Source organism: Chrysemys picta, chromosome 1 (genome assembly GCF_011386835.1).
Source record: "Chrysemys picta bellii isolate R12L10 chromosome 1, ASM1138683v2, whole genome shotgun sequence".
Lineage (NCBI taxonomy): Eukaryota > Metazoa > Chordata > Testudines > Emydidae > Chrysemys > Chrysemys picta.
Window position 1 is genome coordinate 154555725 of NC_088791.1, and position 266190 is coordinate 154821914.

Here is a 266190-nt window from a genome sequence, read left to right on the forward strand (position 1 = left end):
GCGTCTCTCCAGCTGCAGCCCAACCCGGTGGGAGTCAATTAATTCTGAATAACCTAAACCGACAGAGGTATTTGCATTCACAACCTGACTGATGACCGTATAAAATTGATTTATGAATTGAAGTGCTTCCCCTCCCCTTATCCCCGATTCAAGCCATAATTGATTATATGTGCTGCAGCGAAATTAAAGAAAAGAAAATTAAAACAAGAAAAGAAAAAAGGGAGGCCCCACAGATGCTGCTCTATATTCTCAAGGTTTCCCGGGATTAGCCGATCTATTCATCGCTTATCATTTTTTATTTAAAAAGTTGCTTCCCCTCCCCACCCCGGCGACCACCACCTCCCACTCCGGGATGCAGCCCATTGCGAAGGACCGAGAGAGGTGGATGGGAAGGTGCAGTCCGACTGCCAGGAAACTAGCAATTTGGCTGCCCTACAGACATATGGGAGTGGAAGGGTTCTCAAACCTGATGCCCTTACTGGTGGGGAAGGAGAGCCCGTTCTTAAACCTGTGTTGAGTGCAATAACAATGGTAGACCTCAATCCTGCAGAGGCATAAGCACACACTTAACTTTATGCCTTTTGAGTAGTCCCATTGTGATCCTTTGCAGGATGGGAACTTGACTTTGCCCTTCAACGGTGCTTTCTGTCTGACGATCTCTAATACCACCACCTGCATGGTGTCTTTCATCCATACATCGCACAGCATCCATACCCACAAAGGTGGGTAACTATAGCAATATAGGAATTAACAAAACCAGCTCAGAGCCATGGTCCATCTAGTTCGGTCCCTGTCCGTGACCAGCATCAGCTGCTTCAGAGGAAGGTAAAAAAACCCTTCCAGTAGGCCAGGGGTAGGCAAACTACAACCCGGGGGCCGCATCCAGTCCTCCAGATGTTTTAATCCGGCCCTCGAGCTGGGGAGCGGGGTCTGGGGCTTGCCCTATGCCACACAACTCCCAGAAGCAGCGGCATGTCCCCCCTCTGGCTCCTATGCGTGGGGCAGCCAGGGGGTTCTACACACTGTCCCCAACCCCAAGTGCTGACCCCGCAGCACCTATTGGCTGGAAACCATGGCCAATGGGAACTACAGGGGCAGCACCTGTAGACAGGGCAGCGCACAGAGCTGCCTGGCTGTGTCTCCGCATAGGAGCCGGAGGGGGGTCATGCCGCTGCTTCTGGGACCTGCTTGAGGTAAGTGCCACCCAGAGCCTGCACCCCGGACTTCCTCCCACTCCCCAGCCCCCTGCCCTGATCCCCCTCCTGCCCTCCGAACCCCTCGGTCCCAGTCTGGAGCATCTCCTGCACCCCAAACTCCTCATTCCCAGCCCCACCACAGAGCCCGCACCTCCAACCGGAGCCCTCCCCCACACACCCAACCCCCCTGCCCCAGCCTGGAGCCCCCTCCAGCACCCTGAATGCCTCATTTCTGGCCCCACCCCAGACCCTGCACCCCAAGCCATAGCCTTCACCCCCTCCCACACCCCAACCCCCAATTTGATGAGCATTCATGGCCCGCCATACAATTTCCATACCCAGATGTGGCCCTCAGGCCAAAAAGTTTGCCCACCTCTGCAGTAGGCAGTGATAGGACAACCTGCTCCAGAGAAAGTTTCCTCCTGACCCCCAATAGGTCAAGGTTGGCTTGAACCCTGAAGCATGTGGGTTTATGTCCCTGCCAATTTTCTTTAATTACTGTTCTAACCCTGGATATTCTCATTATCCCATTCTTTTCATTGACTCATCTCTTTGTCATTCAGATTTATACAGATGGGAAAACGACTGTAAAGAGAGGTGAGGTGACTAGCCTAAGGTCACCCCGGGGTTCAGTAGCAAAGTCAAGAACAGCAGGTAGGTAAGCTGATCCCCATTCTAGTTCCCCTTCCTCACTCCCTTCTTCTAAACAGTTGTCAAACATTCAAGAGACTCAAAGCTTCTCAGACAGAGGGAGGTGATTTTTTTACCAGAGCCAAGCGAGACATTTCCCTTACAGACCCCAAGCCCTATGAAACTCCCCTGGGTTAGGATTTCATTATAAATCCATTACTCACACCAGGCTCATCTCAAAGTAATTTAAGGCTCACAAGCCTTTTGAACGACAGCTGCAAAGTTTGGGCCTGAAGCCAGAGCTGAACTCTCCCAAAGTTCAGGTGTGTTTGGCTGCAGACTTTGCTTTGGCTCCATCTCTGGTTGACATGATTTTTAATCATGCAGTTTTGCACTGCTTTAGTATTCATAGACTCAGATGTTTAAGGCCAAAAGGGACCATTGAAACCACCTAGCCTGACCTCCTCATAACACAGGCCTATTTTACAGATATGGAAACTGAGGTGTTGAAAAGTAATTTTTAGCTATTGGGAGCAGCTGGAAAGAGGAGGTTAGGCTAGCAATCGGAGCTAGTGTCACGCTATGATCTACATCTAATTGAATCTAGTCAGATGTTTCTAAAGTGCACAGGCATCAGTTTAGTCTACAGGTGCAATATCTAGTCTGATGAAGACTTCAAAGGCATAAGTACATCTATCAAGACTACATAAGGTTGCCACACCTGATGTGGACATTGCTGATCACAGGCAGGGAACTAAATGAGTAAACATCAAATGAAAGATTTCCCTTGGCTGCTTAGAAAGCCTGTTGGGAAGGAGCTGATCCAGGGACGGTTGCATGGCTAAATGAGTGGGGCTAGCTGTCGAGTTAAAGGAGAATCCACTTTGCCTGCCGCTTTCAGGCCTAAAAGGACTGCAGCCAAAGGTTTCAGGTGAAGGCCATATCCTGACCTTCATGAATGAGGCATTAATTTGAACAGACAGGAACCCCATACAGATGCGTAAAGCAGGTGCACATGGGACTAAAAGACCCTGAGGTTGGCCTGCCTTCTGCCCAATGGCTAGCGACTTCAGAAAGTTCAGAGCTATTCCCCCTCCCTCCACACTGGCCAGTGAAGTAGGTCCCTGGTGGGGAATGTTCACTGCACCCTGTCAGAGGTTGGTTGGGTGGTGGCTATGCTCCCTGTGTGCTGCGGGATGTACGATGCCTGCCTAATGTATGGTGTCTCCGGAGCGTCTTCTGGGGGTGGGGAGGGGTGCCTTAAGGGCACAATTTAGCCCAGAGATGAGTTGTTAAAGTTTGGCTGTAGACACTGATTGTCCAACAGCTTGTTCTAATGGCCAGTTGGACTTCTTAGATGATGATACCGCCGTGCACTGTAACATAGATAGTAGTCCCGTCCATGACTAATAAATCCAGCCCAAAGCTAGGGAGAGTCTGTGAGGTGACATGAGGCAGCATGAGCTGTGTCAGTCAGTCTGGGAGCTGGAGAACTAGCGAGAACCACGGGGTCTGTCTGTGTCCAGCAGCCTCAGTAAAGACTCCCCTTTGTATTCAATATGGCCCAGCCCTGTCTCTTCTCCACTGTAAGGAACATTACAGATGCCAACTTCTAAAAGTGTATAGCTGGAACCTTATCCTGAGCAATATAGGAAGGTTCCTACATCCTGGCTGTTAAATGAGTGTAGAAAGAAGTTAATAGAGGAGACAAAAGGGCAGCTTGAAGAGGAGAAGAGGTGGGTAGAGGGAACAGGAAATGTAGGGATGGGGATTGGGACAATCAGGAGAAGGAAAAGGGACAGTTTTATAATGTCTCTTCCATTTTTTCATACACATCATTTAAATCTGAATGATTTTTATTGTAGATGAAGGAAGAACAATAGCAAGAAAGAAAGAGAATGGAATTGATGTCTCCATTAGAGAGCACAAGGTGTGTGTCTCCACCACATCAAGCAGCAGCAACTCTGAGAACAAAATGGTGGTTGGAGCTGCAAATTAAAGTTACGGTACACAGAAAATAAAGGCATAATGCAGAAAATAAATGCAGTTTCATTACTCCATATGTCCTTACAAATAATTATAACAACAAACTGCTTCTGTATTACCATCGTGCTTAGGAGCTTCTGTCATGGACCAGGACCCCATTGTGCTAGGCGCTGTACAAACACAGAACAGAAAGATGTTCCCCGCCCTAAAGAGCTTACAAACGGAGTGTAAGACAAAGGACACCAGCTGGAGACAGTTTGTAGCTCTGCAGACATTTTAAAACTTTTGTTTGCTATAAAGACTGATTCAGTTTCCACTGAAGTTAATGGAAATCTTTCTATTGACTTGAATGGGAACTGGATAGGCCCAAATGTGAGCATTGTTTGATGTGCCAAATGTAGTTTTCATAACACACATTGAGCCAAAAATGACGCTTGGGTCACAAACTGCTGCTGAAACTGCAGTTGGGCATCTGGGGGATGGAGAATGGAACCAGAGGGTTCAGAGAACAGTAACAGAGAAAAGTTTAGAAAAATATTCACAGATAAGTATATTTCAAAAAGTTCCCATTCCCTGCTTTTTTTTAAAAATCCTTCTACTAGGAACTATTTTTTGTAGCAGAAGGAGCTGCTGCATAATGCACTCCTGTCTTCCAGTATTTTTAAATGTTAAAAAAAAATAATCTGCCACACTCTAATAAGCTACATGTCAGTCAGGGTGGGCATTAGTTAGCTATTGGACCACTTTATGGGTGGTTAAAGGCCCTCAGCATTTGCCCTGTTGTCTGACAATGCACCTAAGGCTTGCACCACTCGCTGTCTCTAACTCCCCCATTGTGGTTTCTGGGATTATAACTTGGTCTGTGATCATGCCCTCATTCTGTCATTGTACGGGATCTGTTCAATCGTTACAGAGTGAAACAAAATAGTGTAAGGAAATATCTATTTATCAGGGGGGAATTCATCCCCATAAAGAGAGACACCAAAATGCCTATGCACACACCACTGAAGTCCTAGTTACGCCCTCAAAGTAGGAAAGAGAACAACTCTCAGTTGGTGATTGGTGATGGTGCTGGCTCCTACACCAACTGCTCCCCCTGCCCATGTAGGGGGCATGATGGGGCTGGAAGACAGAGAGGGAGGAGTGGAGCTCTGCTCCCCTATAACAATTCTCAGCTGGTGTCTGACTCCTGAGGGACCATAGTCAGATGTTGTAAGTAGGAGCAGCTCTGAGGCTGTTTTAATTTACACCAAGGTTGAGGCCAGGGCAGCCTGAGAATCAGGTAGTTGTAATTAGCCAAGTGCCAAGCTATGCTTGGCTCCTCCTCCCATCACATCCACACAATCTTCTGCACCAAGCGTATCTTGGCACAGGAGACAGGCTGGTCTATATTTTTTTAACCCTTTCTTTCCCCAGTTTTAATAACCTGAGCTGCTGAGGAAATTTTTTAAATAGATGTCTTTGATCTTCATGGTACATTATTATTCCTTATTTGTCTTATGGTAGGTCTTAGGGGGTCCCACCAAGATTGAGGCCCCACTGCACCGGGCACCGTATACACTGAGAGTGAGAGATGGTCCTCATTCTGAAGAGCTTATTATTTTAATATCACATACGGCAGGTCATTTGTAGATACAGCACTTATTTAGGCAATGTAAAATTCAAAATGCAAAGTAAATATTTTTCTAAACAGTAGAGGCCCTGCGCTCATGCCTGGCTGAGCTGTGCTTTGCACACAGCTCAGACAAGCGAGGGGACAAAAGATGGCTATATAAGATATGCTTCAGTCAAATACAAGGTATTGGGCTCAATGCAGGGATAGCTGAGTGAAATGTGTTTTACAGGAGGTGTGCCTAGATGATCACAATGGTCTCTTCTGAGTCTATGAACTGATATGCCACTTTAAAATCCTCACGTCCCCTGGAATGCGGGGGGTGGGGGGATGATCCAAACCCAGCACAAGTTAGAGCAGCTTCTGGGCTCCCCAGCCATACCCCTAAGCTAGGCAATGTAAAGGGGGTGCCTAGGGTAGCTTTAGAGTCACTTTGCACCACTGGAGCAGCTCACATGATGGGGGCCATTGCAGAGGCTGGGATCTTGCCCTAGCTGCTGAGGGATCAACGTTTTTCAAAGCATGTCAGCATCTCAGTTCTCTCGCTGTTTCCCAGATACTGGATAGGCACCTGAGAAATGTAACCGATTTCCATTTCTTTCCATTTGGAAAGTAGCAAAAAACCATTCAGACTCTTTTATAAACAAATCCTCTCATCAACGTTGACTTTTGTTAATTGAAAAAGGTTTTATGAGAGTCAAATCAAAATTCCATCTGTGATGCGAGCGCAGCTCCACACAAGCAGGGTTGTAAGAGAGAGGAAAATCTGCCCCCCGCCCTTCCCCAAATATGTATTTAATTTTTGGAGGGGGGAAATAAACATATGGAGCCAGAGTTCCCAAATTACATATGGAGAGGGAGATTTTCCATGCTGATTCCTTAAGCCCAGAAAACACAGGGCGGGTTGTTTCTAGAAACGGCAACTCAACAGCCGTGCCAGCAGGTCGTATATTACAATCTGCTATAAATCCAGGAGGGGATGCAAAACAGAGAGATTGTTCCTAGATTTCACTGGGTTTAAATTGAAATTCCATCCACTCTTTCCTTGTAGCAGCAACCCCCAAAGCCCTGGGACATTGTGGAAAAAAACAAGATTTCATCTCCATTTACAGCTTTTTTCACTTCAGAAAAATAAAAGTTTTTCCAAAATCACTTTTCCACTCAACCCCTCTCTGGCCTCCCCCCATCTCCGTACCAAAACAGCCACACACACAAAAAAGTTTAAAAGACATTCTTTATTTCCCCTCACAGCTGCCCCTGTGCAGCCCCCCCCCTTGCTCCAGTGCATGCTGGGTAATGCCATGTATTCTTAGACTCCCAATGGCCCCCATTACTGTCAATTAGTTACGGAATGCTACTGGGATTCATGCCTGACAGCTCCAGCAAAGCAGGAGAAATGGGCTCAGTAGGGAGCGAGGGGCCTGCCCTTTTTTTCCTCCACCCCCACCCCCCACGAAAAATACCTTTCTCAGCAAGGCTTTCTAACGGCCGCCTCTGCCCCCCATCCACTCTATCTGCACGCACACACATGACGTGTGCTCGTGTATATTGTGCTGGATGGTGAGAACGCTCGGTTTGGAGGCTCCAAGAAAGTTGATCTCCTGAAATAAGGGGGGTCTTCAAAATCCTTGCGTGTTTCTCTCAGCAGCCCCCAAGGGCCTCCTGTTACAAACCCCTTGGCTTCAACTCCCTGAGTGTGTAACATCTCACTCCTCTCCTCCAACCCTTCCCACCCCCCTTCAGAAGGAGCTGACAGGTCGGAAGGTTAACTTTATTCTGTATCAAGTGTGGGTCTCACTCAGCAGAATCCGCTTCTTGCCCATTTCTGCTGCCCTCCAATGTGAGTGCAACTCCCCCAACCCTGGAAATCCAACACAATAAAGGTCTAGGAGGACAGGTTGCTCCAATAATCTCACTGCAAATGTTTGCACAGCAAGGTTTTAAGGAAGACGTTTAGGATTTAACTGTTTGGGGGTTTCTCTGGACACACTGCAGAAATGAGATATCATTGGAGAGAGAAAGCGTCGCCACTCTCTGACCCTCGGCACTTGGCGCCTAAACACACCCATGGCATTCTCAGAGAAGGGGGGAAATGGGTGTGTATCATATAAGCCCCAGTTGTGTCACCTGTAGCACTGCCATTTAGAAATGGAGCTAACTTGCTTCCAGCCTGGTCCCCTGCTTGTATCATCCTAACTGGTTTGATTTTTAAATAACACTTCACTCTTCCATAGTGCATTTTACAAACATTGGACCAGATCCTAAACTGGCAAAAATCCATGAAGTTCCCTGACAGCTTTGGAGCTAACCCAGTTTACATCAGCTGAGGGTCTGGCCCACACAAACTAGTGTTGACGGATGGTATTATGGGTAAAGAAGAGGATTTGGGGGTTCTAGTCCTGTCTCTGCCACTGACCCTCAGTGTGGCCTTCTCAAGTCACTTCACCTCCCTTTAGCAGGGCCAAGTGCAAACATATTCTTTGGTTTTGGCCCATGTGGCTTCACTTTCCCTCCCCTGTGCTTCAGGCTGAAAGCACAATTCAATTTAAGCCAATGAGTTTCACCTGACTTCAATCAGAGCTGGCTCAAAACCAGCATCTTCAAGCTGAACCATTTCAAAGGCCAACAAACTGTCAGATTAAAATCCCTGGTCCTGAATCCTCCCCGACAGTTTTAGTTCCTGGACAGAACCAAACCCAGGAGAGGCTGGTTTTTGGGTGGGATGCGGCTGAAAGCCTGAGGTGCAGCCCATGCTGGAGGCAGCTTGTACAAGCAGCTGATCTGCCATTGAAATTTTTGCCATTCTAAGGGATGAAATCCTTCAACAACAGAGATTTCAGTACCATTGAAATAAGCTACCAACTCATTCCCTGATATGGTCTCCAAACTGAACCCTGAACCTTAGACAAATCCAAAATCAGAATGTGACAATACCCACATGTAGCATGGGCCCACATGTAGCATGGATGAAATATTATAAAGTGTCCCTGATTTACTCAGAATGGCCTAGGTTCAACTGAAAAGCTCATGAACATCAGTGAATGTTTGGGAAAACCTGGCCTGAGTGTGTTGTTTATAACAAAACCAGACTCCTGGGGAGTTGTGTATGGCTTAGTTTGGCTGTGAGCTATTATTTTTATGCTACTGATAGCAAGAGTGTGGGTGGAGGGGAAGAGGTATCAAACACAAATATCTAGAGATCACAAGGACAGGTCTGATATTATTTATACTCACAAGATGCATAGATACCGAGGCAGAAGGGACCACTTGTGATCATCTTATAACACAGGCCACAGGACTCCCCCAAAAGAATTCCTTGAGCAGATCTTGTAGAAAAACATCCAATCTTGATTTTAAAATTGTTGGTGATGAAGAATCACCCACAACTTTAGTAAATTGACCCAATGGTTAGTTACCCTCACCGTCAAAAATGAATGCCTTATTTCGAGTCGGAATTTTTCTAACTGCAATGTATAGCCATTGGATTGTGTAATACCTTTCTCTGCTAGATTGAGGAGCCCATTGTTAAATATTTGTTCCCCAGGTAGGTACGTAACTCTGATCAAATCCCCCCCCCTTAACCTTCTTTTCATTAAGATAAATAAATTGAGCACCTTGAGTCTATCACTACAAGGCATGTTTTCTAATCCTTTAATCATTCTTGTGGCTCTTCTCTGAATCCTCTCCAATTTATCAACATCCTTCTTGAATTGTGGATACCAGAATTGGACACTCTATTCCAGCAGTGGTCACACCAGTGCCAAATACAAAGATAAGATAACTGTTCTACTCCTACTCGAGATTCTCCTGTTTATGCAACCACGGATGGCAATAGCTCTTTTGGCCACAGCATTACACTGGGAGCTCAGCTTATTATCCAGCACAACCTTCAAATCTTTTTCAGAGTCCCGGCCTCCCAGGACAAAGTCCCCCATCTTGCTTCCCAAGAGGGGCTAACAACCTTGCTAGGCCACCATGGGAATAAGATGGCTAAAGAACTTCCATCTGAGCTAGTCTTAGCACAGCTTCTATTGGCTTGGCAAGAGGGTGGTTTGCTTTTGATTTACTATGCAAAGCCACTGCCTATGGACCACAAGGATACAAGTTCAAACCCTAGTTATGGTAACATTCAGGCTGTTCATGCATGGTGAGTGCAGCCCTGGAGAAGGGACTCCAGTAAGCAAATTAAGCCCACTACAGTGTGTCACTGGCAGAGCCAATGGCTTGCTTTCCCAGTGTTTGATTATAGGTCTTATTAAAAGGGTTAAATAACCACATGATACCCACATAACAGCATTGAAGTGAGTAAACAACATAGTGTGGGAGAAGTTTGCTTTGCTTCTCTTAACAACAAAATGTTCCAGAGACTGGGTTAGGGATCAGTAATGGGTTAGGGACTTTCCAAGTCTAGGTGAGGGAGGAGGTAATTGGCAGTTGTCTATTTTTTGGTGGTCCATGTGAATGAGTTGAGCAGGTCCATTTCCTGGTGGACAGGTATCCATAGCAGAAAAACTGCCACCAATAATTGGCTACCTTGTTGACAGCCTCACAAAAGAGGCTACAGACTTGAATTACTGTTCCACCCTTCCAGGACAGGGCACTGTCTTGCGGAGTGTTGCCCATACAGTACTTATTTTGTGGCTAAACCCAGAGAACTTCGGTCTTCAAGGCTGCTCATCCAGAATCTTTCCCCAGTGCTCATTTCACACAACAATACACAACTAACGCACTCTGAAAACCTCTCTGAAAATGACCTGTCTCAGGAACAAGAAGCTGGAGGAAATCTATGCTTGTTATCACAGGGCTAAACTCATCTCCGCGTCTGAGCCATGGACCGATATGAACCAGGAGAGGCTAAAGAGCATAGAAGAGGGAAGAAGAAAGACTGAACTGCAAGATCTCTTTCCTAACAGGCATCTCATAAATAATGGAAACATGTTGGGGCAGCAGGAGGAGGAGGAGGGTGACGAGGGGGGATGGTGAGGAACCAGCCAAGGAGGAGAGCTGGTCGCGAAATGCTAGGGGAGGCCACTTTGGTCACATGGTTTCCGAACTGCTGAAGAAAAGTTGACAGGAATGTCAGGGCATGAAAAGGCAAAATGGCCACTTTAATTAACTCCTTTTCAGCAGGCCTGACCAGAAGCCACCTCCCTCTTCCCTCCCCACCCCCACCCCCACCCCAGGCCCCATCAAGCCCCTAGTACAGAGCTGCCTGAAAACAGGATAGTGTGAGAGATGTTTATCACTGATTATAAATGTATCGCTGACAGGGTCACGGGCCCCTGCTCGCTGCTTCTGGGAGTGAGGCGAGTAGCTCACTGCCTGGGATTGCCTGCTGCAGACACAGCCAGGGAATAGTATGCTAGTGGCTCAAGAGAGGGTGAAGGCATAATCTTCCCACAGCAGCAACCCCAATGTGTGGGCACCATTAGCATGTAACATGCAGTGTGAAACGGGACTGTGGTCCATTGTGAGTTTGCAAGGACAGGGTATCACTATCATACTGTCCTAAAAACTGGGGGCTGGAGTAGGAGGACTTAGCCTGTCAGAGAAAAGTTCTTTCTTCCCATTTCTGTCCCCTTTAATATCAAGTGCTATGTTGGGAGAAAGATTTGGTGTCTCCTGAGGCTAGAGCCGCAAAGGGATACAGGCCCTGAAATTCCATTGATTTCCATGGGAGTTAGGGGCCTCAATATATTTGAGGATCTAGGCCTTGGTGCCATCTACGTTCATTGCTTTTGTGATGGTAAATTAAGGTGCAGTGGGAAGGATCCACCAGTCTGGCCCCTGATGATCCAAAGAGAACCCAATGCCTCATATCTCCTGTCCTGCCAGAGTAGTTTGGAGTGCTCCCAAAGCTGTCCCTAGTTGCACTGGGTGAAGACGGTATTAGGAGTCACCCACCCACCACTCCCTTCTCCTGTCCTTTCCCCAAGCTCAGTGACCCACCCTTGTGTGATTTCCTCCTACAGAAGGGGGATTCATCTCTCTGCTTAGGGTGTGGGGATCAGGGGCTGGGGGGGTGACAGTCCTAATACTGGTGTGGTGCCCCTTCATGCAGGGAGCTTTCTACTCAGTCCGTGGCTAAGGCTGCCTTGGGCTGCACTGTGTTTTTGACTGATCCGGGTAGCAGAGGAAAGATTGTCTATTGGCTAGGGCACTACCCTAGGATTTTGAGAGGCTTGGATTCAAGTTTCTGCCCTGCCACAGGTTTCCTGTGCGATCTGGGGCAAGTCGCTTAGCCTCTTTGTGCTTCATTGCCACATCTGTACAATGCAGGTAATAGCACTGCCATACCTCATAGGGGTACTGTGAGGATAAATATGCCAAAGATTGTCAGTTACTAGGTGATGGGGACCATATAAATGCCTTAGATAGATACATCGTGTTTAAACATAACTGGTCCCTGCACTTTTGTTCTTACTTTATCCCTTTCTATCTATCCATCACACAAGACATCTCTGGTTTGCCCTGGATGGCTGCAATTAAACATAGGGCTTGAGTATGATCTTATTCACCCCATATTTATACCATTCTAACTCCTTTTAATTCAATGGAGTTACTCCTGGTTAATGGCAAAGTAAGTTTGAGGGGAATTAGACCAATAGGAGCAAGAAAGGGACCTGAACTGAAATCATCTAACTGAAATCTCCAGAAGTTCAGCTGGGGGTTGGAAGGTTTGAAATATGAACTAAATCCTGCAGTTCCCCTTATACAAAAGTCATAGGGTTTAATAAGGATGAGACCAATAACGTTCTACAGAATTTACTTTCAACCAACCTATAGAATGTAATAGGGATTGAGATCCTTCTGGTAGTTTTTTTCGAACTGTCCTATAGATTTCTACAGCAGGGGTACCATTTTCTGTTAAATTGTGTTGGACTTTTCCATCTCTAATAATGTCTTCTCTTTGTAGGTCCATCTATGCTAGAGGGCTGGGCAGCTACATGGTTAAACATTGCAACTACGTTTTTCTAGCACCATTTGCTCCTCACATGGCTCAGTGTAGCCATATTTACCAGCCTGGTCAGCAGGAAGCAGTTCAGCATGTCCACACATGGTATTCCCTACAACTGTTGCTCTACCAGTGCATTGTGGCATCTAGTCCATAACTGCAGACACAGCTCCCTGGAGTGGGTATATTGCAGGTGCACGGCCTGCTCGCAGGTGCATGTGTTACAGTATATATTGTATATGGAAAAGGGTTCAGAAATGAGCTACAAGAATGATCTGAGGTCTGGAAAACAGCAACAACAACTCAGGAAGCTCAATCTATCCAAGAAAAGGTTAATAGGTGACATGATCGTAGTCTACAAGGACCTACATGGGAAAGAGATTTCTGCTAGTAAACAGCTATTTAATTTAGCAGAAAAAGGCATTATGAGAGCCAATAGGTGGAAGCTGCAGCCAGACAAATTCAAGTAAAAACAAGGCACAGATTTTCAATAGCAAGGGTAATTAACCACCAGAAAAACTTGTGTTGGAGTCTCCATCACTAGCAGTCTTTAAATTAAGGCTGGATGCCTTTCAAAAAAGATTTGCTGTAATTCAAATAGAAGTTCTAGGCTTGTTGCAGAAATTCCTAGGTGAGGTTCTCAGGCCTATAATGCAAGAGGTCAGGTTAGCTGCTCACAATGGTCCCTTCTGGCTTAACCTCTATGGGTGTATATATACACATGCACAAGCCCAGCTTCTCAGCTGGCATAAATCAGTGCTGACCCAGCCAAGGGCCTGACCCACTCTTCCATTTCAGTTTAAAAGCACTGAATAAGCACCCAGCCCATGCTCTGGGAACTTTTTATATAAGTTAAAATTTCACAGTTTCCAAACAGTTCCCACCTCACAATGGACAGTGTTCTCAGAAAGACCCACCAGAAAAAAATAGCCATGACCCCTCCACAAAAGCCAGGTAATAATGGAGAGGGTCATTGTGTTTGTGGGCCTGTTGGATCTGATTTCTCTGTCACTTACCTCAATGTAAATCAGCAGGAACGCCACCCAAGCCAGAGGCCCCAGTTCTGTGCACCTGAAGTTATTTCCAGCTGGCAAAGGGAGTGCACATTGTTACTGCCAGAGTGAATAAGGGGAGGATTCTGCTTGGCTAATGCTTCCACTGGTGTAACTGTGACACAGGTGCAAGGCAGGGGAGAATCAGGCCCCAGTGGAGGTAGGCTTGTGTCTAAAGTGAGGAGTGTTGTGGTTAAGACTGTGGGCAGGGGGAGGGCAGCTAGGAAGAATCAAGATCTGGTATGTGAAGGGGGGCTGGGGTGGAATAACTCTGCCAACCTTATGTTCAATTCCACCCGATCACACTGAATCTAGGGCAAGTCGGAGCAAAGAAAACACTTGTTGACTGAACTGCTCTTCCAGTTCTTTCAAGCTGTTTTTTTTTATGTCATTAAGAATCTCCCTCGCTCTCTTTTTTTTTATGGCAGGAGGAGAGAACCGTTGCATACTTAGGGGGTGGGGGGCATTGCATACTTAGCGTTGAAATAAAAAAGCTCCTTCTATTGACTCCTGAATGGCTGAGATAAAGAGAACCACATGGGAATCATTGTTAGAAACGAGAGCTCCACAGCCTGGCCTCCCCTTTCCCATTATTGTACTATTCTCCTCCCTTCCCCCCCAGCCTCCTATCCCCCTACCATTCCCCCTCTGCCCTGCACAGTCCCAGGGAATCCTTTTTCAGGCCTGCACTGCCTCAGGCCCCTCCATTTAGCCTGAAACCTCCATTCAGAATCACTGGATTGGGCAAAATCCCTTCTTCCCCCTCCCCCTCTCCACACACACAACTTGCCCTCATCAGCTGAGCTTCAGTTCAGATCTCACAAAACAAAACGCAACAAAAACCAGCCTATATAATTGATGGCTGTTGTGGAGAGAGACCCCCCCTCCCAACCTCCGCCCCCTTCGTCCACCTCCCTCCCTAGCCCGCTCCCAGCAGCTCCTGCTGTTGCCATTCTCCGTCTCCTCCCTCCTGGCTCTATTTTTTTTAGTTAACAAGTGGGCACTGTTATTATTGCATCTCCACCACCCCCCCATATTTATTTCCTTTCACACTGAAGTGGGGGGTTGGAACATGCAACTGAGAGATTTTTTGACACCTGGGCCCCTTTCCATGTGCCAAGGAGAAGCAGCAGTGGCAGCAACTCAGGCTTCAGATCTGAGTGGCACAATGCTGACGGGGTGGGGAACTGAAAAGACCTTCCTGAGCACTTGGGGAATCAAACGAAAGGGAATCATTGGAACACCCAGGGCGACCCAGCTGGGCAAAGTGCAGTGAGACGGAGAGCAAGGCGGCGGCTTAGTTAATAGGCTGCATTAAAGTTAAACGGAGATCGTTTTCATTTCTAGAGGACACAGGGACTGTAGAACCCGTTTTTCTGTCCCTTAGGAAATGTGGCACAGATTGCAAAAAAAACCCCATCCTAGGTTCTTAGCTGGTATAAACCAGAATAGCGCCATCAACTGTGATTCGCTGACTGCAATGGTCCCCTGTTCTGGTAACTATTCGGTAAGGAGCCAAATTCTGATCTCCTTGACATTGGTGTAAATCCACAGTTCCCTGAGACAGAGTAGGATCTCATGTACATGGGAGTAATTATGGTGTAACTGGACTGATTCTCCACTACCTTGCATAGCTGTGACAGCCACCATCTTGGACCTCCAGATCTAAAAGCCTGAGCTGCTACCGCCTGTACTGAAGAGCCAAGCCTCTGTAGATGGGGCTGAAACAACTCATATCCTCAGTGGCTCAGGAGCCTGTCACACACACATCCCGCAGTGGGTCATTTAAGCCCTAATTCAGCAAAGCATTTAAGCATGTGCTTAACTTGTGTCCTTGCCTTCAATGGGACTCAAGCACATGCTTAAGCATGTTCTTAACTGCTTTGCTGAATAGGCATAGACTTAATCACATGCTTAAAGTTAAGAACATGCTTAAGTGCTCTGAGGAATAGGGGCCTTGCACCTGGGGAAAGCAGGTGTAAAAAACTACCCAGTCAGAACAGGACTATTGGTAAATGATGATCAATTCTTTGAGGTTATTAATGGTTCTGATCCTAAGGAAGATCAGAGAAAATTCTCATTTTGTGAGCACAGATCAGGTGTAATTAATCTGATAGTGTCTTGGATGGATATTTGATGTGTGAAAAATACCTGGGTGGTAATATTCTACATATCTTACTGTCAGCACTATGACTGCAGTTCTCTAATTGGCGAGGTCTGAGAAAGGTGTATAGGGTTTTCTCATCTTAATATGGTTGCACGGCATTGTGGTTTTTCTCTCTCTTGAATGCCACAGCTGTTTTAGCAGAAAAAATGTTGGGCCAGATCCTCTGCTGGTGTAGCTCAGCAAAGCTCCACTTAAACAACCGGTTTATACTATCTGGGGTCTGGTCTTGTATAAATGCAAAGTTTAAAAAGGAATGACAGCATTTCATATCCATTTGGCACCGGTGTAAATCACTACACAAGGTGCCAGGCAGGGGAGAATCCCACCCTCTGATCTCATTTACATTTGTGTCAATTTGAAGTAACTGGGCCAGGTGAAAGGTGCTGGATTGACAGCCCTGAAGTCTGACATTTTCTGTTGAGGTTAAATGTTGACGGTTACTCATTTGGAGTTGCAGGTGCTCAGCAGTTGTCCAGGCCCTTTCAGGACTCTCTTTATCCCAGACCATATACAGCATGGGCAGCATCATTGCAAGCTTCCCTCATGCTGACCCCTGATGATGTGCATTATCATGTTCACAGCATACACACATCGGAGGTGGATTAAAAACATAAAATTCTGTTGTTGGAAGGGTGCAATGTAACACTATTTTATTTCTTAAAAATTTGGAACAATAACACACCAGAAACAGAGTGAGACAAAGCAGGCTGCTCCTTAAAGAAGAGAAGCACAACTCACCTCACCTTACTGCAGACTCACTCTGTTAGGCCCAGACCACATACTTTCTGACAGAGCCCCCTAGCCTACAAACAGGACCAGAAAACATCCCTGAGCATTTAAAGTGAGAGCTGACAATTTTAATACAGCTTTCAATACACCACATGCATCAACCCTGCCCTGGAAGGATCTGTCTTTAGGGGTGAGAAGGTAGTTCAATCTCCATTGTCCATTTCTGTTGAGACTACCGACTAGAGCGACTATTCATGTCAATTGTGATGTGGCTTCCACTCCTCAGAGGACTGTGTAGAGTTCAGTAATCATTCAGTAATCCCAAAGAGAACTTCTTTATTCAGTCACACGGTTCTCCACTGCCTCTGCATGACAGTACACTCGTCGCCCTCCCCCAGGTCTCCTATTAGGAAACTAAACCACTTAAAGGTACATTTCCCAATCAACATGCAAAATCAAACATAGCTTTTCTTTACACCTCTTGACCGGCCAAGGCCCAACATGGGACACAACGTGTGACAAAGCCCCACAATGAGGTTTATGCAGAAATTACCCATGTAGGGAACTTGACATCCCATGGGATTCCTTCCGTAAATAACTCTTTCTAAAGGTACAAGTTCATGGTTCTTTATTGCTGATAAAAATAATTTTCAGCAATAAAAGTAAGGAAACCTCAAATTGGTGTGGAACACAGATAACTTGGGACTAAAATGAATGGCATCCCTCAAAATGAGGGACATTGGAGAGGTATTCGCTCTAAAAATTTAGACTTGCCATGAACTTCAGTGAGGACTAGCATCTTGGACATTTCTGAAGCCATCTAATTTACAAAAATCACAGTTATGCAATTCCAAGCACCACAAATGGGTCTCTCTGAAATTACAGTAGGGCAAGGGGTAAAAGGGAAGCGCTAAGTGTTAGCAGCAATCAATGGGCCAGTTTTTCAACCATATCCTACTTGGACACATAAATCCCCAGAGGTATCTGCTCAAGCAGTGCATGTGCATGAAGGAAGTTTCATTCCTAACATAAATGTGCTAAAAGTGCATAAGCATTTTTGTACACCCATGTTTGAAAATTTGGCCCCACATATCCTTTAGGTCAGATCTTTTAGTCAGGGTGAACAGTGCTCTGCGGTATCCTTTACTGCAATAATGATGCAAGATCCTGGTGAGATCCCATCTAGATTCCAAATGGGGATTTTGGAAGATACTAAACTGATTCTTGATTTAATCCACTCAAGTTTTTCTGGAGACACCAGTGATGCAAGGACAGAGCACTCTGAAAAGTTCATAGCCAGGTCCATGTCAGCCACCAGCTGGCCTGCATGTATTTAAGAAAGCTGCTAGGTCTTTACCACAATACTGAGTCTCAGTTTAATAAATCAAGGCCCTTAGAATTCGGAGACACAAAATCGCTCCTTGACTTTTCAACTTGGCACCTGCAGAGCAGTTTATTGAAATAAGTGCTGGGAAAGCAGACACAGAGTGAGGCGGGGTTACTGAAGCTGCTGTGATTTGGGAATAGGTGGGTTCTCCAAACTTTTTTAATGCTAAGTGACTCCAGGATTTGGGGAATGGGGTTGGTGTTGTGTAAACCAATGATTTGGAGAAGAAGATAGTGTTGGGTGGGCTAAGAATTTAAGAGACTCAGTAAGTTGTGCAGATGGTAACAAAATGCAGGACATTTCTCTTGTAAGATACTCTTTCATATCCAGCCCATGTTGGTGTAAACAAAACAGAATTACTCAGAAATTGGGGGGGAGGGAAGGGGATTGTGTGTGTGTGCATGTGAGAGAGAGAGAGAGAGGACTCTGACCCCCTTGAGGGGTTTAGCATAAGGAATGGCCTTCCTGCAGCCTGGAGGCCTCTGGGAGACATTATCTATCCCTGAGTCTCAAAATCACCTGGGGGTGATATAAAAATAATGGTGTAGCAATGGAAATAAACTTGGGCAGTGCCACTGGAGATGGCTCAATGCATCCTGGGATGAATAAATAATGAAAGCAACAAGTATCTGCAACGAAATGGCAGTATACATACCTGTTGTTCTTTACCCCTCTCTCTCATTGACCGAGGTTTGTTCTTTCTTTGCCCCTTCAGATCACCCAAAAATTGAGATCCTGTCTTTGACAAGCAAAGGGGTTTGGGCTTCTGATCTCTCCAGCTCTTGTTAGTCCGTGCATCCATCTCTGCTCGTCTCTCTCCCCCCCCCTTCCCGTTGCCACATCCTGAGCATGAAAGCTGGCTGGATTAATCCAGCGTGGAGCACATTGTGCGTGAGTTATGACAGACTCACTAAAGCATGCAGTGCTGATAAAAGACTGTCCTGATGGGCTCTGTCAGGGATCTTGGAGAAACAGCGTGGAAAAAATCCGCTAACCCCTATCCCAGCTCCCGTGCCCAGGGCCCCAGACAGGAAGGCACCTCGGAGAAAAGCCCACAGTGCTGGCCTGGCCCTGTTCCTGCCTCAGCCAAGGAAAGATCCCTTGTCATAGTCCCCACTGCCTCATGCTTTACTTGGTGCTTTCCAGGGGCTGCATGATCAGTTGCAAACTTGCTGGGCCAAATTCACCCCGGCATAACCTCACTGGTCTCAGTGGAGTTACACCAGGGATAACCTGTCCCACGCCGCTGAAGGGGCCAGAGAAAGATTCTGATGGTTACTGACCTCTGTAACCCTTCTGCCCATCTAAGTTGGCAGCAACAAGGGCCGGGTTCTGTATCTAGGGGTTCCGTTTCAATAACGCAATGCAAAACCGGCTCGAGCCCCCACCCAGTGACCTGGGACAATTACATACCACCCCCTGGGCACCTCTAAGAGGCAATACTTCCCCTCTCGCAAGCACGGAGTCTGAGTGTAACAGAAAATGTTTAATAACATGAGGTAAACAACATCAGCATTAAATGGGAAAACACCACAACTAGAGTTTTTAGACCAAACCATGAGCGAAGACCCACCCCAGCAAATTGGGCCGTGTCCTCTCCCGTTGGTTCTTGAAACCAGCGACCCAAGAATCACCAAAGTCCCAAAAGTCCACCAATCCCAAAGTCTCTTGGGTCCAGCAACCCAAGAATCACAAAAGTCCCAAAAGTCCGACAACCCCCCAAAGTCTCTGTCCATGATCAGTGCAGCCCCAGAGTTCAAAGGGGGGGGTGAGCAGGGTGTTAAGGGGCACCTTACGTGATCCGAGGCCAACCGGCTGCTTCTCCGTGGGGTTCCACTGCAGCCTTCACCACGAACTGCTCCACTCCACCCGCAGTCCCACGAACTGCTCTGGCAGCTGCTCCGCTCTGCTGCAGGGCCGGTGAGCCGCTCCGCTCCGCTCACCGACCTGTGAGCTGCACCACTCCGCTCACCGACCTGTGAGCCGCTCCGCTCCGCTCCAGCCGTCCCTTGGGCCGCTCCCACAAGGCTCTGCTCTGCTCTGCTCTGCTAGCTGCTCCTCCAGCTGCTCCGCTCACCGACCTGTGAGCCGCTCTGCTCCGCTCACCCCCGCTAAGCTAAGTTAGCTTCAGGCTCCCCCACTAGTTAACACAGCCTCAGTGATCTCAGCTCTTAAATAGCTTTAGCTTTAGCTCTTTTGTGATTTCAGCTCGTAGTAGGGGAGCCCCAGTGCCGGTGCACTATTGGCCCAAAGTGAACTCAGCTCAGCAGTCTGTAACTAGACTCCTAAGGGAATCAAAGTTAGCTCTGACATTCAACAGTAGAGAGAGGAGGTAGTGCAATTGGTGTTTCAACCCCCCTTGGGGAGGGGCCACACCATCAGGTACAAATACCTGTCCCCATCCTCTCTCAATTCACTGGGTTTTGTAACCCATGCCCCTTGACAAGCAAATGCTACTTAGGTAATGGTGAATGACTCACTCAGTCCTTCTGTCATACAACAGTTCCACTGGCCTTGATTCACAGAATCAGGGTAACAAAACTTTATTCTTCCTGCCCCAATAACAGAGAAACTGGGGATCCCACACCAGCCAAAGTAACCACTTTGAGTTGCTGTGGTTTCATGCCAGGCAAGTGGGTGTGCCTATGCAAACAAGATCAGCCCCTGGAGTTCTTTTCCACCCTCGCCATAATTCACCACCAGATGTCAGGGTAGAGCTCATCCTGACTCTGCTTACATCCTCCCCCCAGCCGAAAATTTGTCGTCCCGACAAATCACACTCCCTATTATAACAACTCACTGGTTCCCTCCAAAGGGCCTCAGATAGCCCACTCTAGCTTCCACAAGCCTGTGTGCTAAACATATTGGTTCCTCACTAGTTACCCCAGGTGCATCATAAGTCAACCGTTTTACTGGTCTTATTACCCTGTCTCGTCTATTGAGAATCTCTGTTGCCGTGGTGGGCGGGACAGCCTCTTGACCGATGGATGGAGAGGTTTCCTTTGAGGGTCCCTCGGCTACTGGCATAGGCCCCTGCATTTCTAGTTCTAACAGTGGAGGGTCCAAGGTGCCCAGGACATCCTCCACCTGTATGTCTCCACTGTCCAATAACCTGGGTGTGTCATCACATGGGGGTCCCACCAGTGGCTCAGGGGTGTCAGGAATGGGCCTAAATACTTCTGCCATGGGGTTTAGGGTGGAAGAAGAGGAGCTCTCTGTTGATTCAGCCGATCGAGACTGAAATCTTGTCTCCATCCCAGGGTACACCATGGTTGTGTCTTCCTCCTCAGACTCACTCTCAGATGTGCTGCATGGGGGTAGGTTAGCTGCAGGGGGCTGGCTGTCCACGTTGGAGGGCGGCTTTGGTCCAGCACCTTCGTTCTGCCCAGTTGCCCTGTTGTGGCCCATCTCATACGGGGTGCCTACCAATTCCCCCACAGGGAGCAAAAGGTTTCTATGCACTGTCTTTGTCTGCCCTGGACCCTCTTCAGGTTTGATCTTGTAGACCGGCAGGTCTCCTAGCTTTTCCATCACCAAGTAAGGTATTGCCTTCCATCTGTCGGCTATCTTGTGTTTGCCAGCAATACCCAAATTTCGCAGCAGAACTCTGTCCCCCGGCTGGAGTTCTTGCAGACGTACCCTAGCATCATATCGATGTTTGTTGCGGTCGGCGTTCTTCCGAGCCGCAGATGTAGCTAAGTGATAAGCATCCCGCAGCTTTTCTCTCAGTCGGGATACATATTGCTGATGAGTTTCATAGCTATCTCCATCCTCTGATACACCAAAGCACAGGTCTATGGGTAATCTTGGTTCTCGTCCAAACATTAAGAGATATGGGGTGACTCCTGTAGCATCATTCTTTGTGGCATTGTAGGCGTGCACCAGATATGCAACATGTTGGCTCCAGGTTGCTTTCTGCTCTGGTCGCAAAGTCCCCAACATATCTAATAGGGTTCGGTTGAACCTCTCTGGCTGAGGATCACCTTGCGGGTGATAAGGCGTTGTTCTAGACTTCTTAATTCCCGCTATCCTCAGCACCTCCTTCAGAAGATGACTCTCAAAGTCCCGCCCCTGATCCGAGTGTATCCGGGCTGGAAATCCATAAACTGAGAAATATTTCTCCCACAGTACTCGAGCAACAGTGGTGGCCCTCTGATCACGTGTGGGATATGCCTGCGCATATCGTGTATAATGGTCAGTCACTACTAGAATGTTCCCAATATTCCTCTTGTCTACTTCTAAAGACAAGAAATCGATGCATACCAGTTCCAAAGGTTTGGTGCTGGTGATGTTCTTGAGATATGCAGCCCTCGTGGGCAGAGTTTTCCTTTGAACACATCGAGCGCAAGTCTCACATTTCCTACGAACATCCTCAGCCATCCGGGGCCAATAGAATCTACTACGAAGAAGTTCCAGGGTCCTCTCCATCCCTAAATGTCCAAAGTCATCATGCAGGGCCCTCATGGCCAGGGCTCTGTACTCTTTTGGCAGCACTAGCTGTGCTCGTTGCTTTTGTAAAGGGTCTGTGGTCACTCGATGTAGCACTCCCTGAATCAGTTTTAGTTTGGTCCATTCTCTCAATAGTAGTTTACCCTCCGGATTAGGTGGGACAACCACAGCTGGGCTTCGCCCCTCCCTTTTGGCAAGCAGTGTATCACGAATGCCAATATCTTGCAGCTGGGCTTCCTGCCAGTCAGCCGCATTGAGCATGGGCAAAGGAGATTGGTCCAACGCAATATAGTTCACTGAAGCAGAAGGCACGCATTCAGGGGGCAGGCCCAAAGCTTCTGCAGCACATCCATGAAGACTCTCATGGGACTCTGGCTCCCGGCGACTCACACTGCAAATAGCCCTCACTCCATCTGTGGGTATCACAGCAACTCCTGGTGCCTGTGGACGCCTGGACAATGCATCTGCATCTACATTGCTTCTCCCTGATCGGTATTGAATGCTGAAGTCATAGCTAGCCAAAGCGGCCACCCATCTTTGCCCTGTAGCATCCAGCTTAGCACTTGTTAACACATAGGTCAGTGGGTTGTTGTCTGTCCACACCTGGAACTGAGCACCATATAAGTAGTCTCGAAATTTCTCAGTGATGGCCCATTTCAAGGCCAAGAACTCCAGCTTGTGGGTGGGATAGCGAGTTTCACTATCAGACAGTCCTCGGCTGGCAAAGGCTACAGGTTTACGTCTTCCTTCCACTTCCTGGTACAGTACTGCTCCCAGACCCTCCAAACTGGCATCAGTATGCAGGATAAATGGCTTGCTTGGGTCAGCAAAGACTAGGACTGGAGCATGAGTTAGGCAAGTAATGATTTCTCGAAAAGCCCTTTCACATCTCTCATCCCACCGTGGCCCAAATGGTTCGAAGGGGCCATAGTGTCTCTGCACAGGAGGCTTTGGGGACCTTCCCTTATTCTTGGTCTTAGATTTGTTCCTGCTGGACTGGTATCCCCTGGTAAGATCATTCAGAGGTTTTACAATCGTAGCATAGTTTTTCACAAATCTGCGATAGTAGCCACTAAACCCAAGAAAGGTCTTGAGTTCTCTGTAGTTACTTGGACATGGCCATGTAGTGAGGGCTTCTATTTTATCGGGATCAGTACTCACACCCTCTTGGGACACGATGTGACCCACATACTTCACTGAGGTCCTGCAGAACTGGCATTTGTCAATTGAAAGCTTCAAACCATAATCCTCTAACCTATCAAGCACTTTAAGAAGTCTTTCTTCATGCTCCTCCAAGGTTCTTCCAAACACTATCAGGTCATCCAAATAAACTAACACTTGCAGTAAATTCATGTCTCCCACAACTTTCTCCATAAGACGTTGAAATGTGGCAGGTGCTCCAGAGATCCCTTGGGGCATGCGTTCAAACTGATAAAACCCTAATGGGCAGATGAAGGCTGTCTTCTCCTTATCTGCTTCACCCAGAGGGATCTGGTAGTATCCACTCCGAAGATCCAACACAGAGAACCACTGGCTTCCCAGCAAACAGTCTAAGGCATCTTGGACTCGAGGCATTGTGTATTGGTCAACCACAGTACGGCGGTTTAGGGTGCGGTAGTCAATACACATCCGGATTTTCCCATTCTTTTTACGGACCACCACAATGGGTGAGGCGTATGGGCTGCGGGACTCTGTAATGATGCCATTCGCAGCCAGCTCCTGAAGATGTTGTCGCACGTCTTCCATCTCGGAGAGGGCAATCCTCCTAGATCTCTCCCTGAAAGGTCGAGAGTCATGTAGTCTGATGTTGTGCTCTACTCCTTTTGCACATCCCACATATGCAATGAGAACACCTTGGATCTTTCACAAAGTTTCCTCCTCAGGCGATCTTTCCACTCCTCGGACAACGGTGAATCTCCAAAGTCAAACTTTGCAGGGTCTATTGGCGGAACTTGAGTCTCACACTGGGGTTTTACAATTGATTCAGGCTCAAAGAGATCCGCTATCTTTTGTCCTTGCTTCACAACAACATCTCGACTTGTTTCATTAGCAATCAGTATAGTCACCTTTTCCTGGGCTTCAGCAGGTAGGGTTATGACTCCACTGGGGACCAGCACTCCTTCCGGGAGCTCTCCTTCAACCGGCTGCTCTACCATTGCTAATGCCCCTTTACTGCCTTTCAGCCGAGTACTCATGACAAGCACTTCTTGCTCCGTCCTTGCAGGCACTACTAACGGGGTTGTGCCCATGTACTTCAGCGCCCCAATCGGTAGCTCAGATGTCTCCTTTTTAGCACCCTCAATCTTCCTATAGGCTTCAGCACAAAGCGTATGGATCATCAGGGTATTCAGGTACTGGTCCCCAGCCCGTCGTCTGCAGTAATCCGCGAGCACCTTGAAGAGACTGGAGTTGGTCCCTATCAGCACAGACACATCAGAGGTCCCTTTAGGGTCAGGGCATATTAATGCAGCTGTGTCCACCTCTTCTCTTACCCCAGCAACCTCCTCTGGGAATTCCAGGTGCACTATGACACACCCTTGGTAGGGGTATTCATCCATGCTGAGGCCACACAGACCAACGCCAGTCAGTGGCTGTATAGGCAGGTGCCTAAGCATTTGTTGGTAGAATGACTGAAATATAATAGTCACTTGAGATCCAGTGTCAAGCACGGCTTTACACTCCTCCCCTTCAATCTTCACCATGACCTCTGCTCGAGGCCCTATCAGTCCTGCGGGGATCCCAGCTGGACAGTCTTTTCTGGGGGAATCTTCAAATCCTGCAGGCCTGGGTGGTCCCCGTCCCTGGACTCTCTGGCAGCTACCGGATCTCTCCCAACTGATCCTCAGCTTTCCATACACTAAGGAGGGGTTTTCTTCATTATGGCACTTGGCAGCACTGTGTCCATCCTGACCACATCGGTAGCAGAAGAATTTTCCTTTCCCTCTTCGCCCAGATGGGATGGTGGCTCTAAATGCTGACTTCTCCATCGCCACGGTCAGAGGCTCCTTATTCCCGGAAGTCTTAGCTTGGTCAATGGTGCTTTGCAGTTCAGCTATCCGTTCTGTCAGGACCTGCACTTGTTGGGCAAGTTCCTCTGTGGTGCTCACCATCAGTACACTGGCCATTTGCAGTGGTGTTGTGCCGGCTGGCTCCAATGTTTGGGCTTCCCAAAACTCGCTGGCAGCCTGCCTTTCTTCCTCTTCTCTGACCTCCTTTATCAGCTGGGAATAACTTGGGGGATGTTCCCGTCGTTCTCTTAGCCGGAGATGGAGTAGAATCGAGTTCTGATATTGAGCTCCTCTTACAATTTGAGCCAGTCTGGTCCGATCCATCTGTTCAGCAGTCACTGCACCCCTCATGACAGCTCTCTGAAGCAGTCTTTCCAGCCTCTGTATATAGGCTGAAATCTTCTCGCCAATTTGCTGTCGGGAATTAAGGAACTTACAGTAACTGTCTTCAGGGCCCTCTACACTCCCAAAGGTATGATCAAGGGCCTCTAGGCAGTCCTTCACACTGACCCCAGGGTCAATGAGCTTCAGGGTGCGAATCACATCTAATGCTGGGCCACTAAGGCTCTCTATCAGACATCTTCGCTTTTCTGCATCAGGTACGGCCCACTCCTGCAGCATTTCAGTGGTATGCTCCAACCAGGGTTCGAACTCCTCTGCCCCAGCAAATAACCTTAACTCACGACAAGAGTTTGACCTAGCATGGGACAACATAACCTTTTCCAATATTTGCCCCAGTGCTTTTGTCCAATCATTGGCTGAGGCTGTGGCCCCTGAGCTAGAGGCTGCAGGGCCGGGGCCCAACAAACCCGACATATTAGCCATTATACAAACAGTAATTTCCTCAAAATATAACCACAATTGTTTCCCAATGCAGGGGAACACTCAACAGGTGCTTGCGAGGGGTACTGACCCAGGGGATCCCGGACGAGCCCCCACCCAGTGACCTGGGACAATTACATACCACCCCCTGGGCACCTCTAAGAGGCAATACTTCCCCTCTCGCAAGCACGGAGTCTGAGTGTAACAGAAAATGTTTAATAACATGAGGTAAACAACATCAGCATTAAATGGGAAAACACCACAACTAGAGTTTTTAGACCAAACCATGAGCGAAGACCCACCCCAGCAAATTGGGCCGTGTCCTCTCCCGTTGGTTCTTGAAACCAGCGACCCAAGAATCACCAAAGTCCCAAAAGTCCACCAATCCCAAAGTCTCTTGGGTCCAGCAACCCAAGAATCACAAAAGTCCCAAAAGTCCGACAACCCCCCAAAGTCTCTGTCCATGATCAGTGCAGCCCCAGAGTTCAAAGGGGGGGGTGAGCAGGGTGTTAAGGGGCACCTTACGTGATCCGAGGCCAACCGGCTGCTTCTCCGTGGGGTTCCACTGCAGCCTTCACCACGAACTGCTCCACTCCACCCGCAGTCCCACGAACTGCTCTGGCAGCTGCTCCGCTCTGCTGCAGGGCCGGTGAGCCGCTCCGCTCCGCTCACCGACCTGTGAGCTGCACCACTCCGCTCACCGACCTGTGAGCCGCTCCGCTCCGCTCCAGCCGTCCCTTGGGCCGCTCCCACAAGGCTCTGCTCTGCTCTGCTCTGCTAGCTGCTCCTCCAGCTGCTCCGCTCACCGACCTGTGAGCCGCTCTGCTCCGCTCACCCCCGCTAAGCTAAGTTAGCTTCAGGCTCCCCCACTAGTTAACACAGCCTCAGTGATCTCAGCTCTTAAATAGCTTTAGCTTTAGCTCTTTTGTGATTTCAGCTCGTAGTAGGGGAGCCCCAGTGCCGGTGCACTATTGGCCCAAAGTGAACTCAGCTCAGCAGTCTGTAACTAGACTCCTAAGGGAATCAAAGTTAGCTCTGACATTCAACAGTAGAGAGAGGAGGTAGTGCAATTGGTGTTTCAACCCCCCTTGGGGAGGGGCCACACCATCAGGTACAAATACCTGTCCCCATCCTCTCTCAATTCACTGGGTTTTGTAACCCATGCCCCTTGACAAGCAAATGCTACTTAGGTAATGGTGAATGACTCACTCAGTCCTTCTGTCATACAACAGTTCCACTGGCCTTGATTCACAGAATCAGGGTAACAAAACTTTATTCTTCCTGCCCCAATAACAGAGAAACTGGGGATCCCACACCAGCCAAAGTAACCACTTTGAGTTGCTGTGGTTTCATGCCAGGCAAGTGGGTGTGCCTATGCAAACAAGATCAGCCCCTGGAGTTCTTTTCCACCCTCGCCATAATTCACCACCAGATGTCAGGGTAGAGCTCATCCTGACTCTGCTTACACCTCTTAAAATCAGAAACAGGGCAGCCCCGCCAGGCCTCTCAGTCCAGCCCTCTGCCTAATGCAGAGTCATCCCCCCCACAGTACATTTTCCAGCACTTTGCTCGGTTTAGGGCTACATGGTGGCTATTAGTCACTGCCCTGCTTTGGGGGTGCACAGCTACATCAGCCTCAAGGGAACCCCACGTTGTTTTGTGCCTCAGGACAACACAACACCCTCCAGGGTGTGAGGAGAACATACCAGCTGCTATACCATTTAAGGGGATTCAGCATCTTCCCTGAGCTCCCATCCCTGAATTTCCAGAGACTTCTTTGTTTGGATAAGGGCCCAGCTCTGATCCCCACTAATCTGGTCTGGGTTAGAGGGGAAAGTGGCTGTGTAATATTAGCACCTACACAACCTTGTCAGTCTCTCTAATCCTTGGCCCACCCCAGCACCACTTCCCTCCCAAATTCTTGGGGCATTCGACGTATTTTCACCTGCCCCACAGCTTGTTTGTGCTCTCTTCTTATTGTTATTTGTGTTACAGTAGGCCCTAGATGCCCCAGGGGAGATCAGGGCCCATGTTCTTCTAGGCACTGTACACACACATGCTACAAGAGAACTCCTGGCCTGAAGAGCTTACAGTTTAAATAGACGGGACCAAGGAAAGGTGAGAGGGAAAAGAGAGGTGAAGTAACTTGCCTGAGGTCACACGTCAGGGCAGCAGCAGACCTAGGAATAGAACCCAGGTTCATGCCTCCTGGTGCCTTATCCACTAGACCATGCTGCCTTCTGCATTTGCACAGACTGTGTCTGTCTGCTTGTCCCACGTGCCTTTAGATTTTAAGCTCCGTAGAGCAGGACTCCCATTGTTTCTATCACATGCCGACCAGTTGCAAAGCACTGTACAATACTAACATTTCTCTAACATGATTAATCCTAATATCTAGTACCACCCAAGTTCTTGGCTCACTCGGTACTCCGCTATCTTACCGTCCTCAGCTCTCCCAATGCTATCCTCACCCCTCATTTGCTTGGCCAGCACAATTCCCCCCACCACCACCCAGTCGCCCTTCCCAAACTCCAGCCTCCTCGTCTGCCGCTTGGAATGAAGAGGGAACACTTGAATCTGAACTTTCCGCAGCACGATTCCAGCTTCCAGGGAAGGCTAAAGTCCTCACATGGTTGTCTGTCACTGATTTATCGACGCCTCCCTAATCGTGGAATGCCAGCCATACATGGAGATCTGGGGAAAGAAAGAGCTTTACTTGAGGAATGAGAGGTCATTGCAGTCAAATCAGACATAGGCTCCAAAGGATTTTTTTCCCCCTTTGCTGCTGCTGCTGTTGTAACAAATTTACATCTGCTGAGCTGTTTCTGCTGTCCCAGCTTTCCATGTTCCAGACTTGGACCTTAACTCTATGGAGTGGGGCCGATTGCTCGGCCAGTGGAAGCTCTGAGTGTGTGTGTCCGTGTCAGTGTGAGTGACAGTGTTCTTTTTCCAAGGCGTATTCTTTTTCATCCCCTGCCAGTCCTTTTCTGGATGGAGATTTTCATCCCCCCTTTTTTTAACCATAACATAAGCACGAATCTAAGAATGATCAGTATAAATAGGATTTAATGAGTTTACTGACATCGTAGGAGGCCAGGAAAAGATGAGAGCAAAATTCCAGCCCTCATCTTCATTAACTTGTTTATTAACAAATCTAAAGAAAATATTATTGAACAAATTCATTCATTTTTGACTGATTGATTTGACCATTCCCCCATGAGCTGCAGGGTATCCCCATCCCCTCTACATACACACACACACACACACCCTCTTCCTTCTGGGGTTTACTTCTCCCTTCCACATCTCAATTGCGACCGGGATGAAATCCTGGCTCACTAGGGAGTTTTGGCACAGACGTCAATGGGCCAAGATTTCACCCCAGTGATCCTGAGCCTTACGCGTTGTCTACACTACAGAGTTTTAGGGACAAACGTTATGCCGCTTTAATTAAAGCATTTTAACCAAACCTCTGTTGCATGTCCACAATATTCTCCCTGTATCGGCCGAGCACATCCACACTAGCAGCTCTTGCGTTGACACAGAGAGCAGCACACTGGTAGCTATCCCACCGTGCAACTGGCTGCAGGGTGCTTTGGGAAGGTTTGCAATGCCTCAGGGGCAGGTACAGCGTCACATGATGCAGGTTTCTCAATCCCATTGTTCCATGGGCATCCTACTAGATTGCCAGGCGCTTCTAGGGTGACCAGATGTCCCGATTTTATAAGGACAGTCCCGATTTTTTTTTCTTATATAGGCTCCTATTACCCCCCACCACTGTCCCGATTTTTCATATTTGCCGGCTGGTCACCCTAGGCGCTGCTCAATTGAAGTATATGTTGGTGGGGAGAAGGGGGAGAGTGTTTGACAGGGAGTGTGTGTGTGTGTAGGGGAGACAGAGTGTGTGTGAGAGATTGTGTGTGTGGGGAGTGTATGTGAGAGAGACTGTGTGTTGGGGAAGTGTGTGTGGTGGGGGGAGTGTGTCAGCATGCTGTCTCTAAGTTCAGACAGCAACCTGAGCAACCAATCCTGGGGGAGGGGGACACCCCCTCCCACATCAGCCCCTCGCTCTGCACAGCACAGCTCTCTCTCCTCCTCCTCCCACTCCCCCCCCCCCCCCTGCAGCAGCCTGCTCTGCTTGCCTGCCTATCGTTCTGGGAATCCCTCCGAGTTCTCCCACAGTCTGTTCAGCTGCCCAGAGCAGCATCCCCAGAAGCTCTGTGAGCTCTCCAGGCTGAGGAATGTCAAAACTTCCCCATGCTTTGAAAGGGGAGAGGTGCATGCCGGCAGGGCAGCTGAGATCAAACCAGTGAGCAGAGCAGTCACGGTGGGCATTGTGGGATACTGCGGGAGGCTAGTTATGTCGACAAAACAAACAGCAGCGTCTAGCCGTCTACACTGTTACTTTAACTTTGCCGCAAAAAGCTCTGTGCCTCTCGTCGAGGAGGCTTTATTTTGTCAGCAAATCAGCAGAGTTTTGCTGCCAAAAGTTGCTTTTTAGCGTGTACAACTCCCCTGTTTTGTCGGCAAAACTGTGTAGTGTAGACAAGGCCTTAGTAGCAACTTGAGGTGGTTGCCAGACTGCCTTTATCCCCTCTAACGCCTTTCTCTCTGCACATCGTCTAACCTGAGTACGGCTCTTGCCTCCCTGTGTTGGGTCTGTACCGTGGATCCCAGTGCCACGTCCCTAGACTGTAACTCAGAAGGAGCGTTGATTTGATGACACACTGGGGGAAATGCAGTGGCCTTTCACCAATGCAGACTTAATGCAGTTGTGCAGGTGGAGGGCAGAATTAGCCTGCTGAGTTCAAATTTAAAGGAGAGAATATGTCAGGAACACTGCCCACAGAAACGGAGCACCAACACCACACCACACATTCGTTTGAGCGGGAACTTCTGCTCGGGAGAGCTCCAGGACTGGAATAGTGGAGGACAAGGAGTTGCAGTGCAGGAGTGAGGAGGATTGGCAGAGCTGTGGGAGAGGGAGCCCAGGACTGGAATAGCAGGGGGTGCTGCAGGTCAGGAGTGGGGTGCATTGGCAGAGATGGAGGGAGCCGAGGGTTGAGGGTGCTGCAGGGGCAGAGGAGAGCGGCAGAGCTTTTTGTGAGGAGGTTTGCACAGCACCTGCCTGAACTACTCCTGGACCTCATAGGTGGAACTGACCCTCATTCTCCTGACAACAAATTCACTCTCCAAAATATAATACATTGAAACAGAATCACTTCCTTTGAATGGAGCTGTGATGGAGCACAGACCGCTGGTGGAGCAAACAGCGCTGATATAGAGTGGATTAGTGCCAAATAGAGGCTAACAGAATAATCTAGGAACTGAAAAGAGAATGGTTTCATCTATTGGGCAACACTTCTGGGAAAGACAGACAACCGCCCCTGGGGAGGGACCCATTAACACGCAAACAAATGTGATGCTGACTAAAGTGTATGCAGTGAAGTGATACACATTTTGGGGTGACAGCTACTTAGATCAAAGGAGAATGCTGACAGGGAAACAGACTTCCGCCCTGGGTGTGTGTGTATATGTGAAGGGGAAACTTTAATTAACAATGGCAGACAATGACTATTTTTCTGGGAAAGGGACAGAGCTTATATCACTTCCCAAGACACTGCACCTGAGGAAATATTATGTGGAGACATCCTGCTCGAGGACTCCATGGCTGGTCTGGTAATGGAAATCCAACCCTGACTTCAGAGATTGCCAGGAGCATTCCTGAGGGGCCAGATCCCCAGAAGTACTCAGGACCCAGCAGTTCCCACTGAGAACAGCAGGCGCTGCTGAGCACCTCTGAAAATGTGGCCACTTCATTTATGTGCCTCAGTGGGAACTGAGCAACGAGTACCTGGGCCGAGTCGGGAGCGCTGACAGAGCGGGGCCTGTTGGCTCAGAAGCGAGCCAATGAGATGTTGTGATGCTAAGAGACTGGCAAGGGATTTGGCAGCCGATAACAATGGGGCTGCTGTAACCCAGATGTTGCGACCCAGACTTGGATTAGATGTGATTTTCTGCCATTCACTTCTGCTGTAGTATGATTTTTCCTCTCCGTTTTCCCACAGACGTAGGCTGCCTTGGCGATATTTCAGGAGGACAAGAAAAATGAATCCCTTGCTTCTGGGGGGAGGCAGCGGGGGTAAAATGTGCCCAACTTAAGGAATCTGTTCAAAAGGCCTTGCCAAATGACTGCCTGCCCCAAGAGGTGCTGCCAAGATACTGGTTGACTCCATCATCCCTCCTCTTTGTCACGATTCCTGCAAAAATCTAGAGAACAGGCAGCTTCCGGGAATATAGAGATCACTGCCCATTATGGCATTGTCTCATTGTTTCCTTGTACTCCCCCATCCGTCTTTGCTCATCTGTTGCCTCTTGTCTTCCACTTTGATTGTAAGCTCTCTGGTGCAGGGTCTATCTTTTTGTTCTGTGTTTGTGCAGTGCCTATCACAATGGGGTCCTGGCCCATGACCAGGACCCCATGGCTCTTTGGCACTATGGTAATACAAATAAATAAATAATAATAATAATAATGATTGATGTCAGTAATGTACAAGGGTAAAGCTTGGGGACCACGAGGAGTCAGAGGTATAGGGGATTGATGGTACTTGGTTTAAAAATCTCTTGGGCATGATTAAAAATTAAATTAATGGAGATATCCTATCTCCTAAAACTGGAAGGGACCTTGAAAGGTCATTGAGTCCAGCCCCCTGCCTTCACTAGCAGGACCAAGTACTGATTTTGCCCCAGATCCCTAAGTGACCCCCTCAAGGATTGAACTTACAACTCTGGGTTTAGTAGGCCAATGCTCAAACCACCGAGCTATCCCTCCTTCCTTCTTCAGTGCATCACTCTAATTTCATGCCAATGTAATTCTATCGATTCCAAGGGAATCACACTGCAGTGAATTAGGCCCCTACCTTTAAGGCCCTCTATAAATGTAACTTTTATCCTCACTAGTGTGGGGCTGCAGAGCCGCTAGGGAAGCATCACCAAGGATTTCTTGTACAGATGGGCTCTAACCAGACATTGAATCCAAACCTCACCCAGTTTTGGCAGGGCTCCTGGGCCAAACTCAGATCCTACTCTGCATCCCTGCAAGCCAGTCTTCCGGGGCCATGGAAACAACCCCAATAGTATATTGGGCTAGCAAAAAATGGCACCATTGCAACATGCTGGTGTACCTTTTAGAGCTGAACCCACCTCTTGTTTCTTTGTGACTGTCTTGCTGCGTGGCCCCATGGTGACCTTTTTACACAAGATTGTGGTGTGCAAACAACTGATTCCCATTAACAGGCTCTTAAACAAAAACCTCACCCCATTTGTTTGACAGGCTCTTGTCTTTTTGGAATTTCCATACTGAATATTAAATAACCCTCTGAAATTGTGGTTATCAGTTTTTGGTCGCAGCCCTGCAGTCGTCGTGTGTGTGGGGTCTATATACTATAAGGATCGATAGATTGGTGCCAGTAGGTACAACACGCATTTAAAAAACTATTCAGAAACCTAGTCCTTGAATATTTGACTTTTACAACATCTCTGCTGGGTAGTGGAAGACAGTGAACTGGATTCTGGCTGGTGTCAACTGGTGTATTTCTATCTTTCAAAGTAGCTTTGGCTATTTGCCTCAGCTAAGCAATCTGCAGTATGTCTCCATCCACATAAATCTAACTAGCCCATCATTAGAACCCCCAGTTTTCTTCAATAGTTTCCCTGTGCTTTTTGATGATAAGAGGTCATTTGCTCCCTGAGTAAATAAGACAATAAATCTTCTGTCCAATCCAGTACAGAAGGGGCAGTGTCTGATATTCACTGCTTATTAATTATTATGTTGTACTGAGTAGCACCTAGGGATTCAGTCAAAGACCAGGACTCCATTGCACTAGACAGCGTACAAACAGCGTATGGCCTTTTTTTCACTATTACTAGCAAAACCATACATCTTTCTTTAATTGTATTCCAATTAACGCTTGTCAGCATACCTGAATCACAATAATTAAATGAGCGAGACATCACATACAGAAGCCACACTACAGTGGGCCAGATCCATTAACTTCAGTGGAGTGACACTGATCTCCACCAGCAGAGGATCTGGCCCACCAAATCTGTGCCCCACATTTCTGATTTCCAAGACGTGTCAAGAGCATATGGAATACTGATGCAATTCCCTTTTTACATTTGGCGCAAGTGCCGCAGGCTTTGTTACGACCCAAAGTGATTTGTTGGTTTGGAATTGTGTTAGGTCCTGTCTCCTCGGCAAGGCCATTCTCTCTGCTTATGAATCACGGGCGTAAGCAAATAAGTGCACTCAGACTCCCAATGCAGCCAGGGGGAAATGACAAATGCTTTCTTAGTGGCCACAGCAGCCCCATTGTAAGAAACCAAGGAATCATTTCCCGGTTACTGTAGCTTTCAGATACCTTCATCCAACTTGAACCCCAAAATAAAGAGATTGCAAATGATATATTGGCTATTCTGCTTTGGTGACTGACCACTCGGGAGCAAGAATGCAGCTCCAAGGGGCACGACACAAGGGTCTGAAGAGCTTGGCTGTATTTTCTTCCACTTAAAATTTGGAGAGGTGAATAGCCAGTGAAAGTTAGGAGGAGATTGATGGCTTTGGAAGCTGCAATGCCCTCTTCCTATGCGGGACAGCTTTGGTACAGGCAGGCAGCCTCATGCCTGACCTTCCCCTCCCTGCCCCATCAGTGACCTCAACGCTGACCTCCCTTTCCAGGGGTGAGAGATGGTTAGAGAATGGGGAAAGAGTCTAAGAAGAGATCAGCTCAAGAATGTTTTGGGGGGAGGGGAGGCAGGAGCAGAGAGCTGGTGGTCTCTCCATGCTCAGTTATTATCTACCCAATGGCTTTATACCGGGCACACACCATTTGCCCTGGTCCAACTCACTTCACTTCAGCTCAGCTTGGAACTGTGCTCCTTCTGCCCATGACCCCATGGAATTCCCATCTGCATCCCATTCTGGCTGTTGTGAGATGGGCAAGACACATCCCAGATGGATTGTTTAAGTCTCCCATTCTGATGCCCTCTAGGTCCAAAACAGCTGCTTTCTGTACCAGCCACGACCTAAATATTTCAACAGTGCAACCCTGAATCCGTCTGCAGCTCTCTGTTTCTCTCCTTTCCTTGGAAACCGTCTCCTCTCCACTCTTCCTTCCCCCCGCTGGCCACCTTTCCCTGTCCTGTTTCGAAAATGCTCAGCCCACGTGGCAGCTGGGGGAAGCCACTCAAATTTCACATTGATTTAATTGCCATGGCTGTGCTTGTTTGATTTATCTTCACACATACACTTGACAGATATTGTCTCATAAAATCTCCACGGAGAACCCTGCCAAAAAGGCCCGCAGCTATACTCTGCTAGCCTGGGATCTCGCTGGAACAAACCAGCTAAGTAGGGGACACACTTAGTAACAGTACCTAGATGGGAAACCTCAAGGCTTGTAGAAAGCATCATTGGTGCTCAGTTGGGGTGGACCGATGCCCCAGGGGGTGCGGTGTGGCTGGAAGTGTTGTTAAACAAGGTCCACACTGAATGGACTGAATGGCACTTTATACAAGAATAAGGTACTACCTTGTTCAAATTATCTCATATTTGGACTGCTAACCCTCTTCTGGACTCCCATGAGATACAGGAAATTTCAAGACAATCCAAGAAAGCATGTGGATTTTACAGCTCTTTGAAAAAATCAATTGTTAAGCAGTAAGCTAGTCTCAACCAATAGCAGTGCTACCAGCTGACTATAATATTTGCATTGTGTCTAAGGGCTTGTCTACACAGTACGGCAATGCAGACTACTAGGTTGTTACAAGGAGGAGGGGGAAAATTGTTTTTCTTAACCTCTAAGGATAGGACAAGAGGCAATGTGCTTAAATTGCAGCAAGAGAGGTTTAGGTTGGACATTGGGAAAAACTTCCTGTCAGGGTGGTTAAGCACTGGAATTAATTGCCTAGGGAGGCTGTGGAGTCTCCATCATTAGAGATTTTTGAGGGCAGGTTGGACAAACACCGGTCAGGGAAGGTCTAAGTAATACTTAGTCCTGCCATGAGTGCAGGGGACTGGACTAGATGACCTCCCGAGGTCCCTTCCAGTTCTGTGATTCTATGATTTCTAAAAAGCACTGATGTGCTGCACACTAATTGTTCTGTGTAGACCCTGCTGGTGTGCACTAAAAGTTCCCTAGTGCACTTTAACGTGGTACTGTTTCAAATGGTACTACATTAAAGCATACTAGGGAACTTTTAGTGTGCACCAGCAGAGTCTACACAGACCAATTAATGCACGGCCTATTAATGTGCTTTAGAAATCAGTCCCTCACAGTCCTCGTTGCCGCACCGGATAGAACAGCCCAAAGTATAACTTTGGTTTAGTTGATGCATTGTTCTAAAATTCCTGTCCTAGACTACTGTGCAGTGGTTCTAACAAACATGTGATACATCCCACTCCAGTGACCTACGTCTAAGTGCAAAGTGACCAATGTAGAAATAGTTTTGGACTGTAAATGCAAGGGATTGTTTCTAAAATGGATGCAGCTCTGAAAATATCCCATTTATATAGGTAAAATAAAACAGATGCAAACGAAGTCACAAGCGCATTAATGATGTTCAGCTATAGGGTTCCCATTGCATCCAGTCAGTATTTTATTATATATCATATAACACCCCATCTTCCTGAGATTGGCACAGTGATCTGGAGGAAAACACTGTGATTGTCAGTCTGACCTGTAAGACAGAGCCCATAGAAATCTCCCAAAATAATTCCTTTTTACCTATAGCATATATTTTATTAAAACATCAATCCTAAAATTGCCAGTGATGGAGAATCCACCACAAACCTTGGTAAATTGTTCCAATGGCTAATTACTGTTAAAAATGTACACCTTATTTCCAGTCTGAATTTGTCTAGCTTCAAATTCCAGCCATTGGATCCTGTTATACCTTTCTCTGCTAGATTGAGGAGCCTGTTATTAAATATTTGTTCCCCACATAGGTACTTATGGACAGTAATAAAGTCACCCCTTAACTTTTTCTTTGTTAAGCTAAATAATTTCAGCTCCTTGAGTCTATCACCTTAAGGCATGTGTTCTAATCCTTTAATTATTCTCATGGCTATTCTCTGAACCTTCACCAATTTATCAACACCCTTGAATTGTGGACACCAGAACTGGACACAGTATTCTTGTGAGCTCATGTTCACTTGATTATCCACCATGACTCTCAAATCTCTTTCAGTCACTGATTCCCAGGATAGAGGCCCTCATCCTGTACGTATGGCCTAAATTCTTTGTTCTTAGCTGTATGCATTTAGATGTAGCTGTATTAAAACATTGTTTACTTGCACCCAGCTTGCCAAGAGATCCAGATCACTCTGTATCAGTGGCCTGACTTTTTCATTATTTACCACTTTCCCCAGTCTTTGTGTTGTCTGGAAACTTTATCAGTGATGATTTTATGTTCTCTTCCAGATCACTGATAAAAATGTTAAATAGCACAGGGTCAAGAACTGACCCCTGCAGGACCTCACTAGAAACACACCCTCTGAGTGTTGATTCCCCATTTAAAATTACAGGATGAGACCTTTCAGTTAGCCAATTTTTAATCCATTTAATGTGTGCCATGTTAATTTTTATGGTTTTAGTTTTTTTAATCAAAATATCATGTGGTACCAAGTCAACCGCCTCACAGAAGTCTAAGCATATTATATCTACTACTTTATCAGCCAAACTTGTAATCTCACTAAAAAGAGTGTCAAGTTAGTTTGACAGGATCTATTTTCCATAAACCCCTGTTTATTGGCATTGATTATATTACCCTCCTTTCATTCTTTATTAATGGAGTACTGTATCAGCTGTTCCATTATCTTGCCTGGGATTGATGTCAGACTGAAGGCCTAAAATTACCCAGATCATCCCATTCACCCTTTTAAAATATTGGCACAACAGTAGTTTTCTTCCAGTCTTCTGGAACTTCTCTAGTGTGCCAAGACTTATTGAAAATCAACATTAATGGTTTAGGTTGCTCCTCAGCCAGCTCTTTTAAAACTCTTGGATGCAAGTTATCTGGACCTGCTGATTTTGGCTCATAACATGGACAATATAGCACAGGCTTCCATCTAGAAGTCTGTATGTCACCTCGATTAGTGAATCCCCATAGATGCACAGGAATAGAGGGAGTGTCTTCAGGTTAGAATTATAGTACCTCAGCTGAGACCGTTCCTGGGAAAGTTAGCAGGGCAGGGGAGAAGATCTTCCGTAACATACACATGTTGTATTCCCACACTGACAATATGGCTATGCTATCAGAGGACTTCTCCCAACTCTCTTCAAGTTCTTTAGCTTCTTGACATGTTCAGACCTATAAGCATGAGACAGGACGATATCTACAAAACGTGTTCCCCTGCCAAGGAAATACACCCTTGCTCTGCTAAGCAGGACCTGAGGAGCCCGAGGGTGAAATTCATACAAAAGTATTGTGTTTGGTTTAAGTCTCTAGCAAAAGAAAAGAGCTGCTGCTGTTTCTTAACACAGCCTGAACAGTCTATGACTATTCCTCATGCTGGTAAATGGTTATGGAGTACTCTGTTAAGGCACATGGCAGAGTCTCTGCAGGTAACCAGCTAGTGAAGAAAAGACGAAAGTGTCATTTTGGTTGCATGAAATATCTCATGGCAGAAAACTTCTCAACCTGCCTGGAGGTATTTCCATTCATAGTAAGGGAGACAAAGTGGGGTGAGGTAATACATTTTATTGGACTAACTTCTATTGGTGAGAGAGACTAGCTTTTGAGCACCACAGAGATCTTCTTTAATCAGGTCTACATATTCATAGTACAATACACAGATGATTTCATTCCATGTGAGACCAGAAGGCCATGGGGTCATGCGCTGTCATCTACCTGCAGCAAGAAAGCCCCATGCTCATGTGATCCCATTTCAGGGGACACCAAGAAATCAATAGTTGTGGTTATATGATGCTGTTCCAGCAGGGACTAAAATCACCATGTGACTTCACTTTAGATCGGACAGATCCCTATGACCGAAGGATTCGCCTTCATTTGGGTGATTCTACTGATGTAACTCCTGGCCTCACAGAGAGCCATGCCATTCTTGCACTGGTGCAACTGAATAGGAAGAAGATTGCAGTGTTCAGAAAATGATGGCTAATATAAATTACAGCCTTTTGCTGCCCTCTGCTGGAAGACCGAGCACATAGTTCAGTTTTACTATTCATGGACGTCCTGCTTGTTACAAGGAGAACGAAGACATACTGGTGGAGGATGAATTCATAAAGCTACTTCCCAAGCTAAGGTCAGAGCCTGCTCTAGTATAACAAAGTGACAAGTGTCTTACCACTAGCATCACAGGTATCAAGATGGGTGTTAGCTTTGAAATGTCCTTAGCTCATCATGGTTCCCTCCTCACTCACCCTCTTTGAACCACAAGATAAAGGCAAAGATGCTTTGGTTTACTCACATCTCCCTACTTATGAAAAGTGTCCATGGCTGGGAAATTAGTGGAATAGGCTGGATCAGCTAAAGATGGAAAAGAACTAATATATCTATCTCCCCCCTTCTCCACCTTCCCTCTCAGGGCAGCATCATTCACTTCAGCAACTTGTTCCATCAGTTTGCCAAGTCTCTCTTTGAGCAATCCCTAGCAAAGGTATTTCTGTCTCTTAAGCTGGACTTCTCTGCAGTATAACAAGTTTTGTTGGTGGGATATTTTGTCTGACACACAGCTAGAGTTTTTAATATCTCTAGTCCCAGCATTCTAGTTCCAGCCTCTTGTACCCACCTGAGCACTCTTCATTCATGATTAGAAAAGAGCATTGCACAACTTTAAACTAGCACGTTCCCAACGAAACAACATTAACCAGGACGACTTTAAGTAAGGAGTTACTGTACTTGTGTTGATCTAAAGGCTGTAAGGCTGTGTAGACGGTAGTCATGACACATTGGAATTCCACTACTGGCATGGGCCAGTCACTATCACCTGTAGTTTGAGGTGGGTAGGTTCACCTCTTCTGTAAGGGCAGAGAACTTACTGTAATGGTCCACTCACAGGCTAATGTAATGTAACTTACATTAGCCTGTGAGTGGACCATTACAGTAAGTTCTCTGCCCTTACAGAGATCAGAAGGTTTCGGAAGAATGAAGAGAAGATTTTGTCTTTCCACTGCTCTACTCTAGCCCTGGTTCAGTAGGACTGTGTGGTAAACTTTTATCCTCTACAACTGAAGTAGGCCCCAGCTTGTCTCTCTTGGAGACTAGCTTAGTTTACACTGATTCATGACAAAGTGAGCAGGAAGCTAGCATGCTAGTAACAGGAGCCTTAGGACAACTCTGATGAGTTTTGTGTTTGAAGTACTCTGGAGCGTTTGTATAGGAAGTTCTTTACCTCCACTGTGGCAGGCACACAGCCTAGTAGGCTCAGCTTGTGTTGTGGATAGCTGTTAGCTTGAGCTGCCTCCATCCAGCTGACAATTTACATCCTTTGATTTGAATTTCCAAACTCTTCAAAGCCAGATCTGAGTTTTGCAGCATGGACCCAGCTCAGATGCCATCTTGTCTTCCCTCTGCTACAGGGGCTCTAGTCTAGAACCAGCCATTTACCTTTAATACTGGATGAACTAATGTCTGGAACTTAATGTCACCACAACCCTGTTAACAGTCCTGGTGAAAGAAGCTACCTAGCAGGTCACATTCTTACAACTGTCCCCCCCTCCTCGCCCAGGCTGAGGGGAGGAGAAATCTACCTTCAAACTACATTTGTTTCTACAGGTGGTCTTAAGGGGACAGGCCAGGAGGATTTAAGTGGATTATACCAGCAAACCCTCTTCCCCTCTACCACTACAGTTTGAGTTTCCCCTCCACACACAGTTTACCAAAACGTTCTTTATTTTTCCACTTAAGCATCACAAAGCATCATCATGGTTCAATTCAGAACAGTTGAAAAAGTTCAAGGCCAGAATAAAAGCAGAATACCAGGCTGAGGGCAAATACTGCAAGTGGTGATAGAAGGTTGCCAGTTACTGAGAGCTTGGAGGGAGCAGCTTTGCTGGCCCAGTACTGACAGCCTCCAGAAGAGCTGGAAGCACCAAAGAGACTTGCTTACCACTTAAGCTGCAAGCCCTGTAATCTGTCTGCTGGCCGGGGCTAGAATCCTGTTCAGTATCTGCAGTTAATTTCTGGTGATGTTAAATGAGCCAGTTATTGGGGGGGGGAAAGAGGTGAAGGCAGAGTGAGCATGAGGGGTTTGGTGCTGTGATCACATGATGGGAAGCCCCATTCTCCCCCTGCTAGGCAACAGAGCTTCGGGATGAGCACTCCCACCCACTTACTGTGCTATTTCACTATTTAGATGGTGGGGATTGCCCTTTGGCAGTGACTATTAGATTTTCATTGTCTTTATAGGTGACAGCAAGTGCGGTGAAGGATGAAATGCTAGAGGCGTGACAGTGCTTCAATATTTATTATTTATTTTATAAAAAATAAATTAAAAGCAGATTGCCAAGAGCCACAATGTTTTACACTATTTCACTATAAGTAAACAACAGCTGTGTCTTCTGGCTAGCCAAGAGTATCCAGCAGGGGGTCTTTTATTCAGGCCTTTATGTTAATATATAGATACAGCTGTTATTTTTGCACTCTTACTTCAGGTGCAAAAAACACAAAAATGTAAAGGAATCAATAGGACAGGACACACGTTTAGAGAAAGGAGTCATTCCAGTTCAGTCCATGACCTGGATCTTTTCCTGGGAGGGATGCATTGCTGCTGGCTGGAGAGGACATGTAACAGGTATTGCTCACATGTGGTACAGATGTCCATAGAAGGCCAGTCCATCATGGTCTTCCTCTGAGAGGCAAGAGGCCGTGCTAGGCAATGGGGTTCAAACACTAGTGGTACTCTGAAAGTGACAAAAATGAATCCAGGCTTCAGTTAAATAGGTGGAGTGTTCTGCCAACCCCTTCCCCCATCTGATCCAACACCCACTTAGCACTTCATCCAGAGCACAGTCCTGGATGGGTGCTGAGCACCTTCTACTCCCTTCAGTGTAGGACAGGATTGGAACAAGCAAGCACCAGCTCATCTTCATTTGGGAGGGGGAAAACATGGCCTCCAACGATCAAGATGGTCTGCACCCTAGAGGTCACCGCCAATAGATCCCCACAGCTACTAATGTGTGTTCTTTACAGCTGTGGCGGGTCATGAGGGGGTCACAGCCTTCTGATAAATGGTCTGGCCCTGGTGATTTGTGTTGGTCACCTCCAGCCTCAATTATCACCATGTACCATGCCTTGCAATGAAAGCAGCTACCCTGGCAGAGCTCCAGCTGGTTCTGAATGCAGCTACCCACCTGTTAAGCAATATTAACGGCTATTATCTCTGTGCTCTGAACATTGTACTGACCCACACCGAAAAGTAGATCAAAACCAAATACTGCAATGGACAGGTCTCGTCTGCCCCCAAAGAGACCTTTCAAATCCAAGAGTTTCCTAATACTGCTCTCATAATGGACAATGTAACTCCAGACTAGAAGGAAGAGTCCCGAGAAAGCCGTCTTCTGATCTCCTGCACCCCTCCCAGCCACCAGCCCATAGCTATGGGGCTTCTTATAAGAAGAGCCAACAATATCCAGACCTGAACACATTCAGGACAAGTTTTATACTCTCTTTTTGAAATAGCTTTCCCACAATAAGAGGACTAAAAAAAGTTAACATACTGGAAGAAAAGGGGAGAGAACCAAGAGACTGCTGGTTACTTTATGTATTCTGTGATGCACTCAGATACCGTAGCCTATGCACAAGATGCTATTCGTTTGCAAGAGGGAGGATTCCTCTGAGTCACCTAAAATTACTGCCTATGAACATGAGTCCCAGTTTGCATCTAAGCTGTGGTGATATACAAGAGATATTGGACCCTGAGGATATTTTACCAGCTTTAATGTCCCAGGGAATAAATCAGACACTGGATAGGGATTATTGGGTGAATTTTTCTGCAATAGCATTAAGTTGGAGAAAGATACCGATGATCATATATGGAAGTCTTTCCAGTGAGATGTTAAACTACAGTCCACTCTACCCATCTCTGTTTGGAACCTGAGATCCAATGGCACCTTTTCAAGAGAGTCATTAATAAAGCAGGATAATGGGCAGGCCAACAGTCATTCAGTGCAACATGCCATTGGCCAAAGGTACTAATGTCTATAACAGCCATTGTATTTGTCTACACAGGTCCCACTTCACAGAAACAATGCCTTCCCTTGAAAGGAACTTTGAGACACCCAGAAAGTGACAGACTATAGAAAGCAAGTCTCACATTTAAAAACCAAAACACACAACACTTACCTAGAACAATCCCAATGTTCTACTTCAAACAACAACTGTGAGGATTTCTGATCTTGGGTAGCTGAGTCCTCCTCCTTGGAGAGTCTCAGTGCTTTTATTAAGCTAAGCGGAAGATGCACACATGGTCTGAAGGGCATGGACATCTAGAACCAGAATGCCATGAAACTTAAATCACCAAACAGAACAAATTCTCTGCTTCAGAAAACCAATACGGATCAGTGTAAGTTTATCAAATACAGGTCTAGTCAATATGTTAATCTACTAGTAAGGGTGAGAGATTTTAGTTGTACCAAGGTCAGGAAGTTCATTGTAATAAGTACTTCACCCAGAGATCTCTAAGCATTTCACAAAGATGGATAGGCATCATCATCTCCATTGTCACAGGAGTAAAAGGAGGAACAAAGTGAAGCAATTTGCTTAATGACACAGCAAGTTAATGGCCAAGCTTCAAAGAGAAGCAAAAAAATAGGTTTTCCATCTGAGTCCCTTATTGACTAGGCTATGCAACTGCCCGTACTTTTGGGAGTGTATACATTTCGTTACTGATTTGGAATCTTGAGACAGCTTCTTCCATCTTCTTAGGAGAGAGGTTTAAGGTAAATTGCAAGAGTCAGTGGGACAGAGAGGAAATTTTTTTATGACTAGTTAAGATACATGGTGGGGAGGGTCGAGACAAATTAATCAGTCAGACTACTGTACAGAGTAAAGGACTTACCTTGACGCAACAATCACAGCAGATGACACTGGGGGGGAGGGGGAGGGGAAGAAAAACAATGTTATTATTTGAATGGAGTTCTGGAGATCCCAATACTGCAGGCAAAGATATAATCTTCCAAATAAGCTCAAAGGCATCATTTGCAATTATGACTTATTCACCTGGCTTCACAGTTAGAACTTTCCCGTTCCCGTTCACTGGTAATTTGTGAACAGATTAATACGTACTAGTTTAAAATGACTGATGTTGGGAGAAAAAACTCCAGCCTATGGACAGCTCACTGTTTGCCACACGTACTCAATAGTCAGAATTCAGTACTAGTGCTATGTGACTGGGTCACCAAATCACAGGGTGTTTGATCGCTGCTAGATGACCCACGGTTAACGAACTACTTCTGCCTCAAATTTAGTTAAAATGACTAAGTCTATAACAGGCCCCAGATTTGTTTCTGCCCCATGAACAAATCTTACAGTTTATGAGCGAATAGAGGGGTCTCAACCTGCTCCAAGTCACTGAAGGATTCATCCATAAGATCCTGACTTGGAGCATTTGCCTAGGACCTGATCTAGAACCAAGCCAACCTCTGCCCCAGGACTTTGGGAACGATCAGATTCCACCTTTGCAGTGTCAAGCATAGGGGAACAAGCATGGTTCTTGAAGGGTAAGAATTTCATTATCTTTCATGAATTTTAAGAATTAATAAATGAAGACTCTACAAAGTGACAGTCTTCCCTTCACCCATAACCATGAGAAAACAGTTACGATAGAGCCCAACTATTCAGGCAAAATTAAAGGGATAAACAACTTGCTCCATTGAGTGCTGCAATTGGACAATTTAGGAGTAGTTTTTATGATTCTTTCTTCCGCCCCATAAAGTCCTTCTACACCAGCTTACCTGCTACAGAGATGACACCTGTAAGGCCACAGAAAGACCATCTGCTTATGGCAGTGGAAACAGACCTGCAGATAAGAGTTACCTATGAATGCCAATGGGAAGCAACTCTTGGCAAGCAGTAGATGTTGCCAGTACAGCATAGCATAGTCCATATTATTCAGTGCCCTGAAGGCTTTAGATCTACATACAGTAACAGTTCAAATACAGGAGGGCAGAGACATAAGAATTAAGAGCCATAGGCAAAGAGGTTTTCAGAGAAGATTTGAAACCTGAGTGTTGATGACAAGGATTTGATTCAGACAGTAAGAGCTGTTCTTGACAATGGCTAGATTGTGCGGAAGAGCATAGGCATCCAATGAAGAAAGCAAGTGGGGATAGGGAAATGAGCCATTGAGACAGACTATTATTTCCAGGGAGATTAAAGTGTCAGGGCAAATTCAGATCCTGAAGTGGATGATGAGCCATAGGAGAAGCTGAGGAACAGTGGTGTGCTTTTTTAAAATAGACTCCAATGGTGGTGAGAAGTGGTATTGCCACAGGTCTCAGCCTGGAGAACCAGAACTTGGGGAGGTCAAAGAGGAGAATTTCAATAGTTAAGAAAGGAGGTGATCATGGATGACTATTGCAGAAGAGGAAGAAAGGCGGCAGGGTGTACACAAGCAGTGTTGGGGACTCAGACAGAAGTGGGAAGAAAGTGAGGATTCAGGGTGAAAGGCGCCAGAGTTGGACAGTGGAAGTGAACAACTATGTTAGAAGAAGCTCCTTTTGTTCAAGAAAAGCACTTTGGTCTCATAGTCCAAGTATCTGAATGTCCTTTAGCTAAACATCTTGGGTTTGCATTTGCTTAGAGCTTTTAGGAAGGTCAGAACCCTAGTTAAGTATTGCATCTTAAACCCATTTGGTTCTTGTGGACCAGCTATGACAGAGTTCTTTCCTATTTTGGGAGCAAGGATCTGTTGGGCAACAGCATGGAGTACTAGCTAGGGTCTAGGCTCAGTGTGCAAATTAACTTGCTTAGAAATTTAACATTGTGCAGTGTCTAAAGCTTCCATGTGGACTGGGGCAGGACTGCTGAAGATCAGTATATTATAGGGTTAAGTGAAACCACTTGGGACCCATTTGCCTATCAGGCACTTGTTATTCCCAGGAATGAAAGGACATGAGTGCATGAAGAGGAGTGAAGCCAGCAGACTCTTCAGAAAGAAAGGGCAGTACATCAAAGGGGAATGGTAAATACCCTGGCTCTTGAAGATATCGCACAACCATCTCTTTGGCGGGATCCCTCCATTTCAGACATCACGGCATATCTGGTTCCAATCAGTTCAGCAATGGTTGGTGATGGCCGCCTTGTAGGAGAGGGGTAGTCCTAGGCAAAAAGGACAGTTAAGAGTGAGAGACCAAAGAAAAAGGCCAGTTTGACTAGGATTCTAAACCCGAATTGAACTCCAGCCTCATGTGACTGATTGGTCTCTAATACAGCAACTGCCCAAGTCATCTCGAGCATCTCCTCTCAAGCTCAGTTCTGAGACAGAGGGCAGCCTGGCAAAGCGCCCTTCTGAGTCACAATACAGCCGTGCCAGAGTCTGAGGGGAGTGAAGGATGGCAAGGGAAACACCTGGCTCCCATCTGGAAGGTGAGCCATGTTCTGAAGAAGTTTAGAAAACCAGCCATGAAAGACAGCTACAGGCTACAGTTATATGGTCTGCTCCCCATACAATAAACAGCCTGGTTGTATTAGGAGGCTAAGTTCAAAAGGCCTCCTTGACACACATGGTGTACCCCCTTCTGCAGCAGACAGGTGACAAAACGGCAGCAGTGAAGGGATCGCATTTAAAGATGCAGTACACAATTCAGCACAGAGGACCAGAGCCACAAAGGTACTTAGGCACTTAAGTCCCAGTTTTAGGCTCCACTGCAGACCACAGACCTCACTGCTGCCTCCCACTAGGCATCCAGACGCCTAACTTCCGGAGCACTCCAGGAACAGGGGAAAGATGATGTTCCTCCAGCTAACTTGCATGCAGGGCTGGATCCTGTAGGCACGTCAGTGGCGGCCTAGCAGATCAGATCCCATTCAAAATCCAGCCTACAGAAGAGGTACCATCCTATAACTTTCAGCCCAATGGTTTGAGCACTCACATAGGATGTGGGAGACCCAGATTCCATTCCCCTCCTCTGACTGAGGGGAGAGGCCCTACTCAAATCTCAGGAGAGCGCTCCAACCACTGAGCTATGGGATATTCTGGTGTGGGCTCCCCCAGTCTCTCCTGTTGAAGCTTTTCCTGGATGGATAAATAGTAAAGTGCACCAGAGAGAGATTATTCTGTATTCCAGTTATTAGGGACCCACCTGAAAGGTGGGAGACCCCAGCTTCAATCACTATTCGCTCCAATCACTATTTATCCACAGTGGAACAGCTTTAACAGGAGACAGAGCCTCACACCAGTACCTCCCATAGCACAGAGGTTAGAGCACTGTCAGGAGAGGTGAAAGACCTCCCATTCAAATCCTCTCCTTCACCCCCAGGCAGATGAGAGGAATAGGGTGACTGCTCTATCCACTGGACAAAAAGCTATAAAGTGGGCACCACCACCACCCTCCTCCTCCCCTTCCCTCCCTCCCCCCAACAAGTTGTGTGTGGAGTGAGCCAAGCACTTCTTGCAAGACTTAAGTGATTTATAAACCTAAACTGCCTGACGCCAGGAGTGATGTTTCCAGTTCGTGAATCACGAGCAGATAGGCTCTTAAATCCAGGCTCCTCCCTGCAGCCTAACACACACCACCATTGGCAAGCTTAGGCGACTCCCTGCCTAGCATGCTAGCTTTGCAGATCACTTTCTAAGGCGCCTCTCCTCCCATTCATAGTATATGTACGTAGGCACTTGTGACGTCGTGCAGTCTATATGGTTTTATAAAAACATGATAAATGAATATAATGTAACTGGAATATGCTTCATGCAAAAGGTCTCTTGTAAGGTATCATTATAAAGCTTATAATCTAATGAGTGTGATCATCCTATTTGTAGAAATGTACCACTCTTGTATCTAAAACTAGAAATACAAAATATAACTGAGGGCCTATTGTAATTATGCAAAGCGTGGGCCATTAATGGTGGTTTGGAATCTTGATGACTCCCATTAACCAGGACCATTGTCTGCAGATGGCTTTGTTTACCTGTGAGTCTTCCTGTATATTGTGTGCTGGCAAGTGGGTAATGAAGTCTTGCAGTGACATGTGATCATGTCACCTGAACTGAATCCATCTTTAACCTGGTGCTTTTCCAGTGAGGAGGGGTGGGGAAACCCAGAGGGACAAAGGGTTCCCGCCTTATGCAAAAGATATATAAATGGGTGGAACAGAACAAAAGGAGGAGAAGAGAGCCATCATGAAGAATCCCCTAGCTACCACCTAAGCTGGAACAAGAGCTGTACCGGGGGAAAGAATTGTGCCCAGGCCTGGAAGGTGTCCAGTCTGAGGGGGAAGAAAAAAACCAAAAGAACCAAAAAAAACCACAACACCACCCACAAACGTACTGAGGCATCTCTGAGGGTGAGATTATCTGCATTTAGTTTGATTAGACATAGATTTGCGCATTTTATTTTATTTTGCTTGGTGACTTACTTTGTTCTGTCTGTTACTACTTGGAACCACTTAAATCCTACTTTCTGTATTTAATAAAAATCACTTTTTACTTATTAATTAACTCAGAGTATGTGTTAATACCTGGGGGAGCAAACAACTGTGCATCTCTCTATCAGTGTTATAGAGGGCGAACAATTTATGAGTTTACCCTGTATAAGCTTTATACAGGGTAAAACGGATTTATTTGGGTTTAAACCCCATTGGGAGTTGGGCATCTGAGTGCTAAAGACAAGCACACTTCTGTGAGCTGTTTTCAGGTAAACCTGCAGCTTTGGGGAAAGTAATTCAGACCCTGGGTCTGTGTTGGAGCAGATGGGAGTGTCTGGCTCAGCAAGACAGGGTGCTGGAATCCTGAGCTGGCAGGAGCAGGGGTAGTCTTTGCACATCGAGTGGCAGCTCCCAAGGGGGTTTCTGTGATCCAACCCATCACAGCCTAACTTTATGGATTGCATTGTTGTTCCTGTGATTTGTCTAGACACCTAGAAGTTACCGTAGCAGTACTTAAGTAGATCAGGGCTCAAGAGTCAAGCTACATACACCCTGCTAGTCAGTACACCGGGTTATTTAATTAAATTTATTTATTTAAAGATGGCTGCTAAAGACATCCACACTTAAGTTTTTATGTTATTTCCCATCCGAACAACTACATTGAGCATATTTTCAAGAAACAGCCCATTGTTTAGTTCACACAGGGTTTTGATATCCAGCTTTCACCATATGCCTTAGGTCACACATACACTGGCAAAATAAGCCATGTTTGACAAATTCTCACCATCCCTCCTGTTTCCAGTGTTCTGGGCTTGGCAGCTACAGTAGACAGGACCTTACTGCATTTAACACTCTTAGAATGTGTTAAGAGCATTAACCTCCACAGAGTGCGTGAAGAAAGGTTCTAGAAAAGTCTGTACCTGAATTCAAGCACCCGGGCTATGCTGTTAGCAGATGGGAGTTGAGCACCAGACCATTCACCACTGTGTATGGAAGCTTGTTCTGAGCTGGTAAAGATGCCACATTCCTGTTAACACCAGATCTGAGACTATAGTTGCCACTGTACAGCTGACCTTTGCACCAGTTGGTTTACTACTGGTGTTCGGCCTTGTCAACTGCAGAGGGGGAGGGGGGGGGGGGGAGGAAGAGAACACCAAGGACAGAGCACTAGATCTCTAACAGAACTGAGTAGCCAGTACACTTACTGTTGCACACCATTAGACCAGCAGTTACACTGTTTTTTCTCCCCACCTCCCATCACGGATAGGGGTGGAGTAGAAAGAAGAAGTGGAACCTGTGCGACACTGGTTGTCAATCATGGCTTGGTTTTCCTAACAATGCCTTGAAATTCTTTATTCCTGAAGTTCAATTAGGAGCACCATGCAGCACGCTTGTTAACCGATTCTGACATTATCAGTTAGTAGAATGTGCATTATGCTAGTTTCTGCTGAACATGCACTTTCAGGTGCATTTTTAACATTCTTCAGGAGCTCTAGAACTGTAACCAGATACCATTTATTTTAAATGTTCCTCATCATCAAGGGATAATTACCCCATCACATACTCAGAAGAGCCAAGCTAGAAGGGAACAAGTACAGCACCAGCTGTGCTAACAACTAGCAGAGAAGCAGGTACTGAAGAGCAGAGTTGTATGAATAATGGATTTTTTGCGCTTGCTATCAATTCTAAAATCCAAAAATTTGGGTCAAACAAAAGATTGTTTTGATTTAGAATATTTTTAAACTTGGATTGATTTAGACTATTTAAGTGTTTTAATAAGTCATTTGGAACCAAAAATAGATTTAAAAAATCTAAACATTTCATTGACACTTTCAAAACAAAATATTTTAAACTGAAACAATTCAGCAAAACTGTCAAATTCGTAAAACATTTTGGTGTTGCTGTATCTGTATTTTTTGTTGAAAAAAGTTATCAAAAAAAAATTTGACCAGCTTTATTAAGAGTTCAAGTTCTGAAAGTTGGGGGAAGTCCATTTCCCCCACCCCACGTTCCATTTTAGAGCTCACTTCTATCCCAACATCAAGCTGCAATCCTTGGGACAGTAGCCAGGCCAGCTCATTACCAGCTCGTGGCATCACTGGGAGCGGAGTTGCAGGCCCACGCAGGACTTACATCTTCCTTGATTTGAAGGGCACTCCTTAAAGACTCGAACCGCCCTCGGCAGAAAGGCTGTTGCTGATTTCGATTCGGAAAGCTGCTTGTTTTACAGTCTCCTTGCACGGGCACGCTCTTGGGGGTAAATGTGCAGTCTGCAGAGCAATCTGGAAATGGAAAAGTAGGAAAGGACAACAAGGTGATCAAGCATAAATGTGATCTGGTAACTTCAGAGATTCTTGAGATGAGTGGAATGCTTAAATACTACAGGCTGATCAGTTTCTGAAGGGAGTGAAGCCTGTTCTAAAGACCCTCTTCCCTTCCTCCCCTTACCCAAGATCACAGAAGCACCACGTAATTGGGTACATTCTGATTAGAAATGTAAGCAAGCAACCGTGATGTTTTGTTTATAAGTGGGTCCTACTTTAAATCAGTGATTTACTTATTCCTTTCATTCACACATTCTAAAGCCTCACTGAACGTTTGCTACCGTAACATACACCTTGAGGCCTGAAACTGGAAGCACGAAGAATTTTGTCACTATTTAGAAACTTAACAGATTCAAGAAGTTTCACAGCCAGGAACTGATTTGAAAGGTCACTCTCCATGCCAGCAACTCCATGTTATATGTTCCTCACATCAGATGGCTCTAAAAGACAAGTGACTTCAAAAGCAGGAGGAAGATGGACTGGGTTCATAAGAATGGAGGACGCATTGATTCAAGTATTTAGACCATGTTTTGAGAGGGGAGAGTAAGGCAGGAAAGGGCATACTGACCTGTGCTGCTGGATGTCAGTACAGATCTGTGTGAGATGACTCCCAAGTTGTATTTCAATGCCCCGTCTGCTTCCTATGGATCACAGATGGGAGATTTTTACAGTGGGTATAAAACACCACATCAGAGAGGTAGGGTTGGGTGGGAAGGTCACCTCAGCATAACCAAGAGCCCCTGAGAAGAGCAGATATGCTCCTCATTGACAATGAATGAGACAACAGGGGCTCTTATGAGAGCCAACCATCTGGCAGTGGTAAGGTAAGCAGAAGTAGTGGTGAAATTAGCTGGCTTGTTCACCTCAATTCACACACCATGCTCCAGATTATTCAGAAGAGCAATAATGAGTCAAACTCCACTGGAGTTACATCACGGATGAATTTGACCCAGTAAAAATTTTTTAAAAATAGAGATGGGACCCAAATCCTAAATTCAACTCCAGCCTCCCTCAAAAGTTTCAGGGATGGAAGATGTTCAAATACAGCCCTTGAATCTAGACTCTCCTCCTACAGCTTTGGGCCCATGTAGGAAGCTAAATTTTTCCTGGCTCCAGTTTGCATGCAGAAACTCATGAAAGCAACTCAGGAGATTCTGTGGGTGACATGCCTAATCCCCAGATGGTTCCAGGTACCAATGCTTTGGCCTCTCTCTAATCTAAACTAGTGGAAGTTCAAGACCCTACAATAGAAACTGCTTGAGAAGAGGTCCTTAGAGTACAGGAAATCTCAATAACTGGATTTTGTTTTAAAATCCTGAACTGTTAGCTTGTGCTGCTGCAATCCTGCTAGCCAAGAGCATTTGTACAAGCCTTCCCACTAGAGATACACCAATATGATTCAGAATCAATGGAGCTATATGAGACATTGTCATTAGAATGATTACAAGTTCCTACCAACTATACACTGGAGCTGTGCAAATACAGCTAAAGATTTTCTACAAATATTCATTCACATTTGCAATTGCTTAAGTCAGAGAAAAGCATTTCATTGACAAAAGTGCATATAAAAAATAAACTTCCAGTTTATGTGCCAGAGTATTTGTGCCAGAAGAAAAAAAGTGACTGCATTAGGGAACAGAAACAGACATGTGACTGACTAAACACAGCTTGAATTTCAGACACCAAGTACTCAGAACTGTTCATGATCAACTCATAGAATAATCATAATCTTAAAAAAAATAACCCTAACTTATTGAAGTAAACTGTCGTTTGCTCAAATATTCCATAAGCAGAGAAGGTCGAATGATTAACTTGCAGTGAGTAATTTATCTCCACTATATCCCATAACACATGAAATGCAGACACCACTGGCGTGAAGAGCAATGATAAAGGGAAGGGGAGCAGAAGACATTTTGGCTAACATTGGCTTCACAGATCCCAACTCTTATGAAAAAGAGTCATGGGATGTGCACTGAGAGCAGTGAGCACCTCAGTTTTAAAGGCTCCATCTACACTACATAAATGATCACGTTTTTACACAGGGCTTGGATTTCTGGAGGGTAGATAGGACTCAAATGAACTGATTGGTAGTCCAATTTATTCACCCTGGAAGAGTGAAGGGCCAAGTTGCCCATGGTGGGATTTGAACCTGAAGTTCCAGGGTGCCTGTATATTTCAAAGATCAAATATTTGGGCCATTTCAGCCTCTATCGCAAAATTTCATTTAAAAGGACTTACCTGAAATTCTGGGACCAGCAAGTCAGGGATCAGCAGCTGTTTTTTAACTTTGTGAATTGTAAGTCCTGTACTGGCATTTTGGACAGATAAGACATTGCCACACGGGGAATTCAAGGAAAACATTGGCATCACAAAGGTATCTGGAAAAAAATAAAAAAAACAAAAACAAAAACTGCAACGTAAGTGAGCTGTAGATGCAAGACACTGATGACAGACTCCATATGTCTCACACCGGACCTCTCAGAGGCGGTGATGGCTCAGCAACCCTTTGCGTCCTTTTAGTCTCACAGGAGTTGAGCCTTTTACCCCATCTTTCTTGTACGAGGTGAGAGACTCCAGCCCAGGCACGTGGGCCCTAGCAGGTGACATAAGCCAGAGGTGCAGGGGACTGGACTAGATGACCTCAAGATCCCTTCCAGTCCTACAATTCTATGATTCTATGTCTGAAAAGTAGCAGTACTGGTGCCTCTGAAAATTGATCCGAGCTCCTTAGCGTCCCTTATTTGACCCATTACCAACTCATACATCACTAGTATGCCTACTACTAGTGGATGCCCAGCAGTACCCAATAGGTACCTTTGTGCCTGCTCCCGTTTTTCTCTGTGGAAGATGGCCGAAGCTTCTGTGGCTGTTTTATTTCCATCATGAGCAGGTCGTGCAGACTGGGTGCTTTGGGGGAGTTCTCTTTTAGCTTCCTCTCTGAGGCCTGCAACATGGAGTAGAGAGCTGTGAAAAGCCACTGGATAAAATCCAGATCCCCCAGAGCAATAGACATGCCCCTTCTGAGAAGTGCACTATTTCACAAGTCAGTCTCCACACCCAGCCAGAAATCCTGTAGCCCCAGCACTCTCACCATTTGTAACCTGCGCACTTTACACGCAAATTCCAATTTATAGGAACAATATAGAGTTTTGTTAACGAATGGAGAATGTTTCCATTGTCTAACTCAAAGCAGAAGCTATAGTAAGTGAACCAGAGCTTGACCAGGATTGTTCAGAAGCATTTTAGGAGGCAAAAAGGAAGAGGAGAAGCAGCTGCATTAGTTAGAAATGACATGGGAAGAAAAGGGCAAAGATCTGAGTCATCTTCCCTTCCCCCCTGTAACACAGGGGGCCTTTTAAAATTTGGCCTATATATAAAAAAGGGATATTCTAACATTCAAGCTACCTTGCCGGACTTGGGAATGGGATAGGTCAGTATTGCTTCAGCCAGTTCAGGGATCTTCTGTTCATGGTATCACAACTAAACAAGTCACTTACTGGCTTTAAAGGGGGCTGTGAAGCGACTGTGTTGCCTTCAGAGCTCTTGCAGTTTTGCTCACTGTTGATCTGAAAGGGCGAAAAGGACACTTATGAAATGATGAAAGTTAATTTTTTCTTGAAAAGCCTCCTTCCCCAGAAACGGAGGATGAATTAGGAAATACAGTTTCACGACCTTACATAGCCACTCATGGCATTTCATAAGTATGCGTCTAACGCAAGTCAATCTTTTTAGGCAAGAGATTAAACAAGAGTCCTATTAGAAGACATTTGCTTTCCTGGGAGTGAAGGGTAGAAAGGGCAATAGGATTGAAAGATGTTTTTGCAAGGAGAAAAGCCTGTGAAGAAATAGCACATGGCGATATACTGGGAGCTGGGCAGTACTTCGGTATGTGCATAAGACTTACAAAATTCCTGCAGCCCATGAAAAGATCCTGGATAGAAGCAGCATAAAGAGTTTCAAGGCTCTAAGAAGCCTCATAATGCACCAACTCCAAAATTACAACATATCCAGACCATGGTGTCACACAGAGGGGACTTCATGCAGCAGAGCTTCCCCACCCAGTAAAGCAATAGCAGCTAGGGTGACCAGATGTCCCAATTTTATAGGGACAGTCCTGATTTTGGGGTCTTTTTCTTATATAAGCTCCTATTAACCCCCACCCCCATCCCAATTTTTCATACTTGCTGTCTGGGCACCCTAAGAATAGCTCCCCCTTGTAGTTTAACTGAGAAACTCCTAAATAGGTTAACTGTAACAGAAGTAGCTAGCAGGCACATAAGTTTGTTTCTCAAGTTCTCTTATTGGAGAACACGAAGACAGAGATTCTATCATATGGGCACCTCTTCTATGACCCCCCGCAGCATGGGTAGGGCTGTCACAAGAGGACAGTATTTGTGAGAAAATGAAATCAGACTCCATTTAGTATATTGGGTGCAGCTGCATTTGTTGGATAGCCCTATTTTGTACCTGTGCTGTTTGCTTTACCAAGGAGTGGGGCTTTAGAACACTGGGGAATGCAGGCAGTGAGGGGAGATACTAGATACTAACAGAGTGTCTCCAGGTCAGTTTGCCATTTACCCTCTTGTGTTGCCTATTCCTCTCATTTGTGCTTGCAAACTTGACCCTGGTTTGACAAAGACTGATGCAAAGCAGCACTGAAGATGCAGAGGGGCTTATTTGAAATTTGATGACTCACTCATGGTTTCCAGTGGCTGTTTTGATCAAGGACTGCACTGTAGCTAGCAGGAGGTACACTTACAACTGCTTGACAAATGCTTGTGAGATATACTTGACACACCAATGATCCATGGACCACAGCTGAAGACCCAGTTCATTCTGCTGTCTTAGGTTATGGTTTTGAGTGCACCTGCAATTTATACCTCATAACATGTAACAGCTAGTGATGTACCACCTCCTATCTGTCACTATTCCTCTATGTATATGTAAACCCCACACCTCCTGGGTGTGGTGTTCTGTCCCATCTAGTGGCACCAAGACCACTTAGAGAGAAAGATTAATGAATCTGCTCTACAGCCTTAGCCAACAGGCAGTTGGCTTTTAGCTCATGTGGTGGAGGCTCATGCACTAAGCTCCAGAGATCCCAGGTTTAATTCTGCCCGCCAACGACTGGGGTCTGTTGCATATAGTCTACTCTAAGGTACTTCTGTGCCCTCCCCTGATCACCAGAGTATCTGAGCACCTTGCAAATGGTGTATGCAGTACTAGCTGGGTTCAGACTCAGGATCCAAGTACAGTTTCTCAGCCCAATTGGAAGGACACCACAGTAGTCCAGGAGCTGGTGTTTGACAGCAGGTGAAGGAGGGTGAGGGGAGGATTTTCAAAGTGAAGCTTGTCAGCCCTGGCTGAACCGGGTATGTCATCCTCCCTCACTTTAGGGGAGCATACAATAAGCAGCTGAAGAGCTGGCATTTAGTGAGGTAGGCAAGATTTTTATTTTGTAACGAGAGGTCATTATCGCCAAATTGTTTCTCATCTCGTGCCAAAGAGTCGGCTTGCATGACATCGCAACACCGCACAACCTCATGCCAGCTTTTAAAACTGACCTAGCTCAAGCAGTGGCAAGTGGTGATGCTGCAGTCCTTTAGAGGAACTACATCGTCGTCTCGGGGCACATTAGCAATCAGCAGCATTAGGGCCCACTAACACTTCAGTCAGCACAACAGGCCTTGCTGGGAACTTGTTCAGCTTTCCTTATTTTGTCCAAACCCCCATTCAAGTCACTGAGTGCTGCCTAAGGCCCTCTGCTTGAGGCAGACCACTAGTAAGTTTCCCTTTGGATAGCTCGCATGTAAGAGGCCTCCATTTTTGAACTGCATACTGCCAAGAAGATCAAGTAGGATGCACCTTAGAGAGCCTGTGGAGACACAGATCAGTGTTTCCAGAGCTGGGAAAGGCAGTGAGCAAGAGACAGTTTAATGAAGTGGCTTCAGACAAGGTAGCCTAGAATAGTTTACATAGCACTAAGTTTAGTTCTTAGAAATGAAGTGAGTTGGTGGGTGAATATGGTGGCCATTATATGCTCAAGTGGAGCTCATGAGTTCTCACCCACCCTTGGAGCCTGGAAGTTACTCTGAAGAAAAGAGTGTGAGGACACAGGTTGGGTTTAATCAAACAGATGTCAGTTGCCAGGTAGCTAGAGCAGCAGATGCCAAACTAAGCGTGTTGAGAACAACTGCTCACCTTCACCTTGCGGAGGGTGTACCTCTTGCGTCGGATGTCCTCTGCCAAGAGCTCATAGGGAGACCGGGCATATTCCTTGGGAGGAACGCTACGTTGAGGTCGCTCCATGGCCTTGCGCAGCCTCACACCATTCTGCAGTTCCCTGATGACATCGTGCCACAAGCTAGCCTGCTACAGGGCAACATGAGCCAGTTAAAAGATCTCTGGAATCTCTGAGGTGGTATTCGTTCATTCAATAAAAGGGCTCAACTAGCAATTACAAACCATTTGTAGCTGCACAAATATCTGAGAGAGTCTCATTTAAACCTGCTTAGAAATTCAGGCAGAGTAGTACAGTGCTTAGAGCGGTGGGGGGGGGGGGGGGGGAGGGGGACATAGAGGGGCGGGCAGAGAGAGACCAGAACTCAGGTGGGTTCATGTCTCAGTTGTCACTAACTCTTAATGTGTGGCCCCGTGCCTCAGTTTACCTGAGCAAATGGTTAAAATAATTTAGCTACCTCAGATGACTGTTGAAAGGTCTAGTGTTTTTGAATTTCTCTTCAGGGTCTTTGGATGAGATACTAGGCAAGATATTAAGTTAAAGGTGGCCTACAGTATAAAATGCAGCCTTCATAATCCTTCTGAGTGCTCCAAAGAAGAAGGGGTAAGAAGGCTGAAATAATACAAATTAACTCAAACTATGGGATCCAGACTGGAAACTACAATATGTATCCATTCTGTTTTTTATCTCAATCTTCAAGGCAAGTGCTTTTAGGTTGGTGCTTGGGCCTGCAAGATCCCATTAACACAACAAAACTATCCAGTTCAGATCCACATGTTAAATCAACAGCTTAATAATGTTACCTAAACTCTTTCCTTCTCTTGATCTTAGAGATGATCAGAATAAGAAGGTTGTGTAGGCTCACTTTACTACAGTATTTTTGATTTAGACCTGTCTTAAAAACCTTAAGTTTCCCACATTTGCCTTTCCACGGCCTCCCCCCATCTCCCCAATCTGCAATATCAGGTCTTAATCACTATTAACTGCAGGACATTTGGAAGACATGACAAGAGCCATAACTAAGCTGCAGCCCCCAAGCAACACAGATGAGTAGCATGCCCTGATAGTCAAGAACCTGGACTACCCATGGTTTTAACCTAGCTACACAAGGTCCTGTCTACACTACAAAAATGGAGTAATGTTGCACCCAACTGAAGTAAAGGACAGCCATATTGAGACAGTCTTTCCTGAACTATTGTATTTCTGGAGTAGCAGAACATTGAGTTACCTTTTTAAACTCAAGGATGTCCAAGGAAAGGCTGCAGGCAAACTGGCCAATAGCAAAAGAGACCGACACAAGCAGCTGTGTGACTGCTTAAGCTGAACTGCCTTCACTAACAAGTATTACAGAAAAGAGTACTGTAATTACTGCAATCAGCACCAGAGTCCTTCTCTGGTTGTAACAGCACCTCACCTTACTTTATGGGACAGTATTAAGTAGTTCATTAGCCAACTGTCCAAGAGAACATTCCATTCTTTTCACAGCCAAAACTCGCAGCTTTATTCCTAGGAAGACTTTAAGTGCACACAGATACTAGTTCTAGCGCACCCTCCCCTGCTAGCCTTCATGTGCATTTGGCTAAGGTTGAACCCTCTCAGCCATGCACCTTAAAGTGGTTACCCAGACTTCTGTTCCCTCCAGACCCTGCCCGGGGCTACCCTGACGTCAGATGACAGAGAATGCTGTTCTATCAACCTACACACGTCCCAGGCACAATTGGAGTCAGGGTTACCCAAGCAGAGGAAGAGCTAGCAGCATTACTGCAAAGGGGTGTGGAGATATGCACACATGCTCCACCCACTTAACAGTTATTTGGCAGGGGAGCGCACACTTAAAGGCTGGTGCAACCGTTCTACTCTGAAGAGGCATCTAAGCATTGAGGTCAAGGTGATCGGTGCCTTAGATACTCCAACATACATATATAGCTAGGACAGCACAGCTCTGCACCAGATGTGCCTAAGGAGGGGTCTGCCTAATGGTGATGTTCAGCATACTAAGTGTATAATCCTATGCTCCATAGACTGCTTTAGCTACCAGATGTCATTCAAGAATCAAGGGGTTGACAATCTATGGAGCCCTGCTCGACTTGGGCCCTGGCTACCTGCCAGGATGGTGCAAGCAGCTGGCTCTTGCGGGGCTTGAATCTGGGAGACTAGAGGCAGAGGATTGGCAATGGGGCTCTTGCTTTTGAAATGGCCCTTTTCTTAATTAAGTGAAGCGGAATCTCTTGGGCTTTCAGGCCACACTGCAAAGCCCATGCATTTACTTGGGTCTTCCCAGACCACTAAATCAATCTCGCGTAGCTTATTCAGGGGAGTGCGAGTTAACTTGCTAGTTTATTTTAATACATGACAAAACTGAAAATATGCCTAAACACATATGTCACAAACATTTTCATATGAATGGTTTGTTATGTTTCAAAGTGAACACTATTTAGACAAAGGGAGTAGGAGCAGGTCCCTTGGGGGTTGCTGTTCCCGTCTCTTAGACTCCAGTGCATTTGGTTTACCTTGGCAAGGCTCCAATCAGAAGAGCTGTTTACTTTTGAGCACTGAATGAACTGGCCCTGGACAGAACAGAACAAGTCATTCTCCCTGCCCCAGGAATCTTGAAGTCCAACAACTAGAGGGATAAGACTAGAGAAGGTGGTGAGGAAAAAAAACAAAACATGGAAGCTACAGCTACACTGCCCTTTTTCTGGGAATCTCCCACCATTGCTTTAGTTCTGATGGAGCTGTACAAGTGCTAACAGTTTAAGCCAATGGCCTTTAGCTATCTTGACATCTAAACCTGCTCACAGCAGGTCTATGTGACATGGTGACTAGAATCAGAGGGGTAGCCGTGTTAGTCTGGATCTGTAAAAAGTGACAAGGAATCCTGTGGCACCTTGTAGGCTAATAGACGTATTGGAGCATAAGCTTTCGAAGTGGGTATTCACCCACGAAAGCTTATGCTCCAATACGTTTGTTAGTCTATAAGGTGCCACAGGACTCCTGGTGACTAGAATGTCACTGGCTGATCTACAGTAGCACATCCAGCATTGTTAGCACCAGTGCTACAGTAGGAGATCTCCCCAAAGTTGGCAGTGTAGACAAGACCAAAGAGAAGAGAACTGCTCTTGGGGAAAATAGCAATTGCCACAGAGAGCTAGAATTTAGTATAACGTGTCACTTGGTATTTAGAGGGTTTTAACTAGTTATGTTTCTCTCTATTTGTTTTAAGCTGGGAAGTCACTGGAAGGCCTCACAGAGAGAGTTAAAAAAAAAAAATTCTAAACTCTTACCCAGTAATTATCCTTCTCCCTCTGAGTGTCATTTTCCAGCAAGTCCTCCACATCCATTCTTCTTAGACTCTGTCAAACAAACATGTGAGCTGATTAGCCTATACTGTTCCAGTCATTCCTAGACCATTCCTGTCTGTCCAGTCACAGTACTGCCAACTTCAACAGTTGGGGTGGGTGGGGGGGGGGGGGGGGGGGGGACGACAAAACAAAACAAAAACACACCACACAATGTGGAAGACAAATACACGAGATTAATGTATTCTGGCTCTTGGGAGAAAGCCCACCCCTTTCACATGCGGGGAATAGAACTTTAGCTAAACCTTCTGCTTGGGGAAAGGCAAGAGGATTATCTTGGAATTAAGTGTGTGGGGTAGGAGGAAAGAAAGACAGCAGCTTAATGATGGTCCCAAAATACCTCTTTGGAGCTCTGTAGGGTGAGCATTAGTTTCTGAAGATCTACGTACTCAGCAAAGAGAACCCTGCAGACTGTTCTGTAATAGCTGGCAGCCTCAGAGGGCCTGGGCAAATGCTCCTCACAGATCTGAAAGGAAATGCAGCCATACACTCAGCACTGATGGTTGGAAAAAAGTTCTCCTTGAAATAAAGGATTTGGGGATGGGGAGCAGGTTGCCTCTCTCAGTTTCCAGTTTACTCAGGTTCTGAGATTAGGATCACCTTTCCTTGTGTCCCTTGCATATTACAGCTCAGAAGAGCCCTCCCTTCTGCTGGGAGGGCAAAGGGAAGAGGACTAGAGAAAGGGAAAGCCCAATTTTGTGCCAGCTGTGATGTATGGAGTTATGTAATTTATCCTCCTCTATATACTGGAAATTTAAATAACTCCTTGTGTTTTGGTGAGGCTGCCCTTTTCTGAGACATGGCAGAGACAGCATGTTAGAGGAAACCACTGTGTACACTCATGAAGACTTGTTTTTATTCTGTTTTCCTTAAATCTAAAAATAAACCTGTCAGACTGAAATTATGGCTGCTCTGTGCATTGAGCACACCAGCCAGTTGACCAGAGACTGGAACGAGAAAACTTCCTTGAGAACAGTCTAATGGACTAGGCACAAAGTAGGAATCATTAGCTCTTTCAGGAACCTGCTGTAAGGCTTGGACACATGTTTCTATATGCCTCAGTTTCCCCATGTGTAAAATGGAAGAGGGGTTGTGAGGCTCAGTGTCTGGACAGCACTTTGAAGCTAGAGCACAGACCAGAGAGCATGTGTTGCTTTGGATAAAGCTTTTCTTAGTGCCTGCATGCTGCCTAAGTTCTACTGATACAAAAATACCTGCCCATATGGGGAGGGCTTCTAGTAAAAAGGTTAGTCTAGCCTAGAGGTGGATTTGCAAAGCTATATGATAACAGTCTTGCCCGCTAGAATCCAGAGGCCTGAAAAGAGGATAGCTATTAGAATTAGATGAAGCATTTCCTTTAGCTTCAGTACTGCTTTTGAGTAGAGGGACCCATTATCCCTTGGGATATAGGAAAGGTTGCTTGGGAGGGTCCACATTCTGACTGTGCACTAGTCTCTCCTGACCACCTACACTTACATTCAGCTGCCAGGCCAAGAATAGACAGAATGCTGCAAGCACTGATTCTCCTCTTATCTGCAGAAGTCTCTCCTGAAGGCAGGACAGGTGCATTAACACCATGCTTTCTCACTGATGTGCCCATAACTTTCTTTTTACTACCTGGGGCTTATCTGGACCCTATCCAAATATGCTGAATCTCTGTAGGTGACTTGGAAAAAAAAATCAGGCAAGCGGGCGGGGGGGGGGGGGTGTGGAGAAGTAGGAACCACAAACATGCTGTTTCTACGAGCTTCAGTTCAAGGCAGGTACTTGCACAGGAGACAGCCACAGAGGAGAGAACCGGAGATTAAGGGCCTAGCCATGCTACAGATATTAATTCAGTTTGTAAGTTGTTAAGACCTTACACATGGTGTGTTTTCCCATCCTCGCTACAATTAGTAGCTGTGCCACCTGTGTGGGGTCCTTGCCAGTGGCCTAGGCTGGCACAGGGTTTCCTGCAAGCAGTGGGCCATGTGTACGTAGCCTGACCAATGCTTGTGAAACTAGTTTGCCCCTCTTCCTTCCTCCCATCACTGTGCAGTGGGATCTTCCTGAGTTCACCAGCTCACATGCACTGGTGGGGCCAAGACCAGATTTTCCCAGAATGCACTGGAGCAGTCAGGTAGTGTGATAAGTGCAGATACATTAGAGAAGTTGACATGGTTGTATAGTAAAAATAAGAAAGGGGGAAAACCTTGAGGACATCCTGGAAAGTGATTGCTGGTTTTGTTGCCTCAGTGTTCAATTTCAGGAGGAGGGAGATCAGCTTCTCCAGTGGTTCACTCAGCTCTCGCTCCAGATGGTTGTCAATCCCCCAGTCCAGGGCTTTATAGATCACCATTCCCAGACGCTCTGTCAGCTACAGAGGCCAAGGAAATGGTCTTTCAGATTAATGCAGAAATAATTTGGTATTGTGGAGATAAAGTTCCCAAATGGAACCCCAAGATTTCTACCCCTCCCAACCATGCCAGCACCCTTCCCCACATTCAAGGCCATCTGCCTCTTTGGACAGACAACATAATCCTACCGCGGTCATTCAAGCAGCTACTGAGATGCTCCTGGATCAACTGGGGATAAGAGACTGGGGCCTAATTCAGTTGTAACACCCAAATATGGCTAGATAACATTGTTTAAGTGAGCTGTGGCAGCAGGGAAAGCAGCCTGCTTTATCTCTTACCCACTGTTGACAGCATTTCCTGCCACAACTCAACCTCCCCCACCCCTTCAGGGTCTATCTTATGCCCAGTCAATTTGCGTCATTTTTTAATTTAGTCCTGGAACTTCACCTAGACTTCCACTCCCATGCAGGAGACAACACCCTAGGCAAGCCACTGGGACAGCAGAAGTGCCATGAACATTAGATGACCATGGAATCTTATGAACCTCCTGAGTCACTGAAGAGCAAGACTGCTGAGATTCCTTTAGCTCAGTAGTTCTCAAACTTTTGTACTGGCGATCCCTTTCACATAGCAAGCCTCTAAGTGCGACACCCTCCCCCCCCCCTCCCTAAATATATAAAAAAGTGTTTTTAATCTAAATGCTGGATGCAAAGCAGGGTTTGGGGTGGAGGCTGACAGCTTCCGACCCCCCCATGCAATAACCTCATGATCCCCTGAGGGATCCCAACCCCAGTTTGAGAACCCCTGCTTTAGCTAGTCCTTTTACCAATGCAGGCTTATATCTGTGCATTTGCCAGACTAAAAATCACAGGTTCTTAAATGCCATCTCTCAACTCCAGAGTCTTACCTGCTCCTCCAGTTGTTGAGTCTTGTTAACATCTGAAAGGGAAACAAGTGAAAAAAGATCAAACAGTTTACCAATCCCTACAGACTTAAGTCCATACTAGAGAGGGTAATTAGAGTCGGTATTTGGTTTTTTGCTGGTGGTGGATGTGACTGGGGTGCCACTGAGCCTCTGACCCACCAGCCTGGGGTCCCCCTCACACTGTGCTGCTGCTGCGACAAGCTGCAGACCCACTCCTGGTCCTGCACTTCCACAGCATTCACCCAGGTAGGGACACACCCAGCTGCAGTTACATGCAGGCTTTCTGACCAGCTACAGCATGAAGCAACAGTAGAAAGGCTACAGTCAAAATAACTCCCTGCTTAACACCCCAGAGCGGTACTGTCCTGCCCTGGTCCAAACCCCAACCAGTATGAATTTATTATCCAGTTCCCCTGCCCCTCAGTGTGGAGAGGAAATGCAACAGCCTCTCTGAGCTAAGATTCCAAGCACTTCACTCCAACTCACTGGTTTAGATAAAGCAAAAACAAGTTTAACAACTACAAAAGATAGATTTTAAATGATAAGTGATAGCAAACAGATCAAGGCAGATTACCTAGTAAATAAACAAAAACAATCTAAATTTAATTCAAATCCTATCTTTCTAGTATGTTAATCTCTCACCCTGACAGATGATACAAGCAGGCTGCAGATTGTTAAGGCACAAGCTACACTTGCTTTGCAGCTTGGAATCCCCAGGTTTTCATACACAGGCTAGAAATCCCTGTAGCCTGGGTCCAGCACTTCCCCCAGTTCAGTCTTTGTTCCTCGGGTGTTTTCAGGAGTGTTCTTGTGTGAGGAATGAAAAACCACGGATGATGTCACTCCCCTCCCTATATAGCTTTAGCATATGGCGGGAACCTTTTGGCCCAAAACTCAGTTTGTGGAAAAACAATGACAGCCCAAGATGGAGTCCAGAAACATGTGGCCTGGTCTCATGACCTTGTGGAGTCATAGCAGCTATTACTTGGAAGCTGTCTGGAGCATTCTCAGGAAGGCTCATCAGGTTGGAGATAAGCTTCTCCTAAGGCCTATTGTTTTCCCTAATGGCCCATTATCCTGAATAGGCCTTTCCCAGCCAGCTATCTAGACTAAAAGCATCTTGCCTAGTGGGCATCACCCGGTGTAACTACATTTGAAATACAGATACGCAGTCTATGTTCATAGCTTCAGTTACAAAAATGATACATGCCTACCAACAGGATAATCATGTTCAGCAAATCATAACTTTTCCAATGACATCTCACATGACGAATCTTGCATAAAATGCATAATTATCTATAATCATATCATGATATCACTATGAAGAATATGGGGTGCAGTGTCATGGTGGAGACCTCCAGAAGCCTTGGATCACAGCAATCCTCCCCTTTCCAGAGGAGGTAAACTGAATATGACTATCTGAGGTCACTAGAGAGGATGCCTGGTACATCTTCCATCTCGAGCCAGGCGTGGTGGCGGTGACCTACTAGTGGATGTTTGTTAACCCAAAGAAAGAATAATTCTCCTTTCCTTCTGCAGTCAGTAGCATGTGGTGGTGGTATGCTGGGAAGAGAACATGCCTAAATATAGCTCTGTCTTTGCACCAATGTTTGACCTTTGGTAAAGGAAGGCATATTTATTGTCCACCTTTCCTCTCCAGGATACAAGAGCTAGCAACAGCCACAGAATCCCTAGAGGTGTCAGCAAAAAGAAATGTGGGAGTGGGATTCATCTTTGCTCCGAATACTACCACAAAATGAACTCTGAGTCTTTATCAGTCACTTGTCCCTCTTCCCTCACCACCCGCAATTGACAGTCACATACCAGTACAACTGCTACTTTCAGAGAAAGTTTAGCAGCAGAAAGCAAACAGGCTAGGGAGTACATCAATATGATTAAGCAGCTCTCAGTTCACCAAAGCCTCAGATTAAAACACAAATATGTTGTGCGTGTATGCACCCATATAGGTGAAGACAATCAATTTCCAGGAACCAGAGTCCCTTATCTCAGGCATTTGTCCAAATTATTCCCCAAACCAAGTGATTCAATAGATAACCGGGGGGGGGGGGGGGGGGGGGGGGGGGAGGGAAAGGAGGGAGAGAGGAAGGGGAGAAATAGTCTTACACTTCACTTCTATAGCACTTTCTCACCAAAAATACTTTACAAACAGTAATTAAGTTTCAAAACATCCCTGTAAACTAGAAAAGTATTTTATCCCCATATTATAGGTGGGGAAGAGCAGCAGATGCAGAACTAGAACCCAGAAACTTTGACTCCTAGTCAGATACTCTAACCATTAGAAATACTACAGGTATGCCCCCACTTAGTATCTCTTTCTTCTCTATTCTCTGTAGATACTCTAATTGGTTTGGAGAATACAGCCCTTCACAGTAGGAGCATAGACATTGGGTTCAAAGACACATCAGGCAATACCACAAGTTAGTTTTTTTATTTGTAGCAGGATTCATGGGATTCACTATGGAAAGCATTTCAAAGACAGAATCACATGGCTGTACATTCTCATGGGCACAATAAAGAAACCCATAGCATTATCAGAGAGAGAAGACTTTTCTCTAAGAGTCCCATCCACTGGTGCCTTTGTTCTTACCAGACTTAGGGTGCACCGTGAAGGAAACAGCACCATCAGAATGGATAAGGATGCTTCCTAGACCTTTAATCACCACAGGGTGGGGGCCCTGAGCCAACTGCTTCATTTTATGGCAACATTGAAAGCAAAGGGCCCAGGCCTGCTCCTCACTTATTGGCTGGTCACAACATCTCAGAAACTCTCCCAAAGAAACCTTAGTGACATTCCTCCATTCACAGCTTGAATAATCCATTTTTTTACTTTCACCACTCCCCATATGCTTGTTTTTGGCTGGGCTGTTCTACATCCACTCCTCAGACAGCCATAGATGCTTCTGCCAGTCTTTTATCCATTCTACCTTGTCTCATCTTCAGGTGGGACCATTCAGAGCAACTTTAGGCTACAGCTCCTTAAAGGGACACCATTACTTTCATCATCTACTCTCTATTTATACAAGCACCAGTGAATGAAGACTGAGAAAAAATTAAAAGGGACCTTGAAAGATTAGAAGCATGAAAAAATTAATGTCTGGTGTAACTCCATTGATTTCAACAGGTTTGTAATTAGAACAAATGTGGCTCATGGGCTCAACAAATTAGATTAAGCATGGAAATAATTTACTATACAATATACATATTTAGTGGGAAGGAGACACCTGGTAATTAATGATGGTGAAAGAGACCTCTGGATCAGTGAACAGCAAGGAGAGTGGTGTGTTTTCAGAGGCCTGTCCCATGGGGCAACCAAGCAACCACATTCTGTATAAACTGGAGCTTTTGCATTTTATCCACCTTCAGCCCCAGAAACAGTGAGTTGCAATTACCCAATTTGGAGGTAATGGATACATGGATCACTCCAGCCAGATCCTCATCTGGAGGAAGGGGTAGTTTCTTAGCAAGCTGGAAGTGGAAGAAGACTTTTCCTTTTGTTCAGCATTGATGCTTCCTGATCACCTAACAGTGAGGCCAAATGCTTACACTAGCAGCGCTTTAATGGTATAGCTATACTGATAAAACACTCCTAGTACAGACCCAGCTTACCTTGGCAAACCTGTGCTTTTGCCAGTATAACTTATTCCAGCCCCTCCCCCCCCATAAGTGATGAGACAGGGCCCCAGGTTTCACATCACTTTGGTGAAAAGTGGCTGGATGCCTGTGATGGACAGACCATGTGGTGTTTTTGTCTTTTATCATTTCCCTGTGTGAGTTCAGTGTAGTGATCATCTCATTTTACCCACATAGTTGTTGTTGGGGCATTTAGTTAACTGGATGATGGACACCATATGCTGTGATAGATGCCTGTAGGGCCCCCTGGCTCTTGAAAGGTGTATTGTGGGGGACGTTGATCATTGTAGGGGGCGTGAATCATTGTAGCAGATGCAGTGATGATATGTCCACAGGTTTTGCATCTGTTGTTTAGGGAAAGTCCAGTGCCGCTTTCAGTTGTGATGGGAGGGGCAGCGACCCTTGGGACAGGCATGATTCCCTGAAGGGCAGGTTGCTGGCCACACTGCCCGAGATCCCTGCCATGTGGATGCACGTTGAGGTGATCTCAGCGGCTGCAGCAGCGCTGCCAGCCCTCGACATTCAAAGCTCACAAATTACAGGCCCCTGAAAAATCATGAGATTGGCTTACAAATCATGAGATCATCATAATAAGCTAATGCTTGGTGGGTTCTTCGCCTTTGTAGCCTCAAGGCAACCCGGGGGTCTCGCTCTCAAGCTGGGCTCTGCGGCCAGGAGGGCGAGACACTCCCTGCCTGGGGGCCAGCTCAGCTTCTCCCCCCATCGCCTGCCTCCAGGAGCTGGGGCCTGAGGCACACCCCAGCGGCGGCCAGGCTGCACCGGCGGGGTCTGGGCCCTGGCAGCGCCCGGCCCACGCGCTAGGGACCCCCGAACCACAGGCCTCAGCCGCGCCCTAGGAGCCCCGGGGGGGTGGAGCCTCGCACCAGGCCCCGCCCAGGAGAGTCTGCGCTTCCCAGGCACCTTCCTCCGCCCAGACCATTTGATTCCGCTCCCCCGTCTCCACACCCCCCCGCACTGGTTTGGTTCCGCCCAGCCCCGCCTCCTGCTCTTGTAGCTCCGCCCCCCATCTTCACTCTCCGAGTCCCGACCTCTTCTCACCCCGGCAAGATGGCAGCGCCCGTGCAGGGGGAGGCGGCGTGGAACCGGTGGCACGTGCCGTGGCCTGCGAGCTACGCTACGGTGGCCCTGCCGGCCCAACACCCGGCAGGTAGCCGAGCAAAGGGCAGCACTGGGGAGGGGGCACTGGGAAGAACAAGCACGTACCACCCTCCGCTGGAACCGTGAGGGAAGATGGCAGGGGCGTCACGGGAAGGATTCTGGAGTCGGGGGGGGGGGGGCTTCATTAGTGGGCTGCACTGGAAGGGTGGGAGAACTCACCAGGCAGGCTCTGCAGGATATGTGGCGACCCCCCCCCCCCCCGCCCCCTACGTACAGGGCCATTAGCTCTTGCCCTTCCCGTCTGCAAACCTGAGGTACCAGTACCTGACTCGCAGATCATCTGTGACTCTGAAACACAGCTAGTCGCATACGGCGTAAGGCGTGTGTGTGACTGGGATTGTCAAGGATCTGGGAATGGATTTTTAAAGGGTCTGATCTAGTAATTTTAGTCCCAGAGTTCTAAAGGTTTGTGGTATAAATACAGACCAAAACCTGACTAGAAGTGATCATGATTAAAAAAAACCAACCCCTTCCCTCAACTCACTATCAGGCAGTTTTATTTCTATTCCCTAAGCTAAGTGAAATGGAAATCACAAAAAGTGGGGAGAAGTAAATGACTTTAGGGTACGTCTACACTTACCGGAGGGTCCGGCGGCAGGCAATCGATGTTCTGGGATCGATTTATCGCGTCTGGTTTAGACGCGATAAATTGATCCTGGAAGTATTCGCCGTCGACGCCGGTACTCCAGCTCGGCTGAATTTGCGTACCTTAGTCCGAAGTGGGGGGTTAGTGTGGGTTTTAATGAAACTCCCATGTGTTATATATCATAAGTAAGGACTAAAGAATGTATTGCAGGCAAGAGTAACAAACTGGTATTTGTTCAAATTTATTTGAAAACAAGACAGGTAGTTCCTAGCTTTTATGAAGTATGTTTCTTTGGTCCATGTGCTTTGGGACATGGGTTGTTATAATTTATGCTGTCCTAATATGATTTATCTTGTATGGAATAAATAATTAATGTTTTCATTTTTTCCTCAGTGAGATGCCTCCCAGCTGTTGTTAAAGGATGTTACAAGGTCAGCACGTTGCTAAAGAGTAAAGCTGTGGATGCAGAAGGAAAAGTTTTACATTCGATCCTTTATGGTTTCCACAACAGAATGTCTCACCATAAAACCTATTTGTCTCTGAAACAGGTTAGCAAGAAGAAGCTTCATGAAATTATTATGGTTTGAATGAACCTTCTAAATCTCAGTTATAAGTCCATTGCACTTTTCTCAAAATTTCTTTTGAGGAAGAAATTTGGCAGGCTTGTTTTCATCCCAAAAGTGTGGGTTTTGGTAGTTTCATAACGCTCTTTGCTTGTCTTTAAGACATTGTAAGTTCCACTGGTTTTTGAACCAAGTCTTGCTCCTTTGTAATCAATGAGAATTCTGCTACTTATTTCCGTAAGAACAATATTTAGACCCTTTCTGTTCAAGTTAAGACCCTAATAAATGTAATTAGATGCTTTTATCCATTTCATGCTTCTTACAATTCATGAATAATAGAAATACAAATATTTGTGTTCAATTTATAATGGGTGGGGAAAAATAATCCACAAATTGCCTTTGAAATACAACTTCTGCAAACTATCCTTGGGAAAGAACTGAGTTTTTCAAAGCAGCTTTAAAAAGTGAAGCTGAATATATTTGATAAATATCAATTAAAAATTTTTTTTGGTGTATTCTATCTAAATATAATAAGTATGTTGCTCATTGCTGTAGCACAATTGAGATTACAACCCAGGTTTTCTGACTTCCTATCTATCCACTTGACACACTGCCTCCTTCTGAAGTCATTTGCATTTTTATTTTTGAAAACTTAATTAAATCCTAAAAATAGCAACATGCAGCCTAGAGGAGTCAGCATTAATCAACAATCTCTTTGCCCCAGTGTAAATTCCTGTCACAATAATGTCAGAGAGAGAGCCCACCACCATTATTCCGATATTTGAAGGTATCAATGTTCGAGACCTAGAAGGTCCACCTACTGCCCTTGGCAGACCAAGAAGAGATGATGTCTTATTTAACAGATGACTCTTAAGCTAAAAAATTTATTTTTCTGAAAATATCCACTCAAGGTGTTTGTTCTCTTTTCAGGTAGAACAATGTTTAAAGCGTTTAAATCAGATGAACTTGATGGGCTCCATTCAAGATCTGGCGGAGTTGTGTCCCAAGTAAGTTGCATGAAACAGTATATCTTACCGCCCATTATCTTGCTACATGATTCATTATCTTAGGCCATGTCTACACTACAAAGTTTGGTTGACACAAGTTATGTTGGCATAAAGCTGCCGTAGATAGTATATTGCTTGTGCATGTGCATACTTGGCTCCCAGCATCGGCTCTGTGCATAAAACTTATCAGGCGTGTTTGTGTTGATGCACAGTGCAGTGCGCCATGGGTAGGTAGCCCAGTGTGCAACCTGCCACTGTCCAGCTCACTGTCTCTTGGGAAGTTTTGACAATGCATGATGGGGCAGAAATGAGTTATGCAGGGGTGTCTGGGAGCAAGGGCTCAACTTTTCAGCATGCAATTGTCTGCATCACAAAATGTCATCTATATCCCATAATTTTCTTGTCTTTATATATTAAAAAAAAAATCCCATGAAACTGTGTAGCCATCTTCAGTGTCCACTATCTCTGACAGAAGCATGGAGCCTGCGTAGTTCTGCGCTATTGTCATAAGTGTTGCAAGCCCAGGACGGACACATGATCCTCCAGTATTTGCAGAGCCATAAGAAGAACCAGATCAGCGAGGAACATTATGATTTATTGGATGACAGACTGCTGTCGGACTTAGCGAGAACCAATTCAAGGTTGCTAGTGCCATTCACAGAGCAGCTTCAGATGGCGAAGAGCCACTTCTGGGCCTGAGAAAGGAGCATTGACTGTTGGGATCTCATTGTAATGCAAGTTCGGGATGATGAGCAATGGCTGCAGAACTTTTGGATGTGAAAGGCCACCTTCCTGGATCTGTGTGCTGAGCTCGCCCCATCCCTCCAGCACAGGGATGAGAGCTGCACTTACAGTGGAGAAGCAAGTGGGGATCGCACTGTGGAAACTTGCAAGGCTGAATTGCCACCAACCAGTAGGAAATCATTGTGGAGATGGAAAATCCACGGGAGGGGCCATTGTCATGCAAGCATGCAGGGCCATTAATCGTCTCATGCTACACAGGACCGTGAGACTCAGCAACGTGCAGGGCATAGTGGATGGATTTGTATCAGTGGGATTCCCGAACTGCGGTGGAGCAATAGACAGCATGCATCTCCCTGTTTTGGCACCAGAGCACCTTGCCACAGGGGTACTTTTCAATGGTTATGCGAGCATTGGTGGATCACCAGGGATGCTTCATCAACATCAGTGTTGCCTGGTCATGGAAGGTGCATGACACTCACATCTTTAAGAACACAGGACTGTTAAGAAAGCCATGAGCAGGCACTTTCTTTCCCGACCGGTGGATTACCATTGGTGATGTTGAAATGCCAGTAGTGATCCTGGGGGATCCAATCTACACATTACTACTGTGGCTTACGAAGCTGTACACCGGTCACCTCAATAGCAGCAAAGAGAGATTCAAATATCTGCTCAGTAAGGGACAGAACGACAGTTGAATCTGCTTTTGGTAGATTGAAGGGATGCTGGTATTGCTCACTTACAAGATTGGATCTCAGTGAAAAAAACCATCCCAGGGGTTACAACCGTCTGCTGTGACCTGCATAATATCTGTGAAGCAAAGAGGGCAAGTTTGCTGCTGGGCTGGGGTGGAGTGCCTGTCTGCTGAGTCTGAACAGCCAGACGGAAGGGCTACTAGAATTGCTCAATGTGGAGCTGTACGGCTCAGGGAGGCTTTGATAGAGTACAATAACAGTAAGTCACAGGAATGTGTTGTGGTGGACTGTGCTCTCTCTGGCCCTGCTGGTTGGGGTCTGTTAGGAATTGCGTGATAGTTGGTGTACATCTATGAATATCACGCTGCCAGTGCACCTGTTAATTTTGTGGTGCTTGCTGTACATTTGATTATTACACTGTAGGTCACTGATCATCTGAGTTGTTACACTGTACAGTAACAAATGGGTGCTTTCAGAACTGCTAGGCACTCTGCAGCATATGTTGTGATCTGATAAAGATGAATTATTTTCCAAATAATAGAATTTTATTCATTAACAAAAAGTGCTTTTAAATTGCATATTTTTCTTTGCAAATACATTAAAAACTAATGGAACAGAACTTAACTAGGGGAAAGAACATTCATGGCCACTTTACGTACACATACACTGACCTGTGAAAGCCATAGTTGCTGTATGTGATGCTCTAGTTGTCCTTAATATCCTGTGGGGTGGAATGATAGCGATGCGGCCCAAGATGCCATGTGGAATGTTGGGGGGTGTAAGGAGGTGCTGCAATGGAGTTCCCCATGGATTGCAAAGGGAGACAAGCCCGTGACTGTTGAACCTGTAGGTCCAGAAGAGTCTGCAGCATCTGTGTTGTTGTCAGAGAAGCCCCATTACGTCCCACATCTCCCTCTCCTTTTCCTGCTGGGACTCCTGGGCCTTTGTCCTGTCTGCTCTTTCCTTCTTCAGGCTGTCTGTAGTGTTCACCCTCTAGGCCCTGTGCTCATGGTTTGATGCAGCACTGGCTTGCGGGTTTTCACTGAACATGTCACTCCAAGTCCTCTTCTTTCTCCTCCTCATCTGACTCAGGCGTTCAGTGGATGTGGAGCAGGAACCCCCCAAGGCAGCAACGACACAAAACACATAGAGGTACCATTGTCAGTATAGACACAACGGAAAGCGAAAGTTGAGGTTCAGAATTCCCATCCTTTGCTCTCCTAAAGAATTAAACAAGACACGCTCATTGACACATCTGCTTTGGCATGCTTGTGCAAGGCGCCACTCACAGCACCAGCCATGGTGAGTGTGGCCTGCCAGGGGTGAGGGGAAATGAGGAAGGAATTGCTCATTTGCATAAAACTGAGTATACGGCAACCGCAGTGAATACTTGGACCATTTCCCACAGGGGGTGGTGATTTTAGCTGATATCTCACTTCTCAGGGTAACAAAGGCACAGAGAGCACAGCTGCTGCTAGTGTCCCGAAGCTCCCCGGGCCTGTATGCTGCTACCTGCCTTTTAGACTAACAGATGTATTGGAGCATAAGCTTTCGTGGGTGAATGTCCACTTCGTCAGATGCATGTGTATAAGTAATGCAGTGTCTGCACTCGTGCTGCGTCAACCTTGGTACATCAACCATGGCTCAATGCCACTTGGGGAGGGGGATGTTACTGCGTTGCCATAACAGGGCGCTTACATAGTTGGGAGACGGATTTAAGAATAGACACATGCACAAAGGCACCTAACTTTGTAGTGTAGACCAGACCTCAGTAACACTACCTCCAAGCTGCTAAAAACTTCAGAAGAAAATACAAATGCTAAGTGTAACCACTATCTCCTTACCCTTCTGACAATGTAGGAAAAGTAAATCTGAAAATGCAGGGGAGTGCTTGGTTCCCAGCCAGCCTGTGATAGAAGTGGTGGCAGTGAAGATCTTGGGAGGCTGCAAGCTCTTGTTGCGCTTACTGGAGTGTTGCTGCAAAGCATTTGTGTATCCTTTCTCTTTACAGAATGATTTTCTTAAATATCACTTGCCGCCCTCCCCCATTCAGCTTCATGGTGAGAACAAAACTGGATCTACTGTAGGCTCGTAATTGCTGCTGGACTCAGTCAAGCAATTCTTTTTTTAATCTATTAAAGAAGCTTCAAGTTGCATATATCTATTTGTGTTATTAGGTGTGAGACTCATGCTGCTGGCAAGTTTGCCATTGCAGCCCCAAGTAACCCAGTATTTGGGTATCCCTAGCCTAAACAATTGCCAAGTATATTGCTTCCATGAATCTGCTTCTTGAGGGTTTTTTTTTTTTTTTTTTTTTTAAGGAAAGTCTCTTTGCTCACTAAGTTCCATTGTACATTGTTACGTTGTTGTCTAACCTTAATCAGCTTAATTTCCAGCCTGTCTGTTCAGCATCTGTGTTTGGAAGAATACATCCTTTTGAACACTGTGGTTTCGGGATTGTTGAGCAGATTATGGTTTGTACATTTTGAAAACTAATCTTTACTGTTTTTTTGTCTGTTTTCTCTTCCTTGGGTACTTTCACCAGCAGATGGCATGGTTGTACTCTGGCCTTTCTGGTTAGTGAGTTGTCTGTGACCAGAATAGAGTGGTGTAGCACTAGTTGGTGCCACCTTCCTTCACTCTTGACCTGTCCGTTTCGGGTGTGACAAACAAGTGGTGTTCTCTTACTGGATATCCTGTAGGATGCTGTAGTAGATGTGAAGTGTGTATACTTGGCACTTAGAGAAATTTGCTAACATTAACTATACCACAGTCAGGGTAGTTGGAATTATTATTATTAATACAGAGTATTACCATGACACTAATTTAACCATAAATTCCTTTTATTAAATCCAAAGGCCAAATTATTTTTATTCAGCTGCTGCAAACGTGTCTTAAATGCCTAAGCAATAACCACACCCATATAGTAAGATGCAGTTATAAGTATGGATTGGATACTTGTAACAGGACTAAACCTGGGGTGCTCAAACCCATGTTGACTGGTTCCAGCTGGACAGGGCAGGTACTCAGAGTGAACCCTCTGCTTGTTATACCTTTATCAGACCCTACGTGGCTGAAAATGTCTTTTTGATTGAACCAGTTTGAACCACTCTTGGTAACTAGGGTGTCTTCTTTAGGACTTTTCCTCCTATTTTGTCAGTTACCTTCCAGGTCCAGTTTTTCCAATTATCCCTCTTCCTTCAAGGCTTTCCCACAACTGCTAACAGGACCTGCACTTTACATAAACTGCAAAACATATATTTTCTTTAGCTAAGTTCATTGCACCCTATATATACATGGTGTCAATTTGCCACAGCATTTTTTAGCATCTGAGATTTTCCAGTAACCAATCTGACCTGCCTCATGTTGAAAATGAAATGGATAGAATGGAGTCAGTTCTCAATGCTTCTGATTCTTTCAGTGAAATCATTGTTCTAGTCTCTTCACATCATTGCTTTGTGCACAAAGTGTGCAACTAGACTGCAAAAATGTAGACCCTCTTGCATGGCATAGCTCCATGTATAATAAATTGTATAAGTGCTGTTTGGAACAGGAAATTTTTTTTCCGGTTTCCATTGAAAAGGAAAGTGTATAATATCAGATAAGTAAGCCCAACTGCATTGAATTGATGCAAAATGGTTTGGTGCATGAAAGAATTCCCATGAAATGGGCTTGGCTGGATGTTACTTGAGAACCTGCTAATTCCCAGGGTTTATGGAAGATCCACTAGATATAGTGCTAGGGAAGAAAAGAGGTTTCTGGAGGGTGCGTATTGGATGGAGAATTATAGAGTGGAGCAAGTCTTGTCCTGTTGCTCCATGCTTAGGGTTGCCAACCCTCCAGGACTGTCCTGGAGTCTCCAGGAGTTAAAGATGAATCTTTAATTAAAGATTATATCATGATGAAACCTCCAGGAATAGGTTCAACCAAAATTGGTAACCCGCCCTTAGGCCAGAAACTAACATTGAGGAAGCCGTTTACATTGGGAGGTTATGCTATTTATAGGGAAGAACCAGTTTCAAAACACATGCAAGGGAAGGTGGTTGGAGAGCATGAAGTCAGGATCCAGAAGTGGGGGGGGGGGGGGGGGAAAGGGACTTCTTTAGGAGAAAAGGGGAGGAAGAGGCAGTTACAGGATTAGTGAACTTGCTTAGTGAATACAAGTTAAACAGCTTGTGTCTGCAGTTGGCTCATGCCCATGTGTTTATCTTCCCAGGATTCTTTATAGGTGTGTATTACAAAGCCTCATTTCTTTATATGGGGTGTTGTCTGGGTTGCTGCAGGAGGTGTCCAGGACCCAGCAGATGCCTTATATTAAGGGGTTTACCTTCCCTTCTGAAATCACGGAGTTTCTGGGACCCCTTTATTTGGAGATTAAAAAAAGACCTAAAGAACTTGCAACAAAAAAGGCAACTGGATGGCTGAACAAACTGTTTGCAGGGCCTGCAGTAGCATCCAGGTGCAGTAAAGAGAGAGGCCTGGCAGCTCCCACAAGGTGCAGCAAGATGACCAACATCCAGCGCCCTATTGACATTGGGAAGCCGGTTCTGGTGAAGAGAGCGAACAGAGGTAAAGAGTTCTGAGGCAGTATGGTTAGTGGGGAGGCCCATGTTAGCAACGTGCCCCTAATCCTTAGGTTCTACCTTCATAAAATAGAGTAAATCCTGTGGCTCAGGGATACTACAGGTCCCAGCATTAAATGCTTCATCTTAAGCTTCTTTGGGCCAGGTACATGCTGGGGTCTCTAACAGAAGAGTGGTAAGAAGGTGTGCTTTGGCCTACCCTTGTCTTTCACGTCAGCTTCTGAAATGTAGTTTTGTTACTGTTTTTCTGGAAATGTGTGAAGACTTTTTTGGGGGTGGGGTCGGGGGGGAGGGAGTGTTAAGTAATGCTTTGCACTTTCACAGTGCGGTACAGTACAGGATCTCAAAACCCTTTACAAAGATGAACAATTTAAGCCTCTCAGCATGTTTACAAGGTAGGCAGCTCATTCTGATCATTCCTCCCCATTTTTAAATGAGGGGACAGTGAAGCTGAGTAAACTGGCCAAGTCCCATACAGCAGAACCTAGATCCTCTGATTCCTAGTTCTGTCCTTTAACCACTAAACCTCCCTTCCAGGAGGGGCGATGGCAGAAACCAAAAGCATCGAAGTGCATGAATGGCTCTTTATCCACCTAATTTTTCTGGATTGCTTTCTGTGAATCTCGCCATCCATTTTGTTCCTTGCATCTAGCTGGCTGAGATGCATCTTACATCTGGATCCTTTGCTCACCCCTCTTTGTGTTGCCAGCTGGCAATGCTGAACCCTGGTGTGAGCCAATTGTTAGTAAGAAGCTTATGACCCGATGTCTCCTGTATGGCTGTGCAGCAGACTGAAGGGCTGAGCTGGGGTGAAATTGTGCAGTTACAGAAACAACTCTTCCCATTTTTAAGCGACAATCTTTTCTTTCTCTCCCTCTCCAGGAAAGCAGTTGGGATTTGACATCAAGACCTTGTGTAGGCAACTTAAACCCAGAGTCCAAGAGGTTTGTATGGCTTAAATTAACACACGTTGTATCTTTTAAAGAGGACATCAGGGCTCCAAAGGCTTTTTCTGCATGTTTGTGATTGGAAAATATTCTCTCCCCTTTGCGCTGCCTGTCCCTGGTACGTTGAAGCTAGTGGCTTCCAGGGCTCTTTCTCTGGCTTACCTTATCGTAGCTCCTCAGACTGACATGGAGGCTTTGTGTAGACAATGTAGTTTTATCCTTTGCTTGTGGATCTGAGTGCTTTACAAATGTGCGTATCCCTCTCCATTTCACAGTTGGTGCTAGAGATGGGAATTGGGACTTAAGTTCATGAAAACTGCAGTTCTTCCTCTTAACCACCAGACCACTGCCTCCTGGTGCAGTAAATTATGTTTCTTTAACATTAAGCAGCTGAGCTTCTCTCCTGTTGGACATTGATTTTTTTTTTTTTTTTTTAACACTAATTTCTTCCTTCGTCTTTATTTCAGGAAGTAGACTTCAGGCTAACGCTTTCTGAAGCAAAAGCAGTGAGATCCCAGCATGCCAAATCCCTTGTGTTGCGGTTTAGAGAAGCCTGCTCTTTTGGAGAATTGTCTGAAGCACTCAAAACGGCCATTCTCTACTGCAAAAGCAAAAAGCTCAAGTCAGAAGCTTTCTTTCTGGGAACCAAACTTTTGAAAAGCAAACGGCTGCACCATGTGGAGGCTCAGGGCTGCAGGCAGGTGTAATTTAACGTGGATTTGGGGTTTTCAGGGACAACACTCTGCGGTTCTTCAATATATCTTACTATTTAGGTCTTACCTATGTGGGAAAGTTGTATTGGTATTACTGAAGTGTTGAATAAAAACTAATGTAGCTAGGCTAGTACAAAACCTTGTGTGGAGGCTGTTGTTCTGGTATGAGTGGGGTTTTTGGTTTATCTTAAATCAATTAAGAACAGGTTTAAGATGACAGAAATAAGCTATTCTTAAACCAAAGTAAGAGTCCACCAGTGTGCAGTTGCTTAATTAAATCAATTTAATGAAACGGCTGCAAGTTCCTGTGTAGAAAAGCCCTTGGAATGTTCACAGATCTAGAAATGCATTTGAGGGGAGATGTATTACTCTATGAATGTATTATTCTGTTCACTCATCTGCAGTGAGGCTTTTTTAAATAAGTGAATGAATACTTTCTACACTGCAGTAAGATGTAAGGGTGGGTGAATACTCTTTCTACCTGGGATGGTGATTTTTTGCAAGCCTGGGCTTATGATTTCCAAGATGCGTTCTGTACCTCTGGGTTGTGAGGGAAGAAGGGAAATGTCCAAGTCTCCCAAAACTGAGGGTTGAATTTTGCCAGAGCAGAATTTATTTTTTTTTTCCCCCTCACTGAAGAATTGCTTTGTTTTTTCCCCTTCACCTTAAAGCTTACAGAAAAAACTGGGCTGTGTTAAAGCATCTATCTGCAAATACCTTCTCTCTGGCTTGCAAAAGGCACATTGGCCAAAGCAGTACCACAGAGCAAGTTCCTGGCAGCAAAGGAAGATCAAACTGTCCAGAAGGTCAAAATCTGTCTCAAAGAAGACTCCAGAGTTTGTTCAACAAAACACTTCCAGCCTTTTTGAAGACAGTATGCCTGGTGCTGCGTCCCTCTATCCTTCTTGGCAGTGTGAGCATTCCCTTCACCTAAGAAAAGCAGGAGACTGTAGTGCTAACAAGCATGTTGGAGAACAAGACAAAGTGGGGACCTCTGAACCTGTGGCGTTGGAAAGAAACCCTGGGCCTACAGTGAAAGGGACTAGTGAGAATGATGATATTGATGACATTTTTGCAGCAATGGGTGTATAACACTAGTGCGATGATGTGGGGGTGAGTCACTGTAGTACAGAGGTCCCCAAACTGTGGGGCACACCCCCCAAGGGTGGGTTTGGAGGAACATTTGGGGGGGCACAGTGGGGCCCAAGCCAGCCCCCATGGGGCGTGAGGAAAAGAGCGCCACCCAACCCCGTTCCAATCCCTCTGCTCTGGCCCCATGCGCAGCCTTAGCTCTGCACCTGTCCCGCTACAAGCCTTGGGCCCGCCCCAAACCTCGGTTCCTGGCTATAGCTCTGTTCCCAACCTTGGTTGGAGACCCTCACCCAGCTGCACCCCCATTACCTGTGTCTGTCTCTCCACCACCCCGGGAGCTACAGCCCTGCTCCTGGCCAAGGGGGGAGAGGGGTGCAAGGTAGGGCACAACTGTGAAAAGTTTGTGGACCACTGCTGTAGAACACCACAGTCTAGTTTTTTATAACTGCCTAAAGAAAACTATTAAAAACGTTGTTAAAGTGTTAGTCTCTGTAATCCACATACTTAATTTCCCCACAATAATTGGGGGCTAGTGAGGCTGCACTACAGAGAAGATAGTGGTCCTACTAAATGTTTCTTTGTAAAATGTTATTTTAGAGGAGATATCTCAGATGAACAGTTCAATAAATTGTCATGGGTGAGAGGGCCTTGCTAAGGGAACAGTGGTTTATTTGGGTGTTTTTCATCTCTTCATCAAGAAAAGCACAATGGCTCTAGTCCTACTGATGAGACCTGTGTTATAAATGCTGCAATTGCAGAATGTAGTATAAAACACCTCGTTAGAAACCAACGAGAGGCCAAGACTCCTCTAGCATGTGGAAAGAGCTGGGCCATCTGCTTCTGGCTATCAAAGGAACCCCTCCCTTGCTCTGAGTGAAGATTTAAAATACTTTCTATGTATCTGTGTTTTTCAAACAAGCCAAGACTATATCTATCTATAGATATAGTCACCCCTTTAATATTTGCTGCTCATACAGAAGCCAAAATGTCTTTGTCATGATCCTAGTGCCTGGACAGCAGTCTTTGTCATTCTGATGCCTGAAGTGTATGGGAGCACATAAGCTAGGTCCTACAGTGTTGCCTTCAGTCAATGGTTGGTGGTACATCAGCTCATCTAGATATTTGCCTAGTTTTTAACAGGCTACAAAAAAAGCACTAGCAAAGTCAGTACACACTAACATTTTATACAGAACTTTATACTGCTCTGTATACTATACACTGAAATGTAAACATAATATTTATATTTGATTTTATAAATATGATAAAATAAGCAATTTTTCAGTAAGTGTGCTGTGACACTTTTTTGTATTTTTGTCTGATCTGTCTTGAGTACCCTCAAGTTTCACCTCACTTAAACTACTTGATTACAAAATCAAACTCCTGAAAGGGGTACAGCAGTCTGGAAAGGTTGACAGCCACTGCTTTAACCTATCCAAACTCTAGTGCTTGGCCAGATCTGAAATGTAGATCATGCAGTGAGCATACATTCCTGCTGGTGCTGTGAAGTTTAAGCCTCACCTGTAGGAGTGATCCACACAGTAAGTCTAGTGGTCAGGGCTGGAGGCACAATCTAGAACATGGGTAGGCAACCTATGGCACATGTGCTGAAGGCAGCACACAAACTGATTTTCACTGGCACTCACACTACCTGGGGCCTGGCTACTGGTCTGGGGAGCTCTGCATTTTAATTTAATTTTAAGTGAAGCTTCTTAAACATTGTAAAAACCTTATTTACTTTACATACAACAATAGTTTAGTTATATATTATAGACTTATAGAAAGAGACCTTCTAAAAACATTAAAGTGTATTACTGGCATGTGAAACCTTAAATTAGAGTGAATAAATGAAGACTTGGCACACCACTTCTGAAAGGTTACCAACCCCTAATCTAGAATAAGTGTCTCAGCAGTTAGGGTTCCATTGATAACCCCAGTTCTGAAGATGCTTGCCTATTTGAAGTGCTGATTATGTGCATAAAACAGCTCAGAGTAGGGGGAGAGGTGAGCTGATGCTTCAACTTGCACACAATGTAGCTGAGGCTACTTTAAGGGTAGCAGCCAACCAAAATCACTGAAGTAATCTAGCTGTAGCATTACAAGATTAAAAATAAGTGTTCTGCCTTCATCCATCAGAGGACAAACCCACTTCCTTGGAGTTATTACACTGCCAAATACAGGTAGAGAGAAGCTTTTCAGTAACACATTCCATAACTCACTGCTGGACTGAGCCTAGCCAGAAGCAGCTTTAAGCCCAGAAGGCTACTTTCTGGGAAAGAGAAGTCACTGAAAATAAGGATGGAGAATACATGAGCTGACCTGTGGTTTGGCTAGTCTAGTAACCCCTCTCTACCAGGGACCAGCACCAACTGCTTCAGAGGAAGGTGCAAGAATAATAGCACTCATCAAGTATGAAATATTTAACTTCACTGCTGCCCAGGAGCTCCATGTTTTGCATTTATTTGTATGTACAAATACATACAAAGCCATGGTCCATACTGAGAAGAACTTAGTTTATGGTCCTTCTATAGCACTGCTGTACAGCAGTAATCTTATTGAATTCAGTGGGACTACTGTTCAAAGTTACATGTGTGTTCCTAGGACCAGACCTTAAGTGCCAGAGAAGGGGGAAGGATGCAATCTCATTTTCAAGTTCTACATTTTTTGTTTAATTACTTTCTCTGGTTGGTTTCCTGTAGGCATCACAGCAGAGTAAGAACTGAGGAGGAGGGGGTGACCTGGTACAGCAGTTCCCATGATGCCACTGAAATCTTGCCTTTATCACAATGCCCCAGTGATCAGCTTTCACCTAGAAGAATGCTGGGGTTGTATGGAATACTCTCCAATTATACAGCACCTACTACAATGGGCTGCTGGTCCACAACTGGAGCTGCTAGGCACTATAATACACAAAATCTAGGTGCCATTCCTCCTTAAAACCAATCTTTACAATATAGTGTCCACAAGAAAGATGATATAAGATGGGGGGAACTTTGCTCTTCCATCCTCTGAGCTACCTTTAAGTATCCTACCTCACTTCTCCTGTAAACGCTTCAGCATAGACACATTGTATATTTTACGTTTTATACAGCACCACACCCAGTAGTGTTAAGTATTCGAATTAAGTCACATTACAGTAAATCTAAAGACTGATGATTGGGAAGGGGGAAGAGTCATGCATATCTTTGTTCTATAGCTCTCTATTTAATGATCCCTGGCTTTCAGAGTAACTACTCAACTCCTGAACCATGCATAAAGGTTTCCCCCCCCACAAGTTTTGTGATCTTGTTTTCTTTGCAGACAAATAAATTAAAATTTCTACAAAAGTCCTCTAGGCGGTTATTTACAAGGTTAAATGCTAGGTTCAGGCAATAGGCTTCAGTAGTCCTGCAGCGTAATACAGCAGGCCAATCTTAGAAGTAGTCTATTTCTTAGTGGTTTGATTGCTGGGAGAATTTCAGGGGGAAGCCATGTAGTAGTCTACAATTCACACTTTTAACACCTTTCTTTTAGAAGATTCAACAGCACTTACAAGCTATCAATATACAAATCACAAATGTCACCAGTGGGTTAGAGCAGTGGTTCCCAACCAGGAGTCCAGGAGGTATGCAGAGGTCTTCCAGGGGCTACAAAAACTCATCATCTAGAGATATTTGCCTAATTTTACAATCAGCTACATAAAAAGCACTAGTGAATCAGTACAAACTAAAAATTTCATACAGACAATGACTGGTGTGTACTGCTCTATAGACTACACTGAAATGCAATATTTATATTCCAATCGATTTATAATTATATGGTAAATAAGTAAGCGAAGTGTGCTGTGCCACTTTTGTATTTTTATATCTGATTTTGTAAGCAAGTAGTTTAAGTGAGGTGAAACTTGCCATCCACAAGCCAAATCAGACTCCTGAAAGGGGTACTGTAGTCTGGCAAGGTTGAGAACCAGTGGGTTGAGGGATAAATATGGTCATGCCTGCTGTTTCAAAAGGAGCACCATGGGCTTTGTAGTGGTTCCTACCAAATAGGCAGGACTTCTGTTTACGGTCTTCTGCAGGAGACTCACTCAAACTTAAATATATGGAACAATTTGTGTCTTAAGGATGAAAGGTAAGTCAACTGGTGGAATTTAAACCTAAATTTGAAAGACACTAGTGTAATGTTTCAAACATTAAACCAGCTGTGAAATACCACAGCAGCTGCATCTTCCAGCAGTACAAAACTATTCAATTAAAATTATTTCTGACTGAACAGAATCATTAAGCTTTATCTATTATGCCAGAAGGAAACTGGAACCTGCTGTTTATTCATCCCTGGCTGCCTCCTTCTCTTGGTTAACAGATACCTGAAAACCCAGTCTTGTCTTTCTATAATATATTATATGGAAAGAACTATTAGAGTGCAGTTAAAGCTAGGGAAGGTGAGCCTAGAGTCACAGCTAACTGAAGCTAAATCTAAAAAGTCAGCATCCTCACTAATATCTGGCAGCACGCACAAAAAAAGCAAAGCCATTTATATGAAAACATTCATATATATTAGATTAAGACCCCATTGTGGGCCTAAGACTACTGGACATGCAAATAAATTCTTGTTCCTTATGTGGAAATATTCTCACGTGCCTGAATATATTTAACATCACAGACTCAAAGCAAAAGTGAGTGAACTGTTGAAACATTTTATTGTTCATAAATACCCCCTTATAAAGAGAAGACACAGAAAAGCAAAAAAGTGTCAATACCTGGACTAACTACACTGTATAAACCTCTCCAAACACAATGATGTTCAGGCACTAACTTTTCAATTATTCCTTTGAAATCCACCTAAGCTGGATCAGATGAAGGGTATCTGAATCGAATGAGAACTGTGCACATTTGCCAAGCATCTGTTTTCATTTAGCTTTCAAGTCATCTGGTACATAGCTCAAAACAAGAGTTGCTACAAACAAGCATGAACTTCTAGAGCACTTCTAGTTTGAACTCCCCTGCCTTTTCTTAAAATAGCATAAAAGAGCATTAAAAATATACAAAACATTAAGATACATTTACAGGCTTGTCTGGCAATTCTAACCAGTAAATGCAGTTTTAGACACTCCAGCACTGAGATCCATAAAAAAAAAAAAAAAAAAAAAAAAATTTAACACCCCACTCCCCCGCCCCCCCCCCCCCCCACACACACACAAACCCAAAGCAGTAGGGGTTAATTTCTCAGTATTGAACAAAAAATGCTCAAAAGTGTATAGGGATAACATGTAACCATAATGTTTACCATCTCTGCACAATACAAAAGCATCAAGATCCATAGTTTGCTTCGTCAAAAGCCTTCCTGGCTCGTTTCAGTTCTTCATTCATAGTCAACAGGTCTTTTACTCTAGCAAACTTCCGTGGGTCCTTGCGGATCAAAAAGACAATATCCTCAACCTGTACACGACCCTGCCGTCCAATTGACATTGCCTTGTGTGTCTGTTTTAAAAAAAAAAAAATGTAAATGATTTCACTGAAATTTATTCTCCCTTTTCCCTCTTGTAAGTTACCTTACACACTATTTTTAAATGGTACCCTTGCACTTTAGTTCTAACAAGCTAGGCTTTGCACTTTTGAAGAGGAAACCAATAGTTTCAGAGATTGAAAGTCACCATCCTAGCTAAACTATGCTGAGGAAAGCCTTTCTAGGTGGTCCATGAACTACCTTTCACACTAGTAAAAACCAGTCTTTTAAGCAGCAATGTTTCCTACCAGTTATTTACTATTTGCAATACCATAGCAGCTATGAGCAAGGTTCATGGACCAGGATCTATTGTGCCAGTCAGTAAGCACCCCGCTCCAAAACTCAAATAAATAAAATCTGGAAATCTTATTTCCTGGCAACTCACATATAAGCACTTCGTTTTAAGGTGCTTTGTCATAAAAAAGTCACAAACATAATATATAAAATTCACAAGCCAAGCCTATGTCTGCACCCTGCATAGCTGCTTTGTGCCTTCATTGTGTGTGTGTGTGTAGTGAATTGTTGTCTAACTTGCTGATGACACCAAAAATCAGAGTAGCAGCAACTGCACCGGAGGACAGGCCTAACCTGCAAAATGAGGTACAGAGACGAGTATTGGGAGTTGCAGTTAGTGAGAAGAAATTAGGTAGTACGGTATATAAGACTCCTGTACCCCAGGAGGAGGAAACACACAGCTCTGTTAAAAAATGGAGTTCATGAATCCCTGGCTAAGGGCAACAAGGCAAATCTTCTCTAACAATAGAAATGGGATCCAATGTCCACACAAAGCATGCAGGGCATTTTTTTCCCCCTTTAAAAGTATCATCTAAAAATGCTATACCCACTGTTGAATGCAAGAGATTATCAACCTTGGAAGGATGAAGGGTTAGTGACTGCTGGGATGCAAATCAGATGTTTAATCAGCCAGTTATTGGAATAGTTTAAGACCTTTATTAATAGTTGAAACTTCTGTCTTTTTTTTTTTAATTTTTAGATCTTTTTAGGGCAAAATAAAAAGAAGCCTACTTTTAGCGTCTTTAGAAAACTAACCCATTCCCTTCCATTGATCTTTTTTTAGAAAGGGCTTTCCTAATCGCTGTTCAACTAAGAGTTATTTGTTTTTAAATGCACTGCTCTCTCTAGCCATTACAGTCCAGAAACAAATTAAGCAGATTTCTTAATAGAACCTACCATCTCTGTGATGAACTCTATCACCAGGTCTTCAAGAATATCCACTGACTCTGTGTAGGGATTCTGGTCATCTCCAAACCCATACATCATACATCTTACTGGGGAAACAGAAAACATGGAATGACTGAAAGAGCTCCCTTGTTCCAGCTTTGCAGCACACTTAGCACATGTACTAAGTTCTTCAAACAAACTCAAGTCTACAAGTCTGTGCATGCCAAACATGATAGAATTGTGGTAAGAATAGCATGCAGATGCCATGTGGATGGAACTATATAGGTAGATAACAATTAGGGATGTAAATATTGGTTTAAAAAGTTAACCAGTTAAACAATTACAATTATATGGTTTAACTGTAAAAAGCAACAGAGAGTCCTGTGGCACCTTTAAGACTAACAGATGTATTGGAGCATAAGCTTTTGTGGGTGAATGCCCACTTCGTCAGACGCATGTAAAGGAAATTTCCAGAGGCAGGTATAAATATGCAGGCAAGAATCAGTCTGGAGATAACGAGGTTAGTTCAATCAGGGGAGGGTGAGGCTCTCTGCCAGCAGTTGAAGTGTGAACACCAAGGAAGGAGAAACTGCTTTTGTAGTTGGCTAGCCAGTCACAGTCTTTGTTTAATCCTGATCAGTTATCTCCAGACTGATTCCTGCCTGCATATTTATACCTGCCTCTGGAAATTTCCATTACATGCATCTGACAAAATGGGTATTCACCCACGAAAGCTTATGCTCCAATACATTTGTTAGTCTTAAAGGTGCCACAGAACTCTCTGTTGCTTTTTTACAGATCCAGACTAACACGGCTACCCCTCTGATACTTGACATGGTTTAACTGGTTAACCGAAGTCGCTGCTATGGCCGGCCGGGCCCAGCCTGGCCTAATGGTTAAAGTTGGTTAATCGGTAAGCCTAATGCTTACCCATTAACTGGTTAAGCTTTTACATCCCTAACAACAATGGGTTGTCAACAGAAACCATATTAGTAACAACCATTTGAAATCCACACAGTACATGTAGTACTACCAGAACTATGCCTGAAAGCGAACTCTAGGATCAGGATACTGGATTAGATGGACCTGGGTCTGATCTAAGATGGCTGTTTCTATGTGTCCCAAGAACAGTTTCTATAACAGTGATGAAAGTGATTTGTAGTTAAAGTGCTTTCTGAACAGGTTCAAAGGGCTTCATTTTTCAGCTAACAATGATTATCATCATCACAGATCAGTCACCAGGACTTAACATTAGGTGCCTGTCTCCAAAGTGAACGTGTTGAGGGATCGTATTCCTTGTGGTATGCTATGGGTCAGTGGTCCCCAACGCAGTGCCTGCAGGTGCCACGGCGCCCGCCGGGGTATTTATGTGCGCCCGCCTAGTGCCCAGCAGGGGAGAGAGGCTGCAGCCCCATGCCTGACTGGGACAGAGAACTCAGGCTGCGGGCGCGGTGTTCTCTGTTCCCGGCAGGCGCAGGGCCCGCCTAGTGCCCAGCAGGTGAGAGAAGCCGGGGTCCCGCGCCTTCTGGGGACAAAGTACTCCGGGGCTGCGGGCACCAGTGTTCTCCGTCCTCACGGCTTCTCTCTGGATTCATATATTATGTAATATTAAATATGATGTTTTTCGTATTATTTAATGTACAAATACAAAATAAGCCTTGAAAAATTGTTGGTGCCCACCACACTCTTCTGAAAACATGAATGTGCTACTGGCCACAAAAAGGTTGGGGACCACTGCTATGGGTGCTTGGACTACACAATCCAAATTGTGAATCTTTAATTAGGCAGCAATACAGCCTGTTGCCTTCTTCGCAGTTGCAGCGAGATGTATTACAAGTTCCATAACAAGACTCCCACAGAGATCTGGGGCCTGTCACCTTGACTGGCTTATTTTGATTTACAGCTACATCCTCATTTAACAGACTATAATCCCCAGAGGAGTGAAGGATGCCCTGGTATGCTGCAAATGCAGCTCTCAGAGAGCCTAAGGTCGGGGTCCTTACCGACCCAGACATAGCAGACATGTCAACTCACACTCTTTGGAGAACAGCCTCTTCCTCTTGCCCTGCCCACCATCTGGGCCTCCTCCGGCTTCCTCAGTGTCCTCTTCAAACTAGGGTGAGGCAGACACCAGAGAGGGAAATCAGACACAGCAGCATAGCAGACAGGCCCAGGTGGTGTCACAGCCCGAGCCCCTTCCCTCCGCCCTCCCACAAGGGTCTCCCAAGCCACCCCACACCCACAGAGCCCCAAGCCATCCCAGTATTACAGTGTGGGGTTTATGTCTGTCTAATTATGAATTCCATTTGAGCATGTGAACTATTTGTACTTAAGATCTGAACAAGAGCCCTATGAAACTCAAAAGCTTGTCTCTTTCACCAAGAGAAGCTGGTCCAAGAACCAGTGTTGCCAACTCATAATTGTGTCACCACTCTCATCAGAAGGATTGTTTTCTTTAAAGCCCCAGCTCCTGGAGTCAAGTGGATGTGTAATGATTTCCACCTTCATTCTTAAAGAAAAAATAAAGTTTCTAGCCCTTGTGGCTATGGAGAAAGCCTCAAAATATGACCCCCAGTGCACCCTAAAGGCTCAAAAAGCAGAAGGCAAATAAGGAATACCAAATTAGTATTTTTACATAATCTCGTGATTTTAAAGTCAATCTCAGGATTTTTGGTGAGCATGACCCATGATTTTTGAACATTTGGAGTTGGCAAGATGGATTTACCTCAGCCACCTTGTCTCTCAATCTCTGTACTCATAACAGTCAGCCTGGAAAGGAGCTTCTAGTTCGTGGCAGAAAACAGACTATGTCAAAAGGTATCAGAGGTGCTGGAACTAGGGGTGTGGCTGCACACCCCAGGTTTGAAGTGGTTCCCATCATACCCAGGATTTACACTTTGGTTCAATGTCTCTCAACACCCCCACTATACACATTGTTCCAGCTCCCTGCTCAGTAGCCCTACCCGGGCAGGGCAATGGGGGCGACCTGCAACACCAGTGACTTTTCACATTTTGTGTGTGTGTCAGTGTGTATGGGGGGTGGGGGGGGGGTACGAGCTGGAGAGTGGGGGCAGCAGCCAGTACAGGGAAGCAGCAGGAAAAGGCCCCAGGTTGGTTTCCAGACAGAGAAATGCTCCCGGCGCTGCTGCAGACGGTCTCTCCATGTCCCCGCCAGGCGCGGCAGCAGCGGGGGCGGAGGGAGCCGGTCTCCCTGCGGGGCCCGAGGAAACCCCAGCGCCGCGGCGCGGGGCTGAGCCCGGGCGAAGGGGACCCTGGCCACGCCTGTGACTCCCCTGCAGCCCGGGTGGGGGGTTTCAGAAGCTCCTCAGCCCCAGCCAGCGGCCCCCGGGAGCTCACAGGCTTTAAGGCCGGACCACGGTGATCCCCGAAGTCATTTCCCCGGCACCGGGTCCCCCAGGCCTAGCAGCTTCACTCACCGGCGGGTCCTCCTCCTCGTCCGCCATAGTCACCGCGGCACCTCACTTCCTCTCCCAGTGCCGCCTCCAGTTGGGCTGTGGGCGGCGCCATCTTGTTGTACGGCGCCAGGCCCAGCCCCGCCCCCTCCCTGCTCGCGCTGCCCGTTCTGGCCAGACCCGCCCCGCGCCCAGGTGTGTTCGCCAATACGGCCTCGCTGCTGCTCCTGTTGCCTGAGGCGGGCGGGGGAGGACCCGGGCGCCCTGCGGGGCGGGGAGCCCAGGCTGCCAGGCCCCTCCACTCTCCGTGCGGGGGCAAGGACCCATCGCCCTATTGCCTTGGTGTGTTCAGCAATAGGGGAGGGGAGTGCAGCCCCGCCTGCCCCCCAGCCCTGCCCGCCGCGCTGGGGCCCCTGCAGTGTATAGTGCCCAGAGGCTGGAGGGGATAAATACCCAGCTACAAAGATCCCCTCTAATCACCTCCCCTCTCCCCAACACGCAGCCGTTCTCGGGAGGGGAGAGATTCTGCCATGGACACCAGCAGCTCTAGGGAGGGACCCGGAGGGACCCGCCCCGCTCAGGGGCTCCCCGGGTGCAGCCCTTCACCGATTAGATACCCCGGAGCTTTTCTTCTGCTCTTTAACGGGGGAGGGGAACATGGGGACCAAACTCTTAACGTGGCCCCTCGACTGCACTGAGGCGATTGCAGTGTGCGCTGGCTCCTGTCCCATCCTGTGCAGGGGGCTGGGTGCTACTGTGGGACACATGCCCTGCTGGGGCTGGGCCCTTTATTTTCATTGGCGCCATTACCCAGGTGTGTGTGTCTCCGGGGAAGGAGTGCTGTGACTTGTGCGCTGTGCTGGGAGCTGGGTGGCAGGAGAAGGAGCAGGCACTTGCTAAGGAGTAGAGGGAACCAGAAAAACTTTTCTTCTCTGCCCCGCAACACGGGACTGAGGGCAGATCGGTTCCAGGCACCAGCAAAGGAAGCAGGTGCTTGGGGCGGCATGTCTGGGGTCTTCAGGGCTTTATTTTTTCCCCCCGCTTCGCCGCTTGGGGTGGCAAAAAAACTGTTTGTGCCGCTACATCTTGCCCAGCCAAATTCCACCCCACAATTTTGATGTGATGTTACTGTTCTTCACTTTCTGTCCTAAAACGGTTGAATTGCTGAGCAGTTGTGTACAGCTGCTGTATTCAGCCTCAGAGATGGCTGCATTGTAGTAATGGTTGAGATACTTCTCATATTTACAGCAGTTTGTAGACTCCTTTGGAATCCTTCAGGATGAAACACGCTTTATATGTGTAAACTGTAGTATCTTCATTTTAAAGTTAAAGCCAATTTACCAAAGAAAGCATACTCTTAAAGGAGACCGGCAAAGGATTTTCTTTTTAAAATTGTGCTCATTCGTCTTTCTGCTGCTTTCTGGTTTATAAAGAGGGCTAAAGGTTTTTTGAGAGGAGTGATGGGAAGATGGGGGGGGGGGTTACACTTTTTCTGAAAACTTGTGTACATTTGAACTCTCTGAAGTTTCAAATGTGATGTTCCCTGGAGACCATTCTGGGTTCTAGTCCTGGCTGTACCAGTGGTGCAAGTGGAATCCATTTCTTACAGGGGGCAGCATGATGGGGAACGTGACCTCCTCACGTGACCCTCCATGTGACTCCTCACCACCCCCATCTCAGGGCCCCCACGCTCTCCCCATCCCCTCCCCATCATCCACCTCCATTACGTGGAGGGTGGGGCTCTGTCCTCCTCCCGCTACACTGGCGAAAGAAGTAGAACGTGGGGCTGCTGGGCGGCCCTATGCCCGCAGCTCCTCCAGCGCAGCTCTATCACCTTAGCCCTTCCACTCAGGATCTCCTCTGTCTGTCAGTGTACAACAGCAGCCCCGCCGAAGGACATGGCTGGGGGCAGTACAGTGGCACCGGAGAAGCTGCGGGCGTTGGGCTGCCTGGTGGCCCCATGTTCTACTCCTCTTCCTGCTGCGGTTCCCTCTCCCGGGCGCTGCAGCAGGGAAAGGAGCAGAACATGGGTGTGACAGGTTCGATCACAGAAACCCACTTGGGACTGTCACCTGATGTGCTGAGACTACCTCTGAGCCTGTTTTCTCTGCCAATTTGGACCACCAGAACCCTGCCTTGTCGAGCCAGACATGCCAGTCTGCTCCAACACAGACTGAGGATCTGAACCATGTGCCCCAAAGCTGTAGATTTAACTGAAAACAACTTAAGAAGTGCTCCTGTCTCTAGCACCCAGACACCCAGCTTCCAATGGGATCCAAACCCCAAATAAATCAGTTTTACTCTGTATAAAGCTTATATAGGATAAACTCATAAATTGTCCGCCCTCTGTAATGCTGACAGAGAGATATGCATAGCAGTTTGCTCCCCCCAGGTATTAATTACTTACTCTGGATTAATTAACAAGCAAACGTGATTTTATTAAATATAAAAAGTAGGATTTAAGTGGTTCCAAGTAATAACAGACAGAACAAAGTAAGTTACCAAGCAAAATTAAAGAAAACACGCAAGTCTAAGCCTAATACATTAAGAAACTGATTACAGATGAAATCTCACCCTCAGAGATGTTCCAATAAGCTTCTTTCACAGACTGGACTCCTTCCTAATCTGGGTCCAGCAATCACTCATACCCTGTATTTACTGTCCTTTGTTCCAGTTTCTTTCAGGCATCTCTTGGGAGTGGAGAGGCCATCTCTTGAGCCACCTGAAGACAAAATGGAGGGGTTTCCAGGGCCTTTTATGGAAAAATAAAAGGGTGGGTGGAAACCCCTTTGTTCTCCTGTGCAAAATCACAGCAACAAGATGGAGTTTGTAGTCACCTGGGCAAGTCACATGTCCATGAATGATTCACCTTTTTGCAGGCCAACACCATTGTTTACATGTTAGTTTGAACATTCCCAGGAAAGCTCAGATGTGGATTGGCATCTCCCAAAGTCCATTGTCAGTTAAGTGTTTCTTGATAGGACTATTTTCAGTAAGTGCCCATTCTCAAGAAGCTGACTAAATGCTTCACTGAGGCTACTTAGAATCAAACCCCTTGAGATACAAGTACATAGCCAATATTAATAACTTCAAATGCAAAAATGATACACAATACAGACAGCATAATCATAACCAGCAAACTACAACTTTTCCGTAGACACGCCACTTGACCTCCTTTCTACAAGACCATACCAGCTATAAATATCTTGGTACGGTGGACTGAGCCGGACTGGACTTGCCCTACCTGCACTGCTGGAACTAACCTTATAATCAGTCACCGGGGATTATATATATATATATATATATATACACACACACACACACACACACACACACACTGAGAAGGTAGTTGTTTCTTGGAGCAGCTCCATTGTGGAACATACCAAGGGCAATGTCTCCTATTGTGACGCTGAAACATCTGAGCTGGTTTAGGAAGCCCATGTGGTTGATCCACTAAGTAACAGTGAATTGAGCAAAATTAAATGTACTAACACCCTTGCTTGCTAGGAAGATGGCTTCAGCACAGTGGCACTGAACTGCAAGGAAAGGAATGTGCATGGTCCACTAGTGATGGAGGAAAAGAGCAGGGAGAAACTCCACCCCAAACTGGTGATGTTCTTCACATCAGAGAAAAGAGAGGACTTGTGTGTAGTAAAGATGCTTAACTCACATGCGAATAGTCAAGCGTCTTGGCTCTCTAGGTCACAGAGTCAGGATGAGAGCCTGCGCTGTACAATTTACCATACAAGGTTTGACTAAGTCCTGGCCTGGGTTAAACAATCATGCTGCTACAGGGCAGCATTCCTATTTAGCACTACAGAGGGGGGACAAGTTGCTGTGCTGGCTAACACAGTATGAGGCCCAGAGGGATGTGGTTAGCCCCCAAGTCAATGCAAAGTGCTGCCTTCTGCAGAAGCAGCCGGTGGGACTCCCTGACCTAAGCGCTCTGGTGCTGTGGGAGATGTGGCTTTTGTGCAAAGAATGGATAGTTCACATAACCTAGAGCCAGAAAGAGTGAGAAAAACCAGACTGTTTAATAGTAGCAAGAGACTGGCCCTGGAAAAAATTAAATTGACTTAATCAAGGAGATAAAGGCATATGAATAACTCCAGAAAGGCCTGACAAAATTGGTAACTGGGCAACAGGCTGGCAAGTGGAATCCAATATAGACACATGCAAGGTAGTGTACATTGAAAGAGGAAATCTGCTATACACAGCTGGGCTCTGATCTACAACAGCTGTAGTCTCAAGGGGAAAAAATCAGTCTTGTTCACAATACAGTGAGGGTGACTGCTCAACACGCAGCGGTGGGCAAAAAAGGGAATGAATCCCTGGCTATATTAAAACAGCAACAGATCATTATGACAGCATCACTTCCATGATGACTGGGACTTTCAAAGAAGCCCAGAGGAGTTTGGTGGCCATGTCCCATTGCAATCCATTGGGAGTTGGGTGCTAAACTCTGTTAGGTTCCTGGGAAATTCCAAGCCCAAGGTACTTCATCACCGTGAATTCAGTATCCAGCTCTGGCCACCTCCACGCAAAAAGGACACGTCAGAAATGGAGAAGGGCAACAGGTGTGTTTAGGAGATTGAGGAGTGGGGTAGCTCTTCCATAGGAGGAAAGGTTGGAGTCTAGGGCTATTTACAGCAGCTTGGAAAGGAGACCAATAGAGAGCCATGTTTCTCTCAACCAGGAGGGTCATAAAAGGCTACCGGGGGATCACAATTTTCAACATCTCGTATTACAGTCTAAAGCAGGGGTGGGCAAACTTTTTGGCCCGAGGGCCACATCAGAGTTGCGCAACTGTATGGAGGGCTGGGTAGGGAAGGCTGTGCCTCCCCAAACAGCCTGGCCTCTTCCCCCTCCCACTTCCTGCCCCCTGACTGCCCCCCTCAGAATTCCCGACCCATCCAATGCCCCCTTGCCCCTTGTCCCCTGACCGCCCCCTTCTGGGACCCTTGCCCCCTATCCAGCCCCCCTGTCCGCTGACTGTCCCGACCCCTATCCACACCCTCGCCCCCGACAGACTCCCTGGGACTCCCACCCCCTATCCACCCGCCCTCTGCTCCTCATCCCCTGACCACCCCCTCCCATGACCCTCCCGCTCCTAACTGCCCCCTGGAATCCCACCCTCTTATTCAGCCTTCCCTGTTCCCTAACTGCCCTCCCAACCCCTATCCACATCCCCTCCCAACCTTCCCTGTTCCCCATCCCCTGACTGCCCCCGCAGAACCTCCACCCCATCCAACCGCCCCCTCCTCCCTGACTGCCCCCAGGACCCCCTGCTCCCTTACCCACCCCTGGTAGAGAGGACAACTGCTTTGTCCTATTTACCTCTGTCCATAACACAAGGACAGGAGGCACTTTGATGAAATTAAAAGATAACACGTTTGAAATGGATAAACTCATTTTTATATGAGGTAAATTAACCTTGTGCTGCAATTATACTTAGACAAAATAGTTTAATAAGATTCAAGGAATGGTATCAGCACATAATTGAAACCACCCTCTCCAATTAACATTAGCTAAAATAAACATTACAAGGGCCAGCAAGCCTTATGCTTCAAGATAAACTGAGTACCAGCTGAGGTCAGGAAGAAATTACCCTGGCTTGGTCCATTATTGCACAATCCCAGTAGATGCATTATTGGTGTTTTGCTTTTTTTCCTGAAACATTTAGCATTGGCCACTGTTAGAAACAGATTAATGGAGTGGCTGGACCATTATGCTATTGCAGTATGTTAATGCCTGTGCTTCCTGAAGGAGGAGATTCCACCAGGAGAAGATTCATGAGAATGACTTGTAAGTACAGACTATAGAAAACGTTTTGTGTTCAATGGGAGACCTGACAAGTTATTCAGCCTGTCTGTGAACCATCCTCCTACCCAATGGACCTCCTCAATAGAGAGTGTTTCTTCTCAGGATTGGGAGGATAAGGAGATACTTTGTTGATCTCCCATCCCAGCTGGTCTATCATCTAATGACCAGTGCGCTTACTATTACAGTAGACTTGGTCAGTTGGTGTTTCCCTCCTCCTCCCCCTCCCAAAGTGACACAGAACTAATGCCCAAAAGCGAATGTCAGATGTTTGGATTGCTGAAGTCAGGGCAGCCAGTGGGGACCTGTGAGCACAAGAGCTGTCCATGGTGAAACCAATGGCAGCAGGTCACTCTGGCCTTCACAGTGCTACTCAATTCCCAGGATGGGGATGGGGGTGACAAAAAGGGAAAGAGGAAACAAGAGGAATTGATCAGCAGGCAGATATGTTTGGAGGCACCCAGTGGCTATGCAGATCCTTGCTTCCCAGAATCTCATCAAGAAAGCGTTTGGTGATGGAGATGCTCTTCTGGAAGGAATCCAGTATCATTAATCTTCCCTGCAACCTGTTCCCCTTCTTCACACAGGTGGTGAGTCGGGCCCAGCTGGATTCTCATGTTGCTGACTGGAGCCCTGGTGGGAGTTCTTCACTCACTGTTACTTCATACACTGTGTTGTAGATCATGTTTTCCTTCTGCACGTAGCTGGCGTAGGGCTCCAACTCCTGCTGCTCAATACTATCCTAGTAAATCCAAGGCAATAACCATTAGCACCAGGACTGGATTTGTTGGGAAATAAAGTTCTTTCTGGACTCTTAAAAAGTGTGAACTGAGCAACAAAGTTTCCCCTCCCCTAAATGTAAGAAACGCAGGGAGCAGGGCTCCACGGGTATATGAATGATCACAGGCTGATGCTATGGAAACAGTTGATGGCATGTCTGCCTTACAGATAGAGCTATCAAGGGCAGCATGGTCTAGTATCTAGCACAATGGAGTGGGGCTCAAAACTGGGATTGGTGCCTGGTTCTGTCACTGACCTGCTGAGTGAACTGGAGACATTTACTTCACCTCTGTTTTCTCATCAATGCTCTGTCTCTTACCTATTTGGACTATAAGATCTTTGGGGACGGCCTCTCACTATGTCTTCGTACAATACTGAGCAAAATGGGGCCCTGATGTCAGTTGGTGCCTAGAGGTTCTATTGTAAACCAGTAATAAATAATAACCCAGGCTAAAACTGCAAAATAAGGTTAAGTTCCAATCTATGCTAATAAGGATTTCATGATGTGTCAGCAAAAACAATTAACAGTATTTAGGTTTCAGAGTAGCAGCCGTGTTAGTCTGTATCCGCAAAAAGAACAGGAGTACTTGTGGCACCTTAGAGACTAACAAATTTATTTGAGCATAAGCTTTCGTGGGCTACAGCCCAATTCATCAGATGCATAGAATGGAACATATAGTACGAAGATATATATACATACAGAGAACATGAAAAGGTGGAAGTTGCCATATGTTATATAAATATATATATATGTATATATATCTTCGTACTATATGTTCCATTCTATGCATCTGATGAAATGGGCTGTAGCCCACGAAAGCTTATGCTCAAATAAATTTGTTAGTCTTTAAGGTACAATCGTATATAGGCTCCTAAATGCACAAATGCCTTTTGAAAATGAGACTTGGGCTCCTCAATCAGATCTTGCACTGCTGAGGGCAGAAATGCCTCAATACCTTTAAAATTCTGGGCCTATGTGACTTGCTCAAAGTCACCACAGGAAGTCTGTGGTAGACAAATGAATTGACTTTAGCTCACTAGAGCCCATGGCTAGCACTCCAACCACTGACCCGTCTTCCCTCTCCTGTCCTTAGTCAGCTCACCTGTATTGTAACATGATTTGATTACATCAGAGTTAACTATTGTTAAAGTGTGGGTCTCGCTCTCATTTTTGCTAAGGACTCTTTATACTGCTCTGGCCATAAAGGAGCCTTAAAGGGTATTCAGAAATTTCCAGATTCACAGTCCATTTTGTTACATGACATCTTTCCTTTTGTAAATTTTTAAAAAGTTGCTTCTCATTTAGAGCAATAAGAAAAACTTTCAAAACAACCCCCTCCCCCAGCCACTTTGCTGTAAAACCACTAGGTGTATCACAGCTATACTCAGCACAGCTCTTCCTGGCACGATCAGGGAGAAGTGTCAGAGCTGCTGCTTTTTGAATCACAAGAACGCTAGTTTGAGTCTTGACTGTGGCAGTGCGCTACAGGCACATATTACAAGTCTGAATCTTGATATTCGGAGCACAGATGGACTCTGTCCTGCTTTGTGTCAAGTGACAGTTTCTGGAACACAATTGCACCTGCAGAAAGCAGCAAGAGCAAAATCTGACAGCTTCCCTTAAAATATAAAACTGTTCCCAGTTACTTTGGCAGCACATCTCAGATTTACTGACATCTTGACTTACATCCTCTTCCTTACCTGCACGTTGTGTGTGGGAGTAGACTCAGGGATTTTGGATTAACAACAAATTCTGTGGAAGGGAAAAGAGGAAAAAAAGACAGAAAAAAGTATAACAAATTCTACCTTCATTGTTAGGTTGGGCCACTGAGACCGCATATTTTGGAGCAGGAGGGCCCTGGTTTTGAGAGAGTCTGTAATCCACAACTAATGAACCTCTTCTTCCTCAAGTCATCAAGAAGGAGGCTAAACGTCATCTCTCAGATCCTTTACTGGGTGGCTCTTGACTCTGATGTTTTGATCTCCTGACTCTACATTTGTGAAGACCCTACTCCTGCCTGTGGGAGCCCCGAGCCCCTTGGGAGAGCAGAATAGTGGAGGCAAGGTCCTCTGGATGGATAAGAGCTTTGCCCTGAGTAAGCTGTTAGGGGGCTTATTCCTTCACCCTCTCACTTCCCTGGTCCTTCTCGCATGAACAGAGAGCAACAATACCCGAAGTCCAAAGGCGCAAACCATTTGATGTTTATTGGGGTGAACTTCCAGCAAGCATGATTCCAGTTTCCTTCCTTAGTGTCCCCATTCCCAGCTCTGACACCACAGAGCCATCCCTGTTCCCATTCCCTGTTCCCCTTCCCCCCTTAGCAAAACATGATTCCAATTTCCCCACCCCCATTCCCTGTTCCCATTCTCTCCCCTTACTTCCTGATTGACTACAGACTATATAGTAAAACTTGAGTTCTGCTTAGCTATACCTTAACCAATCATTTTACTGAAATTTAACTAACCAATCCTAACACATTGTAACATGGTTATTTAACCAATTATTTCCCACCACCTTAATTGGTTTACACCCAACAAAATTAATTATAGAGCAGACAGAAACAATTACAGAACCAGACAGAGACCATGCAAATAAACATACAAAACAATACAGAAGCGAGGATTTCACATCCCAGCTATTGATAAGTGAGTTCTTGCCAGACAGGATGCTATCAAACTAAGTTTCCTTTTACATCTTCTAGGCTCTTCCCTTTCTCTGGAGGTGACAGGAATAGCAGGACAGGATTGTATTCCTAACAGCCCCGTAGCACCTTCTTTCCATGTGACTGGTTTGCAATGTGAGGATGTGACCGTTCACTTCTCAGCTTATGGCTGCCTCTGCTGCTTAGCCAAAGGCTAAGAACAGAGCCTCAGACTGTCACAGTACGAGAAGGCCCTTACACGGACAGACAGTGATTTTGATTCTTTCTTTTATATCTCTATAACTAGCTAAGTGATAAGAATACACCTACATTCTTAAAGTATAGGCCTTTACAGACAGGCCTGAATATCTATATCCTAACATAAACTTTACGCTACATGAACTAATCCCCTTCTGAGGGAAGAGGAGGACATGAGGCTAAGCAGTTGGAGCTTGGACTAGGGGGAAGAGGAGTTGAGTGAGGGGTTCTCCTGGAATACCACCTACACCAGGAAAAGAACGTCCCAGTTACAAATTGTCTATATTTAAATACAACGCTCCCTGCTGTTTTACCCTGGCACTGCATCCTTCTGACGCGTTTAAGCAAGGTCTGATGGAACTGAAGAGTAGCTCCAGCCAGCAGCGTCCCTCACGCAACAAAGGAATAAAGATTCTGCTGCTTGATTCAGCTTTATTAACCTTCTGACAGGACAGTCCTGCTCCGTTCTCCAGAGCTGGGTGACATCTGTCTGGTAGGGAAACCGATCACCCAAAGTGCTGGCTCAAAGAAGCAGATTGAGAGATTCTGTAGTTCGTAGAGAACAGCTTTTACTTTGCCAGCTCTCCGTACTGACAGGAACCTTCCCTGGACACAGGGGGTGGCATCTTATGTGTCCCATGCCCACCCCCTCCACCAGTGTATCATTCACTTAGATACATCGTGCCTCTTTGTGCCGCATCATGCCACATTCTGTGTGAACGTAACAGAATCAGAGATGCTTGGATGTCATCTGATCTCATATCAAACAACACCTTAAGTTTCCGCTCAGCTCTAGACAAACTGATTCCTTAGTGACATGTCATACATACCTGCCACGGTGAACCTTACAGAGGAAAATGAAAGCCAGAATGAAGAAGATGCCCTGGAGACCAACAGAGATGGCGAAATATGGAAGAAATGTGTTTCCATTTTCTAATAAGAGAGAATCATGATTTTCTAAAGAGGGAGAATCACCATTTCAATTATTTCCTCACCGATCAATTCCTTTATTGTGTCCACCTGAGGATCACAAGGTGCTTTAAATATTAATTATACCTCACAGCCTGCCTGTAAAATAAGTAGTATCCCCATTTGACAGAAGGGGAAACTGAGGCAAAAAGGTTAAATAACTTGTCAAAGGTCATGCCGGGAGATTTCAATCTGGAAACGAAACCCATATCTCCCAATGGCCAATCATGCACTATAACTACTAGGTCATGTTGCTCTGATGGACTCTGCATATCTCACCATTCAAGCTATCTCCTATATGACTTCAAAGCAAAAGAGCAAGGAGAATAAATAAAGTAGTCCAGATAACAGCCATTTACCGTTAAGATTACGAGACTGTTACCCTTTTTAGGTGTCCAGACACTAGCATGTGCTCTCCTCCCCATCTCCTTTCACAGTCCCGGTGGCAGGATTTGTATTTGCATCCCAACACATTTTGTTTATGCTTCTCTTTCAGTTGAATGTCTTGTCCATACAAGCAAGTGACAATTGTAACTCCAGTCCCATCAATGCCTCCCCACTCCCAATAAAGTACCACAACCCTGACCTGGAGGGAGTAGGATAGTTGAGTCTTCATGGCCCAAGTCATGATGTCACACCTGTCACTGACTCTTGGTCGCTACCAAGCTGGGCCAAATGTGACCTGGTGACGTCACCGTGAAAGGCTTCATAGCCATTGAACAGTCCCCTAACCGACCCAGTCCTCCAGGTTAGACATTTGTATGGAAAGGAGAAAAGAAAAAGGCCCCACTTCAGTCTTAAATTGTAGAGAGTATTTCTGCAGCTTTTATAGATTTCCTTCTCTAGACATTTTATGACACAAACTGGAATGGTCGGCTGAATTCGCAAGGGCCCTGCCACACGCTCAACAGTCTCACTAATATTTGTTGGAGCTGGTGAACAGAGGAGCACATAGTTTATCAGTTATGAATGAAGATTAAATAGAGAAAAGAGATGTGTTCTGTTACCTGATGGGCATTCCTTGGATTGGCTCGTGTTCCAAGCCGGATGAGAGACCAGGCAGGTTATACTGGTCTCTCTAGGGCTGTATATACTGAGCACAGTCACTGTCCCGTCTGTGTGATTTTCAAGCTCAGTCCTGGGATCTCCGGTTGGGTCCCAAGAGACCTGTGCAGCTGGTTTCCCTGCAGCTGCCTTGCACACAGCGGTCCCTTTACTGTCACAGGTCAAGGTCACCACAGGAGGGACTGCAGGACAGGAGAAAGGGGAAAGAGTTGAAATTAGTTTGTTGCACGTAGAATGGCAACTTTCCTCATTCCTATACAAGAGGAACATCGCAGAAAGAGGAGAATGGGAGTGAAGACAGTATTGCAATAAATAGCAAACACCTGCTACAGCAAAATAGATAACAAGGAGTCCTTACAGCTCTTGAAATAGGGGTATCCCTTGGATGAGAGGGTGAGTGAAAACCTTAGGTGTACCATTTGGACTACCATAGATAATACCCTGAGACACAGCTTTGGGGAAATGAAATACCCGCTCCTCACATGGCAATTTATCCGGGTTCAGTTTGAGACATATAAGCTCTCAGACACCCTCCACTGTCAAGTTGGAACAAAAACAAAAGAAAAGAATCTGTATCACTTCAGAACTGGAGAATGTTGAGAGCTAAAGTGGGAACTAGGAAAAACAGCTGAGAGGAGGAAGGCTGGGAACCACAATAAGCAAAGGTGCATTCCTGTAGGCCCTTTCCTTCAACTGTTTTGACTGACCAAGTTTCCCAGCTCCACCTCACAAAGCGAATGGCTGGGACCAGGAGCTCATCTATCACCCAGGTTCCACTGCATTGTCTCGTGTCATGACTCCTAACAATCTCACCCACTCGTGTCAGTTTTCTCAGGGATGCTGTGTAGAAATGGGCCTGAATCCAAAACCCCATATCCAAAAACTTCAGCTCTGGATCCTGATCTACATTTTGTGTCATCTGCTGCTGATCCCCGGCAGTAGTTAACACAGGGGTGTGCGTATATTTCTTATCCCTGGGGTGTCTTTGTCTCTTTTCCCCCCTCTGTTTTAGTTAATTTTGCAGTAGTAAATTCTTATGGTTATATCATTTGATATAGTCTTTCCAAAATTACCTGGGGAACTTTCAGTATTCTGATCTAGTTACTGCCCTTGTGTCAGGTGGGTCACCATGGTCATCCTCCTTTGTTGTGCACAAGCTAATGCACTAATGATGTTCCTAGCAAATAGTCTCTTTATGCTTGAGGCAGAAATGTTACAGGGGTAGGATAGGAGGAACTGGATGTCCCAGGGGGTTGGTAATAGGCTCTATTAGCCTTTTACTTGTGGCTTATCAGTTCTAAACCAGATCAGGTTTGCAGTAATTGAAAGTCATTACTATCTGCTGTAGTGAACCGAACTGACCTCAGTCCTGGTGCTAACAGACTTGGTTTACACTTGCCAATGGGCATCCAGTCTCAGAAGAGAGACCAAAGAACAATTGAACACGGGGGGACTGAACTATCATTATTCCTAAAAGGGGCCTCACTAAGTAGGGTTTAAGGTGCATTGACTTGTTTGCTATACATGTTCTGTGGAGAGAGGATTTCAATCTCCAGAACTGTCATGCTGGAATTTCTCACAAGCATGAAGGCTCAGATCCTCAAAGGTATTTAGGCTCCTAACACCCATTGAAATCAGTGGAAGTTGGGAGTCTAAATACTTTTCAGCATCTGGACCTAAATTAACTTTAGAAAAGCAGTTTCCTGGGGGGATGGCTTGGGCTGGGGCTGTTTGTTCAGAAGCCCCTCTACCAAATAGCCAAAGATCAGGTAGAAAAATAGCTCATGGGCAACCTGTCCAGCCCTAGAAACCAGGAGAAAGGTTTGTGGTGGGAAAGGAGGACCAGAATGTAAAGAAGTTGGATGTGAGAAGAGACCAGAATGAAGTCACATAAGGGGATTAACCCAGCAGACATCCTGAACTCCTTAGTTCTTGGAGTTCTCTGAGCCTATATTCTCAACTTTCTAAGAGATGGGGAGGTTTATGTGTCAGGCATGAATCTGATTGTGCAGACAATTAAGAACGTCAGAAACTGTTACTTACTTAATACAGTCAGAGTGTAGGTTTGATTGGAAGTTCCATCGCTGGTTGAAGTTTCACAGCTATAACGTCCCTCATCTGTGAGTGTCACTTGCCGTAACTGAAGTGCACTATCAGTTTCAGGACTATATTTCCAATCCATTCTCTCACTGCAGTTTGTTCTGTTTGTCTCGTTCAGATCACGTCTGTATGCCAATGTGCAGTGATTTCCAGTCCTTGGGCTTATCTTCCATATTACTGCTACCAGATCCACCACTGAAATGTTACTACAGTTCAGATTAACGCTGGAACCAGCTATTTTAGACACTCTGATGTTATCTAGAAAAGATGCAGGAAGAGAAGGACACTTGCAAAGGTCACCCAGAATGTCATTATAACCTTGGATCTCTGGGGTAACATCTCTAGTATTATATAATATTCCATAGTAAGATCCCACCTCTGCAGATACTAGACCCATTTTCTTGCATCCCATAGCTTTAAACGGTGACTGATAACCTGACTTTCAGTTTTGCCACCAGTCCACAGGATTAACCTCTCTGCTCCCATACTCTGTAGAACCTGCTGCCTACTGCAATCACTGCCAAGTTTCAGTATAAAGATGTTATTGCAGAGTGGAGCCTGACTGAGACGCAGGGCACAGCCATACATACTGGAGGAGCTCCTGGGGTAACTTTATTTTTTTCTTCTTCTTGCTTTGGCTGCAATTGTGAGGCAAATGAATGATAGGGAGGGAGTAACATTAGCAGTGCAACTGTTCTGTACTGCCCTTGGCATAAGCACAAATCAGGAGAAGTTAGACATTTCTGAGCCACTTCCTGCTGCTCCAGCCACAATGGGAGTTAAACTGCCATCTTGGAGTAGCTGGAACTCAGCAGAATCAGAAAATCCTTGCAGGAGCTGTATGCTAAGGATTGGTGTATATGTAAAACTTATACTGGGGTAGCTATGTCAGATAGGGGTGTGATTATTTTTTACCAATATAGCTATGCCAGTGTAAGCCCTAGTGTAGATTCAGTTATCCTAGAAAAACAGTCCAACTTTGAAAATAGTTTCTATTCAACATATCTTTCCTCCTCTTCCCTCCCAAGGCCAAATTGTGCCCTGCTACACTTGAGTAAATCTGAATTAGGTCCTTTGATTTTAGTGGCGTTATGCCAGATTTACATTGATGTTATGGAAAACCAAATTTGAATGTTTGTATTTGATATTTATCAGGTCACTTCTCTGATAAGAACGAGTTTCTACTCCTCTTAGGCCTGCAAAGCCCATACAGACACAGGAGAGCGAGCTGGGGTCTATTCTGCCTCACTGAGCATTGACAAAACTCTCAGTTAAGTTCCAGTGAAATAGTCTTTACTATCGATGGTAGAGGAAGCTGAACAAAGAACCCAGCTGCATTTTCAGATCACAGGTGAAATTTGTGGAGTTGGCAGTTAGAAAAATCTTATGACTGCTAAGTTGAGCAAATTTGTCCTGCGATTGCAGAGAACAAATAGGGAACTTCCCTCCCCCCATCTCCTTTTAGAGTTTATTCTGGATATAAAATCCATATGAAGTCCAGTACAACTTATTTTCATGGCTGAATCATCAGCATCACCAACCCCTGGGCTGGGCTGCTTTAGGTGTGAGTTAGTGACATGCCAGTGGATGGAGGAGTCTAGTAGGTGGATCTCCAACCAAACCCATCCCTTGTATAGTGGGGGTCCAGCAGGCCTTGATGCTGCTACAGCCCATGGGCTGCAGTCCTACCCATAGAGCCTTAAAACCTGCGGATCCCATTCTCTCACCCCATGGAGATTCTCTATGCAGAACTATTCACTTTGATTTTAAACTTCTTGGGGCAGGGACCATCTCTTTGTTCTGTGTTTGTCCAGCGCCTAGCATGGTGAGGCCCTGCTCCATGACTGGGCATCTAGATGGCACCATAATACAAATAATGATTAATAATAATGAGATTTTTTTGCAGGATGAGAGGATTCAACCCCAAGTATAGGGTTAACTTCTCCTTCCCAATCTCTCACAGGATGATGGATGTCTCAGTGCTCTGAGTTATGCCAGTACTGTGCGGCACCAGGCCACCCTCTCTTTCCTAACCACTCAGCGATGGCCATTCGATCAGGAAGTATATTGCCATTATGAAGGTTTGGACTTTGTGAGCTCCGGAAATCTTGCTTCTTGCCAGCACTTAAATTGTTTTCTTGACTGGGCTCAGTATCAGATCTGATGGAATTTCTTGCCTGGGAACCTTTGTATAAGGAAAAATAGGAATATAACTTTCAAATTAGCTCACTAACGTCGAGGGGAAACTAAGAGTCTCTATCCGATTGGTTGCTGACAATACACCTCTTCACAATCTGTTCAAAATGGCTAAAAGATGCTTCATGCACAGCGAGTATTGTTGCAATAGAGAGCTCATCTCCTCCCCCTTCCCCGCTCCCCTGTGGCCTGTAGCAGCTTGTCCTTTCCTGCCTGCACAGTGTCGAAAAGTAGCTAACACATCCATGCTGCTGCTGGCCATGAACATAACCCAGCCACCTCCTTTTCCCTGGCTACTCTGCAGGCAGGAAGGGATTAAGCCCTAAGGATGCATTGTGCACCAGTGCTCAGAGAGAACCTGACTGCAGGGGCTTCAGCGAACCCAGCCAGAGAAGTGGCTCAGCAGGGGAGGGTGCCTAGGGGACGGAGCAGCCTCCCGCTCCCTGGGGGCAGAACCAGGGTTGGGAGGTGGGTGGGGGTGGGTAAAGAGGGTGTAAGACCCTGCCTGGGGGGCTGCTGTGGAGCCTGCAGGGTCGGAGTGTGAACAGGCTGGAAATCGCTTTCCTCTCCTCCCCCCCGCCACTCCAGAGCTTAGCTGAGGCGCAGAGAGGCTTCCCCTTGCCAGCGCTGTGTGGGGCTTTAGCACATGCAGGGCTCGGCTCCTCCTGGCCAGCTCCCTGGGCCGGAGAGTCTTGGGCTTTCCTGGGGCACCGGCTCAGCCAGAGGCAGTGGGGGAAGGAAGGCGCCTGCCTGCCAGGCTGTTGATGAGCTCAGCGCTCCGACCAGGGGCTGGTTCTCTGCACAGCGCTGGGAGCAGGATGTGCCCCACGGGGGGGATCGGGGGAGGGAAGTGGAGGAGCAGTGGGGCTTGTGTGGGTGAAGGGACAAAGCAGGGAGAGGACAGTGAGATGGGGACCACGTAAAGGGCCAATGGCTGGGCAGCAGAGGTGATACGTAACTGGCCGCCACCTGGCATCTGCCTGCAACTCAACAGCCAACACAGCGTGCAGCCAGTGCTGGCCAGAAACGGGACAGGGGGCAGGGGACCTGAAGGCAGAGGGCCGGCACACAGTGAGGACTGCGCTGACGGACCAGCCCGGGGAGCAGCTGGCCCCATGCACTGCAGCTTTGCCCCACTGCCAGCCTTGCACACCCATCCCCATTGTCAGCCACGGGACCCCCCACTCACCACTGGTGGGCAGGCAGCTGGGAAGCAGGGATCCAGCCAGCAGCAGGACCCACCAGTACTGATGGGGAGGCGGGGTGAGACAGAAAATACGGGACAATTTGCCCGTTTATAAGAAAAAGTCGGGACATCTGCAGGAGGGCTTAAATACGGGACTGTCCCTTTAAAAATGGGACATCTGGTGACCCTACTAGTGACAACAGGCCTGGTGATCACAGGCAGATATAGTGGATGAAGAGCAGGTCTAAGATGCCAGGAACAATACATAATCAACTGTGTCCTTTAATTAAAGCAGTACTGATAAGTACAGCATTTACATGACGGAAACATCCTAACACATTCCCCTTCCCTCTATCCATAGCAGCTGCTTGGTCCCAAAGAGAAGTCCAACTTACCCGTTGTTACCATGGCCACAGCGACGGTGAGCAGAACGAAGGCACAAAAAGTCTTCCCAACACAATTCATGTCAACTTTTGCTTTCATCGCTCACACAGCTCGCTCGCTCCATCCATCCTGTTGTAAGCCCAGCTGCAGATGTGGGGAGCTTCCCTCTGTGACAGCGTGTCCTTGCCAGCCAGTGTCTCTGTTCCCTCTTCCACTTCCCCACCTCTCCTCCACCCCAACTCCGCCTGCTCCTGACTGATTAGCTCCTGGGAGATGGAGGTGCCTTTTCATAGCACTAGGTTTCCTGAGCTGAGAGCCAAAGCGAACATTGAGGAAGCAGATTGAGCAGCTCTGCCTTCCGTTCATTGGCTCTCCTCGCAGTGCTGATGTGTGAAGATAAACTCCACGGCAGAGCTCAGAGTTGAGTAAAAATGAAGCATATTCTTCAAGCCTGGGCTTACTGTCAGAGAGGGACCATCTCTACAAAGACCTCTTTTAATAATTGCTCCGCAGGAGGTGCTCTGTCCCTGTTAGGATCAGGGCCTTAATCCTGCTCTTAAACAAAGAGGCCTGCTCAGACCTCAGAGGAGAGAATGTGTAGTGATGGGGGGAAAAGACTTCTATATTTTACTTAGCTTTGGACACAAGTTCTTTAGCCTTCCCAGCTTGGCAGCTGCCTCCTGGGAGTAACAGTTGTAACTAAAAGCAGACTGAGCAGAGAGGCCGGCATGTGTTTTGTCAGGCCCATGACTTTGGTATGTATTTTTTGTGGTTACTTTAACACTTCTTGGCTAGATAAGAATGCCATAACAGATCAGCTCAGTGGTCCATCTAGTCCATTTAGACCTCCACAGTGCATTGAGCAGAGGTTTTCACTGAGCTTCCCCCGCTGCTGTTCAGGTCTATTTCCCGAGTGATTACCATTAATCTAGAAACCACTAATGCATGTGAGCAGATAACATGATTATCTCAGAGAGTGGGAGAGGGACAGGAAGGGGGTGGTTGATTGGAGACACATTAAGAGACCAGGGTGGAAAGAGAGTTAGGGAAGATCTAAGTTGTACTGAGACTTGTTCATGAAGGAAAAGGAGTTTGAATTTGATGCAGAAGCCCAGGGGACTTGAAGAGGAGCTAGACATGGACATAGAGGCAGGCAAGGCAGATGATTTTCTGGAAATTCTTTGGGTGGATTGAAGGGTATGGTGGGATCATATCCTGTGGGGGAGGGGGTCAAGGGAGGAACCCTTCCGGATCAACAGCATCCGACCCCACGTTGACACACACACAGAAACCCTGCTACCCTTGCTTTTACTGTAGGGGTTTATCCAGGACAACCAGGATTAAACAACTGGATTCGTATGGCAGGTGGACATTTTTGACCTGCCATTTAGGAGCTACAGAACCTGCTGATCTTTTCCGGGAGAGGCCTGGGAGCTCACAGACCAGCCAGGGAGTTCACAGCAAGGATGTTAGACCAGAGAGCTCAGAGGCAGTGAGTCTGCTGGGCTTTGGAACTCTTTCTTTTCTTGTAAAAAGACTGTCCCATAAACAAAGGGCCTGGGAACGAAAACACAAAATGATTGAGGTGGGACTTATGTTTTCTCTTGTTTCTGCACCCCAGAGAATGGAGATGCCTTTGTCTTTTCTCAACCAGAGACTGGCATATCTGTTACACTGGAGGAGCTTGGGCTCTTTTACAGAGGAGGTGAGGAGAGCTGTACGTCTGGGAGGCCAGCGAGGAGGAGGAGGGTGTAGATGTCAAGGTGAGAGAGGAACAGGGCCTGGATAAATTAGATGGAGGAGGGCGGATGGAATTTGGACATTGTACATAGGGGAAAATTGAGAGGATTTATTGACAGCATGAACGTGGGGAAACCAGAAGGATGGGAGTGGGCAGTTGATTGTGATGCTGAGACAATGCAGAGATTGGTAGAGTTACCAGCTGGGCTAGGGAATGGGGAAGAAGAGGGAAAGGTCTGGCAGGAAATGGGATGCATTTGGATTTCATGGGGTTGAACTTGAGCTGGTGGTGTGTGCGTTATCCAAGAAGAGTCTGGACGAAGAGGGGGATGGTAGGGCGCTGAGCTAAACTTGAGAGCCCTCTCTGCTAAAGGTAGTAACTGAAGCCAGGAGACTGTATGAGGTTACCTCTGGGTAGTGCAGAAGGGAGAAAAGAAGAGGGCCAAGGACTGAGCCCTGAGGGTCACCAACAGAGAACAAAAGGGAGGAGGAAGAGCCCCAAGTGGAGATGCTGAGGAAGCAGTTGGAGAGGGAGGAAGAACACCAGAGATGACCCTTTCTGAAGCCAAGGGAGGAGACAATCTCAGAGAGAGAGGGTAGTGATGATTTCCTCTGACAGCATCTCTTCAGACAACAGTACAGTCCTGACAGCAGTGTAATCACATGCACTGAATAGTCCTGTGTTGTCCTTAGAGGGCTCACATTCTGATTTTACCATAGCACTACAGCAAAGAGTCAACACCAGGATCATTTCTTTGAAATGGAATGCAGACTTGTCACGTTGCCAGTCTCAAGCCAGCTCTTGTCTGTTCTCCTAGCTGAAGTATGGGTTCTCCTTTGTGGTTTTTAACGTGGGTTACTTTAGATCCACTGTCTGTTTATTATAGTCTCATCAGACATTGTCTGAGAGATGCACAGTCTGTGATCAGCTCCATTTGAAGTGGACTTTTTCCCAGACCAGAAGATCACCGTAGGGGAAGTCAAAATGCCCATTGTGATCCTGGGAGGCCCCGCCTATTCCTTAATGCCATGGCTTATGAAGCCATACATGGGGCAGTTTGACAGCAGCAACAATAGGCTGAGCAAGTGCAGAATGACTGTTGAGTGAGCTTTTGGCTGTTTGAAAGCCCGCTCTATGGGAAGCTGGACCTGGCCAATGACAATCTTCTTATGCTTATAGCCGCGTGCTGTACGCTCCATAATATTTGTGAAGGGAAGGATGAAAGCTTCACTCAGGGCTGGAGCGCTGAGGCTCAGTGCCTGGAGGCTGAGTTCGAACAGCCAGAGACCAGGGCTATTAGAGGGGCGCAGTGTGGGGCAATAAGGATCAGGGATGCCTTGAGGCAGCAATTTGAAGCTAAAAGCTACTAATATTTGTTGATATGCTTGGGAGTGCAGTGTTTGTAAAGCTAGGAGGTGATTGGTGCACATGATGCAATATGTGGGTTTAACATAATTATATGTTGCTTTGCAGGGGTCTTTTTGCTTTCAGTTAATAGAATAAAGATTGCTTTCAAACCAACACAATTCTTTTATTAAAAGACAACAACGGGAAGAGAGAATCAAACAAAAAACCCAGCAGCAGTGAGGGGGATGGGGGAAGGGAAGGTCCCAGGAGGAGGAGGGGTCCCAGGACGGCTGAAGATTTGTGTATGTCCAAGATCATATCCAACCTTCTCCTTTGGAGTACAATGCAGCGGGTACTGTACTTCAGCAGGGCCAAACTGCAGAGGGATGGGTGTTGAGTGCAGTGGGTAGTGGGAGTCCGCACTGCTGGACTGTGAGGCGGGAGGAGTGGAATACTGCGAGTATAGACTGGAGCCAGGAGGTTGATAAGAGTGTGTTGGCAGTGTCTGGGGGGGGCATGGGAAAGAGTTTTGCGACAGCGGCTGCAGGAGAGGGCGGGTGTGGAGCTGCTCGGTTTGAAGCGCTAGTATCGCCTAGAGTGTGTCTGCTTGGTGCTCCATAACTAAGAGCCTCTCCGTGGCTTCATTCTGGTGTGCCGTGTTCTCCTTTCGGTCCCTCTTCTTGCTGTCCCACCACTCCTTCAATTCCTGTTTCTCTGATGCATCATAACATCACGCAGAAAGTCCTCGTTAGTTCTTCTCGGCCACTTTCTAACTCTGTGCAGCCATCCAGCCGCCGATAACAAAGAGGGAGGCTGGGCTCCCAAGGTCCTATCTGTGAAATTTAAATGCAACATTTTACAGAAGCAGTATTGTTTGCAACACACACAACACTGATTCAGTGTTTTAAAACACAGCCAGTACTCGCACACCTGTCACTAACTGGCTGACCACAGGCAAACATGTGAGCCACAAGACACCCAAATGGTGAGTAGCCGCAGGGGCAGAGTAAATCACTCTTGCCGGACCCTGCTGTACACTGGGCACGTGGCTCTTGGGAAGAGCCAGCACTGTACGGAGGGCCTGATAATCAGGGCCGGCTCTGGCTTTTTTGACACCCTAGGCAAAAAAGCCACCCGCCGCCCCCCCACCCCCAGGGCGGCAGGGGAGGCCGCCGAGCCCGGTCGCAGGCCCGCAATCCCCGACCGGCGGGAGCGCCAGGAGGAGGACGGAGAGCCTGGCCGGGGCTCTCCGCTCTCCCCGGCGGTCAGAGCCCCGGGGGGAGGGCGGCGAGCCCGCCGTGGCTCTCCGCTCTCCCCGATTGGCCAGAGCAAAGGGGGGAGGGTGGCGAGCCCGGCCGGGGCCCTGCCGTGCCGCCCCCCTCTAGGCACCGCCCCAAGCACATGCTTGGTGGGCTGGTGCCTGGAGCCGGCCCTGCTGATAATAATTCCTGTCCCCACACTTTCCACAGGATGTGATCATTATGGAAGATATCTTGCTGCTGAGGGTGAGCAGGGAATCAAGGGAGGGTCTTCTCCAAGACTGCGGCTTCCGCCCTGGCCCCTTTATGGCTCACCTGTGTGCATCAATGCTCCCCCCATCCCACTCCCATGAAGGCACAGTGGAATGGGAAAGTTACCATTACTGAACTGCATCCAGCTCTTTGTAGAACCGGCAGCTCGTGAGCACAGCACAAGAGCGGCGGTTTGCCTCCCGTGCCTTGTGGTAGGCGTTCCGCAGCTCCTTCACTTTGACCCTCCACTGCAGTGTGTCTTGGTCATGGCCCCTTTCTGTCATGCATTGTGAAATTCGTCCATAGGTGAGGTAGGGATAGTGGGTGGGGGTTCCCCAGGGAGGGGAGACCCTAGTACTGAGGGGTGTACTGCCAGGGGGCAGCACCCCAGATACAAGGGCACCAGGGTTCAGGAGGGACACAGGGGCCAGAGGACAGGTGGATCACCGGCCTGCAGGGGGTGCTCCAGGATGCTGGAAGAGCTAATTCCGGAGACGACCAGCAGGAGGCGCCACAGGGGTGAGTCCGCTCCTCTACAGTCCCCAAACTTTTTACCTCACACCCTTTATCTTTCATCTGCTGATCAAAGAGAAGTGAAAAAGGCTTATTAATTTAGGGACCCTATAAAAAGCAGATGATGGATCCCCTCACCCCCCCACTTCCCCAGATAGAGGTACTTTGCCTCTCACTGGTACCGTGCGGTGAGTGGAAAAGCAATGATGAGAGGCGCACTCTCACATGACAGCAGTGCACAAAGTGGGCTGAAATAAGTGGGGCTGCTGTCAGAATCTGGGAGCAGTCACTTTGGTAAAACAGTGCTTAACGGGCACCCCTCAGGGACCTAGTTTGATTCTTAATGTATTAATTTTTTTCCAGTCTGCGACCCCTTGTAACATTCCCCCACCACCCAAAACACCCTTACGCACTGGATAACTGGGACATACCACAGGCACCGGCAGGAAAAAGATGTGGGGGGTGTGGGGTTGCAGACATTCCTGCTGAGCCTCACTTTTGAGGAACAACTTTTCAATTGCATTTCATCCTTAAAGGTCAGGTGAGGGTGGAGGGAGATTATTTACAGATGGGGTTAATCAGGAGAGAAACACCCCTCATGTGCAGGTGTGTAGGGCTAGCAGGGTTAACCCAAGCAGAAAGGAGGATTTCAGCGTGAAACTTGTACTCTTTTCCCTTAAAACCCCTTGCTTTATTTGGCTGTGTGACTCTTACACTTTTTGCTTTCTCTGCAATCACCCTTGAACCTTGAAGGGCTCTGCAGCATAAAGAGAAGGGTGGTCATTTTGTGTTCAGTTCAGAGCACAAAGTCCCCACAAAGGAAGGCACTGAGTTCTCTCATCCTGGACACTTTACTGTTCTCCTCAAATAAGTAATTCAGGCCAGAAGTATCTGTTTGCACCTTGTGCATGGAGAAACATAACACATCAGGCTCCTGACTCTCTGCGGCTCTGCTGCTTGTGCTGGTGTTTGCACCAATACAAAGTGGGTGTAAAAATGTTACTATTCTGTTTGTGGGAGCGTTTGACACCTGGTTTGTTTTAGCATAAATGACAGCACAAGCTACAGAGTGACAGAAAAACAGGCCCTAGAGCCTTTTACATTGCCCATTAGGACAGAGACCTGAGGGGCATATTATGAAAGTAAGGTGAGCTGCATAGTCTGTTAAAAATGTAGCTGGAGATATGGTAAGAGGAGAGAAGCAGGCAGCCCTAGAGCAGAAGGAGGTCAGTGGTGCAAAGCAAAGTGAGGGGGAGGGATTTGGAGAGAGAAGGCAAGGAAGGATGCATGGTGTGTAAGAAGAGGGAAGTCATTCCAGTCATAGGAGGAATGTTAAAAAGGCATGAACATAAGTAGGTGGAGGATACAAACAGAAACAAGGTGACAAGAGTGAACAGAGGGCCGGGGCATTTTTTATGCCAGTTCTCCTGCATGGGATTTGAATGTTGTACTCCCAACAGGCCCAAGTAACACTGCTGAATGACCATCGAAAGCAGTGGTTCTCAACCAGGGGCACACACACTGCTGTAGGTACACAGATGTCTTCAGGGGGTACATCAACTCATCTAGATATTTGCCTAGTTTTACAACAGGCTACGTCAAAAGCTCTAGTGAAGTCCATACAAACTCAAATTTCATACAGACAATGACTTGTTTATACTGCTCTACATACTATACACTGAAATGTAAGTACACTATTTATATTCCAGTTGATTTATTTTATACAATGAGGAAGTAAGCAAATTTTTATTTGGTAAAAATGAGGAAGTAAGCAATTTTTCAGTAATAGTGTGCTATGACACTTTCGCATTTTTGTGTCTTATTTTGTAAGCAAGTAGTTTTTAAGTGAGGTGAAACTTGGGGGTACACAAGACAAATCAGACTCCTGAAAGGGGTACAGGAGTCTGGAAAAGTTGAGAGCCACTATAGAGCTCTGTAGAGCAGGTTTCTGAGAGGCTTTTGTGTGTATGATCCCAAAGGGCTAATCAGTATTCCTCTAAAATCAATAATAATTATTTTATGGTGATCTATAGATTTCACAGAACTTTACCAAAGGGGAAAACATCATTACTCCTGTGGTAACGCGGATTCGGCGGCATGCCTACGGGAGGTCCGCCGGTCCCGTGCATTTGGCCTACCCGCCGCCGAATTGCTGCCGAAACCGCGGGACTGGAGGACCTCCTGCAGGCATGCCGCCGAAGGCAGCCTGACTGCTGCCCTCACAGCGATCGGCAGGCTGCCCCCCGCGGCTTGCCACCCCAGGCACGTGCTTCCTTCGCTGGTACCTGGAGCCACCCCTGATCCTAGAGGTGTTGTGAGGATAAATACTTTACAGATTGTTGAAACACTTAGATACTAGGGGAATGAGGCTATATAAGTACCTTATCTAGAAAGCTAGATACATAGCTTTCCGGTGACAGTAACCCTAAGGAAATCCTATATGCTAACAGGATGTGGGTGGATTACGCTGTGATATTCTGGTGGACAGGTTCACCAAGTGACAAAGAATAAGGGCCTGTGGTCAAAGGTCTGCTGTCTCACAGATAAAAGCACACATGGTGGAGGAAAGTTTGAAACTTACCGATCTCTGTTCCTTTTTGGAAGGGGAAAGCTAGGGGCAGTCTCTGGATTTTTTTTACAAAAAGCTTTTCTCATTACTTATTCATGTCGTCCTAATATTGTTACCATATTACCTTGAAAAAAAATCATGAAAAGAACATTATTAAGGTTGCAAAATTAAGCACTCAAAAGTTAGGAAATGCCAGATTTACAGTTGCCTGTGCAGCCTGCCTTCGGCCCCCTTGCGTGTATGCAGTAGGGTTGCCACCTCTGAGGTACAAAACCCCCCAGGACATCCAGGACGCTTTTGAACCCATAAAACTGACCTGCTAGCAGCATGTACTGAGCCCCCTTACAGATTTCCTGGGGCGGCTACCTCAAAAAAGGGACAATCCTGGGAAATCCTGGACATGTGGCAACGCTAGTATGTAAAATGATGCTGTCTTTATTGACAGGATCACATACTGTTTTTTTTTCCACAGGACTCCTCCTTTATGAAGTGCTCAGGAAAAATGGTGGTTCTGAAATGGGTAGCTATTCAATATTCCTTTTTACCCTCCTCAGTCAATGTGGGCACCCACAAATTATTTACTGCTCACAATCTAAACCCTGCATTGACTTCACTGAATTCGCTCCTGGGCTTTCTGTGCTGCACCCACTGTAGTATCTTAGTGCTTTACAACCACTAAAATTCATTTTCACAACACTTGTGTGAGGTGAGGTGGTGTAAGTTGTCCACATTTTATAGGCTAGAAATGAGGCACGGAGAGACAAAGGAAAAGAAGTGTCCACTAATTTTGGGTGGCCAACTTGAGACCCTGGGGCCTGATTTTTCAGTCCTTCACATTATTAGCATTTTATATGTTCAGAGCAGCACTTCTGTGAATCAGACCCCAGGTTAAGCACAACTTCCCCCTATTCCTTGTCTCCTGCATTCTAGTCAGATGTTTCTTCCTTCTCTTCTTCACTACCTGGTGCTACTAGGTTTGGGCAGAGGGAGTGCATTGGAAGTACACACAGGAGCAAGTGCAAGGAAAGTCCTGCTCATCCGGACAGTCCCTGGATGGAGCAGGCTCAGTCACTTTGTGGGAGGTGCATGCGAGCCCGGTTGGCAGGAAGGAGCTCTGAGGGGATGTGGAGCATGTCCAGTGCAGATGGAGAGAATTTAGCTGCCAAACTCTCTCAAACCTCTAAAGAGCATGTGCAAACAGAGGTTTTTCAGAGACTTCTAATTCAGCCAAATTTGGGCAGATTTTCAAAGGGACAGTAAATGGTGCATTCTTAACATTGCCAAATTTCAAGTTCCTGCTTCAAAGCATGAAGGTGCTAGAGATACTCAACAAAATGGTTGTGAGATTTTGTTAACACTGGCAAAACAAGGCATTGTCCCCTAATCTTGTCCTTGGAAATGACTGTTTTGGCTGAAATTTCCCAAAAGAAATTCAGCCTGAGGAAGACACCTGGAATGGAAAATTTCAGTCCAAATTGTTAAAGTTTGGCAAAGTTCTAAACAACTGGGAAGTATAATGGGAAGAATCAGACAGCCTTAACTGCAGATGGCACTCCCAGCTCTGCCTACAATAGAAATCATAAGCCAGATTTATCCTTGCATGGGTGCAATTACTGTGTGGCGGAAGAAATCTTCACCTTTCACTTGACTGATCTTGAGCTTCTTTCAGAGACCCTAGTTACTGCTCTCTCCTGCGCTCCCTCTAGATAGCCAACCAATCGGGAAGAAAAGGAAGTCACAATTAGGAGACCAATGGAACGAGGGGACAAGAAATAAGATAAGGTTGCTGGTTCAAATCCAAAGGTGGCTGGCACAGAAGGGCAGTTACTACCAAAAGACAACTGTGAAAACATGAGATGGCCATCAGTTCCTAGTGGATATGTGTCCACATCATAAACCCTATTACATTTGACAATGACTGGCCCACTCAGCAGAGACAAAAATCTGAGTAAGATCATAAGAACGGTCATACTGGGTCAGACCAAAGGTCCATCTAGATCAGTATCCTGTCTTCCAACAGTGGCCAATGCCAGGTGCCCCAGAGGGAATGAACAGAACAGGTCAATTATTGAGTGATCCATTCCTTGTTGCCCATTTCCAGCTTCTGGCAAACAGAGGCTAGGTACACCATCCCTGCCCCTCCTGGCTAAAACCATTGATGGACCTATCCTCCTTGAACGTATCTAGTTCTTTTTTCAACCCTGTTATAGTTGTGACCTTCACAACATCCTCTGTCAAGGAGTTCCACAGGCTAACTGTGCATTGTGTTGTGTTTTGTTTGTTTTAAACTTGCTGCCTATTAAACTTCCTTTTGTTTGAATGAGTCTTGAAAGGTGAACTCCCCCTTTAACCTTGGAAATGATCCCTCCCAGGCACTCGTACTGGTGGGTGAGGTGTGTGTGTGTGTATCAATGTTGCACTGTAGCTGCTGTTTGTGCTGTACCTGTTCTTTGAATAAATAGAGGATTTCACTCTTGCTGTCAATCCAATACCTCTTATGTGCAGTAAATTCATTTAAACTGTGAATAAAGTCATCCAGGTATTTAAAAATATAAATGAGGGCAGCCTGGTTTTCTGAGCCTGGATTCACAATGGCTTTGCAAAAGGCAGCTATGTTACCATAAAGAATTAGCAGTCACCTTCTGTTTGTATTTTAAAATGTTTATTCTTAACTCTGAGTGAAAGAGAAACCCTGTTTTTCTTCTACAGTTCATTTATACCACAGGTCTATCTCTGTAGGACTCAGATCATTCTGAAACCACACCGCACATAAGAATGGCCATACTGGGTCAGATCAATGGCCCATCTACCGCAGTATCCTGTCTTGTGACAGTAAGTAGTGCCAGATGCTTCAGAGGGAATGAACAGAACAGGTCAATAGAACAGGAGTGATCTGTTCCCTGTTGTCCAGTCCCAACTTCTGGCAGTCAGAGTCCTAGGGACACCCAGAGCATGGGGTCGTGTCTCTGACCATCTTGGCTAATAGCCATCAATGCACCTATTGTACATGAACTTATCTAATTCTTTTTTAACCCAGTTGTCCTTTTGAACTTCACAGCATCCCTGACAATGAGTTCCAAAGGTTGACTGTGTGTTGTGTGAAGAAATACTTCCTTGTGTTTGTTTTAAGCCTGCTGCCTATTAATCTCATTGGGTGACTCCTGGTTCTTGTATTATGAGAGGTGGCAAATATCACTTCCCAATTCGCTTTCTCCACACCAGTCATGATTTTATAGACCTCTATCGTATTCCCCCTTAGTTTTCTTTTTTCTAAAATGAACAGTCCCAGTCTTTTTAATCTCTCCTCTTATGGAAGCTGTTCCATACCCCAGTCGTTTTTGTTGCCTTTCTCTGTGCCTTTTCCAATTCTAATATCTCATTTTTGAGATGAGGGAACTAAAACTGCACACAGTAATCAAGGTGTGGGCATACCATGGATTTATACAGTGGCATTATGATATATTCTGTTTGATTATCTATCCCTTTCCTAATGGTTCCTAACATTCTGTTAGCTTTTTTTCACTGCCGTTGCACGTGGACCAGATGTTTTCAGAGAACTATCCATGATGACTAAGATCTTTCTAAGTAGTAACAACTAATTTAGACCCCATCATTTTGTATGTCTAGTTGGGATTATGTTTTCCAATGTGCATTACTTTGCACTTACCAACATTGAATTTCATCTGCCATTTTGTTATTCTCAACCAGTTTTGTGAAATCCCTTTGCAATTTTTCACAGTCAGCTTTGAACTTAACTATCTTGAGTAATTTTCTATCCTTTGCAAATTCCACCCCACTATTTACCCCCTTTTCCAGATAATTTTATGAGCATGTTAAACTGCACAGGTCCCAGTACAGATCCGTGGGTAACCGCACTATATACCTCGCTCCATTGTGAAAACTGACCATTTATTCTGTGGCAGAGCTCCGACCTTGTCCCCGTGGGTCCCACGCTTCTAGGCGGTATATGCTAGCCTCAGTGGCTCTCTGTGACCCTCCACGTAGCCCTTCTCTCTCTAGGGCCAGGGTTACAGTCTACTGAGCCCTTTTCATCATAAGCCAGCAAGGAGGTTGGTGAGAGAACTCCCACAGTCTCTGTTATCCCTAGGGGCTTGTTTCAGAACAGTTTAGTCTCCTGTCCTGACAGGGGCCTGACTTCCCCTCCTAGGAGGAGTTCCTGTAGTGGTGGGTTGGGGGAACCCAGGCCCGCCCTCTACTCCAGGTTCCAGCCCAGGGACCCTAATGGTAGCAGCTGTTGGCAGCCAACCTTTCACTGCCAGAGTTGCTACATTTCCCTGGGCTACTTCCCCACAGCTCTCCTGCTTCTCCCTTCTTCACCCTTACCTTAGGGCTCCCTTACCAATGACTTGAGGTTGTCTTCATTAACCAACCCTTCAGCCACACTTCCTCTCCTCTAGCTCCCCAGCTCTCCTCTGCCTAACTGGAGTGAGTAGCAGCCGTGTTAGTCTGTATCCGCAAAAAGAAGAACAGGAGGACTTGTGGCACCTTAGAGACTAACAAATTTATTAGAGCATAAGCTTTCGTGGACTACAGCCCACTTCTTCGGATGCATATAGAATGGAACATATATTGAGGAGATATATATACACACATACAGAGAGCATAAACAGGTGGGAGTTGTCTTACCACCTCTGAGAGGCCAATTAATTAAGAGAAAAAAAGCTTTTGAAGTGATAATCAAGCTAGCCCAGTACAGACAGACAGTTAGATAACAAGTGTGAGAATACTTACAAGGGGAGATAGATTCAATGTTTGTAATGGCTCAACCATTCCCAGTCCTTATTCAAACCGGAGTTGATTTTGTCTAGTTTGTCTAGTTTGCATATCAATTCTAGCTCAGCAGTTTCTCGTTGGAGTCTGTTTTTGAAGTTTTTCTGTTGTAATATAGCCACCCGCAGGTCTGTCATGCTATGCTATGGGTACCCGCATGGCCCCACAATATGCCAACATTTTTAAGGCTGACTTAGAACAACGCTTCCTTAGCTCTCGTCCCCTAACGCCCCTACTCTACTTGCACTACATTGATGACATCTTCATCATCTGGACCCATGGAAAAGAAGCCCTTGAGGAATTTCACCATGATTTCAATAATTTCCATCCCACCATCAACCTCAGCCTAGATCAATCCACACAAGCGGTCCATTTCCTGGACACTACTGTGCTAATAAGCGATGGTCACATAAATACCACCCTATACCGGAAACCTACTGACCGCTACACTTACCTACATGCCTCCAGCTTCCATCCAGGACACACCACACGATCCATTGTCTACAGCCAAGCTCTAAGATATAACCGCATTTGCTCCAATCCCTCGGATAGAGACAAGCACCTACAAGATCTCTATCAAGCATTCTTAAAACTACAATACCCACCTGCTGAAGTGAAAAAACAGATTGACAGAGCCAGACGAGTACCCAGAAGTCACCTCCTACAAGACAGGCCCAACAAAGAAAATAACAGAACACCACTAGCTGTCACCTTCAGCCCCCAACTAAAACCTCTCCAGCGCATCATCAGAGATCTACAACCTATCCTGAAAGATGATCCTTTACTCTCACAGATCTTGGGAGACAGACCTGTCCTCGCTTACAGACAACCCCCCAACCTAAAGCAAATACTCACCAGCAACCACACATCACTGAACAAAACCACTAACCCAGGAACCTATCCTTGTAACAAACCCCGATATCAACTCTGTCCACATATCTATTCCAGTGACATCATCATAGGACCTAATCACATCAGCCATACCATCAGGGGCTCGTTCACCTGCACATCTACCAATGTGATATATGCCATCATGTGCCAGCAATGCCCCTCTGCCATGTACATTGGCCAAACCGGACAGTCTCTACGCAAAAGAATTAATGGACACAAATCTGACATCAGGAATCAAAATACTCAAAAACCAGTGGGAGAACACTTTAACCTGTCTGGTCATTCAGTGACAGACCTGCGGGTGGCTATATTACAACAGAAAAACTTCAAAAACAGGCTCCAACGAGAAACTGCTGAGCTAGAATTGATATGCAAACTAGACACAATCAACTCCGGTTTGAATAAGGACTGGGAATGGTTGAGCCATTACAAACATTGAATCTATCTCCCCTTGTAAGTATTCTCACACTTGTTATCTAACTGTCTGTCTGTACTGGGCTAGCTTGATTATCACTTCAAAAGCTTTTTTTCTCTTAATTAATTGGCCTCTCAGAGGTGGTAAGACAACTCCCACCTGTTTATGCTCTCTGTATGTGTGTATATATATCTCCTCAATATATGTTCCATTCTATATGCATCCGAAGAAGTGGGCTGTAGTCCACGAAAGCTTATGCTCTAATAAATTTGTTAGTCTCTAAGGTGCCACAAGTCCTCCTGTTCTTCTTTTAACTGGAGTGAGTCCTTTTATAGTATCAGAGGAGCCTTAATTAGAATCAGATGGTCACATTAGCTTAATGGCCTCACCTGACTCTTTGCAGGTTAATTGGAGTCAGGTGTTCTCATTAGCCTGGAGCAGCCCCTGCTCTGGTCAGTCAGGGAACAGAAAACTGTCAATCCAGTGGCCAGTATACCTGCCTTCTGCTGTACCCCGTCTATGGCGTGAGAGACACCCTGGCACACGTTTATTTGGAGTGCGCCAGGTTGCAGCCCCTCTTCCGGCTCCTCTTAAATATATTATTACGTTTTTTGTTGCACTTTTCCCCTCACCTGTTTATCTATGCACTCCCCATCCAAGGCCCCACAAAGTCGCGGGACCTCCTTGTCAACTTCCTCCTAGCCCTGGCCAAACTGGCCATGTACAAAACCAGGGAGAGGAGGTTGGCCGACGGGAGTTCCTGTTATTTAATTAGTTGTCCCCCGGAATTACTTGGTTATCCAGATCCTGTGGATCCTCCCCTTAGGGTAGTGGGAGGTCCTTTGGCAGTGGGCTTCGCCCGCCCACTTCCTGGCTACCAATAAGGCTACTCTGCTGTACCCAAGTGGCCTGGGTCTATCACAATTCCGACCCTTTGTTTCCTTTCTTTGTTACTGATCCATGAGAGAACCTTCCCTCTTTTCCCATAACTGATTATTTTGCTTAAGAGCCTTTGGCATGGAACCTTGTCAAAGGCTTTCTGAAAGTCCAAATAGGCTATATTGACTGGATCACCCTTTTCCATGCTTGCTGATCCCTTCAAAGAATTCTAGTAGATTGGTGAGGCATGATTTCCATTTACAAAAGCCGTGTTGACTCTTCCCCAACAAACTGTATTCATCTATATGTCTGAGAATTCTGGTCTTTTCTGTAGTTTCAACCAATTTGCCTGGTACTGAAGTTAAGTTACTGGCCTGTAATTGCCAGGATTGTCTCTGGAGCCATTTGTAAAAATCAGCGTTACATTAGCTATCCACCAGTCATTTGGTACAGAGGCTGATTTAAGTAATACATTACACACCACAGTTAGTGCAGCAATTTCATATTTGAAATTTCATGCACACAGGAGGGTCACAGCTAGCAGTCTTGAGCTACATGACCTTCATCAAGATCTGTCATGGTGCCAAAGGCAACAGGGTGTTGGAGGGACAGGATGATTCAGGAGAGCAGTCATGGGACATGCAACCAGTGAGCCCTTGGTGCCAATTGGCACCGGGCATAAGGGGTGCATAGAGGTTTATAGGGTCTGATGTTTACATAATGGTGTCAAGGATGGCATATGGTGTCTACCAACAGCCACTAATACACTGGTCATTCTGATCATTGCAAAATGTATGGCTGGATGATATTTAGGGAGTTATTTATCTATATTTAGAACAATGTTCTTAAGGCATGCGAGTTAAGACGGGTCACCAATGTTCCCTCTAATTTTTTCCATCAATGTGCGGAATAAGTTTTGTTATGTGCACCAAGGTATGTGTGGATGTGCGCCGCCAGTAGAAATAAAAACCCTATATATATATTTAAAAAGGTACCATAGGGATAATTACTCCAGCCAGGACAGATTAGGCATTTTAGAACTCACTACTCAAAGAATTAAAGTTAAGTGTAAGAGAAATAAAAATTATTAAATGCATAGACTAGTCAAAACACTAAAATAACACACTTTAAAAGAATAAAATTACAGAGAATATATGTGCATTGCAGGAAGTACCAAGAAGTAACAACAACAATAATGCAAGTATGTATTGGGTAGTGAGTGTGAAAGAGACAGAGACTGTGTGTGTGTGAGAAACAGAGACAGTGTGTGTGCTGGCTGTTGGGGAAGCTGTGCGTTGTCTCCTTAAGACACTCACTGAACACTGTCCTGCTCTGTCCTGAGACCTGTTGTCTCCCCTCCCCCACTCTGCGGAAATGCGGGGAATCTGGTCCCCCAACTCCACTCGCCACACAAACACTCCTTGCAAGGCCTACGCAGGCCCTGCTCTTTCTCTACAGCAGGTTTCTCAAACTCAAATCATCACGAGGGCTACATGAGGACTAGTACATTGGCCCAAGGGTCGCATCACTGAAACCTTTTCATACAATGATACAAAAGTATAGTCAAAAATGAAAAAAAATGAAGAGTAATATAGGATGCTATTAAAAGTCAATGTATTAACTTTTTAAAAATTGTAATGCGAAGAGGGGTTTTAATAAAATATAAACACCTGTAACTACTGTATTCCTTATGTGGTCAGTAACACTGATGATGATCTACACTAACAGTCTATCAACACAGCTATAATGGCAGGAACTTTTTAAGATAACTATTCATACAAAATACGTTGCCACTTTTAACAAACATTCTTCCCAACTACTCACAGCAAAGAATCATACATGCTGAACTTCATACCTCAGACTGCTCATCTAGTCCAGGAGGCCCCGTCTCGCCTCTTGCCACCCCTTCCCCGCCCCCATTCCAACCCCTTTCCAAAGTCCCACAGCTGTTTGGCGGCGGGAAGCACTGGGAGGTAGACGGAGGAGCAGGGCCACGGCGCACTTGGGTGGCGGGAGGGGAGCTTGTCTGCTGGTGGAGTCGGCGCCTATGGCGGGCCGCAGGAAATAACTCAGCCTGTGGGCCATGTGTTTGAGTCTCCTGCTCTACAGAACAAAATAATCGGTCTGTGACAAGGGTGTAATCTCCACCCCAAACATGTGATCTCCACCCAGACACAAAATACAAAGTCCGAACAGCCATCTGAATGGGAAATATTGTTGAGCATACCAGCAGAGTGATCAGGGATTGAATGGACCTGGAGATTGAATTGCCCTCTCACTCCAGTAGATGGACTTCCCAGGCCTGTCTTGAAATACACTGGAAGACAGTGTGGGGCTGCTGTTCCTCTTTTGTAGATAAATAGAGGATCTTGGCCTCCAGTCTTGTCAGCCTTGTACTTTTCACCTGAGCTAGGTTCTTTATAGAATGGGAAGATAGAGCAAATGCAATGGACTATAGAGAAAATAGTGTTGCCAAACCAAAGCACTCAAAAATCATGAGTCAACCCCCCAAAATTATGAGATTTACCTTCAAAATCATGAGATATTAAAAATAATTCATGTAGGGTTCTTTTTATTTGTTTTCTGGTCTTTTGAGTCTTTAGGATTCACGTTTTCAACCTTTTCTCTGAAACAGCCATGAGAGCAAGAAACTTACTTTTTTTAGATTAAAGCTGAGATCTCACACAATCACATGATTCCAGGAGTTGGGGCTTTAAGAAAAACTACAAATAGCTTGAGATTCAGAGTTGGCAACACTGAGATCACAGCATAGGCTAGGAGTCACAGAAAGGCCAAAGACGAGATGGTACAAATAGCTCAGTGGTTTGAGCATTAGCCTGCTAAACCCAGAGTTGTGAGTTCAATCCTTGAAGGAGCCATTTAGGGGTCTGGGGCAAAAATCTGTCTGGGGATTAGTCCTGCTTTGAGCAGGGGGTTGGACTAGATGACCTCCTGAGGTCTCTTCCAACCTGGATATTAATATGAAATTCTGGTATTTATGTCAGTTTGGCTGTTTTCTTGCACCAGTCAGAATTTATGATCAAAATATTGATGATCAGAGTAGTAACATTTAATGTTCTATATCTTTAAAGTGCTATGTAGATAGGATCAAATTGAAGTAAGGAAGTCTATTATCCCCATGTCACAGCGTTACTGTCCCTGTTCCCCAGCTGGACCAGACTAAGAGGGTGGGGGTGGTCCTTGGTGCTATTAAAAGTGGGAATGGGAAATCTCTCAAGAGAAAACTCTCCGATAGCTGGTACTGGAACATGCCTAGAGAAGAGAGGGTTGGGCAGGAATCCAGGGCTTGGGGAAGAGAACTGTGAGAAGGCTTGAGTCACAGACTGGGGATGAAACCAGGGCCAGCTCCAGGCACCAGCTGATCAAGCATGTGCTTGGGGCAGCACCTTAGAAGGGGCAGCCAATGTTGAGGTAGCGAGGGGCACTCGCGGTGTTTTGTTGTTGTTGTTTTTTTTGTTCGGCGGCAGGGCCGGCTCCAGGCACCAGCTTGCCAAGCAGGTGCTTGGGGCGGCCACTCCGGAGAGGGGCGGCACGTCCAGCTATTCGGTGGCAATTTGGCGGACAGTCCCTCACTTGCGCTTGGAGCGAAGGACCTCCCGCCGAATTGCCGCAGCAGATCACGATCGCGGCTTTTTTTTTTTTTTGCGCCGCCTGGAGCCGGCCCTGTTCAGCGGGGTGGCGCTCGAGGGTTTTTTTTGTTTGTTTTTTGTTTTTGTTTCGGCTGGGCAGTGCGGGTGGTGTTTCGTCAGTGCGGTGAGGCGAGGTGTGGCGCTGGGGGGGAGGCGGGGCTTCAGCGGCGCGGTCCGGTGCTTCGGGGCTTTGGGCAGCGCGGCACTGGGGGGGGTGTTACGGCAGGGCGGCGCTCTTCTTTTTTGCCTGGGGTGGCAAAAAAGTTAGAACCAGCTCTGGATGAAACTCCAAGTGACTGGGTGCAAATGTGGTGGGAAGATGTGGCAGTAAGGAGGCTCTGCATCCTCTCCTATGGAGCAGATCCAGGATGGAGAAAGAGAACAAGCTGCTGAAGCCTGGAAGTAGCTTTCACAGTGGGCCCTAGGGAAGGGAGCAAGAACGTGAGGGAAAGAAACCCCAGGGGTCACTGACCTGCTAAGAGATCAGGGGATAAAAGAGAATCTGGAAGGAAAAAGGAGTTCTCAAACCAGTGGGACTGAGAGTGAGCGGTGGGAGTGCTTGTTTGGTACCACTCTGGTGAGAGTCTGAGGAAAAAGTAAACCCCGATGTGGGGAGGATTGGGGGGGGGGGGGGCCTTCACTATTTAAGTATTGATGGTGGTGAAGGACATTGTTACAGACAGTGAAGCCTCAGAAGGGGTGGGACAAAAGAGGAGGCCTACCTGGCGGGCTGGGTACTCCTACAACGTGGGAACGATGCTGCTGCAAGAGGGTGTCTGAGAAGTGAGTATTGTTACGCCCTGATTTATAAATGGGGGGACAAACTCAGGGCTTGTCTACACTGCGACGTTATCGACAAAACTTTTGTCTTTCACGGGTACAAGTGGCAGCGTGAACGTGGCTTTGTCGGCTGGAGTGCTCTCTTGCCAACAAAGCTAACACTGCTCACGGTGCTGGAAGTATTTTGTCGGCAAAAGTGCCGACAAAATACCAACAAAGAGCGTTTACACATGCTGAATTTTAGTGACAAGGCTGTGTTGACACAACCTTGTCGCTAAAAGCCGCGTAGTGTAGACAAGCCCTCAGAGGTTGAGACTGGCCCAAGGCTACAAAAGGAGTTGGTGAGAGAGCTGGCATTCTTGCTTTCCAGTCCTTTGTTCCACCCACGAGCCCTTGCTTACAGCTGCTGTCTGGGATGACTATGTTGAAATTCTTGCCTAGTATGAGACGCTGCTAAAATCCTGGAAATACCCTGAGCTGCATTTTGCTGAGGCAAGAGGATGATGTTCAGCAGAACATTCGAACATCTCATCTATTTTTGGATTGCTTTTCTGAACCCAGGGTCCCTTGACTATGGTTTGATGTTTGTCAGTTAAGCCCTGCAAATAGCAACTGAATTAATGTTCAGAAAGACTATAAATACCGATGGTGGTTTTGTAACAAAATCTTCATCCCCATCTCCATTGTGTGCATCAGCAACCAGTTTCTCTTCTCAAAAAGGCACTTTACAGACAAACCATCTCAGTAAGGTGGCTGTCCTCCCCCCGCCTTCCCCACTGCATGAAACTTCAGCTTAAATTGTCTGTGGTTAGGAGCTTGCTTTTAACAGACTTTTCACAGACAGAATTTGTACATCTGTATTAGGAGATGGGCCCTGAGCTGCAAAGGTCAGATCCCAGGATGAACCTTCCCAAGGTGGCAGCAGCCAGAGACTTAGCTTTGGTTCGACCGTCTAAATTGATAGAGTTACTCAGCAAAAAATGACACAGGCAGCTAGCAAGGAATAATGTTGATAACAAAACAGCCAAGTAAAGCAGAAAGGGCAACAGAAACACGCAGTGCCTCCCCTGGTTCAGTACAGACCTATTACCCTGGGAGTGCAGGACAAACCTTCCCATAGACCTGTTTCCCAGACAGGTATCAGAGGGGTAGCCGTGTTAGTCTGGATCTGTAAAAAGCAACAGATAGTCCTGTGGCACCTTTGAGACTAACAGATGTATTGGAGCATAAGCTTTTGTGGGTGAACACCCACTTCACCACCCCTCTCCTTTTACTGCTGTTGTGTGAGAATTCTAACTATGAGCTCCAACTCTATGTCCTGATTATCTTATACAGAAAGGAACTGGAGCCCCTAGTAATTGCTGGAATTCACAAGTGAACTGATATTGTTATTTTTATCTACTTCCTGGGTGTTTCAGGGTTGTATGAGGCATCACAATGGTTTCTAACTCCATTTTTTCCCATCATTCCAGATGAACAAGTTTCACAGGCTCAGCATGAGATCAGCTCAGCCACTTATTTATGAATCACTGGGGGTCCAGGAAGCAGAGAGGATCTGTTCACAGAACCACACAGGGACTAGGAATTCAGAGTCACAGAATTTAAGGCAAGAAGGGGTCGCCAGATCATTTCATCTGACATCCTGCATGTCACAGGCCACCCTCACCACGCAGCCCCTGCACACTAGCCCAGCAACGAAAATTAAACCAAGGAATTACAGCCCACCGGAGACTAAAGTGTAACCCTGCTGTCCCTCTGAGTTGGCAGCAACAAGGGCCGGGTTCAGTATCTAGGGGTTCTGTTTCAATAACGCAATGCAAAACCGGCTCGAGCCCCCATCCAGTGACCTGGGACAATTACATACCACCTCCCGGGTGCCTCTAGGAGGCAATACTTCCCCTCTCGCAAGCATGGAGTCTGAGTGTAGCAAAAGCCTTTTAATAAAGGAGGGAAACAAATGCGGCACTATGTTGGGGAAACACCACAAACAGGATTCATAACGCAAACCATGAGCAAAAGACCCACTTCCAAGTAAGTTTGGCAGTGTCCTTTTCCCCTCAGGGTCTTAAGTCCAATCATTCCAAAGTCCAACAACCCCAAAGTCTCTGTCCCTGGTCAGTGCTGCCCCAGAGTTCAAAAGTTTATCTGCAGAGTTTTACCGCCCCCCCCCCAGCCTGGGCGGAAATGGGGGGGGACACACGGGGTGTTAAGGGGCACCTTACGTGGTCCGAGGCCGACTGCCCCACCTCTCCGTGGAATCCTGCTGCAGCCTTTACCACGAATGGCTCCGCTCTACCAGCCGCGCCGCTCCGCTCCTCTAGCGTCCCCGCAAACTGCTCCACTCCACTCCCCATTCCGTGGGCCGCTCCAACCATCCCACAAACTGCTCAGCTCTGCCAGCCGCTCCGCTCCACTCCACCAGCCATCCCATAAACCGCTCCAGCTGCTCCCACAAACAGCTCCACTCGCTGTTCCGTGGGCCACTCCAGCCGTCCCACAAACTGCTCAGCTCTGCCAGCTACTTAGCAATATTTCTTCAGGCTCCCCCACTAGTTAACACAGCACTCAGTGATCTCAGCTCAGCAATTCTAGCAATTTCAGCTCTTAGGGATTTCAGCTTGTAGTAGGGGAGCCCCAGTGCTGGTGCACCATTGGCCCAAAATGAATTCAGCTCAGCAACTTCTAGCTAGACTTCTAATGGAAACAAACTTATCTCTGCTATTCAACAGTGGAGCAAGGGAAAAATACAATTGGTGTTCCAGGCCCTCAAAAGGTGCCTATACCATCAGGTACACATACCTATGCCCAACTTTTCTCAATTCACTAGGTTTTGTAACCCATGCCCCTTGTCTAGCGAGTGCTACTTAGTTACTGGTGAGTCTCTCTGTCATACAACAGTTCCACTGGCCTTGATTCACAGAATCAGGGTAACAACACTTTATTCTTCCTGCCCCAATAACAGAAAAACTGTGGATCTCACACCAGCCAAAGTAACCACTTTCAGTTGTTGTTGTCCCAGGCTAGGCGGGTGGGTGTGCCTATGCAAACAAGATCAGCCCCTGAAGTTCTTTTCCACACTGAGCTCAGGGTAGAGCTCATCCTGACTCTGCTTACAAAAGTATTATGAACCACAGGCAGAGAATTGGAGGGACTGAGGTGCATCAGTGCCTGATGCTAGAAATCAGACACAGGAAATGGCCAGATCCTAAACCCCACCCCTGCATAATTGGCATCATTGCCCGAGGGAGAAACTAGGACTAGGTGAGCAAGGAGACTGGGACTGGGATGAGAAGCCTGAAGAGTGGAGAGTGGGACAGGGTAGGCAAGGAGAATGGGACTGGATCAAGGAGGCAGAGCTGGAGAAGAGACAGGAATACCAGAATGAAGGTTGTCTGTGCAACCTTAATTTGGCCCCCTTGTGCATACATATTATGAGCAGCCAGGGTGAATGGTAAGGTAATATAATAATATGCAGATATACCTATCTCATAGAGCTGGAAGGGACCTTGAAAGGTCAGCAAGTCCAGTCTGCTGCCTTCACTAGCAGGACCAAGTACAATACTGGCACTAGAAAAGGTTCAGAAAAGGGCAACTAAAATGATTAGGGGTTTGGAATGGGTCCCATATGAGGAGAGATTAAAGAGGCTAGGACTCCTCAGCTTGGAAAAGAGGAGACTAAGGGGGGATATGATAGGGGTATATAAAATCATGAGTGATGTGGAGAAAGTGGATAAGGAAAAGTTATTTACTTATTCCCATAATACAAGAACTAGGGGTCACCAAATGAAATTAATAGGCAGCAGGTTTAAAACAAATAAAAGGAAGTTCTTCTTCACACAGCATACTGTCAACTTGTGGAACTCTTTGCCTGAGGAGGTTGTGAAGTCTAGGACTATAACAGCGTTTAAAAGAGAGTTGGATAAATTCATGGAGGTTAAGTCCATTAATGGCTATTAGCCAGGATGGGTAAGGAATGGTGTCCCTAGCCTCAGTTTGTCAGAGGAGGGAGATAGATGGCAGGAGAGAGATCACTTGATCATTACCTGTTAGGTTCACTCCCTCTGGGGCACCTGGCATTGGTCACTGTCAGTAGACAGGATACTGGGCTAGATGGACCTTTGGTCTGAGCCAGTATGGCCATTCTTATATTATGTTCATCCCGGATAGATTTTTACCCCAGATCCCTAAATGGCCCCCTCAAGGATTAAACTCACAACCCTGGGTTTAGCAGGCCAACACTCAAAACACTGAGCTATCCCTAATGCTTACAAGTGAACTTTTTATATCCCTAATAACAATGTGTTGTCAATAGAAACCCATATTAGCAACAACCATTTGAAATAAATACATGTAGTAAGACTAGAACTATGCTTGATAGCAAACTCTAGGATCAGGATACTGGATTAGATGGATCTGGGTCTGATCTAGGGTGGCTGTTCCTATGTGTCCCAAGAACAGTTTCTATAACGGTGATGAAATTGATTTGTAGTGAAATTGCTTTCTGAACAGGTTCAAAGGGTCTCATTTTTCAGCTGACAATGATTTTCAGCATCCTAGATCAGTCATCAGGACTTAATATTAGGGGCCTGTCTCCAAAGTGAATGTGTTGAAGGATCGTATTCCCTGTAGTATGCTGTGAGTGCAGGGACTACACAATCCAAATTTCAGGGGGTAGCCGTGTTAGTCTGTATCTACAAAAACAACAAGGAGCCACCACAATCCAAATTGTGAATCTTTGATTAGGCAGCAGTACAGGCTGTTGCCTTCTTCACAGTTACACCGAGCCATATTACAAGTTATGTAACAAGACTCCCACAGTCACCTTGTCTGGCTTATTTTGATTTACAGCGACATCCTCATTTAACCGACTATAATCCCCAAAGGAATAGAGTATGCCCTGGTATGCCACTAATGCAGCTCTCAGAGAGCCTAGGGTCGGGGACCTTACTGACCCAGACATAGACAGACACATGTCAACTCACATTCTTTAAAGAACAACCTCTTCCTCTTGCCCTGCCCACCTTCCGGGCCTCCTCCAGCTTCCTCAGTGTCCTCTTCAAACTAGGGTGAGGCAGACACCAGAGACAGAGATCAGACACAGCAGCATAGCAGACAAGCCCAGGTGGTCACACAGCCCGAGCCTCTTCCCTCCCTCTGCCCCCCACATATCTCAACCTCCCCCCCCCCCCGCAGCAGGGGTGGAGGGAGCTGGTCTCCCTGTGGGGCCCAAAGAAACCCCAGCACCACAATGCAGGACTGAGCCCAGGCAAAGGGGGATCGTAGCCCTGCCTGTGATGCTCCTGCAGCCCGGACGCAGGGGGCAAAGCGGGTGGGGCTTTTTCAGAAGCTCCTCGGCACAAGCCAGCGCCCCCTGGCTTGCCCGTCTCACCAGGCCCGGCCTATCCACCGCCCCGAGGCTCATAAGCTTGAAGGCCAGACTACAGTGATCCCCGAAGATAGTGAGCATTTGCTGGTCTTGTTCAGAACCAGTGTTCAAATTCAGGATGAACAACTGACAATGCAGTTAACATTGGCCTCCAGTTTGTAGTGTGTGGTATCTCTTGCTTAAATAGAAAGTAGGATGCCACAGCCATGTTTGTTCACATGAACTGTGTGTCTCCAGCATTCTTAACAGCCTCATTAAGTACTTCTAAAATTGGCTTTGAAAGTGGGCTTATAAGGCTTTCTGCATGTTGATGCACTCCAGAGGCCTGGTGTTTTGCAGCCTTTCATGTACAGTAACTCCTCACTTAAAGTCATCCCGGTTAACATTGTTTCGTTGTTTCATTGCTGATCAATTAGGGAACATGCTCCTTTAAAGTTGTGCAATGCTCCCTTCTAATGTCTTGGCAGCCGCCTGCTTTGTCCACTGCTTGCAGGAAGAGGAGCCCATTGGAGCGAGCTGGTGGGGGCTTGTAATCAGGGTGGACTGGCAGCCCCCCTATCAGCTCCCCCAATCAGCTCCCTACTTCCCTAAGTTCCCTGTGCTGCAGCTGCCCAGCAGGCTAGCAATTGCCGGCATTGAGCTGTCCCTCCCCCACTGCCATGTGCTGCTCCTGCCCTCTGCCCTGGAGCTGCTCCCAGAGACTCCTGCTTGCTGTACGGGGGGAGGAGGGAAGTGGGGGGCTAATGTCAGGGTGTCCCCCTCCCCCCTGCTCCTGCACCCAGCTTACCCAGGAGCCTAGCTAGGGGGGAACAGGGGGAGTGGCTACTCCCCCACTGAGCACATTCTCCAAAAGTGGAACTTTAGGCACCAACTCCCTGGGTGCTCCGGGGCTGGAGCACCCACGGGGAAAAAACAGCCCAGCTCCCCGGTCCCCGCCCTGCCCCCCCACCCAGCTCACCTCTGCCTCTGCTCTGCCTCCTCCCCTGAGCGCACTGCTGTGTTCTGCTTCTCCCCCAGCACTTGTGCCATGAAACAGCTGATTCATGGCAAGCCTGGGAGGGAGGGGGGAGGAGGGGGAATGCGGCAACCTGGGGAAGAGGCGGAGCCAGGACGGGGATTTGGGGAGGAGTCAAATAGGGACAGGGAGAGGGCGGGGCAGGGGTTAGGGTTAGGGTTAGAGATTGTACCCTGGACTTGTAGTAGCCCCACAAGTACCAACCCCCTTGAGCCAAGGGAACGACCTCATTGGCTGTGAGTAAGTGGAACCAGCCACTAAGGGGCACCACACTCCCACAGCCTACCCAATGGTTACACCCATAGATGAGTGAATCGGATTCCCCCCCACTTCACTAAAAATACATCCAGGATCAGCCCCCTCCCCCAAGCCGGCACAGAAGATGGCTTGATCCCCACTGAATCCCTCTCACATATCATGCAGTCCCCCAGCATATCTGGGTTGGTGGGTGCTCCCCGGCACTCCTCGCCACAGGTTCTTTTATGCACAATGTAGGCTCCAGCAATAAAACCCAGACACCTAATCCGAGCTCTCAGGCATCTCTCTTGCCTCTTTGCACTACGCCTTCACCCACTTGGAATTGCTCACTGCCTTCCCGAATGGTAGTTGATATTCTGCCCATGTCACTGGTAATACCTTTGTCTGATCTTTTGAAGACATTCTGCTGCAGTAAATGGAATGTGGGAGGGTTTTTTTTAAGTGTGTTTTATTTTTTTTTTGTACTGAATGGCGCACTGGAGAGAAGTGATGGATTGATGGCTCTGGTACCTAGAGTCACCTCTGTTCCTGTAGAACAGGAGAGCAGCAGGGCCAGCCAGCCAGCCAGCCCCCCACCCCATGATTCCCCAATGATAGGCTTCTGTAGATAAATCTCTGATAATTTTCATATGACTTTACATTGTGCCTCTTCAGATAACCTTGTAGTGGGTCTACCCACGTGTGACCTCTGTTTTCATGAAACTTTGTATCAAAGCCTCATATAGAAACCTTGTACTGATGAGCCTTGGTATATGAAAACTTTGTATCGAAGCCTCATGTAGAAACTTTGCATTGAACCTTGGTACAATGTTATAGCCCCTAAGGATAAAATAAGATAGAAGAAAAATGTCTCTTTGCTAAGAATAGACTAAGATTCTCCCCCCTCCCACATAATCAATTGCCCTGTTGAATGAATGAGGTGTGAATGAGCAAGGCATGGAAGGCAGCACCTCCAGACAGCTGCAACAGTTGGAGAGGGGATGGAAGCCAGACCCAAGGACAATAAAACTGTCAAGTGGGCTCACTAAAGAAGAGCAGACATACTGACGGCCTCGGAGGTTAGAAGCAAGCACCTTCTTTTGAAAATACCCTCTTTGAACAGCATTGGGACAACAACCAGAGAGAAGCAGCACTAAAGACAAATGGACGCAGCCACAGATTTTGAATCTGGTACAGATTTGCATACGAGGGAAGCTGCTATAAATGTGAGGTGTCTTGCAGAGGACCCCAGGTCTCATCTTGTTAACATAGGAACATCAATCCAGATTGGCAGAAGCCCGGCCCCACCCCTCCCCCATCTAACTCACTTGGCCAGTGCAGTTAAGGGGAGCAACTAGTTGGTAACAACAACAAGACGGAGCGTGCGTGTGTGAGTGTGAGTGTAATATATATATCATATGCATATGATACAGTGTTGATTGATACATGTATTACCAATAAATGTGGCGCTTTGCCTTATTCCCCTTGAAAAGATCCTGTGCAGTACTTTAAGTACAACACTTCCACCCTGATCACTCCAGATTGTACAGCTCCAGAGATTACCTGGGTATTTCTCTAGGGGATACGGAGCCTACCCATCACCAGGAACAGTGCTACAGACGCTAGGTCCACTCGGGCCCAGTGCAAAGCCCATTAGAGACAATGGGAGACTTTCCAACGACTGGACTGAGACCCACCAATGCATGTTGTCAAAAGTAACAAAGCTCAGGTCTTGTCTACGGGGCACAGAGACACCCCTCCAGTTCTAAATGCATCTAGTTAAAAGGATGCAGATCCCTAGGTGGATGCTCTTAGGCCAGTTTAAGAGTGGCTCATTGCAGTTTAGCAAAACTGTTCCCAGGCAACTCAAACTAAATTGGGAGAGCCACCCTTAAACTAGAATGAAAGTGTCCACACGTGGCTCTGCACAGCTTTCATATCACACCTTTGGTTAAATGGGTGCTGCTCTCCATGTAGACAAGCAGTCAGTCACTGCTCACATGGGCTGGATTTTGTCAATGACCTAGAGGTGAAAGGCTCTGGTGCTTGGCTGTTCCCCAGTGTCTTGCCCCATCCAGTCCCCTTCACTGACGCTCTTTGTGGACATTTGCTTATTGTTCTAAGCCCGATTCAGTTTCTGTAATGCACCATAGTGGGGAGGGGGGCAGCGGGTGACCTATAAGGTTTTACCACCCACCCACAGCATGGCACCACCCCTCTGGCTCTCTTCAGTGCAGTCCCATGTACGTGATGATGTATGGTAGCTATGCACCTGTGACACTTGTTACCTTTTGTCTCCCTTGCTTCTGAGTCACCTTGGTCAGAGCAACACCAGCACGTGGGTCAAAAGAAGGAGGGAGGGGAAAAGGGAGCAGTTGTTAATGTGACATGGGTGACTTGAAAGGAATTATACGGTAAACAGTATAAACAAATGCTGGAACCCTTTGGATAATTTCAAATAGTTCAGTCTGTTTGTTTACTTCTTAATATGTGGATTGTTTTCGCTTCTCCTCTAATTATGAATAAAGTGATGCCTTTTCAACAAATCATTTAACACTTTGCTGACCAAATTCGACGGGCGTCAAATTCATAGAGCTGTGGAATTGACCTGGCTGCCATGTGGACAGTTTTTTAAATAAATCGCATTTTAAAAACAATCGTATATTGTTCATATTTATTTTATTTGTTTCTGATAAAGGATGGATAAGCGCACTAAGAAGAAGAAACTATCCGGGTGGGACAGAAAGAAGATGAAGGAAGATGCAAATCGAGTAAAAGAATTGTCAAAATATGTGAAGTTCGAGGCCTACTTTTCATTCAACACGCCCACGACGTCTTTTGCACCAGAGGTGGAACATTCTGAAGACTTGCTACCTACCTTCAGCCCAGGAGCTGGAGACAGTGCCCCGGCCATTGTGGCTTCACCGAGGTAAAACCCTCTGAAGACTTGCTAGTACCTACCTTCAACCTAGGAGCTGGTTACAGCATCCGGGCTGCTGCGGCTGCACAGGTAATGGAAGTGGAGTCCTCAGAAGACCTGATTACTTCAGCAGACTATCATGCAGAGGACAAGAATGACACAGTAAGACTCCATGCTATCGTTGACACACACAGGAAATACCCAACAGATCCACACTTGTTTTGTGACACACCTGTGACACCTGATCTAGTACGTGCTCTGCTTGAGTTAGACCCTTGTCAGCCAGGATGTAAAGATAATTTTGACAATTTTCCAAAAGATGAAGCTGGACATCATTTCAGTGCAACAAAAACAAGTGAAAAGTGTTCATACAATCAACCGGCACTGGCTGGTTTACTCACCAAGAGCAAACACTATAATTTGTTTTGCTTGTTGGCTTTTTGCAAATCGGTCGGATGCTTGGAGTGATCCAAAAAGTGGTTGCAAGAAATTTGCTAAAGGTACGCACAAAATTGAAAAACATGAAAAAAGTGAAAGTCACAAAAAAGCAGAGAAAGAACTTTTCTTTACCAAATTCCATTTGTTCAACGATAGAACAGTCTTGGCTGGTCTTCTAATGGCGGAAAGGAAAGAGATAGAAAAAATAGGATGATTTTACGACATATTATAGATGCAGTTCTCTTTTTGGGAATTCAGGGATTGGCATTCTGTGGTCATCGCGAGTATCGAGGTTTAGGTTCCCCAAGTACAAATGAAGGCCATTTTTTGGAACTTATTAAGCTGTTGGCTAAAAATGATATATTACTGGAACAACATTTATTACTGAGTGATCGAAATGCAACATATCTCAGTCCAGACATACAAAATGATCTGATACAGTCCTTATCAGCCAAGCTTCTATCAAAGATAGTAGCTGAAATCAAAGTAGCTAAATACTTGGCCGTAATTGTTGACTCTACTATTGATATCAGCAGAACTGATCAATTTTCTTTATCCTTACGATATGTAACAGTAAACGGTGATGCAGTGGAACGATTTGTACAATTCAGCGAATTACCTGGAGCAAGTCCTGAAGATTTTTTCAACATTCTTCTTTCAGCAATCAAAAACTTGGGGCTGTCAATAACTATGTGTTACGGTCAGTCTTACAATGGAGCAAGCACCATGTCGGGTGAAAAAACAGGTCTCCAAACTAGGATATGAGAAATTGCTCCAAATGCACTCTTTACGCACTGCAGTGCACATAATTTTAATTTAATTCTGATTGATGCATTAAGCTCCAATATTCAAACTTGGTTGTTTTTTGGAACTCTAGAAAGTCTGTATACTTTTTTTTCTGGCAGTTTACCTCATCTTTCAATACTAATAGAAGAACAATGCAATTTTATCGAATCTTTCACGTTAACCCTAAAGAAACTTTGTGATACCAGATGGGCATATAGAAAGTCAGTAGTAGAGGCAGTCTTGCAAAATTTACCAGCACTAGTAATTGCCCTGAAAAGAATTGTGGACGGTGAGATAAAAAACTGTATTCCTAAACAGGTCACTGAGGCAAAGGGTATTCTGGCAACACTTGATACTTACGAATTCTTAGTTCTTCTTATATTCTGGAGTAAAGTGCTACAGAAGGCTTTCCATTTATCCACATGTAACCCTTCTGCCCATCTAAGTTGGCAGCAACAAGGGCCGGGTTCAGTATCTAGGGGTTCCATTTCAATAACGCAATGCAAAACCGGCTCGACCCCCCACCCAGTGACCTGGGACAATTACATACCACCCCCTGGGTGCCTCTAAGAGGCAATACTTCCCCTCTCGCAAGCACGGAGTCTGAGTGTAACAGAAAATGGATTACATGAGGTAAACGACATCAGCATTAAATTGGAAAAACACCACAAACAGGATTCATAACACAAACCATGAGCAAAAAAACTCACCCCAGCAAATTGGGCTGTGTCCTTTCTCTTTGGTTCTTGAATCCAGCAACCCAAAAATCACCTAGAGTCCCCAAAGTCCAACACCTCCAAAGTCTCTTGGGTCCAGCAACCACCCAAAGTCCCAAAAGTCCAACAGACCCCAAAGTCTCTGTCCCTGGTCAGTGCAGCCCAGAGTAAAAGGGAGTGGGGCACACAGGGTGTTAAGGGGCACCTTACGTGATCCGAGGCTGGCTGGCCGTCTCTCCGTGGGTTCCGCCACAGGCTTCACCATGAGCCAGTCCACTTCCTGCCCTCCCACAAACTGCTCCGCTCTACAAGCTGCTCCGCTCACCGACCTGTGAGCCGCTCCAGCCATCCCCACAAACAGCTCCACTCGCCGTTCCTTGGGCCGCTCCAACCAGCCCCGCAAGGCTCTGCACCACTCGCTGCTCCTCCAGTCATCCCCACAAATTGCTCCACCAGCTGCTTAGCAATATAACTTTGGGCTCCCCCACTAGTTAACACAGCACTCAGTGATCTCAGCTCTTAATAACTCTAGCTCTTTTGTGATTTCAACTCTTATCAATTTCAGCTCATAGTAGGGGAGCCCCAATGCTAGTGCATCATTGGCCCAAAGTGAATGCAGCTCAGCAGCCTGTAACTAGATTCCTAATGGAATCAAAGTTAGCTCTTACATTCAACAGTGGAGAGAGGAGGTAGTGCAATTGGTGTCCCAAACCCGGTGGTGGTGAGTGTTACCATCAGGTACAAATACCTACCCCCATCCTCTCTCACTTCACTGGGTTTTGTAACCCATGCCCCTTGTCAAGCAAGTGCTACTTAGGTAATGGTGAAGGACTCACTTAGTCCTTCTGTCATACAACAGTTCCACTGGCCTTGATTTACAGAATCAGGGTAACAAAACTTTATTCTTCCTGCCCCAATAACAGAGAAAACTGGGGATCCCACACCAGCCAACCACTTTGAGTTGCTGTTGTCTCATGCCAGGCAGGTGGGTGTGCCTATGCAAACAAGATCAGCCCCTGGAGTTCTTTTCCACACTCGCCATAATTCACCACCAGATGTCAGGGTAGAGCTCATCCTGACTCTGCTTACACACATATTTATAAAAAAGTAGTCTAGATCTGGTAAGAGCTTCTCATTTGATTCAGATTTTTGAAAATGGGTAAACAATGAGGTGGCAAAATCTGCAAATGATACAAAACTATTCAAGACAGTTAAGTCCAAAGCAGACTGCGAAGAGTTACAAAGGGATCTCACAAAACTGGGTGACTGGGCAACAAAATGGCAGATAAAATTCAGTGCTGATAAATGCAAAGTCATGCACATTGGAAAACATACTCCCAACTATACATACAAAATGATGGGGTCTAAATTAGCTGTTAACACTCCATTGAAGGTTCCCTGAAAACATCCACTCAATGTGCAGCGGCAGTCAAAAAAGCAAACAGAATGTTGGGAATCATTAAGAAAGGGATAGATAGTAAGACAGAAAATATCATATTGCCTCTATATAAATGCATGGTATGTGCACACCTTGAATACTGTGTGCAGATCTGGTCACCACATCCCAAAAAAACTATATTGGAAATCGAAAAGGTTCAGAGATGCGCAACTAAAATTATTAGGGGTATGAAACAGGAGGAGAGATTTAAATGACTGGGAATTTTCAACTTAGAAAAGAGATGACTAAGGGGGGATATGTTAGACGTCTATAAAATCTTGACTGGTGTGAAGAAAGTGAATAAGGAAATGTTATTTAATCCTTCACATAACACAAGAACTAGCAGTCACCCAATGCAATTAATAGGCAGCAGGCTTTAAAAAAACAAAAACAAAAGGAAGTACTTCTTCACACTACATAAAGTCAACCTGTGGAACTCTTTGCCAGGTGATGCTGTGAAGACCAAAACTATAACAGGATTAAAAAAAGAACTAGATAATTCCTGACAAATAGGTCCATCAGTGGCTATTAGCCAGGATGGGGAGGGATGCAACACCATGCTCTGAGTGTCCCTAGCCTGTATACCAGAAGCTGGGAATGAGCAACAGGAGATGGATCACTTGATGATTCTCTGTTCTGTTCATTGCCTCTGAAGCACCTGGCCTTGACCACTGTTGAAAGACAGGATACTGGGCTAGTTGGACCATTGGTCTGACCCAGTATGGCCATTCTTATGTAAAAATGAATTATAATAAAATTTAGTACAGAAACACCCCAAAATAATGATCTCTCAAGATAGCAACGATGTGAGATAACAACCTTGGCAAATAATGCATTTTAAAAATCTTGGCCTTCAAGGGAACATATATATATAAGTTTCCATTCCCAGTCACAAATCTAGCATTCTGGAGCAAAGTCACTAAAATATAGTCCAACAAACAAATGTTTATTTAACGTGCCCCTCAATTTTCCCTCCACTGCACCCCACTCACCGGTGTTGTCCTTGGTCAATGGAGACTCAGAGTTGATTTCACATGAGTTCACCTCCCAGGTGGGGGGCAAGAAGGCACTTTGCTCATTCCTCCAGCTGCTCACTGTTTGCTCTGGCCACTGCTGTTTGTTGTGCCACTGTTCACTCCATCGCTGTTGCCAATGGCCCTGCGCCGTCACCTTCTGCTGCCACCTGCCACTGTGACCTCTGCACGTTGGTCTCTTGAGGCTCCACCAGCTCTCAGTGATTTCAGCTGCGCTTTCAGTGGGGGAACCTCCCTGCTAGTGCAGACTGGGCTGTCTCCTCCACAGAAACACTGTCCCACAGCAGGTCTAAGCACTGAGGGAGACTCCGCCGCCTGCACACGGAGATCAGGGTTGTGTAGCAGGGGCTCCACGAGGAGGTCCACTCCCTCGGTGGCCACAATGGACCTGGTCACCGAAAAGAGCTTCCAGGTTGGAGGAGGTCCTGGTAGAAGACCTGCAGCTCAGAGAGGTCTCACGGAAGAGTGAGCCAGTGAAGCCCTGGCCAGAAAAACTCCAGAGCTGTCCTCTGGAGCCTGGCCAGGATCCCCGGGGCTAGGCTCAGGGTGTTGAGCTGGTGCCAGAGCATGGACAGGACGAGCTGGTTCAGCACCAGTGCCCTCCCTCACAGGGAGAGACACCGGAGCAGTCCTGTCCATCTCCGTAGCCGCTCACCCACCCTGGCCTCCAAATCCTGCCAGTTCTCCAGCGGAGAAGGATGCGTGACGGAAAGGTAAACGCCGAGATAGAGCAGTGGACCTGCGCTCCACCGGATGCCCTTTAAATTACCGCTGGAGCTACCATTTGCAGAGGCGGCTGGGAGCCCCAGGGCTCGGGGGAGATTTAAAGGGCCTGGGGCTCCAGCCGCCGCTACTGCAGTGGAGCCCTTTAAATTGGCACTGGAGATGTCAAGATCCTTCAAGGTAAGTGTCCCACAGTGCAGCGATGGTAAGGTAAGTCTTCCTGAGGCATGATGAAATGCAACGCCGTGAACCACTGGCCAGGAGGTCCGGACGAAGGGCCTTTACGGGAGGTACGAGATTGTGAGTGCACTGCTGAGCACATGGCCCCTTCCCCTTTTAAGGACCTGTTCCTCATGGCCTGCGACTAGAGATGTCCTGGCCGCGTTTGGTTGGGCACACTCCACCTCGGACAGTGTCCATGCATTGGGTGTGTGAGTGCTGCCTAATTAGACTCCCAGACATCTTGTCTATCTGGGAGCTTTTCTGATTTTCCAGCTGTTCAAGCAGCCCATACATCCCACAAGCATTCCAGGAGGGAGGGGGAGGGGGAGGGGGAAAGCCACTTCACAGCTATTCAAAGAGGGAGAAGAGACAAAAGTGGGGGGAGGTGTAACAGACCTTTTGAACATACAGGTTATACATAGCATACAGATCACTGCTGCTCCTACAACATCTGGGACAGCGGACAGAGATTGAGGAGTGGGGTAGCTCTTCCATAGGAGGAAAGGTTTGCATCAAGGGCTATTTACAGCAGCTTGGAAAGGAGACCAATAGAGAGCCGTGTTTCTCTCAACAAGGAGGGTCACTAAAGGCTATCGGGGGATCATAAGATGTGGAAAATTGTATTACAGTCTAAAGCAGGGGTGGGCAAACTTTTTGGCCCAAGGGCCACATCAGGGTTGCGCAAGTGTTTGGAGGGCTGGGTAGGGAAGGCTGTGCCTCCCCAAACAGCCTGGCCTCTGCCCCCTCCCACTTTCCGCCCCCTGACTGCCCCGCTCAGAAACCCCGACCCATCCAATGCCCCCTTGTTCCTTGTCCCCTGACTGCCCCCTCCTGGGACCCCTGCCCCCTATCTAACCCCCCTGCTCCCTGTCCGCTGACTGCCCTGACCCCTATCCACACCCCCGCCCCCAACAGCCCCCCTGGGACTCCGACCCCCTATCCACCCGCCCTCTGCTTCTCGTCCCCTGACCACTCCCTCCTGGAACTCCCCGCTCCTAACTGCCCCCTGGAATCCCACCCCCTTATTCAACCCTCCCTGTTCCCTGACTGCCCTCCTGACCCCTATCCACATCCCCGCCCCATGACAGGCCCCCCGGGACTCCCACTCTCAACCCTCCCTGTTCCCCATCCCCTGACCACCCCCCAGAACCTCTGCCCCATCCAACCACCCCCTCCTCCCTGACTGCCCCCCAGAACCCCACGCTCCCTTACCCAACCCCCCCGCTCCCCGCCCCCTTACCAGCAGCAGGAGCTTGCAGCCACGACACCCAGCCAGACCAGCTGCACTCCCCACACTACCCAGCAGGAATGGCAGGCCAGAGCGCAGCCCGCACGGCAGCGTGGCTGCAGGGGAGGGAGGACAGCGGGGTAGGGGCCAGGAGCTCAGGTGCCGGGGACAAGGCTGGGCAGGACGGTTCCACGGGCCGGATGTGGCCCGTGGCCCATAGTTTCCCATGTCTGGTCAAAAGCAAAGAAAATCCGACCCCCCCATCCCCATGGCCTGCACACCCTTACCTTTCAAGGTCAGGTGGCCTCTGTCAACCTCTCAATAAGTACACACAAACACATCATACAGGCTTAGCATTAATACATTTTTTTATTCTTACTGTTATAGTAAAGTAAGGAGGTCATGAAATTTTTTGACTTCAAATAAGGGCTCACCCACCCAATAAGGTTGAGAAACGCTGGCAGAGGACAACTGTCTTGTCCTATTTACCTCTGTCCATAACACATGGAAAAGAGGCACGTTGATGAAATTAAAAGATAACACATTTGAAATGGATAAACTCATTTTTATATGAGGTAAATTAACCTGGTGCTGCAATTATACTTAGACAAAATAGCTGGGTTTCAGTATATACCGTATATACTCGATCATAAGCCGGTTCGTTTATAAGCTGACCCCCCCAAGATGGATAAGTAAAAATGGAAAATTTTTATGACCCGTTCATAAGCTGACCCTATAATTCAGGGGTCAGCAAACTTTGGCTCCCGGGCCAGGAGGATAAGCTGCTGGCGGGCCGAGATGGTTTGTCTACCTTGAGCGTCCGCAGGCACGGAGGTAAACCTAAGTAAACAAAGTGTCCCAGTGCCAGCTGCTTACCCTGACGGGCCAGGACAGCAACTGGTGGGGAATTATTTTGTGGGGGAGAAACTGGGGGTCATGGGAGTAACCCCTGTGACACCCGCAATGACCCCACCCCTAGCCTGCGACTCCCACACTCTCCCCATCCCATCCCTTCCCACCTTATCTGGGGAGGGCCAGGGGAGGATGTCTCTGGCCTGGTTGGAGCTGCTCCAGCAGGCTCGGCAGCATGGCTGCAACGTGCTCCAGCAGGCCAGACCGGGCGGGCGGCCACAGCCTGCTGTGGGGGGCGGGGCCGAGCGGCACGGCTGCAGCCTGCCAGCCCCAGAGCTGCAGCTGCTTCGGAGGCTGGGGGGAGAGCAGCGTGGCCAGAAGCGGAGAGACTCTGGCACCGCCTCTTCCCTTCTGACTGTGCTGCCTGTGCTGCCTCTCCTTGCTCCCTCTGTTGGGGGAGGGGCTGTGTCCCACCTCTCCCTCTCTATACCCGTTCATAAGCCGACCCCCGTCTCTGGTGCTTCCCTTTTTTATGAAAAAAATATGGCTTTTGAATGAGTATATACGATAATTGAAACCACCCTCTGCAATTAATACTAGCTAAAATAAATATTACAAGGGCCAGCAAGCCTTATGCTTCAAGATAAACTGAGTACCAGCTGAGACCAGGAAGAAATTACCCTGGCTTGGTCCATTTTTGCATAATCCCAGTTGACGCATTATTGTTTTTTTGCGTCTTTTCCTAAAACATTTGGCATTGGCCATTGTTAGAAACAGATTAATGGAGTGGCTGGACCATTATGCTATTGCAGTATGTTAATGCCTGTGCTCCCTGAAGGAGGAGATTCCACCAGGGGAAGACTCATCAGAATGACTTGTAAGAATGTTTGGAAAACATTTTGTGTTCAGTGGGAGACCTGACAAGTTATTCAGCGTGTGAACCATCCTCCTACCCAATGGACCTACTCAATAGAGAGTGTTTCTTCTCAGGATTGGGAGGATAAGGAGATACTCTGTTGATCTTCCATCCCATGTGATCTATCATCTATGACCAATGCCCTTACTATTACAGTAGACTTGCAGTTGGTCAGTGGGTGTTTCCCTCGTCCTCCCCCTCCCAAAGTGACACAGAACTAATGCCTAAAAGTGAATGTCAGATGTTTGGATTGCTGAAGTCAGGGCAGCCAGTGGGGACCTGTGAGCACAAGAGCTGTCCATGGTGAAACCAATGGCAGCAGGTCACTCTGGCCTTCACAGTGCTACTCAATTCCCAGGATGGGGACAAAAAGGGAAAGAGGAAACAAGAGGAATTGATCAGCAGGCAGATATGTTTGGAGGCACCCAGTGGCTATGCAGATCCTTGCTTCCCAGAATCCCATGAGGAAGTGTTTGGTGATGGAGATCCTCTTCTGGAAGGAATCCAGTATCAACAATCATCCCTGCAACCTGTTCCCCTTCTTCACACAGGTGGTGAGTCGGGCACAGCTGGATTCTCACATTGCTGACTCGAGCCCTGGTGGGAGTTCTTCACTCACTGTCACTTCACACATTTTGTTGTAGATCATGTTTTCCTTCTGCACGTAGCTGGCGTAGGGCTCCAACTCCTGCTGCTCATTACTATCCTAGTGTGGAAGCAAAGCAAGGCCTAACAGGAATTGGAAGGGAATTTCAAATGCAAACAGTCTTTGTTAGCAAGAGTCAGGCTAACTGGAACCTTAATAACGCAAAACTTGTAAAAGCAAAAATTGTGTAAAGCAAATAAAAAAAAATGTGTAAAAAATTGTTGCAACCTTGTGTAAATCATGTGTAGCCAACATGGTAAACTAAAGTCTAAATAAGTAAAAAAAAATAAAATATCAAAATGACCTATGTATAAACAAATGTAGCTGTTGCTTATTATTGTCTGTAACAAAAGGTATAAATGCTTGCTGTAATTGTTTACCTAAAAAAAAACCTGCCTAAAAAAAAGACCCTGTGTCCTAGTGCACTCTCTCCCTCTATGAAATTGCTTAAAAAAATAAAGTATCTAACTTTGCTGTACCCAACCAAAAAAGTAAAAACTCTGTTATTCTCCAACACTAGTAAATCAAAGGCAATAACCATGAGCACCGGGACTGTTTGGAAATAAAGTTCTTTCTGGACTCTTAAGAAGTGTGAACTGAGCAACATCTTTCCCCTCCCCTAAATGTAAGAAACAGAGGGAGCAGGGCTCCACGGATATCTGAATGATCACAGGCTGATGCTATGGAAACAGTTGATGGTATGTCTGCCTTACAGATAGAGCTATCAAGAGGCAGCATGGTCTAGAATAGGGGTCAGCAACCTTTCAGAAGTGGTGTGCCGAGTCTTCATTTATTCACTCTAATTTAAGGTTTCATGTGCCGGTAATACATTTCAACGGTTTTAGAAGGTCCCTTTCTATAAGTCTATATTATATAACTAAACTATTGTATGTAAAGTAAACAAGGTTTTCAAAATGTTTAAGAAGCGTCATTTAAAATTAAATTAAAATGCTGATCTTACACCACCAGCCTGTTCAGCCCGCTTCCAGCCTGGGGTTCTGTTCACCTAGGCCGGCAGAGGGCTGATCAGGGCCTGCGGCTGGGACCCCAGACCTGGGGCGGGGGGGGGCGGGGTGTTTCAGGGGTCAGGGCAGAGGGCTGTGGGCTGTGGGGGGTGCAGGGCAGAAGGCTGGGTGTGTGTTGGAGTGGGGGGCGTTCAGGGCAGAGGGCTGGGGGTGTGGGGGGGTGCAGGGCAGAAGGCTGGGTGTGTGGGGGGTCAGGGGGGTTCATGGCAGAAGGCTGAGTGTGTGTGGGGGGGTTCAGGGCAGCGGGATGGAGCTGTGGGGGTGCAGGGCAGAAGGATGGGTGTGTGTTGGGGTGGGGGGGTTCAGGGCTGCGGGAGTGTGGGGGTGCAGGGCAGAAGGCTGGGTGTGTGTTGGGGTGTGGGGGGTTCAGGGCAGACGGCTGGGTGTGTGTTGGGGTGGGGGGTTCAGGGCTGTGGGAGTGTGGGGGGTGCAGGGCAGAAGGCTGGGTGTGTGTTGGGGTGTGGGGGGTTCAGGGTAGACAGCTGGGGATATGGGGGTGCAGGGCAGAAGGCTGAGTGTGGGGGGGTTCAGGGCAAAGGGATGGGGCTGTGGGGGTGCAGGGCAGAGGGATGGGGTGCTCGGCTCGTGGGGCTGGAAGGGATATGCCCTGTTCCACCCCCTTCCCCCAGGCTCCATCCCTACCTCTCTCTGCATCCCCTACAGAGCTGTGTGCATGCTGCCGTTCTTCCCCCTCCCCCTTGCTAGGGCCATCAGCTGATTGGCCAGGGAAGGAGAAGAGAAGGGGCCGGAAAGCACCACACTGGGTGAAGAAGCGGGGGAGAGGGGAAGCTTGGCTGCTGCAGAACCAAGCTTCTGTCTCCTGCCCCCACAGGGGAGAGTGGTGGGTGGGGGCGCTGAGTGGGGCTGGGGGCTGGGACCACGGCAGGGAGCTGCATGCCACTCAAAATCGGCTCGCGTGCCGTGTTTGGCACGCATGCTGTAGGTTGCCGAGCCCTGGTCTAGTATCTAGCACAACGGAATGGGGCTCAAAACTGGGATCGATGCCTGGTTCTGTCACTGACCTGCTGAGTGAACTGGAGACATTTACTTCACCTCTGTTTTCTCATCAATGTTCTGTCTCTTATCTATTTGGACTATAAGATCTTTGGGGACGGCCTCTCACTATGTCTTCGTACAATACTGAGCAAAATGGGGCCCTGATCTCAGTTGGTGCCTAGAGCTTCTATTGCAAACAAGTAACAAATAATAATAATCCAGGTTAAAGCTGCAAAATAAGATTAAGTTCCAATCTATGCTAATGAGGATTTCATGATGTGGCAGCAAAAACAATCAATCGTATTTAGGCTCCTAAATGCCCAAATGCCTTTTGAAAATGAGACTTGGGCTCCTCAATCAGTTAGATGTTGCAGCGCTGAGGGCAGAAATGCCTAAATTTAGAGCAATAAGAAAAAATTTCAAAACAACCCCCTCCTCCAACCACTTTGCTGTAAAACCACTAGGTGTATCACAGCTATACTCAGCACACTCTTCGGGGCATGATCAGGGGGAATTCTCAGAGCTGCTGCTTTTTGGGTTTGAGTCTTGACTGTGGCAGTGCACTACAGCGCATGTTACATGTTCCATGTTCTTGGTATTCAGAGTGCAGACGGACTCTGTCCTGCTTTTGTCAAGCAACGGCTTGTGGAACAATTGCACCTGCAGAAAGCAGGGAGAGCCAAAAGCTTCCCTTAAAATATAACACTGTTCCCAGTTACTTTGGCAGCACATCTCAGATTTACTGACATCTGACTTACATCCTCTTCCTTACCTGCATGTTGTGTGTGGGAGCAGTCTCAGGGATTTTGGATTAACAACAAATTCTGTGGAAGGGAAAAGAGGAAAAAAAGACAGAAAACAGTATAACAAATTCTACCTTCATTGTTAGGTTGGGCCACTGAGACCGCGTATCTTGGAGCAGGAGGGCCCTGGTTTTGAGAGAGTCTGTAATCCATAACTAATGAACCTCTTCTTCCTCAAGTCATCAAGAAGGAGGCTAAACGTCATCTCTCAGATCCTTCACTGGGTGGCTCTTGACTCTGATGTTTTGATCTCCTGACTCTACATTTGTGAAGACCCTACTCCTGCCTGTGGGAGCCCCGAGCCCCTTGGGAGAGCAGAATAGTGGAGGCAAGGTCCTCTGGATGGATAAGAGCTTTGCCCTGAGTAAGCTGTTAGGGGGCTTATTCCTTCACCCTCTCACTTCCCTGGTCCTACTCGCATGAACAGAGAGCAACAATACCCGAAGTCCAAAGGCGCAAAGCATTTGATGTTTATTGGGGTGAACTTCCAGCAAGCATGATTCCAGTTTCCTTCCTCAGTGTCCCCATTCCCAGCTCTGACACCACAGAGCCATCCCCTGTTCCCCTTCCCCCCTTAGCAAAACATGATTCCAATTTCCCCACCCCCATTCCCTGTTCCCATTCTCCCCCCTTACTTCCTGATTGACTGCTCACTATATAGTAAAACTTGAGTTCTGCTTAGCTATACCTTAACCAATCATTTTGAAATTTAACTAACCAATCCTAACACATTGTAACATGGTTATTTAACCAATTATTTCCCACCACCTTAATTGGTTTACACCCAACAAAATTAATTATACAGCAGACAGAAACAATTACAGAACCAGACAGAGACCATGCAAATAAACATACAAAACAATACAGAAGTGAGGATTTCACATCCCAGCTATTGATAAGTGAGTTCTTGCCAGACAGGATGCTATCAAACTAAGTTTCCTTTTACATCTTCTAGGCTCTTCCCTTTCTCTGGAGGTGACAGGAATAGCAGGACAGGATTGTATTCCTAACAGCCCCGTAGCACCTTCTTTCCATGTGACTGGTTTGCAATGTGAGGATGTGACCGTTCACTTCTCAGCTTATGGCTGCCTCTGCTGCTTAGCCAAAGGCCTAAGAACAGAGCCTCAGACTGTCACAGTACGAGAAGGCCCTTACACGGACAGACAGTGATTTTGATTCTTTCTTTTATATCTCTATAACTAGCTAAGTGATAAGAATACACCTACATTCTTAAAGTATAGGCCTTTACAGACAGGCCTGAATATCTATATCCTAACAAACTTTACACTACATGAACTAATCCCCTTCTGAGGGAGGAGGAGGACATGAGGCTAAGCAGTTGGAGCTTGGACTAGGGGGAAGAGGAGTTGAGTGAGGGGTTCTCCTGGAATACCACCTACACCAGGAAAAGAACGTCCCAGTTACAAATTGTCTATATTTAAATACAACGCTCCCTGCTGTTTTACCCTGGCACTGCATCCTTCTGACGCGTTTAAGCAAGGTCTGATGGAACTGAAGAGTAGCTCCAGCCAGCAGCATCCCTTGCGCAACAAAGGAATAAAGATTCTGCTGCTTGATTCAGCTTTATTAACCTTCTGACAGGACAGTCCTGCTCCGTTCTCCAGAGCTGGGTGACATCTGTCTGGTAGGGAAACCGATCACCCAAAGTGCTGGCTCAAAGAAGCAGATTGAGAGATTCTGTAGTTCGTAGAGAACAGCTTTTACTTTGCCAGCTCTCCATACTAACAGGAAGCTTCCCTGGACACAGGGGGTGGCATCTTATGTGTCCCATGCCCACCCCCTCCACCAGTGTATCATTCACTTAGGCTTGGTCTACACTACCCCCCTAATTCGAACTAAGGTACGCAACTTCAGCTACGTGAATAACGTAGCTGAAGTCGAAGTACCTTAGTTCGAACTTACCTTGGTCCACACTCGGCAGGCAGGCTCCCCCGTCGACTCCGCGGTACTCCTCTCGCCGAGCTGGAGTACCGCAGTCGACGGCAAGCACTTCCGGGTTCGACTTATCGCGTCCAGACTAGACGCGATAAGTCGAACCCAGAACTTCGATTTCCAGCCGTCGAACTAGCTGGTAAGTGTAGCCAAGGCCTTAGATACATTGTGCCTCTTTGTACTGCATCATGCCACATCCTGTGTGAACGTAACAGAATCAGAGATGCTTGGATGTCATCTGATCTCATATCAAACAACACCTTAAATTTCCGCTCAGCTCTAGACAAACTGATTCCTTAGTGACATGTCATACATACCTGCCACGGTGAACCTTACAGAGGAAAATGAAAGCCAGAATGAAGAAGATGCCCTGGAGACCAACAGAGATGGCGAAATATGGAAGAAATGTGTTTCCATTTTCTAATAAGAGAGAATCATGATTTTCTAAATAGGGAGAATCACCATTTCAATTATTTCTTCACTGATCAATTCCTTTATTGTGTCCACCTGAGGATCACAAGGTGCTTTAAATATTAATTATACCTCACAGCCTGCCTGTAAAATAAGTAGTATCCCCACTTGACAGAAGGGGAAACTGAGGCAAAAAGGTTAAATAACTTGTCAAAGGTCATGCCTGGAGATTTCAATCTGGAAATGAAACCCATATCTCCCAATGGCCAATCATGCACTATAACTACTAGGTCATGTTGCTCTGAAGGATTCTGCATATCTCACCATTCAAGCTATCTCCTATATGACTTCAAAGCAAAAGAGCAAGGAATATAAATAAAACAGTCCAGATAACAGCCATTTACCGTTCAGATTATGAGACTGTTACCCATTTTAAGGTGTCCAGACACTAGAATGTGCTCTCCTCCCCTTCTCCTTTCACAATCCCGGTGGCAGGATTCGTATTTGCATCCCAACAAATTTTATTTATGCTTCTCTTGCAGCTGAACGTCTTGTCCATACAAGCAAGTGACAGTTGTGACTCAGGTCCCATCAATGCCTCCCCACTCCCAATAAAGTACCACAACCCTGGCCTAGAGGGAGCACCTCCAGGGCGGGAGTAGGATAGTTGAGTCTTCATGGCCCAAGTCATGATATCACACATGTCACTGACTCTTGGTCACTACCAAGCTGGGCCAAATGTGACCTGGTGACGTCACCGTGAAAGGCTCCATAGCCATCGAACAGTCTCCTAACCGACCCAGTCCCCCAGGTTAGACATTTGTATGGAAAGGAGATAAGAAAAAGGGCCCACTTCAGTCTTAAATTGTAGAGAGTATTTCTGCAACTTTTATAGATTTCCCTCTCTAGACATTTTATGAAGCAAACTGGAATGGTCGGCTGAATTCGCATGGCCCCTGCCACACCCTCAACAGTCTCACTAATATTTGTTGGAGCTGGTGAACAGAGGAGCACATAGTTTATCAGTTATGAATGAAGACTAAATAGAGAAAAGAGATGTGTTGTTACCTGATTGACATTCCTTGGATTGGCTCGTGTTCCAAGCCGGATGAGAGACCAGGCAGGTTATACTGGTCTCTCTAGGGCTGTATATACTGAGCACAGTCACTGTCCCATTTGTGTGATTTTCAAGCTTGGTCCTGGGATCTCCGTTTGGGTCCCAAGAGACCTGTGCAGCTGGTTTCCCTGCAGCTGCCTTGCACACAGCGGTCCCGTTACTGTCACAGGTCAAGGTCACCACAGGAGGGACTGCAGGACAGGAGAAAGGGGAAAGAGTTGAAGTTAGTTTGCTGCACGTGGAATGGTAACTTTCCTCATTCCTATACAAGAGGAACATCGCAGAAAGAGGAGAATGGGCATGGAGATAGTATTGCAATAAATAGCGAACACCTGCTACGACAAAATAGATAATGCAGAGTCCTTACAGCTCTTGAAATAGGGGTATCCCTTGGATGAGAGGGTGAGTGAAAACCTTAGTGTACCATTTGGACTACCATAGATAATATCCCGAGACACAGCTTTGGGGAAATGAAGTACCCTCTCCTCACATGGCAATTTATCCGGGTTCAGTTTGAGACATATAAGCTCTCACACACCCTCCGCTGTCAAGTTGGAACAGAAACAAAAGAAAAGAACCTGTATCACTTCAGAACCAGAGAATGTTGAGGGCTAAAGTGGGAATTAGGGAAAACAGCCGAGAGGAGGATGGCTGGGAACCACAATAAGCAAAGGTGCATTCCTGTAGGCCCTTTCCTTCAACTGTTTTGACTGACCAAGTTTCCCAGCTCCACCCCACAAAGTGAATGGCTGGGACCAGGAGCTCATCTATCACCCAGGTTCCACTGCATTGTCTCGTCATCATGACTCCTAACAATCTCACCCACTCATGTCAGTTTCTCAGGGATGCTGTGTAGAAATGGGCCTGAATCCAAAACCCCATATCCAAAAAGTTCAGCTCTGGATTCTGGTCTACATTTTGTGTCATCTGCTGCTGATCCCCGGTAGTAGTTAACACAGGGGTGTGCGTATATTTCTTATCCCTGGTGTGTCTTCGTCTCGCTCTCCCCCTCTGTTTTAGTTAATTTTGCAGTAGTAAATTCTTATGGTTATATCATTTAATCTAGTCTTTCCAAAATTATCTGGGCAACTTTCAGTATTCTGATCTAGTTACTGCCCTCGTGTCAGGTGTGTCACCACGGTCATCCTCCTTTGTTGTGCACAAGCTAATGCACTAATGATGTTCCTAGCAAATAGCCTCTTTATGCTTGAGGCAGAAATGTTACAGGGGTAGGATAGGAGGAACTGGATGTCCCAGGGGGGTGGTAATAGGCTCTATTAGCCTTTTACTTGTAGCTCATCAGTTCTAAACCAGATCAGGTTTGCAGTAATTGAAAGTCATTACTATCTGCTGTAGGTGAACTGAGCTGACCTCAGTCCTGGTGCTAACAGACTTGGTTTACACTCGCCAATGGGCATCCAGTCTCAGAAGAGAGACCAAAGAACAATTGAACACGGGGGGACTGAACTATTATTATTCCTAAAAGTGGCCTCACTAAGTAGGGTTTAAGGTGCATTGACTTGTTTGCTATACATGTTCTGTGGAGAGAGGATTTCAATCTCCAGAACTTCATGCTGGAATTTCTCACAAGCACGAAGGCTCAGATCCTCAAAGGTATTTAGGCTCCTAACACCCACTGAAATCAGTGGAAGTTGGGAGTCTAAATACTTTTCAGCATCTGGGCCTAAATTAACGTTTGAAAAGCAGTTTCCTGGGGGGATGGCTTGGGCTGGAGGTGTTTGTACAGAAGCCCCTCTACCAAATAGCCAAAGATCAGGTAGAAAAATAGCTCATGGCCAACCTTTCCAGCCCTAGAAACCATGAGAAAGGTTTGTGGCGGGAAAGGAGGACCAGAATGTAAAGAAGTTGGATGTGAGAAGAGACCAGAAGGAATTCACATAAGGGGATTAACCCAGCAGACATCCTGAACTCCTTAGTTCTTGGAGTTCTCTGAGCCTATATTCTCAACTTTCTAAGAAGAGGGGAGGTTTATGTGTCAGGCATGAATCTGATTGCGCAGACAATTAAGAACGTCAGAAACTGTTACTTACTTAATACAGTCAGAGTGTAGGTTTGATTGAAAGTTCCATCGCTGGTTGCAGTTTCACAGCTATAACATCCCTCATCTGTGAGTGTCACTTGCCGTATCTGAAGTGCACTATCAGTTTCAGGACTATATTTCCAATCCATTCTTTCACTGCAGTTTGTTTTGTTTGTCTTGTTCAGATCACGTCTGTATACCAGTTGGCAGTGATTTCCAGTCCTTGGTCTTATCTTCCATACTACTGATACCAGATCCACCATTGAAACATTACTACAGTTCAGATTAATGCTGGAACCAGCTATTTTAGATACTCTGTCATCTAGAAAAGATGCAGGAAGAGAAGGACACTTGCAAAGGTCACCCAGAATGTCATTATAACCTTGGATCTCTGGGGTAACATCTCTAGTATTATATAATATTCCATAGTAAGATCCCACTTCTGCAGGTACTAGACCCATTTTCTTGTATCCCATAGCTTTAAACGGTGACCGATAACCTGACTTTCGGTTTTGCCACCAGTCCACAGGATTAACCTCTCTGCTCCCATACTCTGTAGAACCTGCTGCCTACTGCAATCACTGCCAAGTTTCAGTATAAAGATGTTATTGTGGAGTGGAGCCTGACTGAGATGCAGGGCACAGCCATACTGGAGGAGCTCCTGGGTTAACTTTATTTTTTTCTTCTTCTTGCTTTGGCTGCAATTGTGAGGCAAATGAATGATGGGGAGGAGTAACATTAGCAGTTTGCCTGTTCTGAACTGCCCTTGATGTAAGCACAAATCAGGAAAAGTTAGACGTTTCTGAGCCACTTCCTGCTGCTCCAGCCATAATGGGAGTTAAACTGCCATCTTGGAGTAGCTGGAACTCAGCAGAATCAGAAAATCCTTGCAGGAGCTGTATGCTAAGGATTGGGTCTATGCCAGTGTAAGCCCTAGTGTAGATGCAGTTATCCTGGAAAAACAGTCCAACTTTGAAAATAGTTTCTATTCAACGTATCTTTCCTCTTCTACCGTCCCAAGGCCAAATTGTGCCCTGCTACACTTGAGTAAATCTGAATTAGGTCCTTTGATTTTAGTGGCGTTATGCCAGATTTACATTGATGTTATGGAAAACCAAATTTGAATGTTTGTATTTGATATTTATCAGGTCACTTCTCTGATAAGAACGAGTTTGTAGTCCTGTTAGGCCTGCAAAGCCCATACAGACACAGGAGAGCGAGCTGGGGTCTATAATGCCTCACTGAGCATTGACAAAACTCTCAGTCAAGTTTCAGTGAAATAGTCTTTACTATCGATGGTAGAGGAAGATGAACAAAGAACCCAGCTGCATTTTCAGATTCCAGGTGAAATTTGTGGAGCTGGCAGTTAGAAAAATCTTATGACTGCTAAGTTGAGCAAATTTGTCCTGCGATTGCAGAGAACAAATAGGGAACTGCCCTTCCCCCATCTCCTTTTAGAATTTCTATTCTGGATATAAAATGGATATGAAGTCCAGTACAACTTATTTTCATGGCTGAATCATCAGCATCACCAACCCCTGGGCTGGGCAGCTTTAGGTGTGAGTTAGTGACATGCCAGTGGATGGAGGAGTCTGGTAGGTCGATCTCCAACCAAACCCGTCCCTTGTATAGTGGGGGTCCAGCAGGCCTTGATGCTGCTACAGCCCATGGGCTGCAGTCCTACCCATAGAGCCTTAAAACCTGCGGATCCCATTCTCTTACCCCATGAAGATTCTCTATGCAGAACTATTCACTTTGATTTTAAACTTCTTGGGGCAGGGACCATCTCTTTGTTCTGTGTTTGTCCAGCGCCTAGCATGGTGAGGCCCTGCTCCATGACCGGGGCATCTAGATGGCACCATAATACAAATAATGATTAATAATAATGAGATTTTTTTGCAGGATGAGAGGATTCAACCCCAAGTATAGGGTTAACTTCTCCTTCCCAATCTTTCACAGGGTGATGGATGTCTCAGTGCTCTGAGTTATGCCAGTACTGTGCGGCACCAGGCCACCCTCTCTTTCCTAACCACTCAGCGATGGCCATTCGATCAGGAAGTATATTGCCATTATGAAGATTTGGACTTTGTGAGCTCCGGAAATCTTGCTTCTTGCCAGCACTTAAATTGTTTTCTTGACTGGGCTCAGTATCAGATCTGATGGAATTTCTTGCCTGAGAACCTTTGTATAAGGAAAAATAGGAATATAACTTTCAAATTAGCTCACTAACGTCGAGGGGAAACTAAGAGTCTCTATCCGATTAGTTGCTGACAATACACCTCTTCACAATCTGTTCAAAATGGCTAAAAGATGCTTCATGCACAGCGAGTATTGTTGCAATAGACAGCTCATCTCCTCCCCCCTCCCCGCTCCCCTGTGGCCAGAAGCAGCTTGTCCCTTCCTGCCTGCACAGTGTCGAAAAGTAGTTAACACATCCATGCTGCTGCTGGCCACAAACATAACCCAGCCACCTCCTTTTCCCTGGCTACCCTCGAGGCAGGAAGGGGTTAAGCCCTAAGGATGCATTGTGCACCAGTGCTCAGAGAGAACCTGGCTACAGAGGCTTCAGCGAACCCAGCCAGAGAAGTGGCTCAGCAGGGGAGGGTGCCTAGGGGACGGAGCAGCCCCCCGCTCCCTGGGGGCAGAACCAGGGTTGGGAGGTGGGTGGGGGTGGGTAAAGAGGGTGTAAGACCCTGCCTGGGGGGCTGCTGTAGAGCCTGCAGGGTCGGAGTATGAACAGGCTGGAAATCGCTTTCCTCTCCTCCCCCCCGCCACTCCAGAGCTTAGCTGAGGCGCGGAGAGGCTTCCCCGTGCCAGCGCTGTGTGGGCCTTTGGCACACGCAGGGCTCGGCTCCTCCTGGCCAGCTCCCTGGGCCGGAGAGTCTTGGGCTTTCCTGGGGCACCAGCTCAGCCAGAAGCAGTGGGGGAACGAAGGCGCCTGCCTGCCAGGTTGTTGATGAGCTCAGCGCTCCGACCAGGGGCTGGTTCTCTGCACAGCGCTGAGAGCAGGATGTGCCCCACCGGGAGAACGGGGGAGGGAAGTGGAGGAGCAGCGGGGCTGGTGTGGGTGAAGGGACAAAGCAGGGAGAGGACAGCGAGATGGGGACCACGTAAAGGGCCAATGGGTGGGCAGCAGAGGTGATACATAACTGGCCGCCACCTGGCATCTGCCTGCAACTCAACAGCCAACACAATGTGCAGCCAGTGCTGGCCAGAAACGGGACAGGGGGCAGGGGACCTGAAGGAAGAGGGCCGGCACACAGTGAGGACTGCGCTGACGGACCAGCACGGGGAGCAGCTGGCCCCATGCACTGCAGCTTTGCCCCACTGCCAGCCTTGCACACCCATCCCCATTGTCAGCCACTGGACCCCCCACTCACCACTGGTGGGCAGGCAGCTGGGAAGCAGGGATCCAGCCAGCAGCAGGACCCACCAGTACTGATGGGGAGGCGGGGTGAGACAGAAAATACGGGACAATTTGCCCGTTTATAAGAAAAAGTCGGGACATCTGCAGGAGGGCTTAAATACGGGACTGTCCCTTTAAAAATGGGACATCTGGTCATCCTACTAGTGACAACAGGCCTGGTGATCACAGGCAGATGTAGTGGATGAAGAGCAGGTCAAAGATGCCAGGAACAATACATAATCAACTGTGTCCTTTAATTAAAGCAGCACTGATAAGTACAGCATTTATGTGACGGAAACATCCTAACACATTCCCCTTCCCTCTATCCATAGCAGCTGCTTGGTCCCAAAGAGAAGTCCAACTTACCCATTGTTACCATGGCCACAGCGACGGTGAGCAGAACGAAGGCACAAAAAGTCTTCCCAACACAATTCATGTCAGCTTTTGCTTTCATCGCTCACACAGCTCGCTCGCTCCATCCATTCTGTTGTAAGCCCAGCTGCAGATGTGGGGAGCTTCCCTCTGTGACAGCGTGTCCTTGCCAGCCAGTGTCTCTGTTCCCTCTTCCACTTCCCCACCTCTCCTCCACCCCAACTCCGCCTGCTCCTGACTGATTAGCTCCTGGGAGATGGAGGTGCCTTTTCATAGCACTAGGTTTCCTGAGCTGAGAGCCAAAGCGAACATTGAGGAAGCAGATTGAGCAGCTCTGCCTTCCGTTCATTGGCTCTCCTCGCAGTGCTGATGTGTGAAGATAAACTCCACGGCAGAGCTCAGAGTTGAGTAAAAATGAAGCATATTTTTCAAGCCTGGGCTTACTGTCAGAGAGGGACCATCTCTACAAAGACCTCTTTTAATAATTGCTCCGCAGGAGGTGCTCTGTCCCTGTTAGGATCAGGGCCTTAATCCTGCTCTTAAACAAAGAGGCCTGCTCAGACCTCAGAGGAGAGAATGTGTAGTGATGGGGGGAAAGACTTCTATATTTTACTTAGCTTTGGACACAAGTTCTTTAGCCTTCTCAGCTTGGCAGCTGCCTCCTGGGAGTAACAGTTGTAACTAAAAGCAGACTGAGCAGAGAGGCCGGCATGTGTTTTGTCAGGCCCATGACTTTGGGCTGTATTTTTTGTGGTTACTTTAACACTTCTTGGCTAGATAAGAATGCCATAACAGATCAGTTCAGTGGTCCATCTAGTCCACCATCCTGACAGTATCTGGTACTAACTGCTTCAGAGGAAGGTGCAAGAAATTCCATAACGGACATTATGGATTATCCTGTCCCTAATCTTCCTAATCTCTGTCAGTGAGGGGTAGTTTAGGTTTGGAAGCGTGACAGTTTATCTCACTTATAATTTTTTTTATCCTGCCCAATGTTATTGTGGATGTTCTCAGTACACTTAAAAGGTCTAGTCCTGAGCTATTGGCCTCAATAAAATCATTTGGCAATAAGGTCCATGGGTAAACTCTGTTAAATTAACAAATGTTTCTTCTTATTAGTTTTAAATGTAATTTAATTGAATGCCCCTTGTTCTAGTAATATGAGAGAAGGTGAATAGAAACACTCAATGTACTTTAACATACCATTTGTTATTTTGTATACAGGTAACTCTATTACATTCCATCTTACTCATCTTCTTTGAAGTAAACAGTCCCAGTCTTTCTTCACACATAAGTCTCTAATCATTTTTGCCTCTGCCACTGTCCCATTTCTAATTCTGCTGTATCCTCATGGACCAGAACTGAGCACAGTACTGCATAGGAGGACATACCATTGTTTTATAATATTTTCCATTCCATCCCTTCTACATTTAAATATTTTGTTTGCTTTTTAGACCTCCACAGTGCATTGAGCAGAGGTTTTCACTGAGCTTCCCCCGCTGCTGTTCAGGTCTATTTCCCGAGTGATTACCATTAATCTAGAAACCACTAATGCATGTGAGCAGATAACATGATTATCTCAGAGAGTGGGAGAGGGACAGGAAGGGGGTGGTTGATTGGAGACACATTAAAAGACCAGAGTGGAAAGAGAGTTAGGGAAGATCTAAGTTGTACTGAGGCTTGTTCATGAAGGAAAAGGAGTTTGAATTTGATGCAGAAGCCCAGGGGACTTGAAGAGGAGCTAGACATGGACATAGAGGCAGGCAAGGCAGATGATTTTCTGGAAATTCTTTGGGTGGATTGAAGGGTATGGTGGGATCATATCCTGTGGGGGAGGGGGTCAAGGGAGGAACCCTTCCGGATCAACAGCATCCGACCCCACATTGACACACACACAGAAACCCTGCTACCCTTGCTTTTACTGTAGGGGTTTATCCAGGACAACCAGGATTAAACAACTGGATTCGTATGGCAGGTGCACATTGTTGACCTGCCATTTAGGAGCTACAGAACCTGCTGATCTTTTCCGGGAGAGGCCTGGGAGCTCACAAACCAGCCAGGGAGTTCACAGCAAGGATGTTAGACCAGAGAGCTCAGAGGCAGTGAGTCTGCTGGGCTTTGGAACTCTTTCTTTTCTTGTAAAAAGACTGTCCCATAAACAAAGGGCCTGGGAACGAAAACACAAAATGATTGAGGTGGGACTTATGTTTTCTCTTGTTTCTGCACCCCAGAGAATGGAGATGCCTTTGTCTTTTCTCAACCAGAGACTGGCATATCTGTTACACTGGAGGAGCTTGGGCTCTTTTACAGAGGAGGTGAGGAGAGCTGTACGTCTGGGAGGCCAGCGAGGAGGAGGGTGTAGATGTCAAGGTGAGAGAGGAACAGGGCCTGGATAAATTGGATGGAGGAGGGCGGATGGAATTTGGACATTGTGCAGAGGGGAAAATTGAGAGGATTTATTGACAGCATGAACGTGGGGAAACCAGAAGGATGGGAGTGGGCAGTTGATTGTGATGCTGAGACAATGCAGAGATTGGTAGAGTTACCAGCTGGGCTAGGGAATGGGGAAGAAGAGGGAAAGGTCTGGCAGGAAATGGGATGCATTTGGATTTCATGGGGTTGAACTTGAGCTGGTGGTGTGTGCATTATCCAAGAAGAGTCTGGACGAAGAGGGGGATGGTAGGGCGCTGAGTTAAACTTGAGAGCCCTCTCTGCTAAAGGTAGTAACTGAAGCCAGGAGACTGTATGAGGTTACCTCTGGGTAGTGCAGAGGGGAGAAAAGAAGAGGGCCAAGGACTGAGCCCTGAGGGTCACCAACAGAGAACAAAAGGGAGGAGGAAGAGCCCCAAGTGGAGATGCTGAGGAAGCAGTTGGAGAGGGAGGAAGAACACCAGAGATGACCCTTTCTGAAGCCAAGGGAGGAGACAATCTCAGAGAGAGAGGGTAGTGATGATTTCCTCTGACAGCATCTCTTCAGACAACAGTACAGTCCTGACAGCAGTGTAATCACATGCACTGAATAGTCCTGTGTTGTCCTTAGAGGGCTCACATTCTGATTTTACCATAGCACTACAGCAAAGAGTCAACACCAGGATCATTTCTTTGAAATGGAATGCAGACTTGTCACGTTGCCAATCTCAAGCCAGCTCTTGTCTGTTCTCCTAGCTGAAGTATGGGTTCTCCTTTGTGGTTTTTAACGTGGGTTACTTTAGATCCACTGTCTGTTTATTATAGTATCATCAGACATTGTCTGAGAGATGCACAGTCTGTGATCAGCTCCGTTTGAAGTGGACTTTTTCCCAGACCAGAAGATCAGCGTAGGGGAAGTCAAAATGCCCATTGTGATCCTGGGAGGCCCCGCCTATTCCTTAATGCCATGGCTTATGAAGCCATACATGGGGCAGCTTGACAGCAGCAACAATAGGCTGAGCAAGTGCAGAATGACTGTTGAGTGTGCTTTTGGCTGTTTGAAAGCCCGCTCTATAGGAAGCTGGACCTGGCCAATGACAATCTTCTTATGCTTATAGCCGCGTGCTGTACGCTCCATAATATTTGTGAAGGGAAGGATGAAAGCTTCACTCAGGGCTGGAGCGCTGAGGCTCAGTGCCTGGAGGCTGAGTTCGAACAGCCAGAGACCAGGGCTATTAGAGGGGCGCAGTGTGGGGCAATAAGGATCAGGGATGCCTTGAGGCAGCAATTTGAAGCTAAAAGCTACTAATATTTGTTGATATGCTTGGGAGTGCAGTGCTTGTAATGCTAGGAGGTGATTGGTGCACATGATGCAATATGTGGGTTTAACATAATTATATGTTGCTTTGCAGGGGTCTTTTTGCTTTCAGTTAATAGAATAAAGATTGCTTTCAAACCAACACAATTCTTTTATTAAAAGACAACAACGGGAAGAGAGAATCAAACAAAAAACCCAGCAGCAGTGAGGGGGATGGGGGAAGGGAAGGTCCCAGGAAGAGGAGGGGTCCCTGGACGGCTGAAGATTTGTGTATGTCCAAGATCATATCCAACCTTCTCCTTTGGAGTACAATGCACTGGGTACTGTATTTCAGCAGGGCCAAACTGCAGAGGGATGGGTGTTGAGTGCAGTGGGTAGTGGGAGTCCGCACTGCTGGACTGTGAAGGGGGAGGAGTGGAATGCTGCGAGTATAAACTGGAGCCAGGAGGTTGATAAGAGTGTGTTGGCAGTGTCTGGGGGGGGCATGGGAAAGAGTTTTGCGACAGCGGCTGAAGAAGAGGCTGGGTGTGGAGCTGCTCGGTTTGAAGCGCTAGTATCGCCTAGAGTTTGTCTGCTTGGTGCTCCATAACTAAGCCTCTCCGTGGCTTCATTCTGGTGTGCCGTGTTCTCCTTTCGGTCCCTCTTCTTGCTGTCCCACCACTCCTTCAATTCCTGTTTCTCTGATGCATCATAACATCACGCAGAAAGTCCTCCTTAGTTCTTCTTGGCCACTTTCTAACTCTGTGCAGCCATCCAGCCGCCGATAACAAAGAGGGAGGCTGGGCTCCCAAGGTCCTATCTGTGAAATTTAAACGCAACATTTTACAGAAGCAGTATTGTTTGCAACACACACAACACTGATTCAGTGTTTTAAAACACAGCCAGTACTCGCACACCTGTCACTAACTGGCTGACCACAGGCAAACATGTGAGCCACAAGACACCCAAATGGTGAATAGCCGCAGGGGCAGAGTAAATCACTCTTGCCGGACCCTGCTGTACACTGGGCACGTGGCTCTTGGGAAGAGCCAGCACTGTACGGAGGGCCTGATAATCAGGGCCGGCTCTGGCTTTTTTGCCGCCCTAGGCAAGCACATGCTTGGTGGGCTGGTGCCTGGAGCCGCCCTGCTGATAATAATTCCTGTCCCCACACTTTCCACAGGATGTGATCATTATGGAAGATATCTTGCTGCTGAGGGTGAGCAGGGAATCAAGGGAGGGTCTTCTCCAAGACTGCGGCTTCCGCCCTGGCCCCTGTATGGCTCGCCTGTGTGCATCAATGCTCCCCCCATCCCACTCCCATGAAGGCACAGTGGAATGGGAAAGTTACCGTTACTGAACTGCATCCAGCTCTCTGTAGAACCGGCAGCTCGTGAGCACAGCACCAGAGCGGCGGTTTGCCTCCCGTGCCTTGTGGTAGGCGTTCCGCAGCTCCTTCACTTTGACCCTGCACTGCAGTGTGTCTTGGTCATGGCTCCTTTCTGTCATGCATTGTGAAATTCGTCCATAGGTAAGGTAGGGCTAGTGGGTGGGGGTTCCCCAGGGAGGGGAGACCCTAGTACTGAGGGGTGTACTGCCGGGGGCAGCACCCCAGATACAAGGGCACCAGGGTTCAGGAGGGACACAGGGGCCAGAGGACAGGTGGATCACCGGCCTGCAGGGGGTGCTCCAGGATGCTGGAAGAGCTAATTCCGGAGACGACCAGCAGGAGGCACCACAGGGGTGAGTCCGCTCCTCTACAGTCCCCAAATTTTTACCTCACACCCTTTATCTTTCATCTGCTGATCAAAGAGAAGTGAAAAAGGCTTATTAATTTAGGGACCCTATAAAAAGCAGATGATGGATCCCCTCACCCCCCCACTTCCCCAGATAGAGGTACTTTGCCTCTCACTGGTACCGTGCGGTGAGTGGAAAAGCAATGATGAGAGGCGCACTCTCACATGACAGCAGTGCACAAAGTGGGCTGAAATAAGTGGGGCTGCTGTCAGAATCTGGGAGCAGTCACTTTGGTAAAACAGTGCTTAACAGGCACCTCTCAGGGGCCTAGCTTGATTCTTAATGTATTAATTTTTTTCCAGTCTGCGACCCCTTGTAACATTCCCCCACCACCCAAAACACCCTTACGCACTGGATAACTGGGACATACCACAGGCACCGTCAGGGAAAAGATGTGGGGGGAGTGGGGTTGCAGACATTCCTGCTGAGCCCCACTTTTGAGGAACAACTTTTCAATTGCATTTCATCCTGTAAAGGTCAGGTGAGGGTGGAGGGAGATTATTTACAGATGGGGTTAATCAGGAGAGAAACACCCCTCATGTGCAGGTGTGTAGGGCTAGCAGGGTTAACCCAAGCAGAAAGGAGGATTTCAGCGTGAAACTTGTACTCTTTTCCCTTAAAACCCCTTGCTTTATTTGGCTGTGTGACTCTTACACTTTTTGTTTTCTCTGCAATCACCTTTGAACCTTGAAGGGCTCTGCAGCATAAAGAGAAGGGTGGTCATTTTGTGTTCAGTTCAGAGCACAAAGTCCCCACAAAGGAAGGCACTGAGTTCTCTCATCCTGGACACTTTACTGTTCTCCTCCAATAAGTAATTCAGGCCAGAAGTATCTGCTTGCACCTTGTGCATGGAGAAACATAACACATCAGGCTCCTGACTCTCTGCGGCTCTGCTGCTTGTGCTGGTGTTTGCACCAATACAAAGTGGGTGTAAAAATGTTACTATTCTGTTTGTGGGAGCGTTTCACACCTGCTTTGTTTTAGCATAAATGACAGCACAGACTACAGAGTGACAGAAAAACAGGCCCTAGAGCCTTTTACATTGCCCATTAGGACAGAGACCTGAGGGGCATATTATGAAAGTAACGTGAGCTGCATAGTCTGTTAAAAATGTAGCTGGAAATATGGTAAGAGGAGAGAAGCAGGCAGCCCTAGAGCAGAAGGAGGTCAGTGGTGCAAAGCAAAGTGAGGGGGAGGGATTTGGAGAGAGAAGGCAAGGAAGGATGCATGGTGTGTAAGAAGAGGGAAGTCATTCCAGTCATAGGAGGAATGTTAAAAAGGCATGAACATAAGTAGGTGGAGGATACAAACAGCAACAAGGTGACAAGAGTGAACAGAGGGCCAGGGCATTTTTTATGCCAGTTCTCTTGCTTGGGATTTGAATGTTGTACTCCCAATAGGCCCAAGTAACACTGCTGAATGACCATCTAAAGCAGTGGTTCTCAACCAGGGGCACACATACTGCTGTAGGTATACAGATGTCTTCAGGGGGTACATCAATTCATCTAGATATTTGCCTAGTTTTACAACAGGCTACGTAAAAAGCTCTAGTGAAGTCCGTAGAAACTCAAATTTCATACAGACAATGACTTGTTTATACTGCTCTACATACTTACTATACACTGAAATGTAAGTACAGTATTTATATTCCAGTTGATTTATTTTATAAAATGAGGAAGTAAGCAAATTTTTATTTGGTAAAAATGAGGAAGTAAGCAATTTTTCAGTAATAGTGTGCTATGACACTTTTGCATTTTTGTGTCTTATTTTGTAAGCAAGTAGTTTTTCAGTGAGGTGAAACTTGGGGGTACACAAGACAAATCAGACTCCTGAAAGGGGTACAGGAGTGTGGAAAAGTTGAGAGCCACTGATCTAAAGAGCTCTGTAGAGCAGGTTTCTGAGAGGCTTTTGTGTGTATGATCCCAAACGGCTAATCAATATTCCTCTAAAACCAATAATAATTATTTTATGGTGATCTATAGATTTCACAGAACTTTACCAAAGGGGAAAACATCATTAATCCTGTGGTAACGCGGATTCGGCGGCATGCTTACGGGAGGTCCGCCAGTCCCGTGCATTTAGCATACCCGCCGAATTGCTGCCGAAACCGCGGGACTGGAGGACCTCCTGCAGGCATGCCGCCGAAGGCAGCCTGACTGCTGCCCTCACGGCTGCCCCCGGCGGCTTGCCACCCCAGGCACGTGCTTGCTGCGCTGGTGCCTGGAGCCGCCCTTAATCCTAGAGGTGTTGTGAGGATAAATACTTTACAGATTGTTGAAGCACTTAGATACTAGGGGAATGAGGCTATATAAGTACCTTATCTAGAAAGCTAGATACATAGCTTTCCGGTGACAGTAACCCTAAGGAAATCCTACATGCTAACAGGATGTGGGTGGATTACGCTGTGATATTCTGGCGGACAGGTTCACCAAGTGACAAAGAATAAGGGCCTGTGGTCAAAGGTCTGCTGTCTCACAGGTCAAAGCACACATGGTGGAGGAAAGTTTGAAACTTACCGATCTCTGTTCCTTTTTGGAAGGGGATTTTTTTACAAAAAGCTTTTCTCATTACTTATTCATGTTGTCCTAATATTGTTACCATATTACCTTGAAAAAAATCATGAAAAGAACATTATTAAGGTTGCAAAATTAAGCACTCAAAAGTTAGGAAATGCCAGATTTACAGTTGTGCAGACTGCCTTCGGCCCCCTTGCGTGTATGCAGTAGGGTTGCCACCTCTGAGGTACAAAAACCCCCAGGACATCCAGGACACTTTTGAACCCATAAAACTGGCCTGCTAGCAGCATGAACTGAGCCCACTTCCAGATTTCCTGGGGCAGCTACCTCAAAAAATGGACAATCCTGGGAAATCCTGGACATGTGGCAACGCTAGTATGTAAAATGATGCTGTCTTTATTGACAGGATCACATACTGTTTTTTTCCCACAGGACGCCTCCTTTATGAAGTGCTCAGGAAAAATGGCACTTCTGAAATGGGTAGCTATTCAGTATTCCTTTTTACCCTCCTCAGTCAATGTGGGCACCCACAAATTATTTACTGCTCACAATCTAAACCCTGCATTGACTTCACTGAATTCTCTCCTGGGCTTTCTGTGCTGCACCCACTGTAGTATCTTAGTGCTTTACAACCACTAATAAATTCATTTTCACAACACTTGTGTGAGGTGAGGTGGTGTAAATTGTCCACATTTTATAGGCTAGAAATGAGGCACGGAGAGACAAAGGAAAAGAAGTGTCCACTAATTTTGGGTGGCCAACTTGAGACCCTGGGGCCTGATTTTTCAGTCCTTCACATTATTTAGCACTTTATATGTTCAGAGCAGCACTTCTGTGAATCAGACCCCAGGTTAAGCACAACTTCCCCCTATTCCTTGTCTCCTGCATTCTAGTCAGATGTTTCTTCCTTCTCTTCTTCCATACCTAGTGCTACTAGGTTTGGGCGGAGGGAGTGCATTGGAAGTACACACAGGAGCAAGTGCAAGGAAAGTCCTGCTCATCCGGACAGTCCCTGGATGGAGCAGGCTCAGTCACTTTGTGGGAGGTGCATGCGAGACCGGTTGGCAGGCAGGAGCTGTGAGGGGATGTGGAGCATGTCCAGTGCAGATGGAGAGAATTTAGCTGCCAAACTCTCACAAACCTCTACAGAGCATGTGCAAACAGAGGTTTTTCAGAGACTTATAATTCAGCCAAATTTTGGCAGATTTTCAAAGGGACAGTAAATGATGCATTTTTAACATTGCCAAATTTCAAGTTCCTGCTTCAAAGCATGAAGGTGCTAGAGATACTCAACAAAATGGTTGTGAGATTTTGTTAACATTGGCAAAACAAGGCATTGTCCCCTCATCTTGTCCTTGGAAATGGCTGTTTTGGCTGAAATTTCCCAAAAGAAATTCAGCCTGAGGCAGACACCTGGAATGGAAAATTTCAGCCCAAAGAGTTAAGTTTGGCAAAGTTCTAAACAACTGGGAAGTATAATGGGAAGAGTCAGACAGCCTTAACTGCAGATGGCACTCCCAGCTCGGCCTACAATAGAAATCATGAGCCAGATTTATCCTTGCATGGCTGCAATTACTGTGTGGCAGAAGAAATCTTCACCTTTCACTTGACTGATCTTGAGCTTCTTTCAAAGACCCTAGTTAGTGCTCTCTCCTGCGCTCCCTCTAGATACCCAACCAATCGGGAAGAAAAGGAAGTCACAATTAGGAGACCAATGGAACGAGGGGACAAGAAATAAAATAAGGTTGCTGGTTCAAATCCAAAGGTGGCTGGCACAGAAGGGAAGTTACTACCAAAAGACAACTGTGAAAACATGAGATGGCCATCAGTTCCTAGTGGATATGTGTCCACATCATAAACCCTATTACATTTGACAATGACTGGCCCACTCAGCAGAGACAAAAATCCGAGTAAGATCATAAGAACGGTCATACTGGGTCAGACCAAAGGTCCATCTAGATCAGTATCCTGTCTTCCAACAGTGGCCAATGCCAGGTGCCCCAGAGGGAATGAACAGAACAGGTCAATTATTGAGTGATCCATTCCTTGTCGCCCATTTCCAGCTTCTGGCAAACAGAGGCTAGGTACACCATCCCTGCCCATCCTGGCTAAAACCATTGATGGACCTATCCTCCTTGAACGTATGTAGTTCTTTTTTCAACCCTGTTATAGTTGTGACCTTCACAACATCCTCTGTCAAGGAGTTCCACAGGCTAACTGTGCATTGTGTTGTGTTTTGTTTGTTTTAAACCTGCTGCCTATTAAACTTCCTTTTGTTTGAATGAGTCTTGAAAGGTGAACTCCCCCTTTAACCTTGGAAATGATCCCTCCCAGGCACTCGTACTGGTGGGTGAGGGGTGTGTGTGTCAATGTTGCACTGTAGCTGCTGTTTGTTCTGTACCTGTTCTTTGAATAAATAGAGGATTTCACTCTTGCTGTCAATCCAATACCTCTTATGTGCAGTAAATTCATTTAAACTGTGAATTAAGTCATCCAGGTGATTAAAAATATAAATGAGGGCAGCCTGGTTTTCTGAGCCTGGATTCACAATGGCTTTGCAAAAGGCAGCTATGTTACCATAAAGAATTAGCAGTCACCTTCTGTTTGTATTTTAAAATATTTATTCTTAACTCTGAGTGAAAGAGAAACCCTGTTTTTCTTCTACAGTTCATTTATACCACAGGTCTGCTCTATAGGACTCAGATCATTCTGAAACCACACCGCACATAAGAATGGCCATACTGGGTCAGATCAATGGCCCATCTACCGCAGTATCCTGTCTTGTGACAGTAAGTAGTGCCAGATGCTTCAGAGGGAATGAACAGAACAGGTCAATAGAACAGGAGTGATCTGTTCCCTGTTGTCCAGTCCCAACTTCTGGCAGTCAGAGTCCTAGGGACACCCAGAGCATGGGGTCGTGTCTCTGACCATCTTGGCTAATAGCCATCAATGCACCTATCGCACATGAACTTATCTAATTCTTTTTTAACCCAGTTGTACTTTTGACCTTCACAGCATCTCTGACAATGAGTTCCACAGGTTGACTGTGTGTTGTGTGAAGAAATACTTCCTTGTGTTTGTTTTAAGCCTGCTGCCTATTAATCTCATTGGATGACTCCTGGTTCTTGTATTATGAGAGGTGGCAAATATCACTTCCCAATTCACTTTCTCCACATCATTCATCATTTTATAGACCTCTATCGTATTCCCCCTTAGTTTTCTTTTTTCTAAAATGAACAGTCCCAGTCTTTTTACTCTCTCCTCATATGGAAGCTGTTCCATACCCCAGTCGTTTTTGTTGCCTTTCTCTGTGCCTTTTCCAATTCTAATATCTCATTTTTGAGATGAGGGAACTAAAACTGCACACAGTATTCAAGGTGTGGGCATACCATGGATTTATACAGTGGCATTATGATTTATTCTGTTTGATTATCTATCCCTTTCCTAATGGTTCCTAACATTCTGTTAGCTTTTTTTCACTGCCGTTGCATGTGGACCAGATGTTTTCAGAGAACTATCCACGATGACTAAGATCTTTCTAAGTAGTAACAACTAATTTAGACCCCATCATTTTGTATGTCTAGTTGGGATTATGTTTTCCAATATGCATTACTTTGCACTTACCAACATTGAATTTCATCTGCCATTTTTGTTATTCTCAACCACTTTTGTGAAATCCCTTTGTAATTCTTCACAGTCAGCTTTGAACTTAACTATCTTGAGTAATTTTCTATCCTTTGCAAATTCCACCCCACTATTTACCCCCGTTTCCAGATAATTTTATGAGCATGTTAAACTGCACAGGTCCCAGTACAGATCTGTGGGTAACCCCACTATATATCTCGCTCCATTGTGAAAACTGACCATTTATTCTGTGTCAGAGTTCCAAACTTGTCCCCGTGGGTCCCACGCTTCTAGGCGGTATATGCTAGCCTCAATGGCTCTCTGTGACCCTCCACGTAGCCCTTCTCTCTCTAGGGCCAGGGTTACAGTCTACTGAGCCCTTTTCATCATAAGCCAGCAAGGAGGTTGGTGAGAGAACTCCCACAGTCTCTGTTGTCCCTAGGGGCTTGTTTCAGAACAGTTTAGCCTCCTGTCCTGACAGGGGCCTGACTTCCCCTCCTAGGAGGAGTTCCTGTAGTGGTGGGTTGGGGGAACCCAGGCCCGCCCTCTACTCCAGGTTCCAGCCCAGAGACCCTAATGGTAGCAGCTGTTGGCAGCCAACCTTTCACTGCCAGAGTTGCTACATTTCCCTGGGCCACTTCCCCACAGCTCTCCTGCTTCTCCCTTCTTCACCCTTACCTTAGGTCTCCCTTATCAATGACTTGAGGGTGTCTTCATTAACCAACCCTTCAGCCACACTTCCTCTCCTCTAGCTCCCCAGCTCTCCTCTGCCTAACTGGAGTGAGTCCTTTTATAGTATCAGAGGGGCCTTAATTAGAGTCAGATGGTCACATTAGCTTAATGGCCTCACCTGACTCTTTGCAGGTTAATTGGAGTCAGGTGTTCTCATTAGCCTGGAGCAGCCCCTGCTCTGGTCAGTCAGGGAACAGAAAACTGTCAATCCAGTGGCCAGTATATCTGCCTTCTGCTGTACCCCGTCTACGGCGTGAAAGAAACCCTGGCGCATGTTTATCTGGAGTGCGCCAGGTTGCAGCCCCTCTTCCGTCTCCTCTTAGATATATTATTACGTTTTTGGTTGCACTTTTCCCCTCACCTGTTCATCTACGCACTCCCCATCCGAGGCCCCACAACGTCGTGGGACCTCCTTGTCAACCTACTCCTAGCCCTGGCCAAACTGGCCATGTACAAAACCAGGGAGAGGAGGTTGGCCGACGGGAGTTCCTGCAACTGTGGGGCCTATTTCTACTCCTCAGTCCATTCACGCATCCGGGCAGAGTTCCTCTGGGCGGTGTCCGCTAGCTCCCTTGATGCCTTCGAGGAGCAGTGGCCGCTGCTGGGGTTCTCTGCTCGGTGTCCCCGTTAGGTTCCCTTCGTTTAGCCCTTTGACCTCACTCCTGTCCCTGTTATTTCATTAGTTGTCCCCCGGAATTACTTGGTTATCCAGGTCCTGTGGATCCTCCCCTTAGGGTGGGGGGAGGTCCTTTGGCAGTGGGCTTCGCCTGCCCACTTCCTGGCTACCAGTAAGGCTACTCTGCTGTATCCAAGTGGCCTGGGTCTATCACAATTCCTAACCTTTGTTTCCTTTCTTTGTTACTGGTCCATGAGAGAACCTTCCCTCTTTTCCCATCACTGATTATTTTGCTTAAGAGCCTTTGGCATGGAACCTTGTCAAAGGCTTTCTGAAAGTCCAAATAGGCTATATTGGCTGGATCACCCTTTTCCATGCTTGCTGATCCCTTCAAAGAATTCTAGTAGATTGGTGAGGCATGATTTCCATTTACAAAAGCCGTGTTGACTCTTCCCCAACAAACCGTATTCATCTATATGTCTGAGAATTCTGGTCTTTACTGTAGCTTCAACCAATTTGCATGGTACTGAAGTTAAGTTACTGGCCTGTAATTGCCAGGATTGTCTCTGGAGCCATTTGTAAAAATCAGCGTTACATTAGCTATCCACCAGTCATTTGGTACAGAGGCTGATTTAAGTGATACGTTACACACCACAGTTAGTAGTGCAGCAATTCCATATTTGAAATTTCATGCACACAGGAGGGTCACAGCTAGCAGTCTTGAGCTACATGACCTTCATCAAGATCTGTCATGGTGCCAAAGGCAACAGGGTGTTGGAGGGACAGGATGATTCAGGAGAGCAGTCATGGGACATGCAACCAGGGAGCCCTTGGTGCCAATCGGCACCGGGCATAAGGGGTGCATAGAGGTTTATAGGGTCTGATGTTTACATAATGGTGTCAAGGATGGCATATGGTGTCTACCAACAGCCACTAATACACTGGTCATCCTAATCATTGCAAAATGTATGGCTGGATGATATTTAGGGAGTTATTTATCTATATTTAGAACAATGTTCTTAAGGCATGCGAGTTAAGACGGGTCACCTATGTTCCCTCTAATTTTTCCCATCCATGTGCGGAATAAATTTTGTTATGTGCACCAAGGTATGTGTGGATGTGCGCCGCCAGTAGAAACAAAAACCCTATGTATATTTTTAAAAAGGTACCATAGGGATAATTACTCCAGCCAGGACAGATTAGGCATTTTAGAACTCACTACTCAAAGAATTAAATTTAAGTGTAAGAGAAATAAAAATTATTAAATGCATAGACCAGTCAAAACACTAAAATTACACACTTTAAAAGAATAAAATTACAGAGAATATATGTGCATTGCAGGAAGTACCAAGAAGTAACAACAACAACAATAATGCAAGTATGTATTGGGTAGTGAGTGTGAAAGAGACAGAGACTGTGTGTGTGTGAGAAACAGAGACAGTGTGTGTGCTGGCTGTTGGGGAAGCTGTGCGTTGTCTCCTTAAGACACTCACTGAATGCTCTCCTGCTCTGTCCTGAGACCTGTTGTCTCCCCTCCCCCACTCTGCGGAAATGCGGGGAATCTGGTCCCCCAACTCCACTCGCCACACAAACACTCCTTGTAAGGCCTACGCTGGCCCTGCTCTTTCTCTACAGCAGGTTTCTCAAACTCAAATCACCACGAGGGCTACATGAGGACTAGAACATTGGCCCAAGAGCCGCATCACTGAAACCTTTTCATACAATGATACAAAAGTATAGTCAAAAATGAAAAAAAAATGAAGAGTAATATAGGATGCTATTAAAAGTCAATGTATTAACTTTTTAAAAATTGTAATGCGAAGAAGGGTTTTAATAAAATATAAACACCTGTAACTACTGTATTCCTTATGTGGTCAGTAACACTGATGATGATCTACACTAACAGTCTATCAACACAGCTGTAATGGCAGGAACTTTTAAAGATAACTATTCATACAAAATACGTTGCCACTTTTAACAAACATTCTTCCCAACTACTCACAGCAAAGAATCATACATGCTGAACTTCGTACCTCAGACTGCTCATCTAGTCCAGGAGGCCCCGTCCCGCCTCTTGCCACCCCTTCCCCGCCCCCATTCCAACCCCTTTCCAAAGTCCCACAGCTGTTTGGCGGCGGGAAGTACTGGGAGGTAGACGGAGGAGCAGGGCCACGGCGCACTTGGGTGGCGGGAGGGGAGCTTGGCTGCTGGTGGAGTCGGCGCCTATGGCGGGCCTCAGGAAATAACTCAGCCTGTGGGCCATGTGTTTGAGGATCTTGGCCTCCAGTCTTGTCAGCCTTGTACTTTTCTGAGCTAGGTTCTTTATAGAATGGGAAGATAGAGCAAATGCAATGGACTATAGAGAAAATAGTGTTGCCAAACCAAAGCACTCAAAAATCATGAGTCAGCCCCCCAAAATTATGAGATTTACGTTCAAAATCATGAGATATTAAAAATAATTCATGTAGGGTTCTTTTTATTTGTTTTCTGGTCTTTGAGTCTTTAGGATTCACGTTTTCAACCTTTTCTCTGAAACAGCCATGAGAGCAAGAAACTTACTTTTTTTAGATTAAAGCTGAGATCTCACACAATCACATGATTCCAGGAGTTGGGGCTTTAAGAAAAACTACAAATAGCTTGAGATTCAGAGTTGGCAACACTGAGATCACAGCATAGGCTAGGAGTCACAGAAAGGCCAAAGACAAGATGGTACAAATAGCTCAGTGGTTTGAGCATTAGCCTGCTAAACCCAGAGTTGTGAGTTCAATCCTTGAAGGAGCCATTTAGGGGTCTGGAGCAAAAATCTGTCTGGGGATTAGTCCTGCTTTGAGCAGGGGGTTGGACTAGATGACCTCCTGAGGTCTCTTCCAACCTGGATATTAATATGAAATTCTGGTATTTATGTCAGTTTGGCTGTTTTCTTGCACCAGTCAGAATTTATGATCAAAATATTGATGATCAGAGTAGTAACATTAAAGATATAAAACATTAAAAGTGCTATGTAGATAGGATCAAATTGAAGTAAGGAAGTCTATTATCCCCATGTCACAGCGTTACTGTCCCTGTTCCCCAGCTGGACCAGACTAAGAGGGTGGGGGTGGTCCTTGGAGCTATTAAAAGTGAGAATGGGAAATCTCTCAAGAGAAAACTCTCTGATAGCTGGTACTGGAACATGCCTAGAGAAGAGAGGGTTGGGCAGGAATCCAGGGCTTGGGGAAGAGAACTGTGAGAAGGCTTGAGTCACAGACTGGGGATGAAACCAGGGCCAGCTCCAGGCACCAGCTGATCAAGCATGTGCTTGGGGCGGCACCTTAGAAGGGGCAGCCAATGTTGAGGTAGCGAGGGGCGCTCGCGGTGTTTTGTTGTTGTTTTTTTTTTTGTTCGGCGGCAGGGCCGGCTCCAGGCACCAGCTTGCCAAGCAGGTGCTTGGGGCGGCCACTCCGGAGAGGGGCGGCACGTCCAGCTATTCGGTGGCAATTTGGCGGACAGTCCCTCACTTGCGCTTGGAGCGAAGGACCTCCCGCCGAACTGCCACAGCAGATCACGATCGCGGCTTTTTTTTTTTTTTTTTTTTTTGGCGCCGCCTGGAGCCGGCCCTGTTCAGCGGGGTGGCGCTCGAGGGTTTTTTTTTTGTTTTTTGTTTTTGTTTCAGCTGGGCAGTGCGGGGGGTGTTTCGTCAGTGCGGTGAGGCGAGGTGTGGTGCTGGGGGGGAGGCGGGGCTTCGGCGGCGCGGTCCGGTGCTTCGGGGCTTTGGGCAGCGCGGCACTGGGCGGGGGGGTTACGGCAGGGCGGCGCTCTTCTTTTTTGCCTGGGGCGGCAAAAAAGTTAGAACCAGCCCTGGATGAAACTCCAAGTGACTGGGTGCAAATGTGGTGGGAAGATGTGGCAGTAAGGAGGCTCTGCATCCTCTCCTATGGAGCAGATCCAGGATGGAGAAAGAGAACAAGCTGCTGAAGCCTGGAAGTAGCTTTCACAGTGGGCCCTAGGGAAGGGAGCAAGAATGTGAGGGAAAGAAACCCCAGGGATCACTGACCTGCTAAGAGATCAGGGGATAAAAGGGAATCTGGATGGAGGAAGGAATTCTCAAACCAGTGGGACTGAGAGTGAGCGGTGGGAGTGCTTGTTTGGTACCACTCTGGTGAGAGTCTGAGGAAAAAGTAAACCCCGATGTGGGGAGGATTTGGAGGGGGGGCTTCACTATTTAAGTATTGATGGTGGTGAAGGACATTGTTACAGACAGTGAAGCCTCAGAAGGGATGGGACAAAAGAGGAGGCCTACCTGGTGGGCTGGGTATTCCTACAACCTGGGAACGATGCTGCTGCAAGAGGGTGTTTGAGAAGTGAGGATTGTTACGCCCTGATTTATAAATGGGGACACTGAAACTCAGGGCTTGTCTACACTGCGACGTTATCGACAAAACTTTTGTCTTTCACGGGTACAAGTGGCAGCTTGAACGTGGCTTTGTCGGCTGGAGTGCTCTCTTGCCAACAAAGCTAACACTGCTCACGGTGCTGGAAGTATTTTGTCGGCAAAAGTGCCGACAAAATACCAACAAAGAGCGTTTACACATGCTGAATTTTAGTGACAAGGCTGTGTTGACACAACCTTGTCGCTAAAAGCCGCGTAGTGTAGACAAGCCCTCAGAGGTTGAGACTGGCCCAAAGCTACAAAAGGAGTTGGTGAGAGAGCTGGAATTCTTGCTTCCCAGTCCTTTGTTCCACCCATGAGCCCTTGCTTACAGCTGCTGTCTGGGATGACTATGTTGAAATTCTTGCCTAGTATGAAACGCTGCTAAAATCCTGGAAATACCCTGATCTGCATTTTGCTGAGGCAAGAGGATGATGTTCAGCAGAACATTCGAACATCTCATCTATTTTTGGATTGCTTTTCTGAACCCAGGGTCCCTTGACTATGGTTTGATGTTTGTCAGTTAAGCCCTGCAAATAGCAACTGAATTAATGTTCAGAAAGACTATAAATACCGATGGTGGTTTTGTAACAAAATCTTCATCCCCATCTTTATTGTGTGCATCAGCAACTGCAGTTTCTCTTCTCAAAAAGGCGCTTTACAGACAAACCATCTCAGTAAGGTGGCTGTCCTCCCCCCGCCTTCCCCACTGCATGAAACTTCAGCTTAAATTGTCTGTGGTTAGGAGCTTGCTTTTAACAGACTTTTCACAGACAGAATTTGTACATCTGTATTAGGAGATGGGCCCTGAGCTGCAAAGGTCAGATCCCAGGATGAACCTTCCCAAGGTGGCAGCAGCCAGAGACTCAGCTTTGGTTCGACCATCTAAATTGATAGAGTTACTCCGCAAAAAATGACACAGGCAGCTAGCAAGGAATAATGTTGATAACAAAACAGCCAAGTAAGGCAGAAAGGGCAACAGAAACACGCAGTGCCTCCCCTGGTTCAGTACAGACCTACTACCCTGGGAGTGCAGGACAAACCTTCCCATAGACCTGTTTCCCAGACAGGTATCAGAGGGGTAGCCGTGTTAGTCTGGATCTGTAAAAAGCAACAGATAGTCCTGTGGCACCTTTGAGACTAACAGATGTATTGGAGCATAAGCTTTCGTGGGTGAATACCCACTTCGTCACCCCTCTCCTTTTACTGCTGTTGTGTGAGAATTCTAACTATGAGCTCCAACTCTATGTCCTGATTATCTTATACAGAAAGGAACTGGAGCCCCTAGTAATTGCTGGAATTCACAAGTGAACTGATATTGTTATTTTTATCTACTTCCCGGGTGTTTCAGGGTTGTATGAGGCATCACAATGGTTTCTAACTCCATTTTTTCCCATCATTCCAGATGAACAAGTTTCACAGGCTCAGCATGAGATCAGCTCAGCCACTTATTTATGAATCACTGGGGGTCCAGGAAGCAGAGAGGATCTGTTCACAGAACCACACAGGGACTAGGAATTCAGAGTCACAGAATTTAAGGCAAGAAGGGGTCGCCAGATCATTTCATCTGACATCCTGCATGTCACAGGCCACTCTCACCATGCAGCCCCTGCACACTAGCCCAGCAACGAAAATTAAACCAAGGTATTACAGCCCACCGGAGACTAAAGTGTAACCCTTCTGTCCCTCTGAGTTGGCAGCAACAAGGGCCCGGTTCAGTATCTAGGGGTTCCGTTTCAATAACGCAATGCAAAACCGGCTCAAGCCCCCATCCAGTGACCTGGGACAATTACATACCACCCCCCGGGTGCCTCTAGGAGGCAATACTTCCCCTCTCGCAAGCACGGAGTCTGAGTGTAGCAAAAGCCTTTTAATAAAGGAGGGAAACAAATGCAGCATTATGTTGGGGAAACACCACAAACAGGATTCATAACGCAAACCATGAGCAAAAGACCAACTTCCAAGTAAGTTTGGCAGTGTCCTTTTCCCCTCAGGGTCTTAAGTCCAATCACTCCAAAGTCTCTGTCCCTGGTCAGTGCTGCCCCCGAGTTCAAAAGTTTATCTGCAGAGTTTTACCGCCCCCCCCCCAGCCTGGGCAGAAATGGGGGGGGAAACACAGGGTGTTAAGGGGCACCTTACGTGGTCCGAGGCCGACTGCCCCACCTCTCCGTTGAATCCTGCTGCAGCCTTTACCACGAATGGCTCCGCTCTACCAGCCGTGCCGCTCCACGCCTCTAGCGTCCCCGCAAACTGCTCCGCTCCACTCCCCATTCCATGGGCCACTCTAACCATCCCACAAACTGCTCAGCTCTGCCAGCCACTCCACTCCACCAGCCATCCCATAAACCGCTCCAGCTGCTCCCGCAAACAGCTCCACTGTTCCATGGGCCACTCCAGCCGTTCCACAAACTGCTCAGCTCTGCCAGCTACTTAGCAATATTTCTTCAGGCTCCCCCACTAGTTAACACAGCACTCAGTGATCTCAGCTCAGCAATTTCAGCTTGTAGTAGGGGAGCCCCAGTGCTGGTGCACTATTGGCCCAAAATGAATTCAGCTCAGCAACTTCTAGCTAGACTCCTAATGGAAACAAACTTAGCTCTGTTATTCAACAGTGGAGCAAGGGAAAAATACAATTGGTGTTTTAGGCCCTCAAAAGATACCCATACCATCAGGCACACATACCTATACCCAACCTTTCTCAATTCACTAGGTTTTGTAACCCATGCCCCTTGTCTAGCGAGTGCTACTTAGTTACTGGTGAGTCTCTCTGTCATACAACAGTTCCACTGGCCTTGATTCACAGAATCAGGGTAACAACACTTTATTCTTCCTGCCCCAATAACAGAGAAACTGGGGATCTCACACCAGCCAAAGTAACCACTTTCAGTTGTTGTTGTCCCAGGCTAGGCGGGTGGGTGTGCCTATGCAAACAAGATCAGCCCCTGAAGTTCTTTTCCACCCTCGCCATAATTCACCACCAGATGTCAGGGTAGAGCTCATCCTGACTCTGCTTACAAAAGTATTATGAACCACAGGCAGAGAATTGGAGGGACTGAGGTGCATCAGTGCCTGATGCTAGAAATCAGACACAGGAAATGGCCAGATCCTAAACCCCACCCCTGCATAATTGGCATCATTGCCAGAGGGAGAAACTAGGACTAGGTGAGCAAGGAGACTGGAACTGGGATGAGAAGCCTGAAGAGTGGAGAGTGGGACAGGGTAGGCAAGGAGAATGGGACTGGATCAAGGAGGCAGAGCTGGAGAAGAGACAGGGATGCCAGAATGAAGGTTGTCTGTGCAACCTTAATTTGGCCCCCTTGTGCATACATATTATGAGCAGCCAGGGTGAATGGTAAGGTAATATAATAATATGCAGATATACCCATCTCATAGAGCTGGAAGGGACCTTGAAAGGTCAGCAAGTCCAGTCTGCTGCCTTCACTAGCAGGACCAAGTACAATACTGGCACTAGAAAAGGTTCAGAAAAGGGCAACTAAAATGATTAGGGGTTTGGAATGGGTCCCATATGAGGAGAGATTAAAGAGGCTAGGACTCTTCAGCTTGGAAAAGAGGAGACTAAGGGGGGATATGATAGGGGTATATAAAATCATGAGTGATGTGGAGAAAGTGGATAAGGAAAAGTTATTTACTTATTCCCATAATACAAGAACTAGGGGTCACCAAATGAAATTAATAGGCAGCAGGTTTAAAACAAATAAAAGGAAGTTCTTCTTCACACAGCGCACAGTCAACTTGTGGAACTCCTTACCTGAGGAGGTTGTGAAGTCTAGGACTATAACAGCATTTAAAAGAGAATTGGATAAATTCATGGAGGTTAAGTCCATTAATGGCTATTAGCCAGGATGGGTAAGGAATGGTGTCCCTAGCCTCTGTTTGTCAGAGGAGGGAGATAGATGGCAGGAGAGAGATCACTTGATCATTACCTGTTAGGTTCACTCCCTCTGGGGCACCTGGCATTGGCCACTGTCAGTAGACAGGATACTGGGCTAGATGGGCCTTTGGTCTGAGCCAGTATGGCCATTCTTATATTATGTTCATCCCGGATAGATTTTTACCCCAGATCCCTAAATGGCCCCCTCAAGGATTAAACTCACAACGCTGGGTTTAGCAGGCCAACACTCAAAACACTGAGCTATCCCTAATGCTTACAAGTGAACTTTTTACATCCTTAATAACAATGTGTTGTCAATAGAAACCCATATTAGCAACAACCATTTGAAATAAATACATGTAATAAGACCAGAACTATGCTTGATAGCAAACTCTAGGATCAGGATACTGGATTAGATGGATCTGGGTCTGATCTAGGGTGGCTGTTCCTATGTGTCCCAAGAACAGTTTATAACGGTGATGAAACTGATTTGTAGTTAAATTGCTTTCTGAACAGGTTCAAAGGGTCTCATTTTTCAGCTGACAATGATTTTCAGCATCCTAGATCAGTCACCAGGACTTAATATTAGGGGCCTGTCTCCAAAGTGAATGTGTTGAGGGATCGTATTCCCTGTAGTATGCTGTGAGTGCAAGGACTACACAATCCAAATTTCAGGGGGTAGCCGTGTTAGTCTGTATCTACAAAAACAACAAGGAGCCACCACAATCCAAATTGTGAATCTTTGATTAGGCAGCAGTACAGGCTGTTGCCTTCTTCACAGTTACACCGAGCCGTATTACAAGTTACGTAACAAGACTCCCACAGTCACCTTGTCTGGCTTATTTTGATTTACAGCGACATCCTCATTTAACCGACTATAATCCCCAGAGGAATGGAGTATGCCCTGGTATGCCACAAATTCAGAGAGCCTAGGGTGGGGGTCCTTACCGACCCAGACATAGACAGACACATGTCAACTCACATTCTTTAGAGAACAACCTCTTCCTCTTGCCCTGCCCACCTTCCGGGCCTCCTCCAGCTTCCTCAGTGTCCTCTTCAAACTAGGGTGAGGCAGACACCAGAGACAGAGATCAGACACAGCAGCATAGCAGACAAGCCCAGGTGGTCACACAGCCCGAGCCTCTTCCCTCCCTCTGCCCCCCACACATCTCAACCTCCCCCCCGCAGCAGGGGTGGAGGGAGCTGGTCTCCCTGTGGGGCCCAAAGAAACCCCAGCACCACAATGCAGGGCTGAGCCCAGGCAAAGGGGGATCGTAGCCCTGCCTGTGATGCTCCTGCAGCCCGGACGCAGGGGGCAAAGCGGGTGGGGCTTTTTCAGAAGCTCCTCGGCACAAGCCAGTGCCCCCTGGCTTGCCCGTCTCACCAGGCCTGGCCTATCCACCGCCCCGAGGCTCATAAGCTTGAAGGCCAGACTACAGTGATCTCCGAAGATAGTGAGCATTTGCTGGTCTTGTTCAGAACCAGTGTTCAACTTCAGGATGAACAACTGACAATGCACTTAACATTGGCCTCCAGTTTGTAGTGTGTGGTATCTCTTGCTTAAATAGAAAGTAGGATGCCACAGCCATGTTTGTTCGCATGAACTGTGTGTCTCCAGCATTCTTAACAGCCTCATTAAGTACTTCTAAAATTGGCTTTGAAAGTGGGCTTATAAGGCTTTCTGCATGTTGATGCACTCCAGAGGCCTGGTGTTTTGCAGCCTTTCATGTACAGTAACTCCTCACTTAAAGTCATCCCGGTTAACATTGTTTCGTTGTTTCATTGCTGATCAATTAGGGAACATGCTTGTTTAAAGTTGTGCAATGCTCCCTTCTAATGTCTTGGCAGCCGCCTGCTTTGTCCACTGCTTGCAGGAAGAGGAGCCCATTGGAGCGAGCTGGTGGGGGCTTGTAATCAGGGTGGACTGGCAGCCCCCCTATCAGCTCCCCCAATCAGCTCCCTACTTCCCTAAGTTCCCTGTGCTGCAGCTGCCCAGCAGGCTAGCAATTGCCGGCATTGAGCTGTCCCTCCCCCACTGCCATGTGCTGCTCCTGCCCTCTGCCCTGGAGCTGCTCCCAGAGACTCCTGCTTGCTGTACAGGGGGAGGAGGGAAGTGGGGGGCTAATGTCAGGGTGTCCCCCTCCCCCCTGCTCCTGCACCCAGCTTACCCAGGAGCATAGCTAGGGGGGAACAGGGGGAGTGGCTACTCCCCCACTGAGCACATTCTCCAAAAGTGGAACTTTAGGCACCAACTCCCTGGGTGCTCCGGGGCTGGAGCACCCACGGGGAAAAAACAGCCCAGCTCCCCAGTCCCCGCCCTGCCCCCCCACCCAGCTCACCTCTGCCTCTGCTCTGCCTCCTCCCCTGAGCGCACTGCTGTGTTCTACTTCTCCCCCAGCACTTGTGCCATGAAACAGCTGATTCATGGCAAGCCTGGGAGGGAGGAGGGGGAATGCGGCACGCTGGGGAAGAGGCAGAGCCAGGGCGGGGATTTGGGGAGGAGTCAAATAGGGACAGGGAGAGGGCAGGGCAGGGGTTAGGGTTAGGGTTAGAGATTGTACCCTGGACTTGTAGTAGCCCCACAAGTACCAACCCCCTTGAGCCAAGGGAACGACCTCATTGGCTGTGAGTAAGTGGAACCAGCCACTAAGGGGCACCACACTCCCACAGCCTACCCAATGGTTACACCCATAGATGAGTGAATCGGATTCCCCCCCACTTCACTAAAAATACATCCAGGATCAGCCCCCTCCCCCAAGCCGGCACAGAAGATGGCTTGATCCCCACAGAATCCCTCTCACATATCATGCAGTCCCCCAGCATATCTGGGTTGGTGGGTGCTCCCTGGCACTCCTCGCCACAGGTTCTTTTATGCACAATGTAGGCTCCAGCAATAAAACCCAGACACCTAATCCGAGCTCTCAGGCATCTCTCTTGCCTCTTTGCACTACGCCTTCACCCACTTGGAATTGCTCACTGCCTTCCTGAATGGTAGTTGATATTCTGCCCACGTCACTGGTAATACCTTTGTCTGATGTTTTGAAGACATTTTGCTGCAGTAAATGGAATGTGGGAGGGGTTTTTTTAAGTGGTTTTTTTTTTTTTTTTTTTGTACTGAATGGCGCACTGGAGAGAAGTGATGGATTGATGGCTCTGGTACCTAGAGTCACCTCTGTTGCTGTAGAACAGGAGAGCAGCAGGGCCAGCCAGCCAGCCCCGCACCCCATGATTCCCCAATGATAGGCTTCTGTAGATAAATCTCTGATAATTTTCATATGACTTTACATTGTGCCTCTTCAGATAACCTTGTAGTGGGTCTACCCACGTGTGACCTCTGTTTTCATGAAACTTTGTATCAAAGCCTCATATAGAAACCTTGTACTGATGAGCCTTGGTATATGAAAACTTTGTATCGAAGCCTCATGTAGAAACTTTGCATTGAACCTTGGTACAATGTTATAGCCCCTAAGGATAAAATAAGATAGAAGAAAAATGTCTCTTTGCTAAGAATAGACTAAGATTCTCCCCCCTCCCACATAATCAATTGCCCTGTTGAATGAATGAGGTGTGAATGAGCAAGGCGTGGAAGGCAGCACCTCCAGACAGCTGCAACCCTTGGAGAGGGGATGAAAGCCAGACCCAAGGACAATAAAACTGTCAAGTGGGCTCACTAAAGAAGAGCAGACATACTGAGGGCTTAGAGACAATGGGAGACTTTCCAACAACTGGACTGAGACCCACCAATGCATGTTGTCAAAAGTAACAAAGCTCAGGTCTTGTCTACGGGGCACAGAGACACCCCTCCAGTTCTAAATGCATCTAGTTAAAAGGATGCAGATCCCTAGGTGGATGCTCTTAGGCCAGTTTAAGAGTGGCTCATTGCAGTTTAGCAAAACTGTTCCCAGGCAACTCAAACTAAATTGGGAGAGCCACCCTTAAACTAGAATGAAAGTGTCCACACGTGGCTCTGCACAGCTTTCATATCACACCTTTGGTTAAATGGGTGCTGCTCTCCATGTAGACAAGCAGTCAGTCACTGCTCACATGGGCTGGATTTAGTCAATGACCTAGAGGTGAAAGGCTCTGGTGCTTGGCTGTTCCCCAGTGTCTTGCCCCATCCAGCCCCCTTCATTGACGCTCTTTGTGGACATTTGCTTATTGTTCTAAGCCCGATTCAGTTTCTGTAATGCACCATAGTGGGGAGGGGGGCAGCGGGTGACCTACGGTATAAGGTTTTACCACCCACGCACAGCATGGCACCACCCCTCTGGCTCTCTTCAGTGCAGTCCCATGTACGTGATGATGTATGGTAGCTATGCACCTGTGACACTTGTTACCTTTTGTCTCCCTTGCTTCTGAGTCACCTTGGTCAGAGCAACACCAGCACGTGGGTCAAAAGAAGGAGGGAGGGGAAAAGGGAGCAGTTGTTAATGTGACATGGGTGACTTGAAAGGAATTATACGGTAAACAGTATAAACAAATGCTGGAACCCTTTGGATAATTTCAAATAGTTCAGTCTGTTTGTTTACTTCTTAATATGTGGATTGTTTTCGCTTCTCCTCTAATTATGAATAAAGTGGTGCCTTTTCAACAAATCATTTAACACTTTGCTGACCAAATTCGACGGGCATCAAATTCATAGAGCTGTGGAATTGACCTGGCTGCCGTGTGGACAGTTTTTTAAATAAATCTCATTTTAAAAACAATCGTATATTGTTCATATTTATTTTATTTGTTTCTGATAAAGGATGGATAAGTGCACTAAGAAGAAGAAACTATCCGGGTGGGACAGAAAGAAGATGAAGGAAGATGCAAATCAAGTAAAAGAATTGTCAAAATATGTGAAGTTCGGGGCCTACTTTTCATTCAACACGCCCACGACGTCTTTTGCACCAGAGGTGGAACATTCTGAAGACTTTCATTCTGAACATTACTTTCAGCCCAGGAGCTGGAGACAGTGCCCCGGCCGTTGCGGCTTCACCAGAGGTAAAACCCTCTGAAGACTTGCTAGTACCTACCTTCAACCTAGGAGCTGGTTACAGCATCCGGGCTGCTGCAGCTGCACAGGTAATGGAAGTGGAGTCCTCAGAAGACCTGATTACTTCAGCAGACTATCATGCAGAGGACAAGAATGACACAGTAAGACTCCGTGCTATCGTTGACACACACAGGAAATACCCAACAGAGCCACACTTGTTTTGTGACACACCTGTGACACCTGATCCAGTACGTGCTCTGCTTGAGTTAGACCCTTGTCAGCCAGGATGTAAAGATAATTTTGACAATTTTCCAAAAGATGAAGCTGGACATCATTTCAGTGCAACAAAAACAAGTGAAAAGTGTTTGTACAATCGACCGGCACTGGCTGGTTTACTCACACTATGATTTGTTTTGCTTGTTGGCTTTTTGCAAATCGGTCAGATGCTTGGAGTGATCCAAAAAGTGGTTGCAAGAAATTTGCTAAAGGTACGCACAAAATTGAAAAACATGAAAAAAGTGAAAGTCACAAAAAAGCAGAGAAAGAACTTTTCTTTACCAAATTCCATTTGTTCAACGATAGAACAGTCTTGGCTGGTCTTCTAATGGCGAAAAGGAAAGAGATAGAAAAAATAGGATGATTTTACGACGTATTATGGATGTAGTTCTCTTTTTGGGAATTCAGGGATTGGCATTCTGTGGTCATCGTGAGTATCGAGGTTTAGGTTCCCCAAGTACAAATGAAGGCCATTTTTTGGAACTTATTAAGCTGTTGGCTAAAAATGATACATTACTAGAACAACATTTATTACTGAGTGATCGAAATGCAACATATCTCAGTCCAGACATATAAAATGATCTGATACAGTCCTTATCAGCCGAGCTTCTATCAAAGATAGTAGCTGAAATCAAAGTAGCTAAGTACTTGGCCGTAATTGTTGACTCTACTATTGATATCAGCAGAACTGATCAATTTTCTTTATCCTTCCGATATGTAACAGTAAACGGTGATGCAGTGGAACGATTTATACAATTCAGCGAATTACCTGGAGCAAGTCCTGAAGATTTTTTCAACATTCTTCTTTCAGCAATCAAAAACTTGGGGCTGTCAATAACTATGTGTTACGGTCAGTCTTACAATGGAGCAAGCACCATGTCGGGTGAAATATCAGGGCTCCAAACTAGGATATGAGAAATTGCTCCAAATGCACTCTTTACGCACTGCAGTGCACATAATTTTAATTTAATTCTGATTGATGCATTAAGCTCCAATATTCAAACTTGGTTGTTTTTTGGAACTCTAGAAAGTCTGTATACTTCTTTTTCTGGCAGTTTACCTCATCTTTCAATACTAATAGAAGAACAATGCACTCTTATCGAATCTTTCACATTAACTCTAAAGAAACTTTGTGATATCAGATGGGCATCTAGAAAGTCAGCAGTAGAGGCAGTCTTGCAAAATTTACCAGCACTGGTAATTGCCCTGAAAAGAATTGTGGATGGTGAGATAAAAAACTGTATTCCTAAACAGCTCACTGAGGCAAAGGGTATTCTGGCAACACTTGATACTTACGAATTCTTAGTTCTTCTTATATTCTGGAGTAAAGTGCTAGAGAAGGCTTTCCATTTATCCACATATTTACAGAAAAGTAGTCTAGATCTGGTCAGAGCTTATTTGATTCAGATTTTTGAAAATGGGTAAACAGTGAGGTGGCAAAATCTGCAAATGATACAAAACTATTCAAGACAGTTAAGTCCAAAGCAGACTGCGAAGAGTTACAAAGGGATCTCACAAAACTGGGTGACTGGGCAACAAAATGGCAGATGAAATTCAGTGCTGATAAATGCAAAGTCATGCACATTGGAAAACATACTCCCAACTATACATACAAAATGATGGGGTCTAAATTAGCTGTTAACACTCCATTGAAGGTTCCGTGAAAACATCCACTCAATGTGCAGTGGCAGTCAAAAAAGCAAACAGAATGTTGGGAATCATTAAGAAAGGGATAGATAATAAGACAGAAAATATCATATTGCCTCTATATAAATCCATGGTATGTGCACACCTTGAATACTGTGTGCAGATCTGGTCACCACATCCCAAAAAAACTATATTGGAAATGGAAAAGGTTCAGAGATGCGCAACTAAAATGATTAGGGGTATGAAACAGGAGGAGAGATTTAAATGACTGGGAATTTTCAGCTTAGAAAAGAGACGACTAAGGGGGGATATGTTAGACGTCTATAAAATCTTGAGTGGTGTGAAGAAAGTGAATAAGGAAATGTTACTTAATCCTTCACATAACACAAGAACTAGCAGTCACCCAATGCAATTAATAGGCAGCAGGCTTAAAAAAAACAAAAACAAAAGGAAGTACTTCTTCACACAACATAAAGTCAACCCGTGGCACTCTTTGCCAGGTGATGCTGTGAAGACCAAAACTATAACAGGATTAAAAAAAGAACTAGATAATTCCTGGCGAATTGGTCCATCAGTGGCTATTAGCCAGGATGGGGAGGGATGCAACACCATGCTCTGAGTGTCTCTAGCCTGTTTGCCAGAAGCTTGGAATGAGCAACAGGGGATGGAACACTTGATGATTCTCTGTTCTGTTCATTGCCTCTGAAGCACCTGGCCTTGACCACTGTCAGAAGACAGGATACTAGGCTAGTTGGACCATTGGTCTGACACAGTATGGCCATTTTTATGTAAAAATGAATTATAATATAAAAATGTTTAGTACAGAAACACCCCAAAATAATGACCTCTCAAGATAGCAACGATATGAGATAACAACCTTGGCAAATAATGCATTTAAAAATCTTGGCCTGCTAGGGAACATATTTATATAAGTTTCCATTCCCAGTCACAAATATAGCATTCTGGAGCAAAGTCACTAAAATATAGTCCAACAAACATTATTTAACGTGTCCCTCACTTTTCCCTCCACTGCACCCCACTCACTGGTGTGTCCTTGGTCAATGGAGACTCAGAGTTGCTTTCACATGAGTTCACCTCCCAGGTGGGGGGCAAGAAGGTACTTTGCTCATTCCTCCAGCTGCTCACTGTTCGCTCTGGCCACTGCTGTTTGTTGTGCCACCGTTCACTCCATCGCTCTGTTGCCAATGGCCCTGCGCTGTCACCTTCTGCTGCCACCTGCCACTGTGACCTCTGCGCGTTGGTCTCTTGAGGCTCCACCAGCTCTCAGTGATTTCAGCTGCGCTTTCAGTGGGGGAACCTCCCTGCTAGTGCAGACTGGGCTGTCCCTTCCACAGAAACACTGTCCCACAGCAGGTCTAAGCACTGAGGGAGACTCCGCCACCTGCACACGGAGATCGGGGTTGTGTAGCAGGGGCTCCACGAGGAGGTCCACTCCCTCGGTGGCCACAATGGATCTGGTCACTGAAAAGAGCTTCCAGGTTGGAGGAGGTCCTGGTAGAAGACCTGCAGCTCAGAGAGGTCTCACGGAAGAGTGAGCCAGGGCAGCCCTGGCCAGAAAAACTCCAGAGCTGTCCTCTGGAGCCTGGCCAGGATCCCCGGGGCTAGGCTCAGGGTGTTGAGCTGGTGCCAGAGCATGGAGAGGACTGGCTGGTTCAGCACCAGTGCCCTCCCTCACAGGGAGAGACACCGGAGCAGTCCTGTCCATCTCCGTAGCCGCTCACCCACCCTGGCCTCCAAATCCTGCCAGTTCTCCAGCGGAGAAGGATGCGTGACGGAAAGGTAAACGCCGAGATAGAGCAGTGGACCTGCGCTCCACCGGATGCCCTTTAAATTACCGCTGGAGCTACCATTTGCAGAGGCGGCTGGGAGCTCCAGGGCTCGGGGGAGATTTAAAGGGCCTGGGGCTCCAGCCGCCGCTACTGCAGTGGAGCCCTTTAAATTGCCACTGGAGATGTCAGGATCCTTCAAGGTAAGTGACCCACAGTGCAGCGATGGTAAGGTAAGTCTTCCTGAGGCATGATGAAATGCAACGCCGCGAACCACTGGCCAGGAGGTCCGGACGAAGGGCCTTTACGGGAGGTACGAGATTGTGAGTGCACTGCTGAGCACATGGCCCCTTCCCCTTTTAAGGACCTGCTCCTCATGGCCTGCGACTAGAGATGTCCTGGCCGCGTCTGGTTGGTCACACTCCACCTCGGACAGTGTTCATGCAGTGTCCATGCATTCGGTGTGTGAGCGCTGCCTAATTAGACTCCCAGACACCTTGTCTATCTGGGAGCTCTTCTGATTTTCCAGCTGTTCAAGCAGCCCATACATCCCACAAGCATTCCAGGAGGGAGGGGGAGGGGGAAGCCACTTCACAGCTATTCAAAGAGGGAGAAGAGACAAAAGTGAGGGGAGGTGTAACAGACCTTTTGAACATACAGGTTATACTATGCATACAGATCACTGCTGCTCCTACAACATCTGGGACAGCGGACGGAGATTGAGGAGTGGGGTAGCTCTTCCATTGGAGGAAAGGTTTGCATCAAGGGCTATTTACAGCAGCTTGGAAAGGAGACCAATAGAGAGCCATGTTTCTCTCAACCAGGAGGGTCACTAAAGGCTATCGGGGGATCATAAGATGTGGAAAATTGTATTACAGTCTAAAGCAGGGGTGGGCAAACTTTTTGGCCCGAGGGCCACATCAGGGTTGCGCAAGTGTTTGGAAGGCTGGGTAGGGAAGGCTGTGCCTCCCCAAACAGCCTGGCCTCTGCCTCCTCCCACTTCCCGCCCCCTGACTGCCCCGCTCAGAAACCCCGACCCATCCAATGCCCCCTTGTTCCTTGTCCCCTGACTGCCCCCTCCTGGGACCCCTGCCCCCTATCTAACCCCCCTGCTCCGTGTCCGCTGACTGCCCTGACCCCTATCCACACCCCCGCCCCCAACAGCCCCCCCGGGACTCCGACCCCTTATCCACCTGCCCTCTGCTTCTCGTCCCCTGACCACCCCCTCCTGGAACTCCCCGCTCCTAACTGCCCCCTGGAATCCCACCCCCTTATTCAACCCTCCCTGTTCCCTGACTGCCCTCCTGACCCCTATCCACATCCCCGCCCCATGACAGGCCCCCCGGGACTCCCACTCTCAACCCTCCCTGTTCCCCATCCCCTGACCACCCCCCAGAACCTCTGCCCCATCCAACCACCCCCTCCTCCCTGACTGCCCCCCAGAACCCCACGCTCCCTTACCCAACCCCCCCGCTCCCCGCCCCCTTACCAGCAGCAGGAGCTTGCAGCGATGACACCCGGCCAGACGAGCTGCACTCCCCACACTACAAAGCAGGAATGGCGGGCCAGAGCGCAGCCCGCACGGCAGCGTGGCTGCAGGGGAGGGAGGAAAGCGGGGGAGGGGCCGGGAGCTCAGGTGCCGGGGACAAGGCCGGGCAGGACGGTTCCACGGGCCGGATGTGGCCCGTGGCCCATAGTTTGCCCACATCTGGTCAAAAGCAAAGAAAATCCGACCCCCCCATCCCCATGGCCTGCACACCCTTACAAGGTCAGGTGGCCTCTGTCAACCTCTCAATAAGTACACACAAACACATCATACAGGCTTAGCATTAATACATTTTTTTATTCTTACTGTTATAGTAAAGTAAGGAGGTCATGAAATTTTTTGACTTCAAATAAGGGCTCACCCACCCAATAAAGTTGAGAAACGCTGGCAGAGGACAACTGTCTTGTCCTATTTACCTCTGTCCATAACACATGGAAAAGAGGCACTTTGATGAAATTAAAAGATAACACGTTTGAAATGGATAAACTCATTTTTATATGAGGTAAATTAACCTGGTGCTGCAATTATACTTAGACAAAATAGCTGGGTTTCAGTATATACCGTATATACTCGATCATAAGCCGGTTCGTTTATAAGCCGACCCCCCCAAGATGGATAAGTAAAAATGGAAAATTTTTATGACCCGTTCATAAGCTGACCCTATAATTCAGAGGTCAGCAAACTTTGGCTCCCGGACCATCAGGATAAGCCGCTGGCGGGCCGAGATGGTTTGTCTACCTTGAGCGTCCGCAGGCACGGAGGTAAACCTAAGTAAACAAAGTGTCCCGGCGCGCCAGCTGCTTACCCTGACGGGCCAGGACAGCAACTGGTGGGGAATTTTTTTGTGGGGGAGAAACTGGGGTTCAGGGGAGTAACCCCTGTGACACCCGCCACATGACCCCACCCCTAGCCTGCGACCCCCACACTCTCCCCATCCCATCCCATCCCTTCCCACCTTATCTGGGGAGGGCCAGGGGAGGATGTCTCTGGCCTGGTTGGAGCTGCTCCAGCAGGCTCGGCAGCATGGCTGCAACCTGCTCCGGCAGGCCAGACCGGGCGGGCGGGCGGCCACAGCCTGGTGTGGGGGGCGGGGCCGAGCGGCACGGCTGCAGCCTGCCAGCCCCAGAGCTGCAGCTGCTTCGGAGGCTGGGGGGAGAGCAGCGTGGCCAGAAGCGGAGAGACTCTGGCTCCGCCTCTTCCCTTCTGGCTCTGCTGGCTGTGCTGCCTCTCCTTGCTCCCTCTGTTGGGGGAGGGGCTGTGTCCCACCTCTCCCTCTCTATACCCATTCATAAGCCGACCCCCGTCTCTGGTGCTTCCCTTTTTTATGAAAAAAATATGGCTTATGAATGAGTATATACGATAATTGAAACCACCCTCTACAATTAATACTAGCTAAAATAAATATTACAAGGGCCAGCAAGCCTTATGCTTCAAGATAAACTGAGTACCAGCTGAGATCAGGAAGAAATTACCCTGGCTTGGTCCATTTTTGCATAATCCCAGTTGACGCATTATTGTTTTTTTGCATCTTTTCCTAAAACATTTGGCATTGGCCATTGTTAGAAACAGATTAATGGAGTGGCTGGACCATTATGCTATTGCAGTATGTTAATGCCTGTGCTCCCTGAAGGAGGAGATTCCACCAGGAGAAGACTCATGAGAATGACTTGTAAGAATGTTTGGAAAACATTTTGTGTTCAGTGGGAGACCTGACAAGTTATTCAGTGTGTGAACCATCCTCCTACCCAATGGACCTACTCAATAGAGAGTGTTTCTTCTCAGGATTGGGAGGATAAGGAGATGCTCTGTTGATCTCCCATCCCATGTGATCTATCATCTAATGACCAATGCCCTTACTATTACAGTAGACTTGCAGTTGGTCAGTGGGTGTTTCCCTCGTCCTCCCCCTCCCAAAGTGACACAGAACTAATGCCTAAAAGCGAATGTCAGATGTTTGGATTGCTGAAGTCAGGACAGCCAGTGGGGACCTGTGAGCACAAGAGCTGTCCATGGTGAAACCAATGGCAGCAGATCACTCTGGCCTTCACAGTGCTACTCAATTCCCAGGATGGGGACAAAAAGGGAAAGAGGAAATGAGAGGAATTGATCAGCAGGCAGATATGTTTGGAGGCACCCAGTGGCTATGCAGATCCTTGCTTCCCAGAATCCCATGAGGAAGTGTTTGGTGATGGAGATCCTCTTCTGGAAGGAATCCAGTATCATTAATCTTCCCTGCAACCTGTTCCCCTTCTTCACACAGGTGGTGAGTCGGGCACAGCTGGATTCTCACGTTGCTGACTGGAGCCGTGGTGGGAGGTCTTCACTCACTGTCACTTCATACACTGTGTTGTAGATCATGTTTTCCTTCTGCACGTAGCTGGCATAGGGCTCCAACTCCTGCTGCTCTCTACTATCCTAGTGTGGAAGCAAAGCAAGGCCTAACAGGAATTGGAAGGGAATTTCAAATGCAAACAGTCTCTGTTAGCAAGAGTCAGGCTAACTGTAAGCTTAATAACGCAAAATTTGTAAAAGCAAAAATTGTGTAAAGCAAATAAAAAAAATGTGTAAAAAATTGTTGCAACCTTGTGTAAATAATGTGTAGCCAACATGGTAAACTAAAGTCTAAATAAGTAAAAAAAAATAAAATATCAAAATGACCTATGTATAAACAAATGTAGCTGTTGCTTATTATTGTCTGTAACAAAAGGTATAAATGCTTGCTGTAATTGTTTACCTAAAAAAAAACCTGCCTAAAAAAGAAGACCCTGTGTCCTAGTGCACTCTCTCCCTCTATGAAATTGCTTAAAAAAATAAAGTATCTAACTTTGCTGTACCCAACCAAAAAAGTAAAAACTCTGTTATTCTCCAACACTAGTAAATCAAAGGCAATAACCATGAGCACCAGGACTGTTTGGAAATAAAGTTCTTTCTGGACTCTTAAAAAGTGTGAACTGAGCAACATGTTTCCCCTCCCCTAAATGTAAGAAACAAAGGGAGCAGGGCTTCACTGATATCTGAATGATCACAGGCTGATGCTATGGAAACAGTTGATGGCATGTCTGCCTTACAGATAGAGCTATCAAGAGGCAGCATGGTCTAGTACAGGGGTCGGCAACCTTTCAGAAGTGGTGTGCCGAGTCTTCATTTATTCACTCTAATTTAAGGTAATACATTTTAACGTTTTTAGAAGGTCTCTTTCTATAAGTCTATATTATATAACTAAACTATTGTATGTAAAGTAAACAAGGTTTTCAAAATGTTTAAGAAGCATCATTTAAAATTAAATTAAAATGCTGATCTTAGGCCACCAGCCTGCTCAGCTCACTGCCAGCCTGGGGTTCTGTTCACCTAGGCCGGCAGAGGGCTGATCAGGGCCTGCGGCTGGGACCCCAGACCTGGCGGGGGGGTGTTTCAGGGGTCAAGGCAGAGGGCTGGGGGAAGGGGTTCAGGGCAGAGGGCTGGAGTGTGTGTGGGGAGGGGGTTCAGAGATCAGGGCAGAGGGCTGGGGGGGGTGCAGGGCAGAAGGCTGGGTGTGTGGGGAGTCAGGGGGGTTCATGGCAGAAGGCTGAGTGTGTGTGTGGGGGGGTTCATGGCAGAGGGATGGGGCTGTGGGGGTGCAGGGCAGAAGGATGGGTGTGTGTTGGGGTGTGGGGGGTTCAGGGCAGACGGCTGGGGGTGTGTTGGGGTGGGGGGTTCAGGGCTGTGGGAGTGTGGAGGGTGCAGGGCAGAAGGCTGGGTGTGTGTTGGGGTGTGGGGGGTTCAGGGTAGATAGCTGGGGATATGGGGGTGCAGGGCAGAAGGCTGAGTGTGGGGGGGTTCAGGGCAGAGGGATGGGGCTGTGGGGGTGCAGGGCAGAGGGATGGGGTGCTCAGCTCGTGGGGCTGGAAGGGATATGCCCTGTTCCACCCACTTCCCCCAGGCTCCATCCCTACCTCTCTCTCCATCCCCTACAGAGCTGTGTGCATGCTGCCGTTCTTCCCCCTCCCCCTTGCTAGGGCCATCAGCTGATTGGCTAGGGAAGGAGAGGAGAAGGGGCCGGAAAGCACCACACTGGGTGAAGAAGCGGGGGAGAGGGGAAGCTTGGCTGCTGCAGAACCAAGCTTCTGTCTCCTGCCCTCACAGGGGAGAGTGGTGGGCGGGGGGGCTGAGTGGGGTTGAGGGCTGGGACCGCAGCAGGGAGCTGCATGCCACTCAAAATCGGCTCGCGTGCCGTGTTTGGCACGCGTGCTGTAGGTTGCCGACCCCTGGTCTAGTATCTAGCACAATGGAGTGGGGCTCAAAACTGGGATTGATGCCTGGTTCTGTCACTGACCTGCTGAGTGAACTGGAGACATTTACTTCACCTCTGTTTTCTCATCAATGCTCTGTCTCTTATCTATTTGGACTATAAGATCTTTGGGGACGGCCTCTCACTATGTCTTCGTACAATACTGAGCAAAATGGGGCCCTGATCTCAGTTGGTGCCTAGAGGTTCTATTGCAAACAAGTAACAAATAATAATAACCCAGGCTAAAGCTGCAAAATAAGATTAAGTTCCAATCTATGCTAATGAGGATTTCATGACGTGGCAGCAAAAACAATCAATCGTATTTAGGCTCCTAAATGCCCAAATGCCTTTTGAAAATGAGACTTGGGCTCCTCACATAGTTAGATGTTGCAGCGCTGAGGGCAGAAATGCCTAAATTTAGAGCAATAAGAAAAAATTTCAAAACAACCCCCTCCTCCAGCCACTTTGCTGTAAAACCACTAGGTGTATCACAGCTATACTCAGAACACTCTTCGGGGCATGATCAGGGGGAATTCTCAGAGCTGCTGCTTTTTGGGTTTGAGTCTTGACTGTGGCAGTGCACTACAGCGCATGTTACATGTTCCATGTTCTTGATATTCAGAGTGCAGACGGACTCTGTCCTGCTTTTGTCAAGCAACGGCTTGTGGAACAATTGCACCTGCAGAAAGCAGGGAGAGCCAAAAGCTTCCCTTAAAATATAACACTGTTCCCAGTTACTTTGGCAGCACATCTCAGATTTACTGACATCTGACTTACATCCTCTTCCTTACCTGCATGTTGTGTGTGGGAGCAGACTCAGGGATTTTGGATTAACAACAAATTCTGTGGAAGGGAAAAGAGGGGGGAAAAGACAGAAAAAAGTATAACAAATTCTACCTTCGGTGTTAGGTTGGGCCACTGAGACCGCACATCTTGGAGCAGGAGGGCCCTGGTTTTGAGAGAGTCTGTAATCCACAGCTAATGAACCCTGTCTTCCTCAAGTCATCAAGAAGGAGGCTAAATGTCATCTCTCAGATCCTTCACTGGGTGGCTCTTGACTCAGATGTTTTGATCTCCTGACTCTACATTTGTGAAGACCCTACTCCTGCCTGTGGGAGCCCCGAGCCCATTGGGAGAGCAGAATAGTGGAGGCAAGGTCCTCTGGATGGATAAGAGCTTTGCTCTGAGTAAGCTTTACTCTACATGAACTAATCCCCTTCTGAGGGAGGAGGAGGACATGAGGCTAAGCAGTTGGAGCTTGGACTAGTGGGGAGAGGAGCTGAGTGAGGGGTTCTCCTGGAATACCACCTACACCAGGAAAAGAATGTCCCAGTTACAAATTGTCTATATTTAAATACAATGCTCCCTGCTGTTTTACCCTGGCACTACATCCCTCTGACACGTTTAAGCAAGGTCTGATGGAACTGAAGAGTAGCTCCAGCCAGCAGCATCCCTCACGCAACAAAGGAATAAAGATTCTGCTGCTTGATTCAGCTTTATTAACCTTCTGACAGGACAGTCCTGCTCCGTTCTCCAGAGCTGGGTGACATCTGTCTGGTAGGGAAACTGATCTCCCAAAGTGCTGGCTCAAAGAAGCAGATTGAGAGATTCTGTAGTACGTAGAGAACAACTTTTACTTTGCCAGCTCTCCGTACTGACAGGAAGCTTCCCTGGAGTCAGGAGGTGGCATCTTGTGTGTCCCATGCCCACCCCCTCCACCAGTGTATCATTCACTTAGATACATTGTGCCTCTTTGTGCCACATCCTGTGTGACTGTGACAGAATCAGAGATGCTTGGATGTCATCTGATCTGATATCAAATAACACCTTAAGTTTCCTCTCAGCTCTAGACAAACTTATTCTTTTGGTCCATGTCATACATACCTGCCACAGTGGCGCTTACAGAAGAAAATGAAAACCAGAATGAAGAAGATGCCCAGGAGACCAGCACAGATGGTGAAACACTGAAGAAACATGTCTAATAAGAGAGAATCATGATTTTCTAAATAGAGAGAATCACCATTCAGTTATATTTCCTCGCTGATCAATTCCTTTATCGTGCCCACCTAATGATCACAAGGTGCTTTAAACATTAATTATACCTCACAGCCTGCCTGTAAGAAGGGGAAACTGAGACAAAGAGGTTAAATAGCTTGTCCAAGGTCATACCTGGAGATTTCAATCTGCAAACAGAACCCATATCTCCCAATGGCCACTCATGCACAATAACTACTAGATCATGTTGTTCTGAAGGACTCTGCATATCGCACCATTTAAGAAAAATTAGGAGTCTGGTGGCACCTTAAAGACTAACAAATTTATTTGGGCATAAGCTTTCATGGGTAAAAAACCCACACCATGCATCTGAAGAAGTGGGTTTTTTACCTACAAAAGCTTTTGCCCAAATAAATCTGTTAGTCTTTAAGGTGCCACCAGACTCCTCCTTGTTTTTGTGACTACAGACTACCACGGCTACCCCAATACTTGTCACCATTCAAGCTATCTCCTATATGACTTCAAAGCAAAAGAGCAAGGAGAATAAATAAAACAGTCCAGATAACAGCCATTTACCATTCAGATTACAAGACTATTACCCATTTTCAGGTGTCCAGACACTAGCATGTGCTCTCCTCCCCATCTCCTTTCACAGTCCTGGTGGCAGGATTTGTATTTGCATCCCAACACATTTTGTTTATGCTTCTCTTTCAGTTGAATGTCTTGTCCATACAAGCAAGTGACAATTGTGACTCAGGTCCCATCAATGCCTTCCCACTCCCAATAAAGTACCACAACCCTGACCTAGAGGGATCACCTCCAGGGAGGGAGTAGGATGGTTGAGTCTTCATGGCCCAGATCATGATGTCACACATGTCACTGACTCTTGGTCACTACCAAGCTGGGCCAAATGTGACCTGGTGATGTCACCGTGAAAGACTCCATAGCCATTGAACAGTCCCCTAACCGACCCAGTCCCCCAGGTTAGACATTTGTATGGAAAGGAGAAAAGAAAAAGGCCCCACTTCAGTCTTAAATTGTAGAGAGTATTTCTGCAGCTTTTATAGATTTCCTTCTCTAGACATTTTATGACGCAAACTGGAATGGTCGGCTGAATTCGCAAGGTCCCTGCCACACCCTCAATAGTCTCTCTAATATTTGTTGAAGCTGGTGAACCGAGGAGCACATAGTTTATCAGTTATGAATGAAGACTAAATAGAGAAAAGAGATGTGTTCTGTTACCTGATGTGCATTCCTTGGATTGGCTCGTGTTCCAAGCCGGATGAGAGACCAGGCAGGTGATACTAGTCTCTTTGGAGCTGTATATACTGAGCACAGTCACTGTCCCATCTGTGTGATTTTCAAGCTCAGTCCTGGGATCTCCAGTTGGGTCCCAAGAGACCTGTGCAGCTGGTTTCCCTGCAGCTGCCTTGCACACAGCGGTCCCTTTACTGTCACAGGTCAAGGTCACCGCAGGAGGGACTGCAGGACAGGAGAAAGAGTTGAAGTTAGTTTGCTGCACGTGGGATGGCAACTTTCCTCATTCCTATACAAGAAGAACATTGCAGAAAGGAGAATGGGAGTGAAGACAGTATTGCAATAAATAGCAAACACCTGCTACAGCAAAATAGATAACATGGAGTCCTTACAGCTCTTGAAATAGGGGTATCCCTTGGATGAGAGGGTGAGTGGAAACCTTAGGTGTACCATTTGGACTACCATAGATAATATCCCGAGACACAGCTTTGGGGAAATGAAGTACCCTCTCCTCACATGGCAATTTATCCGGGTTCAGTTTGAGACATATAAGCTCTCACACACCCTCCGCTGTCAAGTTGGAACATAAACAAAAGAAAAGAACCTGAATTCACTTCAGAACTAGAGACTGTTGAGAGCTAAAGTGGGAACTAGGAAAAACAGCCGAGAGGAGGAAGGCTGGGAACCACAATAAGCAAAGGTTCATGCCTGTAATGTAAGGCCTTTCCTTCAACTGTTTTGACCAGGGCCGGCTCCAGGCACCAGCTTACCAAGCAGGTGCTTGGGGCGGCCACTCCGGAGAGGGGCGGCAGGTCCAGCTGTTCGGCGGCAATTCGGCGGACGGGCCCTCACTCCTGCTCGGAGCGAAGGACCTCCCGCCGAATTGCCGTCGCAGATCGTGATCGCGGCTTTTTTTTGTTTGTTTGTTTGGCTGCTTGTTCCTAGTAAATAGCCTCTTTATGCCTGAGGCAGAAATGTTACGGGGTAGGATAGGAGGAACTGGATGTCCCAGGGGGTTGGTAATAGGCTCTATTAGCCTTTTACTTGTAGCTCATCAGTTCTAAACCAGATCAGGTTTGCAGTAATTGAAAGTCATTACTATCTGCTGTAGGTGAACTGAGCTGACCTCAGTCGTGGTGCTAACAGACTTGGTTTACACTCGCCAATGGGCATCCAGTCTCAGAAGAGAGACCATGGAACCACTGAACATGGGGGCACTGAACTATCATTATTTAGGCTCCTGACATCCATTGAAATCAGTGGAAGTTGGGAGTCTAAATACTTTTCAGGATCTGGGCCTAAATTAACTTTGTAAAAGCAGTTTCCTGGGGGAATGGCTTGGGCTGGGGGTGTTTGTACAAAAGCCCCTCTACCAAATAGCCAAAGATTGATATTAACATCAGGTAGAAAAATAGCTAATGGCCAACCTTTCCAGCCCTAGAAACCAGGAGAAAGGTTTGTGGCGGGAAAGGAGGACCAGAATGTAAAGAAGTTGGATGCGAGGAGAGACCAGAATGAATTCACATAAGGGGATTAACCCAGCAGACATCCTAAGCTCCTTCGTTTTTGGAGTTCTCTGAGCCTATATTCTCCACATTCTAAGAGGAGGGGAGGTTTATGTGTAAAGCATGAATCTGATCATGTAGACAAAGAACTTCACAACCTGTTACTTACCTAATACAGTCAGAGTGTAGGTTCGAATGAAAGTTCCATCGCTGGTAAAAGTTTCACAGGTATAACATCCCTCATCTGTGAGTGTCACTTGCCGTATCTGAAGTGCACTATCAGTATCAGGGCTAGATTTCCAATCCATTCTCTCACTGCAGTTTGTTCTGCCTGTCTTGTTCAGATCAGTTCTGTATGCCAGTTGGCAGTGATTTCCAGTCCTTGGTCTTATCTTCCATATTACTATTACCAGATCCACCCTTGAAATGTCACCACACGTCAGATTAACACTGGAACCAGCTATTTTATACACTCTGATGTTATCTAGAAAAGATGCAGGAAGAGAAGGACACTTGAAAAGCGTTAGAGCCCTGTTTCACTGGGGGTAACATCTCTAGTATTATATAATATTCATAGTAAGATCCCACCTCTGCAGATACTAGACCCATCTCCTTGTGTCCATAGCTTTAAACGGTGACCAATAACCTGACAGTTGGTTTAGCCACAGTCCATAGGATTAACCTGCCAGTTTCAGTATAAAGAATTATTGCAGAGTGGAGCCTGACTGAGACGCAGGACACACCCATACTGGAGGAGCTCCTGGGGTAACTTTCTTTTTTTCTTCTTGTTTTGTCAGCAATTGTGAGGCAAATGAATGATGGGGAGGAGTAACATTAGCAGTGCAACTGTTCTGTACTGCTCTTGACGTAAGCACAAATCAGGAAAAGTCGGACATTTCTGAGCCACTTCCTGCTGCTCCAGCCACAATGGGAGTTAAGCTACCACCTTGGATTAGCTGGAACTCAGCAGAATCAGAAAATCCTTGCAGGAGCTGTATGCTAAAGATCGGTGTATACGTAAAACGTATACAGCTATGCCAGATAAGGGTGTGATTTTTTGTTTTTTTTACCAATATAGCTGTGCCAGTGTAAGTCCTACTGTAGATGCAGTTATCCTGGAAAAACAGTCCAACTTTGAAAATAGTTTCTATTCAACATATCTTTCTTTCTCTACCTTCCCGAGGCCAAATTGTGCCCTGCTACACTGGAGTAAATCTGAATTAGGTCCTTTGATTTTAATGGCGTTATGCCAGATTTACATTGATGTTATTGAGAACCAAATTTGAATGTTTGTATTTGATATTTATCTGGTCACTTCTCTGACAAGAATGAATTTCTACTCCTCTTAGGCCTGCAAAGCCCATACAGACACAGGAGAGCGAGCTGGGGTCTATTCTGCCTCACTGAGCATTGACAAAACTCTCAGTCAAGTTCCAGTGAAATAGTCTTTACTATCAGTGGTGGAGTAAGAGGAACAAAGAACCCAGCTGCATTTTCAGATCACAGGTGAAATTTGTGGAGTTGGCAGTTAGAAAAATCCTATGACTGCTAAGCTGAGCAAATTTGTCCTGCAATTGCTGAGAACAAATAGGGAACTCCCCTCCCCCCATCTCTTTTTAGAGTTACTAGTCTGGATATAAAATCCATATGAAGTCCAGTACAACTTATTTTCATGGCTGAATCCTCAGCATCACTAACCCCTGGCCTGGGGGGCTTTAGATGTGAGTTAGTGACATGCCAATGGAAGGAGGAGTCTAGTAGGTGGATCTCTAACCAAACCCACCCCTTGTATAGTAGGGATGCAGCAGGCCTTGATGCTGCTAAGACCATGGGCTGCAGTCCTACCCATAGAGCCGTAAAACCTGCGGATCCCATTCTCTCACCCCATGAAGATTCTCTATGCAAAACTATTCACTTTGATTTTAAACTTCTTGGGGCAGGGACCATCTCCTTTGTTGTGTGTTTGTCCAGTGCCTAGCATGGTGAGGCCCTGCTCCATGACTGGGACACCTAGGTGCCACCATAATACAAATAATGATGAATAATAATGAGATTTTTGGGCAGGATGAGAGGATTCAGCCCCAAGTATAGAGTTAACTTCTCCTTCCCAATCTCTCACAGGGTGATGGATGTCTCAGTGCTCTGAGTTCTGCCAGTACTGTGCAGCACCAGGCCACCCTCTATTTCCTCATCACTTAGTGATGGCCATTCAGTCAGGAAATACATTAGCAGTAGGGAGGTTTGGATTTTGTGCAATCTGGAAATCTTGATTCTTGCCAGCGATTGAATGGTTTTCTTGACTGGGCTCAGTATCAGATCTGGTGGAATTTCTTGCCTGAGAACCTTTGTATAAGGAAACCTGACTGCAGGGGCTGCAGCGAACCCAGTCAGAGAAATGGCTCAGCAGGGGAGGGTGCCTAGGGGACGGAGCAGCCTCGCGCTCCCTGGGGGCAGGATCCAGGGTGGGGAGGCGGGTGGGGGCAGGTGAAGAGAGTGCTAAGCCCCTGCCCGGGGGGCTGCTGTGGAGCCTGCAGGGTCCTGGTGTGAACAGGCTGGAAATCACTTCTTCCCCCCACCCTCCCGCTACTCCGCTGAGGGGTTTCTCCGTGCCAGTGCTGTGTGGGGTTTTGGCACACACAGGGCTTGTCTCCTCCTGGCCAGTGCCCTGGGGCCGGAGATTCTGGGTTATGCTGGGGCGCCGGCCCAGCCAGAGGCAGTGGGGGAAGGAAGGCGCCTGCTAGCCAGTCTGTTGGTGAGCTCAGCGCTCCAACCAGGGGCTGGTTCTCCGCACAGCGCTGGGAGCAGGACGTGCCCCACCGGGGGGGGGGGGAGTGGAGGAGCAGCGGGGCTGGGGTGTGTGTATGAAGGGACAAATCAGGGAGAGGACAGCAAGATGGGGACCACGTAAAGGGCCAATGGGTGGGCACCAGAGGTGACACGTAACCAGCCGCCACCTGGCATCTGCCTGCAACTTACCAGCCACCACAGCGTGCAGCCAGTGCTGGCCAGAAACGGGACAGGGGGCTGGGAGCCAGCACGCACTGAGGGCTGCACTGATGGACCAGCTCGGGGAGTGGCTGGCCCTGCAGCTTTGCCCCGCCACCAGCCTTACACACTCACCCTATTGTTAGCCACTGGAGCCCCCACTCACCGTTGGTGGGTGGGCAGCTGTCAAGCAGCGATTCGGCCAGCAGCAGGACCCACCAGTACTGATGGGGGGCAGAGTGGGAGGAGAGACAGAAAAATTCAGGACACCTGCAGAAGGGCTTAAATATGGGACTGTCCCTTTAAAAACGGGACATCTGGTGACCCTACTAGTGACAACAGGCCTCGTGATCACAGGCAGATGTAGTGGATGAAGAGCAGGTCTAAGATGCCACTAACAATACATAATTGACTGCATCCTTTAATGAAAGCAGCACTGATAGGTACAGCATTTATGTGAAGGAAACATCTTAGCACATTCCCCTTGCCTCTATCCACAGCAGCTGCTTGGTCCCAAAGAGAAGTCCAACTTACCCATTGGTATCATGGCCACAGTGACAGTGAGCAGAACGAAGGTACAAAAAGTCTTCCCAACACAATTCATGTCAGCTTTTGCTTTAATCGCTCACACAGCTCGCTCGCTATATCCACCCTGTTGTAAGCCCAGCTGCAGATGTGGGGAGCTTCCCTCTGTGACAGCGTGTCCTTGCCAGCCAGTGTCTCTGTTCCCTCGTCCACTTCCCCACCTCTTCTCCACCCCAACTCCGCCTGCTCCTGACTGATTAGCTCCTTGGAGGTGGAGAGGCTCCTTCCTCTGCCTTTTCATAGCACTAGGCTTCCTGCGCTGAGACCCAAAGCGAACATCGAGGAAACAGATTGAGCAGCTCTGCCTTCCGTTCATTGGCTCTCCTCGCAGTGCTGATGTGTGAAGATAATCTCCACAGCAGAGCTCAGAATGGAGTAAAAATGAAGTATATTCTTCAAGCCTGGACTTACTGTCAGAGAGGGAATCTTAATAGTGGGGAGTTGGAGCATCCAGTAATAACAGTGCACTCAGCGCTTCACAGATAAGAAAAGTTCCGTTCCTGAAGGGCTTCCACTCTAAGACCTTCTCTACAAAGACCTCTTTTAACAATTGCCCCGCAGGAGGGGCTCTGTCCCTGTTAGGATCAGGGCCTTAATCCTGCTCTTAAACAAAGAGGCATACTCAGACCTCAGAGAAGAGAATGTGTAGTGAGGGGGGAAAAAGTCTATATTTTACTTAGCTTTGGACACAAGTTCTTTAGAAACACTCAATGTCCTTTAACTATACCATTCATTATTTTGTATATACGTATCTGTATTATATTCCATCTTGATCATCTCCTTTGAAGTAAACAGTCCCAGTCTTTCTTCACACATATGTCTCTAATCATTTTTGCCATCTGCCTCTGTCCCGTTTCTAATTCTGCTGTATCCTCAGGGGACCAGAACTGAGCACAGTACTGCATAGGAGGACATACCATTGTTTTATAATATTTTCTTTTCCATCCCTTCTACGTTTTAACATTATTATTATTATTATTATTATTTTTTGCTTTTTAGACCTCCCCATAAACAAAGGGCCTGGGAAGCAAAACACAAAATGATTGAGGTGGGACTTATGTTTTCTCTTGTTTCTGCATCCCAGAGAATGGAGATGCTTTTGTCTTTTCTCAGCCAGAGACTGGCGTGTCTGTTACACCAGAGAACTTGGCCTCTTTTACAGAGGAGGTGAGGAGAGCTGTACATCTGGGAGGAGCAAGGAGGGGGGGTGTAGAAGCCAAGGTGAGAGAGGATCAGGGCCTGGATAAGTTGGATGGAGGAGGACAGATGGAATTTGCAGATCATGCAGAGGGGAAAATTTAGAGGATTTATTGACCTCATGAATGTTGGGAAACCGGAAGGGTGGGAGTGGGGAGTTGATTGTGATGCTGAGACAACGCAGAGATTGGAGGTGTTGGCAGCTGGGCTAGGGAATGGGGAAGAAGAGGGAAAGGTCTGGCAGGAAATGGGAGGAGTTTGGATTTCATGGGGTTGAACTTGAGCTGGTGGCCTGTGCATTATCCAAAAAGAGTCTGGACAAAGAGGGGGAGGGGAGGGAGCTGAGCTAGACCCGAGAGCCCTCTCTGCTAAAGGTAGTAACTGAAGCCAGGAGATTGCATGAGGTTACCTCTAGGTAGTGCAGAGGAGAGAAAAGAAGAGGGCCAAGGACTGAGCCCTGAGGGTCACCAACAGAGAACAAAAGGGAGAAGGAAGAGCCCCCAGTGGAGATACTGATGAAGCAGTTGAAGAGGGAGGAAGAACACCAGAGACGACTGTTTCTGAAGCCAAGGGTGGAGACAATCTCAGAGAGAGAGAGGGTAGTGGTGATCTCCTCTGACAGCATCTCTTCAGACAACAGTACAGTCCTGACAGCAGTATAATCACATGCAGCGAATAGTCCTGAGAGGCCTCAGAGGGCACACGTTCTGTGGGGTTGCATGGTTTTACCATAGCACTACAGAAAAGAGTCAACACCAGGATCATTTATTTGAAATGGAATGCAGACTTGTCACGTTGCCAATCTCAAGCCAGATCTTGTCTGTTCTCGTAGCTGAAGTATGGGTTCTCCATTGTGGTTTTTAATGTGGGTTAGTTTAGATCAGGGGTGGGCAGACTTTTTAGCCCGAGGGCCACATCTGGGTATGGAAATTGTTTGCCGGGCCATAAATGATCACGAAATTGGGCGTTGGAGTGCAGGAGGGGGTAAGGGCTCTGGCTGGGGTGTGGGCTCTGGAGTAGGTCTGGGGATGAGGGGTTGGGAGTTCAGGAGGGTGCTCCAGGCTGTGACCGAGGGGTTCGGAGGGTGGAAGGGGGATCAGGGCTAGGGTAGGGGGTTGGAGTGCAGGAGGGGATCAGGGGTGCAGGCTCCGCGTGGCACTTGCCTCAAGCAGCTCCCAGAAGCAGCAGCATGTCCCCCCTCTGGCACCTACGCAGAGGCATGGCCAGGCAGCTCCGCACACTGCCCCATCCTCAGGCACCGCCCCTGCAGCTCCCATTGGCTGCGGTTCCTGGCCAATGGGAGCTGCAGGGGCGGTGTTTCACAGTGGCAGCGTGTGGAGCCCCCTGGCTGCCCCTACACATAGAAGCCGGAGGGGGGAACATGCCGCTGCTTCCAGGAGCCGCGTGGAACGGGGTAAGCTCCCGACCCTGCTCCCCGGCTGAAGCAGGGCAAGCTCTGGGCCCCACTCCCCTGCCGGAACTTAAGGGCTGGATTAAAAATTCTGGAGGGCCAGATGCGTCTCCCAGGCCACAGTTTGCCCACTCCTGTTTTAGATACACTTTCTGTTTCTTATAGTATCATCAGACATTGTCTGAGAGATACACAGTCTGTGATCAGCTCAGTTTGAAGTGGTTTTGCTCAGACTTAAGCCTTTCATGACAACAGAATTTATCATAATAACTTGTTCAATATACAGAGCAGCTGCAGGATTTGGGAAGATACATTGTAACTATCGAAGTATAGATAAAAATAAGCTTTTGAGAGTAAAATTACTACTTAATATAGCCTGAATATTGAGAGGTGCTTATTTTGTCAGATCCTCAGTTAGTGTAAATTGGCGTCGAGTTCCATTGACTTCTGAGGATCTCGCCTATTGTGTCAACCACAGCATCCCTGAGTGATGATGTCGCTAAGTAATCTGGACTTAAATAGATACATGCGAAAAGTCTCATCAGTCAAGGGAGCTGGTCTCTGCACTATTGATACGCTCACCTGACTGCACAGAACACACACGACATCCCATCAATGAAATAAATTGTTCTGGCCTTTGGCAAGAAGGCTGCATTTACAGTCCAGTGCATTGTGCACAACTCACCATGATACGTCTATTTAAAGAACCTTTAACTCTCCTACAGACACTAATAGAGTTGGAGCATCAAGCTTAATGGGAAATTTCCTGTTTCTTGATGATTTGCATCAGAGACTTACAATTATTGATAGTTTTTCCACCTTTGTTGATTTTACTAAATAACTTTTTTTTTCATTTTTAAACTCTTTCCCCCCCTAATTAAAAAAAAAAGTAGATGAATTTCATGGGTTTGTTGTGTGTGGTCATTTAAGTGAACAAACAAAAGCATTGGATAGAGACATTTTTTGTGTGGGCAGATGCTGTACAAACTTCTTTGACAACAATCCTGACCTGCAGCCCTACAGCTATTCCCGTTCTGGGCTCCCCGCACAGCTCTGCCAGTGTTCCTGAATCTTGACCTGCAGCCCCGCTCCCGTTATTCCATCTCTGCGCCTCACACAGCTGTGCCGATGCCCCTCAATCCAGCCCTGCAGCCCCCCCCCTGCTAGTCCAGTCGTAGTCCTTCCAAGAATTCCACCAAAACAGCTTGACTCTAACCTGCAAACCCACCTGACATGTGACTGCGAAGGCAGCTAAAATAATAGACTCCAGCTTCAGCTGTTACCTGCAGCGCCCCATAACGGATGTCATACTGTGGTCGTTTCCTATCAGTTCAGTCCCACAAAATAACAACAAACTCTGAGCAACCTGCTCCCCTAACAGAGTGATAAAGTGAAACCCGGGGGAGAACGTGACATAGTAAAGGGGTTGGGGCTGTTTCTGAAGCAGCTTTTTAGGTGCTCTGTGGTTAGTTGGTATTGTTTATTCCTGGAAACACCCACACACCTGAAAGTCCTGATGAGAATATGGTCTCTTCTGTGACTCCCCCCGGAGGGTAGGAGGGACAGAGGCAGAGTGCAGCACCCTCACATATCAAAGGCACTTTTATTTCATATCAAAACTGAAATGACTGAGCCCTGACTTGGTGCTTTTAGCTTCTTTTCTTTCCAGTTGAAGGACCAGAATTGCCCTGAAGTTGAATCCACAGGTTTAAATTCCTTCTTGTGGTCTGTAGACTGAGAATTTTTGACAGCATTTCAAGGCAGATTTAGAGGAGTGGATCTATATGTAAATCTATTTAGATACTCCTCCCCCATCCTGCCCCCAGCTGCAGGATCTGAACCAGTGTCTCTTACAATCCATCTATCTCCAGAATGAGATACCTGCTTTCTCAAAAATGTATAGGGGCAACTCTTCAGTAGATGTAAATTTTCACAGCTCCATTAAGTTAATAAGGCCAGAAGGGACCATTATGATCCTCTAGTCCAGTGGTCCCCAAACTTTTTACCTCACGCCCCCCCACCCCAGGAGCGAGGCTGTGGCTTCTGGAGGGTGGTACAGGGACCGAGGTAAGGGGGCCAAGGCTGGGGCCACAGCTGGGGGTGGGAGGGGAGCGTTGGCCAAGGCCGGTAGCCAGGTGGAGGTTGACAGCTGGGGTCAGCAGCCAGGGCCAGATCCAGGAGCGGAGCTGGATGGCACTCCCTCCCAGGTCCTGTGGGGCCTGGCCTGAGCCCCAGCTGCAACCCCCCAAAATGTTCCTCCGCCCCCCCTCTAGGGGGCCGTGCCCCACAGTTTGGGGACCTCTGCTCTAGTCTGACTTCCTGCACAGCACCGGCCACAGAATATCACCCAGTGATTCCTTCTTCTAGTCCAATAGCTCAGCTGTGAACTAGAGCGTATCTTTTAGAAAGATATCCAACCAGCACTACTGCAGGCCGGGAAAAGGGATCTGAGCACATTTGGAGAGGAGGGTGCCTAGGGTTACCATACGTCCTCTTTTTCCCAGACATGTCCAGCTTTTCGGCAGTCAAACCCCCGTCCGGGGGGAATTGCCAAAAAGCCGAACATGTCCGGGAAAATGGCGGCTCTGCTCCTCCCCGACTCTTCGGCTCTGTTTAAGAGCCGGGCTGCCCGAGCGCTACCGGCTTCGGGCAGCCCCCGTGCCTCCGGACCCTGCGCCACCGGAGCCCGGGAGGGGAAGTGCCCGGCTGGGGGCACAGGGTCCGGAGGCATAGGGGCTGCCCAAAGCCCGAGCGCTACCGGCTTCACGGTTTGCCGGGCAGCCTCCAGACCCTGCGCCACCGGCTGGGCGCTTCCCCTCCCGGGCTCCAGCTGTGCTGGGGAAGCGCCGGCTGGGGGCGCAGGGTCTGGGGGCATGGGTAGCGCTGGGGCAGCCCTTTCCCCCTGGTTGGGAGTGGGAGGGAGGAGGGGGCGGAGTTAGGGCAGGGAAGGGGTGGAGTTGGGGCGGGGCTATGGGTGGGGAAATGGGCGGGGGCAGGGCCCGTGGAGGGTCCTCTTTTTTTATTTATGAGATATGGTAACCCTAAAGGTGCCTGACTGAGTAGTGAAGCCCCTTGAGGAGAGGGAAAGACTCAGAGAAGGCTGGATGAGTTGCTGAGATGGGGGGTTAGTGGGAGAAAGGAAGCAGGGTGCTATTTCCAGGAAGTTCTCCTACTTCTGTCTCTGAGTCTCCAGCACACCTGGAGCCAACCTCTGTTCCATTGGTCATGAGGAGAATCATGCAGGAGGCTCCTACCAGAACAAATGTATAACTCTGATTTCACATGAACAGAAGAAGGAAGATGATCTCTCAGGTTCTCTCTGAGACGTTTTAAGAAGTACAAACGCCCTGCTGGATGGAATTATCTGGATTTCTTCAACTGACAGCTCCTGAGGCTAATTCCCTTTCAATGGAGATATGACATAACCATCTCCTTTGTGAGGACAAGCCAACGTTTATTGTGTTATGAAAAACAAAACACTACAGCATGGGCATTTAGGCAGGGAACTCTCAGGAACATTAACTGGGAATCAGGTGGCTAAATTCCCATGAATTGCAAGCAGGGCCGGCTTTAGGCCGATTCCACCCATTCCCCTGAATTGGACCCCGCCCCTAAGAGGGCCCCTTGCAGATCGGGCAGTGTCCCTGCCTGAAGCAAAGCTCTGTGGCTCTCCGGGAAGCAGCAGCTGTTGCTGCTAGGCAGCGAGAGACGCTGGCCGGCAGGGGCCTGAGGCAGAGGCAGCAGCGGCTGTTGCAGGTCAGGAGGGGGGAGGGGGGAAGAAGGCACACGTGCTTTGCAGCCTTCCCCTCCCCTCCCCCCAGCACTCACCTGGAGGAGACACCGAGGGGGCTTCCGGTCGGTGGGAGACAGGAATCTCTGCAGTGGACCTCACTCACCTTAGCAGCTGCTGGGGCTTCGGTCGGTGAGAATTTGACCCCGTGATTCCCCCTAGGTGTGTAATATTGGGTTGGTTTTGTGGTTTTCGGTGGTGTTGCTGGGGGGGAGGGGACTGTGTCCCCAAGCTGTGTGGACATTAAGGTTTTTTTTGGGGGGGCATGATAACATTCCAGATCGATCAAACGCCCAGCTCAGCTTTCTAGCCATCCAGCAGCTCTAGGGTAGGGAAGGAAGGGGCTCTTGGTGCAGAGTGGTCACAAAACAGGGGTGAATTTAGCAGGGGGAGGGGGTCGGTTGAAATCCCACCTGATGTAGCCACACAGAATCTCTGGCGGCGCTAGGAGAGGCCAGGAGTGGAAGCACGTGGCCTGGGGGTGGGGGGACATTTGCCCTCAGTCCTGGGCTCTGGGATGGACTAGACTGGGTGGGTGGTGGGTTCAGTCTAGTCTTCTAGCCTGTTGCTCTCGCTGGGGTTTGTGGTTTTCATCTGGCTCCACCGAAAAGATCAAACAAGCCCAGTAGAAAAGGGGGGTGAGAGAGGTGGGAAGGGGTTTGTAAGGGGTTAAAGTGACCCATCAACGAAAGAGTAAAACCAGAGTTTGACTGGGTTTCCCCCCAGCCACCACTCCTGCAAACACTGGGCAAGGGGCAGCCCCATCCCCCACCGAGGCTATGGTGAGGGGCAGCAGGGGAGGAAGGAAGCCACATGTGATGGCAGTCCCCTCCCCCCCAGCACCCACCACCCCTTCTCCGGCCCCCAAACTCTGTCCCAGAGCCTGCACCCACGGAGAGGCAGCCGCGTGCTCTGCAAATCAGAGACCGTTTCAATGTAGTGCTAGGGGGAAGCAATGCTCAGTCTGTCCTGAAATCCTGTGTGGAATGAGTCACAAAGCTGGGAACCCGCTGCAGGGAGCTTTCCTGAGCCGAGTTACTGAGCTGCTCCTTCTGGCTAGAGGAGATGGGGCTTCGCACAGACAGGGCCCGGACTCTTCACAAGGCTGGGAGAGCAGCTCTGGGGGGGAAAGTGTCCTGGGGGAAGGCAGCGATTTAATGGTACACCATTAAATTTGAGATGCTCTCTCAAAGGGGGTGGCGTTCCCCAAGCCAGGGGCTTTCTTCCAGAAAGGTCACTGCTCAGGGAAGGAAATGGCAGGAACAAAGGGAACCATTAGTCTCCTCTCCGGCCACTAATGAGCTGTCGTCCCAGCCCTGATGGAATTAATGGTCTCTGTTATCTCCGCTCTGCAGCCTGGTGCCTGCTTTGTGATGCCAACCTGCCGAGAGAGAGAAAGATCAGAAAGGAAACAATGCCTAAGTCTTGTATAACAGGCTGTCACTGTCTGCAAAGCTTTAGCCGCTGCCCTGGGGAGCTAATCGGGGTGGGCGGGGGAAGAGGAGGTTCACCATTAGGTTTAGAGAGTTTGGCAGCCAGGTGCAATTCTAATCAGTTGAGGATATCATACAGGCCCAGAGGAGGTGTCAGCAGAGTACTTCTGTTCTGCACAGCTGGGGGACAGGACGAGTCTGCTGGGAATGGGCAGTTTTACGCCACCACAACCGTGCCCACATGTCCATGCTGCTTACCAAGCTTTGGGTCCAGAGATCTACTCGCCCAGAACAGGTAGCCCTGCCTGTGACCTTGTCGCAAGGGATGCAGGATTGGGAGTCCAGGAATGGAGGTTGTTCATAACTCTGAAATGTTCATAACTCGGAACAAAACATTATGGCTGTTCTTTCAAAAGTTCACAAAGGAACATGGTCATCATACAGCTTTGAAATTTTACTATGCAGAAGAAAAATGCCGCTTTCCCTTTATTTATTTATTTATTTATTTATTTATTTGTAGTAGTCTACGTTTAACACAATACTGTATGGTTCTGTAGTTGATTTTGTGCGTGTGTGTGTCTCTGCTACTGTCCGATTGCTTTCGGTTCCAAATGAGGTGTGCGGTGGACAGGTCAGTTCATAACTCTGGTGTTCGTAACTCTGAGGTTCTACTGTCGCTAGTATTGGATGGGAGAGCGCCAAGGAAAGCCCAGGGTGCCGCCAGAAGTGGTGGTGGTGAGTCAATAGGTGGCGCTCTTCCCTCTGGGTCAGCACTGAGCCAGTGCCGATGGGACGCTTTGGGGAATCTAGGTGCAACTTCAGAATTCTGGCTGATCTTCATGAAATTGTTGTGTAAGGGAGTTCGCTGGTGTACGTGGGCTCCACCCTCATCTCTCCCAGAGCAGAGACAATGGAGAGTCGTTAACCTGAATGGCTCCCATTTATATGGGAGCACCCTGAAATGAGGAGGGTCAGTTTTCTCTAACTTCTGTGCAGGGGGCTGGGGTGTAGGGCACCAGAGACAGGGTGAGGAGGGGGCTCCCAGGAAAAACAAAGGATGCGGGGGCCGACCAAGGGCAAAGGAAATTGGCAGGAGAAAAGAGTGAGATTCCATGATTCAGAGAAGCCATGAGCTGTAGGGGGGAGGGACCCTGAATTCCTTAAAATACTCTGGCCTGGCCCAAAAACACTTGAGAGTGGGGAGGGAACTGAGGGAGGGAAGGTGATTGTTGGGTCTGGAGCTGTATATCTTGTGTCCTGTCTAAAGTAAAGAGTAGCTGCTTTAGAAGCCCTTTTTGCAAAGCTTCTGTCTTACGTGGTTCAGCTACAGGGGTGAGGATCTCCAGGGTTGGGGCTCTGGAAAGGGTGTGCTTACGCGACCGGGGAGCTGGCGCTAGTCTCTGTGCCTAGGCACTTGGACTGTGGGGTCTCCACTCCCAGAAAGGGATGCTAGACAGAGCATGTGCACCCCAAGAGTTTGCATAGAGACACCCTCTGCGTTCAAACAGAGGCAGTGCCTGAACTCTGCTCAGACTCAGGCAGCTTAAAGCACGTGGTGCCCAAACACTCCAGCAAGGGGCGCTCTACCAGGAGCATGTGGCAGCTCCATTCTGATGTTCCATCTTTCAGACGGGGCATAAAACCGAAGTCATGATCCTTGGGACTCTCTCCAAGCATGGGAACGTAGCATCTAATTTGGAGGTTTGCACTCCATTAGGATGACCAGATGTCCCGATTTTAAAGGGACAGTCCTAATATTTGGTGCTTTGTCTTATATGGGTGCCTATTACCCCCCCACCCCCATCCCTTTTTTTCACACTTACTATCTGGTCACCCTAGCTTACATTCCACTTGCATGCTGCATGCTTGCTTACCTGAGGTTAACTATGGTGCTGTTAAACGCCTGCTATGTCCCATCCCCCCTGGAAGAGGTGGTCGGACTTCTCTTGTGGGTATAGTGAGTTTTATACAGACCGTTTGTAAAATGCATCGGGATCCCGTGCAATGAAAGCTGCTCTGCATCTCCACATTATAGTTATGCCTCCATACATAGTCACAGCTTCTACATAGTCCATCCATACCGTCCTTCTGCATTAAGTCCATTAATGGCTATTAGCCAGGATGGGTAAGGAATGGTGTCCCTAGCCTCTGTTTGTCAGAGGGTGGAGATGGATGGCAGGAGAGAGATCACTTGATCATTACCTGTTAGGTTCACTCCCTCTGGGGCACCTGGCATTGGCCACTGTCAGTAGACAGGATACTGGGCTGGATGGACCTTTGGTCTGACCCAGTACGGCCATTCTGATGTTCTTATGTTCTCACCTTCTGGGGTATCATTACAGTTCCCTGGAGGCTGGTTATTAACCTGCCTACGCCACCTATTGCAACCTGAAATCTGGATTTTGCTGCAGAAGGCCCATCTCTCTCCCCCGACGCCCCCCCAGCGTTTTGTTTAGCGGCTGAGATGTATGAATAGGATTGTCAAAGGGACCGTATAGCATCTTTAGACTCTTTAAGGGCAGGGTGGCTTTTATAGCTCACCACTAGGGTGACCAGACAGCAAGTGTGAAAAATCGGGACGGGGGGTGGGGGATAATAGGATCCTATAAGAAAAAGACCCAAAAATCGGGACTGTCCCTATAAAATCAGGACATCTGGTCACCCTAGCACACCCCCAGGGAGTGGCGGGGACCCACACACGTGAAATGGAGCTCATTAATAACCGATCAACAGCATATATGATGCAATGTACAGAATATATAATTTTATTATTTATATAGTTATGGAAAGTAAATAATACATGGAAGAAATGAAAGGCTTTTTTTTCCATTATTTTTTTTGTTAGTCATCCCTGCCGGGGCCCTGCCAAAAATGTTCGAATTGGGCTCCGCCCTTCCTAAAGCCGGCCCTGCTGGAGAGAACAGGAGGATTCAGTCAGCAGGGGCTGCCGATCCGTCCCATTCACCAGGGCTGCCATCCTGCGGCTTCAGCATTAGTGGCTGGGGTGACTTGGGGAAAGGTCTCAACCTCCCCACATCCCACTTCACTGCTGCCAGAATCCCTCCTGCCCCCCCCCCGCTACAATCCCCTCCCTACCCAACCTGGGTGGGGCTGGAGGAGAGGGGTCTGAGAACTTGAGCTGTGGATTGGAGGTGGAACAGCTGTCAGGGGCACTGACGGGGAGGTGGCAGGAGCTCCCCGTACAAGGAGGGGGGTTGCCACTGGAGGTCACTAGGAAGGACAACAAGACTCCATCCTGGGGGTCAGGAGGGGGAATCCATCCCTCAGAGGTGGGCAGGGGCTGGGTGGAAATGCTGCTGGTTCCAGGGGCCGTTAATCCCCCCTGATTCCTCGGAGGTGTCTGAGTCTCAGACAGGTTCTCGTTCCCTTGCAGCAGGAGGACGTCACGGCCAATGTGATGCGCCAGCTCCGTATCATGCGGCACTTGCGCCAGGTGCCCGAGGCGCTGCAGGGCCTGTGCCTCTGAGGCCACCAGCAACTCCCGCTCCCTGCTGCAGGTACTGCTCTGGCTCTCTGTAAATGGGGAGCTAGTGGAAGGGGAAATGGAGCCCCCTGGCACTCACAGAAAGCTGATTACAGAATGAGCCCGAACTGAGAGGCACCATATCCGCCCCCCTAAAGAGCCAGACTTCAGTGGTGATACAGCCCAGCTGGGGTAGCAACAGGATTGAGAACGAGGTAGGAAGTTCAGAGCAGCAAGGAAAGCCTGGAGGGGAACTTGAGAAGAGAGGTTGGAAAAGTGCAGCAAAGAGAAAGGTGCAGACCTAGCTGTTGGGTCCAGGGCCCTGAGCTGCTATCAATGTCAGGGTGGGACTGGGTTCCCCTACCGGCCCCAGAGGAGGCGGCGTACACGCACCTGGAGAGGGTTCCCAAGCCCAGCAAGGGGGCTACAGGCTGAGCAAGTGCCCCAGCGATGGCAGAAGGACTTCTGTCTGTGGAAAGACCTCTTTGGACTTTTAGTGTGAGGCAAGCTGGGCCCCAGAAGGGTGGACTAAAGGTGGTGACCTAGCCGGAGTTACCAGGCAGAGAAACTGCCGTGGTGCTGGAGCGACCATGGGTGGGGGATGCTAGCCCAGCGAGAGGGCTGTGATGCCATGCCTGGCCGCCGGGGGGGCACCTAACAATGAGTAGATTCATTTATGATTGGCATAGTTGGCAGGATTGAGTTCCCCCTGTGATCCGTGAGGGAAGTCTTGGTTGCTGAAGGAATCATAGAATATCAGGGTTGGAAGGGACCTCCGGAGGTCATCTAGTCCAATCCCCTGCTCAAAGCAGGACCAATCCCCAGACAGTTTTTTTCCCTGATCCCTAAATGGCCCCCTCAAGGATTGAGCTCACAACCCCGGGTGTAGCAGGCCAATGCTCAAACCACTGAGCTATCCCTCCCCCAAGCAGGTGTATCAAGGGACCAAGCTGGTCGCTGGATTTCCCACTTCAGTTCCAGGGACTGGCTAAGCAGCCAAAACAGATCTAGGGGTTTCTCCAGCAGCTCCTAGAAGACCAACAGACGCAGAAGGAAGTGCAGGTGGAGCTACAGACGCAGCAGCAGCAATACCTGTGAGAGATCCTGCAAAGGGAAATCAACCCAGGGTCTGCTATGCCCATGGACAAAAAGAGCAGAGAAGGAGAGCATGCCTGGGCTGTGCTGAGAAGGTTAGCCCAGGGAGAAGGGCATGAGAAAGTGTACAAGCGTGGCCTAATGCCAAGATGGGAGCAAGAGTTCTTTGTTTTGGGGGCAGAGAAGCAGGCCATATCAAAAGACACGGCCTGCTTAGGAAATTGCTGAGTGGCTGAACGAGGGGCCAGGGCCCTAAGAAGTTAGAAAGAAAGGAGAAGGTGTCCTCTGACACAAACCCCCATGAGGCAGGCAAGATGGAGGTGGCTGGGGTGGCCATGGACCTTGCAGACCCTCCACCAACACACCCTGTCGGGTGCTGCAGGGAGATGAAGGACGAAATGATTGGCCCAGAGATGAAGCAGACTGGAGGAGGGACAAGCACAAGGGTGGAGCAGTCCATGGTGGGTTCTCAGACCCTGACCGAAAAGATTTTTGGCATATGCAGCGGCAGTAGCAAAAAGGCAACAGAAGACGCTAAAGGCTTCAGAATAGGCTCTGCAAGCAGCTGTTCATGAGACTGAGTGGCTGCAGGAAGAGCGTCGGGATACTGCAGAAGAGAAGGTTTGCCCCGAGCGAGCTGGCAGTGGAGCTGCAGACACTGCGCACAGGCTGTACAAGCGCGCAGCCGGTGACGGCGATGAGATGAGGAGGGATGAAGCTTGGAGAAGAATAGAACTTGCCCCCGCGTGGGCCAGGTTCTAAGGAGGAGGGTATATAATGGGGGGCTTGGCCTGTGGGCTATAAAGCCTGGAGCTAGGCCAAATGGATTACAGAGTGAGCTCCAGCTGAGGGGAAACCAGAGGAAACCGCAACAAAGGTACAGGAGCAGGCCTAGCTGTTGGGTACAGGGCCTTGGGGCAGAACCTAGAATCCAGGGTAGGACTGGTTCTCCCACGGTCTCTAAGGAAGGGGATGTACAGGGACATAGAAAGGGCTACCAAGGCCAACAAGGGCAGGCCGAGCCAAAGTCAGGCTGAGAAAAAGCCCCCAAGGGACAGAGGATCTCGTTTCAGTTAAAGACATTTTTTGACTTTTAGTTTGGGATGAGCGCGACCCAGGAAGGAGTGGACTAAAAGATGGTCGCCTGGCCGAAGGGCTGAGTTCCCAGCCAAAAACCTGCTGGTGGGCATGCTAGCCCAAGAAATCTGTGACCCCAGGCCTTGAAGGAAGGGGCACCTATCGGTGAGTGAACTCTGTTACAAGCCCGCTTCCATTGTGGAAACAGCCTGGTATTGGAGAGTGGTGGGGATGGCCTGTGGGAGAGGATGGCTGGAGGGGTCATACAGGAGGGGAAGCAGCGTCCAGTGAGATCAGGGAACGGGTTGTTTGCAGTCCTGCCACTGAGTGGTAACGTGATCCTGGCCAGGTCACTCTCCCACCTGGTGCCTCACTTTCTCTATGTTTGAAATGGGGATCATCCCGACCCACATTAAGAAAGGGTTTGATCCTCTGCTCTTGCTTCCCAAATCCCTGCCCTCCTTGCCCCACACAGGCCTCTGCCCTGTTGCTCAAACTCCCATGCACATGTTAGTGCCTGTGTCACCCCCGCAACTGCAAGGTCTCATGTACAGTCTCCTGCCAGCAAACTGAAGCTGCCACTAGATCCAGAATAGGAATTGCAGTTCCTTTGCGCTGTCCTGAATGGAGTCTAGACCCTGGGCATGGGGAAGGCCAACGCTCACATCCAGGTAGATCATCAACCTACTCCTCTGTCCCAGGAGCAGGAACGCCTCTGCTTCGTGCTCCCTTCGGTAGCTGGAGCTGCTGAGTTGGGAGTGTGGTGGGAAGAGATGGGAACAGGCCATAGGATGAATCAAGTGTCAGGGGGAGACTCCCTGTGTGTGGGAGATGGTGTTGCCCCTCTGTGGGGAATCCCTTCCTTGCAGATGCTGGGCTTTGGGTGCTGGACTCTGCCAGGAAGCCCAGCTCCCATCCCTAGCAGCTTGGCTGTTCCCTACACTGCTGTGCACCAGGCCCTCTGCAGAGAGCTGCTCTGGGCAAGGACTACAGAGCCTGCTGTCATCCTGGCAGGTGTCACCCCAGGTTCCATAATCCTGACCCCTGGTCTCTCTCCGCTGGCAGGCTCTGAGCAAGGCCTGCCCAGAGAACATGGATGACGAGCTCTCGATCCTGCTGACAGCACCCCCCAGCACAGACAAACTCCAGTACATCTTGGAGGTGAGCAGAATGGGGAGGGGCAGCAGGGGTTTTACCTTAGCCCTGGGGACTCCTAGAAAGAAGAGACTGGAAAATCCATGTTTCTATTGGATCCTTCCGAGTATGCATTCGTGATATAAACTCACTGGGTGACCTTGGGGTAACTCACTTCCCCCTTACGGCATCAGTCTTCTCCACTATCAAATCTACACTGGGGAAGAAGGTCAGAAGCCCCGACAATCACCTTCACCTCTGGGTGTCTGGTCCTGGGAGCCGAAACCAACTGGACTATCTGCCCCATCACCTAAACTGCCCTGTCTTTCCCTCCTAGGGCCTTGTCCTTAGTGCTCAGCCTGGCCCCTTCCAAGCTTGTCCCTGACCTTTAAAGGACTATCCAAGCCCCTCCTGCCTGCTTCCCTTGGGGTCTCTCTCCTGGCTGAGCACAGGCTGCCCTTCTATCCCTCAGCAGGCCTGGGTCCTAGTCACAGGCTGCGTCTTGTCACGTGACCCCCACACTTATTCCCTTCACCCTAGGGAGCTGCATCACCTGGGCCAGGTGCAGTTGAGCTCCAACCCCTTCCCTGGCCATCTCACCTGGGACAGGTTGAAACTGGTAACCTGTGGGTAACAGTAACTGGTTGCTCGCAAAGGTGTTGAAGACACAATGGAAGAGGAAATCCTTTGGCCTGGATTGAAATTATTCCGACTGAAAGTGAATGAGAGAAAATAGGTCCAGAGTTCTCTTCCTAGCAGTAGAAAATGTAGCGATTGATAGAGGTTCAGGTCAGAAAAGACCATTATGTGCATCTAGTCGCCCCTCCTGTATAACTCAGGGCCTAGAATGTGACCCAGTGGTTCCTTCAGCCAACCATAGCATGGGACTGAGCCAGAGCACGTCTTTTGGAACGACATCCATATGCAGGAGAGCCAGCTGGCTACCAGAAAATCTCTCTTCTGCAGTGACGTGGGGTTAAGGGACACGGGGGAAAGACATGGAGGCTGTGACTAAACTTAGAGCAGGGTGGGAAACCGAGACACAGTTGGGACCTGTCTACACTACAGGTCTGTCGTGCATTTGTAATCTGCTGACCCCCACATGTTGTTCAGAGCCTATGGACAACACAGCTCCTAAAGTGTGTTTGTTGTCTGCTTATCCCGTATGTACCAGCAGGGCTGGACGGCCTTTCTCACTGTGCTGTGGGGACCAGGTCCTGGGTACTAAGGGTCTGAAGAAGCTCTCAAGGACTAATTTTTTAAAATAATTGTTATCAATGAATTGGGAGAAAACATACAATCACTGCGGATAAGATTGGGGGGTGACAAAATACAGGCAGAGTGGTAATTCCTGATGGCGAGAGGGCAGTGATATACAGCGATCTGGCTCATTCAACCAGCTGGACCCATTCAAAGAAAACAAGTTTGAGCAGAGCCCAATGCAAGGTCCTATACGTAGCCACAAGGCACGCCGGCCACACCTCCAGAATGGGGACGTGGATCCAGGAAAGCAGTGACTCTGAAAAGGATTTAGGGGCCAGAGTGGAGAAGCCACTCAACATGAGCTCCCAGTGTGATGCTGTGGTGAACAGGGCTAAAGCCATCATTAGACGAAGGAGCAGAGCCGTGAGTAGGATAGGGAGGTGACACAGCAGCAGTGAAACTGCTATTGGAATACTGCCTCCAGTCTTGGTGTCCTCCTTTGAAAAAGATGGTCCTAGAAATTGGAGCTGGGGCAGCAAAGAGCCACCAAATGTTCTGAGGGCTGGAGAAAAATGCCTTCTAGTGAGCTATTGAAAGAGCTTAACCTGTTTAGCTTATCAAAAGAAGATTGCAGGTGACTTCACTGAAGTCTTGAAATGCCTTAATGGAGAGAAAATATTGGGTATTAAAGGGCTCTTTAATCGAGCAGAGAAAGGCAGAACAAGACCCAATGGCTGGAAGGTGAAAAGAGACAAATTCCTATGACAAATAAGGCACAAATATTCAACAGCGAGGATGATTGACCACAGGAAGAAGCTACCATGGAAAGTGGTGGATTCTGCATCTCTTGATGTCATTTAATAAAGACTAGATGCCTTTCCGGAATGTGTTTGCCCCAAAAGTAGCTATTGTGGTAGACAGGAGGCCTGTGATATGCAGGGGGTCAGATTAGATGCTCTAACGGTCTCTGCTGCCCATAAAGTCTACTCATTTCTGAGAAACCGAGTGTAGCATTGGGAGCAGCCTCTGCTTATTAAACAATCAGTTTGTCAGCACCTGCAGGACAATTTGGTTCTTAGGACTAGTGAGCATGGACTTGTCAAGAACAAATAATTCCAGACCAATCCTAGCTCCTTCTTTGGCAGGGTTAGGGGCCTAGTGGAGGTGGGTAAACAGTAGATGTGATCTATCTTGGTGTTAATAAGGCTTTTGACACAGTCCCATAGGACATTCTCACAAGCAAACAGATGCTGCTTAGCACTGTCAGAGCAGCTTTTGCTGGGGGATTCTCCCAGCACTTTCCAATAGTGGGAAAGTATGAAATCCCCATTTGACTGCTGGGGACAGAGCCTAGAGCGGGGAGCAACTTACCCAAAGTCCCACAGGTCAATAGGAAACCAGCAATGGAACCCAGGAGTCCTGACTCCCAGTTCCCTGCTCCAATCACTCCAGCGGAGCACACTCCCTCTCAAAGCAGGGGGACTGGACATGAGGGCCTGGTTGTAATTGCCAGCTGTGGGAGGGAGTGTGCAGCAGTGGTTAGTGAAGGGGCCTGGAAATAAGGACTGCTGGGTCTATTGGAGAGTGTCACTAGGAGCAGTGCATAAGATGAGGTGTCCTATCATGTTTACTCAGATCAGATTAGGACATAATAGAATGGCTGAAATAGTTTATTTTATTTGTATTGTATTATTTTGCAATTGTTAAGAGCAGCAACTACTTAGCTCAGACTGAAGCATCTTATCTAATTTTTGAGATCTAAGTGTCTCCTCTTTGAGTGCCACGAGACAATTTAACACATTGTGACAAAGAATTTACTTGCCACTTGTTATGATTTCAAGAAACAAACTGGTTTAGTTTGAATAGGATTTTCGGTCAGAAACGGTTTCAATGAAATTTCCCCACCATCTCGATTCCTGGGCTCTATCTCTGCCTTTCAGGGAGGGGTTTGCTGTCTGTTAGAACAGGAGTCTGATTTGGATAGGGATAGAGACCTCTTCAATGTTTTTAATGAAGTAAATACTAATGGGAATTGTGTGATCATGGGAGACTTTAACTTCCCAGATATAGACTGGAGGACAAGTGCTAGTAATATAATAGGGCTCAGATTTTCCTAGATGTGATAGCTGATGGATTCCTTCACCAAGTAGTTGCTGAACCAACAAGAGGGGATGCCATTTTAGATTTGGTGTGGGTAGTGAGGATCTCTTAGAAGAAATGGTTGTAGGGGACAGCCTTGGTTTGAGCGATCGTGAGCTAATTCAGTTTAAACTAAATGGAAGGGTAAACAAAAATAGATCTGTGACTAGGGTTTTTTTTTTCAAAAGGGCTAACTTTAAAAAATTAAGGAAATTAGTTAGGGAAGTGGATTGGACTGAAGGACTTGTGGAACAGATGGATCAGACTGAACAGGTTCCAAACCTCTCGGAGGCTCTGACCTTCTAAACAGGGACGTCTGTTTTCTAGTAAAATCAGGAAAAAGAAAGGAGAGAACTCAAAAGAGGTTCCTCCTGGTGCTCACGTATGTGACCCTTAATACTCTCTCAGACCTCAAAGAGAGACCTCGAGAAGGAGACTTGCTGAAGGAAAGCTACAGGGGACTCAGAGGTTTCCCTGGCCCTGAGCCCCTGTCCTGCCTGGCTGATGTCAGCATCTCTCTGTGAGGTCACCACCTCCCCAGCACCTTTGACCAATAGGCTGAGGTCCTGCAAAAGGCCTTTGTGATGTCACTGTCACACCCACCCTTCCCCTGCAGTGCTAATGTCCTGCCGCAGGCCAGACACTTTGGAGGTTTGAGCTACTCCCTGTGGATCACCCCGCTCAATGAGTGTTCGTTCTAGGAAGCAAGCCGGCTAGACAGTAAAACAGCAGAGGCTGCTCCCAATGCTACACTCGGTTTCTCAGAAATGAGTAGACTTTATGGCCGGAAGAGACAGTTAGAGCATCTAATCTGACCCCCTGCATATCACAGGCCTTTCTGCACCATATGGGGCAGGCAGAGCTCTGCCTGGGCGCAGGGGGAATGGGATGGGGGTAGATCAAGGAAACGGGGGAGGGGAATGGGTGTGAGGGAAAGAGCTCCTATCCCAGATGAAGGAATTTGGGGGCAGAGGAAAGGACCCTGCTCCACAGAGAGGGGAGAGGGTTTCTGTGAGTGCCAGGGGGCTCCATTTCCCCTTCCACTAGCTCCCCATTTACAGAGAGCCAGAGCAGTACCTGCCGCAGGGAGCGGGAGTTGCTGGTGGCCTCAGAGGCACAGGCCCTGCAGCGCCTCGGGCACCTGGCGCAAGTGCCGCATGATACGGAGCTGGCGCATCACATTGGCCGTGAAGTCCTCCTGCTGCAAGGGAACGAGAACCTGTCTGAGACTCAGACGCCTCCGAGGAATCAGGGGGGATTAACGGCCCCTGGAACCAGCAACATTTCCACCCAGCCCCTGCCCACCTCTGAGGGATGGATTCCCCCTCCTGACCCCCAGGATGGAGTCTTGTTGTCCTTCCTAGTGACCTCCAGTGGCAACCCCCCTCCTTGTACGGGGAGCTCCTGCCACTTCCCCCTCAGTGCCCCTGACAGCTGTTCCACCTCCAATCCACAGCTCAAGTTCTCAGACCCCTCTCCTCCAGCCCCACCCAGGTTGGGTAGGGAGGGGACTGTGGGGGGGGGGGCAGGAGGAATTCTGGCAGCAGTGAAGTGGGATGTGGGGAGGTTGAGGCCTTTCCCCAAGTCAGCCCAGCCACTAATGCTGAAGCCGCAGGATGGCAGCCCTGATGAATGGGACGGATCGGCAGCCCCTGCTGACTAGGGTTACCATACGTCCGGTTTTTCCCGGACATGTCCTGCTTTTCGGCAATCAAACCCCCGTCCGGGGGGAATTGCCGAAAAGCCAAACATGTCCCGGAAAATGCCAGCCGGGCTCTTCCCCTCCCGCGGCTGTTCTGCTCCGCTCCTCCCCTCTCAGACTTTAAGAGCCGAGCTGCCCGAGCCAGCGCTACTGGCTTCGGGCAGCCCCCCCCCGCCTCCGGACCCCGAGCCACGGGCCAGGCACTTCCCTTCCCAGGCTCCAGCTGAGCTGCTCCACTCCTCCCCTCTCAGACTTGAAGGCTCCAGCTGCGCTGGGGAAGCGCCGGCCGGGGGTGCAGGGTCTGGGGGCTGCCCGGCAAACCGTGAAGCCGGTAGCACTGGGGCAGCCCTTTCCCCATGGCTAGGAGTGGGAGGGAGGAGGGGGCTGAGTTAGGGCGGGGAAGGGGCGGAGTTGGGGCGGGGCTAGGGGTGGGGAAATGGGCGGGGCCAGGGCCCGTGGAGGGTCCTCTTTTTTTATTTATTAGACATGGTAACCCTACTGCTGACTGAATCCTCCTGTTCTCTCCAGAACGGGTCCAGCCTTGCCAGCAGCAGGACAAGCGTCCCCTGCCCATGTGCCTCAGCCCTGCCTTGTCAGACGCCATCACCCGTCAGTCCTTGGCCTCCCAGGCTGCCAGTGATGGGAGCAACTCTGGGTGGTGGCTCGGGTGACACAGACACCAGACCACTAGGAATTGGGTGCGGCCCTGTGGGACAGGAGAGTCTCGCAGAGGGCACTTGGGGGACTCTCCTGCCTTTCCCAAGTGCGATAGCACCCTGTCCTAAGAACATAAGTCTGGGATGAGGCAAAGCTTGTCATTAATTAGCCTGGCTAAAGAGCTGGGTGGAGCTGCTCCGGGGACAAGCTGGCTCACTCCTGCTCATGGAGGTGAATTCATCTCCCTTCCCAGGAGCACCTGCTCTCCCTTTCATTCCCCACCAGGCTCCTTGTGCCAGGCCAGCGAATGGCCACAGGATGGGAATGAGGCCTGGGCCCCGCCCCAATCTCCTGAGTCTAATGCAGCTGCTCACCTTGTCCCCCATCAGCTGCTGGGTTTCCCCCAGGAGAGAGTAGGTGACAGGGAAAGAGACACACACACATTTGTCCTTCTGGTTGCAGGGCTTGTGTCCTTCCAATCCCATTGGTGGCTGCACAGTGGGCAGAGTCCTCGCTGCGTGCCCGGCCCAACAGAATTGCAGGGCGTGGTGTGGAACACAGAAAGAGCCATTACCCAGCCATTACACAGCCAGGGACCCACACAGCCAGCAGTTCCAGTATCTTTCCAGGTATGTTAATGGATGGGAAGATGTTCTTTTTCAGGGATCTTTGACGAGAACTGGGACACAGCACCTAGTTTGCTGAGGCCATAAAATGGAGACAGGCACCTCTTCTCTCCTCCCAGGACCCCAGAAACCTAAAAGAGTGGGACTCACATCCCTCAATGGGCTTTAAAAAAGACAATGGTTACAATGTGGCCCCGACCATTTCTGGTTTCTGCAGACTAGATGTTTTAGCAAAGTTTAGAATTCCTTGGTGCTCAACACCGTGAAACTCCCCTTTCTCCTTTACAAAGGGCTTTAACGCCCCTTATCTCACCCAGGCTCTCGACTGCCCAAAGTTGGAGAATTGTCCCTGTTACTATTGCAGAGCACTCCCCACGACACACACACAGAGTCCTCCTGGTGGTGGGAGGGGAACAGAGGAAAGGACAAAAGAAGTAAGAGATGAAGAGAAAGGAGGGAGGGATGGAGGAAAAGGTAAAAGAAAAAGGACAAACCCTAATTTCCCCAGTGATTCTAAGGGACAAAATCCCAGGTGGGGAATAAAATTCGGCCACCTTAAGCTACTGTTTTCCATGCCTAAAATTCAGCTGGCGCCAGATGCATCAGACTGAACAGGTTCCAAACCTCTCGGAGGCTCTTACCTTCTAAACAGGGACGTCAGTTTTCTAGTGAAATCAGGAAAAAGAAAGGAGAAAACTCAAAAGAGGTTCCTCCTGGTGCTCACGTACGTGAACCCAAATACTCTCTCAGACCTCAAAGAGAGACCTTGAGAAGGAGACTTGCTGAAGCAAAGCCACAGGTGTCTCTGAGGTTTCCCTGGCCCTGCGCCCCTGTCCTGCCTGGCTGATGTCAGCATCCCTCTGTGAGGTCACCACCTCCCCTGCACCTTTGGCCAATAGGCTGAGGTCCTGCAAAAGGCCTTTGTGATGTCACTGCCACACCCACCCCTCCCCTGCAGTGTTAATGTCCTGCCGCAGGCCAGACCCTTTGGAGGTTTGAGCTACTCCCTGTGGATCACCCCGCTCAATGAGTGTTCATTCTAGGAAGCAAGCCGGTTAGACACTAAAACAGCAGAGGCTGCTCCCAATGCTACACTCGGTTTCTCAGAAATGAGTAGACTTTATGGCCGGAAGAGACAGTTAGAGCATCTAATCTGACCCCCTGCATATCACAGGCCTTTCTGCACCATATGGGGCAGGCAGAGCTCTGCCTGGGCGCAGGGGGAATGGGATGGGGGTAGATCAAGGAAACGGGGGAGGGGAATGGGTGTGAGGGAAAGAGCTCCTATCCCAGATGAAGGAATTTGGGGGCAGAGGAAAGGACCCTGCTCCACAGAGAGGGGAGAGGGTTTCTGTGAGTGCCAGGGGGCTCCATTTCCCCTTCCACTAGCTCCCCATTTACAGAGAGCCAGAGCAGTACCTGCCGCAGGGAGCGGGAGTTGCTGGTGGCCTCAGAGGCACAGGCCCTGCAGCGCCTCGGGCACCTGGCGCAAGTGCCGCATGATACGGAGCTGGCGCATCACATTGGCCGTGAAGTCCTCCTGCTGCAAGGGAACGAGAACCTGTCTGAGACTCAGACGCCTCCGAGGAATCAGGGGGGATTAACGGCCCCTGGAACCAGCAACATTTCCACCCAGCCCCTGCCCACCTCTGAGGGATGGATTCCCCCTCCTGACCCCCAGGATGGAGTCTTGTTGTCCTTCCTAGTGACCTCCAGTGGCAACCCCCCTCCTTGTACGGGGAGCTCCTGCCACTTCCCCCTCAGTGCCCCTGACAGCTGTTCCACCTCCAATCCACAGCTCAAGTTCTCAGACCCCTCTCCTCCAGCCCCACCCAGGTTGGGTAGGGAGGGGACTGTGGGGGGGGGGGGCAGGAGGAATTCTGGCAGCAGTGAAGTGGGATGTGGGGAGGTTGAGGCCTTTCCCCAAGTCAGCCCAGCCACTAATGCTGAAGCCGCAGGATGGCAGCCCTGATGAATGGGACGGATCGGCAGCCCCTGCTGACTAGGGTTACCATACGTCCGGTTTTTCCCGGACATGTCCTGCTTTTCGGCAATCAAACCCCCGTCCGGGGGGAATTGCCGAAAAGCCAAACATGTCCCGGAAAATGCCAGCCGGGCTCTTCCCCTCCCGCGGCTGTTCTGCTCCGCTCCTCCCCTCTCAGACTTTAAGAGCCGAGCTGCCCGAGCCAGCGCTACTGGCTTCGGGCAGCCCCCCCCCGCCTCCGGACCCCGAGCCACGGGCCAGGCACTTCCCTTCCCAGGCTCCAGCTGAGCTGCTCCACTCCTCCCCTCTCAGACTTGAAGGCTCCAGCTGCGCTGGGGAAGCGCCGGCCGGGGGTGCAGGGTCTGGGGGCTGCCCGGCAAACCGTGAAGCCGGTAGCACTGGGGCAGCCCTTTCCCCATGGCTAGGAGTGGGAGGGAGGAGGGGGCTGAGTTAGGGCGGGGAAGGGGCGGAGTTGGGGCGGGGCTAGGGGTGGGGAAATGGGCGGGGCCAGGGCCCGTGGAGGGTCCTCTTTTTTTATTTATTAGACATGGTAACCCTACTGCTGACTGAATCCTCCTGTTCTCTCCAGAACGGGTCCAGCCTTGCCAGCAGCAGGACAAGCGTCCCCTGCCCATGTGCCTCAGCCCTGCCTTGTCAGACGCCATCACCCGTCAGTCCTTGGCCTCCCAGGCTGCCAGTGATGGGAGCAACTCTGGGTGGTGGCTCGGGTGACACAGACACCAGACCACTAGGAATTGGGTGCGGCCCTGTGGGACAGGAGAGTCTCGCAGAGGGCACTTGGGGGACTCTCCTGCCTTTCCCAAGTGCGATAGCACCCTGTCCTAAGAACATAAGTCTGGGATGAGGCAAAGCTTGTCATTAATTAGCCTGGCTAAAGAGCTGGGTGGAGCTGCTCCGGGGACAAGCTGGCTCACTCCTGCTCATGGAGGTGAATTCATCTCCCTTCCCAGGAGCACCTGCTCTCCCTTTCATTCCCCACCAGGCTCCTTGTGCCAGGCCAGCGAATGGCCACAGGATGGGAATGAGGCCTGGGCCCCGCCCCAATCTCCTGAGTCTAATGCAGCTGCTCACCTTGTCCCCCATCAGCTGCTGGGTTTCCCCCAGGAGAGAGTAGGTGACAGGGAAAGAGACACACACACATTTGTCCTTCTGGTTGCAGGGCTTGTGTCCTTCCAATCCCATTGGTGGCTGCACAGTGGGCAGAGTCCTCGCTGCGTGCCCGGCCCAACAGAATTGCAGGGCGTGGTGTGGAACACAGAAAGAGATAGAGACTCATCCTCCAGCCGGGGTCAGTCTGAGAGAAATTGGCTGGGGTCCCAGTCTCACTCTTCTAGCGGGTGCCATTTCCCAGCTGGGTTCCTTACCCCTCTGGTGCAGCAGCAGCTGGTAGAGCCGGTAAACCCCCTCCCTGGCCTGCCGGCTGATGTCCTTGGCTGGGTCACTGACGGACAGAGCCAGCTGTGCCATGTGGTGACCCATCCTGGGGAATTCCGCTGAGTTCTAATGGGAGGGAGAGGGGACTCCATCAGCATTTTCCTGTCGGCTCCCAGTCCCCCCCGGGCCAGGACTCTCCTTCCCCTCAGCCCCTCTGCAGGAGATGCTAGAGGATAGGAGCTAGAGCCAGACCCTTAATTTCCTCTGCCCCCAAGGAAGCCTGGAGCACAGGGCTGTGGGCAGGGGCCTCCATGAGGACTTGCTTCCCCAGCTGCTCCAGGATGACAGGGAGGCATGAACCTGGAGCACAGTCCCCTTAAAAGCCCAGAGTCACCACTTAACTAGGACAAGAAGAACTTGACTCAAGCCAGGCTCACTCTCTGCTCTGACTCTGCCTCCCCAAGAGGAACACTCCTAACCCACAGCCCCTGCAGCAGCAGATCCTACAGCCCGTCGGAGCCAGCCCACCTACCCCTGGAGTCAGGAAGCTGGGGTCAGAGGTCACTTACGTCAAACTCAGGGAGGGTGATGGTGAATCTGAGCAGGGCCGTGCTGCTCTTAACGGCCCTGGCTCTCTCTCGCGGCACCCTGGACACGATCCAGTAGTTAATGTGCTGTGGGGAAAGGAGGCATTGCACGGACTGCCCTGACCAAGGATGCCCACTGGGGGCCCGGCTAGGAGGACAGACTGGAAAATGGATCTAAGAGTGAAGGTAAAATTGCCCCCACCCCTCTCATCGGGCTCATCTCCAAGATGTAGTGGAGCCTGTCGGTGTCTGGGGACTCTGCCAGGAGGTTCCCCAGCATGGCGTCCAGGAGGTCTGGCAAGACCCTAGGCAGATCCTGAAAGCAAGGGAGAGCCATGGGTCAGAGTTAGGGAAACTGGGGCTAAACTTGCCACAGGATGGGAAGACGGGTCTCTGGAAAGCACTGGTGAGACCCCCAAACACATATCCTGGCCTCTCTCCTTCACATCCCACTGCAGGCAATTAGCAAGGACTCATGGCAGGATGACAGCTGGCTCTTCAATCCATGACTTTAGCATGATCTACCTGCACTTGGGCGGTGTCCTTCTCCATGACCAGGGTGAAGACAGCGTGCAGGGCAGCTCGGAGGAGGTGGGTCTCCAGCTCTGGCTCCAGAGCAGGTGTCATGGTGCTGGCAAGAGAGAGGAGCCGGTATTAGACTGTGCAGTACGGGGATGGGACTGGCACCAACACGCAGGTGAAACTGCAGGGAAGTAGGCACAGGCTGGCAAGAAGGGAAACTGAGGCACCGAGCCAGGGAATGACAAGGCCAAGGTTTCTCAGACAGACAGTGGCAGGGCAGGAATAGCCCTTTCCCTGGACCCTGCTGCCCCTCCTGTATCTGATCCTGGGAGTGAGCCTCTCCCCAAAGCCGTTGCAGTGTTACTGGAGTGAAAAGAACAGCCCAGCCAGGAGAGAGTGACCCTTCCCCGCACCTCTGCCAGAGGAGCCACCCTTGGGAGGTGACCTGGGAGTGGGAGGGGCAGTGACTCCCAGCCCTGGGCCTGAGCAGCACTGGGGTTAGGGGAACCGGGCCGGAGGGTCTCGGTACCTGAGGTTGCCCACAGCAATCAGGGAGTTGGCGAGGGCGGCGCCGGGTGGAGAGTTATCAGGCAGTTCCTCAATGAGCTCCTGTGAGACCCAAAGGAGACAACGGAGCGTGTGAGATTCGGGCCTCACTGACACTTCCCAGCCATTACACAGCCAGGGACCCACACAGCCAGCAGGATCCCCCCACCTAACCCCCGCTCCTCCGATTCCTGCCCAATAGTGACCACTCTCCGAATTTCTCCCGTCTCTTCTCCCCAGTCTTCAGCCCCAGCAATCCCTGCCCTCTGCTGCCCCTCCAGCACCAGACATCCCCCATCCATTGGCCTGGGGAGACCCCTGCCCCTCCCATGTCTCTGTTTTTCCTCCAGCTGCTGGGCACCGTGTCTCGCTCACCACAATCCTCTCCGCCACAGCCGCCTTGCAGCAGTGCGGCTCCAGTGTGTCCTGCCCTCTCTGCTGTGCAGCGAGACGCGGGGTGGATGGCGTGCAGGAACACGAGCTGCTGGGCCTCCTCCTGCACCCACCAGGAGTGGGGTTAGGGGAGAGAGAGCCAGTTAGCCAGGGACCTCCCTGCCCCCACACAGCAGCTGCAGGACTCAGGCCTGAATGGGGGATAGTGGGGACCCGCCCATTGTCCAAATCACCCACCACTCCACCACAAGCAGGGTCAGGAACTGGGACAGTGCCTGTGGGGGGAGGAGACCCGGCTGGTGTGTGACAGACACCCCCACCTCTGGGGTCCCAGATCATGGAGGAGAAAGGTCCCCATTAGGGCTGGTGGATCATCGGGGACAAGACCCTCTGCAGGGGGTCAGGTGCTGGGAAGGGGCAGGACAGTCTCGGTTCCAGCACAGCTGGGGAACGTTTGTACCTTTTCTCCGCCTTGGAGCTGCTCTCGGATGTTATTGAGAGCAGCCTCCTCTGTGGCCAAGTCCACCCATTCCTCCTCCTCGTCCCCTGAGTCCCTGGCGGTCCCTGCACCAGGGAGAGAAGGGGACAGGGTGACGCCTGCTGCCACTCGGGGGAAGGACAGGGGCACGGTGGGGTAATTTGTCCCCTTCCCACCTCCGGGACCCAGGGCAGATTGGGCTCCACACTCCCCTGTCTCAGTGATGCCTTCAGCCCCCAACTCCTTCAGGAGCCCATAGCAAAGAGACCCCCCCACGCTGTCCTGGACTCCCTGGGAGGTGCCTCCCCCCAACTGGAGCACCAAGGACCAAAGTGGCAGCATCCAGTGTCAGTGGGGTTCATGTGGCTCAAGCCAGACCCCTGGGCTGGGGACCCACCCCCATATCACTGATCGAGGGCCTGGGCCCAGGGTGTTCACAGCCCCGCCCTCACCTCTCCTGAGCCCAGCCTGACTCCTCACCTGGAACAAAGCAGCGGCATCCATCAGCCTCGCTGCTGCCCGAGTCCCAGGCACTGCTGCTGTCCCATGGGGAGCGGGCCGAGCTGCTGGTGGTGGGACAGGGATCCTCCACCTCCTGCCCTGGGGAGGCCGGAAGGTCCTCAGTGACCGGGCAGGGCGATGCCTCCTGCTGGGAATCAGGGCTGGGCTCCTGGGGCCGCTGCTGCCCACACAACATGCCCCAGAGTCACCCTGCTCGGCTCCCCTCCTGCGCTGGGTCCTGCCTGCCCAGCCGCAGCCTGGCCCAGCTCCATTTCGACCTGGCCTCTCCCACCTCGGCGTCTGCGCTGGGAGCGGGTTTTCTCCGCCAGAAGGCTGGGCACTTCCATCTCCTGGCCTGGCCGGGAGCTCCTTCCCCGCCAGTGGGGACGGAGGAGCCTCTCTGCTCCGGGGGAAGATGGCATCTGCTTCCCTCAGGCTCTGGGGCCACCTGCAGAGCCTTCTTCCTGAACCTCCTCAGGAGCCTGGCCATCCTGGAACCCAGCGGGGAGCGGGCATGAGTCTGGGGTCAAGGCAGCCTCTCACTAACCAGCCTGTTTGGTCCCTCCCCATCCCTGCCCCAGCCAGAGCAGCTCTTCCTCCCCCACAGGGGTGCACGTAATGCAATCTACACGCACTGGCAGGAGTTCATTGCATGATCTGCTCCCAGCGTTCCCCCTCGTCACCCCTGGGGCTGCAATGCCCGGGGAGTCTCCTCCTTTTCCATCACTGGGCTCAGTCACTTTGGACAAGCAGCTCTCTCCTGCCGTCCCAGGCCACACTCCCCCGCGGGCTAGAGAAGGAACAGAACCCAGGAGTCCGGACTTCTCCTGGGAAACCATTCCCCACGTCAAAGTCCCAAGGCAGAGCAAGGCCAGGGCCCCTGCCGTTCCCATTGATTTCCATGCTCAGCAGCTCACAGGGTCTGGCCCAGCTCAGAGACGCTCAGCCTGGGGAACAGTCTCCCACAAGGGAAGGGCTGGGAGCCCCATTGCTGGGACCTTTCCGAACACACTGGAGACGGCTCTGGATAAGCCCCTCCCCGGTCTGAGAGCGAGGGGCTCCTGGGGGTGGTTTGCAAATCCAATCTCCTTTGGGAGAGATTCCTTCCCCCTCTTTCTGCCTCTCCCCAGACAGACAGGGGACGCCAACGGGGAACCCTAAAGCCACTCACTTGCTCTGCTGACGGAGCGATGGATGGAGGATGTTCAGTATCGTCCCTCGCCCTCCTCCTCACTCCCCAAAGCCCAGGCAGGCTGGAGAGGGTGGTGGTGACCTGAGGAGTTACCCTGCCCAGCCAGCAGGCAGGGGGATAGCACTGGGCAATCGACGGGCTGTGAAAACAAGAGTCTGTCTTATTGCCAAGGGACAGAGAAACTCGGCCAGCAGCAGGGGGTGCAGAACACTGGCCTAGTGCGGGGGTGACAGCGCCTCCGGGATCCTGACATCCCGGCACTTTACACACCTTCCTGGAGCCTCCCAACCCCCCTGGGCTGTAGGGGCTGCGACACCAACCCCACTGATGAGAACCAGGCCTGGGGCAGGGAAGCTACTGGCTCAGGGTCACACCAAGTGTCAGAGCCAGGGATGGGACCCAGCAGTCCTTATTTCCAGGCTCCTTCACTAACCACTGCTGCACACTCCCTCCCATAGTTGGCAATTACAACCAGGCCTTCATGTCCGGTCCCCCTGCTTTGAGAGGGAGTGTGCTCCGCTGGAGTGATTGGAGGAGGGAACTGGGAGTCAGGACTTCTGGGTTCCATTGCTGGTTTCCTATTGACCTGTGGGACTTTGGGTAAGTTGCTCCCCGCTCTAGGCTCTGTCCCCAGCAGTCAAATGGGGATTTCATACTTTCCCACTATTGGAAAGTGCTGGGAGAATCCCCCAGCAAAAGCTGCTCTGACAGTGCTAAGCAGCATCTGACCATTAGAGGTCAGAGCGCACTGCCCAGGAGGAGGAGTGTTTGGTTCCGAGCTGTTGGAGTACGGGCTTGCAACCATCTGTGCACACATATTATACTAATTGCATCTAGACCACCTCTCCGTAGTTTGTTTGTGAGAATGTCCTTATTAACACCAAGATGGATCACATCTACTGTTTACCCACCTCCACTAGGCCCGTAACCCTGCCAAAGAAGGAGCTAGCATTGGTTTGGAATAATTTGTTCTTGACAAGTCCATGCTCACTAGTCCTAAGAAGCAAATTGTCCTGTAGGTGCTGACAAACTGATTGTTTAATAAGGAGTTCCAGTATCTTTCCAGGTATGTTAATGGATGGGAAGATGTTCTTTTTCAGGGATCTTTGACGAGAACTGGGACACAGCACCTAGTTTGTTGAGGCCATAAAATGGAGACAGGCACCTCTTCTCTCCTCCCAGGACCCCAGAAACCTAAAAGAGTGGGACTCACATCCCTCAATGGGCTTTAAAAAAGACAATGGTTACAATGTGGCCCCGACCATTTCTGGTTTCTGCAGACTAGATGTTTTAGCAAAGTTTAGAATTCCTTGGTGCTCAACACCGTGAAACTCCCCTTTCTCCTTTACAAAGGGCTTTAACGCCCCTTATCTCACCCAGGCTCTCGACTGCCCAAAGTTGGAGAATTGTCCCTGTTACTATTGCAGAGCACTCCCCACGACACACACACAGAGTCCTCCTGGTGGTGGGAGGGGAACAGAGGAAAGGACAAAAGAAGTAAGAGATGAAGAGAAAGGAGGGAGGGATGGAGGAAAAGGTAAAAGAAAAAGGACAAACCCTAATTTCCCCAGTGATTCTAAGGGACAAAATCCCAGGTGGGGAATAAAATTCGGCCACCTTAAGCTACTGTTTTCCATGCCTAAAATTCAGCTGGCGCCAGATGCATCAGACTGAACAGGTTCCAAACCTCTCGGAGGCTCTTACCTTCTAAACAGGGACGTCAGTTTTCTAGTGAAATCAGGAAAAAGAAAGGAGAAAACTCAAAAGAGGTTCCTCCTGGTGCTCACGTACGTGAACCCAAATACTCTCTCAGACCTCAAAGAGAGACCTTGAGAAGGAGACTTGCTGAAGCAAAGCCACAGGTGTCTCTGAGGTTTCCCTGGCCCTGCGCCCCTGTCCTGCCTGGCTGATGTCAGCATCCCTCTGTGAGGTCACCACCTCCCCTGCACCTTTGGCCAATAGGCTGAGGTCCTGCAAAAGGCCTTTGTGATGTCACTGCCACACCCACCCCTCCCCTGCAGTGTTAATGTCCTGCCGCAGGCCAGACCCTTTGGAGGTTTGAGCTACTCCCTGTGGATCACCCCGCTCAATGAGTGTTCATTCTAGGAAGCAAGCCGGTTAGACACTAAAACAGCAGAGGCTGCTCCCAATGCTACACTCGGTTTCTCAGAAATGAGTAGACTTTATGGCCGGAAGAGACAGTTAGAGCGTCTAATCTGACCCCTTGCATATCACAGGCCTCCTGTCTACCACAATAGCTATTTTTGGGGCAAACACATTCCGGAAAGGCTTCTAGTCTTTATTAATGACATCAAGAGATGGAGAATCCACCACTTTCCTTGGTAGCTTCTTCCTGTGTTCAATCATCCTCGCTGTTGAATATTTGTGCCTTATTTGTCATAGGAATTTGTCTCTTTTCACCTTCCAGCCATTGGGTCTTGTTCTGCCTTTCTCTGCTAGACTAGAGAGCTCTTTAATACCCAGTATTTTCTCTCCATTAAGGCACTTCAACACTTCAATGAAGTCCCCTTCAATCTTCTTTTGATAAGCTAAACAGGTTAAGCTCTTTCAATAGCTCACTAGAAGGCATTTTTCTCCAGCCCTCAGAACATTTGATGGCTCTTTGCTGCCCCAGCTCCAATTTCTAGGACCATCTTTTTCAAAGGAGGACACCAAGACTGGAGGCAGTATTCCAATAGCAGTCTCACTGCTGCTGTGTCACCTCCCTATCCTACTCACGGCTCTGCTCCTTCATCTAATGATGGCTTTAGCCCTGTTCACCACAGCATCACACTGGGAGCTCATGTTGAGTGACTTCTCCACTCTGGCCCCTAAATCCTTTTCAGAGTCACTGCTTTCCTGGATCCACGTCCCCATTCTGGAGATGTGGCCGGCGTGCCTTGTTGCCACGTATAGGACCTTGCATTGGGCTCTGCTCAAACTTGTTTTCTTTGAATGGGTCCAGCTGGCCGAATGAGCCAGATCGCTCTGTATCATTGCCCTCTCGCCATCAGGAATTACCACTCTGCCTGTATTTTGTCACCCCCCAATCTTATCCGCAGTGATTGTATGTTTTCTCCCAATTCATTGATAACAATTATTTTAAAAAATTAGTCCTTGAGAGCTTCTTCAGACCCTTAGTACCGAGGAGCTGCTCCCCACATCACAGTGAGAAATGCTGTCCAGCCCTGCTGGTACATAGGGGATAAGCACAGAACAAACGTACCTTTAGGAGCTGTGTTATCCATAGGCTCTGAACAACATGTGGGGGTCAGCAGATTACAAACGCACGACAGACCTGTAGTGTAGACAGGTCCCAACTGTGTCTCGGTTTCCCACCCTGTAAAATGGGGAGAACAAACAAAACCTTGATTAGCTCCATTTGATAGCTGGGGAAACCGAGGCACCCAGCGGTGCAGAGACTCGCTCACGGTCCCAAAGCCAGGAATAGAAAACAGCAGATCTGATAGCCAGGCCTGGGACCTAACCCTGGTTTTCCTGGCCTTGCTGCTCCAAGTTTAGTCACAGGCTCCATGTCTTTTCCCCCGTGTCCCTTAACCCCATGTCACTGCAGAAGAGAGATTTTCTGGTAGCCAGCTGGCTCTCCTGCATATGGGTGTCGTTCCAAAAGATGTGCTCTGACTCAGTCCCATGCTATGGTTGGCTGAAGGAACCACTTGGTCACATTCTAGCCCTGAGTTATACAGGAGGGGCGACTAGATGCACATAATGGTCCTTTCTGACCTGAACCTCTATCAATCGCTACATTTTCTGCTGCTAGGAAGAGAACTCTGGACCTATTTTCTCCCCATTCTGCTCACCTCCAAGATGTGCTGGAGTTTGTCTGTGCTGGGGGGTGCTGTCAGCAGGATCGAGAGCTCGTCATCCATGTTCTCTGGGCAGGCCTTGCTCAGAGCCTGCCAGCGGAGGGAGACCAGGGGTCAGGAGCCTGCATTAGCACCGGTGTGCCATTGACCAAGAGCTGGCTGAGGTAAGCGCCGCCTGGCCGGAGCTCGCACCCAGAAACCCTGCCCCAGGTCGGAACCCCCTCCCACACCCAAATTCCCTCCCAGACCTCACACCCGGCACCCCAAACCCCTGCCCCAGGTCGGAACCCCCTCCTGTACCCTAATCCCTCCCAGACCCCACACCCCCACCCCAATCCCCTACCCCAGCCCTGAGCCCCCTCCCGCACCCAAACTCCCTCCCAGAGTCCGCACCCCAACCCTCTGTCCCAGCCCAGATCCCCCTCTGGCACCCCAACCCCCTAATCTCCAGCCCAATCCCAGAGCCCGCATCCCCACCGGAGCCCTCACCCCTCCCTGCACTCCAACCCCCAGCTCCAGCCCAGTGAAAGTGAGTGAGGGTGTGAGAGCGAACGACTGAGAGAGGTGGGCTGGGCTGGAGTGAGTGGGGGTGGGGCCTTGGGGAAAGGCATGAAAGGGGTTGGGTCAAGGGCGTTTGGTTTTGTGCAAGTAGAAAGTTGGCAACCCTACTTAAGGACCTTTGAAAAGCAGCCTCCTTAGCACCGCTCCTGATACCAGGGGCCAAGGCGCCCCCGGACATGAGAACCACAATAGGCCAGAGCAAAACGCTGCGTTAGAAATCGGAGCTCAGGCTGCCAAGCGAACGATAGCTGACAGACAGGAGATGCAGGAATTAAGGTTGTGCCTTCAGCCAGCAACTGGTATTCATCCGTTTGCACCACACACACACCTGTAGGCAGGGGCACTATTTCCTTGTCTGTCTGCCTGTTTAGCGTCTCTCGGTCCTTACTGTGCCCATCACCGTGGTGTCTGAGTAGCAAACCAAGGGTTTGACGTGTGCATATGAAACTGCCTGACTGGAAGGACATGGTTTGGTGTGGATCAGTGACTGCTGGGGCGATTGGTGGCAGAAGGCTCTGAGGTCCTGGCTCATTCCGACCTGGCTCATTCCAATGGCTTCTACAGCTGAGAGCAGCCCAGTCTCCTGCCTGGGTCCGACGCAAACCAGGAAGTACAGGACCACGGTTAATAAGAACAGCTCAAAAGATCATTTTCACTGACCCAGCCCTGCACAGATTTCCAGCTTAGGTTTGCATTTTCAGCAAAAGTTCTTCTTGATTATTTTCTCCCAACCCCCTTCTGCCTCCATAATAGCCAGCCACCCCGTCAGTCGCATCCTGGGGCGCTCCAGGGACAGCGTGTGTGCATGTATGTGTACATCTGTACATATGTGTATGTGTACATGTGTGTATGTATGCGTGTACGTGTATGTGCACATGAGTGTGTGCACGTGAGTGTGCGTGTGTATGTGTGTACATGTACCCCAGTCAGATGTATACATCTGGATTTCCTTTGAAAGAATTTTCAAATTGAGCTGATCAAGTGCAATGGCAAAGCACCCAATTCCTCTGCCCCCCAACTGCCTTCGCTGCTTTAACGTACAACCTGCTCTGCTGGCACCTCTGACTCCTGAAAGCCCTAACGCTCCAGGGGAGCAGGCCGTACCCTGCCCTGCCCTGGCTGCCCCGGGTGTTACCTCGGAGGGAATCGTTCCAGATTCCAATGGGTGGCAGGTCCAGGGAAGAGCCTTATCTGGCGGGAGGCTGTACCAGACCCGCTCGACCCAGGCAGGCTCCCAGGTACTCTCTGCTCGGGGCTGATAAGGCTCCTTAGCAGTTTCTTTCCAAACAAATTCCAGTTCAAGACACCTGAGAGCTCCACAGCAGGGCAGCATCCCCAGAGCGCAGCAGGGCGGGGGTTAGGGGGAGCAGTCGGTAGCAGCACCTGCCCCTCGTACGGCAGGAGCGAGAAGTGCCAGCCTCTCTGCACAGAGCAGCAGCGTTCAGCATGGGCCAGACGTGCTGCGGTAATGGGTAAGAGCAGGCTCGGAGAGCCAGAGGGTCTGTGGGGCAGCGCTGGGCCCTTCTGCTCTGCACTAGGGCCGGGTGGGCGTGTTCAGCTGGGATTGGAACCCACCAGCACTTGTGGGTGTGAATGTGGGGCTGGAACTCAATGTGGGGCGCTACTGGGGGGAAGGGCAGAGAGACACCTGGGCTGAGACCCCAGCTCCAGGAGACAGTCACTCCTGCCCAGCCGGGTTAAATTGCCCAGCTGTGTGACAGCCCCCCCATCCCCGAGGGGTTCCCCCCCCCTGGTATGTCACAGCAGGGTAATGTGCATACTGAACGGCAGGGGTTGCCAGAGACCGGCTGGGAGAGGCCTTTGGGGATGGAGGAAGCAGCACTAAGGTACATGCCAACCTCCCTACAGAGGAGGGGCCGTGCCCCACAGGTGTGGGGCAGGGAGCTGGGACACTGCGTGGTGGGTCATTGTCTGGCCCAGGCCCTTCCTAGCAGGAGGCCGAGGCATTTTCTACAGGTCACCTTCCGCTGCAGCTTGGCCACGGGCCCCCATACCCTCTAGCCCAGCCAGGGATCCCAAGCGGGGATTGTCACGGCTGGCTCCTCCCTGCCGCCAGCAGCTCTTCACTGCCAGGGAATTCCTGAAATCCTGTGTGCTCCTCCCCCACACACCTCCTGGGGCTGTGAGTGCCCTCCCCCCCGGACAGCCCCTCCCCCGAGCTCTGAGTGCCCCTGGCCAGTCCCTCCCCTCAGCCCCCCCCCCACTTCCTGGGGCTCTGAGTGCCCTCAGCCTGTCCCCCTCCCACACCCCGGGGCTGAGTGACCTTGGCCAACCCCCGTCCCTTCAGGAGGAACTCCCAGTACCCACCCAGCCCCCACACCTCAGGGTTCCCCTCCCTGCGGCTCTGTGGCCATACCCCCACCAGGGCCGGCTTTAGGCCAATTCAACCAATTCCCCTGAATCGGGCCCCAGGCCCAAGCCCCGGTACGGTGTACCGGCAAGAGCCAGTGCGCTGTACTAGGGTGGTTCGGCTTCCCCAGGGGGCAATTTAAAGAACCTAGGGCTCCCAGCAGGGGCCGGAGCCCCAGGCCCTTTAAATTGCCACCAGACCCCCACTGCTGGAGCCCTGGGGTAGGGCTGCAGGGCTCTGGGGGCTATTTAAAAAGTCCGGGACTCCCGCTGCCTCTACCGCCCCGGCCCTTTAAATAGCCACTGGAGCCCCGCTGCTTCCCCAGGGCTCCCGCGGCTATTTAAAGGGCCGGGGCGGTAGAAGCAGGGGAGCCCTGGGCCCTTTAAATAGCCTCCAGAGCCCTGGGATAGCGGGGGGCTCGGGGGCTATTTAAAGCTGCCTCTGCTGCACCCCGTCCCCGCACCAGCCCTGCCCCCCTGCCCTGCCTGCAGCCAGCCCTGCACCCCCTGCCCACAGCCAGCCTCTGCCGCACCCCCTGCCCTGTCTCCAGGCAACCCCTGCCGCACCCCCCTGCGGCCCTGCCCAAAGTCAGCCAGCCCCACACACCCCTGTCTCCAGCCAGCCCCGCACCCCTTGCCCTGCCTGCAGCCAGACCCTACCTCCAGTGAGCCCCTGCCCTGCCTCCAGCCAGCCCCATGTCCACTGGTGCCCTGCAGTTCCCAGGGCAGTAACCCTGCACACCTGCTTCAATGAGGGGGGCAGGGAGCAGCTGGGACCCACACATGTGCCCACCACTAGGGTGACCAGACAGCAAGTGTGAAAAATCGGGACAGGGGGTGGGGGATAATAGGATCCTATAAGAAAAAGACCCAAAAATCGGGACTGTCCCTATAAAATCAGGACATCTGGTCACCCTAGCACACCCCCAGGGTGTGGCGGGGACCCAAAAAAGTGAAACGGAGCTCATTAATAACCGATCAACAGCATATATGATGCAATGTACAGAATATATAATTTTATTATTTATATAGTTATGGAAAGTAAATAATACATGGAAGAAATTAAAGGCTTTTTTTTCCATTATTTTTTTTGTTAGTCATCCCTGCCGGGGCCCCGCCAAAAATGTTCGAATTGGGCCCCGCCCTTCCTAAAGCCGGCGCTGATTGCAAGGAAAGCAAACCAGTATGGGCCCAAATTCTGCACTGACCTGCATGTCAGGCAATTCCTATTGACTTCAGTGGCATTGCATGGAATATAAACCTAGCCTATGTGCTCTAATTTGAAACAGCCAAATAAGAAAATGATAGACATTTTGGGCCAGATTCATCACTGTGTAATTCAACTGAAGTCAATGGAATGATATTGTATGTAAGCATTTCAGGGCTCTCAAGACCTTGGGTTATCTTCCATCACATGTGCTGCACCTGTGTGCTACTACTTAGGGCTACACTAGGTCTGAGACTTATCTGCCAAACTTCCTGGTTTGTGTGGAGCTGAACTCCTCCTATTACCTTGTGTATTTTTTCTTGCCTTTTTTCTTTGACTTTGGCTTTATGAGCAGCATTAAAGCTCGGAGAAGACAATTCTAGTGGCTTGGACACAGCTCCATCATTTTAAATAGAGGGAGATGATAGAACGAGAAAAATAGAAGGGAATTTAATGGCATACAACCAGGGCCGGCTCCAGGCAGCAGCTTAACAAGCAGGTGCTTGGGGCGGCCAAGGGAGAGGGGCGGCACCTGCGGCAATTCGGGGGCGGCAGGTCCCTCACTCTGTCTAGGAGTGAAGGACCTGCCGCTGAACTGCCGCCGCCAATCACGGCTTTTTTTTTTTCCAATTGCCGCTGTCGATCACGGCTTTTTTTTTTTTTTTTTCCGCTTGGGGCGGCAGAAATGCTGGAGCCGGCCCTGCACACAAGTCAGAGAATTCACAGTTACTTTTCCTAAAACAACTGTGTGGCTCTGCCTCCTGGTAAAGCTGGAGCCATTGTGCTGTGATCCTAACAACTCTCCCAAGCTAAGGAGCACTGGACTGGGCCGGTGCTTGGAAGGAAGACACAGGTGCTGCAGGCAGTGGTATGGGACTCTTCTCTCTGGTTCAGTGATGAGCCAATACCACAGCAGAGGGTTGGATGTAAGACCAAGGTCCTGACCAAGTTTGGTTACTAAAGATCTCATGGGACTTTTTACAAGGGTAGGGGTGTTTCCCCTAGTGTCTTGGTCAAATTTCTACACAGGTAATTACACTCTGTGTCTTTATATACCCCTGCAGTTTCAATTCCACACATAGGAATTACCGGACTGGATAAGACCTGAGATCCATCTAGTCCAGTATCCTGTCCCTGACAGCAGCTAGATACAGATACTTCAGAGGAATGTGTATGAAACCTCTTAATCCCTAATACTGTAGTTAGAGGTGGGTTTAAGCCCTCACAGATGAGTAGGGTGACCATATTTCCCTATGCCGAATACGGGACACCTGGTAAAATTGCTCATATTCAAGCGAGTTCAATGGCAATCAATCAATCAGAATTATGCAGTACAAACTTTCAAAATAACATTAAGTTGACTGAGCACCCATTAAAAAGAAATACTGCATTATTATAACGTTACTAATAGGTAAAAATTAAAAGTATATACTTACAATTAAGTGGTTACTGCTCTAACTTTTATTTTGCGGGGGGTAGGGGCTTGTGGGGCTCAAGCCAACTCCACGTGGCTTGATCAGGGGAGGCAGTGCCACCTCCACGTCCTGAGTGACCTCAGCAGGCCACCCAACCTGTCTTGGTTGCTGGGGGGAGTCGCAACCAAAAATTATAACTCAAAGGTTGGAGGGGTCAGCTGAAAAAGTTTGAAAACAGCTCAGGGTGCAGGGAGAGGGGTACCTAGGGGCTGTGTGCCTGGAGGGCTCCCCTGCCGTCCCTGTTCCCTCAGGGCTCTGCCAGCCACAGAGCCGGGTCCCACACCCCTGCAGCTCTTACCAGCTGCGTAAGCAAAGCGGGCTGGGAGCTGAGGAGCAGCTTCAACCCCCTGCACCAGCAGGAGAGGAGAGAACACCATGGCTTCCTGCTCCATGGCACCAGCCAGAGGAGCAGCTGCCCTGCGCGCACAGCCCGGATCCAGCTTCCTGCCTCCGACTTGGCATGGGGGAGAGAAGGAGCCGTGGTGGGTGTGGAGCTGCCCCCTGGACTACCCTGCACTTGCACTGCAGTTTGGGGGGACAATACCCCCAGTACCCACCCAACTCTGTCCATGGGCTCAGGAGGCTTCTCCCACAGGGGGAGCACCGGGAATGCAAACAGGAGATGGCTGGGGCTGTGCGGACTGCTGACTAACCAGCAGGGGGAGCAGAAAACACAGGACAATTTGCCCGTTTTTAAAAAAAAGGCGGGACACTTGCCAGAGGGCTTAAATAAGGGACTGTCCCGTTAAAAATGGGACAGATAGTCACCCTAATTTTAATTATATTTTAATTTCACTCGAAATAACTACATTAAAAGAACAGTATTAAGGTTGCAAAGTCAAGCACTCAGACATTAGGAAAAGCCAAAATTAAGGATGCCGATGTGGGGATGGCAAAAGGCATTTCCCTGACATAAAGGCCACACTCCTGCCAAATTTCAAGGCCCTGCTCCAAAGTATGGGGCACTGTACCCTCTCAAAGAGAAGATTGACAGATTTTTTTTAAAAATGTTCAAACAATGTAGCCTCATTCTCAGAAACAACTGAATTGTTTTGGCTGAAACTTTCCAAAAATGTTCAGCCTGAGGCAGCCATCCAGCATGGAAAATTTCAGCTCAAACTGTTAAAGTTTGGTAATGTTATAAGCAACTGAGAACAGGCTCCTATGACAGGAAGTATCAGGCCACCTTAGTATTAGGTGATGCTACCAGCCCTGCCTACTCTCAACAGCTCAGCTTTGAACAGCAATTTTTGACACTCAAAATCTGGCTGAAAGGTTAGACGTCAGCTAGGTCAGAGTGAAAACTCTTTTCCTCCTAAAATTATAAATTTGGAGTTCCATTTTATGTGCCTCACATGTTGACCCCATCCTCTGCGACCGGGAGACACCCTATGTAGAATCAGGCATTTGTGCTTCATAAAGTTTCCCTGACTTCTTCTGTGACTAACATCACAGGCAAAAGATGAAGGAAGGCCCAGTGGTTAGGCTGCTAGCCTGGGAGTTAGGAGACCTGAGTTTATTTCTTTGCTCTGCCTCACACTTATGTGTGACCCTGAGCAGGTCACTTAATATCTCTGTGTGTCAGTTCTCAAAACTGTTCCATGGGAATAATAGCACTGCCCTACCTCACAGGGGTATTTAGATGGGCTATATGCCCAGTTTTAAGCCCTGTTCTTGTAAGATTTGTCCCTTGTCCAGAACCGATATAAAACCAGACATGGTTTTGTCCAATATTTCATTATAATGCACTGCTCTGCCGGCGTGATCTCACATGCACCGTCATGCCAGCAGGGACGGAGCTGCGTGCTCTGCAAAATGGCATCCTCCATGCAGCAGACTTCATACACACCCTGCATGTCATGCGAGGTTATGCCAGTCGGGGTGGAGCAGCACACTCTGCAACACGGCATCCACTCTGCAGTGTGACCTTGCATCAAGGGGATGCTCTATATTCTGGGGATGCCTCGGTGACAATCCTAGGGGTGTTGTGAGGATAAATACTTTACAGATCGTTGAAGCACTTAGATACTAGGGGAATGAGGCTATATAAGAACCTTTTCTAGAAAACTAGATACATAGTTTTCCGGTGACAGTAACCCTAAGGAAATCCTACATGCTAACAGGATGTGGGTGGATTATGCTGTGATATTCTGGTGGACAGGTTCACCAAGTGACAAAGAATAAGAGCCTGCGGTCAAAGGTCTGCAGTCTCACAGATAAAAGCACACATGGTGGAGGAAGGTTTGAAACTTACTGATCTCTATTCCTTTTTGGAAGGGGAAAGCTAGGGGCAATCTCAGGATTTTTTTAAAAGAAGCTTTTCTCATTACATATTCATGTTGTCCTAATATTGTTACCATATTACCTTGAAGAAAATCATGAATAGAACGTTATTAAAGTTGCAAAGTCAAGCACTCAAAAGTTAGGAAATGCCAGATTTACAGTTGCCCATGCAACCTTCCTTCGGCCCCCTTGCGTGTATGCAGTAGGGTTGCCACCTCTGAGGTACAAAAAAAACCCCAGGACATCCAGGATGCTTTTGAACCCATAAAACTGGCCTGCTGGCAGCATGTACTGAGCCCTCTTACAGTTTTCCTAGGGCAGCTACCTCAAAAAAGGGACAATCCTGGGAAATTCTGGACACGTGGCAACACTAGTATGTAAAATGATGCCAACTTTAGTGACAGGATCACATACTGTTTTTTTCCACAGGACTCCTACTTTAGGAAGTGCTCAGGAAAATGGCACTTCTGAAATGGGTAGCTTTTCAATATTCCCGCAAATTATTTACTGCTCACAATCTAAATGCTGCATTGAATACACTGAATTCTCTCCTGGGCTTTCTGTGCGGCACTCATTGTGGTATCTTAGTGCTTTACAACCACTAATAAATTCATTTTCTCAACACCTTTGTGAGGTGAGGTGGTGTAAGTTGTCCACATTTTATAGGCTAGGAATGAGGCACAGAGAGACAAAGGAAAGGAAGTGTCCACTAATTTTGGGTGGCCAACTTGAGACCCTGAGTACCTGATTTTTCAGAGTCCTTCACATTATTTAGCACTTTATATGTTCAGAGCTTAGCCCCCATTGGCTTCAGCCGCAGCAGTGAGTGCTCAGCACTTCTGTGACTCAGAGCCCAGGTTAAGCACAACTTCCCCCCATTCCTTGTCTCCTGCATTCTAGTCAGATGTTTCTTCCTTCTCTTCTTCACTACCTGGTGCTACCAGGTTTGGGCGGAGGGGGTGCATTGGAAGTACACACAGGAGACGGAGTCTGTCTGCTTTCAGTTTTGGTGCCTGGTGACCTGGTAGCCTGGAAGAGCAAGTGCAGGGAAAGTCCTGCTCAGCCCGGCAGTCCCTGGATGGAGCAGGCTCAGTGACTTTGTGGAATGTGCATGCGTGCCTGGTTGGCAGGCAGGAGCTGTGAGGGGATGTGGAGCATGTCCAGTGCAGACGGACTGGTCAGAGAATTTATCTGCCAAACTCTCACAAGCCTCTACTGAGTATGTGCAAACTGAGGTTTTTCAGAGATTTCTAATTCAGCCAAATTTGGGCAGATTTTCAAAGGGACAGTAAATGGTGCATTCTTAATGCCATTCTTAACATTGCCGAATTTCAAGTTCCTCCTTCAAAGCATGAAGGTGCTAGAGATTCTCAACAAAATGGTTGTGAGATTTTGTTAACATTGGCAAAACAAGGTATTGTCCCCTAATCTTGTCCTTAGAGATGGCTGTTTTGGCTGAAATTTCCCAATTTTGACTGTGCGTTGTGTTGTGTTTTGTTTAAACCTGATGCCTATTAAACTTCCTTTTGTTTGAATGAGTCATGAAGTGTGCACTCCCCCTTTAACCTTGGAAATGATTCCTCCCAGGCACTCACACTGGTGGGTGAGGTGTATGTGTGTGGCAATGTTGCACTGTAGCTGCTGTTTGTACTGTACCTGTTCTTTGAACAAATAGAGGATTTCACTCTTTTGCTGTCAATCCAGCACCTCTTATGTGCAGTAAATTCATTTAAACTGTGAATTAAGTCATCCAGATGATTAAAAATATAAAGGAGGCCAGCCTGGTTTTCTGAGCCTGGATTCACAATGGCTTTCCAAAAGGCAGCTATGTTACCATAAAGAATTAGCAGTCACCTTCTGTTTGTATTTTAAAATATTTATTCTTATTTCTGAGTGAAAGAGAAACCCTGTTTTGCTTCTACAGTTCATTTATACCACAGGTCTATCTCTGTAGGACTCAGATCATTCTGAAACCACACCGCACATAAGAATGGACATACTGGGTCAGATCAATGGCCCATCTACCGCAGTATCCTGTCTTGTGACAGTGACCAGTGCCAGATGCTTCAGAGGGAATGAACAGAACAGGTCAATTATCGAGTGATCTGTGCCCTGTTGTCCAGTCCCAACTTCTGGCAGTCAGAGGCCTAGGGACACCCAGAGCATGGTGTCGTGTCTCTGACCATCTTGGCTAATAGCCATCAATGGGCCTATCGTACATGAACTTATCTAATTCTTTTTTTAACCCAGTTGTCCTTTTGACATTCACAGCATTCCCTGACAGTGAATTCCACAGGTTGACTGTGAGTTGTGTGAAGTAGTACTTCCTTGTGTTTGTTTTAAGCCTGCTGCCTATTAATCTCATTGGATGACTCCTGGTTCTTGTATTATGTGAAGTGGTAAATATCACTTCCCTATTCGCTTTCTCCACACCATTCATCATTTTATAGACCTCTATTATATTCCCCCTTAGTTGTTTCTTTTCTAAAATGAACAGTCCCAGTCTTTTTACTCTCTCCTCATATGGAAGCTGTTCCATACCCCAGTCATTTTTGTTGCCCTTCTCTGTGCCTTTACCAATTCTAATATCTCATTTTTGAGATGAGGGAACTAAAACTGCACACAGTATTCAAGGTGTGGGCATACCATGGATTTATACAGTGGCATTATGATATATTTGTTTTATTATCTATCCCTTTCCTAATGGTTCCTAACATTCTGTTAGCTTTTTTCACTGCCACTGCATGTGGACCAGATGTTTTCAGAGAACTATCCATGATGACTCTAAGATCTTTCTTAAGTGGTAACAGCTAATTTAGACCCCATCATTTTGTATGTCTAGTTGGGATTATGTTTTCCAATGTGCATTACTTTGCACTTACCAACATTGAATTTCATCTGCCATTTTGTTATGCTCACCCAGTTTTGTGAAATCCCTTTGTAATTCTTCACAATCAGCTTTGGACTTAACTATCTTGAGTGATTTTCTATCCTCTGCAAATTCCACCCCGTTTACCCCCTTTTCCAGATAATTCATGAGTATGTTAAACTGCAGAGATCCCAGTACAGATTCGTGGGGAACCTCGCTATATACCTCTCTCCATTGTGAAAACTGACCATTTATTCCTACCCTTTGTTTCCTTTCTTTGTTACTGATCCAGGAGAGAACCTTCCCTCTTTTCCCATAACTGATTACTTTGATTAAGAGCCTTGGCATGGAACCTTGTCAAAGGCTTTCTGAAAGTCCAAATAGGCTATATTGACTGGATCACCCTTTTCCATGGTTGTTGATCCCCTCAAAGAATTCTAGTAGATTGGTGAGGCATGATTTCCATTTACAAAAGCCGTGTTCACTCTTCCCCAATAAACTGTGTTCATCTTTATGTCTGATAATTCTGGTCTTTACTGTAGTTTCAACCAATTTGCTGGTACTGAAGTTAACTTACCAGCCTGTAATTGCCAGGGTTGTCTCTGGAGCCATTTTTAAAAATCGGCATTACATTAGCTATCTGCCAGTCATCCGGTACAGAGGCTGATTTAAGTGATAGGTTATACACCACAGTTAGTAGTGCAGCAATTTCATATTTGAAATTTCATGCACACAAGAGGCTCACAGCTAGCAGTCTTGAGGTACATGATCTTCTTCGAGATCTGTCATGGTGCCAAAGACAACAGGGTGTTAGAGGGAGGGGGAGCAGTAATGGGACATGCAGCCAGGGAGCCCTTGGTGCCAATTGGCAGAGGGCATAAGGGGTGCATAGAGGTTTACAGGGTCTGATGTCTACATAATAGTGTACCTGAGGATGGCATATGGTGTCTACCAACAGCCACTAACACACTGGTCATCCTAATCATTGCTAGATGTATGGCTGGATGATATTTAGGGAATTATGTATCTATATTTAAAACAATGTTCTTAAGGCATACAAGTTAAGACGGGTCACCAATGTTATCTCTAATTTTTTCTATCCATGTGCAGAATAAATTTAGTTATGTGAAGAGACAGCATGTGTGTGACACAGACACAGAGACAGCGTGTGTGTATGTGTTGGGAGGTGAGTGTGAAAGAGACAGAGTGTGTGACACAGACAGTGTGTGACAAGAGTGTGTGACTAGAGTGACCAGATGTCCTGATAAAATCGGGACCGTCCCGATATGTAGGCTTTTGTCCTGCATCCCGATCGATCTTTGTTCCAATATTTCGCAGTACTTTTTTTTTTTTTTTTTGCTCCGCTGGCAAACTCCCCGCCCCCCCTCCCCCCGCCATGTGTCCCAATATTTTCTTCCTCTCATCTGGTCACCCTAGTGTGTGACACTGTGTGTGAGAGACACAGAGAGTGTGTGTGTGCTGTATGTTGGGGAAAGTTGTGCGCTGTCTCTTTAAGACACTAACTGAAAGCTGTCCTGCTCTGTCCTGAAACCTGTGGTCTCCCCTCCCCGGCTCTGCGGAGATGGGGTACATGGACCTGGGGAGTGGGGGAGAGAGAGAGAGAGACACTGTGTGAACTGGCTGCTGGGGAAATCTCAGTGCACTGTCTCTTTAAGAAAAGCACTCAGCAGCCACTCACCATTCAGACCACAGCAGCTCCGAGTCCTTCTGACCCAGGCTGTCCCCTCTGCCGTGCTCTGCAGAGATGGGGTACAGGGGAGGGGGATACCAGACCAGAGGTCCCCAAACTGTGGGGGTACCACTGAAGGGGACATGGAGAAATGTTTAGGGGGGCACGAAGGGGCCTGGTCAATCCCCACAGGGGACGGGGAGGGAGTGCCACCCAGCCCTGTTCTGAGCTCTGCTCTGGCCCTGCCCACAGCCATGATCCCGGCTCCTGGCCCCAGACCTGCCCCTAGACCAGCGGTGGCTCCAGGCACCAGCGCTCCAAGCCACGGGGGGCACCCTACCGGTCCCTGCGAGGGCGGCAATCAGGTGGCCTGCGGGAGGAACTCTGGGCCCACGGCTTCGGCAGCAATTCGGTGTCGGGTACGCCGAAGCCGCGGGACCGGGGACCTCCCACAGGCATGCCGCCGAAGGCGGCCTGCCGGCCGTGCTTGGAGCAGCAAAAAAGCTAGAGCCGCCCCTGCCCTAGCCTCATCCTTTAGCCCTGTCCACACTCCTGTCCATACACACCCACACTCCGAGCCATGGCCCCACTCCCGGCTGGGAAGGGTGCACACAGGTGTAAGGGGGGCATGACCCTGAAAAATTTGGGGACCACTGACCTAGTCTGATCTCCTGTATAAGAGAGACCATAAAATTTCACCCAATTACACATATCTGGTGTTTGACTAAAGCATATCTTCGGGAAAGGCATCCAGGCTTGATTTGAAGACATCAAGAGATGGAGAACTCATGACTTCCCTTGGTAGTTTGTTCCAGTGATTCATCACCTTCACTGGTAAAAATTTCTGCCTTATTTCTCCTTTGAATTTTTCTAGCTTCAGCTTCCAGCCTTGCTTCTTGTTATGCCTTTCTCCATTCGATTAAAGAGACAATTAGTAACAGAAATTTTCCCCTTGGGTAGACACTTATTCACTGTAATCCAGTCACCTCTCAATCTTATATATTGCAATTAGTTGGTGTAAAGATCAGAATTGGTGCTTTGTAATACGCTTGAGGAAATAAATAAATCAGTGCCCGTGGTGATGATAATTTCTATGATGGGAACTTTTGTCCCCTAAAAAGTGGGCAGACACCTTCCAACTCATTTCACAGAGGCTGCCTCCAACTTTTGGGGCTAAAGTTGATGTAAATGGGCAATACTCCATTGAAGTCAATTAATTTGTCCTTATCTACACCAGCAAAGAATTTGGCCTTATGAGTAAGAGAAGTTTTGGCCTCAAACCTGGTCAGGTTCACAATAGTAACGTAGAGAAGAAAGTTTCCATGTCCTGTGATGCTTCGCAGGGGCCCCAGGGCTGTGAGGCACCTCACCACCATCCACCGTTAGTATGAAGAAGCCTTTTCTATGCCTGCTGGGGATCTGTTCCCAACTCTATCGGCCACACAAACACTCTTTGTCAGGGCTACGCAGGCCCTGCTCCTTTCTCTACAGGTTAGCGGCGGGCACACTCCAACCCTCAAGACCGCTGAGTATCCTCTTGGGGGTGTGTCCAGTCCCTGGTTACTGGATACTCTGAGTTTACAGATCTGCTGCTCCCAAAGGAACTGTACCCCCACCTGAGATCACAGCTCTATTTAACACACAGTACTTGGGTGTATTTATAGTGAAGACAAGTGAAAGTTTATTTAACAATGTATAGAGATTTGATAAATAGCAAGTAAAAGTATTGGAAACAAATGATGTAAAATAAACTCATTATACAGGCTACAAACTAGCCTTACTTAAACAGTTACTGTCATGTCTTATAGAGCAAAAGCTCACACAATATCCTTCCAATGTATTATACCCAGGCTTGGCTGTGATCTTCCATTCATAAGACAAGTCACACTGTCCCCTTGCCTCCTCAGTGGAAAGATACAGAGTGTACTTCAGTACCCCCAGTTATACTCCCAAGATCCATTGTATTTACTTGTAAACAAGAACCACTGCTGTTTTTGTTTTTTCCTGCAGCTTTCCTCTCTTGTGGTTTCACATTCTTTTAATTAGTATCAACCTCAATAATGCAAATAGACTCACACCTGAAGCCACGCTATGAACAGCCAGAGAGATAAGAGACTACTGCTCCCTGCCTGAACAGAACTTGTTCATCACCATCTGGTGAGTCTGGACTAGGTGATGTAATGGTTCCTTCTGGCCTTAAACTCTATGCATCTATGGAATATACTAACAAACTCATCCAAACTGACTGGATTATCAAAACAGGACCATGGCCTCAATAGGAAAGGTATGTCCTCCCAATATTAAATAGAAGAAAAAAATAATTGGCTTGTCACAAGGGTGTAATCTCCACCCCAACCTGTGATCTCAGCAGGGAAATATTGTCGAGCATCTCAGCAGAGTGACCAGGGATTGAATGGACCTGGAGATCGAATTGTCCTCTCGCTCCAGTAGATGGTCCAGGCCTGTCTTGAAATACACTGGAAGACAGCGTGGGGTTGCTGTTCCTCTTTTGTGGATAAATAGAGGATCTTGGCCTCCAGAGTTGTCAGCTTTGTACTTTTCACCTGAGCTAGGTTCTTTATAGAATGGGAAGATAGAGCAAATGCAATGGACTATAGAGAACACAGTGTTGCCAAACCAAAGCACTCAAAAATCATGAGTCAACCCCCCAAAATTATGAGATTTTCCTTCAAAATCATGACATTTTTGAAATAATTCACGTAGGGTTTTTTTATTTGTTTTCTGGTCTTTGAGTCTTTAGGATTCACGTTTTCAGCCTTTTCTCTGCAACAGCCATGAGAGCTAGAAACTTACTTTTTTTAGATTAAAGCTGAGACCTCACACAATCACATGATTCAAGGAGTTGGGGCTTTAAGAAAAACTACAAATAGCACAAGACTCAGAATTGGCAATACTGAGACCACTGCAGGGAGGATAGGATAGGAGTTAGGGAAAAGAAAAAGACAAGATGGTACAAATTCTGGTATTTATGTGAGTTTGTCTGTTTTCTTCAACCAGTCAGAATTTATGATCCAAATGTTGATGATCAGAATAGTAACATTTCATATTTTAGATCTTTAAAGTGCTATGTAGATAGGATCGAATTGAGGTAAGGAAGTCTATTATCCCCATGTCACAGGGTGACTGTCCCTGTTCCCCAGCTGGACCAGATTAAGAGGGTGGGGGTGGTCCTTGGTGCTATTAACAGTGAGAATGGGAAATCTCTCAAGAGAAAACTCTCCGATAGCTGGTACTAGAACATGCCTAGAGAAGAGAGGGTTGGGCAGGAATCCAGGGCTTGGGGAAGAGAACTGTGAGAAGGCTTGAGTCACAGACTGGGGATGAAACTCCAAGTGACTGGGTGCAAATGTGGTGGGAAGATGTGGCGGTAAGAAGGCTCTGCATCCTCTCCTATGGAGCAGATCCAGGATGGAGAAAGAGAACAAGCTGCTGGAGCTTGGAAGTAGCTTTCACAGAGGGCCCTAGGGAAGGGAGCAAGAACGTGAGGGAAAGAAACCCCAGGGGTCACTGACCTGCTAAGAGATCAGGGGATAAAAGGGAATCTGGAAGGAAGCAGGAGTTCTCAAACCAGTGGGACTGAGAGTGAGCAGTGGGAGTGCTTGTTTGGCACCACTCTGGTGAGAGTCTGAGGAAAAAGTAAACCCTGATGTGGGGAGGATTTGGAGGGGGGGGCTTCACTATTTAAGTATTGATGGTGGTGAAGGACATTGTTACAGACAGTGAAGCCCCAATGGGGTGGGACAAAAGAGGGGGCCTACCTGAAGGGCTGGGTACTCCTACAACCTGGGAATGATGCTGCTGCAAGAGGGTGTCTGAGAAGTGAGGGATTGTTAATGCCTTGCTTTATAAATGGGGACACTGAAACTCAGGGTTTGTCTACACTGCGATGTTGTCGACAAAACTTTTGTCTTTCACAGGCACTTAAAAAAGCGCCCCTATGAAAGACAAAAGTTTTTCTGATGCAAGTGGCAGTGTGAACGTGGCTTTGTCGGCAGGAGTGCTTTCCTGCCGACAAAGCTAACATCGCTCATGTGGCTGGAAGTATTTTGTCGGTACTGACAAAATATGGACAGTGAGTGTTTACACACGCTGCCTTTTAGTGACAAGGCTGTTTCGCTGTTTCTAGCCTTGTCGCTAAAAGCTGCGGAGTGTAGACAAGCCTTCAGAGGTTGAAAGTGGCCCAAGGCTACAAAAGGGGTTGGTGACAGAGCTGGAATTCTTGCTTCTCAGTCCTTTGTTCCATCCAGGAGCACTTGCTTGCAGCTGCTGTCTGGGATGACTTGCCTAGTATGAGACGCTGCTAAAATCCTGGAAATACCCTGATCTGCATTTTGCTGAGGCAAGAGGATGATGTTCAGCAGAACATTCGAACATCTCATCTATTTTTGGATTGCTTTTCTGAACCCAGGGTCCCTTGACTATGGTGTGATGCTTGTCAGTTAAGCCCTGCAAAGAGCAACTGAATTAATGTCCAGAAAAACTATAAATACCGACTGTGGTTTTGTAACGAAATCTTCATCCCCTTCTCCATTGTGTGCATCAGCAGCAGCAACTGCAGTTTCTCTTCTCAAAAAGTCGCTTTACAGACAAACCATCTCAGTAAGGCGGCTGTCCTCCCCCCGCCTTCCCCACTGCATGAAACTTCAGCTTAAATTGTCTGTGGTTAGGAGCTTGCTTTTAACAGACTTTTCACAGACAGAATTTGTACATCTGTATTAGGAGATGGGCCCTGAGCTGCAAAGGTCAGATCCCAGGATGAACCTTCCCAAAGTGGCAGCAGCCGGGCACTCAGCTTTGTTCGACCGTCTAAATTGGTAGAGTGACTCCGCAAAACATGACACAGGCAGCTAGCAAGGAATAATGTTGATAACAAAACAGCCAAGTAAGGCAGAAAGGGCAACAGAAACATGCAGTGCCTCCCCCCGCAGTGTGTGGTTCAGTACAGACCTACTACCCTGGGAGTGCAGGCCAAAACTTCCCGTAGGCGTGTTCCCCAGCCACTCTAGTAATTAAGATATTGGTCAAAGCTATTTTTCCCTTTACCTTCAATATAGCTAACAAAGCCTCTTCAGCGACAGAGCAGGCCATCCAATATCATCTGGGCAAATAACTCCAGTGCAAACATATTAGCCTTGCCTCTAATGTTTGAACAATTTCCTTTGCTGGGATCCTCAGCAGAGAGATTTTCTAAGATTCTGTTTTTCTATAAAGTAAGTAATTTGTGGCACTCAATTTGCAAGGACACCCCAGCTCCTTTACACCCCATTGTCTCATTATCTTGCACCTACACTCCTCTCCTTTTACTGCTGTTGTGTGAGAATTGTAACTATGAGCTCTCTCACTCTATGTCCTGATTATCTTATACAGAAAGGAACTGGGCCGCCTAGTAATTGCTGGAATTCACAAGTGAACTGAAATTGTTATTTTTATCTACTTCCTGGGTGTTTCAGGGTTGTATGAGGCATCAGAATGGTTTCTAACTCAATTTTTTCCCCATTCCAGTGCCCATTGCAGATGAACAAGCTTCACAGGCTCTGCATGAGATCAGCCCAGCCCAGTTACTTATTTAAGACTCACTGGGGGTCCAGGAAGCAGAGAGGCTCTGTTCACAGAACCACACAGGGAAACCACACAGAGACTAGGAGCTCAGAGAAGGATTAGATGAGAGTAGGTAGCATAAAATGAAGATCATAGAGTCACAGAATTTAAGGCAAGAAGGGGTCACCAGATCATTTAGTCTGACCTCCTGCATGTCACGGGCCACCCACACCACGCAGCCCCTGCACACTAAACCCAGCAACCAAAATTAAACCAAGGTATTACAGCCCACCGGAGACTAAAGTATTATGAACCACAGGCAGAGAATTGGAGGGACTGAGGTGCATCAATGCCTGATGCTAGAAATCAGACACAGGAACTGGCCAGATCCTAGACCCCACCCCTGCCTAATTGGCACCATTGCCAGAGGGAGAAACAGGGCTGGCTCCAGGGTTTTGACCGCCCAAATCAGCCAAAAAAAAGCCGCGATCGCGATCTGCAGTGGAAATTCGGAGGAAGGTCCTTCGCTCCCAGTGGGAGTGAGGGACCATCTGCCAAATTGCCGCCGAATAGCTGGATGAGCCGCCCCTCTCCCTGCTTGCCAAGCTGGTGCCTGGAGCCGGCCCTGGGGAGAAACTAGGACTAGGTGAGCAAGGAGACTGGGACTGGGATGAGAAGCCTGAAGAGTGGAGAGTGGGACAGGGTAGGCAAGGAGAATGGGACTGGATCAAGGAGCCAGCAGTAGAGAAGAGACAGGAATGCCAGAATGAAGGTTGTCTGTGCAACCTTAATTTGGCCCCCTTGTGCATACACATTATGATCCAGTCTTTAATTGCATGATCACATACTATTTTTTTCCTTCAGAACCCCTGTCTCATTCAGTGCACAGTATGGACTTGCTTTGAGGAAGAATCAGAGCTGTGTAGTACAGGAGACTGTTACCTGTAGGACCCCTGCCTCATTTGTTGCAAAAATTGGAAGGTGATTACTGAATGAAGCAGAGGTTTGCAGGAAAAGAAAAGGAGGATCTCATGGTTAAAGCAGATGACTGCTGTCCTGGAGACCCAGATTCTATCATTGCCTCTGCCACAGGCATCCTATGTGATGCCACAATTCACTGAAACTGAACTTTCCACAAATGGTCACTAATTGTGTGTTCCTCATTTTCTGTGTGCCTGACTTGAGAGCCTGGGGTCTAATTTGCAGAGTGTGGAGCAATCACAGCTGCAAGTATAGTCAGTGGGAGCAAAGTCTGAATATATAACAGTAAATACTCTGAAAAATCTGGCCCTAATCTGTCCCAGGAGAGTTTTGATCCCAGAAGCACCAGAGAATGTATGAAGTTAGTTAGGGGCTTCGCTACTCCTATTGATTTTACATGGAAGGTGCTCAGCTACTGCAGTGATGGGTATCAGTATAAAACTCAAAGACAGACAAAATAATGATAATTGAAGACTGTATAATAATGCATATGCACCAGGTAAGCACATATGCAAAGTAAGGTTGCACAAGCAGTGTACATCTGGTATTTCTTTACGTTTGAGTGGTTAACTTTGCAAACGTAATGTTCTTTTAACATAGTTTTTGTCTCTAATTCAGGGGTCGGCAACCTTTCAGAAGTGGTGTGCCGAGTCTTCATTTATTCACTCTAATTTAAGGTTTTACGTGCCGGTAATATATTTTAATGTTTTTTAGAAGGTCTCTCTCTATAAGTCTATATATTATATAACTAAACTAGTGTTGTATTGTAAAATAAACAAGGTTTTCAAAATGTTTAAGAAGTTTCGTTTAAAATGAAATTAAAATGTTGATCTTACGCCACCGGCCCGCTCAGCCCGCTGCTGGTCTGGGGTTTTGTTCACCTAGGCCGGCAGCGGGCTGAGCGAGGCCTGCGGCCAGGACCCTGGCTGGCAAGGGTCCAGCAGCCAGAACCCCAGACCAGCAGCAGGCTGTGTGGGGCCGGCGGCCAGGACCCCAGAACGGCAGTGGACTGAGCAGCTCAGCTCACTGCCGCTCAGGAGTTCCATCCGCCGGCTCCTGCCAGCCAGGATCCTGGCTGCCAGATCCACTCAGCCCGCTGCCAGTCTGGGGTCCCGGACCTCCCCACATACAGTGGGTACTTACCTTCTCCCTGGTTCTGGCCATTCTCTTCCTCTCTCTGCACTGAGCTGAGGGTGGCAGTGCACTGAGCACAGGGCTGGGGGTGAAGGGTCGGGCCAGGAGCTAAAATGAGGGAGGGGGCTCAGGGTTGGGGCAGGAGGTTCGGGTGTGGGGCACTTACCTGGACAGCTCCCATTTGATGCGAGGGGTGCAGATGGGAATGTGGGGGAGGGGTGCAAGAGCTCCCGTTTGGTGCTCCGGGTGGGGGTGGGGATGTGGTGGGTGCATAGGGTGTGGGAGGGCTGGGGATGTGGGGTGGTGCCAGAGTCAGGGCTAGGGTTGTGGGGGTGGGATGAAGGAGTCAAGCAGAGGGTTGGGTGTGTATGAGGGAGATACAGGGCTCAGGGCAGGGGTCTGGGGTGTGTGCGGGGCTCAGGGCAGAGGGCAGAGTGTGTGTGTGGGGGGGGTCAGGGCTCAGGGGAGAGGGCTGGGTGACTGCCCCCCCTAAGAACTCCCAACCCCCCAGCTCCTTGTCCCCTGACCACCCCCTCCAGAGACCCCCCCACCCTAACTGCCCCCCCCGGACCCTCCTTGCTCCCTGTCCTCTGACTGCCCTGACCCCTATCCACCCCCCGCCCCCTGACAGGACTCCCATGCCCCATCCAACCCCCCCTGCTCCCTGACTGCCCCCTCCAGAGACCCCCCCCATCCAACCCACCCTGTCCCCTGACTGCCCCCACGCCCACCCCTTATCCAACCCCTCCCGGCCCGGCCCCTTTACCACGAGGCTCCACACAGAGCCTGATAAGCTGCCCCGTGGGAGCGCGCAGCCTCGGCCCCCAGAGCGCTGTGCGCACGGCAGCAGAGCTCCAGGGGAGGGGAGCAGGCGCAGGAGGGGCCAATAGCTTGCTGCGCTCCGGCCCAGGAGCGCGGACCCTGCGGCTTGCCGTGCCGGGAGAGTGGGGTCATTTGCCCACCCTGTGCGCATGGCTATGCTTCTGCTCCCTGCCCCCGCGGGGGGAGCAGAAGGCAGAGGAGAGTGGGCCGAGCTGGGCAGGAATTTTAATGGAACGCTGGAGTCCCGGCAGGCTCCAGCGTGCCATTCAAAATTGGCTCGCATGCTGTCTTTGGCACGCGTGCCATAGGTTGCTGACCCCTGCTCTAATTTATGGTGAGTGTTTCTAAAAAATGCTCTTTGACTGACTGCCCCTTTATTGCCACCTAGTGATCAGAGCAAGTAATTCCAGTTTCCCATATTACTGGGTTATTAACTATGACTAAGGCTAAGATTTAGGCATGGGTATTTTTAGTAAAAGTCATGGGCAGGTCACAGCCAATAACCAAAAAGTCATGGCCAGTGACATGTCTGTGACTTTTACTAAAAATACTCCTAACTAAATCTTAGGTGCTGGGGGTGGTGGTAGCTGCTGTTCCTGGGGACAGGGTGGGGACCCAGGGCCCTGCCGCTGCTCCTGGGTGGGAGCAACCCAGGCCCCACCGCTGCTGCTTGGAGGGGGGGTGGCCCGAGGCGCCACCGCTGCTGCTCCGGGCAGGGGGCAGCCTGGGTCCTTGCTGATGCCGCTCTGGGCAGGTGGCGGCTCGGGTCTCCATTGCCACCGCTCGGAGAGGGGGGCGGCTGAGGCGCTGCCGCTCCAGGTGGGGGGCAGCCCCTAGCCCCGCCACCGCCGCTCTGGCCCAGGAGGTGGCCCGGGGCCCTGCTGCTGCATCTCCAGGCGGAGGCAGCCTGGGGCACCACTGCTGCTCCAGGGCAGCGCCCAGGATCAGTTGCCAGGGGCCGCCAGAACAGCGGCCAGTGGGGCTGGCCCCAGGGCTACCCCAGCAGCTCAGGCAGCCCTGTCCACTTTGAACCGCACCTAGGGATCAACTGTACACGCTCGTGCTCCACACAGTGCATTTCCTCACCCTCGTGTCCCACCCCAACACCAAATGGTGGGACTACCTTCCACCTGTAGAGGGTGAGGAGACCCGGTGGGCCAGCCTCTATTCCCCTTGGTCCCATGGCCCGCCGGGGACATCGGTTGGCAGCTCCTTCACAGAGCCATGAGCACAGGCATGTATGTGGCACAGTTCACCCCCATTCCTGAGGCCTGCTCCTTCTGCAGTGTGAGGAAGAACCTGGCGCACGCCTACCTTGAATGCGCCAGGTTGCAGGCCCTATTCCAGCTCCTCCAGAACCTCTTGTCGAGGTTCTGCCTGCACTTTTCTCCACACCTGTTCATTTTCGCACACTCTATCCGTGGCCCCACAAAGTCACGAGACCTCCTCGTCAACCTCCTCCTGGCCCTGGCCAAGGTCACCATCTATAACACCAGGAGGAGGCTGCTGGACGAGGGGGTGCTCTGCGACTGTGGGGCCTATTTCCCGTCCTCCCTAGTCTCACAACTCTGGGCAGAGTTCCACTGGGCAGCATCCACTAACTCTCTGGACGCCTTTGAGGACTGGTGAGCGTTGTCTGGGGTCCTCTGTTCGGTGTCCCCATCTGGATCCCTCATTTTGAACCTCTGACCATCACTCCTGGCCCTGTTTTTCATTAGTTGTCCCAAGTACTCATTTGGAACCCGGGTCCAGTGGTCCCTCCCTCTAGGCTGGGGGAGGGGCCTTTAGAAGTGGGCGGCCTCGCACCCACCCACCTCCCATGCTTTCCCAATAAGCTCAGGCGGCCCTGGGGTCAGCTGTATCAGCCACTGCAGCTGCAGAATTCACGTAGGTCCCAGAAAGTCACGGAATCCATGAAAGCCTCACAGCCTTAACTATGACCTTTAGCTGTACTGGAGGTTTTAATTTGAAATCCGAGACAGCCTGCTGGTGCAAATCACATTTTGCACTGGGGCAGTGCATTTGCACTAGAGACTTACACTGGTGCAGGTACATCTGTGTAGTACCAAAAACTCAATACAGGCCTACCTCTAGCTTGTTTCTCCTTCACTGATTTGAAATGGATAAACTGTAGGATCAGCCTTATCCTTATTATTGGGAGTCTGGCTGGGAACACTGATGGTCCAAAACCATGTTCTGATTGGATAGTTGAACCTTTATAATGATGACATGGCTGTGCACTAACTCCCAATAGTGCATAATAAAACCCCCTGAATAAAAGAAACAGAAATCCCTACACCCACAATGGGGTTGACAGCCAGGAAATTAACAAGGGGAGAGGGGTTCTATAATAGTTATCTTTGCCTCCTATTTTTAAATTGAGTATTACAAGCATTAAGTGCAAAGGCAGCCAAACCCCATTTTTATTAGGGCTGTTGATGAATTGCAGTTATCTCATGCGATTAACTCAAAAAAATGAATGGCGATTAATCGCACTGTTAAACAATAGAATACCAATTGAAATTTATTAAATATTTTTGGAGGTTTTCTACATTTTCAAATATATTGATTTCAATTACAACACAGAATACAAAGTGTACAGTGTTCACTTTATATTATTTTTATTACAAATATTTGCATTGTAAAAATGATAAACAAAAGAAATAGTATTTTTCAATTCACCTCATACAAATACTGTAGTGCAATCTCTTGATCGTGAAAGTGCAACTTACAAATGTAGGTTTTTTTGTTACATAACTGCACTCAAAAACAAAACAATGTAAAACTTTAGAGCCTACAAGTCCACTCAGTCCTTCTTCTTGTTCAACCAATCGCTAAGAGAAACAAGTTTGTTTACATTTACGGGAGATAATGCAGCCCACTTCTTAATTACAATGTCACTTGAAAGTGAGAACAGGCATTCGAATGGCACTGTTGTAGCTGGTGTCGCAAGATATTTACATGCCAGATGCGCTGAAGATTCATATGCCTCTTGATGCTTTGGACATCGTTCCAGAGGACATGCTTCCATGCTGATGACATTTTTTTCCCTTTAAAAGCATCTTCTAAAAATGCTATACACACTGTTGAATGCAGGAAATTTTCAACCTTGGAAGGATGAAGGATTAGTGACTGCTGGGATGCAAATCAAATGTTTAATCAGCCAGTTACTGGACTATCCCAAGGCCTTCTTTAAGGATTTTTTTTTTTTTTGAATGTAGGTCTTTTTGGGGAAAAATGAAAAGAAGCCTACTTTTAGAGTCTTTAGAAAACTAACCCATTTCCTTCCACTGATAACGATCTTTTTTAGAAAGATTTTTCCTAACCATTCTCTCTAGTCATTACAGTCTAGAAACAAATTAAGCAGATTTCTTAATAGAACCTACTATCCCTGTGATGAACTCTATCACCAGGTCTTCAAGAATATCCATTGACTCTGTGTAGGGATTCTGTTCATCTCCAAACCCAAACATCATACAACTTACTGGGGAAACAGAAAACATGGTATGACTGAAAGAGCTCCCTTGTTCCAGCTATGCAGCAGACTTAGCACATGCACTAAATTCTTCAAACAAACTCAAGTCTAGAAGTCTGTGCAAGCTAAATATGATAGAATTGTGGTAAGAATGGCATGCAGATGCCATGTGGATAGGACTATATAGGTAGATAACAATTAGGGATGTAAATATCAGTTAAAAAAGTTAACCAGTTAAACAATTAAAATTATATGGTTTAACTAGTTAACGGAGGTTGCTATGGCCAGCCAGCCCAGCCGGGGTCCTGTTGGGGTCCCTCTGGCTGGCCAGCCCAGCGCAGCCAGGATTAATGGTTAAGGTTGGTTAACCGTAAGTCTAATGCTTACCCGTTAACCTTTTACATCCCTAAAAACAATGGGTCATCAACAAAAACCATATTAGCAACAACCATTTGAAATAAATACATGTAGTACTACCAGAACCATGCTTGAGAGCAAACTCTAGGATCAGGATACTAGATTAGATGGACCTGGGTCTGATCTAGGATGGCTGTTCCTATGCTTCCCAGTAACAGAGGATGTGGAAAAAGCTAATGTACTCAATGCTTTTTTTGCCTCTGTCTTCACGAACAAGGTCAGCTCCCAGACTACTGCACTGGGCAGCACAGCATGGGGAGGAGGTGACCAGCCCTCTGTGGAGAAAGAAGTGGTTCAGAACTATTTAGAAAAGCTGGACGAGCACAAGTCCATCGGGCTGGATGCGCTGCATCCGAGGGTGCTAAAGGAGTTGGCGGATGTGATTGCAGAGCCACTGGCCATTATCTTTGAAAACTCATCGCAATCCGGGGAGGTCCCAGATGACTGGAAAAAGGCTAATGTAGTGCCCATCTTTAAAAAAGGGGAGGAGGATCTGGGGAACTACAGGCCAGTCAGCCTCACCTCAGTCCCTGGAAAAATCATGGAGCAGGTCCTCCAGGAATCAATTCTGAAGCACTTAGAGGAGAGGAAAGTGATCAGGAACAGTCAGCATGGATTCACCAAAGGCAAGTCATGCCTGACTAACCTAATTGCCTTCTATGATGAGATAACTGGCTCTGTGGATGAGGGGAAAGCAGTGGATGTGTTATTCCTTGACTTTAGCAAAGCTTTTGATACGGTTTCCCACAGTTTACTTGCCAGCAAGTTAAAGAAGTATTGGCTGGATGAATGGACTATACGGTGGATAGAAAGCTGGCTAGATCATGGGGCTCAATGGGTAGTGATCAATGGCTCCATGTCTAGTTGGCAGCCGGTATCAAGCGGAGTGCCCCAAGTGTCGGTCCTGGGGCCGGTTTTGTTCAATATCTACATTAATGATCTGGAGGATGATGTTACAGTAGACAAGAGGCTGGATATGAGTCGACAGTATGCCCTTGTTGCCAAGAAGGCTAATGGCATTTTGGGCTGTATAAGTAGGGGCACTGCCAGCAGATCAAGGGATGTGATCATTCCCCTCTATTTGACATTGGTGAGGCCTCATCTGGAGTACTGTGTCCAGTTTGGGGCCCCACACTACAAGAAGGATGTGGAAAAATTGGAAAGAGTCCAGTGGAGGGCAACAAAAATGATTAGGGGGCTGGAGCACATGACTTATGAGGAGAGGCTGAGGGAACTGGGATTGTTTGGTCTGCAGAAGAGAAGAATGAGGGGGGATTTGATAGCTGCTTTCAACTACATGAAAGGAGGTACCAAAGAGGATGGATCTAGACTGTTCTCAGTGGTACCAGATGACAGAACAAGGAGTAATGGTCTCAAGTTGCAGTGGGGGAGGTTTTGGTTGGATATTAGGAAAAACTTTTTCACTAGGAGGCTGGTGAAGCACTGGAATGGGTTACCTAGGGAGGTGGTGGAATCTCCTTCCTTAGAGGTTTTTAAGGTCAGGCTTGACAAAGCCCTGGCTGGGATGATTTAGTTGGGGATTGGTCCTTCTTTGAGCAGGGGGTTTGACTAGATGACTTCCTGAGGTACCTTCCAACCATGATATTCCATGATTCTATCAGTTTCTATAACGGTGATGAACGTGATTTGTAGTTGAATTGCTTTCTGAACAGGTTCAAAGGGTCTCATTTTTCAACTGAAAATGATTTTCAGCATCCTAGATCAGTCACCAGGACTTAACATTAGGTGCCTGATTCCAAAGTGAACATGTTGAGGGATCGTATTCCCTGTGGTATGCTATGGGTGCAGGGACTACACAATCTAAATTGTGAATCTTTAATTAGGCAGCAGTACAGCCTGTTGCCTTCTTCATAGTTACACCAAGCTGTATTACAAGTTATATAACAAGATTCCCTCACAGATCCTGGGGCCTGTCACCTTGACTGGCTTATTTCAATTTAAGGCTACAGCCTCATTTAACAGACTATAATCCCCAGAGGAGTGAAGGATGCCCTGGTATGCCACAAATGCAGCTCTCAGAGAGCCTAAGGTCGGGGTCCTTACTGACCCAGACATAGACAGACACATGTCCACTCACACTCTTTGGAGAACAGCCTCTTCCTGTTGCCCTGCCCACCATCCGGGCCTCCTCCAGCTTCCTTTTCAAACTAGGGTGAGGCAGACACCAGAGAGGGAGATCGGACACAGCAGCATAGCAGACAAGCCCAGGTGGTCACGCAGCCCGAGCCCCTTACCCCCACCCATCTCAACCTCCCCACAAAGGTCTCTTAAGCCACCCCACACCCACAGAGCCCCGAGCCACCCCAGTGTTACAGTGTGGGGAATATGTCTGTCTAATTATGAATTCCATTTGAGCATGTGAACTATTTGTACTTAAGTCCTGAAGAAGAGCCCTGTGAAACTCGAAAGCTTGTCTCTTTCACCAAGAGAAGCTGATCCAAGAACCAGTGTTGCCAACTCAGGATTGTGACACGAGTCTCATGAGAAGGATTGTTTTCCTTAAAGCCCCAGCTCCTGGAGTCAAGTGGATGTGTGATGATTTCAGCCTTCATTCTTAAAGAAAAAATAAAGTTTCTAGCCCTTGTGGCTATGGAGAAAACTTCAAAATGTGGCCCCAGTGCACGCAAAAGGCTCAAAAAGCAGAAGGCAAATAAAAACACCAAATGTAGTATTTTTTACATAATCTCAGGATTTTTGTGAGCCCAACCCATGATTTTTGAATGTTTAGCATTGGCAATATGGATTTACCTCAGCCACCTTGTCTCTCACTCTCTGTACTCACAACAGTCAGCCTAAAAAGAACAGGAGTACTTATGGCACCTTAGGCCTGGTCTACACTAGGCGTTTATGTCGAAGTTAGCGCCGTTAAATCGAATTAACCCTGCACCCGTCCACACTGCGATGCTATTTAGTTCGACATAGAGGTCTCTTTAATTCGACTTCTGTACTCCTCCCCGACGAGGGGAGTAGCGCTAAATTCGACATGGCCATGTCGAATTAGGCTAGGTGTGGATGGAAATCGACGCTAATAGCTCCGGGAGCTATCCCACAGTGCACCACTCTGTTGACGCTCTGGACAGCAGTGCGAGCTCGGATGCTCTGACCAGCCACACAGGAAAAGCCCCGGGAAAATTTGAATTTGAATTCCTTTTCCTGTCTGGCCAGTTTGAATCTCATTTCCTGTCTGGACATCGTGGCGAGCACAGCAGCACTGGCAACGATGCAGAGCTCTCCAGCAGTGATGGCCGTGCAGTCTGGGAATAGAAAGAGAGCCCCAGCATGGACTGATCGTGAAGTCTTGGATCTCATCGCTGTGTGGGGCGATGAGTCCGTGCTTTCCGAGCTGCGATCCAAAAGAAGGAATGCAAAGATCTACGAGAAGATCTCTAAAGACATGGCAGAGAGAGGATACAGCCGGGATGCAACGCAGTGCCGCGTGAAAATCAAGGAGCTGAGACAAGGCTACCAGAAGACCAAAGAGGCAAACGGACGCTCCGGATCCCATCCCCAGACATCCCGTTTCTACGAGGCACTGCATTCCATCCTCGGTGCTGCCGCCACCACTACCCCACCAGTGACCGTGGACTCTGAGGATGGGATACTGTCCACGGCCGGTTCCTCAGACATGTTAGGGGACGGGGAAGATGAGGAAGGAGATGAGGAGGGCGAGGCAGTTGGCAGCTCTCACAACGCTGATTTCCCCGACAGCCAGGATCTCTTCATCACCCTTACAGAGATCCCCTACGAAGCGTCCCCAGCCATTACCCCGGACACAGAATCTGGTGAAGGATCAGCCAGTAAGTGTTGTAAACATCTAAACATTTATTTTTAACAAAACAGGAATATTAACAATTAAAAGAATGGGTTGTTCATGATTAGTGTGCCCTAGGCGCTTAACGGTTTAGTAAGGGGCAGTGCAAGTTTTGAAAAGAAATCTAGCAATGTCCGGTTTTCAGTGATTGTCCTGCACAAGCCGCTCTACTGTGTATTCCCTGCTACTGCAGCTACAGTAAAATGCGGTCTATATGTGCGGGGATAGAGCAGTAATCCTCCTGGGACATCTCGATGAAGCTCTCCTGGAGGTAACTTGAAAGCCGTTGCATGAGGTTCTTGGGGAGAGCGGCCTTATTGGGTCCTCCGAAGTACGACACGTTGCCGCGCCACGAGATTATCAGGTACTCGGGGATCATTGCTCTGCACAGCAGGGCGGCATACGGCCCTGGTCTTTGGAGGCTTTCCCGGAGCATTCTCTCTTTGTCGCTCTCGGAGATCCTCATCAGGGTGATGTCGGCCATGGTGACCTGCTTTTAATTAGGTAGGGGAATGTTAGTGTTGGGACTGCTTTCCCGTTCCTTTACAGAACTGTCACCGCTGGTTTGCAGCCACGCGGTGGAGGCGGGAGAGGGGCAGCCGAAAGGGATCATTCCCAGGGACAGCCGCGAGGGGGTGGGACAGGGGCAGAGTTCCCGCTTGCCGGATTGCTGGCAGCAGGGACTGACATTGATTTAAATGTGAAATGAGGCCAGTGGTAATATAAAAGTTTTAAACTGCCACAAGTGTACGGCTTACCATGTCTGCCTGCAACAGAAATTCCGTTGTGCTGCCTCGCTTCTCAAATGTGCTGTTCAAGACCCCAGGCACAGAATGCGAAGGCCGAGAATTCGACCTTGTGCTGAGTGCGCATGTGAAAGGTGCTGTGCATGGTCTTGTTCACAGAGAAAGACTATGTTCTTTGTTCACAACTACATTTATCTTTCAGAGGAATTCACTCCCTTTTTCCCATTTCCACAGCCCCGTCTGCGACTGTCTCACAACCTAGCCTGGAATCACACTCCCAGAGGCTAGCGCGGATTAGGCGTAGGAAGAAGAGGACACGGGAGGACATGTTCTCTGAGCTTATGGCCTCTTCCCAAGCCCAGGCAGCACAGCAGACCCAGTGGCGGGAGAACTTGACCCGAATGCACCAAGCCAACATGGATCGGGAGGAGAGGTGGCGGCAGGAAGACCAGCAGGCGACTCAAACGCTGCTTGGACTACTGAGGGAGCAAACGGACACGCTCCGGCGCCTTGTGGATGTTCTGCAGGAACGGAGGCAGGAGGACAGAGCCCCGCTGCAGTCAATCTCTAACCGCCCTCCCCCGCCACCAAGTCCCATACCCACCTCACCCAAAGTGCAAAGAAGGAGAGGCGGCAGAGTCCCTGCTAACTCTCACTCCACCCCTGCAGAGAGCTCTAGTAGCAGAAGGCTCTCATTTCCCAAAATTTGAAAAGTTCTTTCCTTCCCGCCTGACACAAGCCCACGTCCAAGTTTCACCTCCCAATGCCATGTGTAGTTGATAATAAAAAATTCGTTTCTGTTAACTACTGTTTCAATCATGTTCTTTTGGAGGAGGAGGGGAAAGGGGGTTGGAAATTGGACAGGACAGTCTCCTTTGGCAGGGTACATAGTCGGGGGCAGGCACAGCAGCAGGGCACATACACAGTGCAGTGATGCAGTGACTAGTTGCCCCGGTTAGTCTGGGAGGTTGTTTTGATGTAATGTTGGGGGGGGTGGGTTGCTCTGTGACTTTGTGGCGGGGGAGGGCAGTTACAGATCTTAAGCGCCGGTCCTTAGACAGGATCACAGAGCCACACAGCATGGGATCTGTAACCGTCCTCCCCCTGCCACAAAGTCAAATAGACCTCCCATACACACAGTCCCGATCAGGAGGGGTGACAGGCTCCGTTGAAACAAGCATCCCACCGCAGCGGAGCCTGTCAATCCTTGAGTTTAGAAGCTGCATTCGCATCACAACACTAGACCCGCCCCGCACCACAGTCTGCGTCCCAGTTTTAAAAAATTCCCGCTAAAACAGTATTAAAGAAAACGGTGTGCTTTAACAAAGTAGAACTATTTTTATTTCGACACGTGTGTTGGAGGGGGGGTGAAGGGGGTATGTAACTGGATAGGATAGTCAACATTACCTGGGTAAAGAAACGGGGGCAGGTTTAGCTTCTCAGTACACAAACTATAAAATCACAGGTTACCCTGCTCACTCAGGAACTTTGCTTTCAAAGCCTCCCGGATGCACAGCGCTTCCCGCTGGTCTCTTCTAATCGCCCGGCTGTCTGGCTGTGAGTAATCACCAGCCAGGCTATTTTCCTCAACCTCCCACCCCGCCATAAAGGTCTCCCCCTTGCTCTCACAGAGATTGTGGAGCACACAGCAAGCTGCTATAACAATGGGGATATTGGTTTCGCTGAGATCACAGCGAGTCAGTAAGCTTCTCCATCTCCCCTTGAGACGGCCAAAAGCACACTCCACCACCATTCTGCACTTGCTCAGCCGGTAGTTGAAGAGTTCTTTTTCAGTGTCCAGGGCGCCAGTATAGGGCTTCATGAGCCAGGGCATTAGCGGGTAGGCTGGGTCCCCGAGGATGACTATAGGCATCTCCACATCCCCAACAGTTATTTTGTGGTCCGGGAAGTAAATACCTTGTTGCAGCCGTCTAAACAGACCAGAGTTCCTGAAAACACGAGCGTCATGAACCTTGCCCGGCCATCCCACGTAGATGTTGGTAAAACGTCCCCTGTGGTCCACCAGTGCTTGCAGCACCATGGAAAAGTATCCCTTTCGGTTAATGTACTGGGTGGCCTGGTGGTCCGGTGCCAGGATAGGGATGTGAGTTCCATCTATGGCCCCACCGCAGTTTGGGAATCCCATCGCTGCGAAGCCATCTATGATCGCCTCCACGTTTCCCAGGGTCACTACCTTTGGCAGCAGTACATCAACGATTGCCTTCGCTACTTGCATCACAACAACCCCCACGGTAGATTTGCCCACCCCAAACTGGTTCGCGACTGACCGGTAGCTGTCTGGCGTTGCAAGCTTCCACAGGGCTATGGCCACTCGCTTCTGTACACTCAGTGCAGCTCGCAACCGGGTGTCACTGCGCTTCAGGGCAGGGGACAGCAACTCACAAAGTTCCAGGAAAGTTCCCTTCCGCATGCGAAAGTTTCGCAGCCACTGGGATTCATCCCAGACCTGCAGCACTATGCGGTCCCACCACTCAGTGCTTGTCTCCCGTGCCCAGAATCGCCGTTCCACGGCATCAACATGACCCATTGCCACTGTGATGTCCTCGGCGCTGGGTCGCCTGCTTTCTGACAGGTCTGTGCTACTCTCAGACTTCAGGACATCACCGCGGTGCCGTAGCCTCCTTGCCTGACTTTTCTGCATCTGCCTCAGGGAAACCTTTATGATAAGCTGCGAGACGTTGAGAGCGGCCACAACTGCAGCGATGGTCGCAGCGGGCTCCATGCTCGGAGTACAGTGGCGTCCGCGCTGTCAATGACTGGAAAAGCGCGCGAACTGTTTTCCCGCCGGCGCTTTCAGGGAGGGAGGGCGGGAGTGATGGACGGATGACGACAGTTTCCCAAAAGCACCCTCGACTCATTTTGTTACCCAGAAGGCATTGCCGGCTACACCCAGAATTCCAATGGGCAGAGGGGACTGCGGGAACTGTGGGATAGCTGACCACAGTGCACCGCTTCGAATGTCGACGCTATCACCGTTAGTGTGGACGCACAAAGTCGAATTACTGTCCTTAGTGTGGACACACACGTTCGACTTTGCAATATCGATTACAAAAATTCGATGCAAGTAAAATCGAACTACTCTCGTAGTGTAGACAAGGCCTTAGAGACTAACAAATTTATTTCAGCATAAGCTTTTGTGGGCTACAGCCCACTTCAGCAGAAAACAGACTATGTCAAAAGCTGAAACAGGACCATAAACCTTCAGTAGCAGAGGTGCTGGAACTAGGGGTGCCGCACACCCCAGGTTTGAAGTGGTTCCCATCATACGCAGGGTTTACAGTTTGATTCAATGGCTCTCAACACCCCCACTGTACACATTGTTCCAACTCCCTGCTCAGGAGACCTACCGGGGCAGGGCAAGGGGGGCGACCTGCAACGCCAGTGACTGGTCACATCCTCTGCCAGCAGCGAGTGTGTGTCTGTGTGTATGGGGGGGGGGGGGTACGAGCTGCAGAGTGGGGGCAGCGGCCAGTACAAG

At 48.0% G+C, this 266190-nt stretch overlaps 7 protein-coding genes and 2 long non-coding RNA genes across 18 annotated transcripts; 3 read left to right on the forward strand and 6 right to left on the reverse strand.

Annotated features, from left to right (window-relative positions):
• Window positions 1-1158: 1158 nt before the first annotated feature.
• LOC112059666 (uncharacterized) lies at window positions 1159-3845 on the forward strand. Its single transcript, XR_002888952.2, has 3 exons — window positions 1159-1193; window positions 1760-1850; window positions 3692-3845. It is a non-coding gene; the product is annotated as an uncharacterized LOC112059666 (long non-coding RNA).
• A 37615-nt stretch (window positions 3846-41460) lies between these two features.
• Window positions 41461-66760, reverse strand: LOC101940372 (protein spire homolog 1-like). 7 transcript variants are annotated; one of them, XM_065573596.1, is made up of 16 exons: window positions 66723-66760; window positions 63760-63791; window positions 62708-62872; window positions 60857-60982; window positions 60442-60510; window positions 57118-57288; window positions 54414-54482; window positions 53731-53860; window positions 53155-53294; window positions 51485-51557; window positions 50726-50874; window positions 46199-46327; window positions 44962-45026; window positions 44067-44094; window positions 43352-43494; window positions 41461-41910 (listed from the first exon to the last, which is right to left on the reverse strand). In XM_065573596.1, exons 1-16 carry the CDS (start codon window positions 66730-66732, stop codon window positions 41724-41726), a joined length of 1686 nt encoding a protein of 561 aa, XP_065429668.1. In that variant the 5' UTR covers window positions 66733-66760; the 3' UTR covers window positions 41461-41723. The 7 variants fall into 7 exon arrangements, with proteins under 7 accessions (XP_065429668.1, XP_065429632.1, XP_065429636.1 ...); XM_065573560.1 differs by lacking the exon at window positions 66723-66760 and adding an exon at window positions 66386-66714; XM_065573564.1 differs by lacking the exon at window positions 66723-66760 and adding an exon at window positions 66386-66715 and having other exon boundaries at window positions 41586-41910; window positions 57118-57285.
• A 1672-nt stretch (window positions 66761-68432) lies between these two features.
• On the forward strand, window positions 68433-80194 carry NEPRO (nucleolus and neural progenitor protein). Of its 2 annotated transcripts, none has more exons than XM_042852795.2 (9): window positions 68433-68596; window positions 69587-69741; window positions 70687-70763; window positions 74060-74191; window positions 74596-74673; window positions 76416-76768; window positions 77665-77726; window positions 78197-78426; window positions 79114-80194. In XM_042852795.2, exons 1-9 carry the CDS (start codon window positions 68497-68499, stop codon window positions 79532-79534), a joined length of 1608 nt encoding a protein of 535 aa, XP_042708729.1. In that variant the 5' UTR covers window positions 68433-68496; the 3' UTR covers window positions 79535-80194. The 2 variants fall into 2 exon arrangements, with proteins under 2 accessions (XP_042708729.1, XP_065429677.1); XM_065573605.1 differs by lacking the exon at window positions 68433-68596 and adding an exon at window positions 68619-68861.
• A 3996-nt stretch (window positions 80195-84190) lies between these two features.
• On the reverse strand, window positions 84191-89943 carry TAF13 (TATA-box binding protein associated factor 13). Its single transcript, XM_065573611.1, has 4 exons — window positions 89635-89943; window positions 88232-88310; window positions 86207-86304; window positions 84191-84990 (listed from the first exon to the last, which is right to left on the reverse strand). The coding sequence occupies exons 1-4, from the start codon at window positions 89659-89661 to the stop codon at window positions 84820-84822; spliced, it is 375 nt and encodes a 124-aa protein (XP_065429683.1). The 5' UTR covers window positions 89662-89943; the 3' UTR covers window positions 84191-84819.
• Window positions 89944-95413: 5470 nt separating this feature from the next.
• Window positions 95414-157347, reverse strand: LOC112061697 (cell surface glycoprotein CD200 receptor 1-A-like). Of its 2 annotated transcripts, none has more exons than XM_065573633.1 (6): window positions 156773-157347; window positions 103188-103502; window positions 101087-101326; window positions 99941-100043; window positions 97912-97963; window positions 95414-96172 (listed from the first exon to the last, which is right to left on the reverse strand). In XM_065573633.1, exons 1-5 carry the CDS (start codon window positions 156858-156860, stop codon window positions 97951-97953), a joined length of 759 nt encoding a protein of 252 aa, XP_065429705.1. In that variant the 5' UTR covers window positions 156861-157347; the 3' UTR covers window positions 95414-96172; window positions 97912-97950. The 2 variants fall into 2 exon arrangements, with proteins under 2 accessions (XP_065429705.1, XP_065429699.1); XM_065573627.1 differs by lacking the exon at window positions 156773-157347 and adding an exon at window positions 107022-107781.
• Window positions 109847-132552, reverse strand: LOC135983875 (uncharacterized). The gene is made up of 3 exons (XR_010601693.1): window positions 132442-132552; window positions 131080-131158; window positions 109847-110931 (listed from the first exon to the last, which is right to left on the reverse strand). It is a non-coding gene; the product is annotated as an uncharacterized LOC135983875 (long non-coding RNA).
• On the reverse strand, window positions 144578-180497 carry LOC135976669 (cell surface glycoprotein CD200 receptor 1-B-like). Its single transcript, XM_065573620.1, has 7 exons — window positions 180409-180497; window positions 179052-179130; window positions 153011-153322; window positions 150911-151150; window positions 149749-149851; window positions 147448-147499; window positions 144578-144714 (listed from the first exon to the last, which is right to left on the reverse strand). The coding sequence occupies exons 1-6, from the start codon at window positions 180493-180495 to the stop codon at window positions 147487-147489; spliced, it is 834 nt and encodes a 277-aa protein (XP_065429692.1). The 5' UTR covers window positions 180496-180497; the 3' UTR covers window positions 144578-144714; window positions 147448-147486.
• A 10124-nt stretch (window positions 180498-190621) lies between these two features.
• Window positions 190622-201142, reverse strand: LOC101941199 (cell surface glycoprotein CD200 receptor 1-A-like). 2 transcript variants are annotated; one of them, XM_065573644.1, is made up of 6 exons: window positions 200847-201142; window positions 197497-197811; window positions 195808-196047; window positions 194455-194548; window positions 193362-193413; window positions 190622-190718 (listed from the first exon to the last, which is right to left on the reverse strand). In XM_065573644.1, exons 1-5 carry the CDS (start codon window positions 200914-200916, stop codon window positions 193401-193403), a joined length of 732 nt encoding a protein of 243 aa, XP_065429716.1. In that variant the 5' UTR covers window positions 200917-201142; the 3' UTR covers window positions 190622-190718; window positions 193362-193400. The 2 variants fall into 2 exon arrangements, with proteins under 2 accessions (XP_065429716.1, XP_065429711.1); XM_065573639.1 differs by lacking the exon at window positions 190622-190718 and having other exon boundaries at window positions 191891-193413.
• Window positions 201143-260932: 59790 nt separating this feature from the next.
• On the forward strand, window positions 260933-263495 carry LOC135976679 (uncharacterized). The gene is made up of 2 exons (XM_065573654.1): window positions 260933-261931; window positions 262926-263495. Exons 1-2 carry the CDS (start codon window positions 261355-261357, stop codon window positions 263399-263401), a joined length of 1053 nt encoding a protein of 350 aa, XP_065429726.1. The 5' UTR covers window positions 260933-261354; the 3' UTR covers window positions 263402-263495.
• The last annotated feature ends 2695 nt before the right edge of the window (window positions 263496-266190 follow it).

Bases quoted from the DNA above. Each gene is read 5' to 3' on its own strand.
- LOC135976679 (XM_065573654.1), top strand. From the start codon at position 261,355: ATGCAGAGCTCTCCAGCAGTGATGGCCGTGCAGTCTGGGAATAGAAAG. The intron at 261,932-262,925 runs GTAAGTGTTGTA...CCATTTCCACAG, and splicing joins ATCTGGTGAAGGATCAGCCA to CCCCGTCTGCGACTGTCTCA.
- LOC101941199 (XM_065573644.1), bottom strand. From the start codon at position 200,916: ATGAATTGTGTTGGGAAGACTTTTTGTACCTTCGTTCTGCTCACTGTC. The intron at 196,048-197,496 runs GTAAGTAACAGG...CCTGTCCTGCAG, and splicing joins CTACACTCTGACTGTATTAG to TCCCTCCTGCGGTGACCTTG. The intron at 194,549-195,807 runs GTAACAGAACAC...CTCTCTTATTAG, and splicing joins ATCCAAGGAATGCACATCAG to ACATGTTTCTTCAGTGTTTC.
- LOC135976669 (XM_065573620.1), bottom strand. From the start codon at position 180,495: ATGAATCAGCTGTTTCATGGCACAAGTGCTGGGGGAGAAGTAGAACAC. The intron at 179,131-180,408 runs GTGAGCTGGGTG...GCCTCACCCTAG, and splicing joins GAGGCAGAGCAGAGGCAGAG to TTTGAAGAGGACACTGAGGA. The intron at 149,852-150,910 runs GTAACAACACAT...CTCTCTTATTAG, and splicing joins ATCCAAGGAATGTCAATCAG to AAAATGGAAACACATTTCTT.
- LOC112061697 (XM_065573633.1), bottom strand. From the start codon at position 156,860: ATGAAAGCAAAAGCTGACATGAATTGTGTTGGGAAGACTTTTTGTGCC. The intron at 103,503-156,772 runs GTAAGTTGGACT...CATCTTTTCTAG, and splicing joins TGTGGCCATGGTAACAATGG to ATAACATCAGAGTGTCTAAA. The intron at 100,044-101,086 runs GTAACAGAACAC...CTCTCTTATTAG, and splicing joins ATCCAAGGAATGCCCATCAG to AAAATGGAAACACATTTCTT.
- LOC101940372 (XM_065573560.1), bottom strand. From the start codon at position 66,641: ATGGGGAGTGGTGAAAGTAAAAAAATGGATTATTCAAGCTGTGAATGG. The intron at 60,511-60,856 runs GTATTTTGGGAC...TTTGTTTGACAG, and splicing joins CCCTACAGAGCTCCAAAGAG to AGTCTAAGAAGAATGGATGT. The intron at 44,095-44,961 runs GTAAGCTGGTGT...CCTCCCCCCCAG, and splicing joins AGGTGTCATCTCTGTAGCAG to TGTCATCTGCTGTGATTGTT.
- NEPRO (XM_042852795.2), top strand. From the start codon at position 68,497: ATGGCAGCGCCCGTGCAGGGGGAGGCGGCGTGGAACCGGTGGCACGTG. The intron at 77,727-78,196 runs GTTTGTATGGCT...TCTTTATTTCAG, and splicing joins TTAAACCCAGAGTCCAAGAG to GAAGTAGACTTCAGGCTAAC. The intron at 78,427-79,113 runs GCAGGTGTAATT...TTCACCTTAAAG, and splicing joins GTGGAGGCTCAGGGCTGCAG to CTTACAGAAAAAACTGGGCT.
- TAF13 (XM_065573611.1), bottom strand. From the start codon at position 89,661: ATGGCGGACGAGGAGGAGGACCCGCCG. The intron at 88,311-89,634 runs GTGAGTGAAGCT...GCCTCACCCTAG, and splicing joins ACGAGGAGGAGGACCCGCCG to TTTGAAGAGGACACTGAGGA. The intron at 84,991-86,206 runs GTAGGTTCTATT...TTTTTAAAACAG, and splicing joins TAGAGTTCATCACAGAGATG to ACACACAAGGCAATGTCAAT.